This window comes from Rhinopithecus roxellana, chromosome 11 (assembly GCF_007565055.1).
Source record: "Rhinopithecus roxellana isolate Shanxi Qingling chromosome 11, ASM756505v1, whole genome shotgun sequence".
NCBI lineage: Eukaryota > Metazoa > Chordata > Mammalia > Primates > Cercopithecidae > Rhinopithecus > Rhinopithecus roxellana.
Window position 1 is genome coordinate 2,062,403 of NC_044559.1, and position 288,358 is coordinate 2,350,760.

At 40.4% G+C, this 288,358-nt stretch overlaps 4 protein-coding genes, 1 non-coding gene and 2 pseudogenes across 14 annotated transcripts; 4 read left to right on the plus strand and 3 right to left on the minus strand.

The window, feature by feature from the left end:
• Nucleotides 1-17,181: 17,181 nt before the first annotated feature.
• MSMB (microseminoprotein beta) lies at nucleotides 17,182-29,994 on the plus strand. Its single transcript, XM_010370358.2, has 4 exons — nucleotides 17,182-17,228; nucleotides 23,129-23,234; nucleotides 24,465-24,570; nucleotides 29,762-29,994. The coding sequence occupies exons 1-4, from the start codon at nucleotides 17,226-17,228 to the stop codon at nucleotides 29,889-29,891; spliced, it is 345 nt and encodes a 114-aa protein (XP_010368660.1). The 5' UTR covers nucleotides 17,182-17,225; the 3' UTR covers nucleotides 29,892-29,994.
• Nucleotides 29,995-32,585: 2,591 nt separating this feature from the next.
• Nucleotides 32,586-56,979, plus strand: NCOA4 (nuclear receptor coactivator 4). 5 transcript variants are annotated; one of them, XM_010370348.2, is made up of 10 exons: nucleotides 32,586-32,773; nucleotides 46,216-46,370; nucleotides 47,594-47,734; nucleotides 47,918-48,006; nucleotides 48,306-48,414; nucleotides 49,221-49,310; nucleotides 49,827-49,970; nucleotides 50,457-51,440; nucleotides 52,113-52,253; nucleotides 55,476-56,979. In XM_010370348.2, the coding sequence occupies exons 2-10, from the start codon at nucleotides 46,230-46,232 to the stop codon at nucleotides 55,479-55,481; spliced, it is 1,845 nt and encodes a 614-aa protein (XP_010368650.1). In that variant the 5' UTR covers nucleotides 32,586-32,773; nucleotides 46,216-46,229; the 3' UTR covers nucleotides 55,482-56,979. The 5 variants fall into 5 exon arrangements, with proteins under 5 accessions (XP_010368650.1, XP_010368653.1, XP_010368659.1 ...); XM_010370357.2 differs by lacking the exon at nucleotides 55,476-56,979 and adding an exon at nucleotides 52,452-52,578 and having other exon boundaries at nucleotides 32,710-32,773; XM_010370349.2 differs by lacking the exon at nucleotides 32,586-32,773 and adding an exon at nucleotides 39,735-39,886.
• Nucleotides 56,980-58,321: 1,342 nt separating this feature from the next.
• LOC104667786 (mitochondrial import inner membrane translocase subunit Tim23) lies at nucleotides 58,322-89,287 on the minus strand. The gene is made up of 7 exons (XM_010370343.1): nucleotides 89,002-89,287; nucleotides 86,213-86,271; nucleotides 79,131-79,224; nucleotides 78,813-78,897; nucleotides 76,397-76,455; nucleotides 73,025-73,135; nucleotides 58,322-58,850 (listed from the first exon to the last, which is right to left on the minus strand). The coding sequence occupies exons 1-7, from the start codon at nucleotides 89,105-89,107 to the stop codon at nucleotides 58,735-58,737; spliced, it is 630 nt and encodes a 209-aa protein (XP_010368645.1). The 5' UTR covers nucleotides 89,108-89,287; the 3' UTR covers nucleotides 58,322-58,734.
• Nucleotides 76,966-77,166, minus strand: LOC115900574. Its single transcript, XR_004060247.1, has one exon. It is a non-coding gene; the product is annotated as a small nucleolar RNA SNORA74 (small nucleolar RNA).
• Nucleotides 88,925-224,175, plus strand: PARG (poly(ADP-ribose) glycohydrolase). Of its 5 annotated transcripts, none has more exons than XM_010370345.2 (18): nucleotides 88,925-88,984; nucleotides 96,169-96,235; nucleotides 97,157-98,140; nucleotides 99,029-99,212; nucleotides 108,424-108,546; nucleotides 108,674-108,757; nucleotides 122,478-122,552; nucleotides 153,504-153,596; nucleotides 159,289-159,446; nucleotides 170,273-170,352; nucleotides 174,623-174,683; nucleotides 178,303-178,378; nucleotides 182,521-182,668; nucleotides 195,858-195,936; nucleotides 197,421-197,529; nucleotides 207,266-207,371; nucleotides 222,163-222,291; nucleotides 222,959-224,175. In XM_010370345.2, exons 2-18 carry the CDS (start codon nucleotides 96,198-96,200, stop codon nucleotides 223,111-223,113), a joined length of 2,682 nt encoding a protein of 893 aa, XP_010368647.2. In that variant the 5' UTR covers nucleotides 88,925-88,984; nucleotides 96,169-96,197; the 3' UTR covers nucleotides 223,114-224,175. The 5 variants fall into 5 exon arrangements, with proteins under 5 accessions (XP_010368647.2, XP_010368646.2, XP_010368648.2 ...); XM_010370344.2 differs by lacking the exon at nucleotides 88,925-88,984 and adding an exon at nucleotides 89,276-89,796; XM_010370346.2 differs by lacking the exon at nucleotides 88,925-88,984 and adding an exon at nucleotides 89,276-89,370.
• Nucleotides 128,590-128,922, minus strand: LOC115900297 (annotated as a pseudogene).
• On the plus strand, nucleotides 210,321-212,473 carry LOC104667788 (annotated as a pseudogene). Its single transcript, XR_004059959.1, has one exon. The product of XR_004059959.1 is annotated as a neurofilament light polypeptide pseudogene (transcript).
• Nucleotides 224,176-288,358: the final 64,183 nt, after the last annotated feature.

The window sequence follows — 288,358 nt, forward strand, 5'->3', positions numbered from 1 at the left end:
GCACTATGATTTCTGAGTATTTGCAAATAGCTGATTGTGTGCTGTCTTCCTTGTACAGGTGTTTATAATGAACTAAAACAATGACAGTGCTTTTAGTCCTCTTGAATGCATATCACAGCAGGGAAGCTTTGCGCATCTCTCAACCTGAGTGTTATTCCCCTCCCCCCAACCCCCCGCAACACTTACCTAGGTCTTGTCATCCTTCTCCAAAAAGTTCTGCATATCAGAACTTTATGGGAAAGGGAGGAGACACATTTAAATTGCAGGCCTTCTCTGACCCTGTTTTTAAAAATACTCTTTATTAATATTGTCAAAAGTATAGGAGTATGCAAATAAATACATTTAGTCCCAAATCTCACTTCCCAATAACCCATATCAATTTTTTTGGGGGGACGGAGTCTTGCTCTGTCACCCCGGCTAGAGTGCAGTGGCGCGATCTTGGCTCACTGCAAGCTCCACCTCCCGGGTTCACGCCATTCTCCTGCCTCAGTCTCCTGAGTAGCTGGAACTACAGGCGCCCGCCACCATACCCGGCTGTTTTTTTGTATTTTTAGTAGAGACAGGGTTTCACTGTGTTAGCCAGGATGATCTGGATCTCCTAACCTTGTGATCTGCCTGCCTCAGCCTCCCAAAGTGCTGGGATTACAGGCGTGAGCCACCGCACCCAGCCTTTTTTTTTTTTTTTTTTTTTTTTAAGCGATGGAGTCTTGCTCTGTCGCCCTGGCTAGAGTGCAGTGGTGCAACCTCACTGCAACCTCTGCCTTCTGGGTTACGGCGATTCTTCTGCCTCAGCCTCCCAAGTAGCTGGGATTACAGGTGCTCGCCACCACACCCGGCTAATTTTGTATTTTTAGTAGAGACAGGGTCTTGCCATGTTGGCCAGGCTGGTCTCGAACTCCTGACCTCAGGTGATCCACCTGCCTCAGCCTCCCAAAGTGCTGGGATTACAGGCATGAGCCACCATGCCCAGCCATATTGGTATTCTTTAGAATGATATATTCAGGAGATTAGGAAAATGTAAATGATACAGAAAGTGTAAAATGAAAATAAAGCCGGCTGAGCACGGTGGCTGATGCCTGTAATCCCAGCACTTTGGAAGGCCAAGGTGAGCAGATCACCTGAGGTCAGGAGTTCAAGAGCAGCCTGGCCAACATGGTGAAACCCTGTCTCGACAAAAATACAAAAATTAGCTCAGCATGGTAGCACATGCCTGTAGTCCCAGCTACTCAGGAGGCTGAGACAGGAGAATCACCTGAACCTGAGAAATGGAGATTGTAGTGAGGCAAGATTGTGCCATTGCACTCCAGCCTGGGCAACAGAGTGACACTCAGTGTCAAGGAAGGAAGGAAGGAAGGGAGGGAGGGAGGAAAATAAGGTCTCCAGCTCTCCCTATTCCAGCCCTTCAACTGCAAAGCAACTACTATTATTCATTTGTTCATTTATATAAAAGTACTGAGCAACAGTGCTGGGCATTGTTTGGGTTGCTGGGAATACAGTGGTGAGCAAGATATGTCAAGTCTCTGCCTCATGGTACTGGCACTTTAGTGGACAAGGCAGACAATAAACACACAAATCCATAAAGTAAAATGAGGCAGTGGTGAACTGTGAATGAAATGCAGTATGAAAGAAGAAAGTGGTGGGAGGGAGTGCTGTTGTGGGCTCTGACCTGAAGTGAGGGAGTGAGACTATGACTATCTGGGGGAGAGAGGGCAGCCAGGGCAAAAGCCAGGGGCCAGAATTTCTGCAGACATCTATGATCTTGATTTCATGTGTTTTTCAAAGAGTTATTGTTTAGAAAATGAAAAAAACGAAGCATATCTGCTGAAGAGCTGTCTGTTTTCATCACTGACTCTGTAAAATACACTGTTCTTTGTGTACTGTGTGTTACTTTGCCAGCTGCTGCATTAGCCTTCGAAAGTATTTGAAAACTTAAGATGAGCTACAATTTTTTGCAAACTTACATTCCTTTCTGTGGTATTTTGTCCCGCAATGGAAGCATAGTAATTATTTTATGCAAATGTTAGCAATTCTGTACAAACTTTGAATAACATGAAAAATTTATTAAAATTTAAAAAATTAAAAATTTATTTAAAAAAAGAAGAAGAATTTGCTCGATTTGTTCAAGGAACATCAAGAAGGCCAAAGTAGCCAGATCAGAGTCATGAAGGGGAAAAGTTTAGACCCTAAGATTAGGCAGGACCTAGGATTTAAGCTGGGGGCAGGTGATTCTTAAGAATTCTGAAGTTTGAGAATAATGATTTGGTCAAACTCTCTTACTTTATAAGTGGAAAAACTGAAGGCAGATCGATGACTGCTTGATGCTTTGTCATGTTTCTCTTAACACAAAATATTCTCTCACAAAACAGATTTATCTCAGACAGAAACCATATATTAACTATCTCAATAATTCCAGTGCTTAGTACCATGCTTGGTTGGCAATAAGGGCTCAGTAAATATTTGCTGAATGTCAAAATCAACTGACCACAAATGTAGAATTTCTTTCTGACAGAGCAGGAGCACCGTCATCTCAGACAAACACCACCACTTAAAAAATTCCAGCTCCCTTTCTAGCCTCATGCATTTCAAGGAAATCACTTCTCTTCTACAAGCAGCCAGAAAAAACAGATAGTAAAATACAAATAAAACACCTCAGGCACCAAAAAAGGTGGGGAAAAAGTCTCTTGGATAACTGCCAAACTTTACCCTCATTCAGTGGGCCCCAGTAAAACAGCAGGCCTTAATAAGCACATTCCTTTCCCTTCAAGTGCACTAAAATAAAAAAGGTAAAAGCAAATTTGAGGGGTATGCCTGCAACTGCAAAAAAATATATAAAAACAAACACACAACTCTCCCTCCCAAATAAGCACAACAACAACAACAACAACAACAACAACAAAAACACAAAAGGAGTCCAAGTCTCTAATAAGCTCTCCCACCCTAAATTCTTAAAAACTCTTAGTCTGTAAAAAAAGTGTGCCTCTAACCTAACTTGGCCAAAAGCTCCTCTCAGGTTTGTTTTCTCTAAAATAAACCTATCTTAACTAGCAAGCCATCTTTTGTGTTTATTTCCTCTTTCTTTAATTCTTACACTTTCTGGACTCTCAATTTCTCTATTTCCTTGATCTGCATATCTGCCCATATGCTAGTATCACACCATCTTGCTTGCTGTGGCTTTGTAGTGATAAAGGTTCTCCCTGACCAAACTTTAATCAGGCTCCTCTAAGCCCCGTTTTCAACTAAGCCTCAATCTTGGCCTATAAGAACTGCAGACTCTGGGCCATGCACAGTGGCTCACACCTGTAATCCCAGCATTTTGGGAGGTTGAGGTGGGCAGATCATCTGAGGTCAGGAGTTCGTGTCCAACCTGGCCAACATGGTGAAACCCTGTCTCTACTAAAAAAAATACAGAAATTACCCAGGCATGGCAGAGCACACCTATAATCCCAGCTACTCAGGAGGCTGAGGCAGGAGAATCACTTGAACCCAGGAGGCGGAGGTTGCAGTGAACCAAGATCGTACCACTTCACTCCAGCCTGGGTCCAGCCTGGGCAACAAGAGTAAAAGCCCATCTCAAAAAAAAAAAAAAAAAAAAAAAAGATAAATAAAAAAGCAAACTGCAGACTCTCAGTGCAAATGATTTCATCCACCTCCGACACTAAGAGACTTCAACAAACACTATCGTTTCCGACAGTTCATGGCCATGTCCTTAGGATGACGACCTCAGCCCCCTTACGTTTCTGCCCAATTAAATTCAATGCTGCCCAGAGAATTTATGATTTATGATTTGTTCCAGGCAAAGCCTGAATATAGGCCCCTGAACCCCCTTTTCCTAAAGGATTTACTTTAGAAAACTGGCAGTTAGAAATCCTTTCTCTGTCTCTTGGAAATGTATCTTCTATAACACAGGAATGTCTTTCCCAAGGACCTGGGAGCCATCGCTTTGAAATGTAATCATTAGGTACGACAGAGCCTCTGTCTCCCAATTTTGGTGGTAGGGTAGGACCCTGATATTGATAAGCACCAGTCCACAATTTGATAAGCACGAGTTCACAATCTAGTCAATGTACTCATTGATCAAACCTCCCTCCCCTCAACTAGCATCCTTCAGTACTTTTCCCTTAACACATCCTAGCATTTAAAAAGCCTCCTGCCTTCTGGTTTGGTAGAGTTGAGCTCAATTAATGCTGAAGTGTCTCTTCCCTGCTACAGTAGTCTGAATAAAATCTGTCTTGACATTTTTGACAAGTGTCTGGTGCAAAATTTTTCTTTAACAATAGTGTTGAAATTGGAAAGTGTAAGTTTTTTTTAACTTTGTTCTTTTTCAAAATATTTAGCTATCCTAGGTCGTTCGCTTTTCTATATAAATTTTAGCAAAACTTATCAATTTCTACAAAAACCTGCTGGACTATTTTTTTTCTTTTCTTTTGAGACCAAGTCTCACTTTGTTGCCCATGCTGGAGTGTAGTGGCACAATCTTGGCTCACTGCAACCTCCGTCTCCCAAGTTCAAGTGATTCTCCTGCTTCAACCTCCCTAGTAGCTGGGATTACAGGCAGATGCCACCATGCCCAGCTAATTTTTGTATTTTTAGTAGAGTCAGTGTTTCACCATGTTGACCAGGCTGGTCTCGAACACCTGACCTCAGGTGATCCACTTGCCTTGGCCTCCCAAAGTGCTGGGATTACAGGCGTGAGCCACTGCACCCAGCCAGGACTGACTTTTTAATTTTTTCCCTTGATTTCACAGTATTTGGAATGGACTCACTTTCTTAGGAATCGCATTAATTGTTTTTTAATTGGCAGGAATTTATCAATAAATTGGGGGAGGACTGCCATCTTAACAATATAGTCTTTTAATCTATGAACATGGGATTATTTAAATCAGGGATTAGCAAATTTTCTGCAAAGAACCATATAGTAAAAATATTTGTGGTGTTGTGGGCTATATTCAACTTTGCTTTGTAGTGTAAAAGCAGTTGTTGGCCAGGCGTGGTGGCTCATGCCTGTAATCCCAGCACTTTGGGAGGCTGAGGCGGGCAGATTACCTAAAGTCAGGAGTTCAAGACCAGCTGGGTAACATGGAGAAACCCCATTTCTACTAAAAATACAAAAAGATAGCCGGGCATGGTGGCGCATGCCTGTGATACCAGCTATTTGGGAGGCTGAGGCAGGAGAATCACTTGAACCTGGAAGGTGGATGTTGCAGTGAGCCGAGATGATGCCATTGCTCTCCAGCTTGGGCAACAAGAGCAAAACTCCGTCTCAAAAAAAAAAAAAAATAGTGTTTCAATAAAATTTTATTTACAAAACAAACAGAGGGCCAGATCAGGACCATGGACTGTAGTTTGCTGCCTCTAATTTAGAACTTCTTCAATTTCTCTGAGCAAAGTTTTATAATTTTTATTGTAAGTCTTGCATTTATATCATTAAACTCATTTCTAAGTACTTTATTCTTTTAGGTGTTATTGTGAATGAAATTTTGTTTCCTTAATTTCATTTTCACATTGTTTATTACTAGTATGTAGAAATACAATTGAGTTTTACACATCGGCCTTGTATACCTGAACCTTGTTTGCTAAACTTATTTATTAATTCCAGTAAAATTTTTTGGTAGATTATTTGGGATTTTCTGCATACAGATCATGTGGTCTACAAACAAATACAGTTTTACGTTTTCCTTTTCATTATAGGTGTCTTTAATTTACCTTTCTCTCTGTTTCTCCCTCTACCCCCTTTTTAAGTTGCCCTGGCTATGACTACTAGTACAGTGTTGAATAGAAGTGGTAAGAGTAGACATTCTTGCCTGTGTCCTATACATGAGTGGGAAACATTCTGTCTTTCGTCATTGAGTACATTAACTGTAGGTTGTTTGTAGTTGCCCTCTATCATATTGAAGAAGTTTATTTTTATTCCTAGTTTGTTGAGAATTTTTACCATGAATGTATGTTGGCTATTGTCAAATGCCTCTGTATCTACTTGAAATGACAATCTGATGTCTTTTAATCTATTAATCTAGTGCATTATATTCACTGATTTGGGGGTTTTGTTGTTTTTAATTAATTAGTTTTTAAAATCTCACCGTATACTAGAGAAAGCATTACTTGGTTTTTGGATGTCACACTAACCTTGCATTTCTGGGATAAATCATACTTGGTCATGGTGTATAATCTTTTGTATATGTTGATGGATTTTGTTTGTTAGTATCTTATTGAGTATGTTTGCATCTATATTCATGAGAGATATTATTCTATAATTTTTGTTTCTTTTGGTGTGTTTGTCTAGCTTTGGTATTGGGGTAACACTGGCCTCATTGAAGGAGCTGGAGCAAGATCCATCCTTTTTTATTTTCTGAAAGATTATTGTGAAAGACATATTATTTCTTCTCATCTTGTCATGTAGTGTTGTGTCCTGTCCTGTCCTATCCTGTCTGTTTGAGATGGAGTTTTGCTCTTGTTGCCCAGGCTGGAGTGCAATGGCATGATCTCGGCCCACTGCAAACTTTGCCTCCCAGGTTCAGGTGATGCTCCTGCCTCCCAAGTAGCTGGGATTACAGGTATGCGCCCCCAGATCTGGCTAATTTTTTTTTTTTTTTTTTGAGACAAGGTCTTGCTCTGTCACCCAGGCTGGAGTGCAGTGGCATGATCTCAGTCCACTGCAAGCTCCACCTCCTGGGTTCACACCATTCTCCTACTTCAGCCTCCTGAGTAGCTGGGACTACAGGTGCCCGCCACCATACCTGGCTAACTTTTTTTGTATTTTTAGTAGAGACAGGGTTTTGCCGTGTTAACCAGGATGATCTCGGTCTCCTGACCTCGTGATCCACTCACCTTGGCCTCCCAACGTGCTGGGATTACATGCGTGAGCCACCGCACCCTGCCTAATTTTGTATTTTTAGTAGTGATGGGGTTTCACCATGTTATAGAGGCTGGTTTTGAACTCTTGACCTCAGGTGATCCACCTGCCTCAGCCTCCAATTTGGCTAATCTTTTTATTTTGTAGAGATGGAGTTCTCACTATGTTGTCCAGGCTGCTCTTGAATTTCTGACCTCAAGCAATCCTCCTACCTGGGCCTCCCAAAGTTCTGGATTAAAGGTATAAGCCACCACGCCTGGCCTAAAAATGTATCTTTTATATATACGTCTTTCTCAAAATTGGGTAAAGAGAAACAGACTGGCACTGGTATGCATTTCAAGAAAAATAGGAGAAAGCGTATTTACTTAGGAAAGTGAGGCTCTTAAGTACCTCATATACAAACATCACACTGGCTTCACTGGGTTGTGTTACCTGACTTGCCCCCTGAGCATTTGAACTTGCTGCCCATTGATAGAGAATTGACTCCCTCATTTGCCAAAGAGGAATCTGAGACCAGGTGAAGGTGAGCACTTGATTGGCCAGATACTCACCCCCAGCCAATCAGCAGCAAGTTCCTTTTCATCCCACCCACAGGCGGAGATTAGTAACCATGTCTGACAGGCATTTACTTTCCTCCTGGTGAGTAGCTGGAAAAGAGAGTAGTTTGGAAATATTTGGAAATAGCACCGTTTTTCTCTCACGTATCTGTGATCTGGAAGCCCCCTGACTGCTTCAAGTTGTCCTGCCTTTCCAGACCCAACCAATGTTCATTTTACATGTGTTGATTGATGGCTCCTGTCTCCCCAAAAGGTATAAAACCAAGCTGTGCTCTGACCACCTTGGGCACAAGAACCTTGTGCTCAGAACCTCCTGAGGGTGTGTCAGAACCTCCTGAGGGTGTGTCAGACCCTCCTGAGGGTGTGTCATGGGTGCATGTCCTCAACCTTGGCGACTTGGTGCTAACGCTGTACTAAATTACTAGGCTGGTTAACATCTATTGGAATTTCTTGATGCCAAAGGCCATGGGAGGCCTGAACACATTGTCAAAGGAGGAGGAAGGGGAAGGAGAAGGGCTGCAGGATCCCCTGCATAAAAGGCCCCATGCTGGTGGCAGCTCCGCCTGCTGCTCCGGGGCTCAAAGGTGCTTAGATCTCTTCACTTGAGTACAGATGCTGCCGGCCCTTTGGGCAGGTGTGTGAGGAAGGCAGCATTGGCTGTAAAGACAGCACTGGCTTGGCTGAGTGTGGTGGCTCACTCCTGTAATCCCAGCACTTTGGGAGGCCAAGGTGGGCAGATGATTTGAGGTCAGGAGTTTGTGACCAGCCTGGCCAACATGGTGAAATCCCATCTCTACTAAAAAAAAAAAAATACAGAAATTAGCCGGGCATGGTGGCATGTACCTGTAATCCCAGCTACACAGGAGGCTGAGGCAGGAGAATCACTTGAACCCAGGAGGCGGAAGTTGCAGTGAGCTGAGATTGTGTCACTGCACTCCAGCCCGGGCAACAGACTCCATCTCAAAAAAAAAAAAAAAAAAAAAGAGAGAGAGAGCACTGGCTTTTGGGCCCTTAGGCCTATTATATAACTGAATTGTGTCAGGCCTCTGAGCTGAAGCTCAGCCAGTATAACCCCTGTGTCCTACACATATACATCCAGATGGCCTGCAGGAACCAAGAAGTCTGGAGCAGCCAAAAAACCACAAAGAGGTAAAACAGCCAGTTCCTGCTTTAACTGATTAACCAAAATTACAACATCTTACCATTGTGACTAGTCCCTGCCCTACCTTAGCTGATTAATCAACTTTGTGACATTCTTCTTCTGGACAGTGAGTCTTATGATCTCCCAACCATGTACCTTGTGACCCCCTCCTCTGCTAACAATAGATAACCACCTTTTACTGTAACTTTCCATTACTTACCCAACTCCTGTAAAGCAACCCTTCCCCATCTCCCTTCGCTGACTCTCTTTTTGGACTCAGCCCACCGGCACCCAAGTGAATTAAAAGCTTTATTGCTCACACAAAGCCTGTTTGGTGGTTTATTCACTCGGATGTGCTTGACAAATTTGGGTCTGCTTGCCCAGTACAGTTAAGTCCAGATATCCACACTGAGGTTGCAGCACTAGAAAGGAAGGTATTTATTCACAGAGCCCTGAACAAAGGGGACCAGGCAGCTCATGCTCAAATCCTGACCTCTCTGAAGGCTGGCAGTAAAGGGAGGAGACCACCCCTCATATTGTCTTATGCCCAGTTTCTGCCTCCAAAGAAAGAAGTAAAAACTAAAAGGCAGAAATGAAATCCACAGGCAGACAGCCCAGCACCGCACCCTGGGCCTGATAGTTAAAGATTGACCCCTGACCTAATCGGTTCTGTTATGTATAGATTACAGACATTGTATAGAAATGCACTGTGAAAGTCCCTATCTTGTTTTGTTCCGATCTAATTACCAGTGCATGCAGCCCCCAGTCATGTACCCCCTGCTTGCTCAATCAATCATGGCCCTCTCACATGCACCCCCTTAGAGTTGTGAGCCCTTAAAAGGGACAGGAATTGCCCACTCATGGAGCTTGGCTCTGGAGACAGGAGTCTTGTCAATGCCCCCTGCCGAATAAACCCCTTCCTTCTTTAACTCAGTGTCTGAGGAGTTTTGTCTGCCACTCGTCCTGCTGCAGCAGATGTGAACCATGAAAATTTGAGACAGGTGTCAATTAATTTAGAAAGTTTGTTTTGCCAAGGTTGAGGACATGCACCCATGACACACCCTCAGGAGGTTCTGACGATATGTGCCCACGGTGGTCAGAGCACAGCTTGGTTTTATACCTTTTAGGGAGACATGAGCCATCAATCAACATATGTAAAATGAACATTGGTTTGGTCTGGACTGGCAGGACAACTTGAAGCAGGCAGGGGGCTTCCAGGTCACAGATACGTGAGAGACAAACGGTTGCATTCTTTTGAGTTTGTGATTAGCCTTTCCAGAGGAGGCAATCAGATACGCATTTATCTCAGTGAGCAGAGGGATGACTTTTGAGTAGAATGCAAGGCAGATTTGTCCTAAGCAGTTCCCAGCTTGAATTTTCTCTTTAACTTAGCTATTTGGTGGGGGCCAACATAGTTTCCTTTCACACAGGTAAGGGTTTTTAAAGGCAGGGGTAAATTTTCAGGAAAGCACACAAGTTAGACGAAATTGTAAATCTACAAGGAGGGTACACATTGATTTGACCCAAAAAAGGTGAGATATCTTGAAGCAGGGGCTTATAGGTCATAGGTGGATTCAGAGATTCTTTGATTTGTAGTTGGTTCAGGAGGCGACACCTCGTCTGAAAATTTGGGGTTAACAGAAAAGAGTATTAGCTTTAGCTCATGGGCGTGGCGTTCAGGTCCCTCCGGAAGAAATTTAGAATGAAGGAAGGTGGTCGAGTGCAGCCCTCAGCTCCCACTATCTGAGGTCTGCAGGCCACAGATCCATTTGGTGGGGGTCCAGGTGGAGGTCCAGGTTTCCGAATGACAAACTCAAGGACATGTGTTAAGATGTTTGTTATCTTTAGTTTCTAAAGGGAAAGTAAACATCTCTGTACTCTAGCTCCCTTGGCTATTGTTTTGGGCTACTGTTACCTTCCTGCCTAACAAGTTACTTACTTACTTCTCAGGGCTAGCTGGATGCCTGAAATTTCCCTTGAAGGCACTCAAGATTTTCCTTTATTTTCATGCTTGGTGGTGGAGCTGGGGGTAGTGGCACAGGCTCCTAAAAAGGGGTCCCTGCTACATCTCAGGCCTGGGTTTAAATTCTCGCTCTTTCTCACTATCTGAAAACCCTGAATAGTTGTTTCCATCCTAAAACTTCAATGCCCCACTGGTAAAGTGGGGGTGAGAAGGCCTGTTTTGTTGTGTTGCCGTGAAATCCCTGAGGTAATGCATGTGTGGACATGAGAGGTTCTGGCTCCCCTCCCACTTCTCAGCCCTGCACCCTGGGGTGGTTCTGGAAGGCACTGCTCATGGTAAGGACAGAAGATTGCTGGCTGGCGTTCTTCTCTCTGATTCAGTGACTGCATTTATTTTGCATGTGCTCTATGAGGAGAATGAGGGCCTGTGATGCTGGTATAGATCAGTTCAGATATACTGGTGGGTACGTGGCTGCTGCCCAAGACTTCTGAGTGCCCCCACTCAGCATGTTGGATCTCCTGGCCCCTCCAGACCTCAACATCATTCAGAAATAGAAGGCGTAGAACCTGGCACAGTAGGGTGCCCCAGACTGACTGCTGGCAGCTGAACTGAAGGGTCAGTGGTTGAGCCATACTTGTTGTTCAACACTTTGAATACCACATCCAGAAAGAAAATACAAGCTCCCTGTCACCAGAGCCTTCTTGTGACCGTGTTACATTCAACACAAGGCAAACATCAGCTTCACAAAAGGGAGTGGTCTCTGGGACAACCCATTGAAAGTGTGGGAGGCAGATAGTTCCTGGGTTCTGTGCATAGTTGCTCTAAGCTGTAAACACACGCTCCTTGACCAAATACCCTTTAATTCACTTGACAAACAAGAAGCTTCCAGACCTCCAAGGGGATGCCCAAGTCTTCCTTTTCTCTGGGACAAAATTTGGTTTTGTTTCTTAGGTTTCTCAGTGGCTAATCCCGAACATGTTTGCTTTCGTCCCGTTTCTTTGTCTCAGTGTTTTCTCTGCTGTTTTCACACCTCTCTGGATAAGCTTTCCAAGTTCCTTACAGAAAACAAGAAAGATTATTCACAGGCAGTCTTCCTGGTCCCTGGCTTGTCAGCCTCAATGCATTCCAGTGCACTCTTGTGACACCTTATCCAGAGTAGCCATGGCTTACAGCATTTACAGTGTTCTTTCTCGCTATTCTATTAGTGGCTTCCTTTTCCAGCTCAGTTCTTTGCCTGGATCTCCAGGATCTCTATCCTATCGTCACCCTCACCCCATGTAGGGGGTTCATTTCACTACAGCATTTCTGTTGCTGTAAGGACCCTCTACTGCATCCTTTGGCGTAGAGAATTTGTCTTATTATATTTCTGAAGCAAGAGATTATGAAGAAATGAATCCACGGGTGGGGGCAGAGTCCGTCTTTCTGGTTTCTGCAGAGTGAAAACTCTCATAATGCCTGTCCTAGACTGAGCCCCTCAGTCCAGAAGCTGGTCCACCTCTGGACTTAACACTTGAGCTGAAAACATCTTTTCTTGCCCATGCTCATTTTAGTTCAGTTTCCAACAGAACAGAATCCTGACGAATACAGAAACGGGTCCTGCCACAGGGTATTACAAAGATTGGGCTCTACAAAGTAAAACTGCCAGGGTGTAAGTGGACCCTCAGGGAAGTTGGCTTTTGCCAGGCTGGGAATTGGGCAGTCCTCGCACACTGAACACTTTTCCATCTGTCCCTTCATGCCTGCTTGTCACGGGGAGGCTGGCTTTTATGGAGGGGGTCCCTGAGAAGGAATGGGGCCAACGGGGAGGGGAATGGGATCCACATTGCGTGTTTGGGGTAAGGAAGACACCCAGAGGGAAAGTGGAAAGAACAGGAGCCGGTGGAGGGCAATGTGCAGGGTGGGGGTGGGGGTGCAGTTTTCACCTGTGGTCTCTGTGAGGTACGAAGTAAGATTATGTTCTGGGTATGAAGTAGGCAGTTGGGTGAGAGGTTTAAGAGAAGAGATCATGGTTTGGAAAGGCTCTAGAGCAGGATGGGAGAGGGAGCGGATGGGAGACAAGTCATCAGCTTGAAGACTGGTGAGGGGAACCCCCACCAATCCTGGTGTTAAATCAAGTTTAGCCTAAAGCCTTCTCCTCACATATTTTAAATTCACCCTAAAGTTTTATCTGTACATGGTGAACTGTAAGCTAACTGGACATAAATAGGCTGTCACCTACTTTCGTACCAAGTAGCTGAGTCTCGGTCAATCACAGCAGCCAGACTTCAACCACTCACAGGCGGCCAGCTGTTCAAAGTGGGCTCAAATAAGACAAACACCACGCCGTCACCAAGCCATCTGTTTCTGTACCTCACTTCCACTTTCTGTACATCATTTTCCTTTTTCTGTCCATAAATCTTCAACTATGAGATAGCGCGGGAGTATCTCTGAACCTATTTTTTCCTGGGGGCTGCCTGATTCACACAAAGCGTTCTTTGCACAATCAAACTCTGTTAAATTTAATTTGTCTAAAGTTCTTTTAACACTGGGAATGATGGCGAGGCACGGTGGCCCATGCCTGTAATCTCAGCACTTTGGGAGGCCAAGGCAGGCAGATCACTTGAGGTCAGGAGTTTGAAACCAACCTGGGCAATGGTGAAACCCCATCTCTACTAAAAATGCAAAAATAGCCGGGCATGGTGGTGCATGCCTGTAGCCCCAGCTACTGGGGAGGCTGAAGCACAAGAATCGCTTGTGCACCGGAGGCGGAGGTTGCAGTGAGCTGAGATCGCACCACTGTGCTCCATCTGGGCTACAGAGCAAGACCCTGTCTCAGAAAAACAAAACAAAACAAAAAAGCGCGGGAATGAATGGCAGCCACTGCGACAGCATCAGCCCAAGGGCTGCGTGACTCCATAGATCTTGAGGTGTTCTCTGGGGCTTGTAGGGCTGACCCACAGGTGGGGATAGTGTGGCTGTAGTCAGAGTTAAAGTTTAAAATCTCTACATGTCAAAACATATCATTTGAGAGATAAAAATGTAAGTGAAAATTTCTCATTCCTTAGTTTTAACTCCAGAATGGATGTGCTGACCATGAAAAAAATCAGGGAAATATTTAACACATGTGACACTTGAAGATTAATATTTTTAATATATTAGGAGCCTTAACTAATCCAGAAGAAAAATATAAACACCCAAACAGAAAAATAGCTAAAGGACATGAGTGAACAGGGTATTCACAAAAGAAGAAAAACAACTGGTCAATACATATACAGAAAAAGGTCTAGGCTGGGCGCAATGGCTCACGCCTGTAATCCCAGCACTTTGGGAGGCTGAGGCGGGCGGATCATGAGGTCAGAAGATCGAGACCATCTTGGCTAACACAGTGAAACCTCATCTCTACTAAAAATACAAAAAATTAGCCGGGCGTGGTGGTGGACGCCTGTAGTCCCAGCTACTGGGGAGTCTGAGGCAGGAGAATGGCATGAACCTGGGAGGCGGATCTTGCACTGAGCCGAAATTGAGCCACTGCACTCCAGCCTGGGAGACAGAGTAAGACTGCGTCTCAAAAAAGAAAAATAAAAAGTATAATCTTGCCAATTAGCAAAGAAAAATAATTTAAGACAAAATATTTCAAACCTATCAGAGTAATAGGTGATAATCTAAGAGAATTATAATTTTCTTTTACCCAGAAATTCTACCTCTATTAATTTCTTTTTTTTTTTTTTTTTTGAGATGGAGTTTCACTCTTGTTGCCCAGGCTGGAGTGCAATGGCGTGATCTCGGCCTATAGCAACCTTCGTCTCCCAGGTTCAGGTGATTCTCCTGCCTCAGCCTCCCAAGTAGCTGGGATTACAGGCGTGAGCCACCTTGCCTGGCTTCTATGAATTTATCTTAAAGAAATTAGTGTAAGTGTGAGAAATTTTTATCTGAAGAACCTGGATTTCAACAGTATTTCTAATTATAGAAAAAAAAAGTCAGAAACAACCGGAGTGTTCAACAAGAGGAACCAAATAAATGATGGCCCAAATCATTCTATGGAATAAAATGTGGCCATTAAAATAATAATCAGCCTGGGCATGGTGGTTTATGCCTGTAATCCCAACACTTTGGGAGACAGGAGGATCACTTGAGCCCAGGAGTTCAAGGCCAGGCTGGGCAGCATAGCAAGACCCTGTCTCTACAAAAAATCTAAAAATTAGCTGGGTGTGGTGGCACACACCCATAGTCCCACCTACTTGGGAGGCTTAGGTGGGAGGATCACTTGAGTCTAGGAATTAGAGGTAACAATGAGCTATCATGGTGCCACTGCACTCCAGCCTGGGCAGCAGAGCAAGACTTTCTTTTAAAAAAATTAAAATAAATAAAAAGAAAAATAAATAATTAAAAGAAAAATAAGCCGGTTCCATCTATAAGGATGACAGTTGAGGTAGGATCAACACTGAAAACTGATCAAGCAGGTTTGGACAGAGCTGGCTGTCACACACCCAGAGAGCACTGCTCATTTCATTTGCCTTCTTCCACACCTGCTCTGAGCATCCCTTTCTCAACCCCTGGGGTTGGAGTAGATGAGCTCATTTCAGCAGCGGTGTGGGTTGGTCTTGCCAGGATACTTTTTACTTGGGAATACCTGAGATAACCCAGGTGAAATCCTGTTCTGGGCAGCTGCTCTGTGCCAGGCACCCTGCTGGTCACTGGAAGGGACACTGACGGCAATAGGTCACAGTCACCGTCTTGGTCACAAAGTTCTTAATTGCAAACAGTAGAACTTGCTCTATGTCATTTGAGGTGGAAAGAGATTTATTAGATAATTCAAGCCTCTACTAAAGGCCAGAGACACAGGCTTTCTTGGCATAAGGTCAGGTAGAGCACTGAAACCACACTGCTCCAGCAAGACCACCTTGCTACCAGTCACAGTCATGGCCCCCGTGCACTGACACTGCACACTGGACTCCAGAAACCCTTGCCCTAAGAGCCAGAACCCTCCACACCACCATTCCTAGGGAGATTCTGCGTGATGCCAGTGTCCTTGAACCCTCTCTGAAGAGGACTTGTTGAGATGAGAGTGTTTTGGAGCCAAGGTTAGCGCCTGTGCCCTGGAGGCAAGGCGGTGAGGGCAGCAAGTCCTAGTTGCTCTCAATGTGAGGCAGAACTTTCCACTTCACACTACAGGAAGTTCTTCAAACTTCGAGTTTTAAAAGTAACCAAGGGGCTACAGTGCATGATGAATGTGCCCCACTTTCCTGGAATTTAGTCGATGAACACTTAATTTATGCAGGTGAAGGCAGAAGTGTGTGGCACCCTTGGTGAGTGAGGAGGCAGCCAGACAGCACTACAGCTCTTCTAGGGAGCAGGAGAGTGACCCCAAGCTGTGTTAGGGGTGGTGAGGCTGATTTTAGGGAGGATAGAGAATGGTGCTGGAAAGGGCCACTGTGGCCAGCTCAGAAGAGCCTCAAGGACCCTCTGGTTAGGAGCGTGAACTCTCATCTGTGGGCAGAGGGATCTCAGTGTTAAATTTTAGGAACTGTAGCAAGCTGTGGCAAGGTGTGAGGGGACTTCTTGTGATAAAGTTGTCTTATGAACTCAATTGTATCCCCCCAAAATTCATTGGTTTAAGCCCTAACCCCCAATATCCCAGAATGTGACTGCAATGGAGACACGGCCTTTAAAGAGGTGGCTCAAGTAAAATGTAAGTTATAGTGGACCCTAATCCAATATGGCTAGTGTCCTTATAAGGAGAGGAAATTTGGACACAGAGAGAGACACCAGGGATGCATGCCATGTAAGAGGCAGCAAGAGCGTGGCCATCTGCAAATCAAGGAGAGAGGGCTCAGAGGAAAACAAGCTTTCCCCAGTGGCTTCACCTCACAGTTCTAGTTTCCAGAGCTGTGAGCAAATAAATTTCTTTCGTCAAAGCCACCCAGTTGCAGTGTTTTGTTGTGGTAGCCAGAGCAAACAGATAAAGTAGTAAGTCCCTGCAGCACCCTAGGAGGTTCTGCTTGTTGCCATTCCCCAAAGACCATCCTGGCTATGACGAGGGCAGGCGTGGTTGTTTGGGAGGAGACCACTGTGGAACAAAGAGAAGGAAGGCTTGCTTGATGCAGCAGGGAGTAGACTACAGATTCAAGAAGGGCTCTAGAAAGGTCCCGCGATTGAGCTTGTCAGGGAAACTCAAGCTGTATGTAGTTCTTGCTCTCCTGTGCCCTGCAGGATGGCTTGACCCATTTCTGTTCTCATGCCAGACCCTAAGGGCAGTGTCATCTGGGCCACAGACCCAGGCCTAATGGGTCTGGTGAACTGACTTGTGGGCTATTCTTATGCCTTCACAAAACCCACCTTCACCACCTGGCTATTGTGACTGGCATCCCTGAGGCTCTGTTTCTTTGTGTGTAGAATCAAATAAGGACACGTCATGTGCTAGCAATCCACCAGTATAGGGCGAAGGCTCAGCAAAGAGGAGTTCTCTCCTCCTCTGCTTTTTCAGGTCAGGAGCAAATGCAGATCGGGGTGGGGACAAGGTAAACACATAACTTGGGTGGAGATCTGATTGATTAATAACTCATAAATCATCTGAAACCATACTTTCCTTTTGCTAGTCAACCCTCTGTAAACACTCAATGTGTTCTTACCTTGTTATTCCCAATGATGTCGAAAGCGTAGTTGCCCTCTCCAGTATAAAAGTTGGATGCAACTTTTCCTGTATGTACCTGTCTATAAGGAGTCCTGCTTGTCACAATGGTAGGTAACTGGTTTTATATATAAAGGCTAGAAAAGCAAAAGAGAATATGTATTCCTTATTTTAATATGCTGTGATGTGTGCTTCTACCGCATAGCATTGAATGGTAAATGTGACCTAGTTAGGAATCTTCTGTTATTACCTGCAATTCAATGTGCAGCCCCCCAAAGTGGTGGGATTGTACTCTGCACATTGCGAAAATTGTAATGAGTTTAGCACTAGTTCTATTATCTCAGACATAAGTTGTTTCTCCTTCCAGTATTCTGGGGATCAATTAGATTTCATAGCTGTCTCTGATTCTTGGGTCCCATGTGAGTAATTTGAAATTAAAAATAGTTTCAGAGCTACATGACTGCATTGTTTTTGAGATGAGGGAACTGAACCTGGGGCGGGGAAGGAGCTGCCACTGGGGTCTCACCGCAAGCCTGTGAATGAGCTGAGATAGGAACCCAGGCATCCCTCTCTCGCTGCCAGGGGCTCCCAAACTTGGCTGGGCAGTGGAACTCCCGGGGGAATTTTTGAAGAACACTGACACCCATCTTCCACCCTGACACTCTGATTTAATTGGGCTGCAGTGAGAACAGGGCATCAATTTTAAAAGCTGCCCGGGTGATTTTAATGCTTACTCAAGTTTGGGAATCATTTTCCTAGGCCCTTTTCACTATCGTGTGTTAAGGAAGAATCTTGGGTTTTGGGGGTTTTATTTGTTTGTTTGTTTGTTTTGAGACGGGATCTCACTCTGTCGTCCAGGCTGGAGTGCAGTGGTGTGGTCACGATTCACTGGAGCCTTGACCTTCCTGGGCTCAGGTGATCCTCCCATCTCAGCTTCCCAAGTAGCTGGGACCACAGGCGAGCGCCACCATGCCCAACTAATTTTTGTATTTTTTTAGAGACAAGATTTTGCTATGCTGCCCAGGCTGGTCTTGAAGTCCTGGGCTCATGCAATCTGCCCACCTCAGCCCCCCAAAGTGGTGGGATTACAGGTGTGAACCACTGTGCCTGGCCAAGAAAGAATTTTGCTTCAAAATTTATAAAAACCCTTGCAAGCTTTTCTTGTGTCTTAAACTTGATCTTTCTTAAAACATTCTTTGCTAACTCCAGGGAATGAACTGGGCTGCCCTTGGGGCTGCAAGCGAGATGAGGCAAGAAGCAACCAGTCAAGTGGGAGGAGCCAAGGGAAGCTGGAGAGGGTCCTCAGGAGGAGACCCTGGGCCTCCTCTGGGCCACTCGGCAAGACAAACGAACTCTCAGAAACTGTCCTGAGACAGAACTGGGGATGGTAAAACAACAGTGGGGTGGGAGGTCCTCCCCATCTCCACTCGACTGGCTCCTCCAGCCCGTCCTCCATGCAGCCTCACAGTGAATTTAGCAAGCTGCGGAGCTGGCAATACTGCGGCCTGCCTAAGATCCTGAGGACCCCCAACTCTTTATTAACTTAAATTTATTAATTTATTTATTGTTATTTTTAGTGGAGATGAGTTTTTGCTATGTTGCCCAGGCTGGTCTCTAACTCCTGGGCCCAAGTGATCCTCCCACCTTGGCCTCCCAAAGTGCTGGGATTGCGGGTGTGAGACATTATGCCTGGCCAGACCTGCAACTCTTGATCATGGGATAAGACCCTTCCAGGAACAGTAATTTACCTAAAGAGACACAACTTCTAAGAGCACTGCCAGTCTGCTTCATCTCAAGGCTAGCAGCACCATCTAGAAAACCCAAGCCCATTCTGGCATCGTGGTGTATCTCCTGTGCCTGCACATATCAGGAGCTCAGGATTACTAAATGCAGGAAAGGAAGACATGAAGGGAGGGAAGGCTGGTGGCAGAATAGAAGACAGGAATGAAAAGAAGCTTTAGAGCCTCTCTATTCAGGGGTGGGCCTCACACCAGCAGTGTGGGCATCACCTGGGAGTTTCTGTGTAAGTCTGAAGACCTACTGAAGCAGAATCTGCAGGTTATTTAATAAGCTCTCTGGTCAGGCACAGTGGCTCATGCCCATAATCCCAGCACTTTGGGAGGCTGAGGCGGGCGGATCATTTGAGGTCAGGAATTTGAGACCAGCCTGGCCAACATGATGAAACTCTGTCTCTACCACAAATACAAAAACTAGCCGGGCATGGTGGTACACTCCTGTAATCTCAGCTACTCAGGAGGCTAAGGCAGGAGAATCACTTGAACTCGGAAGGCAGAGGTTGCAGTGAGCCAAGATTGCGCCACTGCACTCTACTCTGGGCGACAGAACAAGATTCCATCTCAAAAACAAACAAAATAAAACAAAACAAAATAAACTCCCAGGAATGCACATTAAAGCAGCACTGGGTTGGTCATTGTACCTGGGTTCTCACCTGGGAGACTAGGTAAAGATACTGAGGCACTGACCCTGAGACTGTGTGTTTCCTATGAGCTCCCTGGGTAACTCTAATGCTTACCCAAGTGGGAGAACCCCTCTTTTTACAGGGGAGGAAAACTGAATTTCAGAGAGAGAGAGAGAGAGAGAGAGAGAGTCAGTGTTAGGCTATTTCTGAGATACTGTCAAGTGGGTAATCTCAAAATTACATAATTTGCTCTCTGCTGTCACCATGTTTGGACTCTCCCCTGGTGGTTCAATCTCGTGCCTCTGCTCTAGAGCTGCAGGAGACTTGGGGATTTTGCACATGTCACTTGTCCTGGGATGCAGCCCTGCTTGTCCCTGTTGACTCTCCTGCTTTGTGACTCAGTGAAACAAGATCCACAAGATTCCAGTGATCCCCAGTCCCCCAAGAGCCCTCTTTCTGCATGAAAGGAGTAAAAATGCCGTCAACAAGGCTGGCTTTTTGGGGGAAAAAAGTTTAGGTTTCCACCCTGATTTCGAGCTGAAGGTTCCTCAAAAGAAGAATGAAACAGAACAAGTGCCACTCCACGTCCTGGCTTGAGCTCAATGTATCAAGCGTTGTGTTGTTTTTAAAGAACTTCTTTCTTTCTTTCTGGCTCTAAAACTCATACATTTTATTGTAGAAAATTTAGAAAATAAGAGGAAAAGTCCAAAGAAGAAAATTGTCTTAATCCTCCCATCCAACAATGACTTGTTATTTGATACAAAACCTTCAGTGTGTTCTGAGCATCTCTCTCCGCATCACGGGAATCACGTTTTCATAGCCTGCTTCATTTCATGTGGTGACGTGTGGTCATCATTTGCTCATGTGACTTCACCTTCTACCCTGCTGGCTCGCCAGGTGTTCTTCTGAGTCACTGTTCTCCACCAGCTCTGTTCTTGGGCATTTTGTTTCTTTCCATTTTTCCACTGTAGTGAGCATCCTTGTGGAGGAGTCTGTCTCTGTGTCTGTGCCATTTTTAGGATCACATCTTGGAGATGAAAAGGTGAAACCAAATGTTGTAAATGGTTTTAAGAATGTAGATATATAGTAGCAAATTGTTCTCCATAATAATTGTTCAAAGTAAGTCATTCTTGTGCATATCACCTCCCATAGATGTCTCTATTTCCCTCTGGGCATTATAAATTAAAAGATTATTCTCACCATCCCATTATGTTTGTATTTCATCTACATTTTACATTGCTTTTGTTATCAGTAAGTTGAACTTTTTCATGTGTTTATTCATCATTTCTGTGTGTGTTTGTGTGTGTGTGTGTGCGTGAAATGCCACTTTATTTCTCTTGCCATTTTTCTGTTTAAGATGTTTTTTCTTCCCCCATTGGTATGTAATGATATTGTTCTGAAAATTTGATATCTTTCTAATTTCAGTTATGTTCTTATGACATTTATATTCTCAAATCTATTTTTTTATGCTTAGAATAAGTACTTATGTATATATGCTGTGATTATTTTATGATCTTATTGTAAAAACTTAATCCTTGAATCCTTTTAGAATTCATTTCATTAATGGGGACTCAAGTAGGAAATTAACTTTGTTTCTTCCCCAAATAGTTTGCCACTTGTTCTAATACCATTTATTGAATAATCGCTCTCCACAGAACTCAAATAACATGTTTATTTTATAATAAACTTCTACATATATTTATACGTTCTGGGTTTTCTTTTTTTCTTTTTTATCTTATCCAACTACCTTTGGAACTTTCTAGGTTCTCTATTTTTATCCCTGTGTTTGCCTTTTTTTTTTTTTTTAAAGACAGGGTTTCGCTCTGTTGCCCAGGCTAGAGTGCAGTAGTGCTATCATGGCTCACTGCAGCCTCAACCTTCCTGGGTTCAAGCGATTCTCCACCTCAGCCTCCCAAGTAGCAGAGACTATAGGGGCACACCACCGCGCCCACCTAATTTTTGTATTTTTTGTAGAGATGGGGTTTCACCATGTTGCCCAAGCTGGTCTTGAACTCCTGAGCTCAGGCAATCTGCTTGCCTTAGCTTCCCAAATTGCTGAGATTACAGGAGTGAGCCACTGTGCCCTGCCTATCTTTCTATTCTTATATGAGTAACATACTACTTCAAGTAACATCATTTCATAATAAATTTCAGGAATCTTGCAGAATAAATGCCTTCATTCCCATTGTCAAAAGACAAAATTACAACACATTTAGTTTAAAGATCTTAATTGACCTTTTTCTTTTTTTTGAGAAGGAGTCTCACTGTCTCTCCCAAGCTGGAGTGCAATGGCACAATCTTGGCTCACTGCAACCTCCGCCTCCCAGGCTTAAGTGATTCTTCCGCCTCAGCCTTCAGAGTACCTGGGATTACAGGCGCGTGCCACCATGCCCAGCTAATTTTTCAGTATTTTAGTAGAGAATGGGTTTCCTCATGTTGCCCAGGGTGGTTTCAAACTCCTGAGCTCAGGCAGTCCACCCGCCTCAGCCTCCCAAAGTGGTAGGATTACCGGCATGAGCCACCATGCCTGGCCCTTAATTAACTTTTACTTGTAAGTCTATAATCAGGCAATACCTCATTCCATGAAATAGATTGAGTGTTCTGCAGAGCTGACCAGAGTAGTTTGGCTTTATAGACAGAAAGAGCCAGAAAAAGCAGAAACAGAGAACAAAAAGTAAATTGGTCTTTTCAGAGTGACTTTGCTTATAAGTTAAAGCAGAGGGGACTTTCTCATCATGTCAGCTAAAACTGGCCTGTTGGGCATTTGGCTATTACCTCTCACTCTCTCCTAATTTCTTAGAAGGTTGGATAAGCAACTTAGTTTTGGCTTAGTGACAGAGAACTTCAGCAAGGGCGACTGCATTTTGATTTGGTCTGTTGGGCCTAGTGCAGGAGCTCAGTCCAAACACCAATGGCCTCCTATACATTTTATTTAACACCATCTTCCCTTTCAAAAGTTCCCAGAAATTACCGTGTTAAGGTTTGTTTGTTTATTTAGCTCATCTCAAAAAGATGGCAAAGTCAACTAGATACTTTTCCTTGTTCTAAATTTCAGTATAGATTAACTGGTTTGTTCGTGGAGTCATAAAAGATGCCATTATGACCTAGGAAATGAAGTTCTTAGCCTCACAGTCTGTGTTTATAGCCTGGCCCCAATTTTTTCATCATATCTCCAACTAATCCAGTTAACTATAATAAGTCTTCAACTATATATTTGTGTTGCTTCTCTTCTATATCTTTGTTAATGTTTCATTCTTCTCATGAAACTCCTCATTCTGTCCTTTAAGTCTTACATATGCTGCAAAGAAGCTAAAAATTGCCTTATTTGTAAGGGTTTCCTGAACTTCCTCTGCAATGAAACAGCACACTTATCGTTGTTGCCCCATGCCTGTTGACTCCTGTTTGCCTCTTTCTGTAGTTCATGCTAGTGACTTGTGCAGGTCTTGTTCCCTCGCTAGGTCATCCGAGGTTAGGAACTCCACCTCATAACCTCTCACCAGAAACCAGCCGAGGTCCTGGTACACAGCACTCAGTCAAGGATTATCCTCTGAATTAATTCATTCTCCACCCTGACCTTTCTTCACATTACAGAATGTTCTCCTGGGCGGCTTCGTGATCTTTGCCACCTTCGTGACTTTATGCAATGCATCATGCTATGTCATACCTAATGAGGGAGTTCCAGGAGATTCTACCAGGGGTAAATCTTGGCTTTTCAATGTTTATTATGTTATTGCAGCCTGGCAGATGGACCTGTCTGCAGATGAAAGCCTTTGTGTTTCCGTTTGTTTGTTTTTTGAGATAGTCATGCTCTGTCTCCCAGGCTGGAGTGCAGTGGCACCATTTCGGCTCACTGCAACCTCCTCCTCCTGGGTTCCAGTGATTCTACCTCCTCAGCCTCCCAAGTAGCTGGGACTACAGGTGTGTGCCACCATGCCTGGCTAATTTTTGTATTTTTGGTAAAGACAGGGCTTTGCCACATTGGCCAGGCTGGTCTCGAACTCCTGACCCCAGGTCATCCACCTGCCTCGGCCTCCCAAAGTGTTGGGATTACAGGCGTGAGCCACTGTGCCTGGCCTCACTTGGGGAGCCTTCTAAGAACACAGTAGCCTGGGTCCTGCACCCAGAAATACTGATTTCATTGTTCTAGGGTAGAGCTGAGACATGGGTGGTTTTCAAGTACCCAAGATGTTTCACATGTGGGTTGAAACATCCCAGGGTTGAAAACCACCAATGCAAAGCAAAGGGAAGTGTAGAAGTAAGAGACTTATCCAGAGATAATCCAGCAGGAAAAAACATGGTCCCAAGTACCCATAGGCTCACATGGCTACCTGATTCAAAAAAAGGGCCTTATTTTTTTCTTTTCTTTTTTTTTTTTTTTTGAGACGGAGTCTTGCTCTGTCCCGGGCTGGAGTTCAGTGGCCGGATCTCAGCTCACTGCAAGCTCCGCCTCCCAGGTTCACGCCATTCTCCTGCCTCAGCCTCCCGAGTAGCTGGGACTACAGGCGCCAGCCACCTCGCCCGGCTAGCTTTTTGTATTTTTTTAGTAGAGACGGGGTTTCACCGTGTTAGCCAGGATGGTCTCAAACTCCTGACCTCGTGATCCGCCCGTCTCGGCCTCCCAAAGTGCTGGGATTACAGGCTTGAGCCACTGCGCCCGGCCCTTATTTTTTTCTTGAAATATCTGTTCTGAAATAAAACTTAGAAGGATGTAAGCTTTCTGTAAGAAAACATTATCAGCAGCATGAACTGAACAGTACTGGAATTAGCCATGGGTGAATACAGGAGCACCATTCTTAGATACCTTTAAAATTATTGAGCTCCTCTCTCTCTGGGAGGGGTATAGATAGTAGGGGCAGGACTCAATGTCCTGATAGGCCTTGTTCTCATTGCATGACTTGCACTGATGATGTTGTGTGTATTGTTTTAGAATGCACGGATCTCGAAGGAAACAAACACCCAATAAACTCGAAGTGGCAGACTGACAACTGTGAGACATGCTCTTGCTACGAAACAGAAATTTTCTGTTGCACCCTGTAAGTCTCAAGCCAGTGCTGGCCAAGAGGGGGATATAGCTGTTCTCTGAGGAACAGCTACTCTCTCTTGCAAAATTCCAACCTTCAGGGGTTTAGTTTTTGTTTTAGTTTTTTCTAGACTTTACATAGAGTAGTTTTAGATTCACAGCAAAACCGAGCAGAGGTACAGAAATTTCCCATATGCCTCCCACCCTCACACATGCACGACCTCCCCATTATCAACATAGTCCACCACAGTGGTATATTTGTTATGATTGATGAACCTACATTACACATCATTATCACCTGAGTCCATAGTTTATGTTAGGGCTTACTCTTGGTGTTGTGGTATTGGGGGGTTAGCTTTCAGTCCTGTTTCTTTTTAAAAAATTGTGGGCCAGGCACCGTGGCTCACGCCTGTAAACCCAACACTTTGGGAGACCGAGGCAGGCGGATCACGAGGTCAGCAGATCAAGACCATCCTGGCTAACACGTGAAACCCCGTCTCTACTAAAAATACAAAAAAAAAAAAAAAAAAAAAAATTAGCCAGCCGTGGTGGCGGGTGCCTGTAGTCCCAGCTACTTGGGAGGCTGAGGCAGGAGAATGGCGTGAACCCGGGAGGTGGAGCTTGCGGTAAGCAGAGATTGCGCCACTGCACTCCAACCTGGGCAACAGAGTGAGACTCGGTATCAAAAAAAAAAAAAATTGTGGTAAAATATACGTAACATAAAATGTACCATGTTAACAATTTTAAATGTATACTTGAGCAGCATTAAGTACATTCACACTGTTATGGCATCACTGCCATCCACCTCCAGAACTTGTTCATCTTCTGAAACTGAAGCTCTGTACCCATTAAGCAGTCACTCTCCATCCCCTGCTCCCCAGCCCCTGGCAACTACCATTTTACTTTCTGTCTCTATGATTTTGACTACTCTAGGTCCCTAATATAAGTGGAATCATACAGTAATTGCTTTTTTGAGACTGGCTCATTTCACTTAGCATAATATCCTCGTGGTTCATCTCTGTTGTAGCATGCGTCAACATTTCCTTCTTGGTGGTTCATCTGTGTTGTAGCATGCGTCAACATTTCCTTCTTGTTCAAGGCTGAATCATATTCTGTAATACGGAGAGACCACATTTTGCATCTCCATTCATCTGTTGATGAACACTTGGGTTGTTTTCCACCTCAGTCTGATTTCTTTTCTGTTGTTTTTGAAACTTGATAAGTAGCTTTATTCCAGATGGGCTCCTGAAGACAGGAAAGAGTATCTAAATGGTCTGACACTATTCTAGAGATTGGCCCTGGTCATCACTGCAGTCTGGGCCTTGTAGATTTGCAAAAATAGCAGTAGCTCTGAGCATAGGCAGAGGGATTAGATGTGAGGGGTAAAGGGAGGATCTGTAGTGTGCCTTGCACCATAAAACTTATGCTGCTTCACTGCTCAAGTTTAACTCACGTCAACCCAAAGGCTATGCAGATGTTTTCTGCTGGGTTGCTATGGACACCAGAAGTCTAGAACTTGAGCAGACAGAACACAGAGTACCCTCAGTGCGGTCCTAATTTACCTGTTTCCTCAGCAGCTATGTCCATACCAGCTACCTAACTCCCAACCCCCCAAATCCATCTAACTTCTTCCTGTAGCCTTGGCTTGTAGTGTTTTGCAGGAACAGGAATGGATCTGATGGCAGAAGCATTGGTGTCAAGGGGCATTTCCCAAACTTGTCTAATCACAGACTCACCTGGGAAGCTTGATGAAATACAGATTCCTGGGCTCCATCCTAGAACTGATGATCAGAATCTGTAGGTGAGGGGCCAAGGAGTCTGAATTTTAACAGGTGCCTCGAGAATCTTATGAGGACACCATGAGTAGAGAAGCAAGCACTTAACTTAGATCAGAACACCTGAGTCCTACTGAACGTGAAGTGCCTGGAGAGTTCCAGCCACATTTATTGAGGAGGCCCCATGCTAGGTGCCAATGCAACAGAGGAATATTGGACTGAGAGATGGCTGGCTGCTCAGAGCAGGCTCCTGGGCATCGCATTGGCCGGATCACTGGGTATTACAGCTGAGCCTTGATTTTGTGGCTCCAGGGATTTGTGATTGTCTTTATATCAAATGTTAATGTCACTCTGGTAGAGTGTGATTGTATCCCAGCCAGGTGAAGGACTGGTGACTGATCCCTCCCTCACAAAGGAGCGCAGGTCCCTGGCGGCTAAAGTGTCCATGTCACTCAGATTTGGCATCCCTGCCCTATTCTAAGATTCTCCACTGTAGGCTGGGATTCTCATGGGCCTGGTGTGGAAAAGAGCCAGGCTGCTCCTTGCAGTGAAGAGGGAAGAACCTCACTATTGGAGTCAGAGTAACTTGAGTCTGAATCTCCATTCCCTTGTATACTAGCTGTGTGACCCTGAGTAAGTTTCTGAATGTCTCTGAGCCTCTGTCTCCTCACAGTATAATCAGGTATAATCAAGTGGCTATAAGAATTAAATGAGATTCTGCTATATATTCTTTAACCCAACAAACACTTAAGGTCTTCTCTGTGCCAATTCTGTGTCATGTGAGCCTGGGACAGTAACTGACACCTGGTCAGTTTTCAAAGTGCCCTTTCCTTTTCTCCTGCCATGCTGCCTATTCCATTTGGCACACTGCTCCACAAAGGGGAAATGAATCAACGCCTTCTTCCCTGGAAATGCCTCACTTCCTACCAAGTTTGTTTTTCTCATGAACTTTTTTCTCCTCCATGGAAAAATACAAACTTTGATTAAGCTTTTTCTGGAAGAAGTTTTTGGACCCACTGCACCCTCTGTGGGATGCTGCCCAGATCTCAAGGTGCTCAGTGGCAGTGGAGCCTGAGGCTGGGGGCCCAGGCAGAGGCTCCAGGGCAGGGCATGGGAGATGTCCTGGGCTCCACGCTGCTTGGACCCAGGGCTAGCTCCCTGGCTTGGGTGAGGAAAAGGCAGTGGGAGACGAAAGGCCAAGGTCATCCAACCACTGATTCTGGATAGCTGAATATCCAATGTTGACAGTTTCTCTTCCCTCTCTCTCTCTGCAGTTTCATCTATAGAGCTAAGTCTGGTTTGCATTGAAATAAGCATCCAGTAATACGCCCTTTGCCTTACCAACTTGTACTTGCACACAGGCAGAGGAGATTCACCATTTCACTTCCTACCATGAACTAAAAGAATTGTATCTCTTCAACAAGCACCACTTTATTTTTAACCTTTTTTTAAATTGTGGTAAAATATATACTACATAAAATGTGTCAGTGTAACCATTTTAAAACGTACAATTCAGTGGCATTAAGTACATTCAGAGTACTATGAATGTACTTAATTTCCAAATCTTTTTAATGACTCCAACCTGAAACTCTATATCCATTAAACAATAACTCAGATTCCCCATCCCCCAAACCCATGGTAACCTCAAATCTACTTTCTATCTCTATGAATTTGCCTACTCTAGATATTTCATATAATTCACACGATGTTTGTCTTTCCGTGTCTGGCTTATTTCATTTAGCATGTTGTCAAGGTTCATTCATGTTGTAGCATGTATCAGTACTTCATTCTTGTTTCTGCCGGAATAATATTCCATGGCATGGCCATACCACATTTTGCTTATCCATTTATTTGTTGAACACTTGAGTTGCTTCTGCCTGTTGGCTAAAGTAAGAAATGTTGTTCTGAATATTAGCATATAATGTTTGTCAATATACGAACATTGGCATATAATGTTTGAGTCCCTGCTTTCAATTCTTTTGGGACATATGCCCAGGAGTAGCTTTCTGGGTCATATGGTAATTTTTTGTTTAACTTATTGAGGAGCTGCCAAGCTGTTTTCCACAGCAGCTGCATCATTTTACATTCCTACCAGCCAGCAATCACCTTTAAATATGAAAGGTTTTAAATGACATTTCCCCCAATTTTCTAAGTAAAACATATGAATTATAGAACCATGGGGAAGTATAGGAGAAAAAAGAAGAAAAACGTACTCATAATCCTGACTACGTAAAGATAATAACTATTAATATTCTATATTATTATTTATGTATTTATTTGTATTAAAAAATTGACACAGGGTCTCACTATGTTGCCCAGGCTGGTCTCAAACTCCTGGGATCAAGCTGTCGTCTCACTTTAGCCCCCTGAGTAGCTGGGATTACAGGCATGTGACACCATGCCTCAGCTTCTATCATCATTTCTTTATGTCTCTTTTCTACATTTTTTTTCTTTTACATAGTGGATATCAAATTTTATATCACAATTTTGTGGACTGATTTTTCCACTTAATATTCTAGCATTGGGCTGGGCATGGTGGCTCATGCCTCTAATCCCAGCACTTTGGGAGGCCAAGGCGGGTGGATCATTTGAGGTCAGGAGTTCGAGACCAGCCTGGCCAACATGGTGAGACCCCCCCCCCCCATCTCCACTAAAAATATAAAAATTAGCTGGGGGTAGTGATGCGCTCCTGTAATCCCAGCTACTCAAGAGGCTGAGGCAGAAGAATCGCTTAAACCTGGGAGACGGAGGTTGAAATGAGCTGAGATTGTGCCACTGCACTCCATCCTGGGTGACAGAGTGAAATTCGTCTCAAAAAATTAAAGTAATAATAATAATAATAAATATTCTAGCATTAGTATCATCTCATCTCATCTCATCTCATCTCATCTCATCTCATCTCATCTCATCTCATCAGAACTCTTCAGAATATCTGTATGAACTGCAGCTCAATTAGAGGTGGTCTCTGATTTTCATCAGCTTCTCCCTGGGCTCCATGACACTGGCCCGGAGTGACTCATTGCTCCGGTTGCTTGAGAAAGCTCCTTTGCCAACAGGCCTCCAAGTCAGGGCTGGGATTTGTTTCCTTTCCACATTCTATCAACAATATGCTAGCTGCTTCCTGAACAGGGAGGGTGGGAGGAGCCAGCATGGAACAAGCTGCCACTTTCCAGAGTAGCTAGACTTGCCCCTGGGCCTGTCAGCACCTACTGCTGACCTTCTGTGCCTGCAGGATGGAATGTAGGGGTAGGCTGTGTGACTCTATGGTACAAAGTGGTCCAGGTTCCTGGAGGCCACACTCTGGGGCTGCCAGCCAAAGGGTGCCCTTAAGTTGGAGCATGGGTGACTTCCTGAACAGAGCTGGCACTGGGGAGGGGGTGCTGGGGGTCCTTTCTCTTCTAACAGGCCCCCGTTTTGTCTCAATGACAGTGTTTCTACACCTGTGGGTTATGACAAAAACAACTGCCAGAGAATCTTCAAGAAGGAGGACTGCAAGTATTTTGTGGTGGAGAAGAAGGACCCAAAAAAGACCTGTTCTGTCAGTCAATGGATAATCTAATGTGCTTCTAGTAGGCACAGGGCTCCCAGGCCAGGCGTCATTCTCCTCTGGTCTATGATCGTGTAGCCATGCCTATCAGTAAAAAGATTTTTGAGCAAACACTTGAATATGTGTGTACTTTTAATTTATAACTTGTGTATGCATTGATTTAATGCACATTATAAAGAATATAAAACATTTTAAAAGAGAGACAAAAATACACATGAATGGCCAGGCACAGTGGCTCATGCGTATAATCCCAGCACTTTGGGAGGCCGAGGCAGATGGATCATTTGAGGTCAGGAGATCAAGACCAGCCTGGCCAACATAGTGAAACCCCATCTCCACTAAAAATACAAAATTAGCCGGGCATGCTGGCAGGCACCTATAGTCCCAGCTACTCGGGAGGCTGAGGCGGGAGAATCACTTGAACTTGGGAGGCGGCGGTTGCAGTGAGCCAAGATCACATCAGTGCACGCCAGCCTGGGCGACAGAGTGAGACTCCGTCTCAAAACACAAGCAACCAACAAAAAAACCCAAACCCAAACAAAACAAAACAAAATAAATATGAATAAAAGTTCTATTTTTCCTAAGCTCTATAATAGGTCATTGTGCATCCCTTACTTGGGGGAACACTGCCACTCTTACTGTTTCTGATGTCTGCATTCTGCTGCCCGTGTCCTGCTGTCTGGCGAATGATGAAAAAAATGTATGTCTTCAAGCTGGAATTAGATCCCTTTACAGTGTTCCTGTTTATCCCTCCTTCCTCTTCACCAGGAAGTATCTTCTGTGATGTATCCCCCACATTCCTCTGTGTTTGCTTGAGGTCAAAGCAGCTTAGAACAAGACAGCCTGAAGAAAGTGCCCCCGAGACCACATGCAGCCCGAGGGGAATTAAAGGCCAGAGGCTCTGCCTTGCAGATAGAGCATGGCCTGGGTGCAAGGCCCCAGTATCAGTTATCTCTTGCTACACACAGACCACCCAAAACTTAGTGGCTTAAAACAATGACAACATCGATTCTCTTTTGATTGTTTCTGTGTCAGAAAACATCTGTTCACTCAACAGGTCTATACTGAGCACCTGGGTCAGGCAGTGCTCTGGACCTGGGGATACAGCAGTGAAGCAGAGAGATCTCAGGAGAGAACCCTGCTCTCCTGGGGCTTGGAGTCAGCTGTGTGTACGCGACAGATCAGAAATGAGCAGAGTCATCTGTTGAACAATCGGTGGGCAACTGATAAATAGCTTTATTTTCCCCTGTCCCCTATCTGTTCAAACATGCTATGTGGGCCAGTTGAGCAATTCAGAGAGGTCCCTAAGCTTTCTTGGTCACCTTCGGATAGTTTAAAAAAGTGGTCTGAGTTACATTTTGAGTTATACAAAGTCTCATTCCAGGGGCTGCATCTGAATTGAGAGGCAATGGGGGACAGGGGAGTTAAGGGCTCCTTCTGCCTGAGGTCATGTTCTAGGCTGACTTTTCATGGGACTTTTGTGGGCCTCTCTCTCCACAGCTCTCCTTCCACTCACAGCCTATGGCTGTTATCTTAGCTTCTGCATCAGAATCTGTGTCTCCTGTTGTTTTCTAATGAGGTTGCCTTGCCCCTTGTAGGAGTCACTCTTGGGTGAGATCCATAAAACCCTGCTATGAACATCTCCTTTGCTGAGGAATGTGGGGAAGCTGCTGGCAAATCCACATGTATGGAGGACCTCTGTCAAAACTGATGCAGAAAGAAGTGCTATTTTAACATCTGGTCGCAAGTAAATAATGTGGGTTATAATCTGGGCTGTAAACTGGACGTGGTGGCTTATGCTTGTAATCCTGGGTGAGGTGGGAGGATCGCTTGTGCCTAGGAGTTCGAGGCCAGTCTGGGTAACACAGCAAGACTCTGTCTCTACAGAAAAAAAATTTTAAACCAGGCATCATGTTGCAGGTCGGTAATCCCAGCTACTCAGCAGGTTGAGGCAGGAGAATCGCTTGAACCCAGGAGGCAGAAGCTGCAGCGAGCCGAGATTGCGCCACTGCACTCCAGCCTGGGCGACAGAGTCAGACCCTGTCTCAAAGAAAAAAGAAAAGAAATAAAGAATCTGGGTTCTGACATTTATTTATTTACTCAATGTATTTTTTTCTTTTCCTTTCTTTTCTTTTCTTTTCTTTTCTTTTCTTTTCTTTTTTTTTGAGACCCAGTGTTGCTCTGTCTCCCAGGCAGTGTAGTGGCGCGATCTCGGCTCACTGCAATCTCCGCCTCCCGGGTTCAAGCAATTCTGCCTCAGCCTCCTGAGTAGCAGGGACTAAACGCGCGCGCCACCGCGCCCGGCTAATTTTTTTGTGTTTTTAGTAGAGAAGGAGTTTCACCGTGTTAGTCAGGATGGTCTCCATCTTCCGACCTCGTGATTCGCCCGCCTCCGGTTCCCAACGTGCTGGGATTACAGGCATGAGCCACCGCGCCCGGCCTATTTACTTTAGAAAAACAAATGTGGCAAAGGTGGAATCATACAACATATGGCCTTTTGTGTCTTATGATATTCATTTTTGCATCTGAACGTTCAAGTTAAATAATATCTACCTTGTGAGGGCATTTGAATCACTTAGAATGGTCCTCGGCACAAAACTTGCCTTAAAAAAAATTTGCTTCATTTAATTTCGATTTATTCACGAGGGCCTAAGGGACGTTGTTCAAGGGCTGGGAGAAAGTGTGCGCCTGCGCTCTGCGCCTTCTAGAGGGCAGTCAAGGGCTTCTGCTGACCCGAGGGGAGATCTCGCGAGACTTTCAGACGTCTGGCAAGAGGCGTGCGAGGAAGATTGTGTTGTCGCGAGAACTCTGCCTTTGGGCCCTAGGTTAGTGTGGGGCCGTGTCTCAGTCCACCCAAGGTCTCCTCGGATCGCCCAGAGAGGCACTCGGACCTGGTAAGAACGCCGTGGGCCGGGTGGAGGCTGGATGACCGCTGGCCCCCTGGGCCTGGGCTTGTCCGTCCCCTTCCCGACCTGATCGACACCGGGCCCGGCCTGCCTTCTCCTTCTCTTCCTTCCACACGCCAGGCCCAGGCACCTCTTCCTGCCTGCCCGCCGGTCCCGGCCTGCCTTCTCCCCTTCCTTCCACATGCCGGGCCCGGGCCTGCCTTCTCCCCTTCCCGCTACACGCCGGGCCCCGGGCCTGTCTTTTCCTCCCCGACCCTCCTCATGTCCGGCCCGGAAACCTCCTGCTCCCCGCCGGCCTTCCCCTGGCTTTAGGTGTGACAGCTCCAAGTTTCCTATTTCTCTTGCCTCTTGCCTGGATCTGGGGCGTGGCAAGGTCTGTTTTGCCGAACGAGCCCAGAACACAATCCGTTTCTAGCTTGTCAGGTGGAAATACAAGTAAGATACTGGGGTTTTTTTTTGGCCCTCTGTGTGCTAAACACATACCGTTACATTTAGTTCTCCCAATAATCCCGAAAAGTAGCTTGATTATCTCTGTTTTACAGATGAGAAGAGTGAGGCTTGCTCATTCAGTGGTTCATCCACCAACAATCATTTATTTGGTGCCTGTTATGTTCAGGATGTTGAGGATAGCAATGAAAAAAATGGACACACTCCTAACTAAATTCTTGTGTTGGGAACAACAATAATCATAAGCTTACATGGCACGGGATTTAATATGGAATGATGCCATCAAGAGTGGCAGAAGTAGAATGACAGAAGTCAGTGTACTAGAATTTATCTGACCCCACGGGCAGAGCTTTTTTCCTTTTAACTGTGCCTTTTTGTGTCTATCTAATCAGGGTCGGGATCGCCATAGTAACTGCCTTTTGGATGGACTTAGCTTTCCACCACGCACTTGGTAATTTGGAACTAAGTTTACAGAGACTGTTGAGTTAGTTATTGGAATGAGGATGGCACAGGAAGTCATAGTTGGCTCATTTCTGTACCGAGGTCCTAGTGTGACATTTCCAAACTTTAAAGTACATGAGACCGTTTGAGAAAGACTTACCCTAATGATGCAATGGAGGGAGATTCATTTGCTGCCCTGTGGCTTAGGCAATTTACTTGGTTTTCTCATTTGAAGATTTGCTAGCTTGCAGTTTTGTTCAGATAAGTAAATGAGATAATATATGTAAAGTCCAGCACAATAACATTCCTTTCACTTTCTCCTTCCCTCCCTTCCAGGGAGCCTTTGTCCTTGGGTCTCTGAGGAAAATCCTACTCTTTGAAAGTTTTGTGATACTTTTTTCTAAATAAATCTCTACAATCACATTATTACCTTTGTGCAAACAGGCATTTCGGAAATAGAAAAAACACGTTGAGCTATTGAAGGAAAGGAAGACGTCCTTCTCAAAGGGGGAGAAGATATTTTAGAACTACATGATACCCCTGACCCCTGTTTTTATTAAATCAGCATAGCTGTGCCAGAATCTCAGGAGCCCGTGTAGGGGGTTCATAAAACTCCATAGGATATCCTGACACATATCCCTCCCCCGGTTTGAGAGTCCCTAAGTTAGTGTTTTATAATACTTTCCCTCATATAGTGTTAGCATTCAGAGTCAGTCATTGCTGCTGCTGATGGACTTTGAACTCTGTCTCTTATTTCAAAGAATTAGTATTTTCTGCTTTGTTGGCGAATCTGTGACATGAGTTCTCCTCTAGGTGGCAGGTTCACCATTGAGAACTCAGGGACTATCACAGTAGTGGCAGTTTAGGTACTCCATAAATAGTTGTTGGATGAATACATAATACCTTAATACTTAATGATTCCTTCAACATACCCGGTATGGTTAGGGACTTTGGACTCAGATCTGGGATTAAATCTTGGCTCTTCTACTTGGAAGTTTATGACTGTAGGTAATATATTTAACCTTGTCAAGTCTGTTTTTTTTTTTTTTTTTTTTTAATTAATGGTGATGATAATAGCCACTTTAACGGTTTGTGAGTGCTAACAGATAATGAGTTTAAAAAAAAGGCATGGCACATAGTAGACTAGATGTAAATACTTACTGAATTCATTTACTCAGTAATTAATTATTGAGCACCTACTATACAACAGTGAACAAAAAGACAAAGTCCCCACCATGTGGAACTTACCTTCTAGTATGTTTTCTGAAGGGAGATCAGAAAATAAATGGTTGCTACGTGCCAGATTGTGGTTAGTACTATGGAGAGTGATAAAGCATATTAAGGGGGAGTGGAGGCAAGACTTTTAAAAATAAAAGATGGTGAGGAATGGCCTCACTGAGAAGATGACCTCTGAGCAGACACCTGAAGGAAGTTAAGGCCTGGGCTTGATACTTGGAGGAAAGTGCAAGGGCCCTGAGGCAGAAGCATCCTTGTTATGCTAAAGGAGCAGCAGGAGGAGAAGAGTAGCGGTAGAGGGGAAGAGTAGGTAGCAGTCATGAGGTTTCTGCAGGAGTCCTGGAGAGAGATGATGGTAATGAAATTGATGAACTTTATGTCTTTCTTTGTTATATCCTGTTCTTTGACAAAAAGTAATAAAAATAGCTAATACTTACATAGCTCTTATGTGCATCAGGCACTATTTTAAGTGCTTTACATATACTAGTCATCAGATCTTTCCACAAAGTATACCTAGCCTCAGAAAATGAAGATTTGTCACTCTTCAGGATATACAGTGGAATGTGCTGCTGGTTCAGAGAGCACTTTCTCAAGCATTACTGAAATCAGCAGTGAATTCACTGCCTCTGTTCACATACTGGTTAGGTTGCAAAGGCAAGCCTAAGGTGTCTATAACAGACCACCCAACCAATATGTATGCATTGGGGTAAGTTCAGTTTCATGGAAGAACTGTAGAAGGCCATGACATTAGGCCGGGCGCGGTGGCTCAAGCCTGTAATCCCAGCACTTTGGGAGGCCGAGAAGGGCGGATCACAAGGTCAGGAAATCGATACCATCCTGGCTAATACGGTGAAACCCCATCTCTACTAAAAAAATACAAAAAAAAAACCAGCCGGGTGAGGTGGCGGGTGCCTGTAGTCCCAGCTACTTGGGAGGCTGAGGCAGGAGAATGGCCTAAACCCGGGAGGCGGAGCTTGCAGTGAGCTGAGATCCGGCCACTGCACTTCAGCCTGGGCGACAGAGCGAGACTCTGTCTCAAAAAAAAAAAAAAAAAAAGAAGGCCGTGACATTTTTTATTACTCTTCTTGCTACTTGCTATTTTTTAGTCCTTTTAAAATTTTCATCCAAGGTTTTCATTTTGACTTTGTTTTCATGTAATTATGTCTGGACACATTGCTTCAACATAGAATGCACATGAACGATATGGCGGTCTAGGCTGGAATGGGGGTCCAGTTGACCACTGTTGCTCTAGCTAGTAGGCATTATACTATCTCCATGTATGTCAGTTAGAGGAGCTGCCATATTGTCCTTCTTAGCTTATCTTCTTTGATTGTTAAATCATAACATTGCAGTGCTTAACTTCTGATATGAATGACTGTACACTCTTAGTCATTCTTATCCCAAGTTGTCATCCCTAATTTTGCTTGACTTAATTAATCAAGATGTTCTTCTTTGGGGTTAGCAGTGTGTTTGGGGACACCTTTGGGGCTTAATATGCCTCTTATGCAGCATTACCTAAGCGCTCTACAAATATGGCAGTTTGGTTCAGTGAAGTAGTGAGTAGCTCACAAAATAAGTTAAAAGGTTTTGTTGTCAGTTTGGTCATGGGTGAGAAGGCTTAATACTGAGACAATTACAGCTTTCAAAAGAAGATAATCTCAGGTGTGTTTTGAGCTTTATTTTGGCATTATTGCTAGTCCTCCAGGCTTTAGAGGAGGGAAAATACTAATATTTTATCACTTGTTGGCTTCTATAGGGAGAACCACAAAATGTTTGCCATATAAAATCAGGATAAAATGGCATTATTACTGTGATAATAGGTAAGTAACATGTTTTCCTATCCTTCACTATATTATGGCAAGAAGTTTCAAGTTGAATATCGTCCCTCCAATATTCAACTTGAAATTCAGTTAGAATTTCTGTGGTACTGCCAACTCTGAAGAAAAAATCCAGAGTTGGCTGTAAAATACAGTAAATGTGTCCCCTTTAAACCACAGTCTTGCTGCTGTTTGTGTGAATCCATGAAGCTGAGCTTAGCAGGAAAGATACTATCTCAGCACTTATTCTGGGATCATACTTTCAGTGGCAACACCCTTGCCAGCCTTGTCTTGTTTGAAAAAATCCCAAAAGTAATAGTTGTGCTAGAAACATTTTCTTTCTCTGAAAAAACCTTCCTGCGTTAATACAGGCCTTAGTGGGACATCAAGTTGATTATCTATGTTTAAAGCAGAACTATACCATACTTACTGTGGCAAGTCTGAACCTAAACATTAATTTATCATATATTCATCCGTTTGTCCAAAATGTCTTAGGCCTCTGTTGAATTTAGGGCAAAGCATTGTACAATGCCAGGTACATTCTTCTCTTTATGTCGATTCAGTGGCACACATAGAATGTGAACGGTTGGTAATGCCAAGGTACCGCTACCAGGCTGTCTGCTCAGTATTAGGATGTACAAAGCTATTAAATAAATAAGACATGGTTTCTTCTCTCATGGAGCCCTCAGGCTAAGGAGGCAGGCATGTAACAATAGGGTAACGTGTTACAGGCGTCCTGCCGGAAACCCATACAGATTACAGTGGTCATGCAGGAGGGAGCAGCCAAGTCTACTGGCCAAAACTATTGAGGAATGAGGTGCTGTGTCAGGAAAGACTTTGTAGTTAGTGATGGTGACTTGAAAAGCAGACAGGTAGGGAGAAGAGGAGAGACTGGCATTGCTGGCAGAGAGAGCTGGCATAGCCAAGCTGCCAAGATAAACCAAACTATCCTATGCATAGAACAGCTGTCCAGTAGATTAGGGTGTGGGAGCTGTTCTGGGAGACAGCAGGAGAGCCACAGTGAGGCTAGGAAATAGAGAGCTGTGATGGTTAATTTTAGGTGTCAACTTGACTGGATTAAGGAAACTAGAAACCTGGTGAAATGTTATTTTGAGGTGTATCTGTTTCCAGAGGATATTAGGGTATGAATCAGAGTGGATTAGGTGGGGGGAAATCCACCTCAGTGTGTGTGGGCACCATCCAATCTGCTGGGGCCAGAGAAAACAAAAACAATGAAAAGGCAGATCTGTCTGCTGGAGCTGGGATACATTCCTCCTGTCCTGTCTTTGGACAATAGAACTCCAGGCTCCCCAGGCTTTGGGCTTCAGGACTTGTGTCAGTGGTCCCTTGGGTTCTCAGGCCTTTGGCTTCAGACTGAGATTTACACCATCTGCTTTCCTGGTTCTGCGGCCTTTGCACTTGGACTGAGCCATGGTACTGGCATCCCAGGGTCTCCAGCTTGCAGACAGCCTGTCATGGGACGTCTCAGCCTCCTAATCACATGAGCCAGATCCTCTAATAAATCCCCTCTCATATCTATGTCTGTATGTATCTTTATGTCTATATCTATGTCTGTCTATATAATGGTCCATCTCTCTGGAGAACCCTAACTCAGAGCCTTATTGCTTTTAAAAGAAATTTGGGCTTTATCCTGTAGGCAAATGGGGAGCCATAGGAGAGCTATGCTGCTTTAGATGAGATGATCTACTTGGGATGGATGGTGGTTGTTTTGAGACAGCATAGAAATTCTTGAAGCAGAAGAGAGGTAAAATACATTATGCATTTTTCCCCTTTAGAACCTAAACATTTTATAAAGACACAAGGTCAAATACTGAAGCATAAGGGAGTAAAATCTATGTGTAAAGTGGTCTGAGTGCAGAATTTTAGATTTTTATGATTTTCTTTCTCCTTAGTCTTTTTATGTTTATGTAACATTCAATAAATCACATCATCATAGTAACGGCTACAGCTGGCTTGAGGAGAAACACAAATGAATATAGCTGTGAAACTCAGTGAAAATATACAGTAGCTGAAGACTTTACTGTGCTGGGGCATTGGTCAGGATCCTTTAGAGAGGGAACAGAGACCATCGGTTAAGTAGGTGATGGCCAACAAAGTTTCTTTGTATTTACATTGTGACCAGCCGTTTTTCAGAGGTAGATGAAAGTTCCTGACATCAGTTATATTTTAATAGACTTAAGAATTCCTTCTTTGTTGCCATTGATGTAAATTAGTACAAAGGACCATAAAATTTTAACTTTAGTCATTCAGAAGTATGTCTAGTTTTTTTGTGTCTTTATGAAATGTATTATCCAATGAAGGCATTTGGAATTAGGGAGAAATTTTCTTATTTTTGATAATGAATGCCTGGATTGGGGTCCCAGAAATTGTATGCATCACAGACAAAGCAGGCATTTCCACTCTGTTCATCTGAAATCTAAGGGATACTTAATTTAGGGTAATGGTTCTTTAGTGTTCCCCTTTGGTGTTTCTCATGCGATTTTGCTTTACTCTATTAACAAAAATAGCTTTATATTCATAGAAAAGAGCAAATATTTTACATTCAAAAAATCGACTAAAAAGTAATAGAGTTACAACGTTGTCTAGATTTCATCTTTTGGCCTGATTGCCTATGCAGGCTATGAGGATTATCTCGGAGAAAAGGGAAAGCTAGAAGTACCATAAGCATGATAGTCACAGGTAGGTAGTGCTATATGCCAGGCACTGTCCTAAACATTTTAGTTCATATAATTCGTTATGGTTCATGTAATTCTCATTGAGTTGGGCCCATTATGGGGTGGAGCAAGTCGGGGAAAGGAGAGGCTGGAGAGGAGCCCCAGGTGCCATCCTAGGTCCCTCTAGCTGGCCTTACCCTGACAAGCCGGGCGGGGGCAGCAGGCGTCTAGCGGAGAGGCCCAGCGGCGAGGGAGCTGCGCGGGGACCGCGTGCGCCAGCGGGGACTGGTGGGGAGCAGGGCAACAGTGGGCGGAGTTTTCTGCTCCTCCCCGGCCCCGGCTTGAGCGCTCCAGTTCGCTGGTGGCCGCTGTGTGACGCGCTGGCGGGGCGCGGCCCGGGCTCGGGGACCTTCCGCACTCGGGTCAGCGGTAAAGCAGCGTGTCGTTTGCCGGGCAGCTGGCGCGTCGGTGACCTGGCCTGTGAGGTATGTCTGGCAGCCCAGGGGCTGTAAGCGGGAGCCCTTGAGGCCGCCGGTAGCCTTGCAGGGCTGGCGCCGGGCGGGAGCCAGGACCCGGCGGCTGACTGCGCGCATGCGTGCAAAACGGCGACCGGGGCTAGGGCGAGGGCGAGGGTGAGGGTGAGTGGCCCCTGAGGCCGTTTGGAAAGGGCTTTTGGGAAATCTACAAAGCCGCATGAGTCAATGTTGCTTTCGAATTAGAAACGCCTTGCGGTCGGTTTTCAGTTACTACTTTAGAAAATTGATGTGCTGTTATTTATTGCTCTGGTTTACTTGTGTAAAGGTGGACAATCTGAGCCTAGTAAACTCTGAAGTGTTAAATCTTAAAATGTTCAATAGTGAATTTATTATTACCTTATTTTAAATCTGTTGCGATATTAACGTTTGTTTGTGTGGTTTTAAAAAGATTACAGAGAACCAGGTTCTGGATTTCAGAAACTGCTTGTCTTGATAAGGAATTTAAAGTGGGCTGGGGCTAGGGTAACATGTATATAATCCTTGAGTTAATGAGTTGTATAAAAAACAACCTTTTTAAAAAAGAGGGAAGAAAGAACGTGTGAAGTGAAAAAAGTCCCAAGGTAAAATTGCAAATTATTTTTTAATTTATAATTTTTTTAAACTAAAAGCTTTACAGATGGTCTAATGCAGGTTGTCTCATCAAAGAACCAAATTGTTCAGTTAGTATTTCGAGTGTGGTATTCATAGAACACATAGGTATCCTGTGGATAGATGCTGCGCTTGGCCTTTTAGCAATGACTAGGATGCCAGGCAAATAAGTAAAAAGTAGAGGTCTTTGGAGGGAGAGGGGCAGGTGGCAAGGGGGTAGAGAATGTGAGAGCCGGAAGGTGAGGTTAGAGATGATCTAGTCTGAGCTTTCATTCTTACAGACAAATGAAGCCTGGAGTGGCTGTGATACAGACGTTGAATCAAAACCATTTGCATTGGTATTTGGCAGTATTTTGGTTTTTCTGAGCTTATCATGACATACAAGAGTACTGTTGATTTATTTGTTTTTTTTTTTTTTTGAGACAGAGTTTCGCTCCTGTTGCCCAGGCTGGAGTGCAATGGCTGCGACTTCGGCCCACCGCAACCTCTGCCTCCCTGGTTCAAGTGATTCTCCTGTCTCAGCCTCCTGATTAGCTGGAATTACAGGCATGCACCACCATGTCCGGCTAATTTTGTATTTTTAGTAGAGACTGGGCTTTCTCCTTGTTTATTCAGGCTGGTCTCGAACTCCCGACCTCAGGTGATTCGCCCACCTCAGCCTCCCAAAGTGTTGGGATGACAGGTGTGAACACCCGACCAGTACTGTTTATTTTTGTTTGTGTTATCCAAGGCAGAAGATTCTGAACAATTGTGGTTATAATTTACTGAGGACTATGAAAATTGACCGAAAATCTTAATGGAAGTTATGTTAATTTTAATCTCTAGTGTTGGCAAATAAAAATACTTTATGGGTGATAATACACTAAAGGAAGAACAAGTTCATCTGGGAGAGAGAACCCAGAACTAGACCTTGGGAACTGTGTTCTGAACCCAAATCTTACCCTGTCTGGCTGTGGCCCTTCAGATGGGTCATTTAAACTATCTGGGCTTTTTGTGGCTTCATCTATAGAATAAGAGTGTTATATTAAAGAGATGGCCAAGATTTTTTCAGCTTTATTTTTTATTTTTTTAAAGAGGCTTGTGAGGAGCTATTTTTCAGCTTTAAATTGTAGTTTGTGTGGGTCACAAGAGTTATAGCTCTTTGGAAATTTTATGGTTAAGCCATACAGTAATGACTTAGCTTCATTTGTGGTTAGTTGAGTTGCTCAATTCTGGTCCCATGATCTTCAGACTTTACAAATAGATTTGTGCAAAGCATTGTGTAAGCATGGCATATATAGTTTAAGGAATTCCTCATTGAGGAAACTCCAGGTTTTGTTATTCGTTAGAAGGGTATGTATGTTTCTCTCCTCCTCCTTTACTTCCTCCACCCCCAAATTTAGGACAGGGATCCTAGAGGCAGGGAAGTTTTAGAAAGCACTTAAACTTTTAATGTTGTCTGAAACATGAACATTTAAGGCAGTCCTGTTTTGAAGATGGTAAGGCAATATTTTGGATTATAATGGTGAAGATAAAAAGACATTTTTAGTAATCTTTTTTTGATTTGAATATTAGGATCAGAGCTGATTTGGTCCAATCTTCTTACAGGTAAGAAAACAGTCAAAAGTATCCATACTTGGTATGTATTAGAGGATTTAGACTATTGAGTTTTTGGAGTAAATAAAATATTGCCTTTTGCTATGCTGTATAGTGAAGGACTCGATGGAAATCTAATATTTATTAAGTAATCACCATCTCCTTCCCCCTAAGTCTGTGAGTCCGTATTCCTCACGTATGAATTAGGAAGTTAGGTTCCACAAGGGCAAATGGTGCAAGGTCATAGCCCTGATAAATGGCTAAAGGATTCTGTCAGATCCTATTCACAGCCTGTCAGCTAAACCTGATAACAATAACCACTGTAATGTGGAGGGCTTATGGTATGCAGGCGCTAGGCTAAGTGCTGGTATACAAATAATGTCTCACTTTAACCTTACTGCAGCCCCTCTGTAGCTGCCATCCTTGTCTCCCATTTTCCTGAGGAAATTGAGGCCCAGAGAGGTTATGTTTAAAAATTTCCTGAATTGTTCAGTTTCTTGTAGAAACTCTAGTTCCTGAATACAGAGTGTTTTGCTGAGATAGTGGACAGAAAGTTTGTTTGTCAGACTCCAGAGTGATCTCTTGATGGTCATGCTTGCCACTCTGGCTCTTGAACCTGAAACAAATGGTGAATAACTGTTGAAAATGGCCATGCGAGCTAGTTACCTCATACCAGTCTCTTTGGATATAACATTTCGTACAGCTGGCTTAGGCTTCAACTCATTGTGATTTGAATTCATCCATGGTTGGGGCTCTTCATTTCAGCTCTGAAGGTTTCCTCTTCATCACAGTGCAAAAGGGCAAGCGTTTGCACAGCTCCTTTCTTGGTATCTGGGCTCTGAAAGCTGACAGTGCTCTAACTGCGCCACAGGGAGGAGGAGGGACAGAGAGAGCCAAAGGCAACAAAGGGGCAAGCATCCTGGGACTTACCATAAAGAAATGAAACAAGTTTACTTCGTGGCTGACAAATGAGTTCTCAAGATGACTTTTGAAGGATAACACTCCTTTTAATTTGAAAAAATGTGATAACTGTGTGTGGAAAAATCAGTTTTGTAACTTTTAAATCTCATCCTACATTCTGTCTATAGCTGATAAGGGGAAAGTCCAGTGTGTGAACTCTTGCTATATTCTACTCTTATTGTGTAATATTAATACTTGTGATTGAATTGAGAGTACTTGCTTTAGGAATCTAGTAGTACAGTCAGCACTGTATGTGTTTGAGTTTGTCTCCTGTATGTTCCGGAATTCTGGAATTTTGACATTGTGAAGCAACAATTTTACTGATCAAATTTTACACTGTGCTAGGCATTGTGGCATTCCACACAAATGGTGAGGATCTAAGAGTGGGAAATTTGGCACAGGTGAAGAAGGCTGGGTAACACATTTGAAAGACTGCTAAACATGTCTTGCATGACTGACCTAAGTGCAAAGTGAAGCAGCCCGTCACACTCCAGCTCTCCAAATCGGAGTCAGCATTTCACCCGTGTGATGCAGGTATTTTTCATAGTCCCTGCATTGAGTTCCAAGTGCACACTAACGCTTCTGCCTAACACAGGCAGCTTATGGCATGCAAAAGGAGGATGCAAGGTAACCACTGTTGGTGTGTCCAGGGTTGGAAAAATTTCCACAGGGATTTCTGTGAAATCCAATTAAGGCAACCCTTTCTTTTTAAGAGATGATTGTAGAAAAAGAGACTGATGAAACAAAATCAGCAAGGGGAAGTTTAAAAATTTCCTGCATTGTTCAGTTTCTTGTAGAAACTCTAGTTCCTGAATACAGAGTGTTTTGCTGAGATAGTGGACAGAAATTTTGTTTTGCTACTCTTCCTACTTCTCTCAGAATACATTATTTCTGAGGGAGGAACTCACCACTTTTGTCTCTATCCAGCTTTCAGCTAGGCCTCTGGCCCTAAACTTAGTCTTAAAGATGCAGTCAAGGCCTGGCAAAGTTCCTTTGTCTCAAATGGGCAGTCTGCCACTTGGAAGACTGCCCTGGGTAGGCCACTTTTCACCCCAAAGCTGGCTTCTCCGAGAAAGTCATTGCTTTCAGGACAGTTAGGAAGTTATTTGATATATTGCCTAACATGCCTCCTATTAACCCTTTTTACCCCCTTGTGTCTGTTCCAAACAAATTTAATTCTTCTAGTTGACAGGTCTCCACGTACTTGAGAATGGTAATCATGTCCTCCTGGAGACGTCTCTTATCTAAGCTAAACAGCCTTCCTTCCTGGAGAAGTTTTTCATGGTTTTGAGGCCTCTTTCCCTTTTCTGAGTGTCCTCTTCTAAAGCGTGTTACTCAGAAATAAGTTTTGAATTTAGTCTAATAAACATGGAACATGTTAATCCTGTGACAAACACTATACTTTTGGTAAATGTAGTCAAATAGTATGTAAGTTATTTTTTCCCACAGACCCAGCACACTGCGAATTCATAGAGAATTTACTTTCAGTTAAAGATTTCCACCCTTTAAAAAGGGTGGAAACTATTCTTTTCCTTGCCCTCCTTGATTAAAGTGAAAAACTTACATTTTGTTTTGTAAGATTGAACAGCTGTGTAGAGATTGTTTTGGGATCTGCTTCTGTCACAGCCCCATGTTACCTCCAGCTTTAATGTTTGTCTTCTATGTTTTCATACAAGTAATTAGAAAAAACAGGGATGTGCCTCTAAAAACTTTACACACTGGCCTTAGTCTGTCATCCTTTGAGTATTTTGTAAAAAATAATCTTCTTATTCAGTTTAATTGTGCTTCTCTTTAGCTGATATTCACTTTGTCCACAGTGATATATAGTCTTGCCACAAGTCTTCTGTCATCCCTTGGTGTCTACAGCATTACCTTTACTTGCTGGTTTAGTAAAACAATCCAAAAGGAAATAACTGGTATCACAGGGCTTAGTGAACCTATTCTGAGCTCTAGTAATCACTGCTGTCATTTTCTCAGTGTTTAAAAATCATGTCATTGTTCTTCCAGTAGCTTTTGTCAAGTTTTACTTCATGGCTTTACTGACATTCTTGTGTTGCAGTCTCATTGTATCATTAATGCTGTTCTTCCCGTTTCTGTTTCCTATCGCTCCTAAACCTGAGCTTTTTAGAAAACTCTGTATTTACGAATTTCTGTTTCTCCTTTATATGAGAATCATATGAAATCATTTTGTCACATATAATCTGTTATATATAATGCACATTGTTTTATATATTATATATTACATATATTCTCTATATAAAAAACATGTATCTCTATATCTGTTATATTCTTTTTTGTTGTTTTGAGACAGAGTTTCACCCTCTTACCCAGGCTGGAGTGCAGTGGTGTGATCATGGCTCACTGTAGCTGCGACCTCCTGGGCTCAGGTGATCTTCCCACCTCAGCCTGCCAAGTAGCTGGGACTATAGGTGCACACCACCCCATGTGGCTAATTTTTGTATTTTGTAGAGATGAGGTCTTGCTATTTTGCCCTGGCTGGTCCAGAACTTGTGGGATCAAGTGATCCACCCACCTTGGCCTCCCAAAGTACTAGAATTACAGGTGTGAGCCACCGTGCCCGGCCCTGTGTTATATTTTTGAGAGCTTCCTAGCTGTGAAGTCATTCTTAAGTTCTTCCTAAATAAAAAAAAAAGTTCTACCTTAAAAGGGGAAAATAAAAATTCTATCTTCTAAACAGTATTCTAAACTTGATTGTTTGCAGCTTATTTTCAAAGTAATCAAAGATCCTTCTGTACCTTTTAGTCTTCATCTCTAAATCTACAAAGTGGAACACATACCTCATATGACTATATGTGTGTTATAAATAGAAAATTATATTCTAATATTGGCTTTTAACTTTTCAGGACACTGTATGCTCTGTTGATTCAGGACAATTAGTGTATTTTTCCAGAAATAGCTATTCACATGTAAAGTGTTACTAAAGTAGATTATAGAGTTTTATGGCAGGAACAGTGGTAGAGGGAAGGGAGGAGACAATATTTATTAAGAGTATCTTATGTGCTAACTCCAGTGTTAGAAAGTAATCTAAGTAGTTAGTAATGGGAGTTGGCTGGAATGATCATTTGAGGGATGATTGAAAGGTGGTTTTTGGTTGTAATTATGGTGCTATTTATATATATTTTTTTCTTTTAAAGGAGCAGTGAGGAGAATGAATACCTTCCAAGACCAGAGTGGCAGCTCCAGTAATAGAGAACCCCTTTTGAGGTGTAGTGATGCACGGAGGGACTTGGAGCTTGCTATTGGTGGAGTTCTCCGGGCTGAACAGCAAATTAAAGATAACTTGCGAGAGGTGTGACATGTGCTTTTCTCTTCTCTTGTCTGGACTCTTGGCATAGGGCTGGTTAGAGCATGGCCAAGGACTTGGTTTCTCTGTGCCAGCAAAAAATTTCACCCCATGCCTTGCGTGGTCTACTTGGTCCCAAGTCAGTTGCCTGATACACTGGTGCCTTTCATCCCAAGGGGAAATAAGGCAGGTGCTAGAAGAGTCAGGAAGACCCTGTGCCATTCTAGAAAATTTTATTCAGCATGCATTTTTGATTACTCCTCTGTGTGATTCCTCAGGCACTGTAACCAGTAAAATACGAAATGAGTGAGCAGTATCCTCTCAGCTGCGTCCTCTTGATTGCATGAAGGATGCACTTGAGCATCCTCCCGTCATCTTTTAACTGGTTAATGGCATTGTTCTGTAAATGACTATCTGTTAGGGCAAGCCAGAGTGAAATCTGTTGTTCCAGTAGTATTTTGTTGTTGTGTGTGTTGTGACTTTGAAACACAACTTTATTAAACAGAAAAAAAAAAATGTGTTTTAAAATATAGTTTCTTATGTGTATTGTCATGGATAATTTATGGACTGTTTTGACTTTTTCCCTTGGGATTTTTATATTTAGCCCTGTTTGAATCACTGTTTATGCTTCCAGAAACATTAGTTTATAATTTTATTTAAATTGTCTACCCTAATGGTCTTCTAGCTATTGACATATGGTGGCACATCTCTTTACTAAATTGTTCTGCTGTAAATGGACTGCTCATTCTGTGGGCTAGCTATTAAGTAATACTCTGTCTTTATTCTGCTGATAAACTTGTAAAACCATAGGTTTTTAAATTATGTGGAAAACTGAGGGGGATCAGCATTTCCTGGTACATTCTTGTATTTTCTCTTGATTAGGACACCCAAATTAAACCTAATCCTCTTAGAAGGATGGGTATTGCAGGAGGATTTTAGAGTTTAGGTATGCCTTTATGGCTGGGATTCTTAAATTGGGGTCCATAGGGCTTTAGTGGGTCCTTGGGTGGGCTTTGGAACACTAAACCGTGAAATTATAGGCAAAATCTTGAAAATACGCATTTTTTCTGGGGAGATACTTCATAGATGTCGTTGGATATTAAAAAGGATTTGTGATCCCCCCCAAGCCCTCCCCCGCCCCAAAAAAGTTTAAGAACCTCACTATTCTGCGGGAAACATCGTTCTTTGGGATTATAACACTAGGAAGCTAACATGTATGTATTTCTTAGGTCAAAGCTCAGATTCACAGTTGCATAAGCCGTCACCTGGAATGTCTTAGAAGCCGTGAGGTGTGGCTGTATGAACAGGTGGACCTTATTTATCAGCTTAAAGAGGAGACACTTCAACAGCAGGCTCAGCAGCTCTACTGGGTAAGGTGACTGCATGGCTAAAATTGGTTTGAGCATGGCTTCTGGTTGCCAGAGAGTATCTTCCTTGTAATGCAGTGTTAATATAGATCAGATAAAAGTTTAATCTCAAGTTCTGTTTGGTAATTTGAGTATATCTGGTGCTTTTGGTATCACTGTGGCTAGATGGTTTCATTTTTCTTTTAGTTATTGGGCCAATTCAATTGTCTTACTCATCAACTGGAGTGTACCCAAAACAAAGATCTAGCCAATCAAGTCTCTGTGTGCCTGGAGAGGTAATAACCCTTTTTGCTTATTTTAACTTTTGACTCTTTAACTTTGGTATACTAAAAGAAAGTCAATTTTGTAACTCATTGCATGTGTTGTATTTAACTTACATGTTGCTAGGATAAGATCATTCTGCTTTATGTATTTAATATTATACTTGCTGATACATGAATAAGCCGTCTACCTTTGGTTGAGTTTCTTAGAGAAGTGTAATCATTTAAAATTACTCACAATTTGACTTTTGTTTTGGGTGAAGTTGATGAAACAGATATTCCTTAAAAATAGCCAATTTGTTTTTTTTCCCCAGACTGGACAGTTTGACCCTTAAGCCTGAAGATTCAACTGTCCTGCTCTTTGAAGCTGACACAGCTGCTCTGCGCCAGACCATCACCACATTTGGGTCTCTCAAAACCATTGTGAGTAATCGCATATGCTTCATTGGGCACTTCTCATATCTGTGGCATCACAGCTGGTCTTAAAAAAAATTACTATGAGTAGTGACTTTCCTGAGAATTTGATTAGTTTCAAAAATTTCATGTTCTCAGCTGGGCGTGGTGGCTCATGCCTGTAATCCTAGCACTTTGGGAGGCCGAGGAGGGCGGATCACTTGAGGTCAGAAGTTCAAGACCAGCCTGGCCAACATGGTGAAAACCTGTCTCTATTAAAAATACAAAAAAATTAACTGGGTGCCTGTAATCCCAGCTATTTGGAAGGCTGAGGCAGGAGAATCGCTTGAACCCGGGAGGTGGAGGTTGCAGTGAGCTGAGATCATGCCACTGCATTCTAACCTGGGCGACAGAGTGAGATTCTGCCTAAAAAAAAAAAAATTCATGTTCTGCTTAAGTTGCCTAGGTTGGTAGTTCTTGGAATGTAGTACAGACTCAGTGATACTCTTTTGCAATACCTCATGTATCTCTCCAAATACTTCTGATACATTTTTTTTTTGTAAAATTTATGGCTTGAATAGTTTTTAATAAAGAACCAAACATTTGGGTCTTGTTAAAAGTGGTAATACAACCAATTCTGGTGAAGATTTTTTATATAATAGTTATGTGGTAGAGTATTCTCAAATTTGATAACTACTTTGTAAGTCATGGAATTTAGTGTTAACAATATTTCTAATGAAATGGTAATGCTTTAACATTTTTGAAATTTGGAATTATAATTTCACTTTTTTGGCAGCATAGCATAAATAACATGATTAAATTATCTCATTTCATAGCAAATTCCTGAGCACTTGATGGCTCATGCTAGTTCATCAAATATTGGGCCCTTCCTGGAGAAGAGAGGCTATATCCCAATGCCAGAGCAGGTAAAATACCATTTTGTTTTTGGTAATTGAGTCATTACTTGGCTTATATTTCCTTTGCGTTTTATATAGCATTAAAAAATACTACTGTTTGTAAAAAGGCACCAGTGGCAATGAGTTAGTTTATGAAATTGAATGCTTCCCTTGAGATCTAATGCCAAATAGAAATTTAGATATCTTGTTGGGGCTAACAGACAAAGTAATTATCAATCAGTTCACAGGAAATTATCATTAGCTGTCTTACTGATACTGGTTCTCTGTGAGGGATCCTGTTTATAATTTGTAGAGATGATTTATTTCTAAAGGAATGGCAGTGTGAATAAAGGATTCTAGATGTTTTAGTTGAGAAGAGCCCTAGAGATCAACTATGTCTCTTGTTTTATAATTGTGAAAATTGAGGCTCTGGGAAGGCACATGACTTGCCCAGGGTCAGTGGCAAGCCAAGATTAGAGAGTGGCTCTTCTCCTTTTCTGGTGAACTTTCTACTGCATTTGACATTCCTTGTTAAATGATTAACAGAAGTCAGCATCCAGTATTGTAGCTGTCCCTCTCAGCGAATGGCTCCTTGGAAGCAAACCTGCCAGTGGTCATCAGGCTCCTTACATACCTAGCACCGACCCCCAGGTCTGGCTCACCCAAAAGCAGACCTTGGAGAACAGTCAGGTCTGTTGCTGCTTTTATTGTTTCTACAGTAGACGCAGCAGTAGGTGGGGTTAGTTACTAATCAGCAGTAGCATCTGTCATTGTTAAGTTTTTGGTTGCAGAATTGCTTGAACCTGGGAGGTGCAGGCTGCAGTGAGCCAAAATTGCCCCACTGCACTCCAGCCTGGGTGATGGAGTGAAATTCTGTCTCAAAAAAATAAAAAAACAGAACAAAAACCACTTTAGCATCTGGTATGCAGTAGGGGCTCAAGAATTTGATGAACTAGCCCGGGCGTGGTGTTGGGCACCTGTAGTCCCAGCTACTTCAGGAGAATGGCGTGAACCTGGGAGGCAGAACTTGCAGTGAGCTGAGATTGCGCCACTGCACTCCAGCCTGGGTGACAGAGCAAGAGTTCGTTTCAAAAAAAAAAAAAAGAAAGTGCAGACAGAATCTCCCAAGCAGTCATAATTATTCTGTCAAACTAATACTGTGTACTTTTTGTGTAGACTTCTCCCAGAGCCTGCAATTTCTTCAGTAATGTCTGGGGAAACCTAAAGGGCTTAGAAAACTGGCTCCTCAAGAGTGAAAAACCAAGTTATCAAAAGTGTAACAGCCATTCCACTACTAGTTCTTTCTCCACTGAAATGGAAAAGGTTGGAGATCAAGAGCTTCCTGATCAAGATGAGATGGACCTATCAGATTGGCTAGTGACTCCCCAGGAATCCCATAAGCTGCGGAAGCCTGAGAATGAAAGTCGTGAAACCAGTGAGAAGTTTAAGCTCTTGTTCCAGTCCTATAATGTGAATGATTGGCTTGTCAAGACTGACTCCTGTACCAACTGTCAGGGAAACCAGCCCAAAGGTGTGGAGATTGAAAACCTGGGCAATCTGAAGTGCCTGAATGACCACTTGGAGACCAAGAAACAGTTGTCCACCCCCAGCATGGTTACAGAGGATTGGCTTGTCCAGAACCATCAGGACCCGTGTAAGGTAGAAGAAGTGTGCAGAGCCAATGAGCCCTGCACAAGCTTTGCAGAGTGTGTGTGTGATGAGAATTGTGAGAAGGAGGCTCTGTATAAATGGCTTCTGAAGAAAGAAGGAAAGGATAAAAATGGGATGCCTGTGGAACCCAAACCTGAGTCTGAGAAGCATAAAGATTCCCTGAATATGTGGCTCTGTCCTTCTAGAAAAGAAGTAATAGAACAAACTAAAGCACCAAAGGCAATTCCTTCTAGAATTGCTGATTCCTTCCAAGTCATAAAGAACAGCCCCTTGTCGGAGTGGCTTATCAGGACCCCATACAAAGAAGGAAGTCCCAAGGAAGTGCCTAGTACTGAAGACAGAGATGGCAAACAAAAGTTTAAAAGCCCCATGAACACTTCCTGGTGTTCCTTTAACACAGCTGACTGGGTCCTGCCAGGAAAGAAGATGGGCAACCTCAGCCAGTTACCCTCTGGAGAAGACAAGTGGCTGCTTCGAAAGAAGGCCCAGGTGAGCATAAACATCAAAATAGCACTGTTTGAGTTTTATTTATTTATTCATTTATTTTGAGATGGTGGGGGTCTCTGTCACCCAGGCTGGAGTGCAGTGGTGCAGTCTCAGCTCATTGCAACCTCCCCTTCCCAGGCTCCAGCATCCCCCTGCCCGCACTACAGCCTCCTGTGTAGCTGGGACCATAGGCATGCACCACCATGCCTGGCTAATTTTTTGTATTTTTGGTAGAGATGGGGTTTTGGCCCGGGGTTGGTCTCCTGAACTCCTGAGCTCAAGCGATCTGCCCGTCTCGGCCTCTTAAACTGTTGGGATTACAGGCGTCATCCACCACACCCGGCCTAGAGTTTTATATTTCATAATCCCAAACCTTCCAAACTGGCCAGATCCTTAAATATGTTAAATACTAAATTTGGAATGGAGGATTTATGAATTTTTTGTGCATTTTCCAGGCCTAAGCCCCATCCTTCAGGAAAGAAAAGAATCTAGCCTGTTTTATTGCTATTTATGGAAAATATTTGGGGTAGAAATAACAATTGTCACCTTTGTTTTTGGTTGTTAGAGAGAATGGCCAACATTTAAATTATTCTCTGTAGACCCTATTTGAAAGATAAGTTGGTCTCATGCCTCCTAGTTTTCATGAAGCAACCTACTCTTTTTCTTTTATTGCAGGAAGTATTACTTAATTCACCTTTAGAGGAAGAACATAACTTCCCCCCAGACTATTACAGCTTCCCTGCAGTTTGTGATCTCTTTGCCTGTATGCAACTTAAAGTTGATAAAGAGAAGTGGTTATATCGAACTCCTCTACAGGTGGGTACATGCTACCAACGTGAAAATTAGCTTATAGCTATTTATAAAATAAATGTTTTGTCTTACATATGAAGTCATACTTGGCTCATTGAACCATATATCTTTTAATAGTATGTATATTAGGCAAGTGAGGGTGGGACGGGGGAGCTCATAAAAAGTTCATGTGTTTTTATTGAATTTGCTTTATGAACTAACTAGGCATACTTCAGTGGGAACTTTCAAGATGTAACCGTTGGAAATTTTCAAATCCCGTGTGGATTCTAATAGCTTATAGACCTACCTCGAAGGTGGGTTTGGTTCCAGGCCACTGCAATAAAGCAAATATCCCAATAAAGTGAGCTACACAAATACTTTGGTTTCCCATTGCATATAAAAGTTGTATATAATACACTGTAGTTTGTTACGTCTGTAATAACATTATGTCTTAAGAAGAAAACAATGTATATACCTCAATTAAAAAGTATTTTATTACTACAAAGTGCTGAAGGTCATCTGAGCCATTCACACAATCTTTTTGCTGTTGGAGTCTTGCTTTGATGTTGATTGCTGCTGACTGATTAGGATGGTAGCTGCTTGAAGGTTGGGATGGCTGTGTCAATTTCTTTAAATAAGATAATGAAGTTTCCTGCATCATTTGACTTTTCCTTTCATGAAATACTTCTCTGTAACATGTGATGCTGTGTGATAGCATTTTGTCCACAGTAGAACTTTCAAAATTGGAGTCAAATCATGTTGCTCTTTATCAACTAAGTTTATGTAATATTCTAAATCCTTTGTTGTCACTTCAGCAATACACAGCATCTTCTCCAGGAGTAGATTCTATCTCAAGACATTACTTTCTTTGCTCATCCATAAGCAGCAGCTGCTCATCTGTTTAAGTTTGATCATGAGATGGCAGCAATTCGGTCACACATTCAGGCTCCACTTCTAATTCTACTTCTCTTGTTGTTTCCACCACACCTGCAGTTACTTCCTCCACTGAAGTCTTGAATTCCTCCAAGCCATCCATGAGGGTGGGAATCTGTTTCTTCCAAACTCCTGTTAATATTGATGTTTTGACTTCCTCTCATGAATCATGAATGGTCTTAGTGGCATCCAGAATGGTGAATCCTTTCCAGGTTTTCAGTTTACTACTTTGCCCAGATCTGTCAGAGGAACCTATGCAGCTAGGGCCTTAAAAAATGTATTTCTTAAATAATTCTTGAAAGTTGAAATTACTCTTTGATCCATAGGCTGCAGAATGGATGTTTTATTAGCAAACATGAAAACATTAATCTCCTTCTGCATCTCCATCAGAGCTTTTGGGTGTCCAGGTGCACTGTCAATGGGCTTAGTATTTTGAAAGGAATGTTTTTTCTGAGCAGTAGTTCTCAACAGAGGGCTTAAAAGATTCAGTAAACCATGCTGTGAACAGGTGCACTGTCATCCAAGCTTTGTTCCATTTCTGGAGCACAGGCAGAGTAGATTTAGCATTATTATTATTATTATTATTATTATTATTATTATTATTTTTGAGACAGAGTCTCTGTCGCCCAGGCTGGAGTGCAGTGGCTCCATCTTGGCTCACTGCAAGCTCCGCCTCCCAGGTTCACACCATTCTCTTGCCTCAGCCTCCAAACTCCTGTTAATGTTGATGTTTTGACTTCCTTTCATGAATCATGAATGGTCTTAGTGGCATCCAGAATGGTGAATCCTTTCCAGGTTCAAATCCAGTCCAGCTGGGACTACTAATTTTTTTGTATTTTTTTTAGTAGAGATGGGGTTTCAACGTGTTAGCCAGGATGGTCTCGATCTCCTGACCTCGTGATCTACCTGCCTCGGCCTCCCAAAGTGCTGGGATTACAGGCGTGAGCCACCGCACCTGGCCAGATTTAGCGTAATTCTTAAGGGCCCTAGGATTTTTGGAATAGTAATTGAGCACTGGCTTCAACTTAGCCACCAGTGGCCAGTGCAGTGGCTCAGGCCTGCAATTCCAGCACTTTGGGAGGCGGAGGTAGGAAGACTGCTTGAGCCCAGGAGTTCAAGACCAGCCTGGGCAACATACAGTGACCCTGTCTGTACAAAAATTAACAAATTAGCTGGGTATGGTGGAGCATGCCTATAGTCCCAGCTACTCAGGAGGCTGAGGTGAGAGAATCTTGCATCTGGGAGGTCAAGACTGCAATGTGCTATGATAGCTCTGCTGCAGTCTTGCCTGGTTGAGAGAGTGAGACCCTGTCTTCAAAAGAAAAAAAAAAACAAAGTCACTGACTGTCTTAGTCCCTAACAAGAGAGTCAGTCTGTCCTTTGAAGCCAGGCATTGACTTACCTCTCTAGCTATGAGTTCTAGATGACTACTTCTTGCAATAGGAAGTTGTTTTTGTCTACACTGAAAATATTGAGTGTAGCTACCTTCATCTATGATCTTGGCTATTCTGGTTAACATGCCATTTCACGCTGCATTTTTGCTATGGAGATGGCTTCTTTCCTTAAACCTCATGAACCAACCACTGCTAGCTTCAAACATGACTTCTGGTTCCTCACCTCTCTCAGCCTTCATAAAATTGAAGAGAATTAGGGCCTTACTCTGGGGTTAGGCTTTGGCCTAAGGGAATGTTGTGGCTAGTTTGATCTATCAAGACCACTGAAACTTTCTCCATATCAGAAATAAGGCTGTTTGCTTTTTAAATCATTCATCTGTTCACTGGAGTAGCACTTCGTTTTTTTCAAGAACTTTTTAGCCAGAGAATGAGAAGCTAAAACACAACAAAAAAACACTTTGATTTTGTGCGTGATCACAGCTTGGCTGGTCCAAAAGGCCTGCCCAGCTTTCAACCTCTCTTGGCCTTCAACATGACTTTCTCGCTAAGTTTAATCATTTCTGGCTTTTGATTTAAATAGAGTGAGAGATGGGGACTCTTCCTTTTAGTTGAACACTTAGATGCAATTGTAGGGTTAATAATTGGCCTAATTTCAATCTTGTCTGTCTCAGGGAACCAGGGAGGCCTGAGGAGAGGGCAGAGAAATGCGGAAAGGCTGTTTGGTGGGCATTCAGGACATACATTTATCGATGAAAAGTTTACCATCTTTAATGGGCACAGTTGATGACACAAACCCTCAATTTGTAAAAAATACAATATAACAAGGTATACCTATATTGGGAAATGAGTCAGAGCTTTAAGGCAGGGAAAATTTGCTTTTATTCTTCAGTGAAGTAACTTATCCGTGGGCATTTCTTTACAGATGTGAAGGAATGGACAAGAGTTGAGCAGCCTTTCTGCCGATTATCACACATCATGAGCTGAATGACTGCGGCTTGCCAAATCTTTGTGTTTTTGGGTCTGACCAGTTAGCTTAGTTCTTCTCCTGCCTAATTTTGAACTAGTAAAGCAAAGTGAGTCATCAGATTATGAGTTACTGTTTAAAAGAAAAATGCTGTTTATTCATGCTGAGGCGATTCAGTTCCTTCCTTCTTACAGAAGTATTAATTTACCCCACTAGAAAAGCAGCATCTTTGTGGATACGTCTTTTTCACAAACCTCCAAGGCTCCTTAGATTGGGTCATTACTAAAAGTACATTAAAACACTCTTGTTTAAAAATGAATTATTTCCGTAATCGAAGTGTATTGATGTATTCTGAAGCTAGTAAACTTCCCTAACGTTTAATTGCCCTACAGATGCTTCTTTTGCTGTGGGTTTTCTCCTGTTAGTGGTCTGAAATAATGATTTTCTGTTCTATTAATATATAGTGTATTTTGCACAAAAAATTAACCTGGTCAGTAGTGATTACCAAAATATGTATTAATAATCTTGGCAATTTTTGACATTTTAGCCCATGTTCTACATTATTCTTAAAAGAAACTCAGCTACTGCAAATTTTGTCTTTCTGTGAATGTTATTAAAATATCCAGTGAGCTCTTTTAGAAGGACTCAGTAATATTTCAAGACTATTTTTGAGGTAGTTCTAGCCTTTTAAAATATTCTACAGACCTACGGGGCTTAAAAGAACCCCAGTACCGACTTAAGCAAATAGGCAAAAGATATGTTGGAAATGTAGTATAGTACTTGAAACATTCACTATCATAGGGATTATTGGTGCATCCTGTGTAAATGGAAGCTGAGCTTGACACCTGGTGCTTTTAACTAGGGATAAAGTCGTCCTCTCACTGCAAGCACAGCATACCTGTACCTCCAAAAGTGACGTTTTAGTGAACAGGCCATTTTCAACACTTGTGCCTTGGGGTTGAAGCTTTGTGAAAACTACTGATGTTTTCTCAGTCTCCTTAAAGTTACGTCCATGCTTTAAAATGTCTCTGTAGGAGAGAAGTGGGTTTATGTTTTCTCTAAGATATCTTTGCTGCTTTCCATACTTTGAAACTATTAAGCTTCTTAACTGCCTCTTATTGGAAATACTTCTGGGGAAACTTCATGGTCCCACAATGTCATTGCCATACAGCTTCACTAGAGTTCTTTGAACCACAGCTGAAAAGACTTTGTATTCTTTTTTAATTCCCTCTCCAGATCTCATTTAGGAGTATTATAATAAAGGTGGTGGGCAAAAACAATGTAAGGAGCCTTTCCAGTTATCTTGAGTTGCAGCTCTGTAGTTTCTTTTTTGAGGCCAAACACACTGTATTTTACAAGTCAAAATGTAATTTACATTAATCACTATGTTAATGAGTATGTGAAACATTCTTTTGCATTGATGAATTTTGTATCTGCCTCCATTAAAAGCGTAACAGCCATAGTTGTTGCGTGTTATTTGTAAAACTATTTGTCACAAAGTGTGGTGTTATATAATGTGATAACTTTTGGTTAGGAATCCAGCTGAGAAACAGCTTGAGCATAAAAATAACCAGTGTATTTTATGAAAAATTAGAAAACAATAGGTATATTAACCTCCATTTTCAGTCTTTTATGAAAACTATTCACATCTATTAAAAAAAAACCTACGGGACTTCAGCTAAGACTCAGTGCCTTTCTACTGGTTTCCTCTTACTAGATGCATCCAAAAAGGCCCTAGTTTACTTTCTCCAATCATATAGCCACCAGGTATTTAATACAGTAATATTTATGTGTATAACCTGTAGTGCAGTTATACATGATTAACTTCATACTGTGGATGAGAAAACAAACTCAGAAATTAAACAGCTTGGCCTCATGTCCTTTAGTTTTCCCAAGGCTTCCTAGAAAAACATCTACCTCTTGGTCAGGCACGGTGGCTCATGCCTGTAATCCTAGCACTCTGGGAGGCCAAGGCGGGTGGATCACCTGAGGTCAGGAGTTTGAGACCACCCTGACAAACATGGTGAAACCCCGCCTCTAATGAAAATACAAAAATTAGCCGGGCATGGTACAAGTGCCTGTAATCCCAGCTACTTGGGAGGCTGAGGCAGGAGAATTACTTGAACCCAGGAGGCGGAGGTTGCAGTGAGCTGAGATCGCACCACTGCACTCCAGCCTGGGCAACAGAGTGAGACCCCGTCTCGAAAAAAAAAAAAAAACAAACCTAGCTCTGATTTATTCCTAGTGAGGAGTTAATATGTATGGAATGAAGCAGGATCGTTGGAAAGACTGTTCTAGTATGCTAGTCTAATGGTTAACCTGAAATACCTTGAGGTAGTTTAGCATCAGCTCTATTTTGGTGAATGCCACCAGTAGCTCATTTCTTTTTTTGAAATGGAGTTTCACTCTGTTGCCTGCGCTGGAGTGCAGTGGCATCATCTGGGCTCACTGCAACCTCCGCCTCCTGGGTTCAGGCGATTCTCCAGCCTCAACCTCCCGAGTAGCTGGGGTTACAGGCGCACGCCCACCACACCCGGCTGATTATTGTATTTTATTAGTAGAGACAAGGTTTCGCCATGCTGGCCAGGCTGATCTTCAAACTCCTGACCTCAGGTGATCCTCCTGCCTTGGCTTCCCAAAGTACTGGGATTACAGGCGTGAGCCACTGCACCCAGCCACCAGTAGCTCATTTCAACACAAACATGAAGATGTTGTTTTGCCTTAATTGGGACAGAAAATGCCGAGAGTACCTTTCACTTTATACCCAGGTAGATACTTTTAAATTGAGACAACCACTATGTTTCTGTGTTGGAGTTACAACTTTAGTTGTTTTTACCCTTTATTTGGAACACAGTGCGATATTACAGTTTTGGATCATTAAATGAACAGACTTGGTGATATAGTACTGACAAGCACGACCTGAATTCTGGGAGTAAGTGGTTTTCTAGTTCATGGGGGAGAAGAGATATGTGCAAGATCTTCTCCAGAGGAGAAGAGAACCATGGTTCTCAGTGAGTCACCAAAGGGCTTTGGCTTCAACTCACTAATGGCTGCAACAAGTGCCAGTCTTGGTCAACCATCCAGGATTTTCATCACAGCAAATCAGAATCTCCAATTTTTCAAACTAATTGTAGGTAGGAGACAGAGGATAACTCCAGACTGTCTTATAAAATGATCTAGATACTAAGTGTCCTCCATTCATGAGTTGGCAAAATCTTCAGAGTGACTGTTGGAGCAAAGAGCCTTTCATGTGCTCCCAGTTATTATACAGTGCATAGAGGCTGGTAAGTGTTAGTCCTGTCAGACCACCTCGTGCTATCCCTCGAAGACCACCTGGGAAAAAGAGACAAAAGGAAAATGAAACAGCCATATATTGCATAGTGCCCTAGCATGATAGGGTTAAATAAAAAGTGCTGTGAAATGAGCTGGGCATGGTGGCTCAGGTAATCCCAGCACTTCAGGAGGCCAAGGCAGGTGGATCACTTGAGGTCAGGAGTTCAAGCAGCCTGGCCAACCTACTGAAACCCTATTAAAAATTCAAAAAAATTGGCTGGGTGTGGTGATGTGTGCTTATAGTCCCAGTTACTTGGAGGCTGAGGTTGCAGTGAGCCGAGATCATACCACTGCACTCCAGCCTGGGCAACAGGGTGAGAGAAGTGAGACTCCGTCAAAAAAAATAAAAAGTACTGTGAAATGGGGAGAGACCATTTTTTAAATAAATCAATACTCCATCTCAAAAAGGAGATAGTTTTTAAAGTAATACCACTTGTGTAATACATATGACTTGACATTTTCATCTTCACATTTTTCCCCCCTACTTTCCAACTTGTTCCTATGGCAGTTTATTACTGGAGCTGCAACTACAACAGTCATTTCCTGCTAGTAATATGATTTAGAACTCCACTAGCACTGTCAATGGATTTAAGACTGTAATGTAAACAACGTGGCACCCTATTTGGAAAGAGTATTAACAACTTTTGGACTCTGGATGGATCCTCCAAATATTAACCTTGAAGATTAGTGATGGCCAGGCGTTGTGGCTCACACCTGTAATCCCAGCACTTTGGGAGGCTGAGGCAGGCTTGAGCTCAGGAATTGACAATAACCTAGGCAACACGGCAAAACCCTGTCTCTGCAAAAAATAGAAAAATTAGCTCAGTGGGGTGGCATGTGCTATTTGGGAGGCTGAGGTAGGAGGATCGCTTGAGCCCAGGAGGTTCAGGCTGCAGTAAGCTGAGATTATGCCACTGCACTCCAGCCTGGGTGACAGAGTGAGACCCTGTCTTAAAAAAAAAAAAAAAAAAAAAAAGTGGTAAGATAGCTATAATCACACTTTGAGTTAGGTGCTAGTGACCACCCCCCACTTTGCACACTGACGCATCAATCTCCCACAATTATTAAGCAGTGAGGGACACCTAGCATTGTGCTAGCTGAAAAGAATTCAAGAATTACAGATATTGAACTACAAGTGAAAACAAGTGAACAATTCTATATATGGCAAAAGATTAGCAAGCAACAAGGATTTCACTTGCAATGGAGAAACAAAAATATTTCAATCAGTTACTTAAAAATAGTCCCCAAGTGTAAATAAGAGGAAGCTACAAATAAATTTCTCAAAATAGAAAATGCCCCAACTGTGTATGGTTATTCAATGTTAGTCTTACAAACGTTATGTAGCAAAGGGAAACCAAGCTATGACACTTCTCAGGAATGGGGGTGCCCAAAGCAGCTTTTTAAAAAATGTGATGTCCTCATGCAGCTCCATGAGTAGGGATCATAAACTTCAGGTAGCCATATCTGTACCTAGAGTGTATTTGTTCCAAGTCATGTGTTAGGGAGACAAGGGTACAGAGGAGTTGTGGGGGTGGCTAGAGGCCCTTTAGTTCTGTGTCTGTCAATTCTGTGACATTCAGTGATGTTGCTGAGTTAGAACATTTCAGAACCATTTCTGCAATGAGTGTCCTACCAGATGGCTTCAGCTGATGGATTAAAGGGCCACTCCCCCTCCAGGAATCTCTCCAGTCTGAAGACTTCTGATAGCTGACCTGCTTACGTTCTTCCTAGTTTTCCAATGCTAAGTGTCATAATTATCTCTCTCAAACAGAAACTGCAGACATTATCTATAAAACAGCTGTCAAACATGTGTAGGGGGACCAAAAATATTTTTAGGAAGTCCCAAAAAACCCCACTAAAAGTATAATGTGAGGTATCTTCTTGACGTTCACATCATCTCTTTGTGAACTTACCATATTCAGACTATAGGCAGAGCAGTTAAACTTCTAACTGTATTCAGTGTGGTTGAAAAATTGTAATAATTGGAAAATAGTGTACACTCAAAATAATCTGTTCAGTTTAATAAGGATCAACCTCATGTCTCTGCCTAATAAATCAGTAAAAAGCTGCAGAACTGAAAGTGAACTATAATTAGACCAAATTCCTAATGTGGAAATTATTAACTATGAGGCACAGGAGAATAAATGCTAAAGGTATCTGCAACAGCATTGCTATGGCTCAGTTATTAGATCTAATTTTGAGTGTAATAAGGATTCTTCCAAGCAGGTAGCCAAAATGTAGTAACTCAAAACCCCATTCTGAACATAAAACCAAGCAATAGCCAAGGTGCCCTCACCGCTGTTTGTCAGTGGAAAAATGATGACGGGCCGGTAGTTGAAAACACAATACTTTTGCAGAAATTATTTCCTATAACCACACATTCAACTTCAGATTAACTCCCCTGAACCTATAGTCAATAATCCACAAGACTGTGAAGTCAGTCCATGGGCTTTGGAAAGAGCTGCAAAACCACTGCTTCTAGCCGGTTCTTTGCTTTGTGCATTCTAAGAACATGGTATCTACTTGGCCATTATGGAAGGATTCTCACATTAGTTCTCAGCTATCAAATAACAAGCTTCCCTGGGAATCCTCTTTGGCATATGCACTAGGGGTAACATAGTGACAATGGAATCTATAAGGCTTTAAGACACTTGGGGGCCAGATGCAGTGGCTCACACTTGTAATCCCACCACTTTGGAAGGCCAAGGTGGGCGGACTGCTTGAGCCCAGGAGTTCAAGACCAGCGTGGACAACATAGTGAAACCCCAGCTCTACAAAAAATGTAAAGAATTAGCTAGGTGTGGTGGCATGCATCTGCAGTCCCAGATATTTGGGAGGCTGAGGTGAGAGGATTGTTTGAGCCTAGGAGGTGGAGGTTGCAGTGAGCCAAGATCGTGCCACTGTACTTCAGCCTGGGCAACAAAGCCAGACCTGGTCTCAAACAATAAAAACAAAAAAAATTTTAAAAAGGCCTGGCATGGTGGCTCATGCCTGTAATCCCAGCACTTTGGAAGGCCAAGGTGGGCGTATCACTTGAGATTAGGAGTTCAAGACCAGCCTGGCCAACATGGTGAAACCCCGTCTCTATTAAGTATACAAAAATTAGTCGGCCATGGTGGCGGGCACCTGTAATCCCAGCTATGTGGGAGGCTGAAGCAAAAGAACCGCTTGAACCTGGTGGGTGGAGGTTGCGGTGAGCAAAGATCGCATCACTGGACTCTAGCCTCTAGCCTGGGCAATACAGGAAGACTCTGTCTCCAAAAAAAAAAAAAAAAAAAAAAAAGGTATTTGGGACACCAGTAACATATTAAATAATTTACTCCCCCAAAAGCTTTCTATTTTCTTGCCAAATTAATCAAAAACTTAGTTCAAATCAATGAAGTTACTTCTTAAAAGCCAAAGAGAAAAAAAATCATCTCCAACAAGAAGACACTTAACATTGGTGTTTGTACTTAACACATAGCGAATCTTTACTCAAGGGTGGCCTTTTACCACATACCAGCCATGTTCTAATTTTAACTGTTTCCATTAATTCCAGGGTTTCCCAATTGGTTGATCTGTTTGCAAGTTTAAGGGTCTCTTAGGGTTTCTTTACTCAAACAACTCTACACAACTAAGCACAGGAGGTTGATAAGCAAAGGTACTTGCTTTGAACAGAGTAACCAAATAAGGCAAATGGTCAATCTCTATAAAGCAAAGCAAATATGACTTGTGTTTCAGTTTTACCTCCCGTATTTTGGGAACCTTATGTAGTTCTTCCAAAGTGATAGGCAAGCACCACTTCTTTTATACATGAGAAAATGAGGCCCAGAATATTTAAGTGCCTTGCTTGTGGGATACAGGGCTGGTGAGTGGCAGAACTAATGCATTCAAATGACAATGACTTTAAAGCACAGATTAGCATATATCTTTCTTAGAAGGGCCACATAGTAAACATTTTAGGCTTTGAGGGTCAAAGGCTATTGTTATGTAGGTACTTATATAACTATTTAAAATTTAACTGAAAAATGTAAAACTGTAAAACACATTCTTAGCCTTCACACAGCAAATAAACAGGCAGCTGGCCAGCATGAGTTGATGGCTCCTGCTCTAGAGGAACAGTATTACCTACATACTAACATGACTACTAAATACCACTGTTGGGAACTGTTTAGCAGTCTTAAAATTTTAAAAAAACTTTTTTAAGAATTATGGTACAATACATGTAACATAAAATTTACCACCTTAACCATTTTTAAGTGTACATTTCAGAGGCATTAAGTACATTCACACCGCTGTGCTACCAACATCTACTTTTCCTTTATTTTTTCTTTTGAGACAAGGTCTCACTGTCGCCCAGGCTGGAGTGCAGTGGTGTGGTAAAGGCTCACTGCAGCCTAGACCTTCTGAGCTCAAGTGATCCTCCCAAAACAGCCTCCTAAGTAGGTAGGACTACAAGTATGCACCCCCATGCCAGGATAAATTTTTTATTTTCTGTAGAGATGAGGTCTCCCTATGTTACCTAGGCTGGTCTTGAACTCTTGGGCTCAAGTAATCCTCCCGCCTCAGCCTCCCAAAGTGTTGAGACTACAGGCATGAGCCACGGTGCTCCGTGTACCAATATCTATCTTCAGAGGACTCTTTTCATCTTACAAAACTGAAACTCTTTGCCCATTTAACAATAACTACACCCCATCCCGGCCGTCTTCCATTCTACTTTTTATCTGTATGAATCTGACTATTCTAAGTACCTCACATTAGTAGAATCACACAGTATTTTTTTGTAGATGGCTTATGTAGCATAATGTGCCCAGTGTTCATCTATGTCTTACCATCTGTCAGAATTTCCTTCTTTTTAAAGGCAGAATAATATTCTATTTTATGTATATACCACATTTTTCTTTTTTTGAGACAGGGTCTTGCTCCTGTCACCCAGGCTGTAGTGCAATGGTGTGATCATGGCTCAATGCAGCCTTGATCTCCCCAAGCTCAAGTGATCTTCCCACCTCAGCCTTGGGAGTAGCATGTACCACCATGCTTAGCTCATTTTTTGTGTTTTCAGTAGCTATGTTGTCCAGGATAGTCTCCAACTCCTGGGCTCAAGCAATCTGCCCATCTGCTTGCCTTGGCCACTTAGAGGCTATCTTTTTTTTTTTTTTTTTTGACACAGGGTCTCACTCTGTCACCCAGGCTAGAGTGCAGTGGCACAATCAATGCTCACTACAGCCTTGACCTCCTGGGCTCAGGTGATTCTCCCATCTCAGCCTTCCCAGTAACTGAGACTACAGGTGCCCACCACCAAGTCCGGCTAATATTTTGTATAGACAGGGTTTCCCCATATTGCCCTTGCACTCCTGGACTCAAACAATCTGCCCACATTGACCTCCCAAAGTGCTGGGATTACAGACATGAGCCACCACACCTAGCCTATATGGCTCTTGTGAATAATATGCCATTATGAACATGGGCACACTAAACACCATTCAACTTAAAAAAAATAAAACCTTAAGAACTGAACCAAAATGGCTTAGGTGAAAATAAAATACCAAATTCTGCTCTAATAAAAGGAACGAACATTCACTGAATTATACCTTCAGCAATAAGCACTTCATGGAACTTGTTTCATTTAAAATGCATCACAATCCTGTAAATTGATAATCATCATACCCTAATTGTATAGATGAGCACAGTATTAAGTGGACCTTTTTCAAAAGGTCGTACAGCTAGTGACAAATATTTCCAAATTTTTCATAACATTTCTTTTTTTTTGAGATGGAGTCTTGCTCTGTTGCCCAGGCTAGAGTGCAGTGGTGCAATCTCAGCTCACTGCAAGCCTCGCCTGCTGGGTTCGTGCCATTCTCCTGTCTCAGCCTCCATAGTAGCTGGGACTACAGGTGCCCACCACCACGCGCGGATAATTTTTTGTATTTTCAGTAGAGATGGGGTTTCACTGTGTTAGCCAGGATGGTCTCGATCTCCCGACCTCGTGATCTGCCCACCTTGGCCTCCCAAAGTGCTGGGATTACAGGCGTGAGCCACCGTGCCAGGCCTAACATTTCTGTTTTAAATAGCTTAATTAACTACACGTTCTATATTCTTCCCTCTGAAAGGCAGCTTTTTTTGGTTAGGTTGGTTTATTATTCATCAGACACCTGATTCACTGAGGAATTCTGTTTTTCAGTAATTCATCCACCACAAATATCAGGTAGCATTTTTACTTCACAGACCTGAAAGTCTTAAGTCTTAAAAGGATTGTAAAATCTAAGTTTTCCTGAAATATCTGAGAGGCTTTTTTTTTTTTTTTATTGAAAATAGGTTGCATTTCAAACTTTATCCATAAGAGCTCACAACACTTTCTCCAACAAGCATGCCCATGTGCTCACTTAAACAGAACTCTGAGTGAGACAGTAAATACCTCATATGCCCTTGGAAATTTTACCTTGGCATAGAAAAACCTTGTTAAGAACCTAAAAATAATTTCACTTTGAAAGTCTTTAGGGTTAGGCAAATGTTAAACTTCAATTGGCAGCACAAGGGCAGCACCAAGCCAGCAACAGTTTTGTTGGGCCAAATTATGTTGAAAAAGATCAAATATTTTAAAAACAGAAGATTTCACATAAAAATCTGGGATCCCAGCTTCTTCTGAATAAATGAAGTACACTCACTATACAGAGTGGCAAATGGCTGGAGTTGAGTGGGAGGTGTTTCTAGCCCAACAGAAGCTCCAGCTCACCCCCTCCACTCCATTTTCTTACATAAGGGAAGCCACTACGGTATCTCCTTAAGGGCAGCCCTGAATGTAAGAATGTACTGAGTTAGCATCTAATTTAAGGCATATTATATGCATTCTTAAGACAGAGGAAAAGGCTGAATATTTGATATTATCAAAAGAAATGACAGTCTAACTTTCTATGGCAAGGACCTTCTTGCAGTAGTAACATAACATAGTCTGGAACACCTCCAACATAAATTATGAAAAGAAAGCTCTTGGCTCAGAAGAGAAAAAGCAAAAAAGAATACTCATTAATTCTGTGTCATGTGACAAATAGATTTCAATTTCCATTGCAATTGTGGAAGAGGTAAATAATCTGCTGATCCAGAATTCCAACATGGGCTCACACTTCCTGTTTTAATAACTCGAAACACTGAAATCACTCTAACAAGGCAAATCAATGTCTTATTAATTTCTGGTTAAAAACAGACCCAAGAAGACAGGGCACAGACATAAATTTTGTGTGGTGGGAATACAAATACAACTTCAACTTCCAGATTCATGGATTTGGAAATGACCTTAGGCACTCTAAGTATAGCACAAGTGAAGAAGTTTACATTCAGGGAATGGCTAATCCCTGCTGACCTAAACTATTTCCAACTCCCAATGTACTCTTTAAATACAGACATTTTTAAAAAGAGGGGGCTGGGCACAGTGGTTCACACCTCTAATCCCAATACTTGGGAGGCCAAGTGGCGGTGGATTGCTTGAGCTCAGGAGTTTGAGACTAGCCTGGGCACCATGGTGAAACTCCGTCTCTACAAAAAAACACACAAAAAATTGCCAGGCATGGTGGTGTGTGCCTGTAGTCCTAGCATCTTGGGAAGCTGAGATGGGAGCATCACTTGAACCCAGGAGGCAGAGGTAGCAGTGGGCCATGATCACACCACTGTACTCTAGTCTGAGACCTTGTCAAAAAAAAAAAAAAAAAAAAAAAAAAAAAAAAAAAGGCTCAACACAGTAGGTACAGGGCTATTTTAGGAGAAAGATCATGAGGAAAAAACTAGCAGCTATCAGATCAAACAGGCTTATTTATTTATTTATTTATTTATTTTATTCCTTTATTTTTATTTTTTTTTTTAGAGACGGAGTCTTGCTCAGCTGCCCAGGTTGGAGTGCATTGGCGCAATCTCGGCTCACGGCAACCACCGTCTCCTGGGTTCAAGTGACTCTCCTCTCTCAGCCTCCCAAGTAGCTGGGAGTACAGGCACCCACCATCATGCCCGGCCAATTTTTGTATTTTAGTAGAGATGGGGTTTCATCATGTTGTCCAGGTTGGTCTTGAACTCCTGACCTCAGGTGATCCACCCGCCTCGGCCTCCCAAAGTGCTAGGATTACAGATATGAGCCACCACACCCAGCATTTCATATTTCATTTCATTATTTCATTTCATTTCATTTCATTTCAAGATGGAGACTCACTCTATCACCCAGGCTTGGAGTGTGCCACCACACCTGGCATTTCATTATTCATTTCATTATTTCATTTCTTCACTTCATTTCATTTCATTTCGAGATGGAAACTCGCTCAATCGCCCAGGCTGGAGTGCACCACCATACCCGGCATTTCATTATTCATTTATTTCATTTCAATTCATTTCGAGACACAGACTTGCTCTACTGCTCAAGCTGAAGTGTACCACCGCACCTGGCATTACATTATTCATTTCATCATTTCATTTCACTTAGAGATGAAGACTCACTATTGCCCAAGTTGGGAGTGCACCACCACACCTGGCATTTATTTCATTTCATCATGCCATGTCATATCACGTCATTTCATTTCGAGACAGAGACTCGCTCTATTACCCAGGGAGGAGTGTGCCACTGCATCTGGCATTTCATTATTCATTTCATTTCACACAGCATTTCATTACTCATTTTATCATTTCATTTAGTTTCATTTTGAGATGAAGACTCGCTCTTCATCTCTGGAATGCGCCACCACACCTGGCATTTCATTATTCATTTCATTTCATTTCACCTGGCATTTTGTATTTCATTTCATCATTTCATTTCTCACTTCATTTCATCTCATTTCAAGACAGAGACTTGCTCTATCGCCCAGTCTGGAGTGCACCACCACACCTGGCACTTCATTATTCATTTTATTATTTCATTTTTTCATTTCATCTATTTCATTTTTCAATTTCATGATGTAGACTTGCTCTATCGCCCAGGCTGGAGTGCACCCAGCATTTCATTATTCATTTCGTATTTCATTTCTCATTTCATTTCATGACAGAGACTTGCTCTATCACCCAGGCTGGAGTGTGCCACCCACATTTCATTATTAATTTCATTATTTCATTTCATCATGTCATTTCGAGATGGAGACTTGTTCTATCGCCCAGGCTGGAGTGCAGTGGTGTGATCTCTGCTCACTGCACCCTCTACCTCCTGGGTACAAGCAATTCTCCTCTCTCAGCCTCCCAACTAGCTGGGATTACAGGCACCTGCCATCATGCCAGGCTCATTTTTGTATTTTAGTAGAGACGGGGTTTCACCATGTTGGCCAGGCTGATCTTGAACTCCTGACATCAGGTGATCCGCCCGCCTCGGCCTCCCAAAGTGCTAGGATTATAAGCATAAGCCACCACACCCGGCATTTCATATTTCATTTCATATTTACTTCATCATGTCATTTCTTTCATTTCATTTCAAAATGGAGTCTATCACCCAGGCTGGAGCGCAGTACCACACCCAGCATTTCATTATTCATTTCATTTCATTATTTCTTCATTTCATTTCACCTGGCATTTCATTATTCATTATTTCATTTCTTCATTTCATTTCATCCCATTGCATTTCATTTCGAGACAGAGACTCACTCTTATCGCCCAGGCTGGAGTGCACCACTGCACCCAGCATTTCATTATTTCATTTCATCTATTTCAGTTTTTCATTTCATTTCATTATTCATATCGCCATTTCGTTTTTCATTTCATTTCGAGATGGAGACTTGTTCTATTGCCCAGGCTAGAGTGTGCCACTGTACCCAGCATTTCATTATTCATTTCATTATTTCATTTCATCATTTCATTTGATCATTTTTTCATTTCATTTCATTTCGGGATGAAGACTCACTCTATCACCCAAGCTGGAGTGCACCACCACACCCGGCATTTCATTATTCATTTCATTTCATTATTTCATCTCATCATGTCATGTCATGTTATTTCATTTCAAGACACAGACTCACTCTATCACCCAGGATGGAGTGTACCACCACACCAGGCATTTCATTATTCATTTCATTTCATTTCACCCGGCATTTCGTATTTCATTTCAAGATGGAGACTCGCTCTATTGCCCAGGATGGAGTGTGCCACCACACCCAGCACTTCATTTTGTTATTTCATTTTTTCATTTCAGTATTCATTTCATTTATTTCTTCATTTCATTTCAGGATGGAGACTCGCTCTGTCACCCAGGCTGGAGTGTGCCACCAAACCTGGCATATCATTATTTGTTTCATCATTTCATCACTTCATTTCATGACAGAGACTTGCTGTATCGGCCAGGCTGGAGTGCACCACCCGCATTCAATTATTATTTCATTTCATGACATCATGTCATTTCATTTTGAGACGGAGACTCATTCTATCACTGAGGCTGGAGTGCAGTGGCACGATGTCTGCTCACCGCAACCTCTGCCTCCTGGGTTCAAGCAATTCCTTCTCGCGGCCTCCCAACTAGCTAGGATTACAGGCACCTGCTATCATGCCCAGCTAATTTTTGTATTTTAGCAGAGACAGGGTTTCACCATGTTTGCCAGGATGGTCTTGAACTCCTGACCTCAGATGATCCACCTACCTTGGCCTCCCAAGTGTTGAGATTACAGGTGTGAGCCACTGTGCCCGGCCCCAAAAGGCTAATTTAAAGGTAGACCTCTGATACTCATGTGATTTTAATTCAGATCTAATGCTTCTTTAATGAATTACATAAATTTTCTCCAAAAATGTAAAATGTTATTAGATTCCCTGTGACATATGAGAATCTATTCAGTAATAACCAGTGCTCTACTGGAAAAGAAACAGCTGTAGTTTTGCTATCATCAATAAGCTTAGGAATTTTAGAGCAGCCTTGTCACATATTCTCAGAAATAAGTCCTCAGAAACCAAAGGATACGGGCGATGCCTTCCTCTCCAAAACACCCTGATACTGTTAATCCTATGTCTTCCTTCCATAAAAAAGTCAGCTGAAAAACAAAGTCATTTAAGGTAAAAGGATATACAAATTAGGCAACTCTCATTAAGGTTATTGTTAAGAGGTTCTATTTATCAATGTCTAAATTGAATACCAGCCCTTGACAATTACACGTCACATACCAAAAAGAACCTCTGGATGCTTTCTACATTTCTGTTACCGCCATCAACATTTTTCCAGGAAGTAAAAATTCATGTAAAACATATAATCGGCAAAGTGCTAACTGCCATAATACATAAACTGTTCCAACAAATCAATCAAACCAACAATATGATAAAAAAATACAGAAAGGGTATGCCACCAACCACTAAACAAAAAAAAGGTGCTCAATCTCATAAGCAACCAGGAAAAAGCAAAGTAAAACATTAAAACGGTTCACCACCTAGCTTTAAAAAAAGTGATGGTATCATTCTTAGCAAACTATCACAAGAAGAGAAAACCAAACACCGCATGTTCTCACTCATAGGTGGGAACTGAACAATGAGATCACTTGGACTCGGGAAGGGGAACATCACACACCCGGGCCTATCATGGGGAGGGGGGAGGTGGGAGGGATTGCATTGGGGAGTTATACATGATATAAATGATGAATTGATGGGTGCTGACGAGTTGATGGGTGCAGCACACCAACATGGCATAAGTATACATATGTAACAAACCTGCACGTTATGCACATGTACCCTAGAACTTAAAGTATAATAAAAAATAAATAAATAAATAAAATAAAATAAAATAGCGAAAAAAAAAAAAAAAAGTGATGGTAGGCCAGGCGCGATGGCTCACGCCTGTGAGCCAGCACTTTGGGAGGCAGAGGCGGGCAGATCACCCGAGGTCGGGAGTTCGAGATCAGCCTGACCAACATGGAGAAATCCTGTCTCTACTAAAAATACAAAAAATTAGCTGGGCATGGTGGTGCACGCCTGTAATTCCAGCTACTCGGGAGGCTGAGGTAGGAGAATCACTTGAACTCGGGAGGCGGAGGTCGTGGTGAGCCTAGATTGTGCCATTGCATTCCAGCCTGGCAACAAGAGTGAAACTCTGTCTCAAAAAACAAAAAAAAAAAAGTGATGGTAGATGACAACACTGGCAAAGGTTAGCAAGTACTGGAAGGGTCATTTGGTAGTAGTCATTCACGTTTTAAGCATGCAGATAATTTGCTCAAGTAACTTATTTTTAGCAATTTATCCTACAATTAAAATGTATGTACAAAACTGTATGTACTACAGTGTTTAAGAGATGGCCTCAAAGAAAAGGTGGTATTTTGTACAATTCTTGTACAAAAAAAGCATATTTTGTACAATTCTTAAAGGAGTTAACACAGCTTTCCTCTTGGAAGTCAACAGACTATATGTAAGATTGAAAAGTCAAGAAAAATCAAGACAATAATATTATTTAGAAACATGAAAATAAAAAATAATGAATTAAAGCAGCCTGGGCATGGTGGCTCACACGTGCAATCCCAGCACCTTGGGAGGCTGAGGCAGGATGATTGCTTGAGCCCAGGAGTTCAAGACCAGCCGAGACAACACAGTGAGACTCCATCTCTGTAAAAAAAAAAAATTAGCTAGGTGTGGAGGCGTGTGCCTGTAGTCCCAGCTACTCAGGAGGCTGAGATGGGAGGATCACCTGAACCCAGGAGGTCAAGGCTACAGTGAGCCTTGATTGTGCCACTGCACTCCAGCCTGGATGATAGAGTGACTCTGTTTTAAAAAAATATTAAAATAAGCTGGGCATGGTGGCTCACGCCTATAATCCTAGCACTTGGGAGGGAGAAGGGTGGGTCACCTGAGGTCAGGAGCTTGAGACCAGCCTGACCAACATGGTGAAACCCTGTCTCTACTAAAAATACAGAAATCAGCCAGATGTGGTGGCGTATGCCTGCAGTCCCAGCTACTCAGGAGGCTGAGATGGGAGAATTGCTTGATCCCGGGAGGTGGAGGTTGTAGTGAGCTGAGATCACGCTGCTGCACTCCAGCCTGGGTGACAGTGAGACTCCATATCCAAAGAAAAAAAAAAATTAAAAGTTGCCTTTGGGAAAAGGGAATTAAGGTGAGACGTATAGAACACTGTTGCACATCATTAAAATCTTTCAGATGTTAAAAAGATAAAAACCTTGACTTAAAAAATCATGTATGTTGATTATTTTGGTAAAAATAAAAATTAAGTAGCCAAAGATATATCAACATAATAAAAAAGCTAAATTAGGCATTACTTGAATGTATGCTTCTAAACTAGTAAAAATTTATCACAGAGGAGAATTATCTGACCCTTGACAGGAACATGTTGATCTCCCAGTAGAGTAAGATGATCATAGGAATAAGATGCTCTAAACTGACTTACAGGGAAGTCATTCCTGGGCTTTGACCTTGGGTGTCTTGTGATAGTTTAATATGCTGATGTCACAGGTCAAACTACTGTTTAAAACAAAACCAATTCTGAATATTCTATTGCTTAGTCTGTCCAAGATTAAAAAACCTAAACTAAAATGAATGAAAAATACAGAAAAGAATCTTATCTTCTTAATGTCAAAAAACCACCACAAACCATATGATCCAAGAATCCCACTTCTCGTATATATCCAAAGAAAAGAAAAAGATCTTGAAGAGGTATCTGTACATCCACATTCGTAGCAGCATTATTCACAAGAGCCAAAAGGTAGAAGCAACCCAAATATCCCTTGATAAAAGAATGCACATGCAAAACGTAGCATACATACACACAATGAATATTATTTAGCTTTAAAAAGGAAGGGAATTCTGGCACATGCAACAACATGGATGAACCTTGAGGATATTATGCTACATAAAATAAGCCAATCACAAAAGGACAAATATTGTATGATTCTACTTATATGAGGTGCCTAAAACAGCCAATTCAGAGACAGAAAGTGTAACATTATCAGGAGCTAAGGAGAGTGGTAAATTGGGAGGAGGCTTAATAGATATAGAGCATCAGTTTTGCAAGATGATAAAGTTCCCGTGATTGGCTATACAATCATGTGACTATAATACTAACATACTGTACGCTTAAAAAATGGTTAAGGTAAATCTTATGTTTATTTTACCACAATTAAAAACCAAACCATACCAAAATAACCATAAAGTTAGAACACTAGATTTTACTGCAACAGAGTGTAGTTTCCTTGAAAACCATGAATTTTAAAAAGCGCACTTCAAGTGTATTAAGAGATAGTTCTCCATTCAACAGTACTCACCTGTACATTTATACAACATGCCTGTCATGGTTCCAGCTGCTACTGTGTTAAGGTCATCTTCTGCACCTCGTGTTTTCTCAATGATGACACCAAATGCACTATAGAGCAAAGCTAAAGAGGAAATGGAAGTGCTCAGTGACAAAATAGTGATAAAGTGTGATATTATGATATACATATATTGGTTTTCATTCATGGTTCCTAGCTCATAACTCCCATAGCCCTTCCTAAGTGACTAAAACAATCACTTATTAAAGTATTTGTCCTTGGTTCTGGAAGCAGCTTTGGAACAGCTTCAGAGGGACAAAGGTGAGGGTCTTTTTTGTATTAGTGGGGCACTTCAGGCCTCAGAAGCAGCCTCAGAAAACAGAGGATCTCTCTGACCTTCTCCTGTCTTCCTTTCACCTGCTCCCTTTTCTCCTCACAGAAGGACTCTAATCTTTCCCCACCTTTCTGTCTTGGAACTGGTCATAAAGAAATTCTATGACCTACCTTGCCTGATTGCAGGCCATAGGATCCCCATTTCAGAAGAGATCGTACCCCATACCCAGGAAGAAGAAATGCTGCACAGAAAGGCCAAGGAGAATCTGGGCAGACAGGCCTTGCTGGGTTTCTGCGTCCAGTCTGTTAGTAGTAGAGCATGCCCTTTTTGTCCAGTCACAGTTCTACAAGGTTGTCCATGCTTCAGTCATGCCTATTCAATCAATTTTCCATATGAGGCCCAAGTGGATGGGGTCAGAGGACTTTCTAGACAGCTGAACTTGTGGGCCTTGCAGGAAAGCGAGAAAGAACTCACCCACGTGTCAGGAGGCTAGTGCACCCCAACTTCAGTGAAATGAAAGCTCCTGCACTCAGGGCCCATCCAGGCCTCACCTTATGCATTCCTTGACTGGGCTGTTTATCTGTATCCTTTAAAAATATCCAGCCAGGTGTGGTGGCTCACAAAGTTTCTGTAATCCCAGCACTTTGGGAGGCCGAGGTGGGAAGATCACACGAGCCCAGGAGTCTGAGACCAGCCTGGGCAACAACATAGGGATACCCCCTTCTCTAAAAAATTTTTTTAAAAAATTACCTAGCATGGTGGTGCATGTTGCCTACAGTCCCAGCTCCTTGAAAGGCTGAGATGGGAGACTTGCTTAAGCCCAGAAAGTCTAGGTTGCAGTGAGCTCCACTGCACTCTAGCCCGGGTGACAGAGCAAGACCCTCTCTCTCAAAAAAAAAAAAAAAAATCTTTATAATAAATAGGCAAATGTTAAGTATGTGTGTTCCTTTGAGTTCTGTGAGCCAATCTGATAAATTAATCGAACCCAAAGAGGGGGTTGTGGGAACCCTGACAAAGCTGGTTGGTCAGAAGCACAGGTAAAATAACCTGGGGCTTGCGATCAGTATCAGAAGTATCCAAAGTGGGGCTCATTTTTGTGGGACAGAGTGCTCAACCTGCTGATCTAATGCTATCTCCAGGCAGAACTGAAATGGGAGGACACTCAGCCGGTGTCCACTGCAAAAGAGATTACTCGGTATGTGGGGAAATATTCCCACATAACTGGTCACAGAAATATCCTATATTGACTGTTATAGTGTGAGAGCAGAGGAAAAACTTTTTTTTTCAACCCAAAAGTCAGTATGGCAATTATATTTAGATAAATTTATCCAAAGATATACATGGAATGATCACTAGAACAGTTTCTAATAGCAAATACCTGGCAACAAATAAAATGCCCATCAAGAGCATTTGTACCATCTGAACTAATTCAGAGCGACTTTTCATATAATGGTATACAGTAACTTAAAAACCAGAAGAATCATTTTCACTAACAAGTAAAGCAAGGACATGTGCACATGGTACACGACTAACTGGCTATGCAGAGAAACGCTGGAAGAACTCAGAAGAAACATCAATAGTAGCTATTTCTAGAAAGTACCACTAGGAAGTCTCAGGAAGTATATTTAAAATTTTCATTTATATGCTACCCATAATTTCTGTACTTTGGATTAAAGACACACACACACATATTTGTAGTATAAGAAAAAACAGATTTTAAAAAAATGTGAGGTTTGATTCTCACATACTATAACACTAGCACCATTTCATTTTAAAGTATCTTCCCCCAAGCCATCCTTCTATGCTCTTACAGATTCCTATCTGGAATGAATATGTTAAACTTTTAAGTTCTTTCTCAAAATTATAGCTACACTTGACCCTTGCAACAATACACCGTGCTCAGCCTTACAACTCCTCTACCGCAGTTATTTTTACACGTCTATGAAAGCTCATCTTCCTCTTCAGCTTATTTAACTGAAACCGATCATGAGCAGAACATTGTTATTGATCATACCACAGTGGGTATGCAGAAGGTGACCAGTCATCCTAGTTTGTCCAGGACTGCGGGGCAGGCGGGGGGGCGTGGGGACGGGGGTTATTGGAGCATGGTTTCTTGGACTTTTCTCTGAAAGTCCTAGGCAGACAAGGATGGCTGGGCTGACTAGGTATACAAGTAATTAAAAGAAACAGAGGGGCGTGACTCAGTAGTAGGGTGGGAGGAATGCAGACATCAGAAACATATGAATGCAGCCATCTCTTAGGATCCAAAATGTAAAAACTGGCTTTACAGTGTGAAGATATACTGCTTCCAAATTCTGTGACAAGGCAGGACCTTACTCTGCCATAATAAACATTTTTTCTATGGTTTCAATGAATTTTCTATGTCTTCCCCTCCTTAATCTGCCACAATTTAAATTGAGATTTCCAACTAAGTTCATAAAGTATGAAAATTGTGGATGTCAGGACCTAAGCCTAAGAGATTGATTCCAAGTGATCAATCATTCATAAACAATATGGTATGAAAGCATTAGGCTCTAATTAAGCACCAGTAAACTACCTTTTGCCTAGAACTGCAAACGTTTTCATTATCTACAAAGAACCTATTCCAATTCTGGCAATTAGGTGCCTGGAATCTACTCAGGTAAACAGACTAATGAACAGGCTATTAAGAAAACATAGCAAGAGGGCCGGATTAAGGTATCTTGTATCACTATAGGACCTTGAACCTTGCCTAATATACCAAGCTCTTTACTTTGGACCTAAATTATCTGGATTTCATTTAAACATGTTTGGGTGTTGTGCTTGGAAAGGAGAGTGTGCAGTGTTCAAAAGAGTTTAAAAATTCAGAAATGGTATTCAGAATGGTATCAGCACCTGAGATTATTTCATAAGTTAGTTCATGGTCTTTCCCTAAGTAGTATCTACATTATGCAATGGAATGGATTTAAACATAATTGTCTCATATCCTAGGACCACAATATCAGTTGATCAAATCATTCATGATATTTGTACATTCTTTCTTTAACAATTTATCAAACGAGATCTCTACTTACCCAGAGAACCTAGAGTATTAGCCCAAAGTGCCCCTTGCCTAGTCACCATATTCAAAATCCTACCAGGGCAGAAAGAGAAAGAATCTGTATTTAGAATCATTATTTCTCTAGTAACCTTTAAAAACAGTAATAATAGCTATTTAACATGTCTAGATCCAAGGCTCAAAATTTTTTAAATTCTAAAATATATCTTAATATCTCAGATTTCAATAAGGATAGTTTTTACTCTACATAAGTGAAAATTAGGTTAAAACTTTCAAGACTTTGGGCAATAACTGAGGAAAACTCTTATTATTAAATGTATAATACAATGAATACACATTAAATATATATAAGGCTTTGAATGACAGCCTGGAACGTATTTTACAGAGGTTTACAGAAACTAATCTATGTAAAAGATGCCACTGTTAACTATGACAAGCTAGCTTCTAAAAGGTTCTTTTTGGAAGGAGAACATATGCTTACAATGTTAAAGAGAATCAAAGTAAAGAATATCAAAGTACAGAATATAAAGTAGAATTAAAGAGAAGGAATCAGCCGTCTAACTGGGATACACGGGGAAAGCATTCTGTGTCTGCTCCCAGACTAGAACCAAGCAGCCAAGGTGAATGCTCAGCACACACTCAAGGAAGCACAGTCCTGCCTTGCACCAGTGCCAGACACCACCAGAACAGTGATGGAGGCAACCGGATGAAGAGAAGACATTCCTCTCCCAGCAGTGTAACACCATTCCAGGAATGGTTCTGTCCAAATGGCTGACTACTGCTGGAAATTATGGAAATACAGTAACAAAGAGTGAAGGAACTCATTCAGTTTAATTATAAAACAACTCATTTAATTAATATTCTACAGAAACAAAAATTTGTATTGCTTCTGAAAGGTTGTTTTAAAAAATCAGTAAAGTTTACAAACAGAAGTACATTGTTTCTAATTATGTTACATATTTACTAACGTATTTTAAGTTCAGCCATTATTTTTTCATTTTTAACAAGCATTTTAATAACTCGTTTTAAGAAAGGAAGCAAGTTGTCTTTTCTAGATCTACTTCCAAATTTGTATTTAATATGATATTGGGGTTTTTGTCTCAAAATAAGATGGGAGACGAGAAGGAGATGGGATAGAACTGGCCATGGTTGAGGATGGGTTATGGTCCATGTGTTCACTATGCTATGTCTTTTGTCTACTTTTATATATTCAAAATTCCCCATAATACAAAAAGTTAAAAATATTATTGAAGCAAGGGACAAGTAATAAAAATACTGAAGGATCTAGGCTGGCAAAGCATGGACAGAGATCCACACAGTTAACAGGAATATAAAAAACAAGGCTAGGCGCAGTGGCTCACGTCTATAATCCCAGTACTTTGGAAGGCTGAGGCAGGAGGATCACCTGTGTTCAGGAGTTTGAGAACAGCCTGAGCAACACAGTGAGACAACGTCACTACAAAAATTAAAAAATTAACTGGGTACAGTGGCACGTGCCTGTAGTCCCAGTTACTTGGGAGGCTGAGGTGGGAGGATCACTTGAGCCCAGGAAGTCAAGGCTACAGTGAGCTGTGACGGTGGCACTGCACCAGCCAGCCTGGGCAACACAGCAAGGCCATGTCTCTCAAAAACCCCCGCAACGTAACAGGCGTTCCAGTTTCCCATGGTCTAGTTTTAGCACATCTGGTGCCATCTGCTGGCTGAACAATATGAAAGGAAGATGGAGTTTAAAGCGTCCTAAAACAAAAACAGTAGCCATCGAAGAATACATACTCATGAAGCATATATGAAGCATAAAAATGGGCAAAACTAAACATATTGTTTAAGGAATATCAGGAGGGACTGGCCATGTTTACTTCTTAAGTAGGGTGAAAACATACTTTCCAATCCTTTGAGCTGTACTTTCCCTTTTCTGCAACTTCAAGTTCTAACAGAAAACTGTGTCTTATCCTTTTGGAATTAACTCTTTAAAATTTATCTGGCTCATCATTTCGGAAACGTAAAGTCAAGACAGTAAGAAGTTCAAGTCAAATGATGGCAGCTTGAGCCATCACTCTCATGAGCTGCTTATGTCTTCATTACCATTTCCTACGGATCTGCATGCCCCCAAACAATCCAAAATTCCCATCAGCAATTCAACATTTTGAAAAGCATGTCACACAGGGTTGGAGAATGTAACAGGTGTAGCTGAGAAGTCAGGCTGGCGTAGCACTAGCTGACTGAGGGACACTGATTCAAAAAATCACTCCTTTTTAAAAGCTTAGAGTCAGTAATCTGATTCCTTAGTTGCTTTTGAGTAAGATTAAAAAACAAAGACAAAAAAGCACATAACTATGCTAACCATCTGTAATCTCAAGGGTGTACTCATCAAACCAACAAAACTGAGCTTAATATTCAAGTATCACTACATAAGATGGTTACATGAGACTTACTGTACATTTCTTGGTTTGGACCAGGCCATGTTCTGGGTTTCCTTCAATCCTAGCCGAAGACCATTCATTGCCCCAAACGCAGCCCCTGGTAAATCATAACAATTCACCCAGATAAGAGAGCTTTACATTAAAAAACAAACAAATAAAGAAACTCAAAACTGCATAACTACACTTCTGATTCTTTTTCATTTAATAGAAAAAGACAAATGTAAATATTAAAAAAAAACCCTGAAACCAACATTCTAACTGCTTTTGATTTTAAGCACCCTCAACTACTTGAACTGAGCACACTTGAGAAAAAAGTATGTCAACACTCACCTGTCATGCAACATCCTCCGATCGTAAAGAAGGCCAGCTCAAATCTGCCCCGGGTTTTATTAGCTCCAGTAGGTAAAATAAACTCATCTGTATCCTAAAAGGATAATAATGAAAACCAAGCTGAGGGTTCCTCAAGATACAAATCTTGTAAAGTCATCTTTTTTAACATTTCAAAGTAGTTTTTCACAGAAAGTAAACCTTAAATTAACTCAAACCTATACTTAAATAAAAATAAAACTTTCTGCAACAGTAATACCTAAATCAAAGTGAAATGATATAGGAAACCCAGTTCTCAGAAGGGAGTCTCATTAAAGACTATTTCCTTCATAACTTCAATCTGACAGATTTGTGCAAAAGTTAAGTTTAGAAAGGACAGCTCTAGAGAAAGGAACACTGAAAGCTATTAGAATAGAATAGACAAGCAGTCTGGAAGAAGCAAACAACTTTCATTCTGTAGCAGCTATTTATTGTGCATCTTTCCATGTATAAAGCCAAATGTTCAAAAAAATGAGGAAAAACTAATAAAGTACAACAGTTTGGATCAATTATGCAAGGGCAAATGACCCCCTTTAAGAATTCTTATCTGTTTAAGGAGTATATATTCCTTTGATACTCTTAGAAAGTTACAGATCCTCTTTCTAGTAATTGTATATACAAACTGTGGCATGAACCCCTGGAAGGTCACCCAAAATACTAAGATTGAGAAATGACACTCTTAAGAGCAAAATATGATTACCAATTTTGAAGAGTCAATACACCTTTATGAAAAACACACTCGAAAACACAAACAAAATTCTATCACCTTGCTGGATTAAAAAAAACACACACACACACACTCATTTTTGGCAAGCTTTCCATGTAAAGATGGTTAAAATAAGCCTCCAATGGCTAGGTCACACTCTTGGCAAAAAGACACAGTGTGTTACATTTAACATAGTAAAGACCACTGACAATTAACATTCTCCTACATCCTTGTGGCAAACACTGAACGCTGATTCCAAAAAGTGTATTCCTGATCAGAAAACTGTGGTTCTGCCTTGGTTTTTTCTTTCTGACATGTGCACACATCCTCACCAAAAATTGCAAAAGTAAACAAGCACATCCACTCTCATCACATAAGAACGGTCTGCTGGGCAATAATAAAAACTGAATAGATCCCATGTCATAGTATAATTGTATAGAGTTTTATAAATTTTGGATACTTCAACTTTTAAATTAATGACTTAGTATTAAACTGTGCTTTTTGTTTGAATTTTTTGAAATGCTAGATTCAATGTGGTAACTAATTATCCTTCATTCTCAGGCCATGGTTCCTGAGAAGAAGAAGAAAAAAAAATATCCTTCAATCCAGAAACAGATCACTAATTAAGAACAGAAAACTTGGCCAGGAGTGGTGCCTCCCACCTGTAATCTCAGCACTTTGGGAGGCCGAGGTGGGTGGACTGCCGGAGCTTAGGAGTATGAGGTCAGCCTGGGCAACACGGTGAAATCCCGTCTACTAAAACACAAAAAATTAGCTGGGTGTGGCAGTGTGCACCTGTAGTCCCAGCTACTTGGGAGGCTGAGGGAGGAGAACTGCTTGAAGTCGGGGCGGAGGCCGAGATCACGCAACTGCACTCCAGCCTGGGTGACAGAGCGAGACTCTATCTCCAAACAATAAATAAATAAATAAATAAATAAACAAACAAACAAACAAACAAACAAAAAACTTTTAAAAAAAGGCCGTGATGAACATTATCAAGCAAGCACAAGTGCATGTCACCAACTCATTCTCCTGCTAGTAGCAACTAAAAAATAAAAATATAACAAGGGTTGCAAGCAAACGTCCAACACACAAACAAGGTTGTTATCAAAGTATGTTAGTATGTTGAATGTAAGGAAGACTTACTAAAAAGCTCCTGTTAAACCTGTCCTGCTGACACTCCAGGACACTAGTATTACTAAAATCCCCTAAGTACCAGAGTTTGCTAACACAGAAGATAAATCCAAGAATGGGTATCAATGTACTTGCTAGAGAAAAAGAAAAAAAAGAAAAAACATTTTTAATTTATAATTTTGTGTGTTTAACAATATAGAAGTCAAAAATATTTAAATTTTCCTTATTTTTGTACCAGATGTTCACCTGGGCTAACAAAAAAATTACTTGATACAATTAAAAAAAAAAATTCAATGAGGATGTTAAGAGTAGTGATGATACAAAAGCATTAGTAAGAGAAACTACAGTACTGCATCAGATAAAAGTTAGTTAGGCACAGTGGCTCATGCTTGTAATCCCAGCACTTTGGGAGGCCGAGGTGGGAGGACTGCTTGAGCCCAGGAGTTCAAGACCAGCCTGGACAACATAGACCATGTGTCTATTATTAAACAAGAAAAAAAAAAAAAGCTGTTGCCAAAGTCACAACATGGTGAGTTGAAGGTACTATTTTATTTAAGATGTCTCTAACCTTCAAAAGTATAAACAAAAGTTTTACAAAATGTAATTTCTATTAAGGTATCTTTAAATGTAAGGTTTCCTTAATTATTTCCAATAACAGATGAGGTTTACAAAACACTTTTTTAAGTCTGAAGTCCCTCTAGAATTCCAATGGAAGATAAATGTTCATGATGAAGAATGAATTCACAAGTTTTTTGGGGGGATACTAACTATTTTATGTCTAACCTTAATAAGCCCCACCTAGCAATGCAGGGCCACAATGATACTGAATTTGTAACTAGATCTAGAGTACAACCTCTAAGTGTAGATTCAACATTAAAGCAAAATACATGCAACTAGTTTTGAAATTTTGAGTAAATTGACAAAGGGGCACTTTTAAAGCAAAAAAATCAATGAATACCCAATGTTAAAATATAACATTTGAAAAACATTTAAAAAATAACGAAGCTTTAAACTGGCAAGGTCCAAATCACAAACAAGAAATGCAGCCGCTGTCAGGTGCTGTTAGTGATTCAACTCTGAAATAAAAGGTTCTAACCATAACTCTTAAATAAAAAAAAAAAAAAAAAGCCAGGCATGGTGGCTCACGCCTGTAATTCCAGCACTTTGGGACGCCAAGACAGGAGGATCACTTGAGGCCAGGAGTTAGAGACCAGTCTGAGCAAACAAGCCCAATCACATCATCTCTACAAAGAATGTGACAAAAAGAATTAGCCAGGCGTGGTGGTGTTCACCTGCAGCCCTAGCTACCTGGGAGGATGAGGTGGAAGGACTGCTTGAGCCTAGGAGTTTGAGGTTATAGTAAGCTATGCTTGAGGTTACAGTGAGCTATGATGCTGCTGCTGCAACTCCAGCCTGGGAGACAGAGTGAGACTTTGTCTCTTAGGAAAAAAAGAGAGAGAAAACAGAGTTACTGATATGTATCTCATGCACCATATAATTAACTTACTTAGCGTGTACAATTCAGTGGTTTTTAGTATATTCAGAGTCATGCAACCAAGACTACAATCAATTTTAAAGCATCTTCATCACCCCCTGAAAAAATCACATACCCATTAGCAGTCACTGTCCATTTACTCTCAACCCTTGGCAGCTACTAATCTTACTTTCTTGTCCATATATTTGCCTATTCTGGACATTCCATATAAATGGAACCACACAATATGTGGTCTCTTGTGACTGGCTTCTTTCATTTAGGAAGTTTTAAAGGTTCATTTATAATGCAGCATAATTTAATAATTTTTTTATTGCCAAATAATATTACATTGTATGGATATGCCACCATTTTTTATCCATTCATCAGTGGATAAACATTTGGTTTGTTTCCATTTTTTGATTATGAATAATGCTACTAGGAACACTCATTCACAACTTAAGTGCACAGAGGTTTTCAATTCTCTTGAGTATGGAGTATACGTAAGTGAAACTGCCAGTCATAAGGTAACTCTATTTTTAACACTTTAAGAAACTGCCAGACTGTTTCCAAAAGCAGCTCTACCATTTTACGTTTCCACCAGCAATGTACAGAAATCCAATTTCTCTACATCCTCAACAACATGTATTATTTTCTTTTTGATTATACTGACCCCCATGGGTGTAAAGAGGTATCTCATTGTGGTTTTATTTCTCTAATTAATGTTACTGATCAGCTTTCATGTCACTATTAGACATCTCTGTATCTTCATAAACGTCTACTCAAATCCTTTGCCCATTTTGCAATTATTTTTTACTAATGTTTTAAGAGTTAAAAAAATTAAATATTCTAGATATAAATTCCTTATCAGATACATAATATGCAAATATTTTCTCTCAATCTGTGGATTGTCTTTTCCCAATTTTTTTTTTTCCTTTTGAGACAAGGTCTCCATCTGTCACCAAGGCTGGAGTTAAGTGGCTTGATTACTCTCACTGAGACTTGACCTGCTGGACTCAAGTGATCCTCCCACCTTAGCCTCCCTAGTAGCTGGGACTACAGGTGCACACCCCCACACCCCGCTAATTTTTGTGATTTTTTTGCAGAGGATGGGATCTTCATATGTTGCCCAGGCAGGTCTCAAACTCCTGGGCTCAAGTGATCCTCCCGCCGCAGCCTCTCAAAAGTGTTGGGATTATAGGCATGAGCCACTGCACCAGGCCTTTTTCCATTCTTTTTTTTTTTTGAGGCAGAGTCTTATTCTTTTGCCCAGGCTAAAGTGTGGTGGCGTGATCTTGGCTCATCGCAACCTCTGCCTCCCAGGTTCAAGTAATTCTCCTGCCTCAGCCTCCCAAGTAGCTGGGATTACAGGTGCCCAGCACTGCGCCTGGTTAATTTTTGTATTTTTTAGTAGAGACAGGGTTTCACCATGTTGGCCAGGCTGGTCTCGAACTCCTGACCTCAGGTGACCCACCCGCCTCGGCCTCCCAAAGTGCTGGCATTATAGGTGTGAGCCACTGCACCTGGCCTCCATTCTTGTTGGTATTGTCTGAATCACAAAATTTTAAAATTTTGATTAAATACAATCTATCAACATTCTTTTTATCACTTGTGCTTTTGGTGTCACATCCAAAAAATCACTGTCTAATCCAAAGTCACAACTACTTGTGCCTATGATTTCTTCTAAGAGTTTGACAGCTTTAGTTTACATTTAAGTCTTTAATTCATTTGGTGGTAACATTTTGTATATGGTGCAGGGTTAGGGTTCAACTTCATTCTTATGCATATGGATTCCAGTTGTCCTAACATCTCCCCTGACTTCTCTTGGCATCCTTGTTGAAAAGCAAGGTCTTTCTTCCGGACTCTGTATTTCATTAATCTATGGATTTATTCTTATGTTACTATCATGATGTGGTTCTGTAGAAAGTTTTGAAATTGACAAGTTCAAGTCCTCCAATTTATTTTCTCAAGGTCATTGGTCATTCAATGTACCCTGAATTTCTGTATGAATTTTAGGATAAAAGCTTGTCAATTTCTGTAAAAAAAGCCAGCTGGGATTTTGACAGGCACTGCACTAAATCTGTTGGTTAATTTGGTGAGTACTGTCATGTTAATATTAAAATTTTCAGGATCATAGCATGTGTCTTTCCACTTAATTTCAATAATGTTTTATAGTTTTCAGAATATGTTTTGCACCTGGTCCATTTATTTCTAAGTATTCGCTTTTTAATGTTATTGGTAATGAACTGTTTTTTGTAATTTCACTTTTGTAGTGTTCACTGCGACTGTCTAGAAATATATTTATGTATACTGAACTTGTATTCTGCAACTTGCTGAACTCGATCATTAGTTTTAATAGATTTTTGTGATTTCCCTTTTGATTTTCTATAGATAAGATCATGTCATTGGTAAACAGATAGTTTAACATCTTTTTCAACTTGAATGCCATTTCATGCTCTTGACTAATTGCCCTGGTCGGACAATGCTGAATATAAATGAGAGTAAACATACTTACTTTGTTCTTGATCTTAGGGAGAAGGTATTCAGTCTTTCACTATTAAATTATGTTAGCTTTGGATATTCTCTAGATGCCATTTATCAGGCTGAAGCCCCTTCTGTGTCTAGTTTTATTAATTAATTTAGAGATAGGGTCTCACTCTGTTGCCCAGGCTGGAGTGTAGTGGCGCGATCTCAGCTCAGATAAACTGCAAGTTTTATCTCCAGGGTTCAAGCGATTCTCGTGCCTCAGTCTCTCAAGCAGCTGGGATTATAGGTAGGCACCACCACGCCTGGCTAATTTTTGTATTTTTAGTAGAAACAGGGTTTCACTATGTTGGCCAGGCTGGTCTCAAACTCCTGGCCTCAGTGTTCCACCCGCCTCACTTCCCAAAGTGCTGGGATTACAGGTGTGAATCACTGTGCCCAGCCTAGTTTGTTTTTATAATCATAAATGGGGGTGTTGGATGTTGTCAAATGATTTTTGTGAATCTACTGAGATAAGCACATGGTCTATATTCTTTCCTTGATTGCTTTATTATAAATTGATATGGCACAATACATTAATTTTCAGGTGTTAAATCAACCTTGCTTTCCTAATATATCCAAGATATATTTCCTAATATATCTTGGATTCAAAAAGATACTCTTTGAAACTTTTGATGCTTAGTCAAAAGAACCCTGATATTGTAAACTGAGCTTTAAAACACACTTTGTCTGTAATCCCAGTACTTTGGGAGCCCGGCCAACATGGTGAAACCCCGTCCCTATTGAAAATACAAAAATTATCCAGGTGTTGTGGTAGTCCCAGCTACTCCGGAGGCTGAGGCAGGACGATGGCCTGAATTCGGGAGGCTGAGGTTGCAGTGAGCAGAGATCGCGCTACTGCACTCTAGCCTGGAGGACAAAAGCAAAACTCCATCTCAAAACAAACGAACAAACAACAACAACAACAAAACCCCACACACTTTGTAATTAGGCACCCCAATACTTTTATTGGGGTGCTTTCAAAAATTAATTCCGTTCTAGTTTTAAAAAAAATAAGCCTTTGAAGGTAGTTAACTGATTTCAGAGAGGTGCAGGCCAAGCTCCTAGTGTTTGTGAGGAAAAAAGGGTGAATGGAGACCAGAAACTTACTGCCTCCAGAAGTGTATGTCACAGTTCAAGTCAGCATAGCACTTGGCGTTTTTTTTTTTAATGGTAAAATAATGCACCAAACTAGTAAAATCTTAATCTTACCTGCACGAGGTATCGCGGATCCACATTTAAATAAGGAGACAGAGGGTTCATACCAGTTACTAGAGAGAAAACAAAATGTCACATTGCAACAACATTCTTTAAGTTAATTCAGTTAATCCAGCTCCTGATTGTTACATGTGTTTGCAATTTTTATAGGCTCACTGAAGGCGAAAATTTTTTCCCATTTTATCCTCCCTGTCAGTTTGGGGGCTGACTCAGGATATCCTCAGACCCTCAATCCCAAACCAGATTTTCCACTGGTGGCTCAGGCTTTTACACCAGTAAGATATTCGCAGTGTCATAGATCAGATTACTGAACTTACAGGAAGTGTAGCCTAAGCCATTTATAAAGTAAATTTCTTTCAATTTAGTACAAGAATGCTTGGTGACTATGTAAATTGCAGAATAAGACTGAGAAAAGACTAATCAATTCCACGGGAAAAACAGTGGTTGGGTTGGGTTTTCTGACTGTGTACATGTTGTATGTAAGTATTTCAAGGCAGTTCCTTCACGTGTTACTATTAACGATTGATTTACTGTGGCAAGGTTGAGAATCCTGGGGTCATTACCACAGGTATGTGGGTCTGTGCAAAAGAAAACACAAACTTTCAGAGGGCCAGACCTGAATTCACTAACATTGAAAACAGTAAAACCTATCAATCTTTGGATTCTTCTGTATCTCAGCAGTTAATTCACAAATATATGCATCACCTATGCCTCTGATCTTTTCATCAATTTTAAGTCCTGTTTATTCTATTTTCAACACCTATTTTGAATTGTGTTACTTATCTCTATTGCTACCATCCTAGTCCAACCATCGTATCTCACAGCAACAACTTCCTACCTAACTCCTTGCTTTCTCTTGCCCCTTCAACTCACTGTCTACATAGCAACTACAGTGATTTTTCTTAAGAAAATCCAAACTCCTTACCATAACCTACAAAACCCTACATTAGCTGTCATTCCCTACCTCTCTGATTTCACAATCTTCAACTGATCCAACTCCCTTGTAACTACGAAGACAGAGTGGTCTAAGAGTTGTTCCTTAAACATACCAAATTTGTTTTGTTTCAGGACATTTGCACTAGCTAATTTCCTGGATACTTGCCTCCCAAGCATTTGTACTGTATTTGGGTCACAGCTCAAATGTCAACTCCCCTAAGATGTTTTCCCTAACCCGTTCTAAAATGGCATCCTGCTTCCATCACAATCTCATGACTCTGCTTTATTCCCTTTTACAGCACTTACCGCTAACTGTAATGTTTTAATTTATGTTTGTTGGTTTACCTCAGTATTATGTAAGCTCTGTGAGTGCAAGAGTCTTCTCAAAACAAAACAAAACAACACAAAAAAACCACTATAGTCCTGCCCCCAGAAAACTAGCTAGCACACTGTAAAAGTTCAGTAAATGGTGTTCATTCCCTGGTCCCTCAATTTACCTTCAAATCTTAATCAAATTAAGGTAACAATATTGTCACATTAAGGAAGCATATGCCATTTGTGCTCTGAAACTCAGAGATATTAAGATTAATATGAAACTGTGTTCTAAACAGGTAGAGTGGTAGCTCAGGCCTAGGAACCCAGCACTTTGGGAGGCTGAGACAGGAGAATGGCTTGAGCTCAAGAGTTTGAGACCAGCCTGGGTAACACAGGGAGATCCCATCTCCATAAGTCAAAAAAAAAAAAAAAAAAAAAATTAGCCAGGCGTGGTGGCACGTGCCTAGAGTCCCAGCTACTTAGGAGGCTTAAAGGGGAGGATTGTTTGAGCTCAGGAGTGCGAGGCTTCAGTGAACTATAATCATGCCACAGCACCCCAACATGGGTGACAGAACGAGGTTCTGACTCTAAAAACAAAAAAAAACCAACAGAACAAAACACCTTGTATTGTAGATTCCGTTTTATGACAAAGGTGACACCAGGGATATGAAAGGTCTTTTCTTTTATATTTTTTTGCGCTAGTCAGTCTGAACATATTTTGCTGTTGTTGTCTTTTAGTATAAAACACCTAGAAAAATATTACAAGGATTCTCTAAAAAGAAAGTACTTTCGTAAAGGCTTTATCCACGACCAACTGCCTATCTTTAGGTCCAAGTTCTATTTATCCAGTTGAATAACCACCGTTACAAAGTACCAAAGTTCTGGAATACATATTCGCAAGACTGAGGAGAGGCAAAGGCAAGGTATTTATGCCTCTGTATCCTTTATGTTGCTGCTTATTTCCTTTCCTATAATTCTTACCTGGCCTCTTTCTTCATGTCTATATATCACCTTTAAAGTTCAGCTTACTTCCTAGCTCCTAAAGATAGTTTCCCAGCCTGTCCCAAGTCATATTTATTTCTCACTTATATGCAATACTACTGAATGTTCTGCCCTGACGGCTACTTGGGGGTTCAGAATACGTCGCTGTGTACTAAAACGTTAACTACGGCTTACTATTTGGAATACATTTACTCCCAAAGCTGGGCTCTACTCTTAATCAAGGGCCAATCACACCGCCCACCACACACAAAAGACACGAGGCTTGGATATAAACCTAAGAAAACATGCATGATCTCGCGAGTCCAGGTCAGTCACGGACAGCTTCCCTGGGAGATCCGTGGCCCTTTTTAAGGCCTTTCGATCTTGAAAGAGCAGCCATGCAGACACACTAACCCCACCACTGGTGCTGAAGCTTGTAAATGCCAGAAAGGAAAAAAAAACAACAAAAAAACATAAAACATGGGACGCGCAACTTTAGTGAAGACGCAAGAACCAAACAGAAATAATCGCAAGGTAGGCCCCATACTTACGCGGGACGCCAGCCAAATCCGCGTGCGAGTAACCTGCTCCGCCGGCTCCGAAAAAGCCGGCCAATCCCCCTGTGGTTTTGTTGCCGCTTCCCCCGCCTCCTTCCATGGTATCTCAGCAAACCGAGTGGTTCCCGCCGCTGTCTCGAGTCTGGGTGGTCCGCTGGGCCGTTGCTCCTCAATAACAGCGGGTAACCCCCGCGTTGCTAGCGCCTCCTTCACACGCTGACCTTCCGGGCGCCGGTCCCTGCTAAGCGCCGCACTTCCGCTTTGCGGCAGTGTGCGCCCCGGAAGCCGGAAGCGACTGACGGCAGCTTTCCGGTGGTGGGAAAGGGAACGAATCCCGAATTAAAGAGGCTCATTCTGAGGCAGGTGGGGTGCGAGTGGAAGAGGGACGGCAAGAGACTGTTTACGGCCTGACTTGGGAGGCCGGCGGGTCAGCAATTGCAGAAGCAGGAAGCAGCGGAGAGGGAATGGTGCGGGGAGGCGCGGAGAAGGAGGTGCAGTCCATCCCTCTCACGGTTAGTGAATGAGGCTCTCCGCCCGGGCCGGCCCGGGGACAGTGCGCTGCGGGTCCCAGCATGAATGCGGGCCCCGACTGTGAACCCTGCACCAAGCGACCCCGCTGGGGCGCCGCTCCAACTTCGCCGGCTGCTTCAGACGCCCGGAGCTTTCCCAACAGGCAGAGGCGCGTCCTCGACCCCAGGGACGCTCACGTGCAGTTCAGGGTCCCACCGTCCTCGCCAGCCTGCGTCCCAGGGCGGGCGGGACAGCACAGAGGCAGCGCCACCTCGCTTGGTACGTGGGAAAATAAAAATCTTTGTCCTTCGCCTCGGCCGGAACCTTCTGGTCTCAGTCTGAGAACCCAGGGGCTCCAGTCACTCCTTTCTGGTCTTGTGTGCATTATCATGCTGAGGTCCACTTGCTGAGCTACCAAAGCCACTAGTGGGTGAATGGGGCCGCATTTTTCCCAGTGCTATTGATGTGAGAAACTGATGAGCAAGCCACTCATAGGGCGGAAAATGGCAGGAGACTCCACCACCTGTTTGCTTCTTCAGGTTTAATTGAGAAATTGCCTTAGTCGTCAAGGAGATGTAATTGTGTATGTGAAACAGTAGGACGCTTTAGCCTCTAGATAGGAAGAAAACAACTTCACTTGTTCAGATTCTGGGTCCCAGGGTGCAGAGCTATTAGTCTAAGCTGGCATTGTACCCGTCCCTGGCATGCAGTGTTGAACAAGAGAAGCTTGGCCTCTGCCTTCATACCTTGAAATCTATCTGGAGAGATAGACAATAGCAAAAGTTAATATAATAAAAGGTAATGGATGTTCTGATAGATGAAGGACAGATTGTTCTACCTAATCTAATTTATGGGATCGAAAATAGTCCTCCAGAAGATGAGATGCTTATTCTGAGAACTTTAGAATGAGTAGAAGTTAGATGAGGAGGAAGTAAGGGAGTGTTTCAGGAGTGCAATTGAGGCCTGGCGCAGTGGTTTACACCTGTAATCCCTGCACTTTGGGAGACCGGGGTTGGTGGATCACCTGAGGTCAGGAGCTCAAGACCAGCCTTACCAGTGTGGTGAAACCCCGTCTATACTAAAAATCAAAAACAAATTAGCCGAGCGTGGTGGCGGGCAGCTGTAATCCCAGCTACTCGGGAGGCTGAGGCAGGTGAGGCAGGAGAATCGCTGGAACCCGGGAGGCGGAGGTTGCGGTGAGCCGAGAGGGCACCATTGCACTCCAGCCTGGGCAACAAGAGCGAAACTCCGCCTCAGAAAAACAAAAACAAAACAAAACAAAAACAGAAGTGTAATTGATACATAGAGTGAACGCAAGAGAGTGAGAGATGAGGCTGCAGGGTGGTACAAAAAAGTCAAGTCAAATTGGATATGTAGACATTGCTAAGGATTTTGAGCTTTAAGGGCATTGAGAAGCTACTCAGGGGTTTTTAGGAGGGGAGTGATTTGATTAGACTTATTTGTTGAAAAGTCTGTGTGGCTGGTGTGTGGACAATAAAGAATGGATTGGAAAGGAACTCAAGTGGAGTCTCAAGACTCAGTTAAGGAGCTAATCTAGGTTGGAAATAATTGTAACTTAGACCTGGATGCTGGCAATAGGGAAGGGGATGGATTCATGAAAGAATGGGATGCTTGAGAAGAAATATTTCTGTGCTGGAGAAGTAGATTGGGGAGTTCTTGGCATAAACATTGTAATGGATGCTATGGGCATAGATAACATATAAACATGTAGAGAAAGTAAAGGTTGACCTAGGGCAGAAGCCTTAGGAACACCAAAGTTCAAGGGTAGACTGAAGAGAAGCGGCTGCAGAGGTGGAAGGAAAGCCTGGCTTGTGTTGTGTCAGGCAAAGGAGAGCATTTCAAAAAGGATGCATTCTTTAACAGTGTAAGAGGCTGGGCAGAGCTCGGGCAGTTCTCTGATGAGGACTGTACACTTAGATGTCTTCATACTTAGGGGCAGTACCAAGCCGACTTTCACTGAGCCTTGAAGGATGAGGAAGATTTGCTGTATAAATCAGGAGGAGAAAGAATTATACACGCAGAGGGAATAAGACATGCAAAAGTTGGTAAGACTGGAGCATAAGATGACAGAGGAGTGTCAGATGAGGCTGAGTGGCAGGCAGGAGCTTATGAAGAAACTCAAGTTCCATTTTAAGGAATTTCAACCTTATTCTGTGGTTGATGGAGAAACCACTAAAAAGCTTTTAAGTGTGGGAATACCATTTGGTTAATATTTTAGAAAATATGGCTTAAACAGTGGCTTTTGGACTTTTCTAACTGCAACCCACAGCATAAATTTTATCCGGTACACAGAGTTAGAAATATATGTAACCTGGCAAATAAGCCATATTTATAACTGAAATAAATGCTCCATGAAATAATACTTAACTTTACTATGTGTGATGCATTCTTGTATTGTCTGTGTTATTTCATTGAAAATTGACTGGTTATTTGTAGTTTGTAGAATACTGGATAGTCAAGACTATAGACAGGGAGACTAGTTGCAAGAAACATGGCAGTTGTCTAATAAGTGATGTGTTTAAAGGGTATACGAAAGGGATGGATTTAAAATTTAGGATGTAGATTTCAGAGAACTTGGTATAGGGGAGAGGGAACTGAAGGTGAACTTCAGGTGTGTGTTCAGGTGTACTTCAGCTCCTGTGACTGGATAATTTGTGGTTTCATTAACCTTATTTGCATGTAAAGAAGGAGGAGTTAGTTGCAAATAGGGGTGAGGACACTCAGTCCTCACTGGTTGGATCTTAAGATTTCTGCAGAAGAGGTACCAAATGAATACTTGGGGCTGTATTTCACGTGTTTAAATGTTTTCTATATACCTGGGACAGGACACCAATTAACAATGTTCAAAGACTATATTTGTATCAAAAGCCCATTGTTTGAATTTTTGGGATTCCTTTAGGAACTTGGTATTTAAAATTTTATACATAATTATCTTAGGACAAGTAGGTGGGGTAGAGAAATGGGTATTTACTCAGTATCTTTAAATTTTACATTATTTATCCTCCTGGGCACGTTTCTTATATTGACTGAAATCGCAAATTTTGCTGGGCATGGTGACATGCACCTGTAGTCCCAGCTACTTGGGAGGCTAAGGCAAGAGGATCACTTGAGCCTGGGAGTTCCAGTCCAGCTTAAGCAGCATAGCGAGACCCCACTTCTGAAAAAAGAAAAAAAAAAATCTGCAAACTTGCAGATTGGCAGAACTCAGCATGTTATTCACATTGTGATGATAAAGGGTTTATCCAGATGCGTTGCTATGGACTTTTTGTGAAAGTGGAGCGTGCCTTTGAAATGCAGGTGAATGTTATTGCATTTTGTGCCTTTTGGCTGTATCTATAGCTGTTAATTGAATGACCTGCTGATTAAAATACACTGGTTACTGAGTAATGTTACTGATGAGAGTAAATGTAAATGGTGTGAAGTCAAAGTTGAAGAATTACTGATCTCAGTGGGGAAAAAAAAGACTGGGTGGAAATGTCGGGAGATAACATATTTGTTGAGTGTTTTGTGAGACTGAACACAATATTTTCTCTAATTTTTGCATTTTAATTGATCAACATAACCCTTAGAAGTAGGTGTTGTTAGCTTCATTTTCTGGGTGAGTAAATAAAGGCTTAACAAAGTGAAGCAACTTGACCAAGATGGTACTAGTAAGTGACTGAACAAAGATCTCAATCCAAGATGATCGGACTCTAGATCTTGTATCTTTGTCACTTCTTATTACCACTCTTTTTGCCTTGTTGTGACTATTTCTAGTGAAAAATCACAGGAAACCTGGAAAGCATCATTTTATGCTTCAGGAGCAAGAGGGATAAAGCTCTGACACAGTCCTGTGGTGTGTTGGGAAGGAAACCTTAGGAAGCCAAAAGTAGTGATATTGCAAAGAGCAGTAAGCAGTCCTTTCTCTGAGGCCCTAAGAAGGACTGATCAGTGTTTTATTAGAAGATACTGGTTCCTCACCTCTTGCTTTTCCTCCTTCATCCCTTCCTCAGGCTTCAGGAAACCTGAAACTGGAGAGAAAACACATTCTCAGGGTCAGGGCTACATGAGAGAGCTCTCTTCCTCACCATTGCTGGAACACTCCTGGTTTTTCATGAAATGATGTGTGCAGTCTTTAGGTTCTGTAGACTTATCACTGGAGTATGTGCTTCGTGTGTGTTGTAGGAACCTAGTCATTGCATCTTAACATTAATCCTTATATTTATGGAAAAAAGATGTTTTAACTTCTAAACCAACTCAAAAAATGAATGTTTTGGCATATTACTAGTTTGTAATTTGAGGAATTTTTTTTTTTTTTTTTTTTTTAAGATGGAGTCTCACACTGTTGCCCAGGCTGGAGTGCAGTGGCATGATCTCAGCTCACTGCAAGCTCCGCCTCCTGGGTTCACACCATTCTCCTGCCTCAGCCTCCCGAGTAGCTGGGACTACAGGCGCCCGCCACAACGCCCGGCTAATTTTTTGTATTTTTAGTAGAGACGGGGTTTCACCATGTTAGCCAGGATGGTCTCGATCTCCTGACCTCGTGATCAGCCCATCTTGGCTTCCCAAAGTGTTGAGATTACAGGCGTGAGCCACCACGCCTGGCCCAATTTGAGGATTTTCTAAACTATACTTGCTGTATTTGATATAAAGAAAATAAATAGAGAATACAGAACTATAGAAAAAGTTTCAGAATCAGATGGTTTATCCTCTTACTCCCTCTGACTGAGGCTCATTTTTTCTCTGAAGCCTGATCTGCAGAAATGCTAAATAAAATCATTGAAGTAATGGTGTTTAACAATGAGAAATCACTATGCATGATTACTTTTTTGTGATAGAAACTATTTTTGAAACACTAATCAAAGATTTTTACTAGTTGGATTGTAAGTATTTTGTGGAAGGTAAAGATTATATAGCAACTGAATATTTTTCTGGTATAAAATTCTCCCCATCTGAAATGTATTTTGATTATGCCATTGTCTCAATGAAAAATAAACCATTGATTTTCGTCTGTTTGAGCCTGCATCTGTTTTGCTCAATATGGTATTTGAGGAGAGGTAGGTAAATAAGAAAGATCCTGTGACTTAGTGTGCTAAGATTCTTACATTCAATTTAGTGAGTATCTCAGATCTTAAACATTTGCGAATGTTTAAGATTTTATTTCTGATACTAAAATATGATGTACATTTAATCCCTATTCAATATATTAAATTTTGACAGCATACTTACTTCTAATGATTATATAAAATGTGGCTTGTATTTATTTATATTGCATCTCCCTTTCCTGAGCTATCAATTCTACTGTTGCTACTATCTGCTGGTGTGTTGGGAAGGAAACCTTAGGAAGCCAAAAGTAGTGATACTGTTTTCTATCTAGTTACTTCTTTGGCATCTCAAATTGAGTATAGGCAGAATCGACCTAATCATACTTTTTCCCTAAACACAATTCTCTTATATTCCATATTTCTACTTAAGGCTGTCATTATTTTTCAAGTCTCTCAAGCCCAAAGCTTAAAGTCACTTTTAACTTCCCCTCTTATTGTGAAGTCTGTAATGACTCTCCTCACTTTTACTACTCTCACAAGGACTAGTTTATGTTCTTGGCCAGTCACTGTTCTATCTAGTGGATTATCAAAATCACTTTTGGAAAAAGAAAAAAAAAGATTCCAGCTCCCCTCATGCCTTCATCCTACTCACATATAGATTCTGATTCAGTAGGACTGGGTGTGGCTGGCTTCCTGATGATCCAGATAGTTTAGGAACCACTGACCTGGACTAGTAGCTTTCTCCCTGGTTTCTGGCAATAAGCTCTTCACTCTTGCCCCTCAGATTTATCCTCCAGCTGTCATGCATGACTGTGAGCCTCCTAGATGAGAGGAATCATATCTTTCAACACATTTTTTGTACTTCTCTTTGTGGGTCATTCAAGATCCTGTTGTATGATACGATCCTGGCTTTTTCAACCATATTTTCTTTTGCTTTCTTTTTAAGTTCTTTATATTTCCCCGATATTGGTGCTTTTGCTTATAATTTTCTTTTTATGTGACTTGCATGTTTACTTTTCAAGGCATAATTCAAGCCTTACCTTTTCCAAAGAAATCATACCGATTATGCCCCAGTTTCTCCTGTTCACCGAAGTAGTGTCTTCCTCAGAAATAACCTTAATTCCTTTATCAGGACCTCTTTTAATAATAATGATAATTAAGAATCAACATTTACTAAGCATAAACCAGATAACGCCCTAAACACTTCACATAAGCTATTTTTACTTAAATTAAGCATTATCTCATGAGAGATAGTTATTTTGCACGTTTACAAATGAGGGATCTAAGATACGGAGAAATGACCCCTCACAGAGTAACTTAGGAAGCTAATGGGAGAATCAGGATTTGAATGCAAATGTTCTGATTCCATAGCCTATGCTGTTATCCATTAGGCCATACCAACTCTCTTAGGCACCAGTCATTTTCTACCCTGTGTCATATGTATTAACATTTATGTTCCTATCTTACTGGTATTACTTGAGGGCAAATACTTGAGTTATTAATCTTTTGTTTAACCTGTAGAACCTAGCATAGTTCCTTGCATGTATAATATGCTGTATATGTTTTCTGTTTGAAGGAATGTGTGAATATACTTTTTTTTTTATAGTTTTCAAACAAAAGACTATTACCAGTTGGATGGACACTAAAGGAATCAAGACAGCGGAATCAGAAAGGTATAGAGACATTCCTATATAGAGAAATGAATAATAATACATGGATGTTTTATCTTGTTGCTTTAGTATTTTCTTTCTTTGTTCATGCTTTTCTATTCTCCTTTATCTATGTTAATTCAAAATCACCTTAAAAGTAATTTTTTAGAGAGTCTTGTGTGCCATGGACGGTCCTGTATACTTGAAACACCGAGATGAGACAGGAATAGTCTGTGTCTTTTTTTTTTTTTTTTTTTTTTTTTTGAGATGGAGTCTCGCTATGTCGCCCAGGCTGGAGTACAGTGGCGAGATCTCGGCTCACTGCAAGCTCTGCCTCCTGGGTTCACACCATTCTCCTGCCTCAGCCTCCCGAGTAGCTGGGACTACAGGCGCCCGCCACCATGCCTGGCTAATTTTTTGTATTTTCAGTAGAGACGGGGTTTCACCAGGTTTAGCCAGGATGGTCTCGATCTCCTGACCTCGTGATCCGCCCGCCTCGGCCTCCCAAAGTGCTGGGATTACAGGCATGAGCCACTGCGCCCGGCCAGTTTGTGTCTTTAAGATACTCACAGTGTAGCAGTGGCCACACACACAAAAACACATACTTACTGCCTAGTGTGATGGATGCAATAGTAAAAGGTATGAGCAAGGCACAGTGGTGGTTAGTGTGTAGAAGAAACAAATGTTCAACTTTACTTTTGGTCCCTAAAGTAAGACTGCATAGAGAAGTGAGTGACATTTATGACTTGAAGGAAAGGCAGGTGTTTGCCAGACACACAGCTGCAGGGAGGGCATTAGGGGCACATGCAAAGGCATGGAGTCATGGAAGACGTGTGCTCAGGTAACTAAAGGGAGTTTAATTACTGCTGTGACACTGGGGGTATGATTGGATAAGTGACTTTTTTGTATTGTAAGTTGTTTTTAGTTCTTTCTGTTCTCTTGTAGTTTGGATAGTAAAGAAAACAACAATACAAGAATAGAATCCATGATGAGTTCTGTACAAAAAGATAACTTTTACCAACATAATGTAGAAAAATTAGAAAATGTTTCTCAGCTAAGTCTTGATAAGTCACCCACTGAAAAAAGTACACAGTATTTGAACCAGCATCAGACTGCAGCAATGTGTAAGTGGCAAAATGAAGGGAAACACGTGGAGCAGCTTTTGGAAAGTGAACCTCAGACAGTAACCCTGGTACCAGAGCAGTTTAGTAATGCTAACATTGATCGGTCGCCTCAAAATGAAGATCACAGTGACACAGATAGTGAAGAAAATAGAGACAATCAACAGTTTCTCACAACGGTAAAGCTTGTAAATGCAAAGCAGACTACAGAAGATGAACAGGCCAGAGAAGCTGGAAGCCACCAGAAGTGCAGCAAGTCTTGCCATCCTGGGGAAGACTGTGCAAGTTGTCAGCAAGAGGAGATAGACGTCGTGCCAGAGAGTCCATTGTCAGATGCTGGCTCTGAGGATGTTGGTACTGGACCAAAAAATGACAACAAATTGAGTAGACAAGAAAGTTGCCTAGGAAATTCTCCTCCATTTGAGAAGGAAAGTGAACCCGAGTCACCGATGGATGTGGATAATTCTAAAAATAGTTGTCAAGACTCAGAAGCAGATGAGGAGACAAGTCCAGGTTTTGATGAACAAGAAGATGGTAGTTCCTCCCAAACAAATAAACCTTCAAGGTTCCAAGCAAGAGACGCTGACATTGAATTTAGGAAACGGTATTCTACTAAGGGAGGTGAAGTTAGATTACATTTCCAATTTGAAGGAGGAGAGAGTCACACTGGAATGAATGATTTAAATGCTAAACTACCTGGAAATATTTCTAGCCTGAATGTAGAATGCAGAAATTCCAGGCAACATGGAAGAAAGGATTCTAAAATCACAGATCATTTCATGAGACTGCCCAAAGCAGAGGACAGAAGGTAATTTTCTGTGAGGAATATCTCTCCAATAGCATAATATGCTTTATAGTTTTGTAAGGGAGTTTAACGAAGCTATGATTTCTAGTAAAGCAAAGAAATGGTTTTGTTTCTTGTTAACTACTTATGCGAAATTTAAACCTAGACTCTAAAGTTTAAACTCTAAAAAGGCTAGAAACAGAAAACAAGAAATAAAATGAGTATTAGAAATCAGATTTTTAGTTTCATGAGCTTCCTTTTGGTATTTACGGGAATAACTAGAACATGAAAATACTAGGTTGATAGCAGCTGCTGTTTCTTCAGCCAGACATTCTTGTAGGCCATTGTGTATTACACTTTTTTTTTTTTTTTTAAACACTGTTTAATGCCGTGACAGGCAGACAGATGGTATTATACTCACTAAATGCGAAAACTGAGATTTGGGTTAGAGAATTCGCTGGAATCATGCACCTTCTGAGTGGTAATGCGGGGATTTAAATCCAGGTGTGTCATATTACAAAGCTTATATTTTGCCATTACCCCGTATGGAATCTTAAATCCCATCCATGATTTCTGTGATCTGAGTTTCCTGAGATAGTGCAGTCAGCATGCAATAGTGAGTTCACTTCATTGAAAATTACTGTGTAGATGATACTGTGAACCATGACTCATTTCTGTTTTGAGAAGGTGATTTACATGTGTTTGGAACTTTCTTCCACAGACTGTTAAAAATAAGCTCTTGAGTTTTATAAGCTTTATAAGTTTTTCTGTTGATTGTAAATATAAAACATAATGAGTGACCAAGTATGGCATACTTTAAACAATAACATCTGGGTAAGTTTTGTGCTTGTGTATCTAAAGGAATTAAAACAGCAAATAATTTGTGACTAAACACATTTGTCTTGACCTTAGAAAAGAACAATGCGAAACCAAACATCAAAGAACAGAAAGGAAGATCCCTAAATACGTTCCGCCTCACCTTTCTCCGGATAAGAAGTGGCTTGGAACTCCTATTGAGGAAATGAGAAGAATGCCTCGATGTGGGATCCGGCTGCCTCTCTTGAGACCATCTGCCAATCACACAGTAACTATTCGGGTAGATAGCACCTCTTATCTATCATAAGAGAAGACTGGAAGTCCTCATTTATTGTGGTATTTATTAAGTGAGAAACAGACTAAGGCTTAGAAAGTTCTTCTGTTTTCTGCATATATAAAATACTGAGAATCCTACAGTATGGAACGATGTACTGATAACCTAGTTAATAGAGAACCTAACAAATTAGCAATCGTTATCAGCTGATGGTGAAGATGAATTTTTTTTTTTTTTTCTTCAGTATTTTTAGGAAACCTCATTGGATTCTTTTTCTGTCTTTTTACTCAGTTGATAGTATTGTGTACCCATTGCACAATCCTGCATTCGTCCATAAATTTCAAAGTTACATATAGTTTAGTGTCCTTAAATCATTATCCAGTTGTGCCTTTTTTTTCTGCAGGAGACCAGAGTTTTCTTATTAGTCAAATCAGTCTCCTCGAGCATTCGGAGGTCAGAGTTTTTAAGGATAATTTGGTGGGTTGGGGAAGGCCAGTGAGTCGAGAGTGCTGATTGGTTGGGTCAGAAGAAGAACTAAGGGGAAGTCGAAGCTGTCCTCTTGTGCTGAATCAGTTCCTGGGTGGGTACCACAAGATCAAATGAGCCAGTTTATCCATCTGGGTGGTGCCAGCTGATCCATCAAGTGCAGGGTCTGCAAAATACCCCAAGCACTGATCTTAGCAATTTAGGGATGGTCGGAATCTTGTAGCCCCCAGCTGCACGACCCCTAAACCATAATTTCTAATCTTGTGCCTACTTTGTTAGTCCTACAATGGCAGTCTAGTCCCCAGGCAAGAAGGGGGTTTCTTTTGGGAAAGGGCTGTTACTGTCTTTGTTTTAACATTATATTAAAACATTTTAACAACATTGTAACAAAACATAACAAAATACTAACATTTTATGGGAGTTACGAGCCAAGAACCTGGACAAAAACTAATGTGAATATCATAACACTACACTAACAGAAACTCTGTACATATTAAATAATTAAACCTCCTTCCCTGCTTCTCCTAGTTCTTAGTAACCTCTTTTATACTTTCTGTGTGTTCTTGCTTTTAAAAGCCAACTTCATTGAGGTATATAAAAATTCACCCATTTTAAGTGCTCAATTTGGTGATAGCGTCCATTTATTGAGCTATGTGACCATCACCATAATCCAGTTTTAGATTGCCATTACTTGCTGGGTAGTTTTAAACATTCATCTCATTTATTAGTCAGATTTTATATAGATTTCACACGCAATACTAAAAAAAATTGATGCGCTCCCTCTTAACATACAATTTAGTGTAGATGTGATTAACTATTTTGAAATTCAGAATTCTTTAGCATATTTAGAGGTGAGAGTAACATTGAGCAGAGTTATGGGGTTTGAGCTGAGCTCTAAAAGATGAGCATAACTTTCTGAGGTGGAGTTAGTAAGATAGGAGACTTCCAGACAGATATATAAGAGTGATAAGAACAGGCTGTATGGTTGAAAACTATCTGTTTCAGAAATGGAAAACAGTGCCTTTGCTGTAGTGTGGAATTTGGGTGGGGAATGAGGAAGAGACTTGAAAATTGGATTGGGTTCATATCACAGAGGGCTTCAAGTGCCAGGAACCAGACTTAAGTCATGTCTGTGCAGACAGTATTTGTGCTGTAGCAAGATTAATCAGACAGCTGCATGTAAGGAAAACAAGTGAGGATACACTGGGAGCCGGGAGAGGTAATGTTAGGGCCCAGATAAGAGATAAGTAAGGCAACAGTATGTACCGAATTGTGCTACATAGAGCGGCTTCAGGGGTTCTTTTGAAGTTTGATGCAAATTTCATTTCTAAATTATATTTTTAACAGTGAAAAACTTGTTAAAAAAGAACTACACAATCAAATTTGAAGATGCTTAATTCCACATTTGAGCCAGCTGTTTTTGCCAAGATAACCCATTTTTGTGTAGACCATAGAGCCAAGGTTCCCTTGCTACGTTTATCTGAAGAGTTAGCTTAATATCAAAATAAACAGTATGTAAAATGTTACCATTTGCAACTGTATAGGTACGTGAATCAGATAAAGGGTGAGAGAGATAAATGTAAACTGAATGGTAGATTGATGTAAGCTTTAACTCTCATCCCTAACTCCTAATTTCTAACTTTGTATTTAAAACTATCTTATCATCACGTATTGATATTAGAGTAAGTAAAAGTTACTATAAAAACTGTATTTCTTTTTTTTTGACGGAGTTTTTTGCTCTTGGCTCACGGCAACCTCCACCTCCCGGGTTCAAACAATTCTCCTGCCTCACCCTCCCAAGTAGCTGGGATTACAGGCATGCACCACCAGGCCCGGCTAATTTTGTATTTTTAGTAGAGACGGGGTTTCTCCATGTTGGTCAGGCTGATTTCGAACTCCCGACTTCAGGTGATCCGCCCACCTCGGCCTCCCAAACTGCTGGGATTACAGGTGTGAGTCACCGCGCTCGACCAAAAACTGTATTTCTAAAAATAGCTTTGGTGTGACTTTAACTGACTTTATGTCAAATTTCTTAGGGGAAAAAAAGGATTCCGCTGTTTTAAAAATCTTGAAAATCACTGAGATAATAATCCTGGGGATAAAAAAGAAAATAGAAGGCTGCATTGTTTTGAGGTAAAATTGATAGAATATGGTAAATTCTTAAATATGGGTGATAAAAAGGAGTTGTTGATAATGCATGTAAAATTAAGGTTCTTAGTCTGGATTACTGAGATAATGTTAAAGGTGAGGAACTGGAGAAAAGATTGACAGAGGGTGTTAAGTGATATTTTTAGCTTTTTCTCCTCCTCCTCTCTCCCACCCCCCAACAAAGAAAACCCCAGCCATCCTATGCCATCATTATTTAATCTCTGTAGTTAACGTTTCTTTCTTAGGTACCCAGTGACCCTCGGGTTTTTAAAATCTTCTATTTTATTACAACAGTAATGCAAGATTATTGTAAAAAATATGCAACTATTATGTGAAAGCATGTAACTCAGAAAACCCATCTCTCAGTCCTATTCTGAGAGTTTAACAATTTGTTATATTTTCTTCTAGATTCTTATTCCTGAATATGATAATAAGATATAAATGTAATTAACAGTTACTTAATAGCAGTGTTTAGTTATTAAGATTTCAGATGTTAATAGTTACAGAATTTGAAATAGTAAAATGACAGTTGGGCACGATAGCTCACACCTGTAATCCCAGTGCTTTAGGACGCCAAGGCAGGAGGATTGCTTGAGGCCAGGAGTTCAAGACTAGCCTGGGCAACATAGGGAGAGCCCATCTGTACAAAAAGTTAAAAAATTAGCCAGGCATGGTGGCACAGGCCTGTAATCCTAGCTACTCATGAGGCTAAGACGAGATGATTACTTGAGCCCTGCAGTTTAGCCTGGATGACAGAGTAAGACCCTGTTTCTTGAAAATAAAATAAAATAAAGCCAACATTTAGCTTTAGAAAGGTAAGGCAATCTGAAATTTCACTTAGTGGTCAATTTCCAACAAACACATGCATGTGTGCATGCACGCAAACACACACAGAGCCACACACAAAGCATATTACCTGTATGTTCCCCTTTGTGTGAAGCTCAACTGGTACCTATGCTGTTTTATCAGATGATATGGAACATCCTTACAAATCACCTTTAGGACGTTCTTATGAGGGTGAAAATACTTTCAGCATAACTGCTGATTCTGTCACAGCTGACTTTTTTTTTTTTTTTGAGATGGAGTCTTGCTCTGTCACCCAGGCTGCTGGAGTGCAGTGGTGTGATCTCGGCTCACTGAAACCTCTGCCTCCCGGGTTTAAGCGATCCTCCTACCTCAGCCTCCCAAGTAGCTGGGACTACAGGTGCATACCACCAAGCTCGGCTGATGTTTGTATTTTTAATAGAGACGGGATTTCGCCACGTTGGCTAGGCTGGTCTTAAACTCCTGAGATCAGGTGATCACCTGCCTGGGCCTCCCAATGTGCTGGGATTACAAGTGTAAACCACTGTTCCTGGTCTTCTTTTTTTTTTAAAGAGACAGAATCTCACTCTGTCACCCAGGCTGGATTGCAGTAGCAGTTGTGTGATCTTGGCTCACTGCAGCCTCCAACTCTTAGGTTCAAGCAGTCTTCCCACCTCAGCCTCCTGAGTAGCTGGGGTTACAGGCATGTGCCACCACACCTGCTAATTTTCTAAATTTGTAGCTATGTTGGCCCAGGCTGATTTTGAACTCCAGGCCTCAAGTGATCCTCTAGCCTCAACCTCCCAAAGTGTTGAGATTGCAGACGTGAACAACTGTGCCTGGCCACATTTGACTCTATAGACATTTCTTTTCTCTTTGGAATATACTCATCCTTTGGCTCCATTACACAATATAATCCTAAATTTCTTTCTTCCTCCTTAGCCAATTCTTATTTTCCTTTTAGGCTGTTCTTCTGTGTGTGACCAGTAAGTGTTGCTGGAGTTCCTCAAGCCTTTTTCATAGGTCCTTTTTTCTTCTCTCTCTCTCTGGTTCGTCTCACCCACCCTTGTGGTTTTAATGATCACCTATATAGATAGCTCACAGGTTTCTTTTTCTTTTCTTTTTTTTTTTTTTTTTTTTGAGAAGGATTCTCGCTCTGTCGCCAGGCTGGAGTGCAGTGCAGTGGCTTGATCTCTGCTCACTGCAACCTCCGCCTCCCGGGTTCAAGTGATTCACCTGCCTCAGCCTCCCAAGTAGATGGGACTACTGACGCGCGCCACCATTCCCAGCTAATTTTTGTATTTTTAGTAGAGACGGGGTTTCTCCATGTTGGCCAGGATGGTCTCACTCTCTTGACCTCGTGATCTGCCCGCGGCCTCCCAAAGTGCTGGGATTACAGGCATGAGCCACCGGCCCAGTTTATTTTTCTTAGGTTGCAGTGTTACTAAACTGAACCTGGGTACACTCCAGTGCAGTAAAGCCAAACACCGACACTGACATCTGTAGCAAGAGAAATAAGGGTGTTTGTTTGCAGGGCACCGAGCAAGTAGAATAGGATAGCTATTGCTTAAAACTTGACCTCCCCAATGGCTTACAAGCAAGATTTTTTTAAGGTAGAGATATATTCTAGGAAAGCAGAAGTTACTGGCAAAATCATACATCAATATGTGGGGGTTATACATTGGTTTAGTCCCAAAAGGCAGGATATCTTGAGGTGGGGTGGCAGAATTCAGAGATTCTTTGATTTGCGATCAAAGGCTTTGTCTAGAAACTTGGGATCAGCAGAAAAGAATGTTAAGGTTTGGCATGTGGGTGTCACTGTCTCCAGGCCCCTCAGGAAGAAATTTAGAACAAAGAACGTCAGTCAGAGTTCAGTCTTCAGTTCCCCCTTATGTAATGGTGGTTAGCATTTTCCATTTGGCAGAGTCTGAGTTTCTGAAAAATAACTCAGAGACCTTTGTCAAGATGTTATCTTTATTTTCTATAGGGAGCAACACATCTTGTGGCTCTGACTTCCATGAGAGGCTATTGGTTTAAGCTGTTATTACCTCCTTGCTTATCTGGTGGTTCATTTACTTCTCAAGTCTAGCTAGGTGCGTGGAATTTCCCTTGAAGGTTTGGGATATGATGAGGTTTCTCTTCAAATAACCCGATCAGTTGTTTATTCTTTAATTCATAGTACCGCCCTCCCTTTTTTTTCTTTTTCTCCTTTTTTCCTTTTTGCCTTTGTTAGATGCCCGGGCACGCCACAGTACCAGGCATTATCAATACCAGCTCACATTCCTTTCCTTATTTGGAAAGAGAACTAACTTTCTAGCTCATTACAGACATGCCTTCCCCTTTCCTCTCCGCTTTCTTTCACATGCCCACCTATCTAAAAAAAATCAAATGTTTAGCCAACCGGGATTAGTTTAGATTGTACGACCCAACCCCAGCCAACAGGGAAAGGGTACAGAGGCAGGACTTGCGTTAGGAGTAAAGGCTCTTGCGCCCCTTTGTTCAGGTGTGCTCTCATGGCGACTGGCCAAGGAGGCACTCCTGCGCAGAAGTAAAATTGCTTTGCTAAGGATCCTTTATTTGAGTGTTCAATTTCCTTAGGATTTTGAGCATTATTCCTAACAAAAGGACTTGAGATTTTCTTTTATTTCCTTGCTTGAGGGCACCCCAGCAGGCCCGTAAGAGAGCTCCCTGCTCGGTCTCAGCAGATGTTTTTATGAAGCTGCCTGTTTGACAGTCTTTTTTCCATAGTTGTTCCCTTTTTAAGGAATGTTGATGAATAGAGTCAAACTCTGTAAAATATTTAAAGAAATTTATTCTAAGCCAAATATGAGTGACCTATGGCCTGTGACATAGCCCCAGGAGATCCTGAGTATGTGTGCCCAAGGTAGTCAGGCTACAGGTTGGTTTTATATGTATGAGAGAGGTATAAGACATCACTCAGTACATGTAAGATGCATATTGATTTGGTCCAGCAGGCAGGGCAACTCGAAAGGGGCTTCCAGGTCATAGATTCTCTGCTTGGCAGTTGGTTAAGAGAGTTATTATCTAAAGACCTGGAATCAATAGAAAGGAATGTCTGGGTTAAGAAGGGTTTCTAAAGACCAAGGTTTTATCGTGCAGATGATGCTTGTAGATAACAGGCTTCAGAGCTCTTATCAGACACTTCATTACTTCTCTCCTGGACTGGATCAGGGAAAACCTGGAAAGGGAAGGGGATTCTCTACAGCAGCAGTCCCCAAATTTTTGGCACCAGGACCAGTTTTATGGAAGACCATTTTTCCATGGGTTGGGGGATGGTTTCAGAATTAAACTATTCCACCTCAGATCATCAGGCATTAGTTAGATTCTCATAAGGAGTGTGCAGCTTAGATCCCTCACATGTGCAGTTCATAATAGGCTTCTTGCCCTTATGAGAATCTGATGTTGCCACTGACCTGACAGGAGGCAGAGGTCATCCTCATTCGCCTCCTGCTATGTGGCCTGGTTCCTAACAGGCCATAAACTGCTAGTCCATGCCTGTCTGCATTCCGGGGGGTTTGGGACCCTTGCGCTACAAAATGTAGATTTTCCCCGTAAGAGACAGTTTAGCAGGGCTATTTCAAAATATTTCAAAGGAATATATATTTTGGAGTAAAGTATTTCTGTTTCTTTCAGGGCCTGGTATCTGTCATGTTGGTATCTTAATTGCTATAAAGAGTCTGCCTTGTCAGTCTTAAGGTAGCTGTTTTAATGTTAATGCCGGTCAGTCATGTCTAAATTTCAAAGGGAGGAAGGTATAATGAAGCACGTCCAACCACCTGTTCCCATCATGGCCTGAACTAGTGTTTTGGGTTTGCTTTAGAATGCCCTTGACTGAGGGAGGGGTCCATTCAGTTGGTTGGGGGGCTTAGAATTTTATTTTTGTTTCACCTTTTTCCTTGTTAATTTTTTAGCCTTTAGAGTTAAGCTCAGTTACCATTCCTCAAGGAAGCCTTACCTAAGTTTACCAGATAAACTAAATCTGAGCTGGTCTCATAACACAATGTTCCTCATATTCATAACGTATTACAAGTGAAATTATATATTTATTTATGTGATTATACTCTGCAGTGAAGTACTCATACATACTACCACATGGATTACTCTTGAAAACATTATGCTAAGCGAAAAAGGCCAGACACAAAAGGCCACATATTATATGATTTCTTTTATATATAATATCCAGAATAGGCATAATGTTAAACTTTAAACCATAATCTCTTTCTCTTACCAGTGGCTAATCTGTATGGGTCTGCAGCAATGCTAATACTAGCTCCTTAGAAGAAAGGATTTGACTGAGGGGCATAAGGCAGAATGAGAAACCAAGGCAAGTTTTAGAGCATGAGTGAAAGTTCATTAAAAAGCTTTAGAGCAGGAATGAAAGAAAGTAAATGCACTTGGAAAAGGGCCAAGCAGGCGACTTGAGAGATCAAGTACATAGTTTGACCTTTGACTTGAGGTTTTATATGTTGGCATGCTTCCAGGGGGTTATGTCCCCTTCTCTCCTGATTCTTCCCTTGAGATGGGCTGTCTGCATGCGCAGTGTGATTACTGGAGTTGTACACATGCTCGCTTGAGGTATTCTTCCCTTGCCAGTCGAATGTTCTTATAAGGTCATATACCAGTTAAACTTTGCCATTTTGCTTCCTAGTACACGTGCTGGGGCTGACTTGCCCAACTCCTAAGATCTTAACAGGAAGCTGCTGATCACCAATTTCAGATTTTTCTATCTATTGGGTGACTCCTTTCCCTGGCACCAGCTGCGTCCAGTTATTTTAGAGAAGCAGTTTCAAGGCTGCCTGTGCATCACTTGAAGGTTGTCTGACATTCCCGGTGGTGGTAAGGGTCCTGTCCTGCCCTGCTCATGTCTGACTGGCTACCTACTGTAACACTTCCTCAAACTTTTACTTAATAGTTACTATAGTAGCATATGTGTGTACATATATATTTGCATGTATGTGCATACACATGTATACATGCCAGATTCTAGCTTACATATTCAGAATACAAAGTTAATATGGTTATTTTCAGGAAGTTTGGGATCTAATGAGGGAAAGAAAACAAGTGTGCTCTAGCATGATAATAGTCTAACAAAACAAGATAAATAGCTGCCTACTTTGAAATTTCTAAAGACTTTGTAAAGGTAATGAAAATTTGGCAGAGTTGTGAAGGTGACAATAGAGATTTAACCAGATATAGTGGGGGAGGTGGCAATTGGTAGTAGTGGTATTAAAAAGAGAGGCCACAGTTGTATGTATACAGGGATGTAGATATGAAAATGAATTTGCTATGTTTAAGGAATTTTAAGTGTTGTTTAAGACTTATTTGGAATGAATAGTGTTTTGATAAGAAAGTATATGAAAATCGGGATGACATAATCAGAGTATAGGCATTATAGCATTAGAAGCCTGGGAGTTCCTTAGAAAGATAATGTTATTCCAAAGTGAGGGTAAGGGTTTTATGGGGGCTGGATGTGTCTAGCAACAGCTGGAGTTAGGCAGAAGGATAGGAAGCACTTAGTAAAAGCTGAGGCAAGGAAGGATTCCTAGGGGGTATGGAGCTAGAATATGTACTGTGTCTGGTGACTTGGAACCTGATTAAATAGAGGTGAGGAATGGGAAGAGCTGAAGGATTCTTTGGTGATTTCTTGCCTGGGAGCTGGTCTTTATTTTACAGCATTTGCTTTGGTTACTTTGGATTATTTTATAGAAGATAAATTTAGTTTTTATGCGCTGACAATTTTGTTTACCCTCAATTTCAGGTAGATCTTTTGCGAGCAGCAGAAGTTCCTAAACCTTTTCCAACACATTATAAAGATTCGTGGGATAACAAGCATGTTAAAATGCCTTGTTCAGAACAAAATTTGTACCCAGTAGAAGATGAGGTAAGAACAAAACCGAGATTCTTTTAGTCTCTGAAAAATGGTTTGGTACTTGCTTGTTTGACCTTTGATTCTGTGATGCAAAAGAACTTAGAATAACTTCCTCATATGTTTTTCTTTTTTCCAAAAGAATGGTGAGCGAACTGCGGGGAGCCGGTGGGAGCTCATTCAGACTGCACTTCTCAACAAATTTACACGACCCCAAAACTTGAAGGTATATTGTTTTTACCATTCTTGCCTCTTTATGGGCCCTGCCTCTCCTCTTTCAAAGACTTTTTGGTCTTAATAGACTCAGGTAGCAACATTCTTTAGATGCAAAGTGCTTACTTCCTGGCACTAAGGAAGGCTCCTTAGAGACATTCTACTAGGAAATGAGAAGAACTGAGAGTTGCAAATGACTTGCCTGGAGCCACACGGAATAATTTGGAGAACCAAGAATAATACCTCTGTTTCTTGATTCCCTATCCAATTTCCTTCAGTCCAAGCTTCTCTTTTATTTTTTGTTTTAAAATTATCGTGTTTCTGAAATACCTTTAAAAGTAAATCAGGAAAGAATTATGACTTCAGCAATATTTGCCCAAAGGGAAGCTGAGTTTCCTAATGATTAAAGTATACGTTAAGCATTCTGGGTTTTATTGCTCTTAATGTAGCTCCTAGCAGTTTAATAATTTATTAATCTTATATTTTGGCAATAATTTATTTTTGATATATTTATATTTCATTTAAGACTGCAAGGGTAGCCATTAGATTGTTTTTCTAATATCTAAAATATGAGTGTGTGTGTATATATGTGTATATATATTTATATTGGGGGGCACTATAGCCATGAAAATTTTAATGTTTTTATAAATATAGACAGTGATAGAATTTTTTATACGTCCATGAAAATGGGTTTTATTTTCTTTCAGAGACTTAATTTGTTGTGTATAGTTTCTCAGATTTCTTAATATTTTCTACTGAGAGTTGTGTAGCAGGGTGAGCCACAGACAGAACCTCTCAGACACCGAGTTGTAGAAGGAAGGGCTTTATTCAGCTGGGAGCATAGGCAAGCTACTGCCTTAAAATCCGAGCTCTCCGAGTGCACAATTTATGTCACTTTTAAGGGCTCACAACACTAAAGATTTCACATGAAAGGGTTGTGATTGATTTGAGCAAGCAGAGGGTATGTGATGGGGCTGCATGCACCGGTGGTCAGAGAAACAGAACAGGGCAGGGAGTTTCACAGTATTCTTCTGTACAATGTCAGGAACATCAGTTTCTAAGTCATGAGTTGATTTTTAACTACTGGGTTTAGGCCAGGCAGACCCAGGCCTGGTTCGGGCCTGGTGCCGGGCTGCCTGTCTTTGGTTTTACTTCATTGTTTTTTCTTAAAACAGGTACTGAATATAAAACAACATAAAACAATACAAGAGGGTCTGTCTATTTCTTCATTTACCCCCTTTTGAGACTCACACTTTTTGTTAGTGGGAGTTCTCACTCTTATTTTTGCTACTCATGTCTTTTTGTGCAATAGATTGATAGTGATTCATATAGTACACTTGTGCTGAAGCATTTTGTTGAACTAAGGTAGCAATTGATTTGTTTTCTAAGACCACCAGAGCGAGCACAAAAGAACCAGCGAGTAGGCAAGGGTAAGAGCAAAACTTCAAATTTATTTTTGGTCACCTAGCTTCAGGGAAGAAGGTGGGTAGGGAGAGGTCTGTCGGCCTCCGGCAAAGGAGGCCGACAGTCGCCCGGTGAGCTCTCGGGCGGAGTTCCTAATGCAGTCCCGACAGGAGTGGGGGGGCTGGGAAGTCCGCGCGGGGCGTCTGCCGGGAGCGGCTTTTCTAGGAGTGGGAGGGCAATAGGCGGGACACGGGCGTGTCGGGGGGCGTTCCGTAGGTGCGACCAGGTAAATCTTGGTGTCTTCGGATTGACATCACCTGGTGCATGCCCGGTTGGTCTGCACCTTCCCGGGCGCCAGCTGCATTTTCGCGCGCGGGAAAAGTTGGTGATGAAGAACCTGGAAGTGCGCCATCTTGCCTCCGTTCGTCCAAACAGCAGTGAAGCTTTTATATCATTTGAAGAAGTACAGGTAGCAAACAAAGGAGCAGTAGGCAGGTTTTTATTACTATTATAACTTTTATTATGAGTTTTAAATTCTCTTAGTGCTGGGAACTAATTTTTAAGCATGGCTCTCAGATTAAGTCCGTGCCACACTTGCACAGGTACATGTGCCAGTTTTGTCATATGTTAAACTATGTCTTTAACTACTTGCCTTTGGTTATCTATGTGTAGACAGTAATTAGTAAGGTTACATTTCTTGTAGACCCTTTTTTAGTTGCTAGCAAGTAGTCGAGAGCCAATCTATTTTGATAGATAGCATTTTTTATCTGAGTTGGTTTTTTGTTTTTTTGCTGGGCCATAATAGTCAAACCTTGACCAGTTTTATTAGTAGTAATTTCTGAAACAGCTTATAACCGTATAATTCAGTTGAGCATGTAGATTAGGGGTCTGATATCCCCATGAGCCATCTTGTGCCCGAGTGGTGGGCCCATAGTATTGTATGATTTTTTCAGGGGCTATTCATCATGTTTTTAATTATTTATGGCTATGCTTCGTTTTTCACGGGAAACATAGACTGGGAAGCCCAGAAGTTCACCTGTTTTTATGGGCAGTAAGAAGAAAGATGGTTTAATGGTGCCAATAACGCAACCACCTGTCCACTGGTCAGGCAGCTTAGCGTAAGCTCTATGTCTACCTATCCAGTATAACCTGGTGGGGGCAGTCTAGTCCTGGTGGAATTCTGGGTGGGCCCAGACAGTCTGCAACCTTGGAAATTTACTGAATGGATTTCTTTTTGCATAATTGGAACTCCACCATGTAACTGTTTTTGCGGTACTATTATACAGCTTTTGCCCAAGACAACTAAGCTGCCCTACAGGATGAGTGAATTCTTTTTCTTCTCTAGCTATACAATACTGTCTAATAATTGAGACTTTTAGAACCCAAAAATTGTCAGGGTGGTTCTTTTGGGCCGGGAATTCATCAGGAGCTGGGTCCGTAGGAACTAATTCTCGGGCGTCCCGTGGCCATTGATGTCCTGTTAGACTTCCTCCACAAACATAACATGAAGTGACTTTTAGAGACTGGGCTACATGTTCGGCTAATTGCAAAAACGAATTCTTAGTTTTTCCTGGAATCTCAGATACTGGCACATTTTATTCATCATAGAAAGTCTGAAATACTGGTTCTGGAGAGTCTCTTTGAACCTCTCCTTTTATTAGGGTGCTTACGCTAGGATCTAGTACTTTTTCATTAATGTCTAATGTTACGTTTTTTTTTTTTTTCATTTTGGGTCTGAGGGGTTTGTGATTACCAATTCCAAAGGGTTGTAGCTCCCACTCATGCAGGAGGGGCTGACTTTTCCTTTTTGGAGCCAAACAGGATCTTTTTAATTTTTTTTCAAGTAGCCCAAATGACACAAGACCAGTATTGACACATTTTACATAAATACAATTCTTGACAGATATACTTATTTTCTGCTGTATAACTTTTCTTTCCCAATCTAGAGAACCGCATTCCATCCCATGCTGCTTATTATTCATAGCGGCACAGGTGTCAATTTTTTTTTTTTTTTTTTTCTGAGACGGAGTCTCGCTCTGTCCCCTAGGCTAGAGTGCAGTGGTATGATCTCGGCTCACTGCAAGCTCCGCCTCGCGGGTTCACGCCATTCTCCTGCCTCAGCCTCCCGAGTAGCTGGGACTACAGGCGCCCGCCACCTCGCCTGGCTAGTTTTTTGTATTTTTAGTAGAGATGGGGTTTCACCGTGGTCTCGATCTCCTGACCTTGTGATCCGCCCGCCTCAGCCTCCCAAAGTGCTAGGATTACAGGCATGAGCCCCTACACCTGGCCAGGCGTCAAATTTTAAGCTTACATTTTTGGGGACCCCCCTCTTTCTTTTTTTTAAGCTATTACTTTACCTGTGTCACTTAGAAAAGGACCACTCCTTAATTTTATTTTAAAAACTCTGATTATGAGAGGTTCAGAGGGGTCATAGCACACATCGGGCTGGTCACTTCGTGGATTATATTCTTTGTACTGGGTGTCATTATATAAACAAGTTTCTTTTAGAGTCCTGGTACACTTATAATAACCATAAAATAATAGGACTGTAGCAGTCTTGTGTCCTACTTCAGTAACTTGATGTCTGTATACTGGGAACAGCCCTGAGTCTGAGGAAGGTCAGTTGAAGTCCTTACTGTACAAGTCCAAATTTTAAGGAAAATGAGTCCCGCGATGAGTTTCCTTGTGTTTCGGCCATGTGTGGACCATTCAGCTTCCAGGTGTGACTAGAGCAGGGCTTATCATCTTTTTCAGAGTCACTTTGCAGGGCTTGGCGAAGCTGCTCCCATCCATGTACAGCTCCCAGTCTACTGGATATTTAAAGATGGTCTCGGAGGTTGAGCCCACTAGAATAAACTGAGTCCAATACTTTTACACAGTTATGTTTAACTGGGCTCTCTGATACCAGGAGCAAGGGTGGCGGGGTTTAGGGTGTTGCAAACTTAGATGATTATGCGGGGATTTTTACAGAGCAAGTTTTGGTATCTAGTCTGGCATTTATTAGCTAATAGTGTCCTTTGGTATTTATTAAAATTACCACAGCATGGGGGGACTTTAGGTTTTGCCTAAGAGTTAGCTTATCTGCTTCTTGTGCTGACAGGGCTGTTGCTGCCAGGGCCCTTGGACATGGGGGCCAGCCTTTGGAAACCCCATCTAGTTGTTTTGAGAGATAGGCCACTGGCCTTGGCCAGGGCCCTACAGTCTGGGTTAAAACTCCAACTGCCATTTCCCCCCCACCACACACACACAGAGTGTAAAGAGTTTTGTCAGGTCAGGTAGCCTCAGGGCTGCGGCCGACATGAGTTTTTCTTTTTAACTCATGAAAAACTCATTGTTGGTTGTAATAGATGTAGTTTATCTAATCTACATTTTTATTGACTGTCATTTACCAAAATATTGACTTAAATCCTGTAACTATTTAATTTCAAGCTTTAAATTGATCTGGTATTTCTTGCGGGGCTGCAGTTGCATTTAAATAGATGTGAGAGTTGAAAGATCTATAAGGGGCTTCTCTCAACTTTACAATGTATTATTATTATTATTATTTTTCTCTTGTTGATGAAATGCCAGGGTGAAAGGGATAGCCAAATGAACTAAAGCACAAATGCCACTCTAATTATTTGGCAGAGTGCCCAGTAAAGGTCCACCACAATATCACCACACATCCGCTCAGGGATGAACAAGGGCTGACTGATAAGCTCTTGAAAATTCTTAAGCTCACTGCATCCCTTCAGGTCTCCAAGTAATGCTAAGTTTGCTCCCTGCCATGAGAGACACGAAGTGGACTTAGTGTTGGGGGAAGCTGGATGGCCCTCGGGGGCTGACCTGCAGGGACTCTGGGATATAGCAGAGAGAGCTTGGCATGACTTATTACTCCAGGCTGTAGAATCCTGGAAAAGAGCTACCATGCAGCCCACGCCTGGTCGACTGGAGGACCACCTTAGTGGAAGGGGGACAGTCAGGGCCTCTGGCCTGCCATGTGCACAAGCATAACAATTGCTTTTGTTTAATGTGCAGATGGAATATTTGATCCATTTCAACCAGGCATTTGCATCTTGGTATGCTGTCTTAATTGCCAAAGTTTAAGTCTTTAACTTTTATGATCTTCTAGTAAAATGAATGTTTCCTTTAGCACCTATTTTTACTAGTTTTAGACCAAAAAAAGCTAAATACCATTTTATATTTAATAATGCTTTTTGTATGATTTTTATACCAGGTAAGCTAAATTTTACCTTTATATTAGTGTGTTATTAATTTTAATAAAACCTTGTAGATGTATTTATCCAATTTTTCATGTTTGACCATAAGGTAAGATTTTATAGACTCTTTTTAAACTTTTATAATTTTTGTTAAAGAGCGGGTTGATGTTTTAAGAAAAACCTGTTGCATTTTTACTTTAATGTCTAGTTCACAGAAAAAACTGGATGATACCTTTTTAACTTTAGCTAATGTGTTTACACACAGAATTTTCTTTACAATTAACGTTTTAAAACTTGCTTAAACTTTTAAAACAGTTTTTTAACCTTTTAATGTAGATAAAAATCCACATTCTTATGCCTCCTTATAATCTTTTTATTAAAGGTGTATTTTACTTTTTTAATATACCTTGTACATAACTGTACTCAGGAGGCCTTATTACTTTTAAATTATATGACTTTTTTGCATAAACTTTTTTATAACCTTTTTTTCATGACTTTCACAATCTTTTGACATGTCTCAACTTTTTGACTTACTACAAACTTTTTTTTTTTTTAATAACCAGTTAATTTATTTCAGGACAAGAATTTACCATATAACATTCTTTTTATATAAATTCTGCCTCCTCCCTTTTTTTTTCTTTCTTAAAAGTTTTCAACATAGTTCCTAGTGGGGTGGGCTTATTTTGCGCCTGACCCATGTTGTCTCAAGACAAAATACCACACTCACAACACACACTCACCACAAAACAAAGAACAGATAAAGAGGGCACACACACACACTTTTATTGTTTATACCAAACCAAAATCAGAATACCACAAAATCCAAAATCCAAGTACCAAGAAATCTAAGCCAAGTCAAAACCAAAATCAAAGTATCCAGCAATTCAAGTCAAGTCAAAACCAGAACAAAAGTTCCAATACAGGCACACCGTGGGTGATCAGACCAGGCCACGCTTACACTCAGATGGAGTGGGCAAGTTCCAAAGACTAGCCTTACCAAGTCAAGTCAAAACCAAAACAAAAGTGCCAGTACAGGCACACTGTGGGTGACCAGGCCACGCTTCCACTCAGATGGAGTGGGCAAGTTCCAAAGACTAGTCTTACCAAGTTTCAGATGTCCAGACTCGAAGTGCCAGTTCCTTCCCAGTGTTCAGACACTGTGTTAATCCTCCACAGAAGCCTGCTACACGCTGCTCTGGCGAAGCATTCCACCGGGGCAATTGCCTACCCGGGAGTGCTCTTTGGATCGCCTCATTCAGACTAGCGGGAGTCTGCCACGGGGATGCTCCACAGGGCAGGCCTAAGCCGCCTAAGGGGCTGCCTCCGCCATCCATCCATCAGTTACCTCACTTCCTGGTCAGGGAACCAAGAAATATAGCAGGACGAGCCGCAGACAAAACCTCTCAGACACGGAGTTGTAGAAGGAAGGGCTTTGTTCAGCTGGGAGCATAGGCAAGCTACTGCCTTAAAATCCGAGCTCTCTGAGTGCACAATTTATGTCCCTTTTAAGGGCTCACAACACTAAAGATTTCGCATGAAAGGGTCGTGATTGATTTGAGCAAGGAGAGGGTATGTGATGGGGCTGCATGCACCGGTGGTCAGAGAGAAACAGGACAGGGCTGGGAGTTTCACAGTGTTCTTCTGTACAATGTCAGGAACATCGATTTGTAAGTCATGAGTTGATTTTTAACTACTGGGTTTAGGCCAGGCAGACCCAGGCCTGGTTCTGGGCCTGGTGCCGGGCTGCCTGTCTGTGGTTTTACTTCATTGTTTTTTTCTTAAAACAGGTACTGAATATAAAACAATATGAGAGGGTCTCTCTCTTTCCTCACTTGCAAGTTATTGTTAAACTTTCTATACATTTCTGTAGCTCCTGTTTTTTTCCTTTACATGGAAAGCATTGATATGTTATACCATAATGTATTTTGAAGACTTTGTTCCTTGGGGACAGTGTTTCTCAATCTTCTAATGGGCTCTTTAAAAAAAAAAAAAAAGCAGACTCTTTATTTTTATTTATTTTTTTACAGTGCAATTGATTTATTTAAAACAGTTACAAAAAGCACAACAAAATAGAGATTATTCTTAGAATTATTAATGGTTTGTTAAAGATCAGGTAGGATTACAGGGTAAGAAATGGTATTAGGTGGGGGGAGCACCTGACTGGTTCTAAGGCTTTAGATACAATGTAGTTGATTACATATTAATTCAGCCATTACATACTGGGAATAGTAGATGGGGGATCAGTAATTTATCTACAAGGAACTCCTACACAGATCCGTGAAGACATCCCCAGTGCCGTCTTTCTCCACTCCTTAGGACCCTAAAGCCACCTGGATGACAGCATTTCCATCTTTCTTTCTCCACCCCATTCCCTATCCATATATTCTTCCCAATCCTAAGGCGCTGTGCAAGCTGAGAGCAGTCTGCTCTCTGCAGCTGGAACATACACTGTTTTGGTTACAGTGATCCTGTGTGACTAAGAAGGTTTTAGGGCAGCCTTATTTTAATACTTCAAGTTAGCCTTGAGTACAGTCAGTCCCTTCCGCAACACAATTTAGATTCTCTTGAATGCAAGTATCAAGCAAGTGAGGGATCAACCCTGCCTTCAGCAATACCAACAATACACTAACCACTCACGGCTCACAACTACAAAAAGCAAACTCTTCAAATGGAGAAAATCTCAAGTTCTGCTAGAGTTTACTTAGTTTTAGTATAATGTTAATTATGTGTATACAAACATAAAACTAAATATAAACTCCTTATACTTTTTTTTTTTTTTTTTAATTTGAGACTGAGTCTCAGTCCATCACCTAGGGTGGAGTGCAGTGGTGCGATCACAGCTCACTGCAACCTCTGCTTCCAAGGCTCAAGTGATCCTCTCATCTCAGCCTCCTGAGTAGCGGGGACTACAGGTGCATGCCACCATGTCCAGACTAATTTTGTTTATTTTATTTATTTGTAGAGACAGGGTTTCTCTGTGTTCCCTAGGCTGGTCTCCAACTCCTGGATTCAAGTGATCTACCTGGCCTTGGCCTCCCAAAGTGCTGGCTGGAATTATAGGCATGAGTCACTGCTCCTAGCTAACTCCTTATATCTGTAGTGCTTGTACAGATACATCAGTTTGAATTTTTTTTTTTTTTTTTTTGAGACAGAGTCTCGCTCTGTTGCCCGGTCTGGAGTGCAGTGGCGCAATCTCGACTCACTGCAAGCTCTGCCTCCTGGGTTCATGCCACTCTCCTGCTTCAGCCTCCTGAATAGCTGGGACTACAGGCACCCGCCACCAAGCCTGGCTAATTTTTTGTATTTTTAGTAGAGACAGGGTTTCACCGTGTTAGCCAGGATGGTCTCCATCTCCTGATCTCGTGATCTACCCGCCTCGGCCTCCCAAAGTGCTGGGATTACAGGTGTGAGCCACCGTGCCTGGCCTGATTTTTTTTTTTTTTTTTTTAATTTCAGGTATAATGAACCATCGTTTGATTTGTATTTATTATCACAGTGAAAACAATTTGTAGTTGTTATTCCTTTCTTTGCACAGAAATTTTCAAACCACTGATCCAAACCCCAAAATAGTTTGCTGAGAAATTCTTTAAAATCCTACATAAAGAAGAAATTATTTTGCAATTATTACTTTTCCTACTAATCATGAACAGTTGATGGATGTTGGTGGAAACAAAGATGGGATCCTTATATAGAACATCAGATTGCAGTGGCGCGATCTCAGCTCACTGCAACCTACACCTCACTGGCTCAAGCAATTCTTGTGCCTCAGCCTCCTGAGTCGCTGGAAAAAAATCTCAAGTTCTGCTAGAGTTTACTTAGTTTTAGTATAATGTTACAGGCACGTGCCACAGGCGCATGGCACCACACTGGACTAATTTTTTATATTTTTTGACTGAGATACTGGGTCTTGCCATGTTACCCATGCTAGTCTCAAATTCCTGAGCTCAAGTGCTCCACCTGCCTTGTCCTCCCAAAATACTGGGATTACAGGCATGTCATTACCACATCTGGACCAAGGTTCTTTAGAATTTAACATACCTGTACTGTGGTGTATAGAAGGACAGCTCAGTCTTTTCACTATTTTTGTCTATTAATTGTACCAGCCTTCATTTCTACAACATGTTGTCATTTGGCTGTTATTTTCTAAAAACAAAATTATAAACTCACATAGGAGCAGGCAACCCAGGAATATTACCCAGAGTCCATTTGAAGAATACTATCTTAGGTTCTTTATTTTTATTCTTCTAAACAGAAGCTGTTTTTAAGAATTTTTATATTTCTTCAAATGCAAATAGAATAATTATAGTGAGGCCAGGAGCAGTGGCTTAGGCCTGTAATCCCAGCACTTTGGGAGGCCGAGGCAGGTGGATCACCAGAGGTCAGGATTTCGAGACCATCCTGGCCAACATGGTGAAACCTCAACTCTACTAAAAATACAGAAATTAGCCGGGCGTGGTGGTGGATGCCTCCCAGCTACTCGGGAGGCTGAGACAGGAGAATCGCTTGAACCCAGGAGGTGGAGGTTGCAGTGAGCCAAGATCACGCCACTGCACTCCAACCTGGGCAACAAAGAGCGAAACTCCATCTTAAAAAAAAAAAAAAAGAAAAGAAAAGGCACCTGGGCGTGGTGGCTCACGCCTGTAATCCCAGCACTTTGGGAGGCCAAGGCAGGTGAATCACAAGGTCAGGAGATCGAGACCATCCTTGCTAACACGGTGAAACCCTCCGTCTACTAAAAAATACAAAAAAATTAGCCAGGCGTGGTGGTGGGCACCTGTAGTCCCAGCTTCTTGGGAGGCTGAGGCAGGAGAATGGCGTGAACCCGGGAGGTGGAGCTTGCAGTGAGCTGAGATCCGGCCACTACATTCCAGCCTGGGCAACAGAGCGAAGACTCCGTCTCAAAAAAAAAAATAAATGAAAGATTAACTATAGTGTTCTAAATTACACAATCTTCTTACCTCTCTAGCAATTCCTTGGTGCACCATGATTATTTCAGGAAGGGGGGGTAATTGCTTTAATCTGAATTTCCTTTTTGCGTTTCTCTCATGGTAGATTCAATAGAACAGAGTAATCCATCAAGATATTTTTCTATCTGCTTATGGTAATTGTTTCCTTCGCTGAAAGAATACTTTGAGAGAGGAAGAGGGAAACATTAAATCCCTCTGATTGAATATAATGATCCTTTTGCTGTTTATATATCATTTGATGTTGGATTTAGAGGGGTTAGAGACATTCAGAATTTTAAAAAGTAATAATGTCCTCAAAAGTTGATTTTACATGTAAGTACAGTAGTACTTATATAAATAATGTGTGTGATAATTTGCACATAAAGAATTTTTTGTGCTTATTGTGAATTAGGAACTAAAAAGAACTTATTCAGTAGTTGATAACTCAAGAGTACAGAGTAGTATCCAGTTTTTCTAATGACAGGCGACCTCATAATAGACTACTTTTGAGACTTGAAGACTGAAGTGAAAATAAATACAAGCCAGAGCTTAATGCTAATTATGAAACACTAAAAGAATTAGAGAATTACAGTGAAGAATTAGAATGCAATTGCTATTTAAAATCTTTTCCTTACCAACTTTGAAGAATAATAACGTATGGATAAGAAAGTTTATCCTTTTAAAGTGTGTCATGTGATAAGTTTTGACGTTTACACATACCCATGAAGCTCCGTTATAATCAAGATACAGAATGTTTGTATCATCCCCAAAGGTTCCTCTCCCCACTTTGCAGTCCATTCCGCTTTCTGCTCTGGCCCCAGGCAACTACTAATCTGTTCTTTTTCACTATAGTTACATTCTGCATGAATGGAATCATAGTAGGTATGTCTGACTTCATTCCCTCAAAATGAAGATTTTTGAGATTCATCCGTGTTGTTCAGTATATTGGTAGTTTGCTCCAGTATATGCATTTTTTATTCATTCACCTATTGATACACGTTTCTATTTAATACTTTGTGAGGTTCTGAAATTAGATACCAGTGATTAGAAAAAAAAATCCTTAAAATCTAATTTTTTTTTTTCTTTCTTTCTTTCTTTTTTTTTTTTTTTTGACACAGGATCTTGCTGTGTCACCCAGGCTGGAGTGCAGTAGTGCAATCTCAGCTCACTGCAACCTCAACATCCTGGGCTCAGGCAATCCTCCCACCTCAGCCCCCCAAATAGCTGGGACTACAGGCATGCACCAACATGCCTGGTTAATTTTTGTATTTTTTTCTAGGGGTCTTGTCATGTTGCCCACGCTAGTCTCGAACTCCTGGACTCAAGCGATCCACCTACCTCGCCCTCCCAAAGTGTGCTATGAGCCACCGTGCAGGCCAAAATCTCTTAAGTCTTCTTTTTTATTTTTTTTTGGAGACTGAGTCTCACTCTGTTGCCCAGACTGGAGTGCAGTGGTGCAACCTCGGCTCACTGCAACATCTGACTCCCTGGTTCAAGTGATGCTCCTGCCTCAGCCTCCCTAGTAGCTGGAATTACAAGCATACACCACCATGCCCAGCTAATTTTTGTATTTTTGGTAGAGACGGGATTTCACCATGTTGGCCAGGATGGTCTCCATTTCCTGACCTCGTGATCCACCTGCCTCGGCCTCCCAAAGTGCTGGGATTACAGGTGTGAGCCAACGCACTTAGCCTAAAATCTCTTAATTCTTAATAGAAAATGTTATGTTATGGCTTGTAAGTGAAAAATAAAGACTCTTTCTTGCTATCTTATTTTATGGATGATTTTTCTTTTTCTTTTCTTAAGGAATTTGGATGTCCCTTGATTCCAAGTAAATAAGACACGTTTTGTTGGCTCATCTTTTAACCTAGATACTTAGTATGGCATAAAGTACTATTCAGGAAGCTTTGACAGAGTATTAATTTTTTAAAAACTTATTCAATGATAATGAAATTTGAAAGATTTATAGTAATAATCTAACAGAGTGGTTTTCAGACTTGTGTACCTCAGTAAAAAAAATTTTCAGCCGGGCGCGGTGGCTCAAGCCTGTAATCCCAGCACTTTGGGAGGCCGAGACGGGCGGATCACAAGGTCAGGAAATCGAGACCACCCTGGCTAATACGGTGAAACCCCGTCTCTACTAAAGAATACAAAAAACTAGCCGGGCGAGGTGGCGGGCGCCTGTAGTCCCAGCTACTCGGAGGCTGAGGCAGGAGAATGGCGTGAACCCGGGAGGCGGAGCTTGCAGTGAGCTGAGATCCGGCCACCGCACTCCAGCCTGGGCGACAGAGCCAGACTCCGTCTCAAAAAAAAAAAAAAAAAAAAAAATTTTCAGTGTGTATTACCAAGATAAATAGTTGTTTATAAATTCTGCATATCTTTTACTTTATTAATGTAATATGTACAGTATAAGACCAAAGTAGATATTTAAAAGGATGAGATAAAAGATAATTATAAATAAATAGTTCTTTCTGCACATCTAATGGATTGTCTTCTGCATACCTGACTCGGAAACCAGATATATAGTATTGCCTATGCAAACAGTTAAAAAACTACACCAGTAGATGGCGTATTTTGACTTTTCATTCTACATAAATGTGTAATTTATGTGAACTGCTAGAGGAAGATAATTATGTATATATATTGTATAAAAATACCTTATAGTAAAGGAAAAAAGACAATTTTTAAATATTTTTTCCTAATCTCCTCGTCCCCATGAAATTTTCAATTTTTGTTTTTTACAAAAAAAATTTATACCTCAACCCTATTAACTGACCCATGAAATTTTCATACTACAAATACACTATGTATCTCTGTGTATATATAAGGTGACGCTTTCAAGGACCACCAACAATTGTGATATCTAAGTTCATTTTTTATCCCTCAAGATCCAATTTTTGTCTATTTGGAGTATATCACCCTATTTAGAATGCATGCTTTAGGGTGTAATTGTGTTTTTTCACCTATTACTTGACTTTTCTAATCTCATTTTTTTAAGTGAATAATAAATTAGTATTCATTCTGTTTGTCTGTAGCTACTGATGTCCATATCAGTAGCAGGGGGAGGTTGTAGGAAGCTTGTCTAACATTATGAAATGTACTGGAGGTAGTTCATAAGAGACAGGCTCTTCATGGGTCATTCACTTGTGCATAACATGACATTTTGTTTCTCCATTTTCCACAGGATGCTATTCTGAAATACAATGTGGCATATTCTAAGAAATGGGACTTTACAGCTTTGATCGATTTCTGGGATAAGGTAAAAGTATCCTTATTTCTTTATGAAAATATTATTGACTACTCTATAAGAAGGTTTGAGAAGAATACCCATAATTCAGCCACACTAAGATAATTATCATCTTTTAGTTTTATAAATTTGCTGTTATATATATGTCTTAGATAAATATAATTAGGAGTTAATATTGAATTTTGTTTTAGTCTCTTAGAATACACATTTTCTGTTATATTTTCATACCATTATCAGCATTATCAAGGAATGTATAATAGTCCATGCTTAGATTTTGAGAATATAATGGTTCCCATATTCTCAGACATATAGGTTGCATCCAGTTTTACCCCCAATTACATTGTGGCAACATTATATATGTATATATATTTTCCCATATTTTTTATCGTTTCTTTAGGTGATTTCCAGAAATTACATGACGTAAGTCAAAGGGCACAAAACATTTGTTTTAAAATCTTTTAAAAACTTTTGCCATAAAATCCTTTTTCCACAGATTAATTGTAGCAATTTACTTTGCTGCCAGTAGTGGATAGGAATATCACTTTCACAGTACCATTACCAGAGAGAGTCTTTTAATTTGTCTATTGGCCATTTGTATATTTTCTTTGGAGAAATATCTATTCAAATTTTTTGTCTTTATTATTGAATTTTAGGCATTCTTTATATATTTTAGATGCAGATTCCGTACCAGATACATGACTTTCAAATATTTTCTCCCATTTTGTGTTTTTTTTTCCTTTCTTTTTCATTTTCTTGATGGTACACTTTGAAGCTCAAAAATTTTTAATTTTGATGAAGTCTAGTTTATCTTTTTTTTTCTTCTGTTTTCAAGATCATATTTAAGAAGCTAATCTAAGATCATGAAGATTTATGTTTCTTCTAAGAATTTTATAGCTTTAGCTCTTACACTATGACTATTGCCCATTTAATTTTTGTGTATGATGTAAATTAGGGGTCCAATTTTATTATTTTCCATGTGGATATCCATTTTGAGTTAATTTTCATATGTGGTGTAAGGTAGGAGTTCAACTTCATTATTTTGCATGTGGATAACAAGTTGTGCCAGCACCATTTGTTGGAAAGACTCTTCTATCTCCTGTTGAATTGTGTTGGCACCTTTTCAAAATCAGTTGACGTAAGGATTGTTTCTGGCCTCTCAGTTCTACTCCACTGATCTATGTGTCTATCCTTGTGCCAGTACCACACAGTCTTGGTTCCATAGCTTTGTGGTAAGTTTTAAAATCAGGAAGTGTGTGTCCTATAACTTCGTTTTTTTTTCAAATTTGTTTTGGCTATTTTTGGATTCTTTGCATTTCACTCTGAGTTTTAGGATTAATTTGTTACTTTCTGCAACAAACCTAGGTGCTAAGGGCAATTCTTATATCATGTTAATAGAATCCAAACTAATTCTGCATTTCAAGGTAGTACCAGTAATTTCAGGATTATCTTACTGAGCTTTTGACCCGTATGGCTTTTGCAAGGCAGACATAAAGTAAATAATGAAAGCCTTATCCTTGTGTCTGGAAATTGGATATCTCAGATATCCTTGAATCTAAATGTTTTTCACTTTTACAGCAATGTAATATCTGATGCAATGAAAAGTAGATCAAATTGATATAATCATTATCCTTGTCACTTAAGTTATCAGGACATAACATTTGTATTGTAACTTTCTGGGCTTAAATTGGATATGGTGGTTAATTGGGGTAAGAAGTAATGTATAATTTGATACCTTGAGATGGCAGTAAAAGATGCCATTGGTTACAATACCTCTGTCACCTTGCTATGGAGTAGTCATTTTTTCCTCTCTTCTTAATCAGAATACTCAGACAGGACCTTGTTTCCCCTTTATCTGGTGACCTTGCCCAGAAACATGCCTGAAACGGGTAATATATAGCAAGTTTTGGTGTGTTTAGTGTAGATCATAAATATGAGATGATTACTCAGGTGCTGATGATAGTTTTACAGTTCTTTAGAGAGAAGAGTCCTTGCATTTTCGACCTTCTGATACTTATTTATTTTTTTTTTAATGAGATGGAGTCTCATCTGTCACCCATGCTGGAGTGCAGCGGCACAATCTCAGCTCACTGCAATTTCCACCTTGTGGGTTCAAGCAATTCTCTTGCCTCAACCTCCCAAGTAGCTGGGATTACAGGTGCCCGCCACGTTGCCCGGCTAATTTTTGTATTTTTAATAGAGATGGGTTTTCGCCATGTTGGCGAGGCTGGTCCCAAATTCCTGACCTTAAGTGATCCACCCACCTCGGCCTCCCAAAGTGCTGGGATTATAGGTGTGAGCCTCCGCTCCCAACCAGACCTTCTGATTTGCATTTACTTTGTAAACATATGGAGGGTTGGAGAAGTCCCTACAACTACACTAAGTATTCATTTCTTATTGTATTCTTTAAGTCTTTGCCCATATATATATATGATGTCTTATAGCTAGATATAAATGTATGTTTAAAATTTATGCTATATTATAAAATCTTCTGTGATATATAACTTTATAATGTTTAGCCTTAATGGTTGCAGCAGTATTCCATCAAATTAATAAATTGTCTGCTCATCCACTCCTGTGTTTGTTAGAGATTTGAGGAAATTTGTATAAAGCCTATCTAGAGATTTGAAGGTGGTTTTCCCTGTGATTGTTTGCTATTCTGTCATTATTGTGTACTTAACAAAATACCTTGGATGTTTAATACACTTGTGTATTTTTCTATCCATCAAATCTCCAGATATTATTCTAGTACTTTACCAAGTCATGACCCACAGGGACAACATTGCCGATGCTTGCAGTGGTTAGTGAGAAGTAAGTGTCAGACATATATGTAGGTGGGATTGGTGGAAGCAAAGGTTTTTAGTGCAAGGGAAACAAATTAATTATATTTGATTTGCATTTTCAGTGTCTTGTTCTGCAGTAGGAAGGCTTGTTTATAAAGGGTTCTTTTTTTTTTTTTAATTTAAAGCCAGGCTATAGTGCAGTGGTGCTGTCACAGCTTACTGCAGCCTCAACCTCCCGGGCTATATACATCCTCCCACTTTAGCCTCTCGTGTAGCTGGGACTACAGGCATGTGCTACCACACCTGGCTAGTTTTTTGTATTTTTTTGTAGAGACAGATTTTTCACCATTGTTACCCAGATTGTTACCCAAAATTGTCTTTATACAGATTTTTGTAGAGACAATTTTTCACCATTGTTACCCAGGCTGGTCTTGAACTCTTGGACTCAAGCAATCTTCATTCCTCAGCCTCCCAAAGTGCTGGGATTATAGGCATGAGCCACTCTGCCTGGCCTATAAAGGGTTCTTTTTTTTTTTTTTTTTTTTTTTTTGAGATGGATTCTAGCTCTGTCACCAGACTGGAATGCAGTGGCATAATCTCGGCTCACTAGAACTTCCCCCTCCTGGGTTCAAGCCATTCGCCTACCTCAGCCTCCCAAGTAGCTGGGACTACAGACATGTGCCACCATGCCCAGCTAGTTATTTGTATTTTTATTAGAGATGGGGTTTCATCATGTTGGCCATGATGGTCTCAATCTCTTGACCTCGTGATCCCCCCTCCTCAGCCTCCCAAAGTGCTGGGATTACAGGCAGGAGCTACCATACTCGGCCTTAAACTAAGGGTTCTTAAACATTTTTTATTAGCAGGGTTTGGCAATTTTTTTTCAGTTTTAATTTTTTAATTTTTTGTTGTTTTGAGACAATGTCTCACTCTGTCGCCCAGGCTGGAGTACAGTGGCATGATCTCGGCTCACTGTAACCTCCGCCTCCCAGATTCAAGCAATTCTCATGCCTCAGCCTCCTGAGTAGCTGGGACTACAGGCACGCACCACCATGCCCGGCTAATTTTTGGATTTTTGGTAGAGACAGGGTTTCACTATATTGGCCAGGCTGGTCTTGAACTCCTGACTTCAAGCGATCTGCACACCTCGGCCTCCCAAAGTGTTGGGATTACAGGTGTGAGTGGCTGCTCTCAGTCAGAATTTGGAAATTCTTTACTTAAATGTGACATTGAACTCCGAGTGGCTTGTTTTATTAAGGAAAATAATTAAATTTCACATCGTATTAAGATTAATATTTTGCAGTTAGGTTTATTTTGAGGCTGTTGATATTTATCTCCTTAAAACCTTTCTTTGATTAATTCAGTAAGTAAAGGATTTTGTAACCCAAACTACCTTACAACAAGAGGAGTTCATATCAACAGTCATTGTGAAGCCATGGTACTGTAATTACCTACATTCTGGTCTCTAGCACTAGAGGTAAGGGGCCCAGAAGCCCACCCTGGTGTGTGAGCACCTCTACTGGAATGGAAGTAAGGAGTATTACCTCAGCTTTTGTTATTTTTTTAGAAACCAGCAAAGATCACAGAGAGCAATCTGTTAATTTGTTATTTATATTTATATATTTAGGTGCTACTGAGTCAAAATGGCTGGTATTTAGTATTTTCTGCATCTTCAGGGGTGATATTGGTCTTCCTCACTGCCAGCTGCTGGAAGTGCTACAAACACACAATCTGTGTTTTATGGCCCTCCTGTGTGGTGTTCCACAAAATTAAATTCAAACACTTCTGTCATTTATATTCTAAATGAATCAATATACTTACTCCTGGCATTTTTCACTGGAAAGTTGAGCAAAATGTTCTATATGTTAGAAAAGGCCTCTATCAATGCATCTTGGAGGAATTTTTAAATACTTCTCTTTTTTTGTTTTTGAGACAGAGTCTCCGTCTGTCACTCAGGCTGGAGTGGAGTGGCACAATCTCGGCCCACTGCAACCTCTGCATCTCAGATTTAAGTTACTCTACCCCCTCAGCCTCCTGAGTAGCTGGGATTACAGGCACCTGCCACCACGCCAGGCTAATTTTTGTATTTTTGGTAGAGATGGGGTTTCACCATATTGGTAAAGCTGGGCTCGAACTCCTGACCTCAGGTGATCCACCCACCTTGGCCTCCCAAAGTGCTGGGATTACAGGCATGAGCCACAGTGCCCAGCCAAATACTCCTCTTTTACAACACCTGTGGCACTGTTTCATTTCATTCGTAGTATATTAACTTGTGAAATTTACATTAAAGCTGTAGTAACTGAAGAAGAGCATGGGGGATATATTTTTAAGGGGGTTTCTTCTATTTCTGTGATGTTGGCTTCTATCTGGACTTGGATGTTTGCTTTATATTTATTCATTAGACTATACATATATATTTTTATATACTTTTTGAATATTTCACAATAAGTATAAAATGTTAAACTAATATAAAGAGCTTTAAATCTGCAATTGATTTATGTAACAAACTTCTTAAGAAAATGGATTAATTGTTGAAAGGAAGCCTAAGGATTTTAGTGACTATTTCATCTTCCTTTCTGTGTTGAGTTTTATGTCTGGAATTGAAAAGATAGAAATGTATATGCCTTTTGTTTCATCCTTCCATTGGTTTTTCCATGAAGGCTGTCATAAATAACAAAATGAGTGGTTTTGGTTTTGCTTTTGTTTTTTGCATCTGTGGCTGGTAAAGGTGGAGAGTGAGAGATAGGAGTACAGGAATGAGAGGACGTTTAAAAGTAAAAAATGGAAAACCTAGACTTTAGAATGATTTTGTTGCTGTGATGAGGCTAGTAATATATTTCTGTTTGTAAACCACAATTTAAATATACATATACAGCATAAAGTCTTTACTTCAAATCATACATACAAAATAGATTATTGCAACTTAGAAATTCTGCATCTTTTGTGTTTGCTATAGTTATTAAAATATTGACTATGCATTCTCCTATCAGCTCTTGTCCTATGACTTGTAGAGAAAGACTGTTTAAAGCCTCTATCACTGTAAATAAGAGTGTGTAATTCTATTAGTATTGAACTTGCATTTTTGTTTATGTGCTACCTAATTTAAAAGGTAAATGGGACATAATATTGAGTTTTGAATGATGCAAAATAAATTCATCATTTTATGTCTAAGCTATCTTTTTCTTCAGAACTCTCTCATTTAAATTTTTTTTAGTTTTTTTTTTTTTCAAGAGCACAAATCCACTTTTACTTATTTACTTTTCATTAGTTTAAATCCTTGAGGGGTACAGCATCACACAGATTCTGTGTCCAATGGCCTTAGCAGGAAGATTGCTTCAGAATTTGGTGTGAACCATGCCACTGTTTCCCTGGCACCAAGTTACCTTTCCATAGATTATTCTGGTTTTGTTTGGTTTGCCACCAGGAGTCACTTTGTTGTTCTTTGCTTTGTATACATAAGCACATCTTATGCCCAAATAGAATTCTGTTTCATTTTGGGCATAAACACCTTCAATTTTAAAAAGAGCTGTGTGCTCTCTTTGGTTCTGGAGACCCCACTTATACTCAGCAAAAATGGCCTTGGACCACAGCCTTCCAGACATACTTGCTTTTTAGAAGTCCTGTTCCCAGCAGGCCTCCACAGGCTCCAAGTTGGCAGAAAGAGAAAGGAAAATTTTAAAAACAGGTACAACATAATTCATTGTCTCCAAAATTGAGGGATGTATTATTATACCTGTGTTTAACTAAAGTAACAGTTTTTGAACTTGTGATTATGGAAAACTTTAAAAATTATAATGTATTGGCAGAGCATCAGTAGAAACTCAGAAGAAGGAACATAAACTTGTATTAAAACAGATTACAAAAAAAGTTATTTCACATACACAGAGTAATGGCTGGAAGAAATTAAGTTTTGATTTATGTCTATTATGTAATAAAAAGTTAAAATATATGTTGAAGTTATTAGGCAAAAATTATAGCACAAATCAGCTATGATTCAATAACGTAAAACACAATAGTTGTATGTTTATGCATCACTTGAGCATCAATGCATTCATGCATATGTGGTATACTGTGGACATCCTGGCTTTCTGAGGTGTGGCATGCTATTATGAGTAGCTTATCTCAAGGTAATTATAACTGTATCAAATATACTCAGTATTTTTGTGTATTAAAAATTTTAGAACAAAAATATTGTTACAGGATTTTTCTTTCTACTCTCTTCATTCCTCCTCTCTCCACCCCTTTATCCCCAGACTATCTATAAACATTTCATGGAGGGTTAGTGCTCTTTAGAATAGTTTGGGAAAAGCTTACCTAAGGCAGTAAATTGTTATAACTACCATTTTAAATCACAACAGATTTCGTTTTTCAGTAACTGAAGGAATGTGGCCTCCTTCCGTGATAGCTTTTTGGTGGTCATTTTTTGTTTTGTTTTGGTTTGGTTTTTTTGATAACACTGAAGTAAGTTTCTGAATGTATATAAACACATTATTACTTAGATTGATTTAACATTCTTCATAGATAATCTGTTTTCTGGGATTTTCTTCAAAGCTTAAAAAATATGAAATGTCTTTGTTATATTTGTCACAAAGAGCCTGTACCAAACTCCTAATCAAATGAAAGCAGCCTTGAATGTTTCATAAGACTACAGCTAATGTCTTTATCTCTCTAGCTTTCGAACCTCTGATTTGGAGTTCAGTGGAAATTTAACCTTTTTGGACCTCTTCCCTTGGTGACTCACAGTCTCTGGAATCATAAGGTCTGCATTACTTTACAGCTCAATTTAATTCATAAGAACTATAGTAGCCAAAAGAGAGCTAATCAGAGTCACTAAAATATTGAAACAGATGAATTGTGACTTTTAGATTTGTATGGAATATGTGGAATTTCTCTCCCTGATTTGGTTAATGTGTGCTTTTGAATTGGGACATATGTTGAGAGTCTGATATTTATGATATCTAAATAGTGCGTATCCCAAAGGACAGATTACTTCAATTGGAAATAGGCACTTTGCTTTTATAAACTTAGTTACCATGGAATATCAGTCTTAGTTGAGCACTCTATGCACTAGATCACTGATGAAGTTAGAGTTGTTATTTTGTTTTTGCAAAACACTATCTGAATTGTATTTATGTGGTAGGACAAAGCGGTTAGAAGTTACAGATACTCAAAAGTGAAAATTCATTCAGTAGACTTTCTCTTACATTCTAATAATTAAATTAAGCTAGTACTTAGTTTGTCCTATAACTCTAACCCTTCATTTGGATCAAATAGCAGTAGAAGTTATTCCTTTTAAATGTTGCTGTGGTGTTGATTTCATTATCCAAAAATCTACTGTTAGAGGAGTGAAAATAATTTTATGTTTTAATCTTGCCGGTGATTTGTGTCTCTCTTTATCAGCTAGCTCTGAAGTGTTTTGGGTTTTGTTGTGTTTTGTTTGTATTTTATTAACACAGTTCAACATGATGCCTTGATTTATAATTCCTGTTAAATTAATTTACATTTATTCTTCTTATGTTCCTACTCATCAAAATAAATTCTGTAGTCTTTTTGAGTATGCTTCAAACATTTTTATCTACAAGTAACATTTCATATTTAACCCTGGAAGGACTATTATAGTATTTTTATCTGAAGGTAGAAATAATGAGTAAATGAAAACAGGATGTTAGATTTGTTTTTCAAATTTATGTACTGTTTCAATGTGTAGCCTATTTAAACAAGCGGTAAACTTGGTCATCAAAGACTAAATAGATCCATTGGTCCTTTTATATGAGGGGGTGCTGTTGGTGCTATGGTTTACCAAAGACTGAGCCAGTGGTCTTTCTCCTTATTTACTATTAGTACTAGTAGAGAAAAATACTCATCCTCGATTTATTGTGATGATAACGACAGGTAACGATTAAGTACAAGGGTCTGTCAGATTCTAAGCTAGCTAAATAATTTTTCTTTATAGTGTGTTAAAGAAGTTTTTGGTAAGCTGAGTGACATAGTACCATGTTGCCACAAATGCTCTTTGATTACATGAAAAGCATTATAAAAAGACATTTTCTGCAACAAGGGCCATTTCCAGCATAGTGAAATATGGAATATTTTCAAATGAACTCCAAAGTGGTATATGTTGAAGTCTTGCTCTTGGTCTAATCTGCCTCAGTCCTGAGAAGCCTAGCTCTAAGATAAACAAAGGGCATCCACTGGGAGTGTAATGCTGGAACTGTTCACTGCCTTAAGTAACCATATGCATAGCCTCTTTCCTGATAGTTGGCTCCTGTCTCCCTTTGTAATCCTTTCCTTCTTCCATGCCTGCTGCTTAAGTTGCAGACTTTTCCAGCATCACTTCTCTTGGACACTTTTATCTGTTGCAGGCATAGGTCTGTCTCATTTCAGACTCACCCCTTCTACAAGATCCTCCCTGTAGATATCTCTTTTGTGTTTTCATCTTATTTGGTTATCTGTGGCAATGGAGGTGGTAGTGCTTATTACTGAGAGTTTTCTATGTACCAGCTATAGTGTCAGCAGTATGCTTTATCTGATTTAATTCTAACAACCACCTCATGAGTTAGATGCTATTAATATTTCTGTTTTACAAATGAAGAATGGAAAACCAAGGTTTAGGGAGTTTAAGTAACTAAGTGACATCTCACTTTATCTATGGACCGTGGCACATGCCATCAGAGTCGGTCTTTGACATGGCACCTAGGAAAGAAGCTGAATCAGATTAAACATACTACCCAAACATTAGGTCAGTTGAAAATGGCTAGGGAAAGGGGAAGATTCATTGTAAAAACTAATTGAGTAAAGCTAGGGAGGCCTGAGAAGTTCAAAGACTTGAATTAAAGGTAGAAAGAAGAGGAAAACCTTCTAGCAAAAGGTGGCCTTAATGGCCCATAGCCTTAGATCTGGCATCATTTAGAACCACATGGCTGGGCATGTGGCTCACGCCTGTAATCCCAATACTTTGGGAGGCTGAGGCAGACAGATCACTTGAGGTCAGGAGTTTGAGACCAGCCTGACCAACATGGTGAACCCCTGTTTCTACTGGGAAAAAAAAAAAAAAAAGGCGGCAACAGCACAGTCTCAGGGAGAGAGCACCTACCAGCTTCCAGCAGTCTTCGTTCCTTTGAATCCTTTGCCATCTGGTTGTACTCCCTCTTCCCATTCTTGTTATCTGCCCATCTTTGACACCTCTTTTCCACTCTCCTGTTACTTGGCATCACCTTGGGCAACTTCGTTTCAGTTGATATTCATGTTGATGAACCATTTACTAGTCAGACCCAAGTCTGAGTGTGAGACCTTCTACTTTATTAACTCATGTGACCACAAATGACCAGTGCTTGGACCTGGTTATCCCCTGAGCCAGCTCCTTCTCTGAAGTCATGAACTCATAATTCTTCTCCCACCACAGCCTCCTAATTTTCTATTCCCTTATTCCTACTGTGCTTTCTGTTTTTTGAGTGTCCACTGCTTTCATCCCTTTTCTTCTGGTCCACTGTGTCCTAGATTGTATTATGCAAATATTAACACTTCATGAGTAAAGGGTTAATGGTTAAGGTGGGGGAATGTACTGCGTATTATATCCTCCTTCTGGGAATAGCTCTGAGGAGTCTTACAGTAAAGAAGCATGCTTGGCTTTATTTAATTAAACCCTTTTTTTTTTCAAACTTATTTATAAACAGCTTCCGTGTAACAGCTTTTGACTTCCTTTGTAGCAAGTATTCCATGGAACACACTTTGCACAGCACAGTTGTAATGGGGAAGGGAGAGAAGGAGGAAGAAATAAAGGGAGAGAGGAGAGAGGGAAGGAGAGAGAGAGGGAATAATGAATCTTACTGATAGGCCTTGCTAAGAGTTCATGTTATTCAATCTCAAGTAGGCCTTTGTTTCCTGTTGCCATCTTTTACATATTTCCTCATTACTCTAGGATTCCAAACCTTTTCATTGTTTTCTAATGTTTACTGACATTCCACTATCCGTCTACTCCTACTTCATACCTCTTGTAGAGATTTGAGGACATCTAAAAGGTAAATTCTTTCAGTTTCTTCATTTTAAGGGTTTCAACATACTTCATGTTTCTCTTTCTTGTTATCTCAAAGGAAAAGCTAGTCTTACTCCATTCCTCAAGGGCAGCATGTCTAAAACAATTATACTTTAGGATACATATGTCACTGTATCTTTTCTGGCCTTGACCCTCTTTCCTTGCTGCCTGGTTAGTGCTTGCTTGACTTTTAGTATTCAGCATGACTATCACTTCTGCAATTGACTTTTTTTTTTTTTTCTGAGACGTCTCGGTCTCCAGGTTGGAGTACAGTGGCACAATCTCGGCTCACTGTAACCTCCACCTCCTGGGTTCAAGCGATTCTCCTGCCTCAGCCTCCTGAGTATTACAGGCGTGCACCACCTTGCCTGGCTAATTTTTATATTTTTAGTAGAGATGATGTTTCGCCATGTTGGCCAGGCTGGTCTCAAACCCCTGACCTCGTGTGATCCCCCTGCATTGGGCCTCCCAAAGTGCTGGGATTACAGGCGTGAGCTATCACACCCGACCTAGACTTTCTTTTTTTAGAGCAGTTTTAGATTCACAGCAAAATACACAGGTTTCTCATATATCCCCCTCTCCCAGGCGTGCACACCCTCCCCCATTGTCAACATCCCCCACTAGAATAGTGCATTTGCTACAATTGATGAACCTACATTGATGCATCATTACCACTCAAAGTTCTGTAATTGACATTTTACAGTCATCTTCTATAAGCTTCCCTGTACAAGGCTGTGATTTGTTCTTTGTTACGTTCCTAGCACTTAACATAGTGAGAACTTTCAATACCACTTAATGCAGGTTATGCGCAAATCTTTTTTCTTCTGCTCTTTCTCTCTGCCAGCTTCTAATTGACTATTGGATTTATTCACCTGGATATTCCACAAGTACCTAAAACTAGCCTTGTGGCCACTCTCCAAATTCTGTCAGTGAATGGTTCCACCATTTATCTATTCATTCACTCAAGCCAGAACTTGTTCATCATCCTAGCTGCCCTGTTCTGCCTCAGCCACCTTTTTCTGCTGATCTACCATTTCCTCATTTTATAGTGTGATATCATAATTTTACTTCCTAAATACTTCTTGAGTCTCGCCTCTATTTCTGTTATACTTGTCTCCTCCATACCATTGTCATGACTCAGCTAGTATATTGTAACAGTCACCTAGCCGACCCCTGTGTGCAGTTGGTCCCTTCAAATCCATCCTTCATGCTGCTCACACACAATGAGCTCTCTGAAGCATAGATCTTAAAACCTTCCATGGCATTTCATCTCTTTTCAGCTCTATTGGTGATATTTATGGCATTCCATGACCTTGCTTCTGTCCACCTCTGCAGCATCATTTCATGCCACGTTTCCTGTTCCAAACCTGATGGTCTAATGACTCTAAATTACTTGTGGTTCTCTGTCATGGTGTTTGCTTGCTTCTTAATCCAGCCTTCAAGACTCAGCTCAGTTTTTATCTCCTCTGAGTATCCTTTTTTGTCCTCTCAGCTTCTACTAAAAACTCCTCTGTGTGCTCACAGTAGTACCTGTGCACACCTCCATGTGCTTGTTACGTTAGGCATCATATAGCCATGAAATGTCTGAATATTTGTGAGGCCCAATTTCTCCAGGGTGTCTTAGTATTTTCTAGCTCATGGCTGATGCACAGTTAATGTTTCTTGAACTGAGTTCAGGATATTCAGGGAGAGTAGTCCAGCACACAGAAATGTGGGCCTTGAACCACAATCACTTACTGAGAGATTTAGGAATTATTTGTGTAAGGTGATAGTTGACCATTTGTGACTGGTGATTGGAAGAGAGAAAAGGTAAGGCTGGTGTGCATAACCTTTATTACAGCTTTTTTAATTTATTTTTTTTCCAGAGACAGGGTTTCACTGTGTCCTCCAGGCTGGAGTGCAGTGACATGATCATGACTCATTGTAACTTCAAATTCCTAGGCTTAAGCAAGAACCTCCCACCTCAGCTTCCAGAGTAGCTGGGACTATAGGTCCACACCACCACATCTACCTAAGTAAAAATTTTTTTTGGCCGGTCGCGGTGGCTCACGCCTGTAATCCCAGCCCTTTGGGAGGCTGAGGCAGGCAGATCATGAGATCAAGAGATCAAGACCATCCTGACCAACATGGCGAAACCCCATCTCTACTAAAAATACAAAAATTAGCTGGGTGTAGTGGCGTGTAAGTTCCAGCTACTCTGGAGGCTGAGGTGGGACAATCGCTTGAACCCAGGAGGCGGAGGTTGCAGTGAGCTGAGATCATACCACTGCACTCCAGTCTGGTGGCAGAGTGAGACTATGTTGCCCAAGCTGGTCTTAAACTCTTGGCTTTAAGTGATCCTCCTGCTTTGGCCTCCCAGAGTGCTGAGATTACAGGCATGAACCACTGTGCCCAGGCTTTATAGTTGTTGTGTAGCATTTTTACCCTAAAAAGTAGTAAGTGTCTAGAGGACAGACACCTTGTATTGTTTGTCTTGGTATTTATTTTTCACAGTGCTCGATCTAATGCCCTGGACAAAGTGGGTGTTCAATATGTGTTTGGACTAAGTAGCAACGTATGACTAGAATTCAGTAGAAAGGAGAGGCTGTTCTTTTTGTTGGATTTCTGAGCTCTGTAATTCAGGGGCCCATTTACCTCTTTAATTCCCTACATGCAAAGGGAGGATGAATGCACCAGATGATAGATTGAACCTGACCTCTTAATGTTTTATGTGATGTAACTACGTGCCGCATCGGTCCTCATAAGCCTTCATTTTTATATAGGCTATAAAACCAAAATTATTTCAAGAGGAATATTTGACCATTTTTATCCTTCTTTTAAAATGAATTGGGGTTACCAAAAGTAGCCTGATGCAGTTGAATAAAATTAGGTGTATTTTAAAACCTCTAAACAAAAAGCTACAGATTTAGTAATCTGTAGTTGTATCTACATATGTCTGAAAACCCTTGAATCTTCTTTTGGTTGCCCTGGTGACTGTTTCATTGGAGTGGTATAGCAAGAAAGACTACATCTATGGAGTCCAAACAGTAGCTACTATCCATATATAGCTATTTAAATAGAAATTAATTAAAATGAAATAAAATTTAAAATGCAGACTCAAATAAAATTTGAGTCACAGTAGCCACATTTCAAATGCCACATGTGGCTGGTGGCTGCCATCCTGGACAGCACAGATAGAACATTTTCATCACTGCAGAAAGTTAGATTGGATAGCAATGTACTAGGTCATCCCTAAGGATCCTTCTGCGTCTGACATTATCTTTCTACATGGAGGCCTGCTTACAGGGAACTTCTGAGATTTCTCAACATTCTTTGACTGTGTTTTGATTTTTTTTTTTTTTTTTTTTTTTTTTTCTTTTGAGACGGAGTCTCGCTGTCTCGCCCAGACTGGAGTGCAGTGGCGCACGGTCTCTGCTCACTGCAAGCTCTGCCTCCCGGGTCGACACCATTCTCCTGCCTCAGTCTCCCGAGTAGCTGGGACTACAGGCGCCCGCCGCCACACCCAGCTAATTTTTTGTATTTTTTTTTTTTTTTTAATTAGAGACGGGGTTTCACCGTGTTAGCCAGGATGGTCTTGATCTCCTGATCTTGTGATCCGCCTGCCGTGGCCTCCCAAAGTGCTGGGATTACAGGCGTAAGCCACTGTGCCCGGCCTGAATTTTTTTAAATTGGATATTACTTCAAATAATTGAGTTGTTGAGTAGAACTTGTCCATTTTTTAAAAAGATCTTTTCATTGTAATAGCATTTGTTTTAACTACTAATGTGTTAGCATTTTTGTTCTTTCTCCACAGAGTGTCCTCAAGCCTTTTAGGAAAATTAGTTTTGTTTCATCCTTAATAAGAGTGAAGTTCAGACTATAATATTATTATTTCATACTGGATAATTTAATAATTAAATTAAGAATTAAGCACTATAATATGTATGTATGCACGTTACTTGATTTGCGTGGCACATTTTATAATACTGTGAGTGTGCTAAGCTGTCGTTGAACTACCTTAAAAATTCCTTAAGTCTGGGCTTGGTGGTTCATGCTTGTAATTCTAGCACTTGGGAAGGTTGATGTGGGATGATCGCTTGAACCCAGGAGTGCAAGACCAGCCTGGGCAAGATGGTGAGACCCCATCGCTACAAAAATTTTTTTAAAAATTAGCTGGGTGTAGTAGCGTACATCTGTAGTCCCAGCTACTTGGGAGGCCGGGGCAGGAGGATCCCTTGAGCCCAGGAGTTCGGGGCAGCAGTGAGCTATGATCGCACCAGTGCACTCCAGCCTGGGTGACAAAGTGAGACCCCCATCTCTTAAAAAAAATATTACTTAAAAATAAGTATTTTTCAAAGTACTTCTTAGAGTTCAAAAAACCTGCTAATTATTTAAAAGTATAAACTATAAAAAAAATTGAAGTTATTGCTCTTCTGTATTTCTTGGACAAATTACATCCATTTTACTTCTAGGGCTAGAAAACTTATGTCACCATTAGCTGTTTCTCTGAAATTTTGTCATGTTGAGTTTGATTGCCTGTCTATAAAGATGGATAATAGTGTGACTATATGGTATTGAAAGTATCCATTGGCTTGGACATAATAGCAATGTGGTTTGGTGGTGTTTACAAAAGTGATTGATGGATATGGCCTTGTAGTCATACAGTAATAGAAGTGAGAGATAGGAAAGACCTGTCAGAGTGTCTTGTGCCAGTGTGGGTTTATTTCCTAAGGAATAATCATTTACCATAGTAGTACTGAGAAGTAAATTCTTTGGAGGCATAGGATAATGAGGGTGTATTTTTATGTTTGGTCTTTCCTAAGGTAAGAATTCTGCTGTTTATTATTAGCATGAAAATAGATAATGATTGTGAGATAAATACTGTTTAAAGAAGAGCTTCCTTCATGTTTTATAAACCTACACAATTCTGTTCTTCGTGTTTAATGAAGTTTGTGTAGGAAAATAGTGTGACTGTTTTTGATTAGAGGCATATTTTGTTTCAAGAATTGGATGAAGATATTCTTCCTAAACTGATTGTGTTCCCAGACTAGTTGTTAATTATTTGGAATTAGGAGTCATGATGGTGAAATTTCCACCACATCCAGAAAGCCTGTGAATTTTAAGCCTCTGATGGCTTGTTTTCTGAAGTGAAAAACTAATGCAGAGTTCTGTCATTAGAAAAACACCAGTGCTTAGGAGAGATTGGAAGTAGGTTTGTGGTGAGGATTGGCAGGAGGACTCTTTCTCCCTTCATTCCTCCTCCTTTGTCCCACACTAGCTGATAAGAGCTGGGCCTAGGAGTAGAGACTAAGAATGAAAGGAGATTTCATCGCTTAGCACTTCTTTTCCTCTTTTCCCCCTTCTGCTGGCAATTCTTGATGGGGAGGAAACAAAGTGTATAGCAGCCCGATTATTTGATATTAAACAACTGTTAAATTAATATAAGGACAACCTCTGGTTATTTCCAGTGTGAATTACAGGATACTTTAAAAACTCGGTATATCTCATTTATCTATCATTAGGGCAAATAATTTCAAATGCTTATAATGAGCTGTGATTGTTATCAGCATTTCCCAGATTTGAGTCATAAACACTTTGAAAATTCATAGGGAGACTCTTAATAGCTGTTTGAAGAGGAAAACCAAACCAAAAGAAAGTGGAGGGGCAGGGTGATCCTCAGCACAGCCCTTCGTATGTGTCACCACAGCTGACTCCTGGACTCAGCCTTTTACATCACCTTCCCCTCTGCTACCACATTGATTGTGTACCTCTCCATGTACAGTCTTATTTAGGTCTGTCAACTAGTTAGCTGCTAATTGGTGAAATATGCCTTCTTAAATATGAACATGTTAGCCTGGCTATTTCCTGAAAACCAATTGGAGTTTATTAAAAATGGAGTTTTTATTGAAGCCATAATTGTCATGGGCGATACACATGAGAGATCACCCTGTGGCTGGCCTGTCAGACTTTCATGAGCCTTCAGAAATTAAGGGGAATGAGTAAGTCTGTTTTCTTGTAAGCTGTCACATTATTCTCTTCAAAGTGTCAGCCTGAGTCGTGCACAGATAAATGTTAGAAACTTTCACCTTCTCCAGTTGATTTTTTAACCCTTACGTAATTTAGTAGTATGATTGTTTTTCCGCTAACATTTAATTTTTTTGGACTTTTAATTTTTGAAATGTAAGCCTGTGTTTTAGACTTGGGAAAACTTAGAGGTAGTTCCAGTATAGAAAAGTTAACCTATAGACAGTTTAATCAGCTTACACAAAACAAAACTATAATATTTTTGCTAAGTAATAGAGATTCTGAAAGGTGATGGAGAGGAGGAGGATGAGCTTTGTAAAATCACTTAACCCAGATCGAAAGTGTCAGTTAATTTAACATATTTTTATTGACAGTGTTACATATGAACACCTCTGTTGTAGGAATGGTGAATCAATCATAAATCTTGTCTTAAAGGAGCTTCTAGTAAGAGCTAGAAGGCACATTCATAAATAACAACAGAAAGCATAAAGTCTTAAGTGTCTTGTGAAAAAAAGTACAAATAAATTACAAGAGGGAGAATTACTTTTTAGCTGGAGAGTAAGTTTGGATAGACTTGAAGCAGGCTATTGTTTGAGCAAGATCAAAAGGTTGGATACGTTTTGAAGTTAAGGAGGAAAGATATTCCAGGATTGTATCTGTAGCAGCACAAACAGATGCTATAGAAGAATGAATTTATGAGTTTCCTAGTATATAGGCTACACAGAAGGTAGAGTTTGTGTGTGTGTGTGTGTGTGTGTGTGTGTGTGTGTGTGTGTGTGTGTGTGTTACGCGCTGAATGAGACTAGATAAGAATCTAGGGTAAGGGAACTTGACTGTTAGTTCAGGGGATTTGTTCTGTATTGAAAAGGCAGCAGAAAGCCATTGAAAGCTTTGAAATGGAGCAGAAGCACATCAGAGTCTACTTGGGCAGAAACTGAAGGTGGTCTATCAGCAGGGCAACAGTTAGATTATTGTAGTAATCTTGATGAGACTGGATGAGGGGCTGAGGGTAGTTTAGTAGTGATTAAGATGAGGTAATAAATATGTGAGATCCTGCTGGATCAATCAATATAGGACTTGGCAGTTAATTGATATGGGGGTGATAAAAGAAGAAAGAGGCTCCAGAAAGTTTGTGAATTACTGGCCCATTAGATATTAATACTTTGTATATGGAGCTTTAGAATTCATAACACTGTTATATCTGAGAGCTTTCATAACTCTGTAAGTTAAAGTTATAGTAGAATTATCCTTACTATAGATGAGGAAATAAAGAATTTAGGGATTTTTCCATGGTCAATATGAGAGTAAATGCAGATCTAGGCCTATAACTAGTCTTCCACTTTCTTGGCCGGTACTTCTTTTATAGCCTTCCTCGTGAACCTGGGAAGAAAAGCTCTGGCATCTTGTCCCAGTGTTTTTTTGTTTTTTGTTTTTGAGACAGAATCTTGCTCTGTCACCCAGGCTGGAGGCGCAGTGGCGTGATGCAACCTCTGCCTCCCCAGCTGAAGCGATTCTCATGCCTCAGCCACTCGAATAGCTGGGACTACAGGTGTGGGCCCCCATGCTCAGCTAATTTTTGTATTTTTAGTAGAGATGGCCAGGCTGGTCTCGAACTCTTGACCTCAAGTCATCCACCTGCTTTGGCCTCCCAAAGTGTTGGGATTATAGGTGTGAGCCACCGCCCCCAGCCACCACTAAGTTTTTGAATGTGGGCAAATTGCTTATTTCTTGGAGCTTTAGTCTCTCTAGATGCCCTTGTCGTTTCTATCTTGGAAGGATACTTTGAAGATAGTATGCAATGTTTTTGATTTTATCAACTCTTTATTCAGCAAATAATGAGCACTAAATACTATGCTTAGTACTGGGGTTCACAAGATGTTTAAATTTTTTTGTGTTTCACAGATTAGAGGACAGAAAATGCAGATAAATAATTGTAATAACCACAGTAAGTGTTCTAATACAAGTATGTACTTTTGGCTCTAGAGTCACAGAGTAAGGGGCAGTCAGGCAATCAGTGAAGGCTTCCCAGGGAGATGTGAACTAAGTCCTGAAGCATAATCTGTGGTTTAATGGTAATAAAATGTTAAACAAGGCAGAGGGTAAAATAATGCATCATCATTATAATACTAGCTGTTATTTGTTGAAAAGCTTATAATTCTGACCACATCTCTGCAAGATATTTTCATTTCATAAGTAAGAAAGTGGGTTCAAAAGGTTGTGATTTGATCATAGTATATAGTTAAGTATCACTGGAGAGTAGCAAACAAGCAACAGAAAGGATAAAGATAAAACTGAAAAAGGGGCTCAAGTGTACTATATTGTAGGTATTAAAAAATAAAAATAGTAAAACTAGTGGTTTCATGACAAGACAGGGGAGACTGTTTTAACATGTATGAGAGACAAAGAATTAATACCTGGTAAAATATGCCTAATTAAACATTGGTTACTGTGTGGACCAAGATGTTTTCACTGATCAATTCTCTCAAACATTTAAGGAAGATGTAATACCAAGTTCACAGAAACTCAAAGAAGAGAGGAGGCAGGAGCACTTTCCAACTCATTTACAAAGCCATATATATACCTCTGATAATAGTATGTGACAAAGATTTTATAAAATATTAGCAAATGAAATCCAGAAATATGTAAAAAGGATAATACATCATTACTAAGCAGAGTTTATCTCAGAAATGCAGGATTGGATTTATATTTTGAAAGCTGTGTGATTATTGTGATAGATGCAGAATAAACACTTGACAAAATTTAGTAACCATTCAGAGTATAAAACTATTAGCAGCCTGGGAGTGATGGCTCATGCCTGTAATCTTAACACTCCGGGAGGTCGAGGCGGGCAGATCACCTGAGGTTAGGAGTTCGAGACCAGCCTAGCCAACGTAGTAAAACTTCATCTCTACTAAAACTGCAAAAATTAGCTGGGTGTGGTAGCATGCACCTGTAGTCCCAGCTACTCGGGCGGCTGAGGCAGGAGAATTGCTTAAACCTGGGAGGCAGAGGTTGCAGTGAGCCAAGATCCCATCGCTGCACTCCAGCCTAGGCAAAAAAGCAACTGTCTCTAGAAAACAACAACAACAACAAAAAACTGTTAACAACTGTGTCCTCAATCTGATAAAGAGTACATTGTACTGGAAGTCCTAGCCAATGCAGTAAGGCAAGAAAAAGAAGTAAAATGTTTGAAAATCAGAAAGGAAGAAGTAAAACTGTTTCTGTTTGTAGTTGACAGTGTTTGTTTATGCAGAAAAACCCAAGGAACCTAGAAAATAACTATTAGAACTAATTTATTTAGCAAGACATAAGGTTAGTATACAAAAATCATTATTTTTTATATACCTGCAGTAAATGAAATTTTAAAAATTTCATTAAAAATAGCACTAAAACCCATAAAATACTTAGAAATAAATTTAACAAAAAATGTGTAAGACCAGTATCTTGAAGATCATAAAACATTGCTGAGAGAAATTGAAGAAAACTTGAATAAAAGAATATCTGACATGCTCATGGACCGGATGACTCAGTGTGGTTAAGATGTCAGTTCTCCACCGGGTGCAGTGGCTCACGCTTGTAATCCAGCACTTTGGGAGGCTGCGGTGGGTGGATCACTTGAGGACAGGAGTTCAAGACCAGCCTGGCCAACATGGTGAAACCCCATCTTTACTAAAACTACAAAAAAAAATTAGCCAGACATGGTTGTGGGCACCTGTAATCCCAGCTAGTCAGGAGGCTGAGGCAGGAGAATCACTCGAACCCAGGAGGCGGAGGTTGCGGTGAGCCGAGTTCACACCATTGCAGTCCAGCCTGGGCAACAAGAGTGAAACTCCATCTCAAAAAAAAAAAAAAAAAGATATCAGTTTTCCCTATATGCAGTTCCAATCATAATACCAAGCTGGCATTTTGTAGAAAATGCAAAGCTGCTCCCTAAAATTTATGTGGAAACACAAAGGACTCTTATTTACAAAAAAAATTGTAAATAAGAAGGGCAGAGTTTACAGACTTACATGAATTGCTTTGAATACTTATGATAAGACTACAGTAACCAACACAGTATGTGTAGTGAGTTGAATAGTGTCCCCCAAAATTAATGTCAACCTGGACTCTCAGGATGTGGCTTTATTTGGAAATAGTCTTTGCAGATGTAACTGGTTAAGATGAGGCCACACTGGATTATGGTGTACCCTAAATCAATGACTGGTGTCCTTATGAGAGAAGGAAAGGACACAGAGACAAAGACAGTGAGGGAAAACGCTTATATGATGATGGAGTTAGAGATTGGAGTGATGTATCTGAATGCCAAGGAACCCCAAGAATTGCTAGAAGCCACCAGAAGCTAGGAAGAGGCCAGGAAGAGCCTTAGAGCCTTCAGAGGGAGTGTGATATTACAAACAAGTTGGTTTCAGATTTCTAGTCTCCAGACTGTGAGATAATACATTTTTGTTGTTTTAAGCCACCTGGTTTGTAGTTCTTTGTCACAGCAGCTCAAGGAAATGAAATGAATACAGTGCGATACTGGCATAACAGTCAAATTGATCAGTGGAACCAAGTAGTAAACCCAGAAACAGACCCATGTTTATACAGGCATTTGATTTTCAACAAAAGTGCCAAAGCAATACAAGGGAAAAGAAGTGTCTTTTCAGCAAATGGTGTTGGCAAAACTGGATTTCCATGTGGGCTTAAAAAAAAATCGCCCCTTCCCACATACTATACATAGAAAATAATTCTAAATTCTAACTGAAAAAGCAAAAACTATAAGCTTCTAGAGGAAAACATCTTTGTAGCTTAGGAGTTGACAAAGATTTCCTAGGACATCTTTATAAATACTTGTGACGGAAGTACAAGTATTTATGAGTTTTTAAAACTCATAAGGACGGAAGGACAAGTATTTGGAAAATAGGCAAGCTAAAGACAGGAATGCCAGGCGCAGTGGCTCATGCCTGTTATCCCAGCACTTTGGGAGGCCAAAGCAGATTGATCACTGGAGTCTAGGAGTTCAAGACCACCCGGGGCAACATAGGGAGACCTTGTCTCTGCAAAAAAAAAAAAAAAATTTAATTAGCTGGGCATGGTGGCACATGCCTGTGGTCCCAGCTACGTGAGAGGCTGAGGTGGAAGGATCACTTGAAGGCCAGGTGTGGTGGCTCACACCTGTAATCTCAGCACTTTGGGAGGCTGAGGCAGATGCATTGCTTGAGCCCATGAGTTCAATACCAGCCTGGGGAGCAATGGTCTCTATTAAAATGGTCTCTATTAAAAATCCAAAAATTAGGCATGGTGGCACACACCTGCAGTCCCAGCTACTCGGGAGGCTGAGGGTGGGAGGATTGGTGCCCAGGAGGTCAAGACTGCAGGGAGATGTGATTGCATCACTACACTCCAGCTTTGGCAACATAGTGAGACCCTGTCTCAGATAAATACATAGAAATAAATAAATTTTAAAAGACAGGGAGAAGTATTTGCAAAATGTTTATCTGACAAGGGACATATATCCCGAATATATAAAGAACTACAATTGAAAAATTAAAAAGACAACCAACCTCATTAGAGAATGAGCAAGAGTTTAAAAGGCGTTTCCCAAAGGAAGGTGTACAAATTGCCAATAAGCACATTAAAAAATGCTTGAAGGCCGAGACGGGCGGATCACAAGGTCAGGAGATCGAGACCATCCTGGCTAACCCGGTGAAACCCCGTCTCTACTAAAAAAATATAAAAAACTAGCCGGGCGAGGTGGCGGGCGCTTGTAATCCCAGCTACTCGGGAGGCTGAGGCAGGAGAATGGCGTAAACCTGGGAGGCGGAGCTTGCAGTGAGCTGAGATCCAGCCACAGCACTCCAGCCTAGGTGACAGAGCGAGACTCCGTCTCAAAAAAAAAAAAAAAAAAAAAAATGCTTGATATTGTTTGTCACTGGAGAAATGCCAGTTATAACTAGAATAAGATAGTAGCCTGCAGGCGCTAGAAAGGCTGAAATTTAAAAGACCAAATGTAGGTAGCGATATGGAGTAGTTGGAACTCTCATGCTTTGTTGTTGGGAGTTTAAAATGTACTACAGTGTTGGAAAAAAATCTGGCTGTTTTTTAGAAAACTGAACATATACCTATCCTATTACCCATTAATTTCATTCCTTTCTGTGAGATATGAAAGGATATACCTACCTATGAGATATGAAAATATATACACACAAAAAGATTTATAGAATAATATATACACACAAAAAGATTTGTAGAAGAATGTTTATAGCGGCTTTACTTACAATAGCCAAAACCTGGAAACAGCCCAGGTATCTATCAACAAGAGAATGAATAAACAAATTGTGGTGTATTCATACCATAAAATAATTTTTGTATTTTTAGTAAAGATGGAGTTTCACCGTCTTGCCCAGGCTGGTCTTGAACTCCTGGCCTCAAGTGATCCACTTGCCTTGGCCTCCTAAAGTCCTGGGATCACAGGCGTGAGCCATTGCGCCTAGCCTGAACTCTAGTTGCTGATATGCAAACCGAAGTAATGGGGTGGAATTTACTGATGCCTGCAACTTACCTCAAAATGCATTAAAAAATGCATTGATAGATGGTCAGGAGAATGGACAGATGACAACATAGACAAAAGCAAATATAAAATCTTAATCATAGAAACCAAATAGTATTTGGGTGTTCAGTGTATAGCTATTTTAATTTTGCTGTATTTTTGAAAATTTTTATAATTTGGGGAAAATGATTCTCAATGGGGAATAATTACAAAAATTTTTCTCTACTTTGGAATACTGTGTAGCATTTATCATTGTATAATATAGAAATACTTTTTAGGCTTTCTCTTAAGGCAAAAACAAGTTGTAGAAAAATATAATATTTTAAAAATTGATATAACACAAAACTATGTGTTTACATGTACACATACCTAAGTTCTCAGAAGAAGTTTGGGGAGGAAATATGCATCTGTTTATATCTGAGAAGAGGATATCTTGGCAGTGGGTTTATAGGTAATATTTCTTTTCATTTACATTAATTTTCTTCATTGAAAATACATGACATTTTAAAAAACATTTTGCCTTTAGTGATGTAAAAAAATGCCCTTTTTTGTCATATTTGGTGAGAAAAAATACAAAATTGTTTGAGCAACATAATTTCAACTGATAAATTCACCTATGTGAGAGCTCTGAAAAAGAAACATAGGTATAAATATTGATTATGTTAATATTAGAAACACAGGTGATCCACCCACCTCAGCCTCCCAAAGTGCTGGGATTACAGGTGTGAGCCACCATGCCTGGCCAGGAAATTTTTTTTAAAGGAGCATTTCAGACATATACAAAAATAAAACAGGGTAATGAACCTCCCTATATCCATCACCCACCTTCAGTATTACAGGCTCATGCCTGTCATCCCAACACTTTGGGAGGCTGAGGCAGGTGGATCACCTGAGGATAGGAGTTTGAGACCAGCCTGGCCAACATGACGAAACCCATCTCTAAAAATACAAAAATTAGCCAGGTGTGGTGGTGTGTGCTTGTAGTCTCAGCTACTCAGGAGGCTGAGGCAGGAGAATTGCTTGAATCTGGGAGGTGGAGGTTGCAGTGAACTGAGATCATGCCACTACACTCCAGCCTGGATGACAGAGTGAGACTGTATCACAAAAAAAAAAAGAATAAAAACAGATATATATATATATATAAATATATATATATGTTATATGTTATATAAATATATATATGTTATATGTTATATAAATATATATGTATATATGTTATATAAATATATATATGTTATATATATGTGTTATATAAATATATATATGTTATATATATGTGTTATATAAATATATATATGTTATATATATGTTATATAAATATATATATGTTATATATATATGTTATATAAATATATATATGTTATATATATATGTTATATAAATATATATATGTTATATATATATAAATATATGAAGACCACGGGATTATGAGGATATTTCCTCTTTGCTATTTAGGTTTTGGAGTGGTGTACTTCTTATTGAAAAATTGTCTATTAATTAAAATTTCACGTTCTATACTTTAAATATAGATTTTGATTTTTTTATTAAAGAGGATTGTTAGTAACTTTTCACAGTTTTATTGGGATCTAACTAGGTTTAGACCAATAGAGAAAACTGAGCAGCTTGTAGTATTTCTTATATTCATTGATTTGTGATTGATAACTTTTTTTTTTTTTTGAGACAAAGTCTTACTCTGTTACCCAGACTAGAGTGCAGTGGCGTGATCTTGGCTCATTGCAACCTCTGCTCCCCGGGTTCAGGCAATTCTCCTGCCTCAGCCTCCCAAGTAACTGGGACCACAGGCATGTACCACCACGCACGGCTAGAAAAATTTTTTGTATTTTTAGTAAAGATAGGGTTTCACTGTGTTAGCCAGGATGGTCTCGATCTCCTGATATCGTGATCTGCCTGCCTCGGCCTCCCAAAATGCTGGGATTATAGGCATGAGCCACCACGCCTGGCCTGATTACTTTTTTAAAGCTGTTTGCTCTGAACTGTTGGAAAAAGATCTATGGAAATATTTTCTTTTATTGAAATGACACTGGTCTTCTCATTTTGCGAGCTACAGATTTCACTTATTAATTCAAAGTTCAGTAGTCAATATTTAATATTTTCCATAGGTCAGGTATGGTACTTAGTCATGTGTAAATATGTCTTTCATAAATATTAGAGCATATTTAACAGATGTATGTAGTTAATCAGATATTCAAAAGAAAGAATAAATAAGTAAATATCTCTTTTCTATTTGTATGTTTGTAGATATTTAAATAATTTATAATGTTTTGGTGTTTGGCAGATTTAGTTCCTTTATTTTAGTAGCTTGTTTCTATTTGTGGAGAGAAGAAAAAAATAGCCTCTCCACAGTCACTATGATGTGGTTGCAGTTATTACTGCCCTCCTAGGTTAGGGCTGACGTTTTGGGGGTCACGGGGAGAGGATAGGGCTTTGCGCCATGAGATTCACAAGGTCAGTGACCACATCTGTTACTGTTTACTCTTCTGTCATATTCTGGCACAATTCCTGACACATAGTAGTTCCTCAGGTATTTGTTTATCAGCCAGTCAAATGAATGAACAGATCTATAACGAGAGGAGATAGGCAAAATAGCAGTATAATTTTGAAATTTATTGTATCAATTCTGACTGAAGTATATATATTATGTATATACAGCCAATTTCTGAGACTAGAATAAAAAGTTGCTACACACACGGGCACACGCACAGATCAAAACACTCGCTGTATATTATTATCTATGCAGACTATTCAGTAGAGGGCAGGGTTTTACTTGTGGGAGAATTTAATACAGCTTTCTTTTTTACTATCATGTAAATGCTTACCTCCCTTATAATCATCATTATCATAATAAGTAACATATGTTTATTTTTCTTTAATTGTTATAGAATATTCGATCAATGGCTCTTGCTTTTCTTGAAGTTAAGAAGTGATAACTTTTCCCTACTTGCATCCCAGTTTGCATTATACAGGTTATAAGGTCATGGTGATATTTTAGATTATGCATTCCATCTCAAACAGTAGTTGAGCCACTTATGTTCTTAAATGACATTTTTTAGGTTCCCTTTTTGTGTTTCCAAAGCAGCATTAGACATAGGTCTGGAGTGTTGACAGTTGTGAAGAAGTACGGTGCAATAATGCTTCATCAGATAAATAAGAGATATTGTAAAGCTTGTCAGCAGAGGACCGCAGCAGCCACTCGTGTCAGTTTTAAAAGACAAAGATGGGTACCCAAAGGAGACATGTCAGCCTGTTAAGACACTTAAAGTTTAATATCTTTAGGTTTAACATGGTTGACTAGTCACTTCTCTCTGTCCTTCCCACTAATTACAGTGAAAAACAAGGGACCTTGTGTGTAAAACAAACATAAGACTCTAAAAGGTAGAAGGCCACTGACCAGCAGGGACTATGGTACTGTCATGGCACCAAAGTGGTATCAGTAAAGACCTAGTGGGGAGTTTGAACTCTCACCCCAACCCAGCACTATCAAGGTACCTCTCTCACTTTCCACTTTGGGTACTAAAGGCTGACTGGGGAACATGAATTTTTACCCTCAATTGCTAGTAATGAAGTAGCTATCCCATTCCCCTGCTGGCACAGTATCACAGAAGGCCTGCTCTGGCTGAAGATTTAAAAAGATCCAAAGATTTATAATACTCCAAATATCCAAATTTCAATAAAAAGTCACTCATAACCAGAAAAGAATCAGGAAAATCTCAACTGAAATGAAAAATGAACCTCAATAGACACCAACCCCAAGAGAATACAGATGTGAATTGTCTGACAATGATTTTAAAGTAGCCCTCACAAGAAGGCTGAGCAATTAAAAACATACTTGAAACAAATGAAAAAATAGAAAGTCCCAGCAAAGAAAAAAAAAAAACTATCAAGAGAAACCAAATGTAAATTTTAGAACTGAAAAATGTAATAACTGATTTTTTAAAATGGAATAGACAGGTTTAATGGAGAATGGGGATGGTAGAGGAAAGAATCAGTGAACTTGGAAGAAATTAAGAGAAATTACTCAGTCTGAACAGCAGTGAGAAAATGGATGAAAAACAAAACCCAGAGTTTAGATATAACATTTGTGTCATCATGTGGACAGAAAGAGAGGGGAAAGAGGGTGGGACTGAAACAATATTCAAAGAAATAATGGCTGGAAACTTCCAAAATTTGACAAAAGTCATAAATCTACAGATTCAAGAAGCTGACCGAACCTTAAGTAGGATAAACCCAGTGAAATTCATACCAAGACATACTATAATCACATTTCTTAAAACCAAAGGCAAAGAAAAAATCTTGAAAGCAGCAAGAGAAATGACACAATGCCTATACAGAAAAAGTTTGAATGACAGTGGATCTCTTATCAGCAAACATGGAGACCAGAAAAAAATGGCACAAAATTTTGAGGACTAAGGAAATAATTGTCATCCCAGAATTCTATATCCAATTAAGATATTCTTCAGAAAGGAAGAGGAAACCACGATGCTCTCAGGTGAAGGAAAAGAGAACTTATCATCAGCGGACCTACCGTGAAATAATGTCTAAAGAAATTTCCTGAAACAGAAAAGAAATTATACAAGAAAGGAATCATGGAACATCAGGAAAGAAGAAAGAACAACAAAGAGTAAAAATATAGTAAATATAATAGACTTTTAAAAAACTTTTTTGAATGTTGTAAATTATGTTTGACTTTTTTCACTGTTTTCAAATATTGTAAAACAGTCTAGTTATCAATGTATGTAGAGGAAATATTGAAGATATTTACATTATAAATGGAGAAGGGTAAAGGAAGGTAAAGTCTCCACTTTACTGCAACTGGTGAAATGTTGACACCAGTAAATGTTGATAAGCTGTATGTAATGCAGTTCTTCAGCAGCTACTTTAGAAAAACATCTATTCAAAGAGATGCAGTCAGAAACATTTTAGATAAACAAAAATGGAATTTTAAACTATGTTCAAGTAACCCATAAGGAGGAAGGGAAAAGAAAACAGATAAAATAAATAAAATGAAATAACAGATTTAAGTTTCAACATATCAAAGACTACATTAAACGTAAATGACCTAAATTCGTCTGTTGAAAGACAGATTTGCAGAGTGAATTTTAAAAATGACACACTGTGCTGTGTACAGGAAGTAATTTCAGACAACAGTATAGGTAGGTCGAGAGTAAAGGTAACTTTATTTATAATAGTACAAAACTGAAAACAACCAAAGTGCCTCTCAGTAGGTGAAACTGCTAAACAAACTGCTATATTCATACCATGGAATTCCACTTAATAATGAGGAGGAGTGAACTATTGATACTTGCAATAACTTGAATGGCTCTTAAGGGCATTAAGCCGTGTAAAAAAAGTCAACTTCAAAGGACTCGTATGTTTCCATTTAGGTAACATGGCAAAATTTTTGAGCTGGAAAACAAACTAATGGGTGTTAGGTGTTAGGAATAGAGAGAGGAAGGAAGCGGAGTGTGACTATAAATGGGTAGCATGAGATCTTTATTGTAGTGGAATGGTTCTGCATCTTGATTTTGGTGGTGATTACACACATGTACGTGTGATAAAATGGCATAGAATGATACACATTGTACTGGTATTCCTGGTTTTTAGTATGTTATAGTAATGTAAAATGTAACCATTGAGAGAAACTGGGTGAGAGGTAATATTTTTGTAACATCCTGTGAAACCATAATTATTTCAGAATACATAGTTTTAAAAAGCAAAAAGGCGTGTATTCCTAGCTGCTCAGGATGCTGAGACAGGAAGAGATTTTTTGAGTCCAGGAGTTCAAGGTTACAGTGAGCTATGGTCATTCCACAGCACTCCAGCCTGGGCAGACCCTGTTTCTATTTTTTAAAAAAGATAAATTATAAACAGGAAGAGTTTGAATATTTTAAATAAATCCATTAATGTATTTGTATTTTATACATTTTCAGGTATAGAGAAGCCAGTATCTTTAGTGTGTACCTCTAAAATAGTAGAATGTCATCTATGAATGTATGATTTTTTTAAAATTTAGTTTTCTTATTTTTAACAGAGTTAAGGAGGCAGATTATAAAGAGGCAGTCATTTGACTACTCTAAACTCTTTTTAAAACAAGTCCCCCTTTAGAAGATTAGGATTTAGCTCTTATTGTCACTTTCTCCACCACCATAAATGCAAACCTCATTTCTACCTCCCCATTTTCCCACTATAGTTTTCATATTCATTTCAATCACATCAGTAGTCTGTTTTTTCAGTTGGATAGTATAAACACTAGTCATACATGGACTGTGATTGCTTTTCCTCTCTTGGAAAACTTTTTGTTTTCTCCAGAATTAATCATTGTCTTTTGTTTACTTAATTTTCTATATGCTTATGATTAATTGAATTTCAAATTCTCTGAATTACAAATATCCTTCTGTTCATTCTGAATATGTTTACTCATCTTAATTTTAAAAGAGAAGTAAACATAGTTTGGGTTTTAGAGTTTTGGTATAACGAAAATTCTTAGTGTTAGAATTTACCGGCAAAATCAGGGCAAATAGTCTTTGTTACTTTTTCTGTTTATACACATACCCTGTCCAGCTGCAGATAAACAAATGGTTTTACCTTTATTTCTGTTTAGTTCCTGATTTTTGTCAAAAGTCTGTTTCTTCATCGATTCCAAACATTGGTCACATAGGGAAGTAGGAAGAGCTGTGGCATAAAGACCAGAACACTTAGGTTCTTGTTCTGATTTAGTTTTAATTGACCTCAATGTAGGATGATCAGGTAACCTCCTTGGCCTGTTTTCTCTCCAGTAGTGACAAGATCAGACTAGATTATAACTGAGGCCTCTTCTAGTTAAAATGTGATTTCAAGTAGATAAAGTATTTACTTCAGTCCAGACTATATATGTAGTATCTCTAAATTAAGAATGTTGTCATTTCCAGTACTTTTAAAGAAATACCCTGATGTTTAGAAAGAAATTAGATTAAAAGGTGTTAAAGTGATGGGAAATTTTATAAAAGACAAAAATGGACCATGCATGGCATCTTTGTTGTGCTTCAAATTATGATATGAGAATGGTGGTTTTCACTTTCCGAGGGTGTCTAGAAAAGAGAAATTCTAGGACCATCAGAAACCTTATTGTTTATTACCCAGTAGATTAGATTTGACCCATAGAGTATACTTGGAAGTAATTAATATGGCTTTTATGGAGATTTCTTCAATTATAGACCGTTGAAGCTAGATGGGTCGTTGGAGGCTTCTAAGAGCGTCCTTGGTGGTCTAGCAGTTTCTAGTTGATATAACCGAAGGCAGAATGTACTGTTTTCCATTTGCAAGTGTTTTTACTTTATTGTGAATGCTGTGTGAGGGATATTTGATATTTGGGATACTTAAAGTTTTTTCAGAGGGCATTAAGGTGAATTGCCTTAATGCCAGATATACATTTGGAAATGAATTTGTAAATTTATTTATATACACCTGTTGATGTATTTTTACATGTGTTTGGTGATGCTGATAGTGTGCCACTTTATGGGGTTCCGTGAAAAGCAGATATGTGATTTAATTTCATAACAAACATATTCATTGGTTATTATATTTACTGGTTATTATTATTCACATATTTTATTGGTTTTCAGGTACTTGAAGAAGCAGAAGCTCAACATTTATATCAGTCCATTTTGCCTGATATGGTGAAAATTGCACTCTGTCTGCCAAATATTTGCACCCAGGTTAGTGGATGTAGCTTCCTCAGTAGCTTCCCTGAGACTGACAATTGAATTTCCCTCAAACTCAAATGGCCAAGGTCACAGATAGAGAGAGAGAGAGAGAAGAGAAGAGAAGGGAAACAGTTTTTGCCAAAGAGTATGGTAATTTTGCTGTATTAAGGAAAAGATTAGAGGGTAGAGAGTACTTACAAAAGGACATTAAAAATGCAGCATTTCATTCCTCAGCTTCTGTTTACACTGTTGAAGCTTGTTTACTATGACTTTTTTCTCTCTTTGTTCAAATAACTTCTAACTTAAAAAAGTACTCATTATTTCAAAACATACTAATGGGTTTGGAATAACGTATTTTCAAAATGGTGTAATACTACCCACTCCTTCCTCACCCTCCCCCAAAGTAATGTATTCTCTAACAAATGAGTTAATGATACTTTCTTAACTTTTTTTTTTTGAGACAGAGCCTTGCTCTGTCACCCAGGCTGGAGTGCAGTGGCAAAATCTTGGCTCACTGCATCCTCCATCTCCCGGATTCAACCAATTCTCCCACCTCAGCCACCCAAGTAGCTGGGATTACAGGCATGTGCCACCACTCCTGGCTAAGGTTCTTTTTTTTTGGAGTGCAGTGGCACAAATCCCAGGTTACTGTAACCGCTGCCTCCTGGGTTCAAGCAATTCTCGTGCCTCAACTTCCCAAGTAGCTGGGATTACAGGTGTGCACTGCCACACCCGGCTACTTTTTGTATTTTTAGTAGAGACAGGGTTTCACCATGTTTGCCAGGCTGGTCTCGAACTCCTGATCTCAGGTGATTCGCCTGCCTTGCCCTCCAAAATGCTGGGATTACAGGTGTGAGCCACTGTGCCGGCCTTAACTTTTAAAAATAAGGAATCCTGTATTTTATTTTGTTTGGAGTACATTAATTTTATATTCCTGCATAACAAATTATGTTAAAATTAATGACTTAAAGCAATAAACATGTATTATCTTGCAGCTTCTGTTGACTTTGGGAGCAGATTAGCTGACTGAGTGGTTGTGGATCAGGGTTTCTCTTGTAGTTGCAGTGAGGATGTCAGCCAGGGCTTCAGTCATCTGAAGGCTTGCCTGGGGCTGAAGCACATGCCTCTAAGTTGGCTTACTTCCATAGCTGTTGGCAGAAGGCCCTGCTATTGGCCTCTCTATAGGCTGATTGATTGTCCTTATGACGTAATAGCTAACTTCCCCAGAGCAAGCAATCCAAGGGAGAGAGCAAGGAAGCTGCAGTGTTTTCTGTGACCCATCTTTCTCAAGGTACCTAGCATCACTTCTGCTGTGTTAGTGTTCATTAGAAGCTAAGCGATACCCAAGGGGAGGGGTATTAGACTTCACCTCTTTTTTTTTTTTTTTTTTTTTTTTTTTTTTAGACCAAGTTTCACCCTTGTCCCCCAGGCTGGAATGCAGTGGCATGATCTCAGCTCACTGCAACCTCTGCCTCCCAGGTTCAGGTGATTTTCCTGCCTCAGCCTCCTGAGTAGGTGGGACTACAGGCATGTGCCACGACATTCGGCTAATTTTTTGTATTTTTAGCAGAGACGGAATTTCACCATTTTGGCCAGGCTGGTGTTGAACTCCTGACCTCATGTGATCCTCCCACCTCTGCCTCCCATATGCTGAAATTATAGGCATGAGCCACCGTGCCCAAGACTCCACCTCTTAAAGAGAGGAGCATCAAATAATTTGTGAATGTATTTTCAAACCTCCACAGGGTTTGTTTTGTTCTTCATAATTTTATTCCTGTGTTTCTCACTATGGTGCTTGAATTTGCCTTTGTCTTCTATTTCTAGGGCCAACGCCTCTTGCTGCATGACTGCTAGCCAGGGTTCTGCTAGCATTTTACTCCACAGGGGCCCTGTGGACATTTGGGTGGAATAATTTGTGAATGTGTATCATGGTCCCATCCATTGCAGTATGTCGTTAGGACACCCCAAACACCACAAATAGGGTCATTGGGGCAACCAGAAAACAACCCACACATGTCCAAATGCCTTCTTGGACTATACCATCTTCAATTGAGACCCATGAAATGTTTTCCAGTGTGATGTTTTCAATTTTATGTAACTTTAATTTCACCTTGGTAATGCATTGTGTCTGAAATAAGTTTTACTATTGGGAAGGGGAAATGTATTTTAAAACATATCTTCTGCTTGTTTCTGTTGGAAGTTATTTGCTTGATCATATTCCATGTTAGTTCTTTTTCCTTTCTGTCCTTACTTAGTAAAATCTCTCACTACCTCCTAGGTACGCCTGTCTGTTACTTCCCCGTGAAGCCTTCCCTGCCTCCCAGACAAGGTTCTTCCCTCCTGAAGCACTCAAATCATTGTTTTATAATTGTTGTCATTATATACCTCTTACCACTGGATTATAGTCTCCTTAAAGGGAGATCCTCTTTGTGTCACTGGTTTGCATGGTGCTTATTATATGCCTTTTGAATTCAATATGTAGTTCATAATCAATAGTAGATAGTAGGTAGCCTTTGGGAGTTGGCCATTTAATCCTCCTCTCTTCCCATCGTGCATATGAGAGCTTCCATATTTCATTTAATGAGAAATTTTTGTTCAAAAGCATCTAACTTTGTAAGCTGTAACAAGCCCCTTGGAACCAAAATCAGACCCCTGGGTCCTCAGCTTTTTGTCCTGGCTTCTCCCAGTGACTTTCTTCTCCATTAGCATATCAATGGGGAGAGCATCTTAATTCTGTGCTTTGCTCTGTATTGAAAAGTCCATCTCTGCTGTGAAAGTTAAGATTTTTATTTGAGATCAAAATGCGTCTTGTCGCAAGTTAAATTGTATATGTTGATATTTAATAATTTATCACATTGAAGTACTCTAGGCCAAATCTAAAAGGTAAATTTTAGATTTATCAAAAGAAAATTAAAGGAAACAAATTTGGTCAGGAACTTTTTGAAATATCTTGGTTCACAGTAACCAGCCTTTTATTTTGTTGAGCCAAGTGTTTGACAATAAGATTTACATCTCCTCATTTCTCGAAATAATGAGTTTTTAGGCATTTCCCCTCACCAGGAGAGCAGAAATCATTAACTCTATTTAAAATTATACTATTTGTTTATTTGGGAGACAAGAAATGTTTGTGTTCGAAGTCCATTAAGCCTGAAATATTTACCATTAATTTTTAAAATCATTTTTCTGAATAATTTGGTAAATGGTAGTTAAAAACTCATTTCTTACTAAAACCAAGCAACACTTTGCTTGAAGCCATTGATGCGCTGTCACCTTTTCTACACTCTTTGCTTGGTTGTGAATAAATGCACAGGATGGAAAATGGAGATCAATATGAGCTCTCTATTTTTCTCAGAAATGGCGATTGCTAAGACCTGAAGGGGAGAGAATTTTGTATAACATAGTGAAAATAGATTCTTTACCTTTTGCTTGTTTGTTTACCTTTGAATTTTTCCAAGAGAAATAGTTGAATTGCAAGTTTAATCTGTTCTTTTTTCTGGCAAACTCTTATTCAAAGCAATGATGTGTACTTCTGTACTTAGAAAAGCATTCATTATTCAGCACTGCAGTTTTGGTTTGTCTTGCCTGCCCTTTCCTCAGGTTCATTCTGGGTGTCGACTCCTGAGGTATGATCAGGACAGTTTGCTCTAGGCATGCCAGTTTGAGATGAGTGCAAATACCCGAAACTCTTAGTTCTGTGTCTTACTGAAGGGGAGAAGGTAAATGCATCTCTAAATATTCTGTAGGAGCATTTTGAAACTTAACAGCTGAAGGATAAACTGGGAGTTGGTCTTTGATTTTATCATGTCTTTAGAAGCATTTTAACATTTAAAATATGTTGACAAAAAGAGTCAAACTCTGTAAAATATTTGAAGAGATTTATTTTGAGCCAAATATGAGTAACCAGTGGCCTGTAACAGCCCCAGGAGATCCTGAGAACATGTGCCCAAGATGGTCAGGCTATAGCTTGGCTTTATGTATTTTAGGGAGACATAAGACGTCAATCAATACATATAAGGGGAGCTTACAGGTCTTAGGTGGATTCAAAGATTTTCTGATTTGCCATTGGTTGGAAGAGTTATTATCTGAAGACCTGAAATCAATAGAAAGGAATATCTGGGTTAAGATAAGGATTTGTTGAGACCAAGATTTCATCATGTGGATGAAACCTCCAGGTAGTCGGCTTCAGAGCTTTTATCAGACCTAAAAAGGTACCAAACCCTTTCTTAATTCTCACCTGGAAAGGAATAGGGATTCTCTACAGAATGTAGATTTTCCCAACAGACAGCTTTGCAGGGCTATTTCAAAATATGTCAAAGAAATATATTTTGGGGTAAAATACTTCAATTATTTCAAGATCTGCTAACTGTCGTGTGATGCTATACTCGAGTCAGGCTGGAATTGTGTCTTATTACTATAAAAAATCTGTTTCATCAGTTTTAAGACCTCTGTTTTAATGTTAATGCTGGTCACTTGTGCTGAATTCTAAAGTGAGGAGCATATAATGAGGCATGTCAGACCCACACTTCCTATCATGGTGTGGACTAGTGTTTCAGGTTAACTTTGGAATCCCCATGGTTGAGAGGAGGGGTTCATTCAGTCGGTTGGGGGACTTGGAATTTTATTTTTGGTTTACAAACAGAATGAAACCCACTGAACACAATACTCAGGTTGTGTGGATTATACTGACAATAAAAGGTAAGTGAATTTGGTGGTATAACTGGAAGACATTTTAGATATAAAAGATTTGAAGGAAAAGTGTCTTACTCTTCTTTGACTTGGAATGTTTGATTATGTAAGAAATGTCTATCTTTTTACAACTTATACATGTTTGTATGGTGGTTTTTACATGTTCTATTAATCACTTTAATGAAGTTAGATTTGATTCTTATAAAGAAATTGTCAGTATGAAGTATAATTTGGAATAAGAGGGTAAAGACTTCTTTGTTGAATTATCTTAGATCATTTTATTTAGAACTAAGAAAGATTATTCTGGCCAATTTTTTTTTTTTTTTTTTTTTTTTTTTTTGAGACAGAGTCTCGCTCTGTCGCCCAGGCTGGAGTGCAGTGGCACAATCTCGACTCACTGCAAACTCCGCCTCCCAGGGTCACGCCATTCTCCTACCTCAACCTCCTGAGTAGCTGGGACTACAGGCGCCCACCACCACGCCTGGCTAATTTTTTGTGTTTTTAGTAGAGATGGGGTTTCACCGTGTTAGCCAGGATGGTCTCGATCTCCTGACCTCATGATCTGTCCACCTCGGCCTCCCAAAGTGCTGGGATTATGGGCGTGAGCCACCATGCCTGGCCTGGGCAATAATTTTTAATATAAATAAGACCAAAATTTAGCTTAAGCAATGTTACATATTTTTGTTTCATCTTTTGTTTTAATTTTTCATTAAATGGGCAATGTGTTTTTATTTACTTGCTGAAGCAATCTTGTTTTTCACTAATAAGTAATGTTTTATATTTTCTTCACTACCATTATTATTGATTAGAAATCTGCAGTTTGTCAAGTAAGTACATTTTCTTAATCATCCCTGATAAACAGCCCTTGACTTTAACAATATTGCTGATTTAAGGATTCAAGAATGGCCTGAAATTATTTCTGCCTTAATTTAGCAAATGCAATTTGGTGCCTCTGCTTTCGAAATTGCTAAACTAATTATTGCTCTTCTCGTCTGTACTTTTTTCTTTCTTTTATCAGCCAATACCGCTCCTGAAACAGAAGATGAATCATTCCATCACAATGTCGCAGGAACAGATTGCCAGTCTTTTAGCTAATGCTTTCTTCTGCACATTTCCACGACGAAATGCTAAGATGAAATCAGAGTATTCTAGTTACCCAGACATTAACTTCAATCGGTATGTTTTCAGAAAACACCTCTTTAACAATGAAAAGACAAAGGTGGAAGGAACTAATAATATTTTTTGAGTGAATTCCATAGGCCAAGCATTTTATATGCCGTTGTCTTATTTAATTTTTACAGTACTTAAGTGACATTTTCACCATTTTGCAGGCAAGGTGATTAAAGTTCATTGAGGTTAAAAGAACTTGATTGGGATCCAGGAGCTAGTAAGTCACAGAACTGAGATTTTATTTCAGGCCTGTCTTGCTCCAGGGCCCATGTTCTTTCTGTCCTCTCAGATTCCCCAGTTCTCTGGACTCCACATGCCTCTTCAGTTTGATTATTCATGAGAACTTTTGTTGTGCTTATATTCCTTAATGCTGAAATACTGTGAAAGGTAGAGGAAAAATCCTCCTTTCTACAAAAGTCTTATAAAATGAGAGTATAAAGTCATGAGCTGTCTTATGAGACTTAAAAAATTCAATTGTTTTGATGAAAAATGAAAGGTGATTTTGACCCCTTATAGACATGGTTAATTTATCAGTGTGAAAAAGAAAAACAAAAGAATGTTCAAACTACTTGACTAAATTAATACAGTGTGAAGGTATTGATAAAGTTTTAGATTCCAGCCATTTTCCCAAGTAACTACTTTCTCTGTCTTCTCCACAAACAAAAATACTGTAAAGAATCTTCTTGGCAAATCAGTGTTTTTTCTTCCTTCCTACTCACTGCTCCCATATCCCCACCTCTATTTCTTTCTTCACTTGAGAATTATCTTTATGGGACCCATGAATAGAATATATGAGTTTTCTTCCCTGATTTCAGTGTGAGACTTGAGAAAATTGCTGTAATCTGTGCCCCTTTCCCAGCAGGCTGTGTGTAATGCCTTTCACTGCCCCTGGTCACCTAGAGCGTGCCTCTGAGGGTGGGCAGTATGCAGAGTAGGAGATAAAGTCATAGAGTGGACACACAAACAAAACCCACTTTTATTTGCCATACTGCTTTTGTCTCCAAAGTAGAATGATGCAGTAACACCACTTTTTTTTTTCTTTCTTTTTTTTTTTTTTTAAAGACGGAGTCTCGCTCTGTCACGCAGGCTGGAGTAGCAGTGGCGCAGTCTTGGCCAACTGCAACCTCCACCTCCTGGGTTCAAGCGATTCTCCTTTCTCAGCCTCCCAAGTAGCTGGGATTACAGGTGCGTGCCACCACGCCTGGCTAATTTTTGTATTTTTAGTAGAGATGGGGTTTTACCTTGTTGGCCAGGCTTGTCCCGAACTCCTGACCCCAGGTGCCTTGATCTCCCAAAGTGCTGGGATTACAGACATGAACCACCTTGCTGGGTGTACCACTTATTTTAATTTGCCCTTTTAATACAGTTTCTTTAAAAACATTTTACTTTGAACTAATTTTAGACTTGCAGAAAAGTTATAAAAATAGTACGAAGGATTCTTGTATAAAACTTAGCTGGCTTCACCTTGCGTTAACATCTTATGTAACCATAGTAAAATTAAATTAACGTTGGTTTAATGTTATTAACTGTAGACCTTACTTTATTTTTGAAAATTTTTTAGAGATGGTGTCTCACTGTATTGCCCAGGCTGGAGTACTGTGGCCTATCATAGCTTACTGCAGCCTTGAAGTCCTGGGCTTAAGCAGTCTTTCTCAGCCTCCCACGTAGCTGAGATTACAGACATGCAGCATCATGCCTAGCTAATCTGTAAAAATGTTTTGTAGAGATTGGGTCTGGCTGTTTTGCCCAGGCTGATCTCGAATTACTGGACTCAAACAATCCTCCTGCCTCAGCCTCCCAAAGTGCTGGGCTATAGGTATGAGCCACCATGCCTGGCCAACTGTAAACCTAATTTTGATTCTACCAGTTTTTCTTTCTTTCTTTCTTTCTTTCTTTTTTTTTTTTTTTTGTTTTGTTTGTTTGAGACAGAGTCTTGCTCGGTCACCTAAGCTAGAGTACAGTGGCGAGATCTCGGCTCACTGCAACCTCTGCCTCCCAGGCTCAAGCGATTCTCACACCTCAGCCTCCCTAGTAGCTGGGATTACAGGAATGTGCCACCATACCTGGCTAATTTTTTGTAATTTTAGTAGACATGGGGTTTCACCATGTTGGCCAGGCTGGTCTCAAACTCCTGACCTCTGGTGATCCGCCCACCTCGGGCTCACATTACAGGTGTAAGCCACTGCACCGAGTCTGATTCTACCAGTTTTTCTAGTATCCTTTTTCTGTTCCAGGATCCTACCCAGAATCCCAGTTACATTTAATTACCTTGTCTCCTCCAACATGCTCCTTGTTTTTTCTCTTCTTTCATGATCTTGACAGTTTTGAAGAGTACTCATCGCAGTTATTTTGGAGAATATTCTCAATCTGGGTTTGGCTGATGTTTTTTCAGGATTGGAATGAGGTCATGCATTTTTGGCAGAATACCACAGAAATGATCCTGTGTCCTCAGTGCACCGTATCAGTGGGATCATACTTCTTATTACTGGTGATCAGTTGGCTAAGGTAGTGTCTGCTGGCTTTTTCCACTGTAAAGTTACCATATATTTCCTTTTGTGATTAATAAATATTTTCCAAGAGATAAAACACTATGCAAATGTTGTTTTGCCTCACATTTATCCCTACTAATTTTAGCATCCATTGGTGCATCTTGTCTGCAATGATTATTACTGTAGTGTTTGCCCATTATGAATTTTCTGCTTTCTTCTTCTACATTTGCTAATTGAAGTTCCATTGTAAGGAAAAGCTATCTCTTTTCCCCTGTTTTTAAAATATCAGAATGGACTCATGGATATTTATTTCGTTGTGTGAGTTTAAATTAAATAGTATTATTTATTTTACCGCTTTAATTATTCTAGCTTTGGCCATTATGGCTCCTTCAGGTTGACTCCTATGTTCTTTTGATAAGCCCCATCCTTTTTTTGAGCATTAACTTTCTTTCTGGAATCATACATTGTTCCGGGTTCATCTTATATTTTCCATGCCTCAATCCTGGAATCAACCATTTTCTCAAGGATTCCTGGTTTCTTTTATTGTACAGTGGTATTTAGAGACCAGCATCTGGGTGATAGGTGTGCTCATTGCTGCTAGAGTGTCATTGTTTCTAATGCAACTTACTTCATATGGGCAGCATTTCTTATAACTCCACATGGCAGCAGAGAAATGAATTCACAATTCTCTCCAATATCAGAGTGTCAGCCCCAAAGGCCATATTTTTAGCCTTTTAAAATTGGAGAATGTTGTTACTCTCTTAAGATGAATTCTAGAATTTAGCTGGTTAGTTCCTAATATAAATTTTTAATTTAAAAATTTAAAAACTAGACATTTCAGTGCATTTATTATGTGTTTGGCAGATGAAAGTATAGCAGAGGACTTGAATATAAGCTGCTCTTAGACTGTCGTAATTCTTGGGTTATATTTTTATGACCTTCAAACATTAAAATATTGATGATAATTTGTTATTATATACGATTATTCTTCACTATCAACACTAAGGAAGGGGCAGCAAAGAATGAAAAATAATGTTATCTAAGAAAATTTCTTCAAAATCCTAGTGTTAGCGAACAGGATAGTATTTTTTTTAATATATGTATAATATGCCCCCTTGATTACATAAATATTAGTTGCAAGGGGCATGTTTTTAATCTATTTTTCAAGTTTGTACAGTAGCTAAGTTTGTTTTTAGATACTGGTATTTAGTCAGTGTTTAGTTCAAATATACATGAGCAACTGCAATATTCCCCACAGTATAATGAGTGCCTTGAGGTTACAGAGAAAGGAGAAACCAGTTTCTGAGTTCTTACTGTTACGTAGTATTATCTCATTTTCAAACCTCATGTCACAGATGCCCTTCTCTTTTCCACATGGCCTTTATTCCTCCTTCAATACTCAGTTCACGTATCAGTTTTTCTGGTGTCTCAGATTCTGCTAGGATAGGTTTGCTACTCTAGGTTCCTATGCTAGCTTCTGTGTACCTCTGGAGAGGTGCACAGCACCATGACATTTTATTAAAGAAAGATATAATTTAATAAAGGAAACTTTCCTTAAGGAAGTAACTTTTCTTGCTGTTGTTGTTTTGAGACTGGATCTCATTATGTTGCCCAGGCTGATCTCAAATTCCTGGGCTCAGGAGATCCTCCCACCTCAGTCTTCAAAGTAACTAGAACTACAGGTACATGTCACCATGCCCAGCGCAACTTTTGAATTAAGTACAAAAGGGTGAATAGGAGTTTTGCCAAGGAGAAGGAGAGATGGTTGCATTCTAGGCAGGGGGAAGAGTATGTGCAAAGCCACTGTCGCAAGAAGGACCTGACATGCCCAGAGACTGAGAGAAGACAGTGTGGATGCAGCACAGAGAGTGAGAAGGAGCATGGAGATGGGAGAGGCTGCAGAAGTAGGTGGAGGCTAGAGCATGCTGTGCCTCACTAGGCCATCTGAAAACAATTGGAAGTCATTGGAGGATTAGATATGGGGGTAGAGGGAGACTAGCACACGTGTTCAAATTTACATTTTCAAAAGTTTATTTTGGCTGTAATGTGAGAATCAAGCAGAGGGGGGGCCAGAGTAACTGAGTTTACCCAATTGGAGAGGCTATTGCAATGCACCAGGATAGAGGGTGGTAACTGGGATAGTGTAGGGGAGGGGACAGAGGTGTGGAGACATTTGAAGGGGTAGCCAGAGTGATGGTGATGGACAGAGTTGGTTTATGGGTGGAGAGAGGCATCCAGGGTACTTCTTAGGTTTGTACAACCAGATGTGCGCCTTTACTGTCCCCTACTTTTCCTACTGTACCACCTAGACTACTTCATAATTGCTTATTTAATCATTTCAGTGGGGCAGAGATCTTAACTGTCCTCTTCTTTGTTATTTTCACAAAATCTCATGCATTGTAGGCCTTCAATAAATGCTTGTTGAATGAATGAAAATAAATTTTACAGGTGAAATATTTGAGAATTAAGTGACTTGTTTTGAGTGATGGAGCTGGTTAGTGGCAGAGTGCTAAGACTATAATTTAGACGCTTTGTTCTCAGTCTGTTGTCTTTTACTTTTCATATTATATCTTAGTCTTAGGAATTACGAGATGTTTCATTTTTAAGCCACATGTAATCAAACATAGCTTCTACCTCTGATTTTGTTAGTAATTGAGGTAGAATTGAGAGAAAACACAGATCATTGAAATCTGCAATTGCAGGTATATAAAGAACCTGTTTCAGAAGCGTGAGCCACCATGCCCAGCCCAGGTATTACTTTTATGTGCAGAAGAATGAAGAGTTAGGGGAAGAACAAGTCAGTTGTCAGAAATCAAGCTGAACACAAAGTTAAAAAGAGTGGACAATCTTTGTAATGTGATTTTGAGGGTGGAATTTCATGGATTTTTTGAGGCTTTTCCAAAAAAGCTAGTGTGGATAGCTTCTTTCCAATTACACCTCCATAGTCACATTGTCATTGTGTCTACTTCACCCTATTTTACTTTACTCAGCATATAGCATTTTATTTCTTTTTTTTTTTTTTTTTTTTTTTTTGAGACAGAGTCTTGCTCTGCCGCCCAGGCTGGAGTGCAGTGGCGCGATCTCGGCTCACTGCAAGCTCCGCCTCCCGGGTTTACACCATTCTCCTGCCTTAGCCCCCTGAGTAGCTGGGACTACAGGTGCCTGCCACCACACCCGGCTAATTTTTTGTATTTTTAGTAGAGATGGGATTTCACCGTGTTAGCCAGAATGGCCTCAATCTCCTGACCTTGTGATCAGCCCGCCTTGGCCTCCCAGAGTGCTGGGATTACAGGCATGAACCACTGCACTGGGCCAATTTTAATATATATTTTAATTTTAAAAGACCTTTGTTTTTCAGCCAAACTTCTGAGTGGGGAAGTCTGGGGCTTCTTGGCGATGGCAGATTTATCTTTTTCATTGTACATGGTCATTTATCCTGAAGACTGAGCTAGTTAGCACTGAAAGCATGTTGGGAGGGATGGGAATCAAGGTTGGGCCATTTTTTTAAATGAAGGGACTATTAATTAGAACAATGCAACTACTTTATGTAAATGAATGTTGATTTTTTTTTTTTTTTTTTTTTGCCTGGGCAAAAACTATGTAATGCCTTATTTTAGCTCAAGGACCTTAGCTTACTCAGCATTATCTGAAATTCATTTACTTGCCACATTAACCATATGAATTAGATATTGATTAGGAATTGTTGTTACTCTCTTTTTTAAAATGAGATGGAAGTTTAGAGAGGGAAATCACTTCACCAGGTTAACACAGTAACTGGTAGACTTGGGATTCAAACGCAGGATATAGTCTCCTTTGAGAATCTGTGTCCTTAACCATTCTGCTACACAGTCTCCCTTTGAATGAACTGAATTAATAATTCTTACTTCATGGCTAGTCAAAAATTAGAACTATTTTTAGAAATAATTATTGATCTATTAAATGAATTAAAGCCATTTGTAAGTCCAAAGTGACCGTGACGAATTTAAGCTTGCAGCAGATAGCGTTCTCACCAAATAAGAGTTTAAGTAGTTCCATTGAAGATTTGAAATCAGGCATATTCTTGTCTTCCTAGGTGATGGATGTTCTTTTGGATACCAGAACACGGAAAATGAATTAAGACAGGTAGCCCGGTGTTAGTCTCCACAATGTTATAGAGAATCCTAAGCAGCCAGAATGTCTGCACTTGCCTTTCACTGTGAGATGATGTGTGTTTTAATGAGCCTAAGCTAGCAAATAATAGGAACAACGATTGTACATCACCATTGATGCTGTCTTTTGATGACTTGCTTTGATTCTGTCTATGGAATTTTCTAGGTAGGGAAACCTCTCTACGATAAGGTTCAGGGAGAGTAAATGAGTTGTTAGCATAACTGGAACTTGATCACTGTCTTCTACTCAAACTCAGTGTTCTTTTATTATATCTCAATGCTTGTCATGAGCAAAATGCTCTGAGTGCTCCAGAAATGCCAAACAACCAAAAGTCCCCCGCTTTCATGTAGTTTCTGAAAGATCCAGTACTTAATCTGATGAGCCATTTGTTAAGCTGATTATGTAGCATTTTATTGTGTTATTTCCTTTTATGCATAGTTTCTATTTACGATTACAGTTTCTAACAGTGGGGAGTTGTGTGTGAGAGAGTGTATTTAATCTCAAAAGAGGTATGGCTAGCTAGTTGAATAAGAAAAATGGTAAGAGTATGTGTTGGGAGGCTGACATCAATAAATTGAATAAGTCTTCCCTTTTTTATTTATTGCTGTGTTCTTTCAGCCTGCTTAGTTATATTAAATACCCCTGACCTTTTTCCCTGCTTGCCTTTCAGGTCCTAAACATTCATATAAAGGCTTCCAATGTGATTAGCATTGATGCTTCTGAGTTTGCATGGAAACTAGATGGTCAGAGATAAATTGTGGGTCTCAGCAGTGGTCAACCCAGGAGGTTTTTACATCTGCCTCTTCCCTGGATTGAAAATGCTGCTGGGGCCATATGGCAGAGTGCCTCACAGAAGAGCCAGGAATGACTTTCTGGCTGGGTTCCGGATTATCACTTGCTCGTATTTTAAAATGGAGGTTGTAGTGCTTTGGGCTTGATTTACTGTATACTAATGGGATTATTACTTAACTTGAAATGGCATAGTGGGTTGTGGCAGGGGTGGGGATGGATATACCTAGAATAAAATTCCAGTAATGTTATCAGTATTCCATTCAGGGAAAGATTTTATTCAACTGTGTTTCTCCTTAAGAAGTATGCAAAGAAAAACACCAGCTAATAAGTATCTGACCTTTGACTGACTTCTGTCTTTGAAAATACAAACAGTTTTGTTTAGAACAAAGTAAGATTTCCTGACTGGCTTTTTCTGTTTGATTTCTTTAATAATCTATCATTATCTTTCAATTAAATGCCCAAATATCTTCCCTACATGTGGAGGAGTTATTGTGGCCTGGTTTGTGGTGCACACTGCTGACCTAAAATATGCCTTCAAATATACATACCCAGGACTTGAAAAATCTAAACTAGAAAAGAAAGGTGTTGGGAAGTTTAAATTAAAAAGGGGGAGTGGGGGCGGGGAATGATGCTTTATGATTATGAGAAGGTCTCACTTTCTCTGAGCCTGTTTGTGTGTGTCTTTCTCTCTGTGTGTGTGTGTCTCTCGTGCCCTCTGTCTCTAACCCCATTTCTATCAGCCTTTCTCTTCTCTCTGTCTTCCCTGTCCCATCTTTCTTCTCCCCCTTCACCCCTTTCTTGGGCTCCAGCCTCAGTCCTTTTGTTTTCCTCCTCACCCCCAAAAGCTGTCTCTCAGATTGTATATCACTCCTGGGATGACTTTCATTCATGCTGTTTGCCTGTCTATTTATGTTATTTTTACTTGCTTACCTATCAGGATAATTCATTTTATTTGAGTGGCGGTGCATACAACTTTAAGATTTCACAACAGCCAAGTCTGAGAATTGTCACAAGAATTTTAAACCTACTTCATCTCCTCTGACTTTATCTCCACTTCTTACCTCCCGCAGCCATCACCACACTTCCCGCACTTCCCCCTGCTCTATCAGGAAGATGGGAAAGCATATTTGGTTACACAGTGATTTGAAGTTAGGACTGGAGCAATGAATAAACAGAGTACATTGAGATTCTGCTTGATTTGTACCTTTAAGATTTGGACCTGCAAAATAAACCATGGTGTTCATCTGTAGTGGTTGATAATAACAGCCATAAAATCTTCCAGGAAAGTCTGTCTTGCCAGGATAATAAATCTGCAGTCTCACGAGGCTCCTAAAGTTAATAATTTGTCATCATGGTTGTGAAGTATGTGACCTTTTATGTGATTTTATACACAGATGACCACATATGGAAGCTAGGGACACTTTTTCTATGTTTTGGAGAATTATTGCTTAAGAGCAACAGCCATTTTCTCCTCACTATGCAATAGTTCTATTGAAGTACTTTTATCCTTTAATTGAATTGTATAGTACATCAGTTCATCTCTAGGAAAAGGTGGTGGCTACTTTTATATTCATACTGCTTTCCTCTACTACATAGTGAGCCTAGAAAGAGATTTTGCAATGGAGCCTAAGGTATTCATTTAGTAAATCGTATTTATTGATATAGGATGTTTAATTAAACTGCCATGTGGCTTCTTCATTTTGACTTAAATAAACTCTATTCTAGAAGAAGCCACTGAAACCTGCACCGTCAAAGAGCCTTTCTTTCAGCTGGCAACTGGATTATGAGAGTATGTGTATTAAATATTTTAGAAAGATATTTTTTTTTAAATAAGTAAAAATTATCACACAGGCTGTCTTAAACTATTTTTAAAAAGAGATCTGATTTTAGATTTGGTTAAAATACTAGCCTACATTAGTATTCTTTTTAGGAAATAAATATTCATATAAATTGTTTTTCCAGAAATTGGCCCTGAATACAGATTTCAGATCATTGAAAACGGAACCATTTGAAATCTGCATTTCCTTTCCTTTTCCTAATTTATTTCAGTTGCTCAATAGGATTGTCTCATGGAATTAACTTTTCCCTCTCAGCGTAGTTACGTAAGCTTGCTCTTGTGATCATGAAAAACAATTACCCGTTTCAGCACTTATTAACATGGACTTTACTTGAAGGGTTTCTGGTTTTAAAGTCAGAGCACATGACTAGAGGCAGATGAAGAGTACCTCATCATTTATAGCCACTGAATCTCTATAAGTTGTAAATGCCTTTGGAAAGCTAGAGCTGATGCTCAAAAGCATGCTTTTGTGTTAGAAATCTTTTAGTGAATACTTACTCAGGTCATAATGCTTTTAAAGCCCTGCTTTTCTTTCCTCAGAATAAATTGAATTATATGTTACCAATAACAATGCCATGTCATTTCAAAGGAAACTGAATTAAGTAATCCAAGTCTGGGTTGCTGAAAACTGGATGACACAGGGTAGGCACTGTTTTAGTTATCATGCAAAGGATCTCTATTAGTCAGCTTGGGCTGCCATAATAAAATACCATAGAACTGAGTGGCTTAAACAACAGAAATGTATTTTCTCATGGTTCTGGAGGCTAGAAGCTGCAGATCAAGGTGCTGCTGCTTCAGTTCCTGATGAGGGCTTTCTTCCTGGCTTATAGATTGGCTGGCATCTTGTCCTCACATGGCAGAGGGAGAGTACTCTCCTTCTCTTCTTAAAATGGCACCAGTTCTATCAGATTAGAGTCCTACCCCATGACCTCATTTAACCATTACTACCCCCTCACAGGCCCTATCTCCAAATTTAGCTACATTAGGGATTAAGGATTCGACATATAAATTTTGAGAGGGCACAGACATTCAGTGCATAAAAGAATCTAGTTGTTCAATTAACAGGGATTGTTGAGCCCTGTTATCTTGTTATACCTGCCTGTGTCCCTTCCCTCATTTCCCTCCACTCTCCTTTCCTCACAAACACTCAGATAAGGATTTTTTTCAGCTACTGTTTTTGTTACTTATCGAACTACCTAGTAACATTATGAATTGTAAATGTTATTAGCCATTGAGAAAGTAGCTGTGCACTGACTGACTGACCCTAATTGACTGGGATGGCTAGATGGTGCCTTCTCCATGGTGGAAGATAGGTTGGAGAAATGTGGTTGGTAGCAAATGCCGTCTGATTTGAACAGCTTTGAGGAAGCCTGGTTCTAGTTGGTTTCAGTTCTCTCCAGATGCTATTTGAATCTAAACCAGTTTTCCAGTTCTTATCATTACAGAATTGTCTTCTGGAAGAATTATTTCTTTTTATTACTTGGTAGCAATATGGATGTAGTTCTGTGAATCATTAAGGCATTTTAACTCATCTTCTACTCTCTTTTGTTTTTTATCTCTTTTAGGTTGTTTGAGGGACGTTCATCAAGGAAACCAGAGAAACTTAAAACGCTCTTCTGCTACTTTAGAAGAGTCACAGAGAAAAGTAAATTCCTTTCATTCTTACTGTAATTTTTCTTGCTGATGGGAACAGTTCAAGTCAAGTGACATGTGAGGAACATTTTGTGTTTAACATAAACCTTCCTGTCCCCACCACATTGAAACAGTAGTAATGATTCGACATTATAACCTAGATTTTATGCTTATATTGTGTATGAGCATAAATGTATGCTGTAAATGTTAGGGGGGGCGGGGTTTACATACTCTGAAATCAGACCCATATTCTCTGAAATCTGTAATATACGTCAAAAGATTTTCATGAATAAAAACCAGAGAAAGTATATTGACCAGGAAATAAATTTTGGATGCTCTTTATTTAAAGAAGTATTCACTAGTTTATTTGCATAAGTCAACTAACGCATTGCTTTTCTAACCATTCCTCTTTTGTGCCCCCCTAAGCCTTTTGTGGAGTTCTTATAAAACTGTTTTGTACTGAGTTTTGTATCTCCGTCTTCCTCTATTGAACCTTAACATTCTTGCTTCCCCAGAACCTGATAGCAGCTGAGACAGTATTAGTAAATGTCCAACAAATGCTAGTAATGACCAGTGATAATAGATTGGTATTGCCACTCTTATCTCAGAAGCTGAATGACCGTAGTCAAGTTTCTTGACACCTCTAAGCTTCAGTTTTATCATCTATGAAATAATATAATAATGGCCAATACCTTATAGGGTAGTTATAGATATTAAACAAGAAGATACATGCTTAATAAATGTAAGCTATTATCAATGGGTAGCCTTTCCTACAAGTGGATGTAAACCAGAACACCTCAAAAGTTTCTTTGTGCTAAGTAGGTGAGGTCAACCTGGTCAAGTGAAATGACTTTTTTTCAGTTCTGGGTTGTAGGATTGTCTTAAAACATGTCTTTGAATCATTTTAAGGTCATTTTTCTCATATCCTTCTTTTACTCTTGTATTCCGTGTACTTGGCATTTTCGCCCTTGAATGTGTTGCTATTGGACATTGTTAAATTTTTAGAATGAAATCAATTATCAGGATTTTGATATTTAAGCGAAAATTATATGCTTCTTTGATATGGGATTATTTATCTCATAGCTTATTGAATTTCAGATTTGTGCCCTGTACTGAATGAAATATTAAAATGCAGAATTATTTGGACCTATGAGACACAAAATCAAATTAGAATTTGTAATGATTTGTTAAAAAGATGACTATTTAAGGCCAGGCGTGATGGCTCATGCCTGTAATCCCAGCACTTTGGGAGGCTGAGGTGGGTGGATCATGAGGTCAGGAGTTCCAGACCAGCCTGGCTAACATGGTGAAACCCCATCTCTACTAAAAATACAAAAAATCAGCCGGGCGTGGTGGCCGGCGCCTGTAGTCCCAGCTACTCGGGAGGCTGAGGCAGGAGAATGGCGTGAACCCGGGAGGCGGAGCTTGCAGTGAGCCGAGATCCTGCCACTGCACTCCAGCCTGGGCTACAGAGCAAGACTCCGTCTCAAAAAAAAAAAAAAAAAATACAAAAATTAGCCGGGCACGGTGGCGGGAGCCTATAATCCCAGCTACTCGGGAGGTTGAGGCACAAGAATCACTTGAACCCTGGAGGTGGAGGTTGCAGTGAGCCGAGATTGTGCCACTGCACTTTAGCCTGGGTGACAGAGGAAGGCTCTGTCTCAAAAAAAAAAAAAAAAAAAAAAAAAAAAAAAAAAAAAAAAAAAAGATAACTACTTTTTTTTGGCTATTCTAGGCCTAATTCGAATTATTACTCTTGGTTTTGTTTTGTTTTGTTTTCACAGTACTTTGAGTTGCTGTTCTAAGTAGAATTATTATAACTAAGTAGTACAGAGTTTACTTTTTTTGTCCTAGGAGTCAAATCATATGTCTTCTCTGAAAACCAACTTGGCTTTCTAAATTTTAGGATTTCAGATACTTTGAGGAAAAAGCTAAAAGTTTGTTTTTTCAACTAGAAATGTATATGCCATTATAAGTATTGGGAATTTGAAGAAATAAATTATAACTAGACATTTTATTTCCTGACTTTTTCACTACACATGGTAATTAAGTTCTTTGTAGAAATGCAGTACAACATTGCTCTTGGTCTTCAGTATGTAAAGTTAACGGTTTAAGGAGGAAATACTAAAGAGAATAAAAGAGGTTGCAGTATAATGAGTCGTGTAGAAGTTCTGGAGCCTACTCAATAGACTTCAGAAACTTATTTAAGATACCATATTTCATCGAATCTAAGATGTCATAGATTATTTTTAAAAAGTGCTATTACATTATATACCTCTAAGAAGGAAAAACCACTCCGGACAGGGAGTTTAGTAGGAGACCTGACCCACGAGGCTGGTACACCTAAGAATAAATGAGAAATTAATTTATCATCCAGAAAAGGGACCATAAAGAAACATGCAAGTCTCAGCCTTGACTCTAAATAGAGAAAGGAAAAAAAAACATTTCTCTGAGAATTTGAACCACAAGCCCTAAGCTTTGGGTGTGCAGCCTCACCACCAGTGTGGTCCACAAAGGCCTACCACAAAGGATTAATTCGGATGATATCAGGCTGATAGTGCTCCCAGATGACAGCAGAAGCAGATGCACATCTTTTCTGGGAAAATTCACCTCTAGAACTATGGTAGGATACCTCCTAAAAGATGATTCCAGTTTCAGAAACATAATATGTGAAAAAACATGCCTTTTAGAATTGATAAAAATAGAATTCCATCAGGACTAACTTTTCAGTGTTGTTAAACATGTATATTTTATATTTGATGAAGATCTTGAGACTGAAATATTTTAAAGAGCATTCCAAATTAAATTATTTTCTATATATTTTTAGGTAAAGTATCTTATAGATCAGGTTTTTGAAAATTTATGACCTGTAGGTAGTATATATTGTGACTTTATTATGGGAAGTATTTGATTAACCAACGTATCCTATTCCGAGATGAAAGTTGCCTTGTTATGAAAGAAAGCTCGCAGGGCATTTTTGTTAATCTAAGAAACCATGTTCTTCTGCCTTTTCTTGCTTTGTCAGCAGTGTTTATGAATTTCTCTTAGCATCTCCTAATATATATGAAGAACATTTGATGTTCTTACTTCTCTGCTAAGTTACCGAATGACAAGAGAGATGTTTTCTATCATATTCATGGAATTGCTTCTCTAGTGTTTGAGTTGTTTGACCACTTACTTGTGAGTTTTAAATATGTTACCCATTTATCTTAAGATTAGATATCTAAAGAATGTAAGACCCATGTTAAGAAAAAATTTTGTTTTCTACTGCAACTGCTCCATATGGTTTTTGAGTGGTTCGTGCTTTTGACTGAGAACGAGGAAATGTGGAATTGTGCGTAGGAATGGAATGATGGCCAGGCTTTCACTGGGCTAGACACCGCCATCACTAATAGTTCCTGACATCTCTCTCTTTCCTTAAGAGCTTTTTTTCTATTCAAGAAAACAGAAATGGCATGGCCTTTTTAGTTTGTTCTTTGATTTGAATCAGACAAATTACTTCTGGCCAGCTGATTTATTTGTTTCTTTTGCTACTAGCTTTTTTTAAAAAAAGTAAATCTGACTAGAAAAGGATCTCATCCTCTAAAATTATTGACTGCATTAATAGTACTTCATCTTAATCCTCCCAAATTTATTGCTTCTTGAAAAATATGTCATCTTTGTTCTGTAAACTCTTAGAACCAGTAATTTCTCCTCTGGCTAAGACTGCAACTGACAAGTAGAGTGATTGCCCACTATCGAAGCCCGGGACTTAGCTGTACTAACTCCAGAGGATGTGCAAATGATTTCGTTTTTAAATCTGTGGCATTTCACTTTACCATAAAGTATATAAATGTGTATTTATTCACCAGTCTTTGAATGTAGGGTTAAGTCCTTTCTTTGTAAAGGAGTCTACAAATTTGAGTTCAATTTTGTCTTTATTGCGCAAGCTGTACCAGTTATACATCCTTTTTTTCAGTGCTTTTAAAAAAAAAAAAAAGTGTATTCAGCTTCAAACACTTTACCAGAAAGTACCAGCACTCAAATCCTACTGTTGTGCTGTTGTTTGTATAGTTTTGTTTAGTGAAGTCTTATTATTTTATAGGAGTTTCTACTGTAAAATTAATATTATTTTCAATTGATATTCTGTTATTTTCCAGTACTAGACTTTGTATTTCCTGATTAGTTTTATAGCCAATGTTAGACCTGTTCTTTTACTGAGTGTGTGTGTTTGTGTGTGTGTGTATAATCTTTTCAAAATTGAAACTTATTTTGGGTATGTTTTTCTTTTATTGCTTCTGTAGAACCTACTGGGTTGGTGACATTTACAAGACAGAGTCTTGAAGATTTTCCAGAATGGGAAAGGTAACAATAATAATAAAAATAATCCTAGATCCCTAGAATTAGAAGGACTCTTTCACCATGAGAGGATTCTATTTTATAGCACCTGGAAAGATGGTTTTCCAACCTCTAATTATCCTAGTGCCAGGGAATTTCTTCTCATAAATGATCCATTAATAGCTCTCGTTTTTGAAAAGGTCATGCCTTTTAAATCAAAGTCTATAACCCTTTGATTTCAACCATTTTGTCTTGGTTTTGTTTTCTGAAAGAAAGTCCTGTTTAGAATTGAGGAGTGTTGTATTTGAAGACACTAATAAAAGGAACACCAATATTTAAATGTTTCTCCTTACCCTTTTTTTTGGTTAGTGTCTGAACTTTATGGCTTTTCTTTCTGGAGGACAAGATTGAGAAAAGTCTTTTTATTATTTACATTTTAGTTAACAGTAACTGTTTAGAGTTTGTCTGAGTGGCAAGAATTTTGAAGTTTGGCTGCCCTTGTGTACTACTGGTAGATTTTGTGGAAGTTGGTATTTTCTGTTTGTTTCTTATTTATCAGAAAATATTGAGGAAATAGCAGCCAATCTGAGCTAATTCAGATTTGTAGGGTCCTTAGTCTCCTGAAATAGTTAAAATACAGTTAAAGAAGGGTCCTGAAATAGTTAACTATTTCTTAATCTAAAGCAAGTCCCCCAATACACTTAAAGAAGTGTGGATTAACTTTTTAAATATGTTTGAGGACATGATGAAGCATATTAAACATATTTAACCAATGCCTCTCGTTTTCACTTTCTAATAATTTTCTAATAATTTTATGATAGTGTGTAATTGTTTTGTTTGGAATTAGTGATGAATGGAAATCACTTTTAAAAAGTTAACTTGAGAAGTCATATCTGCTTAGGTGGCTTTCCTGCATTGTTTTCATCCATCAAGTGAAAGTGAAGATAAAGTGAAGTGAAAGATAAAGAAATTGACTTCAGAAGACTTGAGTGCATGGTTTAGATGATTATTAATAGAGGGAAGTAGATAAAAGGTTAAGCAATCTGAAGAGAGAAAAAAAAATAAGCCTGAAAAAGATGAGAACATGTATAGCATTTTGGCATCATGGCATGTTAGATCTGAAAGAAACCCCAGCCGCCTACTAAACTCTTGGATCAGCTCTGTAATACCTGCGATGGACGGAGACTGGATAGCTTCAGTGATGGGAAATCTGCTGTTTCACATCAGTTTGTTCCAGTGGTGGCTGCTTGTGTTATCATCTCATGTTTTCATTCACTAAAAATGTTTTCTGCATTCATTCTCCACCATTCCTGGTTCTTCCTTCTGGAGCTACATAAATACATCTGAATTTGTAGTTTTAGCATCTGACCCTTCTTCATGTATCTTAATGGCTTCTTGACCTACTTCCCCCTCTAACAGTGCACACAATTTCATACTAAATTGATTCATTTCTTCTATTTCACATGTAATATGTATTCTAAACCCTTTATCTCTGCTCTTAACATACTCCCATTCATTGGGCCCTCTTAAAATATGGTGCCTGGAATTAAAAGTACCATTCTGCTGTGTCATCTCTATGGTGCAGAGGATTGTTTTTCTTCATTCTTCTATTAATCTGTAATAGGAATGCAGATGTTTTATTTCTGTTACTTTGGTGTAGATTTTACAGATCAATCTGAGGGCTTATTTTTAAGTCATCCAGGATCTCTACTTTGCATCTGATATTCATTTGATGCTAGTATGAAAGAACACCCATTTGTATACCACCATGTGGGAGAGAAGGGACAGGTCAAAATGCAGAGACTGGCAAGGCTGCTGTGTCAATGAGACACAGTAACTTTGCCTCTAAGTGAGACCGAGATTGTCCCCTTAGTTTTGACAGGCAGAATTTAACTTATTTTTGTTTCATTGATCTCTTTTTTGTTTTAGCTGCTTCATAAGTGAGTTGGAGAATGTAATTAAAATCAGTCTCCGAGACTCCACAGAACCAGAAACATGCATTCACTTAAAGAGGGAGAATGAAGAAAAGTTGAGGATTGTTGGTGTTCCCAAGAGTAAGGGGCTCAATGGGTGCCAGGAGTTGGAACTGAATTCCAAGTTTCTGGCATGTTATAGTCAACCCTTTGATTATCAGCAAATACTTTAGCCAGGCTTAATCACAGGGAGCCAGAATCATCTATGTCTTTGACTCCTGGGGCAGGAGTTTAGAGGATGACCTATTGGGAAGTTAGAAAATGCTTCAAAACAAAACCAAGAAAAAGTTTCTAGCAGTTTCATAATTTTATTAAGAGCTATACTATAAAATTTCTAGTTTCAGTCATGGAGAATAGTTGACAACAGATGGAATTCCTGTTCTGAAGTCCTGACTGACAGCCCAGAGATTTTAGTAGTATGCTCACAGGGAGGGTCTTCCTCTGAATAAAATGGCTGGGAAAGTAGGACCAAAAAAAGGAAGTTAAAAAATATATATTAAACTTATGATACTGTTTTCTATGAGAGACTGGGAAAGTAATTTTTCTAAAAGTATGGCATACTGATTCAGAGCCTGGACCATTGAGTGAGTCTACCTAGTTTCACATCTCTGCTGCTTTGTTTACTAGTCTTGGTTAGCTTACTTAGATGTTCTGTGCTTTGTTCCCCCTTCTATAAAAGGAGATAGTAATAGGGTTGTTGAGAGGATTAAATGAGTTAATACAAATAAGGCTCTTAGACAGAACCTGTGCAGAATTACCTTCTGAGTTAAAGCTATCAGCCTGTTGGTCTGGAATTTTGCCAGAAATGTATTTAAACTCATTGAGACCAGGAAGGAATCAAGCAATTCTCAGTACTTTTCCAGCTAACCTCCTAGACTATTTTCTAAAAATACAATCATCTCCGCCCTCCCAAAAAAGATTATTGGCACTCTTACGTGAGTTAGAACTTTGAATCTCCTCTATTTCATTCATAATCATTTATATTTTTTATTCAGTAAGTGATCAGGGGAAAAATATTTAATAAGGAAAATAATGTTAACAAATGCCATTAATGCAATGAGATTTGTTGTTAATCTAACGTTAAGTCAAGTAAATATCTCAGTGACCATGGTTGAAAGGGAAAGAAAATAATTATGCCTTCTGAATTATAGATGCTAGGTTTATCTGTTAACCTTATTAATAGAAAAATACCATTGTTCAGAATTTCTGTGGCATGTATTTTCATCAAGACACACACACACACACACACACACGGTTATCAAACAGTGAAAACAGAAAATAGAAAGCCGTATGAGAATCATATATGATTTATTGCCAAATTTTTTCTACATTTTTTCTCAGATTGCCAACCCTAGCCATAACAAAATTTCATAGATTTTTAAAAATATTTTGCAATGTTTTTCAACTGTTTTAAAAAATAAACACTCTCATACTATTTAAAGGAAAAGCAGGTTTCAAACAATATGTTATCTCATTTTAATTTAAATACGTATATTTACATGTTTGAATAAGGAGGATCAGTACCAAGAATGTTAACAGTAGGCATCTGTTTCTGACTTCTGAGATTTGGGGTGGTTTCAGTTTTTGAATAGTTACCTATATTTTCACATTTGTCCGCAGTGAACCACTTGTCATTAAAATAATAAGTAAAGGAGTGTCTTTTTACATTGTAGATGTGAAAAACGCTTGACACGATTGCATGTCACTTACGAAGGTACCATAGAAGAAAATGGCCGAGGCATGCTACAGGTAGGTGAATCTCAGTAGTGTCTGTGTATGATTGGGACTTTTTCTTCTCAGACTTCTGACAGCAAAAGAAATTTGAAAAGCTGTTTATTTGTCTCCTAAACTGATTTAATGCAAAGAAGCATGATAGCTGAATGAAGAAAAACACCAAACAGATCACTTTGACAGGCTTGGTAATGTTGTTATTTGCCGGTGTATACTCTCTGTTTCTTACATGTGCTTCTCTCAAAAGCCTTTGACAGAAAGTCCCAAGATCTGGACAGCATCAGCCTCTTGGTTCAGACATTGATTGTAGGTTGACAGTGGAGGAAGTTCCCAGGGTATAGTCTTGACAGACTGTCGCCAAGCATTTTTATTCTTTTTCCTTAAAGGCTCTTCTTGCTCTGCCCTACTTGATGACCAGATTGAGATGTCTTTCAGCCACCAACAGCTTTGTTTAGGTTGAGGGGCCAGACGTCTAAAACTGATAAGAAAGGCCTCTCTCTCATATGTAACAGTTTCATACACATGAGCTAGCTATGCTTGCTATGTCTTTTCCCTGTTAAAAGCAGGTAATTCTGTCCACCCCTCAATCTTTGTTAATAATCTGTTACTACTTTTACCTTTAAAAAGTATTTTTGGAGAAGGGGGTTAACAAAAACCCCATGTTTAAAATATAGTAATATCTAACCTAACCTTTTGATTTATAGTGCTGCTTTAAAATTCACTAATCAGAGACAAAATGTTAGTGTTTTGTGTTCTTATCCCATTTATAAGAGCATTGTAAACTGAGTTTTCTTTGAAAGAAGCTTGTATACCATCTCATTTATACTGATAATAGTTTATTTTTCTTCCTAGATTCTTATTTGGTGCTTATATTGGTTCAGAATCTAAAGAAAGCAGTTGCCTGAAAATGGACTGATTTGTTTGAATAACTTAATGCTTACTATAAAATTTGTGTCTAGTTATTATTTAAATGAAACAGATTCTTTTTTAAATGACCTTTTATTTGGACATATTTGTAATTAAAATCTTCAATGAGACAAACTATACTTTATTCTAAATCACCTTCTCCCAGTGGTTATTTGAGCTTATAAATAAAAATACTTAGGATAGCTGAATTAATATTTTTCCTGTGCTTACTTTGGAAAAACAAAAACAAAACATTTAAATTTGTATTTACTCCTATACCCTTTTTTCTGTCTTAAAACTAATCTTAAAATATGCTTAAATATTCGTTCGAATTAATATCACTTTTCCCCCCACATTCCCCTCTTGATAAAGTTCTTCCCATCTTTAAAGTCTTGGATAAACTGAGAGATTCTTAATACACATGAACTAAACAAAGTTATGGCTGCTTAGGACCACAGGAATGCTGACCTTTCATTACAGTACAATTCAGCAAGGAATTATTTGACAACAGTTAAGGTTGAGATCCTCACCACTTCCTTGGAATATGCTGTAGATGAAATGTGAGACCTCAGCAGATTAAAAGAATACCGTAAGGGCTTCTTGCTATTAATTGTTTTCCCTACCCATGCCATGTCTCCCCAGGAGATCGGGGAATATTGTATTGCAATGCGACAGAGCTCATTGTGTAGCATATAAATTACATTATGCTGAATGGCAACAACAACAAAACCACTCTGAGGAGCGTTGTCATTCCTGTCTTTTCATCAAGTTGTAATTCAGAATCTGAGTAATCTGAACGAACGAGTAGCTTTAAAGTGACTTGGAAAATAACTGGCTAAAAATAAAGATGCACTCACATTCTTGTTTTCATGTACTGGAACAGGTTTCTCAACTGTTGTAGAGGGTCTTTATTGTTAAGAACTTAAGTGTAAAACTTTGGTTTTCTAAAAGACTCCGGCTTTTAGAGACATACTGAGTTGAGTATTTTTATTTCTGTGCACACCTTTCAGGTTACAAATGTTGACCTTTTATTTAAAGCATAAACAATAGCATACACACTGAATGTATTTCATGATCATTATCAAGTAGTACATAAGTTGGATAGAGCTTATCTTTTTATTTTTGTTATGTACCTTATTCCAGTAAAAATTAAGTTAGACCAATCTTAAACCTCGTCTGTTTCAAATTCGTAGTCACAATATCATTATACTTCTAGGCACTCAGCCAGTCTCTTAGTTCTCAAGTACAGCCCATTTTATTTCTTTACTGAGTTTCTTCTCTTTCCTTTACCATTTTCCTGTTTGAGGCCCTAGTAGTGATTGTATAAACTATTCAGTACTCACCTAACCAGCCTTTTTACTTTTAGTTTTACACTTTTCCATTTATTCTTTAAACTCTAGCCTGAAATATCTTCCTAAAACATAGGTCCAGGTGTTTCTTGAATCTTTCCCAGAACCTTCAGAGGGAAATTGAGTAAAAATTCCCTAGACCTCAGACCAGCTTATCACCAACTATAAGCCTCCACCTACTCTACAGTGCAGGCAAGCATGAGGAATCTGTTTACCATTCTCCTCAGCGGTGATTTACATTTGGTTTTTTTTGCCCTGTGTCCTTGTGCAGCTATGCCCTCAGCCTGCATGTCAGCTGCCACATCCTCTTGTAAAACTTTCCTATCTTCCTCCCATGCCCCAATTTTGGTTAATTGTATTTTTAGGAAGTATCAAATACATAGTAACAAGCTCTTTAATAATCATCTTCTCATTCTGCTTATGCTCATTCTAACTGCTATCTAAATTGCAAATGCCGTGAGGCGGGGAACCATACATATCTTATTCATCTTTGTATCCAGTGATTCCCAGCACAATACTCAGTAAATATTTGTTGAATTGGACAGTTTAAGCCATGAATCACCCAGTGCCCATAGACCTCATATATAGTAGGTAACTAATTCTAATCAGCAGACTGGTTTCACCAAAATTATTTTCCTATATAAGCTAAAAAGTTACTCTGGTTTTTTAGCATTGGTTTTAGTACTCCAGAATACAAATCCAAATATGCAGTTCTCTCTGGTGACTCATTTGAAGTTATTCAGTGGTATGTTTTAGTATTTTCTAAGTTATTCTGTGGTAAAAGAAGACTTCTATTAATTTCTGTCTTTTCACATATATTTTTACATATCAAACAATTCATACTCTTGTTTTACTGTTTCATAAAATAGGCTTTAGATTGTCATTTAGTATCAGTTGCTTTAAAGAACACTGAAGTTTTAAGACATCATATATTTTAAAATAGTTTGAAAGCATATAAGCCTCATGGTATTTAGTCAATTCTATTTTACTTGTGTGTATGACTGTGTATATACACAAGTTGCGTGTGTGTGTAATCTAACTCCTAAGATAGTCTCACTAAGGGAAAGATGGTTGCTATTTCTTACATATTGCCTCATGAGGCTGGCATAGTGCTGGACGCACTGGACAAATGGAAATAATGCCAGCAAGTTGAGTTCGCTTCTCTGGAGGATTGTGTATCTCTTCTTTATTAGTAGGAGTTTGGGGATCCCATCATACTACTCCACGTGAAGCATAAAAGTTTCCAACCTAATTGGAAATATTAATTTAATTGAATCTTTGTTGCTATACTGGGGGGTTTTTTCTTCCTTTTTTCCTTAGTTATATTTAAAAAAAATAATTTGTAATGTTCATGTAGTTTGGGGTTTGGGGTTGAATTTAGAAGGAAAAAAATTCGATCTCTTTATTCTTACAGTAAGGTTGGAAAAGGTTACCCAAAAAGTTGATTACTAAATTTTTCAATTCTTTAGAGCAAATGTTTGGTTACCATATTACATAAGAAAAGTTTAATTACATTAAAGTCACGTGAAATACATAAAAGGAAATTGACGAGCGAATGGGGGAGAATGACTTTGAAACCTTTCCAGACAAAGACCTCCCTTGATTTGTGGCTCCTGAGACACAAATAGGTTTATAAACAAGAATCTGTATAATACGTAATGTTTTGCCTAAAGGCTCCATTTTCCAGATTCCTTCTGTGGTTCTGGGATCCAGAGAAATGTGCAGAGGTGTTAACTGCAGTGAGATGGAAAGAGTTTAAGCAACCATAATCTGCCCTTCCTGGGAAGGTTACTTATTTGGGAATTGATTTTCGTGGGAGATGAAAAGATGAGAGCTTAGAGACTGTGTGCTTCTTGATCATAGGTATTTTTGACCACTATTTAACATGCCACATTTTCCCAACAGGTGGATTTTGCAAATCGTTTTGTTGGAGGTGGTGTAACCAGTGCAGGACTTGTGCAAGAAGAAATCCGCTTTTTAATCAATCCTGAGTTGATTGTTTCACGGCTCTTCACTGAGGTGCTGGATCACAATGAATGTCTAATTATCACAGGTTAGTTTTGGGAAGCCTGGATAATGGGGTAGTCTTCCCCATCTGTGAATATCTGTCATGAAGACTAAACACTCACCTGGGTTGTAGAATTTAGTTTATGGTTATTCCCAAAGATTATAATAGGAGAAAAACCATCCCCATGAGTTATATAAAATGTATACCCAACCACATGACCTCCAAAGACATACATGACAAAACTGACTCCAAAGTCTAATCTTGAAGCCACACTGTGCCTCAGATAGATTTGTAGACTACCTTCAGAAGAGTATATTTTCTTCCTTATGTTTTGCTTTTAAGATTCTCTTTCACTTTCAACGATTTGAATATGGTGTGTCTACATGTGGATCTCTTTGACTTCAGCCTACTTGAAGTTTTTTGAACCTCTTGAATGTTTAGATTAATGTTTGTTATATTTGGTAAATGTTGGGCCATTATTTCTTCAAATATTTGTTCTTCCCCTTTCCTCATCTTTTGAAACTCCCAGATTATATGTCTGTTGATTTACTTGATGTTCCACGGGTCTTAGAAGCTCTGTTTATTTTTCTTCATTCTTTTTTTTTTTTTTTTTTTGAGGCAGAGTCTCGCTCTGTCGCCCGGACTAGAGTGCAGTGGCCGGATCTCAGCTCACTGCAAGCTCCGCCTCCCGGGTTTGCTCCATTCTCCCGCCTCAGCCTCCGGAGTAGCTGGGACTACAGGCGCCCGCCACCTCGCCCGGCTAGTTTTTGTATTTTTAGTAGAGACGGGGTTTCACTGTGTTAGCCAGGATGGTCTCGATCTCCTGACCTCGTGATCCGCCCGTCTCGGCCTCCCAAAGTGCTGGGATTACAGGCTTGAGCCACCGCGCCCGGCCTCATTCTTTATTATTCTTGTTCCTCAGACTCAATCTCAATCGACCTGTCTTCAAGTTCACTGATTGTTTTTTCTGCTTGCTCTAAACTGCTTTCAATGTCACTGATGAATTTTTTATTTCAGTTATTGTGCTTTTCAATTACAAATTTCTGTTTATTTTTTATAATTTATATCCCTTTATTAATATTCTCTATTTGAGAAATATCGTTCTTATACCTTAGTTCTTTAGACATAGTTTTCTTTAGTTGTTTGAGTATATTTTAAATAGCTGATGTAAATTCTTTGTCTACTAAGTCCAACATCAGGGCTGCCCGGGGCAGTTACTAATGACTGCTTTTTTTTCTGAGTATGGGTCATACTTTCTCATTTCTTTCCATGTCTCCTAATTTTCATTTAAGACTGGACATTTAAAATAATGTAATGTGACCCTGGAAATCAGATTTTCTCTTTTCATCACAGTTCATCTTTCTTGCTGTTTTTTTCAATGACTTTTCTAAACTAATTTTGTGATGGCTGTGTGCTTTCTGTGTGTGGCCAGTGAAGTCCCTGCTCATTAGATTAGTAGTCAGCTAACACTTGAACAGAGTTCCTTAAATGCCTGAAACTAATAAGTCTCTCGGTCTTTGTTAAAGGGATGTATGTGCAGGTGCAGCCTACCTTCAACACTACACCAAGCAGTTGATGCCTCTGCCTTAGCCTTCACTTCCTGTCAAGGTTAGGCAGAGGAGAGAGCTGAGGGCTTTCTCTCGTTTTTCCTGAGCATTCATATGGCCATGAGCACACATGAGCCCTCTAGATTCCTTCTTGTTTTAATATATTAGAACTTTTCAAAGCCCTTTGTGGACATCTCATTCTTCAGCTTTTCCTTTGAAGCTTTTGGTTAGCCTATTGTTTGCCCCAGCTGTTAGTCACCACCTCAGGAAGTCTTAGTGTTAAACAATGCCTGTAATTGTTTTCATCAAACCCTCACAAGAATTAGGCTTTTCCTACTGGGCAAGCTCCAAGTCCTGTAAAGTAAAGACAGCCTTCTGAGCGGGGGGCCCTCCAGGGGACCACCAGACAGTCAAATAATGATACTTCTCTGAGAATTGGGCTTTGAAGGAGCTTCTGCTTCCTTTTGCCCCCTCTGATGGCTGCTAATTTTCACTGTGATTCAGGAATGTTAGTTTTTAAGGCCGAGATGGAGCTTGGGAGAGTGGGATGGGAATAAGGCAAATAAAACACTGCAAAGTTTACTGTTTTTACCAAGATTCAGCTGGTTTTTCTTGAATAAACACTCCCTGGATTGCTGCAAGCCTTTGGCTACTTTTCAGTTGATTCTCCCAGTGCTCATCACAGTGTTCCCATTGCTTTCATGGAGGAGAGAGTTTTCAGAGGTTTTTACTGCACCATTTTTGACTGATGTCTTTTTATCTTTTGTAAGCACCCGTTGATAAAGGAGCTTTCAATGAGTTAATCTACACCATTTAGACATCCTGTGTAAATTTTTATCCCCGTGATTCTGCTGTTTTGGTGAAATAAAGCAAAAAAAAAAAAAAAAAATTGTAAATTGTCTGACTTTATGTAGGAAATTAAGATTGGAACCTCCGCAAAGGAATTTTTTTCCTGGATAGAGCCTCAGTCAGCCATTTGAAGTTAGTGACTTGGAGTACTGCATCCAGAATTCTGAGATTATGATCAAAATTATACTGAAATGGAAAGATAAACTCCTTTTATACTCAACACTTCCTCACCTCACATTTTGGCCATCTATCTGCATTTGTTAGTTATCATGGATACACGTGGGAAGTTACAATTGGGCAAGGTACTAAGGGAGATGAGATTGCAAGGAATTACAGAACAAAAAAACTGGCATGAATCTATTGTTGAGCAACCAACACTTTGGCTATTGGTCTCACACTATTGTAGGGAAGCTCTGCAGGTTTGGAATGTGACTGTCTTCATCATTTACGTACATCAAATAATACTTTAAAAGATTGCTATTCCGGCTGGCTGCAGTGGCTCACGCCTGTAATCCCAGACTTTGGGAGGCCGAGGCGGGCGGATCATGAGGTCAGGAGATCGAGACCATCCTGGCTAACACAGTGAAACCCTGTCTCTACTAAAAATACAAAAAATTAGCCAGGCCTTGTGGCGGGCGCCTGTAGTCCCAGCTACTCCGGAGGCTGAGGCAGGAGAATGGTGTGAACCCGGAAGGTGGAGCTTGCAGTGGATCGCACCACGGTGCTCCAGCCTGGGCAACAGAGCAAGACTCCGTCTCAAAAAAAAAAAAAAAATTTTTTTTTTTTTTAGCTGTTAAGGTAGATTTGGACTGAAGACTAGAACAAAATATCCCATCAGTTTTTAAGATGAATTTACATTCTTGAAATAAAAAACTTGATAAAATGCATTTAAACTTAAAGCCAACTTGTTTCATTTGCTTAATTTCTCTAGAAAGTAGTAAGAACTGGGCCGGGCAAGGTGGCCGACACCTGTAATCCCAGCACTTTGGGAGGCCGAGGCTGGGGGGGATCACGAGGTCAGGAGATTGAGACCATCCTGGCTAACACGGTGAAACCCCATCTCTACTAAAAATACAAAAAATTAGCCAGGCATGGTGGCATGAGCCTGTAATCCCAGCTACTTGGGAGGCTGAGGCAGGAGAATGGTTTGAACGTGGGAGGCAGAGGTTGCAGTGAGCCGAAATTGTGCCACTGCACTCCAGCCTGGGTGACAGAGTAAGACTCCATCTCAAAAAAAAAGAAAAAAAAAAAGAAAGTAATCAGTACTTTGTCATCCTCCATTAATGTTGTTAATGTAAATAAAGGATGTCATTTTCATTGGGAATAAAACAGAAATGTTAAGAGGAAAACATTAGAATATTTTCTTTTTTTAAAGTTAATTTGTCCCCAGTCTAAAAACGGATTCTAATCTCCTTTTACGTAATTTCTAAACGTTCCTGCAGCTATTGTAAAATGAATGGAAAATTGCAGATCCATGACTCACCTTCAGATCTGTAATTACCTCAGACTAAGGACATACGGGGTGACTTTTAACTCAACATTTCTCCCACATTCACTTAACTTTATTATAGTGCCTCCTAATTAATATCTGTGATGTGATGTTACCCTAATGGAAATGTCCATTTCATCATCTATTTGATGTCTGGACTTCTGCCATCTCCCTCCTTAGGAGACTCTTAGCCATGCACTGCAATCTATCTGCCTGATCAATTCCATTTCTTCAATGATGCATCCAGCTCAGAGAGCTAATGGCTGTGACTGTGCTGCCTGTATCTGTAGAAGAGTTTGAGAAATTGGAAATAAATTAAATTTATCATCATTATGGGATATCTGGTTGGTATCAGTCTTTTAAATGACTATGAAACAGGTCATGCAAACAGGCAAATACTTTTATACAGACAGTGTTATCCCTCTGTTTGTTGTGATCCTCCCTGCGGCAGCCATGAGTTAACCTTTCAGTAAGTATAGATAGAGGGAAAGAGTTAAAATTCCAGTCTTCCCATTTCTTCTTCTTTTTTTTCCCCTCTTATTTGTTTCTATACAACATCCAGAAAATAGTTTCAATACTAAAGGGTGTTAAGTTTTCTGAGAGTTGTTTTTCTGCTTCTGTTTGGTGAGCACATAAACCAGATGCCTAGGCATGAAACCTACTGGGCAGAGTATTCGTATATTTAACATAAAACCTGCCGCTAGTGAATCAGATTATCCCAGACATCACAAATCTTTACATCTTTTCTGAGTGTCAGCAGAGCTGATAGAAATGATAACAAGTAGACACCATCGCTTATAGTAGTGGTGACATCTTCTAGAGTTACAGTACTTGAGGTGCCTGTCAAGACACCAGCTCATTGGGAAAGGTCCAAATTCAGTTGGAGTTTTCCAAAAATGTTTGGAAATTAAACATTTTTATGCTTGTCTTTTCTAAGTTTTTAATAATCATTAGAATTAAAAGCAAGAGTTTTCTATCTACTGCATAATCACTACTGTTTGAGTGATGCTAATAAAATTTGGGTAAAATGGTGTTTATACAAACCTGCTTTCAACAACCCATTGGTAAGTAGAATTTTTTTAAATCTTCAAATATTTTTGTCCCATGTTCATTACAAACTCTTATTCCTAATCAGGGAAAATAACCATGTTTCTTACTACTAAATCTAAAAAATCATAAAGAGGTCATGCACTCTTCTTAAGATTTTAATGGATTCCTTCTGGGTTTTTCCTTAAGTGAAGGTCTTTGACTATGAAGTCTTAAAGGCCCATCTCTAGTGAGAGCTATCACAAAGGTCATTCAGTCTTCTGTCTCAGTAGCTGTTACCAGTTTACCTTTATATTTTCATCATAGTTCATTAATATACATTTTAAACAAGTTAAAGGCATTCACTTTTTTCAAAGGAGACAGTTGACATGTTAAAAGGTGTCTACTTAGAAAACCCAGGATTTAACTTGTTTGGCACAAAAGTGTTTGTATGTGTATTTTTTTATTTCCCATAAAGGAGGGAAGGAAGTAAATCTAACCTTGTTCCTCTTAGAAAAGAACACCGAAACTATATTAACCTGAAGTAGAAATATGATAATTGATACTTCATATTTTTTCAACCACTTTCTTTTAAAAAGACAGAACAAGTATTTGTTTTCCGAGTTAACAGATCAGAATAGGCAGTTTGTCTTTTTATGAACAGGAAAAACAAAGCTTGTCTACTGCTAGGCAGAAAACAGAAAAGAAGGAGTAGTCCTTGCTGTCTTGGTTCCTGTCAGGCAAGTAGACCAGGTTGCTTTTCACCCCTGTGTAAATAGAATCACATATCTGTGGTTTCTCTACCCCCTTAAAAAATTTAAGTCTGATGACACCAATATTGATGGCTTTGTGGGTTTGAATGAATTTTTTACTTGTCTCATTTAGTTTCCCAAGGAATTCTATGATGTAAACAAAATAAGAATTATTAAGAACCCTGAATTTCAGATGATGAAATGATGTCCAGTGAAGTTTGATTATCTAAGGTCACCTAGCTAGTAAAGATTCACTTCGAGTTTCTCATGTTTCCTAATCTCAGTGCAGTGCTCTTTTTACCATACCATGCATTTATTGTAGATGTGAATTTTTGGTATGCATCAATTATGTAGTGCCTTCAGATTATTTCTGGACTCATTATTTTAATATCAGCTAAATTTCTTTGACTCATTAATTATTATGTTTATTCAGCAAGTTCTTACTCAACTGCTTTTATATTCTTGCAGTACAAGATGCTAATGTAGATTAAAATGTTATTTGTTTTTTCCTTTTTTAAGACACAGGATCTTGCTTTGTCACCCAGGCTGGGTTATAGTGGCACAATCATAGCTCACTGTTACCTCAAACTCCTGAGCTCAAGGGATCCTCCCACCTCAGACTCCTGAGTAGCACGAACTGCAGGCTCACACCACTGCACCCAGCTAATTTTTTTTTTAATTTTCAGTGGAGATGAGGTCTCACTCTGTTGCCCAGGCTGGTCTGAAAACTCCTGGGCTCAGGCAATCCTTCTGCCTCAGTCTCTCAAAATGCTAGGCTTACAGCCGTGAGCCAACACACCCTGCCTATAATTATAATCCCTGCCCTTGAGGAGCTGAGAGTCTAGTGAGGAAGTCGGATTCCATTTCTTAAGACAGATTTATTGAGGTATAATTGACATAAAATAAACCATTTGTTTAAAGTATACAATTGCATAAGTTTGGACATATGACTACACCCATGAAGCTATCTTTTGTCTAAGTTTTCATTGTTTTTTATTTTGAGTTTTGAAAGCTTTATATATTTTGGATATAAATCCTTTATCAGATATTTGTGGCATGTCTTTTCATTCTCTTCACAGTGACTTTTGAAACACAGAAGTTTTAAGTTTTGAAGTAAGCTTATTAATGTGTTGTTTTTGTTCTTCCTGTTTTGGTTGCTATAGCTTTATAATAAGTCTTAAAATCAGGTAGTATGGGTCCTTCAACTTTTTTCTCCTTCAGAGTTGTTTTGCCGAGTTTTAGAATCAGTATTTCAATGTTTACCAAAACAGCTGCTGGAATTTTGAGAATGCTTTGAATCTATAGATCTATTCGGGGAGAACTGACATCTTAACAATGTTTTGTCTTTGACACATGTCTAGGATATATGTCTCTGTTTTTTCATGTCAGTTTTTCTCACGAGTATTTTATAGTCTTCATTGTATAATTCTTCCCCATTTTGTCAGATTTATCCATAAGCTTTTCATAATTTTGTTGCTGTTGTAAATTTTTTTTAATTTCTGTTTTTATTCATTACTACTATTTGGAAATACAATTGATTTTCAGATTACAATTCAATATGTTAAGTGCTCTACTAATGTTATGTGCAAAGTACCTGGGGAGCATGGAGGAGGAACAATCAACCCTACTTATGGTGTCAAGGAACGCTTCATAAAAGAAATAACATAAATTTTCTAGTTATTTTCTTGATTTTTAGCATGAATATCTTGCCCAGAATTCTAGATAAATGTGTAATAATTAAAATACAAATTATTTTTAGAAGCAGTGTACTAAATAATAGACTGGAAATTCTAGTATTGAGTTTAAATCTTTGAGCTTTTGATTCTGGAAATTTTTAATCATATATGAAAATAGAGTGTTTTCATAGCTTTATTTATATTATGTGGTTTTTTATTGTGTGGTTTTTTTTTTGTCTGTTTGTTTTGAGACAGAGTCTCACTCTGTCACCAGGCTGGAGTGCAGTGGCACCATCTCGGCTTACTGCAACCTCCACCTTCCGGCTTCAAGTAATTCTCTTGCCTCAGCCTCCTGAGTAGCTGGGACTACAGGTGCGTGCCACCACGCTCAGCAAATTTTTGTATTTTTAGTAAAGATGAGGTTTCACCGTGTTGGCCACAGTGGTCTCAATCTCTTGACCTTGTGATCCTCCCGCCTCGGTCTCCCAAAGCACTGGGATTACAGGTGTGAGCTACCCTGCCCAGCTTTATATTATGTGTTTTTATGTGTATACATATGAAATTTCAGACTTACAGAAAAGTTGCAAGAATAATACGTGGAATTTTCATATACTCTTTACTCAGATTCACAGAAAAGTTGAAAGAATAATACATGGAATTTCCATATACTCTTTACTGAGATTCAACAGTTTACATTTTTGTCCCATCTACTTCATCAATTTGTCTATTTTCTTTTCTTGAATTGTTTAAGAATATATTGGAGATACTGTGCCTTTTTACCCCTAAATCCTTTGTTGTATATTTCCTATGAACTAGGACATTGTCTTACATCAGCACAGCACAGTTAGTTATCAAAATCAGGAAATTTAATTTGATACAGTACTGTTAATCTACATTATAATATAATTTTGTTATTCCAATTATGACCTTTGTAGCTTTCTTTCCAGTCTTCAATTAGTCCAGGCTCATACCTTGGTATTCTTTAAACTAGAACTATTTCTCAGCCTTTCCTTATGTTCATTCACCTTGTGTTTCTAAAGTGGATAGGCTAGTTATTTTGTAGATTGTCCTTCTTGTGTTTGCCCACTGCAAAATTAGGTTCAGGTTATTCATTTCGGTAGGAATCCCACTGAAGTGATACTGTGTTCTATTTAGTATACTTATTTATTAATATTTATTAATATATATGGAAGTATAGACACTTGCATTCTTATTGTATTCAGTGGATTATGATCCATTGCTTATTATCTGATGCTAAATTGTCCCATATTCAATCAGTGGGAATGCCTTCAAACTATTGTGTGCCTTTGACATGTGCCCATCATTCTTTAATGCACTTTCTTCTTTGAGCATCTCCATCTTTTTAGCACAAAAAGATGTTGTAGGCTTATCTTGTATATTCCCTGCACCAGCTCTGGAATCAACCATTTCTGCAGGTGGTCCTGGATTTTTGTTAGTTTTTGGAAGCCAAGATTTGAACTAGAACATATGTTACAACACACACACACATATACAACTGTGAATTTATATCGATACCTCCCATTCTTAACCAGCATCACAGCCTGTATTGTAGTCTTTCCCCCTTTCCATAATTGGAACTCTCTTCCCCAACTATGAAGAATGTGGCTCCCAATATCTTCAATTTTTTTCTTTTGTTTAAGCCTAATATATACAAAAGGTGGTTTCAGAACTTCTAAACCATGCCACTGCAGAAAGTAAACCTGTTAAATGGAATTCAATATTTGTTTACAGTTCTTTTATTTTTGAAGTAAAATTTACACACATTGAAGTATACAGTGTTAAATGGATAATATGATGAGTTTTGGCAAATAGATATGCTTTTATATCCCACACCCCTATCAAGACATTAAAAAAAAAAAAAGTATCACCTCAAAAACTTCCCTTGAGCCCTTTTCTGGTCAGTCCCCAACCCCAGAAACAACCATAATTTTTATTCTTTTCATTATAAATTACTTTTTTCTTTTTTTTTTGAATGTCATGTAAATATATATCATACACACTTCTGTATCTTGCTTCTTTTGCCTAGCATAATGTGAGATTTATCTATGTTTTTTAATATATCAGTGGTTCTATCCCTTTTATTACTAAGGAGTATTCCTTTGTGTGATCATGGCAAATGTTTTATTAATTTTTTATCAATAGTTGGATTGTTTCCACTTTAGTTTTGTGATAGTCTTTTTTTTTTGTAATGTCAACTTAGCTAGGCTACAGCCCCCAGTTATTCTGTCAAACACTAATTTGGGTATTGCTATGAAAGTATTTTATAGATGTGATCAAAGTCTACAAGTAAAGGAGTTAATCTAATTACATTCAATAAGCATTTTTTTTTCCTTTGAGACAAAGTCTCAACTCTGTCGCCCAGGCTGGAGTACAGTGGTGTGACCTTGGCTCACTGCAACCTCTGTGATGCCCCTGCCTCTGCCTCCCAAGTAGCTGGGATTACAGGTGCCTGCCACCATGTTCAGCTAATTTTTGTAATTTTAATAGGGACTGGGTTTCACCACGTTGGCTAGGCTGGTCTCGAACTACTGACCTCAAGTGATCTGCCCACCTCTGCCTCCCAAAGTGCTGGGATTACAGGCGTGAGCCACTGTGTTTGGCTACATTCAATATGATTTGCATTAAATAAGTATAATCTGCCTGGGCCTGATTCAGTCCAGTGGAAAGCCTTAAGAGCAGAGCTGAGGCTTCTCTGAAGAGGAGATTCATTCTGTGCACTGCCGCTTCACCCATGCCTGAGAGTTCCAGTGCACCCTTTGGACCTGACTAGTCAGCTCCTCAATTGTGTAGGCCAATTTTTGGCAATAAATCTCTTCATATATACGTCCTACTGGTTCCATTTCTGTGGTTGAACAATGACTGATACAAATCTATTACAAATAAACCTGCTATGAACATTATTCTTTGCAATTTTTGTGAGCACACATTTTCAATATTTGTTTAATAGTAGTATTATTTGCAGTTTTTGTGAGCACATATTTTCAATATTTGTTTAGTAGATATCTAGGGATGGAAGTTCTAGGTCAAAGAATATGTGTATATTTAATTTTATAAGGGATTGCCAAACTCTTTTCCAAAATTGTTACACCAATTTATGTTCTACGAGCAATATATAATGAGATTTCCACTTGTTCTACATCCTCGTCAACATTTAGTGTTGTCATTCTTTTTTTATTCTTTTTTATTTTAGCCTCTCTTTTGAGTGTATGGTGGGTTCTCACTGTGATTTTTTTTTATTTGCATTTCTCTGATGACTAATAATGTTGAGCAGTATTTCATGTGGTTGTTAGCCAGTTGTATATCTTCCTGTGTGAAGTTTATATTCAAGTCTTCTGTCCATTTTTCTAAATTGGGTTGTGTTTTTATATAGACATGTAGGAGTTCATCATGTATTCTGAACACAAGTCCTTTGTCAGATATTTGATTTGGAAATATTTTTTCTCCAGTCTTGTCTAAGCATTTTCCTGAGGTGTTTTTTCATTGTTTGTTTGTTTTTTGTTTTTGTTTTGTTTTTTTGAGATGGAGTCTTGCTCTGTCACCCAGGCCGGAGGGCAATGGCATGATCTCAGCTTAGTGCAACCTCCACTTCCCAGGTTCAAGCAATTCTCCTGCCTTAGCCTCCCGAGTAGCTGGGATTACAGGTGCACGCCACCATGCCTGGCTAGTTTTTGTATTTTTAGTAGAGACAAGGTTTTACCCTGTTGTCTAGGCTGGTCTGAAACTCCTGACTTCAAGTGATCCACCCGCCTCAGCTTCCTAAAGTGCTGGAATTACAGGCATGAGCCACTGCACTCAGCCCTGAAGGTTTTGACCACCAGAAGTATTTAATTTTGCTTATTCTAGTTTTTGTTTTGTAAATTTTTTTAAAACTTTTAACTAAAAAGTAAACTTTAATGTTGAAAATGCAAACTTGGGAAAGACAGAAAAGATCACACGCAAGGCTGTCACTTCGCACTTGGAAGGTTGCACAGTGGCCGGGCAGAGGCGCTCCTCACTTCCCAGGCAGTTGGCAGCTGAGCAGAGGTGCTCCTCACTTTGCGGACTATGGGCAGCTGGGCAGAGGCGCTCCTCACTTCTCAGACAGTTGGCAGCTGAGCAGAGGCGCTCCTCACTTTGTGGACTGTGGGCAGCTGGTCAGAGGCGCTCCTCACTTCCTGGACAGGGCAGCGGCCTGGCAGAGGCGCTCTTCACTTCCCAGATGGGACAGCGGCCGGACAGAGGCGCTCCTCACTTCCCAGGCAGTTGGCTGGCTTGTTTTGTAAATGTTATGGTCACTGCTTTCTTTATCCTGTCTTAGAAATTGTACCTACCCAATGTCGTAAAGCTATTCTCCTATATTTTCTTCTGAAAGTCTTACAGTTTTGTGTTTTATGTTTATGTCTGTGGTCCATGTAAAAATAATTCTTATTTGTAGTGTGTGGTCACAGTTAAGGTTTATGGGTTTTTCTATGAATATCTACTTATTCCAGCAATATTTGTTAGAAAAGCCATTTTTTTTCTGATGGATTATTTTAGTACCTTTGTTGAAAATCAGTTGATGATACAAGTGTGATTTTATGGATTCTGCTTAATTCCATTCAACTCTTGGTCTTTCTGAAGGCCAAGACTAAGTAAGTGTTTAACTTAGGGCATTGAGTGTTCCAATTTTCTTGTTTTTTGTTGCTGCTGTTGTTGTTGTTGTTCATTCTAGGTTCTTTGCATTTCTTTGTAAATTTTTAAGTCACCTTCTTAATTATTATTTTTTAATGTCTACTTGTGTTAAGATTGATATGAATCTTTATATCAAAAATTAACATTGTAACAATATTGAGTCTTCTACCTCAAGAGAGTATATGTCCCATTTAAGTTTTCTTTTTTTCATAGTGTCTTTTTTTTTTTTTTGAGATGGAGTCTTGCTCTGTGGCCCAGGCTGGAGTGAAGTGACACAGCCTCCACTCACTGCAACATCTGCCTCCCGGGTTCAAGCAATTCTCCTTCCTCAGCCTCCTAAGTAGCTGAGATTACAGGCGCACATCACAACGCCCAGCTAATTTTTTGTATTTTTAGTAGAGACAGAGCTTCACCATGTTGGCCAGGCTGGTCTTGAACTTCTGACCTCAGGTGATCCACCAGCCTCGGCCTCCCAAAGTGCTAGGATTACAGGCGTGAGCCACTGCGCCCGGCCAGTAGTGTCTTCTTTGTTGTTACATTTATTCCTAGGTATTTTATGGTTTTTGACATTATGGGTAATGGATTTTTAAAAAATGTTTATTTTCCCATTGTTTGTTGCTAGTATACAAACATACCCTTGATCTTACTAAGTTTACTTACATGCTTTTTCTTTATTTTAATTTCCCCTCTCTTTCTTTTCTTTTTTCTTCTTTTGAGACTGAGTCTCGCTCTGTCTCCCATGCTGGAGTGCAGTGGCACGATCTCAGCTCACTGCAACCTCCGCCTCCCAGGTTCAAGCAGTTCTCCTGCCTCAGCCCCCCAGTAGCTGGGATTAAAGGCACACACCTCCACGCCTGGCTAATTTTTACATTTTTAGTAGAGGTGGAGTTTCACCATGTTGGCCAGGCTGGTCTCAAACTTCTGACCTTAGGTAATCCACCCGCTTCTGGGATTACAGGCGTGAGCCACTGCGCCTGGCCTCTCTCTTTAGTTAGTGATTCATTAGAATTAGCTATGTAAACAATCATGATATCTACAAATAGGGATAGTTTTACTTATTTTTTTACGTTCTTTATGCCACTTTGTTTCTTTTCTTGCTTTATTGTACTGGCTGGAGGGACCTTCAGTACAGTGCTAAACAGAAGTGATTCTTGCCATGTTGTGGTAGGTGGAATGTTTTTGCCATTAAGTGTGAAGTTAATAGTGACAGATTGTTTGTTTCAGGTACTGAGCAGTACAGTGAATACACAGGCTATGCCGAGACATATCGTTGGTCCCGGAGCCACGAAGATGGGAGTGAAAGGTAAATCTGTTTCTGTCTTCAGTATTCCATGACTAAAAACAAAGGAATTTGGGCTTGACCCTCACACACTCTCATTCCCTCTGCTTGTATTTCAGCAAGTGAACTTAAAAAGAAAAAAGAAAAGAAATCAGCATTAAGGTTCATTGTCATTTAAAACACTATTACCACCTTCCTGTACCAAAGGGAAGAACAGTGAAGATAAAACCAAAAGTCTAAAGCAAAGACAAAGAGGGGCAGAATTCTCTACAGTTCTTTACCTCTGAGCTACAGTCAGAAGCTGTGGAGGTTAAATTCCGTGTTTAAATCTGAGTAGAATAGGTTCTAATTAGAGCTTAAAGCCTTTGGCCAACTTACTAGGTTATATTTAATTTTTCTATGAAATTAGGTAGAGGAAAGCTGTGTTGTGACAGTTGACCTAATGCCACAAACCAGTTGATGGCAGAACCTGCAGTGTGCTTTGCTGCTCGTGTCTCCTATTTCTTCTTGAAATATAGTGTTCTACTTTGACAGTCTTGTTTCTAGTTGACCAGAGATAAAATTTTGCAGAAATGCTACCTGAAAGCTTGTGGGGTTTTTTGTTTTGTTTTATTTTGTTTGTTATTTGATGAGAAAGCCATTGTGGCAGAAAGAATCAGCTCTTGCCCACGTGCCACAAATGTATTCCTCGTAATGTCTCAAGTCCATCTTCTGCTTTCTTTCTCTTTATTTTGTTTAAAATAACATCTACGTAGATGTTTATTCCTGATAATTATTTACAAACCTGCATGAAGATTTCTGTTTTGGTTTTCAGTTTGAAAAGTTGCTTGGCACAGCAATATATGCAAGTTTATAAAGAGATTAAATATTTGGGATTTTATATGTTTCCAAATTATCATCTCAACCATTCCTTTCTGTTTCCATGGGCAACATGGTATTGTCTGCTTTGATGTCTTTGTTATTTTAAAAATAGTTTCTCACAGTCAGCAATTGAGCACAGTAGGTAGAATGCTGTACTGAATTATTTCACATTTTTGTAACACTTCTTAGGATTATTTCCTGGACAGTACATAGTGATGTTACAACCCCAGTGATTTAAAGCAGATCTCTCAAAGCAAAGGAGGAATGAGCTTTTGTCAAGATGCAAATGCCATGTCCTTAGTATTAGAGGAAAACAAAGAACTAGATTCCTTTTGTTTGCCCCCAAATCCTTTAACCTCTGAGACTTACTGTAAATGATTTACCTGTTTACACTATGTCATTGTGTTGTCTCTGGGTAATTTTTCATTTTACTCTTTAATGCCTGACAGTGCACACTGTATATGCCTCAATCTAAAAATAAAGGGTGTTCCCTTTCCTTTCCTTTTGCTCAGACTTGCAGACACTGGTTTGTTTGTTTTGAATATTTTAACACAGCTAAAGTCTTGGCAACCTGACCCCTGAGAGGATTTTATTTGAGCGACTGATACCTGTTCCTTATCTTTTCTCCCCTTTCCATCCTGTCCCAGGGACGACTGGCAGCGGCGCTGCACTGAAATCGTTGCCATCGATGCTCTTCACTTCAGACGCTACCTCGATCAGTTTGTGCCTGAGAAAATCAGACGCGAGCTGAACAAGGCCAGTAACCTTATTTCTTAGTTCATCTGGCAGCTGTCATCTATTTACTGCCATTTTATTAATGCTGAAATTAATGCTTTCTGGTAATTCTTGCAGTGTCAGTATGTCTGCCCACAGCTCTCCTGATTTAATGGCTCTGTCAGCTTGTACAAGATGTACTTTCCATTTTGTAATTGTTTGATTAGCAGCTAAGGTTGCCAGATAGGCTGTTGCTTAGTTTTAAACCCCACACATGCATTTATCTCATCAAGTACCTTAGCTGCTATGGAACACTATCATTGTAAAACCATATAGAAACTAATGAGCTCTGAAAATTTTTTCTCAGACCTGCTTAATGACATTTTCTCTACAAAGTATGCTATCAGGGTTAAAACAGAAAAACTGAAAAAGCCAGGTCAAATGTTCTATTTTAGGTAAGATTTATGATGGAATCTATTATTTTCTGTAATACTTAGTGCTGCCTACTATATTCATTTTTTTTTTATTGTATTACAGAAATATAAAAATGAGCCATACCTGTTGTTCAAATTTTCAATATTGGCGACCATAATAAATAAACTCTTTTACACAATAGAGAGCTGATTCTGGTCTCTGGATTTTGGGCTTTCCCAAAACAGCAGAGATTTTCTTTAGTTCCTCAAATTATTCACTCAGCAGAGATTTTCTTTTTTTTTCTTTTTGAGATGGAGTTTCACTTTTGTGGCTGAGGCTGGAGTGCAATGGCGTGATCTTGGCTCACTGCAACCTCTGCCTCCCGGGTTCAAGTGATTCTCCTGCCTCAGCCTCCCAAGAACTAAGATTACAGGTGCCCACCACCACGCCCAGCTAATTTTTGTATTTTTAGTAGAGATGGGGTTTCACCGTGTTAGCCAGGCTGGTCTCGAACTCCTGACTTCAGGCAATCCTGCCCGCCACGGCCTCCCAGAGTGTTGGGATTACAGGTGTGAGCCACTGCGCCCAGCCTAGAGATTTTCTTTAGTTCCACAAATTATTCACACAGCCAAGAAGACTGACCCAATTCTGAAAATCAGTGTTTCACTCCCATGAGTAGGATTTGGTTATGAGATTATTAGGATAATGAGGCTTGTGGTTTTACATGGTTATACATGGTGTGCCAGTTCCTTCACAAACTTCTGAGAATAATAACCGTAATCTAGACAGACTTTTACTACACTTAAAACTTAGTAGATATTTTGAACATAATTAAGTATCTTATATCCTGATCTGTTTGGGAGAATCTAATTTATTGTTGAACATGTTCTCATATGTATAATTTTTTAAATTTTTGTAATGTTTAGAGTTCTCAAATTTTATAAAATGTTTGAAGAATAATGCACCATTTTTTAAAGTTGAACTTACATAACAGACATCATTTATTTAAAAATAAAAATAAAAAGTAATCCCTCAGAAATGCTATCCAGAATGTCTGGCCTTTGTTGTATCAACAGTTCTAAAGTTCTCTTCTACCTGATTCTGAAAGTCAGAGATTTGCCTGTACTGAAGATTATCTTTTTTTTTTTTTTTTTTTGAAGCGGGGTCTTTTTCCCTAGGCTGGAGTGCAGTGGCATGCGCGATCACAGCTCACTGCAGACTTTCAACCTCTCTGGGCTCAGGTGATCCTCCCATGTCAGCCTCCTGAGTAGCCAGGAGTACTGGTGTGCACCACCACACCTGGCTAATTTTTCTTTTTTAGATACACCAGGTTTCACCATATTGCACAGGCCAATTTCAAACTCCGGGCCTAAGCGATCTCCTCCCCCCTCAGCCTCCCAAAGTGCTGGGATTATAGGCATGAGCCACAACGCCCTGCCTGAAAAGTATCTTTTACTAGTAATTAGATACATTTTAAATGTAAGCCTATTTTCACTGTTCCAAACTCTTGCCTTAAAGCAGTTGTCCCCAATGCCATGAAGTTTTTATGATAGAGCATATCGAGTAGAATCAGTTTTATCTTTAAATTTTCATGAGGTTTTACTTACCTAAACATGTATATGTGAATTTGTCACATGGTCAAGAGGACATTTATATAAGCAGTAGGTTGTTGGAGAGAAATATATGAAAAGGAAAGTAGAACCAAAATGTGTGTAGCCATGATTAATACATTAATACAAAGTGAAAGATTCCCTATTTTATGAATGAAGTCTATACTCCCACATATACTTTTCTGTGAGAACTAGGTCATTCACTTTTAGAAGTTATCCTCAATTATGATCTTTTAAGAAGGTAACTTTAGGCATAAGTCTTTTTTAAAATTGCCAGGTCCAGTTGATTCTCTCTGCGCTTACTTGTGTATCACCAACCTTCAGTTTGACCATCCTCAGAGACACCAGAAATTTAAAAGATATATGTGAATAGGTTAAGTTAGTTGTAAATATTGGCAACATGGAAGAACATTTATTTATAGAATATAGAGTCCTCATGAGGGGCATTTTATACTAAGAGTGAGTCTTTAAGTAATCTGGCAACAAGAGTTTTATTTCATTGGGAGTTGGCAGCAGTCAGTCACACTGCCTTATGGAAGTGTCTCAGAAATATTTTGTTAAATGACTTGATTGATAATTAAATAATTTTTTTTTTTTTTTTTTTTTTTTGAGACGGAGTTTCACTCTCATTGCCCTGGCTGGAGTGCAATGGCGCAATCTCAGCTCACTGCAACCTCTGCCTCCCGGGTACAAGTGATTCTCCTGCCTCAGCCTCCCAAGTAGCTGGGACCAGAGGCACACACCACCACGCCAGGCTAATTTTTGTATTTTTAATGGAGGTGGAATTTCATCACGTTGGCCAGTTTTTTCTCCAACTCCTGACCTCAGGTGATCCGGCCATCTCGGCCTCCCAAAGTGCTGGGATTACAGGCATTAGCCACCACGCCTGGCCTAAATAACATCTTAGACAATGTTAATTTAGGTTTTCGAGGTAAACATTTTAGAAGTTACATGTACAGTATCTTAAATCACTCAATATGTCACAAAATGTTATATATTTCCTAAATACCCTTCGAGTGCTCAGTAAAGCCTAATAAGTTGAGTGTCAAATCAAGTTTGGGACAGATGAAGCCATATGAAGCAGAGGGGTTCATTTTTAACATATAGTGATGCAGGTGTACATTCATTTTCAACCTGCAATTATTCATGTCGCTTATTCATGTCAATAAAGTCTAGTTTATAATTCATAAAAGATTCCTTTCAGTCAAATGCAGGTGGAATTTTTTTTTCAAATTATACAGATAACAATAGTAAATGATTGCTTACTCTGTGTTTTTTTTTTTGCTTTTGTTTTTGTTTTTGTTTTTGTTTGTTTGTTTGTTTTCTGAGGCGGAGTCTCGCTCTGTCGCCCAGGCTCGAGTGCAGTGGCCGGATCTCAGCTCACTGCAAGCTCCACCTCCTGGGTTCACGCCATTCTCCTGCCTCAGCCTCCCGAGTAGCTGGGACTACAGGCGCCCGCCACCTCGCCCGGCTAGTTTTTTGTATTTTTTAGTAGAGACGGGGTTTCACTGTGTTAGCCAGGATGGTCTCGATCTCCTGACCTCGTGATCCGCCCATCTCGGCCTCCCAAAGTGCTGGGATTACAGGCTTGAGCCACCGCGCCCGGCCTGATTGCTTACTCTGTATGAGGCATTCTACTTAGCACTTTAAATGCAGTGTCTGATTTAGTCCTAACCACTCAGGGAGGCATAACTATTTTTCTTGTCTCTAATTTAGAGACAGTGAGCTCACTTCTTAGGAAGTTCAGTAATTTGTCGCAGGCCAGTTCACATAGCTGGTCAGTGACCAAACCAGAGCTCAAATCCAGGCTCCCCTGACTTCAGGTCTTTTTTTTTTTTGAGATGGAATTTCGCTATTGTTGCCCAGGCTGGAGTGCAATGGCGCGATCTCGGCTCACTGCAACCTCCACCTCCCGAGTTCAATCAATTCTCCTGCCTCAGCCTCCCGAGTAGCTGAGATTACAAGCATGCACTACCACACCCGACTATTTTTGTATTTTTAATAGAGACAGGGTTTCTCCACGTTGGTCAGGCTCATCTCAAACTCCCAACCTCAGATAATCTGTGCACTTTGGCCTCCCAAAGTGTTGGGATTATAGGCATGAGGCATTGCGCCCAGCCAAATCATTTCTTAAAAATGTAAGTCCTCCACATGGAGACTACTACTATAACTAGGTCTGACCTTCTAGACTTTTTATGGTTCAGACTTAAATCATTGAGAATATTTCTGCTTTTGGAATAGTCTCCTACCTGCTTATGCCTGAATCACTCTTCTTTTGTGATCATAAACTTCTGCTGTGAGCAAGCTACCTGTTAAATGCTTTTCTCAATATGCTTTTCTGTTTGATACACTTTTTCAAGGAAATTTGAGGGTTCCCTGCTATTTTTCAAATTCCTGTGAGACAAGGAAATACCTCGAGTGTAATAGAGCCTATCAACACGTGGACTAACTTTGAGAAAGCACCTAGTTCAGAGCCTGGCACATGGGAAGGCATCTGATAAATGTGTGTTCTTTTATTCACTGATATATTCCAAAAAATGTGTTCTTTTAGCAAATAATTATTTTTTAATTCTTTCACTGAAAAAGGAAAAAGCGGTAAATGATTTTGTTAAATGTCATTGGCAACTTAATTAGAAACTAATCCAAACAACTTCTAAATTAAAGCATTTGTCCCTTATTAACTACATTTACCTATTAAAATTGACTTAAGAATTTTGGTTATGAGCAGCAGGAATCTCACATAAACTGACAGCACAACTTGGAGACAATGTTTAATATTTTGTATCTCATGTTTTGCAAACTTTGTTTTAGAGCAGAAGTCTGTGTGAAATCACTTTAGAGATGACTTGCACAATTCTACTTTCGTGTATGTGTGTGTGTGTTTGTGTGTGTGTATGCATGCCAGAGAGAAAGTAGGAAAAGAAAAAAAACCCACATTTTTCTAAGTGAAAAAGCAGTAAGACCAGTTTTCACTGTCAGAATTCAGTATGGATCTCTGCCCTCTGGGGACCTGTTTGCTACTTTTAAGCATTACTCACCAGTTAATAATTGAAAAGCCAATCCTACAAAGTGCTTTCCAGGCCTCTGGAAAAGGTCTGCTCCATCCAGGCTCCGCCGGTCTTATTGGACCCACATCATGACCTGCAAGTAGAGTTGTTTTTTAAAGGAGGGAACCAGTTTCCTTTTATCTGACTGATATTGTGAAGCAATGTTTAATCCTGTGAGAGATCAGCTGGGTGTCATTCTAAAGGAGAATTATCTTAGGATTAGGAAGATTTCTGACTTCATCTTGTGAAAGTGGCAAATAGCGCTGCAAGAGAAGAAAGAAACCACCTGTGAAAAGTTGTATTTGCCATGTTAGGTAGGATTTTAGGTAGGATTAAGTAATGAGTATGTTTTATGGAGCTTTCTGAATCTGAAGTTGAACAAGGTGGAGAGATAGAAATCATCCCAATTTACCTTTTTAAAAAATGGATCTGTTTATTAATGTTTTTGTTATTATTCACCACCATATTTGGAATAGGACTGTTATTAAACCAAAGCTTGATAACAAAACCAGTCAATATTTTCTGCTGATATTTCTAAGAAGTTCAGCATCTGAGCACCTATAATCTTTTCATAAAATATGTGTCACTTTACTTTTCAAGAATGTTCCAAATGTATCATTTGTAGTGGGGTTTCCCTTAAGTTTCCCAACATATAGAATCAGAATAACAATTAAATACATATCCCAATCTTGGATTTTATACATCAGGAAACTAAGATCTGCATACTTCTTTCATTTTATTTTGCATTTTAGAATAGCAAAAACAATGTATTAATGTTATAATTATTTTAGAGATAAAGTCTAATCCCAGCTACTCGGGAGGCTGAGGCAGGAGAATCACATGAACCTGGGAGGTGGAGGTTGCAGTGAGCTGGGATCACAGCACTGTACCCAACCTGGGCATTAGAGCAAGACTCCGTCTAAAAAAAAAAAAAAAAAAAAAAAGTCATAAGAAATCACAGAATACTAAAAACCTCAGAAAATCAGTATCAATATCCACTGTATATTAAGTTAAAGAACTATAGTAGATTGATTTCATATAAATGAGCAACTCTTTAGGAACAATAATTATTAAATTATTCTAGCAAATAGAATAATGTATTTACATGTTAATGAAAGAAATCTTTTAAGTACACTCATGCATCACTTAAAGATGGAGATACGTTCTGAGAAGTAGTCACTGTGCACATGTCACAGAGTACTTACACAACCTAAGTGGTATAGCCTGCTACTCACCTAGGCTAGATGGTATGGCCTATTGCTCCTAGACTGCAAACCAGTTGAGTATGTTACTGTACTGAATACTATAGGCAGTTGGGATGCAGTGGTAGGTATTTGTGTCTTAAACATAGGATAGGTACTATGAAAATATGGTATTATAATCTTACGGGACCATCATCGTGTTTGTGCTTCATTGTTGACTGCAACATCACTATGCAGCACGTAACTGTCTATCTGCTTGGGCCTACTAAAACTGATATTGAAGCCAAAGATCTTACTTAAGTGTGCGTGTGCACATTTGTGCCAGACTATTCCCCTGGATACCATTTATTTCCTGGGCCTCATTTTGAGCCTGTAGACTCTTATACCAGTTTTGTTTGGTCTCTTTTCCATTTTGTTTCCTTCTTTCCTACGTCTTTATCATTACCATTTCCTGATTGGTCTCTGGTTTTTAATTCTGGGTACCAATATTTTCATCTTGCTTCTCAACACACCCCTTTGCGACCTTCAGGACTCCCAAATTACCTTTATGTTCCCTGTCTTCTTCCCTTCCCATCAAAACTCATTCCGAAACAGGGTTGTTCATTGGTATCTTCTGCTTACTATCCTGAGGTCTCAGTACTTCCTTTTTCTTTTCCCCCTTCTGAGTTGTTTATTAGTAAAAATAAATTGCTCTGTCATTGCAGAATATCAGGCCAGGGTATGGCCAGAGTTCAAGCTGGCTTTCTTTTACCCTTGCAGCTCTCTGATCAGTCTTCTCAAGTACTCTTGCTCTGGGTGAGGGAAAACAAACGTATCTGCCAGTATAGAGCTCTTGAGAACTCCTAGTGACTTTCTCTATGGAGTGAGAACTTGGCAACTCTTTTGAGGCCTCTATCCTTATCTGATCTTTGTTTCTTTACCAAAGGAGTTCAATTCCTACTCATAAAAGGAAAGGTCCCCTGATTCAAGGCTCTGCCCTGGTCTCCAGCGCTTAAGGTATCCTTCTTCCTAGAAAAGGGAGAAGCCTGGGCTGACCTTCCAGAGAGGGCTCAGGGCAGCATACTACCGCTGTCTTATTTTTGACCTTACAAATGCTTGCTTCTTAACAGAATAAAATAATTTTGTATTTAATCATTATAAAGTTATTCTAATTTCTATGTAATTTTGTCATTTAATTTTTATCTGATTAATATTTTTTGGTGGCAGGGGTGGGGGATAGAGTCTCACTGTCACCCAGGCTGGAGTGTGGTGGCGCCATCATGACTCGCTGCAGCCTAGCCCTCCCGGGCTCAAGCAGTCCTCCCACTTCAGCCTCCCAAGTAGGTGAGACCACAGGCATGCGCCACTACACCTGGCTAATTTTTTTGTTTTGTAGAGGCAAGGTCTTGCCATATTGCCCAGGCTGGTCTCAAAACTCCAGCACTCAAGCGATCCTCCCACTTCAGCCTCCCAAAGTGCTGGGGTTACAGCCATGAGCTTTTAAAAATTTGATCTAAACACTGAATGAGGTTTATTTTCAGTTTCATGGTTTGTTTTTATGGCCATTTTTCAAGATAGATAATTTTCCAGGAAAATTTGATAATATTTTGTACTAGATTTTGCTTCTAATAATTTAAATGTTTCAAATTCTCAATCATTAGGCTTTAGTTTCACTAAGCTGTTTTTGCACATTGAAGTAAAGTTAACCCAGTTATTTAGAGACAGCAGTAAGAAAGAAACTAAAACCATCCTGACAGTATAAAACACAGAAATGAACTAGGAATCTGAGGAAGCCTCCTTCTCTCTAGGCATGTTAGAAAATTCTGACATGAGGCCGGGCGCGGTGGCTCAAGCCTGTAATCCCAGCACTTTGGGAGGCCGAGACGGGCGGATCACGAGGTCAGGAGATCGAGACCATCCTGGCTAACACGGTGAAACCCCGTCTCTACTAAAAACTACAAAAAACTAGCCGGGCGACGTGGCGGCGCCTGTAGTCCCAGCTACCCGGGAGGCTGAGACAGGAGAATGGCGTGAACCCGGGAGGCGGAGCTTGCAGTGAGCTGAGAGCCGGCCACAGCACTCCAGCCTGGGTGACAGAGCGAGACTCCGTCTCAAAAAAAAAAAAAAAAGAAAATTCTGACATGAAACAAAGCGGCAAAGTTATGTTTATTCTTCCAGAGGGTTTGTTCTCTCCCTTGTTCGTGTAATGATACAGACTATCTTTCAAGAGCCTATTCAAAACAAATGTAGCTCTTAGATTTTTTTGACCTGAAAGAGATTTTCAGAAGTTCCATGCGTCTGACTATGCAGGTAATTTGTGAGTGCTTGTGTAAGCTCTGTACTACAGTGTTGAATAATGATCTGGTACCAACTTATAATTAATATCTGTCAGGATTTACAGTCTAGGAGGTTATAGAAGGAATAGCCTTGTTAATCCATCGAGACAGTCTGTAAAATAAATTTTTATACCTTTGTGAAAACTTCAAAGAACAATTTACTATATTTCTATGTGTGGGTTTCCTAGAAGTATCTTTCTTTATCTTTGGTTTTTCTCTGGGAACATTTGTCAAGATCATTCTTTTAATTGTATTTGCTATTATATGTAAGCTATATTTTAGGCTTTGTTTGGAACTTGAGAACCCAGGGGAGTTTTGCTTTGCTGTTATATTAAACCTGTTATAGTCTGATCACTTCAGACAATAAGAATGTAGAAAGAAGGCAGAAAGACCAAGTAGTTGACAGCAAAGAGGTGGAAATCAGGAACTCTGGGATCTTACACAATGGTCTTCTCATATAGAAAATGAGCTGTTCATTTAATTAATACTTAGCCAGCATCCTCAGAATATATTTTAACTTTTCTCAGATTACTGGCAAATTTTTAAATATTCTAGCTTAAAACAGAGTTGTGAAACTAGAGAATCTTAGAGCTGAAAGGCATCTTAAAGGTTATTTCATAACCAGGTATAGGAATCCCTTCTATAGATGCTTGTTCTTTGTTACGTATTTCAGTAGCAGGAAGCACATTTATCAATCTAGTCTCCATAACTCAGAGAGAGAATGCTGAGGAGGCAAAATAGTGACCCTTTGCCTGATGAAAAGAATAGTGATTAAAGCCTTCAAACAAAAAGAAAACTGTTCTAACAAGTGCCTTTCTTTTTTGGTGGTTTTTCCTAGTAGTTTATAATTGGGATCCTATGAGTTCTTGAAATATCTCTGCTATTTTCATTTCTGTTTGTTTGAAGTGGAAAAAGAAATTGGGACCTGTATTAGTTTAAGGAATTTTATTTGCTTAGCATTCAAACAAATAAATATTAGAATTTATCATTTCTTAATCTCTTCCTTGCATAATCCCAGGTTTTTCTCTCCCTTCTTCCCTCTTTGTTTTTCCCTCTGTTTTGGCCCCTATGGAAAAAAAAATGAGAAGTTGAACATAAGCTTGATAATGGACACCAATCCTAGTACATCAGTCAGAAACACTGTTCGTGTCTAGCCACCCACAGGCTTTGATATTTCTTTTATCCTGCAGGCTTACTGTGGATTTCTCCGTCCTGGAATTTCTTCAGAGAATCTTTCTGCAGTGGCCACAGGAAACTGGGGCTGTGGTGCCTTTGGGGGTGATGCCAGGTTAAAAGGTAAGTTGTTGTAGAGAAGGATAAAAGCATTCTGACCACGAAAAAACGTTAAAGCCAGATTTCTAATGTCCTGTCATGAGACCACAAAAATCTAAGAGAAAAGGAAAAGGAATATTTAACACTATTTTCTTTTTTCCTATTATGTTTAAAGTAATTCTTATTTTAATTTATCATTTTCCTGCAGAGGTTGCTTATCACTTTGATCTCCCAGGACACAGTATTTCATTGAATATTGAAAGGTTGGCAGGGGGATAAGAGCATATAATGACTGTGAAGTTTCAAACCTGAGCTTGCACTCAAGCACTTCCCTTTACTGGAGTGATTTTTATGGACAGTTATTTCATTGACTCATTCATCCACCAAACTTAATAGCACCTCTGCCACTTTCTAGGCACAGTGGTAGGCTCTGAGAATACAAAGATGGAGAAGATGTGATGCCTGCTTTGGAATTCACAGTCCAGCATATGAGAGACAGGCAGTATGAGACCAATGCAGTACACGGGAATGAGTGCTGTAGTGGAGGCCTACGGGGCTGTGGGAGCACAGCCTGGGAGAGCTACATGAATGGCACAGATAGGAGGCATCTGGATGTCCAAGAAGCAGAAACATTTCTTATGTGTTACTGTTTGTGGTAGGAAATTCACAAAACCCGATCAACAAAGCTATTGGCCATTTATTACGTTGACATTTTTTCGAAGTATCAGTTACAGAAAATAATACTATATCATTACTTAGGATGATTACTTTTCCATTTCATCCCAACTGATCTGACACCACCTGGGTGTATTGCATTGCAAATCTGACACCAACTACCTGGAGTAATTGCAGATCTTGCCTATTGAGGACAGAGTCCACAAGATTGCCCCCACTTCAGACTCCATCCACAAGTTTCAGGGGGATTCCCAGGCCACTCACATTTCTGTCCAGCTGGTTACCATTCCAGGAGGTTCCCATGTCCCCACCTCAGGTTTGATAATTCACTAGAAGGACTCACAGAACTCAGAAAAAAGTCCTGTCCTTACCATGACAGTTTTATTGTAAAGGAAACACATAAAGCGAAGCCTAGAAGGGAAAGCAGAGCTTCTACAACCATTCCCCTTAGTGTCAGGGCACCCCACTCTCCCGACACATCAGTCTGTACACCAGTCAGGAGGCTGCACTGACCTTTGGTGACCAAAGATTTCATTGAAGTCTCATTCTGTAGGCATGATTGATTAAATCGTTGGCCACATGATTGAGCTCGGTCTCTGCCCTCCCCTGACTCCCGGGAGTGCAATCTGAATCACCTCATTAGCAGAACAAAGGCACCAGCACTCAGGAAATTCCAAGGGTTTTTGAAGCTTCTACCAGGAACCCAAGACGGCAGGCCAGAAAAATTCTTTGTTATACCTCAGTTAACAAAGTAAAGCAGACATAAAACAGCCAGCTGGCCTTAATAGCCAAACTATATTTAGATAAAATTCATCTCTTTGGGAAAACTTGAGTCTGTCATAATGTAACTGCCTTTCCCCCATCAGTAAAATGCTTCTTAATATTTTTATAAAAATGACACATTTATTATTTCTTTTAAATCCAGAAAAATACCATGAAGTATATAAAAATCACCAGAATTCACTGTCAGCATTTGGTGGCCATCCTTCAGGTCATCTCTGGCAATCTGTGTAACTGTTGATGAGGTGACAGCCTCTATTCTATTCTCCAGCCTCCTCCTTTTAGAAAGTCTGCAGTCTCATGGATAGTTTTCAACTATCCATCTACCAAACGTGGATCTACTGAGTACTCAGCATTTGTTAGTGGCTACACAGTATTCTGTTGTATGCATATATGTATCATAATTTATTTCACAGATTCTCCATTCACAGTTTGTTTTCATTATATTATAAGCAGTACTACAGTGTGTAGTACAATTATATATATATATATAATGTGTAATTATCTTAAGGTAAATTCCTAGAGGTGAGATTAATGACTCAAAGAATACGTATACTTCATTTTGATCCTTGTAGATTGCACTCTGAAAGGTGATATCAGTTCCCGTTGTCTTCCTCACATGAACAGCATCACCATGACAGGACTTTGTCATTCTTTTTCATTTCTTTGAGGTTCAACAGTTTTCATGTTTATCGGCCATTTGTTTGTTTTGTGAATTGCTTTTTCATGCCTTCTGCCCATTCATCTCTTTGGGAGTAGTTTGATTTTATCACTGGCTAATAATAACTTCATATATTAAAACATATTAATTGTTTAACTGTTATATGTTACAAACATTTTTCTGCTTCAATTATTTCAACTGATTAGGCTAAAGTTACTGAGTTAGCTTTTATGTGTTCACATTTTTGTGGTGTGCTTGTAAAGATCTTTCCTGTCCCTTTATGCTAAAGACTTTCACCTACATTTTCTTCAAATTCAAAGACAAAAACTGCATGGTGCTATTTTCAGTGTTTGAGGAAACCTGTTTTTCACTCTGGGCTTATTGATCTTAAGACAGACACTTTTTTCCTGTCTTTCTCTTAAGTAAAATGAATGACTAGATTCAAGTCATCAATCCAGAAGCTAGGTCTGCAGTAAGCCATGGTCATTTGTGATAGACAGTTTGGAAAGCTTTATAAATGTGTTCACTTCTTTCCCTTTTTTTCTTTTTTTCTGGCTTAAAAGCCTTTCAGACTGCAGCTGTGCTTGCTCTGGTGCCTATCAAGCATAGTAGTCAAAGATTTCCATTATGTAATTCGTTTCCTCAACCATTGAGATTTAAATTTTGGAGTAACTGTGACATTTCCCTCCCCTTCATTAGCCTAAATACTCATTAAAAATTTAGAATGAGTCATAATGTCCTTCAATGGGGAATTGGTTACTAAAACTATGATGCTAAAAAAAAAGAAATTATGGTACATTTATGCAATAAAATATTATGCTTCCTTTAAAAACCATTATAGGCACACAGCCATCCATCCTCCCACTTCCCTCTCTCCCCTGTCCTCTCTCTCCGGGCTCCCACCGCCGCCGCGGGCCGGGGAGCCACCGGCCGCCACCATGAGTTCCTTCAGCTGCGAGCCGTACTACTCGACCTCCTACAAGCGGCGCTATGTGGAGACGCCCCGGGTGCACATCTCCAGCGTGCACAGCGGCTACAGCACCGCACGCTCCGCTTACTCCAGCTACTCGGCGCCGGTGTCTTCCTCGCTGTCCGTGCGCCGCAGCTACTCGTCCAGCTCTGGATCGTTGATGCCCAGCCTGGAGAACCTCGACCTGAGCCAGGTAGCCGCCATCAGCAACGACCTCAAGTCGATCCGCACGCAGGAGAAGGCGCAGCTCCAGGACCTCAATGACCGCTTCGCCAGCTTCATCGAGCGCGTACACGAGCTGGAGCAGCAGAACAAGGTCCTGGAAGCAGAGCTGCTGGTGCTGCGCCAGAAGCACTCCGAGCCATCCCGCTTCCGGGCGCTGTACGAGCAGGAGATCCGCGACCTGCGCCTGGCGGCGGAAGATGCTACCAACGAGAAGCAGGCGCTCCAGGGCGAGCGCGAAGGGCTGGAGGAGACCCTGCGCAACCTGCAGGCACGCTATGAAGAGGAGGTGCTGAGCCGCGAGGACGCCGAGGGCCGGCTGATGGAAGCGAGCAAAGGCGCCGACGAGGCGGCGCTCGCTGGCGCCGAGCTCGAAAAGCGCATCGACAGCTTGATGGATGAAATCGCGTTTCTGAAGAAAGTGCACGAAGAGGAGATCGCCGAGCTGCAGGCGCAGATCCAGTACGCGCAGATCTCCGTGGAGATGGATGTGTCCAAGCCCGACCTCTCCGCTGCGCTCAAGGACATGCGCGCGCAGTACGAGAAGCTGGCCGCCAAGAACATGCAGAATGCTGAGGAGTGGTTCAAGAGCCGCTTCACCGTGCTGACCGAGAGCGCCGCCAAGAACACCGACGCCGTGCGCGCCGCCAAGGACGAGGTGTCCGAGAGCCGTCGTCTGCTCAAGGCCAAGACCCTGGAGATCGAAGCATGCCGGGGCATGAACGAAGCGCTGGAGAAGCAGCTGCAGGAGCTGGAGGACAAGCAGAACATTGACATCAGCGCTATGCAGGACACGATCAACAAATTAGAAAATGAATTGAGGACCACAAAGAGTGAAATGGCACGATACCTAAAAGAATATCAAGACCTCCTCAACGTGAAGATGGTTTTGGATATTGAGATTGCAGCTTACAGGAAACTCTTGGAAGGTGAGGAGACCCAACTCAGTTTCACCAGCGTGGGAAGCATAACCAGTGGCTACTCCCAGAGCTCCCAGGTCTTTGGCCGATCTGCCTACGGTGGTTTACAGACCAGCTCCTATCTGATGTCCACTCGCTCCTTCCCGTCCTACTACACCAGCCATGTCCAAGAGGAGCAGATTGAAGTGGAGGAAACCATTGAGGCTGCCAAGGCTGAGGAAGCCAAGGATGAGCCCCCCTCTGAAGGAGAAGCCGAGGAGGAGGAGAAGGACAAGGAAGAGGCCGAGGAAGAGGAGGTAGCTGAAGAGGAAGAAGCTGCCAAGGAAGAGTCTGAAGAAGCAAAAGAAGAAGAAGGAGGTGAAGGTGAAGAAGGAGAGGAAACCAAAGAAGCTGAAGAGGAGAAGAAAGTTGAAGGTGCTGGAGAGGAACAAGCAGCTAAGAAGAAAGATTGAACCCCCATTTCCTTAATTATTTCAGGAATAATTCTCCCGAAATCAGGTCAAGCCCATCACCAACCAACCAACCAGCTGAGTTCCAGATCCTATGTGAATTAAAAAGTCAATATATGTATAATTCTGAGATGACTTAGGTTGGACATTCAATGTTGTGCTATGAATTTCCTCTTTATGCAGAGTATCTGTTTGCTTGCAGAGTGGCTTTCTGGCTTGCTGCCAGCCTGTGCATGGTCCACGCTTATGAGTTCAGGATCTACGGCAATGTGAATCATTCAGATGTTTACAATAAAAAAACACCACATGAGTAAATGAATTCGCTAATGTTAATGTTAAACTTCATGGAAAAATAGTCCTTTGAACCTTTGGTGGTTAGCAATTAAAGACCCTGAGTTATGTGCAATAAATAGTAAATAAAGTTATACCGAATGATGTAAAAAAAAAAATTAAAAAATAAAAATAAAAAAATTAAAAAAATAAAAACCATTATAGAAATGTATCTGCTGACAGGGAAAGATGGTTTTGGAATATTGACAGATGGGAGAAATACACAATGTATGCCATATAAACCATTTTAAAATTAAATTATGAATATAAAATATCACACACAAATTTGAGGTTCTCTATGTTTATCTGTTTATGTGCCAAGATTAACTATGGTTCGTCTCTAGTGGGTGATACTTTCTGTTTTGTTTTGCTGGCGTTTTTTCATTTTTTATTTTTAGTAGAGATAGGTTTTCACTATGTTGCCCAGGCTGGTCTTAAACTCCTGAACTCAAGGGATCCTCCCTCCTTGACCTCCCAAAGTGTTGTGATTATACTTGTGAGCCACCACACCTGGTCAGTGATGTTTTATACTTTATTTTTAATCTGCATCTTTTTTATTGTGAGCATATATTGTTTTTGTAACAAAAAATCTTATAAAAAACGTTCATGGTGGGTAACATGGGCAGGTATAAATCCTTAAACTTGTATTGCTTTAATTATTAATAGAAATAAGGCTAAGCTGAGCACGATGGTATGTGCCTATAGTCCCAGCTACTGAGGAGGCTGAGGTGGGAGGAATGCTTGAGCCCTGAAGTTCACCGTCAGCCTGGGCAACATAGTAAGACCACATCTCTTACAAAAAAATAAAATTATAAAAGAAAGAAGGCAAAAATTTTTTTTTTTTATTTTGAGACGGAGTCTTGCACTGTCACCCGGGCTGGAGTGCAGTGGCGCTATCTCGGCTCACTGCAGCCTCCACCTCCTGGGTTCAAGCAGTCCTGCCTCAGCCTCTTGAGTAGCTGGGATTACAGGCACCTGCCACCACGCCCAGCTAATTTTTTGTATTTTTAGTAGAGATGGGGTTTCACCATGTTGGCCAGGCTGGTCTCAGACTCCTGACCTCATGATTCACCTGCCTCAGCTTCCAAAGTGCTGGGATTATAGGCATGAGCCACTGCACCTGGCCAGCTAAATATATTTAATATGCTTGTTACTTAATTGTACATGAGTTTTGTGTTTTACCACACTTTAGTTGTTTGTTTGTGTAAGATACAGGGTCTCATTGTGTCACCCAGGCTAGAGTGCAATGACGTGATCATAGCTCACTGCAGCCTCGACCTCCTGGGCTCAAGTGATCCTCCTGCTTCAGCCTCCCAAGTAGGTGGGACTGCAGGCATGCGCTGCCATGCCCAGCCTCACAATTAGTTTTGAACTGCTTTAATTATACATTACTTTGACAACCGTTAAGAGAACATTTTAAATATATTAGTTCATTCAACAGACAGTTTACTAACAACCTTCTTCCTCAGGCAGCCAGTGGCCGTAGGAGCCAGAGGCTAGGAGAGAAAGGACTAGGGGGAAATGGAGGGGCTTTGGACCTGGCTCCAGCAGCAGCCAGTGGCCTCCTGCGTGTCTGTGCCACCGAAGGGGCTCCCTGTGGCCTCCTGCCTGACCTGTATCTTTCTGAGCACCTTGTGGAAGTGCATGTGAAAGCTTTTGACCCAGTGCAAGCTCTCCTTATTTCTGGTGCTCCTAACTGTTCCAGAGTGACCTCCTAGTTCATACTTGGCTTTTAACATTTCATTGAAGTTTTAGCTGATTTATTCCTACCCATTTGTGTGGTGACCACCTCTTTCTCCTGTTACTTTCAAAGATAAAACAGTTCATGTATTTTATCTTCTCAGAGGGGTTTGTCACCCTTTGGTTGCCTCAAAAACTCAGCTCTCCTATAAACTCAGAAAAGTTACAATTTTGTAGATTACAACATTTGGCCTTTTCTCATGGTTGGAGTAGAAGCAGCTTTTTTTTTTTTTTTTTTTTTTTTTAACTTTCTACATCTCGTCTCAGCAGAGATGTTTGCCTGGGAGGGCTTCTGCCTCAAATGTACCACCAGACCCGAGGCACCCATGAGAATTTTAGGAGATAACTTAAAATTGTCTTAATGGTTAGTTTTTTTAAAATTTTGCTTTTATCTCTTGTCTAATTTTGTTGCATTGTAATCAAAGAATGTAGATAATACTATTTCTACTTTTTGGAGTTTCTCGAACTTCTCTTTATGACCTAACATCAGTTATTGCAGACATGTTGGCACTTGAAAAGGTGTCTCTGAAAGGTATAAGACTTACTGTTTTGCTGTAAGATTCTATACCTTTTAGGTCAGACTCTATCCTTCTGATTTTACTTGCTTATTTTGTGAAGGAATTGAGTTCTTCTTTAACGTTCCTTATTCTGTTGTGTTTTTGTAAATTTCTCCTAGCATTTCCTTTGGTGTTTACTTATAAGTTTGTCCAGCTTGCCTTATTTCTTTGTTGTTTTTGTTCTGTTTTGTTTTGTTTTGTTTTAGGTGCTTAGCAGCCTGAAGCTGTAGTTTCTAGTTTCTCTCTCTAGCGATAAACGGAAAAGAGGGATGAGGAAAGGGCTTTACTGGCCCGATCAGGAACAGAAACTGAGAACCCATGACTGTATTCTCTCCCTTGGACTCCCCCGTATATGTTACCTGACCTGTAAACAAGTATGCCATTGCCAGTTTACTATCATTAAAAGGTGTCTTGTTGTATTTTTTGCATTTTCTTTTCTATCCCTATTCCCTACCTTCAGTACCTAAAAGTGACTTGCAAATAAAATATGCTCAATGAATTTCTATTTAATAAATTTATTCAGTAGCTTCTGTGTGCCTTTAATTAATCTTAGGCTTTGCACATTTTTCTGTAACTGTCTGTCTGTACCTGGCTAATTACTTCTGTCCCTTGTAAGGTTCTACTCCAATGGTAACTACTCCAGAAAGACCTTCATTCCCTTCCACCAAAAAAGTTCTGTGTTAGGATTCTTTTGGTTGAAAGAGACACTAATGTAGCTTATGCCTTCCACCTAAAAGGGTACTGTTGCTTGACGTGGCTGAGCAAAGCAGGGTAGAGTTGACCTCAGGTATGAGTCGATCCTAGAATCAGGCTCTCCCTCTGTTTGTGTTCGTTCCTCTCCTGCCTGCTTCTTTCAATATAATGGCCTCATTTTCATCTGTCTCCTTCAGATTATCTCTGACTGGCAGTAACCAGGACCAAATAATTCCAGTCTTGCAACCCTGCAGTTGAGTGACCCAAGAAGAAAGGAGGACCCCTTAGTTTTAAAATGCCACAAAAATACTCTAATTTGACCAACTGGGATTACTTCTCATCCCTTGGACCAAATTGTTAGAGCCAAGGAATCAAGAAACACAAGATACATCCCCTAATGAGATTTAAAGGATTTCTAATTTATTTCCATGACTTATGTATATTAAGTGAAATGTTTCTGAGATATAAAAACTTTTTATAAATTTCTTTCAGAGCTTATGTCCATTTATTTATATCAAACTTAAATACTGTCTTTACTAGTTATTTTGTAATTTTGGAATCAAGATAAACTCCAGAAAGACGATTTCTCTAGAAAAAGGATCTAGATGATACTGATATGTCATTTTCTGCCATGCTGTGGTTGGCCTACACTAGCCCTTTGACTGAGTTTTATAGGAAGTGTGGTTATGGAGTTGGGGAAGGGGTGACTTCCAACCAAAAATGGAAGGTAGGAGTATAGAGCATTGGATCAGGTCACCTCAGTTTGTCTACCACAGGCTCCTCCTCACTTTGCTTTCTTCTGCCAGAACAGATCACTCTCTCTTGGTCTCTCCCAGCCTTGCTCAGGAAGATTACTTTCTTAACATTTCTGTGTTATCCTTTTTTGTGGCCCCAGTGCTGAGAATGGGGTCTTGCATGATAATGTATATTCAAAGGTGTCTGGAGCAAGTATGTATTTCTTACAGGTTGAGTATCCCAAATCTGAAAATCCAAAATTCAAAATGCTCCAAAATTCACCAAAAGTTTTTGAGTGCATGATGCTCAAAGATAATGCTCTTTGGAGCATTTCAATTTCAGATTTTCAGATTTCGATGCTCAACTGATACTGCAAATATTACCAAAAAAACAAATCCAAAACCAGTCTGGTCCCAAGCATTTCAGATGAGGGATACTCAACTTGTGTCAGCACCTCAGATACTGCTGAGTTAGTGGACTTGGAAAATGGCTTTAGGAATTTTTTTTAACTATCCTCAGCTGGGATCAGCCAGGTTTAAACAATCACTGCATTTTCCCCTATGGTTTGCACAGTTACCCTTCCATTGTTGCCCCACTTTTAAGAATGAGAACCCAAGGTTTATAGATAGCTAATAAACCTGTCCCAAGAGAGCAGCTAGCACGTGTCAGAACCAACATTCAAACTTGGCCCCGTCTTCCTCAAAAACCAATATGTGTTCATTACTATTGTTGTTGTTATCAGTTGAGAACATACTGAGTGCACGCTATGTTCTAGGAATTGTACTAAATATATTCTTTAACTGTATTAGCACACAACAACCTATTTAGGTAAGTTTTCTTTTTTGTCTGTATAGGGGTAACAACAGGCATCGAGAGGTAAATTAGCCTTGAGTCATACAGATAGCAAGTGGTAGTGCCAGGATTCAAACCAGGATTGAAGCCCTTGTGTGCTTTTGTTATTTAATCTGTATTGGCTGCAAGCTCTGGATCTGGATCTAGATTTGGGAGTTGCCATTCTAGAAATGGTGGCTGCATTCTTGAAGAGAAAGTGTGTTTAAAGTAGGTGAGAGGACCAAAGATTGAGCCACTAGTAACATCCATAGTGGAAAGGGAGGGAGTGTCAAGATTTAAAACAGTAGCCAGAGGGCAAGACCAATTGGAGAATAAGAGTTGGCCTCGAAGAGTGCTGTGTGGTAGAAACAAGAAGTGAAATGCTTTTGGGACTGGTGAGCAAAGCCGAGCTCTCAGGGTACCCAAAGTGTGAGAGCTCACCAAGTAAGCTCAGTAGAAGGACGTGCGTAGTACTTTCAAATCTACTATTTTGGCCTCCTTGACAGCATGCATTTAAATCGTTTGAATAAATAATGTAAAGACATTGCTCTGGCTGGCATGTGGTAAGGTCTGCTTGGAGTTGACCAGCATGGATTGCCACAGCAGCCCAGAAGCAGTGGGTGAGGGCATGTGTTCTTGAGTTGGTGTCCCAGTCAGCTCCACCACTTTCTGGCTGTGTGACCTGAGACAAATTATGTAATCTTTTGGTGCCTAAATTTCTTTATTTTCAATATGGAAGTAATAATTACCTTGTTGAGTTTTCGTAAGGAATCATGAGGTAGTGTTTGTAAAGCTCCTAGAATAGTGTTCAACGTGCTGTAAGAGCCCAGTGTTAGCAGTCATTACCAATATTACATGCTGGTGGCCTCACACCACACCTGTGGTGTGAGTATCAGTCATCTTCCCCATTTTGTGCTTGGTCCATTTGTTGCAACAGGATACTATGAATTGCTTTTTATGTTACTCATATTTATTTGTATTTTTTCATAGCTTAACATTGATGCCAAAAAGAAAATTAAAACCAAACTCCCTGCAGGTTAATTTAAGTGATTATTTTGGCACGTAGTTGTGCTTTAAGTTAGAATTTGATGTTTTTATATCATACTTGGAATCAGTCCACATACTCTAATAGACTTGTAATTTATTCTCATCTAACTTTTGATGCAAGAGAGTTCACTTAAATCATGAAGCATAATTGTATAAATGTGCAAAGATCTTGGGGGTGTTGCAGACAAGAAGGCCTGAAGACAGTGATGTTTTAAAATAAACTTTTGTCAGTGTTTGCTGATGTATCTAGGATCGAGATTATCTTGCTGGCAGTTTCATTTATGTATTTATAGTCTAGCATCCAATGGAGGGAAAACAATTATAACGGTCGTTATGAATTTCTGAACTCTGAAAGAATCTTCAGGGAGCATCTGATTTAACTCCATTGTGTAATTGAGAAAAATGAGGCCCAGAGAGTAACTGGCTAAAGTCACAGAGCTAGATAGCTGGCAGAAGGCTGAGGATAGAACTCGGATCTCCTGCCTCCCTGTCCTGACTAGTCTAACACATGCTTATGGTACAATATGTACTCAAATAGAAATGGGTGTGAAACCAAGAATGTAATGTGAATTGGTTTTACTTTTTGATTTTCTCTTAATATAAAATAAATTCTCTAAAGAGATAAATTTTAAATGTTTTTATTAATGCTTCATTTTCACAAATGGCAAATGACTAGAGATCTAGTAGGAGATAGGATGAAAAAGACTCTTCTTTGGGTGTCTGTCTTTTTTAATAGTAAATACTTAAAGCTAAATTTTCATTTTCACTAAAAGGTAAGCAGTGGTACTTCTTGGTCAAGAAAGATGATGATTCATTAGTTCCCATTTTTATGTGTAGTTTAGGTTAATTAGGAACCTTTTGAAATAGGGTGTATTGAAGCTTTAATGTATGCATAAGTTGGTTGAGCAGTTTTAATTAAAACTTATCTCTCTTTTGAAGTTAATTACTTTCAATACTCTGAGATTAATGAGGCATAGTTATGGCACCTCCCATGTTGTGGATACTCAATAAATATTAGTTTGGAAATTAGGACATACTTTGATGGTATTTTAGATCTTACTTATATTATAATGTCATAGATTCTTTCCCAAATCTGGGAAATACTCAACTATATCAAATTTTACTGGTTCAACTTAAAATTTTTTCTTCACCTGTAATTTTTAAAACTGTCTGTTTAAAAATAATTTCAAATTTATAAAAATAAAAATACGTACCTTTATGTATGCATATATATGTATACACCTGCATACAATTTTTTTCTGAATCACTTGAGCCTAACTTACATATACTATGCCCTCTTTTCTAAATACTTCCATGTGTATTTCCTAAGAATAAAATATTCTTTTAAACACATTATAGTTATTAAATTCATAAATGTACACTGATACCTTATTTACTCTTTCATCTGTATTCCCATTTTGTCAGATGACCTAATAAAGCCCTTTCTAGCCTTTTTCCCTCTAGCACAGGGTCCAAGGTCAGCTACTGCATTTAGTTGTCATGTTTGTTAGCCTCCTTTTGAATCGAGAATATTTCCACAGCCTTTCTTTGTCTCTTATGACATTGATGTGTTTAAAGAATACAGTGTTCTTTGAGTTTGTCTGCTGTTTCCTTGTGATGAGGTTAAGGTTATGCATTCTCCGTCAGAATGCTGCATCAGTGACGCTGTCAAGAGGCACTTGATGGCCATCTGACACTGCTGGGGATCTTAATTTTGATCACCGTGTCAGGGTGTTGCCCAGTTTCCCCACTGCAGAGTTGAGGGTTTTTTTCCTCCCTTGTAACTAATAAGCAATCTTTAGGAAGACAAAAGCAAAATTTTCCCTAGATTTAGCATCTGTTAATGATTCTTGCCTGACCTTTACCACAGTGGTTGCAAAGAAAGGATGTTCCTCTTCTAACACCCCCTCCACACTTACCAGTTAGTCTTTGGCTTTCTCCTGTGGGCAAGAGCTAGCCCTTCTGTTTTTTGTTTTGTTTTGTTTTATCCATTTGAGCATTTCTTTACTTTCTGGTATAACAAAATATTTTGAGATCATCTTGTACCTTTCTTGTCCAAACTATAGCATTAAGCATTTCTTGAGGAATCTAGTTCCATTTAGGGGGAATGATGGCAGAGACCCAAGATCTGGGTGCTGAGTGTGGTCATTGCTACTATGGTGTCTCCCTTTTGGCCCTTTTAGCAGACAGAGCTAGGAAATGTATATGTACACATACAGACACACACAGATACACATATTTTCGACATCATGAGTATACACCAATGCCTTCCATTTCAGTCCATCTCCACACGGTTCTTTTTTGTCTTCCTCCATTCCATGTTTGTGTGTCCCTTCTTCCATAGTGAGACCCCAGTTCCCAGCAGCATCAACACATTTATTCATTTGCTCATTCCTCTAATATAGTTCAAAATAGTTTCAGAGTTGCTTCACCTCTATTAGTATGGTAAGCAAACCTTGTAAAAAGAGTTGGGAATTCGTTTGCAGTTCTCTCTTTCTGGCCTAAGACCATATATTATGGTCTTATGGACTTTTGTAAGTCATATATTGTCTTCATAAGTTGCTTGGGTTTTTTCTTTCTTGCTTTTCTTCTTCGTTTCCCTTCAGTTTAGTTATGTTATTTATTTGAACTAAAATCACGCTCATTTGTTTTAATTTACCTTCAGTTATAGGTTTCTCCCCATTCCTATTCTTAGTATTTTAACTTTAATTTGTAAATATGTAGAATATTAACATGCTCTAAAAAATCAAAACTATAAAAAGATACCCTCTTTGGCCAGACACAGTGGCTCACGCCTGTAATCCACACACTTTGGGAGGCTGAGGTGAGCAGATCGCTTAAGGTCAGGAGTTCAAGACCAGCCTGGCCCAATATGGTGAAACCGTTTTCTAAAGATAGAAAAATTTATATTTTTACTAAAAATACAGAAATTAGCTGGGTATGGTGGCAGGCTCCTGTAATCCCAGCTACTTGGGAGGCTGAGGCAGGAGAATCTCTTGAATCCGGGAGGCAGAGGTTGCAGTGAGCCGAGATCACACCACTACATTCCAGCGTGGGTGACAGAGCAAGACTCCATCTCAAAAAATATATATACCCTCTTTAATGTTTTAATTTGATTCCCATCTTCCCTTTTATGAAGTAAGAGATCTATAACTAGCAAAAGGGCATTTATCGTAACTATATTCAATTTTATGGTTATTTAAAATAAACCCTATCTACTGAGATTGTAAGGTAACTAAATTTTCGGAAACATACTTCAGGCTCAGTGATTTGTAACTTTGATTCCTGGAGATAGTAGATCTCGATTGTTTTTTCATTCTTATAGTACACCAGAGAGTGACTTTCCAGTGTTTTCAGGAACTCTGCCTCCCGTGCTGCAGTGACCAGTGGAGGTCAGAGTACAGGAGGGACACAGGTGTGCTCCCCAGCCCATTTTGAGAACTCCTACTGTGGGATTAAGGAGAACATGAGAACCTCCCAAATGTGCCTATACAAAAGACCAGTGGCTGTGTGATAAGACACAGCAATTATATCAAGTAAGCAAACACAAAAATTTTAGTTCCAGATATAATAGAAGCGAATATAAATACCACCTTAGTCCCATGGTTTGCAGCTTCCATTATTTGTGGTTCAGCAAAGATGCCTGTGTTGGAATTCTATAGTTTGATGATACTCTTGGCAGCATATCTGAAAAGCCACACTAGATGATTTATGTCCATCTTGTGTTCCCCATTTCTTTTCTTTTTTTTTTTTTTTTTTTGAGTTGGAGTCTTGCTCTGTCACCCAGGCTGGAGTGCAATGGCGCGATCTCGGCTCACTGCAACCTCCGCCTCCCAGGTTCAAGCGATTCTTCTGCCTCAGCCTCCCAAGTAGCTGGGATTACAGGCAACCGTCACTGTGCCCGACTAAAAATTTTTTTTTTTTTTTTTTTTTTTTTTGTATTTTTAGTAGAGACGGGGTCTCACCATGTTGGCCAGGCTGGTCTCAAACTCCTGACTTCAGGTGATTTGCCCGCCTCAGCCTCCCAAAGTGCTGGGATTACAGGTGTGAGCCACCATGCCCAGCCTTGTGTTCCCCATTTCTAATATCATGTATACTAGGTTTATAAATCTTTAATCTAGCTGTGGCACACCAGCTGGTAAAGAGCTAAAGGTATCTAGATGGGAAGTGTCATTATATAACTGTGTGTTTTCTCTTTGCCTCAGCCTTAATACAGATACTGGCAGCTGCTGCAGCTGAGCGAGATGTGGTTTATTTCACCTTTGGGGACTCAGAATTGATGAGAGACATTTACAGCATGCACATTTTCCTTACTGAAAGGAAACTCACTGTTGGTAAGTAGGAGATACTCTTGACACTTGGTATCTAGATGGATTATACACCATTCAGTGGGAACACTTGCTAAATCTGGATGAATCACAGTGGGTACGAAGAAACAAAAGCATGACTCTGAGCGGGAAGGACAAAGCTCTCGGAGGGGCAGCATTTGCAGAGTCTTTTTGTTCTGGCAAAGTTTCATCCACAGTCTTGATAGAGTACATCAGCTTACTAAAGTAAGGTCAAGAAGCTGGAGTTAGTGTTCATTTTTGCTTTTGTGTCTATAAAAATCTAAAATGGGAGAGATGAATGAAGGTAAGTTCAGATCTGAGAAGCACCACTGTCCTATTTCTCAGACCTGCCAGTGCTCATCCAGTGTGCTTCCTACCTCAGGAGCTAAGTGTATAACGAGGGGTGCCGTGAACTCCCAGGAGGGTGCTTGGACAGTGTACCTGTATAACCTGTTGTTATCATTAGCTGAGAAGTTGTTTCTTTAAAGAGTTTTTAAAATTTGTTTAATTTATGTTGGGAAAGCCTTTCAGGCATATGAAATTCATGCTGTATTTTCAAAAGCCAAATCTGAGCATATGCTATTTAGATTAAGATAAAACTGGAGTGTTCTTTCTAAGGTTTTTTTCAATTACATACTTTAATGTGCCTCTGGTCTGACCTTTGGCTCTCCAGGAGGCGTGTATAAGCTGTTGCTACGATATTACAATGAAGAATGCAGAAACTGTTCCACCCCTGGACCAGACATCAAGCTTTATCCATTCATATACCATGCCGCCGAGTCCTGTGCAGAGACCGCTGACCATTCAGGGCAAAGGACAGGGACCTGAGGAGCCGAACGAATAGCATATCCTCCCATCTCCCACCAGAGACGTCCTTTTGAGCTGTCAGGTGTAATATATAAATTGATTTAAGTTAATATAAATGTGTATATAATTCACATTTGTAGTCAAGGACGCAATCTCTTCCACACATATGCAATGGTCAGTTGATACATCTGAACCCCCTCCATCCTGACTCACGTGGACTTAGATAAGTTTCTATTTTCTTCTATTTCAGTTTTCATTCTTTGATGTTTATTTCTTTTGTCCATCAGTTCTCTTGTGAAATCCCATGGAAGGTTGTGCTCAGCCTGTCGGGTCTCTTTCTTCCTGCCCATATATTATACCAATTGCTTCTGCAGCCCACAGATGCCAGCAATGCCAGGAAGCAAGTTGAAATCCAGGAATCTCTTTAACTGATTTTGCTAAAAATCTCCCTGTAAGCCTTCCACTCAACTCTTAATAGGCTTGCATTGTTTAAGTTTTTAAATTCTGAAAATTAATAATTAGGGGTTTTCTTCATATATGTTGCATAATGCAAACCTCCTAGATTAAAATAGTTTCTTTATTTAAGATAGAATAATTTCCAGAAATTGTCCTTTTGAGATAATCACTTTTATCTATAATGGTTTGTCTGTCTTTTTTCTTCTGATCAGTTTTTTTTATACCAGTTTTGGAAACTGACTGAGATGAAAGGAAATGTGGAATAAAAGGGGATTTTCCTGATGTGGTGTAAAGAAAACAGATTCGAGAGGATTGAAGATTTTTTTTTTGTTTCTTGGTACTTTTTTCTTTTTAAATTAGGACTAATGTTTCTTTTGTGGTGCTTGAGGCATATTCATATAACCAAAGTTTGGGAACTGGGAACTTCATGCTGATTTGTACATAATGAAGTTTCTCAGGTATTCAAAGGTTATATAGTGAATAAATTTTCATTAATAAATCACTTTGTCAGAAACTCCCATATCATCTATATTTTATATATGTATATATAAACATATGCTCTTTAAGTGTGTCTGTATGTGAGCACATAAAATCTAAATAAAACTGGACTGGTGGGAAACAATTAGGTTTAGGCATTATCTGGGTTCTGTTTAACATCCTTTATCACAATTGTCCATTTTTAAATCTGGCGACAAACATAAACAATAATGTCTTTCAGAGGTTAAAGTGAAAGCCAAAGCCAATCCTATGTTAACCGAAAGTAGAGTTTCATCACAGAAGCACTTACTACTCAGATTTCCAAAACAATCCTAAACCACCCTGTTGATGTTCTGGTTTACCATCAGCTGTCAGGAAATGCTAATGGCGGTCAAATCCTATTCATAAGCCACTTCAGTGAATGGCCTGACCTCCTGCTACTGGCGGGAAAATGACAGGGCCTTGGCTGGTGGCCATAGCTCTTTTTGTTTATGTAGAGATTGAGAGGATAGTGAGATTTGGCACCTGAAGGCAGCCACTTGTCACTGAAGTTTTTTACCACAATAACTAAGATTTTTAGTCATCTCTCAAATTTGGAAGAATCTGTCTTTAGTTCTGTTGATACTAAAATCTTTCCCATTCTGTGCTTTGGTTGCAGATTCATGGTTGTTTCATGTCCTCACTTTTTCTTTTCCTTTTTTTTTTTTTTTTTTTTTGAGACGGAGTCTCGCTCTGTCACCCAGGCTGGAGTGCTGTGGCCGGATCTCAGCTCACTGCAAGCTCCGCCTCCCGGGTTCACGCCATTCTCCTGCCTCAGCCTCCCGGGTAGCTGGGACTACAGGCGCCGCCACCTCGCCCGGCTAGTTTTTTGTAGTTTTTAGTAGAGACGGGGTTTCACCGTGTTAGCCAGGATGGTCTCTATCTCCTGACCTCGTGATCCACCCGTCTCGGCCTCCCAAAGTGCTGGGATTACAGGCTTGAGCCACTGCGCCCGGCCTGTCCTCACTTTTTCTAGCCCCACACTCGTCCCCTCCCGTGCAGCCCAAGACTAAGTGACCAGTTCTTTAAAATATTTCATGAATATGAATATTTTATATTCATGAAATATAAATATAGGTAGGTTGGTTCTTGTGGTAGAGAAATCATTAATCCAAGTAAGAAGTCACCCAGCTGGGTATTCCGGAACACAGAAGGTAAGACTCTTTTGTAGAGAGCTGTGTAAACAAATGGCCTAACTCCTAACATAAATGTAAGATGGGCCAGCTAAATGCCCTTTGTTGACTTAATACAGGAGCTAAGAGCCAGTCAGTGACTGCCATCCCGATTCCACTGGGACCTAAACTCTAGGAAAGTAGCATAGAGGTTGCAAAATTATATTCTAATGGAAATGTTACATTTCCCTGTAGTGAATCCATACAAGTAGGGCAAAAGGTGAAGTGTCTTTTATTGTAGCTGGAATTATATTACCTCAATCCAAACAGTATAATTTATTCCATAAAAGACAAAATTAGCTTAACAAATGAACTTTACTTGGTTATCAAAGTATTTTAAAATATGGAGGCCTTGGGGATAAATTAATACAGGAGGTTCTTGGTGGTAAAAGGTGGAGACCATCATTGTGGAATCTCGCATTTTCTATTAAGGTTTGTAATAGTCCTACAAACTTGGACATAAATTTTTAATATTTGATAAGGAACATTCACTGAAGAATTGATAATGGACTCAAAAATATAGCTGTTATCAATTAATATATGATCTGTCCTTGAACACATATTTGCCATTATCTAAATCTCAAATTATTTCAGCTTATTTATTCCGCAGATACCAATAGACATGTTTTCACATTGTAGCATCTCCTAAATCAAAATACTTCTAAAAATTGGTAGTATGTCGGCTGGGCGCAGTGGCTGACGCCTGTAATCCCCGCACTTTGGGAGGCCAAGGTAGGTGGATCACCTGACACCAGGAGTTCGAGACCAGCCTGGCTAACATGGTGAAACCCTGTCTCTACTAAAAATACAAAAATTAGCTGGGCATGGTGGTGGACATCTGTAATCCCAGCTACTTGGGAAGCTGAGGCAGGAGAATTGCTTGAACCCAGGAGGCGAAGTTTGCAGTGAGCCGAGATCATGCCATTGCATTCCAGCCTGGGTGACAAGAGCGAAACTCCATCTCAAAAATAAAAAAGAAAAGAAAACTGGTAGTATGTGTCACAGTTTGCAGAAATTTTTCCTACTGGTACATAAAATTAAGATATTTTACAATCTATGGCATCTTGTATTTGACAAAACATGGTGATTTGAGTAACAACTATATACCAGTCACTTTGAAGCTTTGGAGCTTATAATTGTGACCAAGATAGACTGAGTCCCTGTTAACAAGTTTATACTCTAGCAGGGAACATAGACAGTAGCTATAGATAAATATTGATTATTGTAAGATTCTGTAATATTGGAGTGGGGTAGTCAGGAAATTTTTTTTTAAGGAGCATTTCAGACATACACAAAAATAAAATAGGGTAATAAACCTCCATATACCCCATCACTCATCTTCAATATTTATCCGTTCATGGCTAATCTCACTTCCACCTATATTCCTACCCATTTACCCATGCCAAATTATTACGAAGTTCATTCCAGACATTATATTTTATCTGTAAATCAGTATATCTTAAAAAGATGACCACAGCATCATCACACGCACACATCAAAATAATCGGGAAAGGACTTCTGATTCCAAAAGATGGAATAAACATAGTTTTCTATATTCTTTCTTCTAAGCTCATTTAAAAAGCCCTGAACGTTATATGTAAAACAGGCAAGAAAACTTTGAAAGGTGGAAAAAAGAAGGCAGAATCGCTACAGACCTTGGGAATCAAGGAATAAAATAGTGAGTTCCCTGGATTTTCTTACTGCCTTGTGTATCCCATACTTACTACCGGTTACTGGAGAACCCAACAACCCGGAAAGGCTGCATTACAGACAAAGGTTCGAGAAGAGCCCGTTCTCTGTAGCTAAAGGACCAGGAAAGTGCAACCAAAAGCAATGACACATTGTCTACAAGACAGACACAAAAAAGGAAAACTAAGATAATTAGTTGCCAGCAAATCTGTCCTAATGAAATGGCTAAAGGAAGTTTTTTGTTTGTTTGTTTGTTTAACAGTCCAAAGGTCTTTTTGTTGTTGTTGAACACCTATTATGGTATGAATTAGTAGAGAATAGGTTCTGGCAGCTCAGGCTCCTTCCCATTGGTTCTCAGAAAGTGTGCTTCTCTGGGCAGAACAGGCTGGCACCTCAGTTAAGCCCAGGTACCTTTATCTTGGGCTTCCTTCTTTTTCTGGTCATTTTCCTTCACACTTCTCAGTATGCTATCTCACCCCTTAGAGTCCTTACTACACTCAATATGCATATTAATCTCTTGACAAGAGTGTTTCCCTTAATTTGTTTACAACAATGCCAACAGCATGGTGGGTAACATTGTGGACTCCCAGTTTTGCCATGGTAACATTTGTGGGACATTCCTTTTCAAACAGTTCCCATACTGATGTCTACGGCATGACTTTTCTTGTTAGATTCATGTGTATGTGGCCAAAGGAACAAGTGCATGTTATAAAAGGCCCAGATAACATATATCAGGTGCCTCTCCTCTTTCCTTTTGTGTTTGTCATTTTGGTGAATTATTGGAAAATGGTGGTTCTGGCTGAAATGCTAAAGCAGTTCTTGAAACAGAAAGGAAACCATCAAAGAAGGAATCTTGGAAGATCAGGGAGGAAGAGTAGAAAGAGTAAAAATATGGGTAAATACAGTACACCTTTGTAGGTTTCTAAATTACATTTATTGAAGCAAAATTAGAATTCTGTCTATTGGGGTTTTCACTGAATGTACAGGAAATAATTGTTATAAATGTGGGAAAGAAAAGGGGCATACAGGTAAGGTTTCAGTTCACACAAACAGGTAAAACGTTGATGCCAGTAGACTGTGAAAAGCTATACATAATACAATGTAGTAGCTAGAGCAACCACTAGAAAGGCAATGAAAAGACATATACTCAAAAACACTATAGATAAACCAAAATGGAATTCTAAAAAAAAAAAAAAAAAAGATCCATTAACCCACAGGAAGAAAAAAAGAAAAACCAGTAAAAAAAAAAAAAAAAAAAGCAGAAAAACCAAAAGCTGGTTCTTTGGGAAGATCAATAAAATAAATAAGACTCTAACCAGACTAAGAAAAAAGTAAAGATACAAAATTACTAATATAAAAAATGGCCAGGCTCAGTGGCTCATGCCTATAATCCCAGCACTTTGGGAGGCTAAGGCGAACAGATCATGAGATCAGGAGATCGAGACTATCGTGTCCAACATGGTGAAACCAAGTCTCTACTAAAAATACAAAAATTAGCTGGGTGTAGTGGCACGTGCCTGTAGTCCCAGCTACTCAGGAGGCTGAGGCAGGAGAATCGCTTGAACCCGGGGGGTGGAGGTTGCAGTGAGCTGAGATTGCACCACTGCACTCCAGCCTGGTGACAGAGTAAGACTTCATCTCAAAAATAATAATAATAAATGAAAGAGATGGCATCAGATGGCATGGGATAATGTCATGTATCCCATGACATTAAAAGGATGATAAAGGAATATTGTGAACAACTATGTTCACAAATTTAATAAGGTAGAAGAAATGGACCAATTCCTTGAAAAACACATCTGCTTTAAATCACATGAGAAGAAATAGAGAATCTATTTTATGACTAGACTATGACTAGACCTATAATTCTTAAAGATAATGAATCAATAATTAATGACCTTCCAAACAAAGCATTTGACCCAGATTTCTGGTGAATCCTACCGAACATTTAAGAAAGAATTTGTACCAATTCTCCAAGTCGTTCAGAAAATAGAAGCAGAGAGAATCCTTCTTAACTTAATCTCTGAGGTCAGCATTACCCTAATACTAAAACAAAGACATTACAAGAAAAGGAAATTACAGGCTAATACTTCGTATGAGCATAGATGTAAAAATCCCATACAGAACATTAACAAATTTGAATCCAGAAATGTATTAAGATAATTATACACACAACCAAATGGGATTTATCCTAGGTATGTAAGGCTGGTTCAGCATTCAAAATCAGTTAATGTAATCCATTACATCAACAGGCTAAAGAAGAAAAATAACATGATCATATTAATAGATGCAGAAAAAGCATTTGACAAAATCCAGCACACATTCATGGTTAAAAAAAAAAAAAAATGCTTGGCAAACTGGAATAGAAAGAAAACTTTGAATGTTACGAAGATTTATTTGGGGGAAAAAAGGAAAAAGAAAACTTCCTAAACTTGATAAAGAACATTTAGAAAAAGTCTACAGCTAATACCATACTTAATGGTGAGAAACGTGAAGCTTTCCTGCTAAGATCAAGAATGAGGCAAGGATATGTCATATCACCACCATTTTTTAACATCATACTGGAAATCCTAGGTAATGCAATACAACAGTAAAAGGAAATACTCTGTTCGTAGATGACATGTAGAATTGACAAGAAACTGGTAAACAATTGCAGCAGGGTTGCAGGATAGAATGGTTTTGGTTTTTGTTTTGTTTTGTTTGAGATGGAGTCTCACTCTGTCACCCAGGCTGAAGTGCAGTGGCACAATCTCAGCTGATTGCAACCTCCACCTTAGGGGCTCAAGGGATCTTCCCACCTCAGCCTCCCAGGTAGCTGGGACTACAGGCATGCACCACCACACCTGGTTAACTTTTTGCATTTTTAGTAGAGACAGGGTTTTGCCATGTTGGCCAGGATAGTGTCGACTTCCTGGACTCAAGTGATCCACCTGCCTTGGCCTCCCAAAGTGCTGGAATTACAGGTGTGAGCCACCATGCCTGCCCAGGATAGAATATAAAGTACAAAAGTCTGTTGCTTTTCTATACACCAGCAATTAAGTGGAATTTGAAATTCAAAACACATTACCATTTACATTACCCTCTGCCAAAATGAAATACTTAGGTGTAAATCTAACAAAATATGTATAAGATGTATATGAAGAAAACTACAAAACTCTGATGAAAGATATGAAAAAAGGCCAGGTGCAGTGGCTCAAGCCTGTAATAGCACTTTGGGAGGCTGAGACGGGTGGATCACGAGGTCAGGAGATCGAGACCATCCTGGCTAACACGGTGAAACCCCGTCTCTACTAAAAAAGTACAAAAAACTAGCCGGGCGAGGTGGCAGGAGCCTGTAGTCCCAGCTACTCAGGAGGCTGAGGCAGGAGAATGGCGTGAACCTAGGAGGTGGAGCTTGCAGTGAGCTAAGATCCCGCCACTGCACTCCAGCCTGGGTGACAGAGCAAGACTCCGTCTCAAAAAAAAAAAAAAAAGATGCCAAAAAGAAGAGCTAAATAAGTGGAGGGATATTCCATGTTCATGGATAAGACTCAATATTGTCAATATGTCAGTTTTTCCTACTTAATCTATAGATTCAGCACATTCCCAATTAAAATCTGAGCAAGTTATTTCATGGATATTGATGAACTAAGTCTAAACTTTGTGTGGAGAGGCAAAAAAACCAGAATAGCCAACTCAATATTGAAGGAGAACAAAGTTGGAAGACTGACACTGCATGACATCAAAACCTACTAAGCAACCAGTTCTAAAATGATGGTAAATAAAGCTACAGTAATTCATACTGGCAAAAATAAATAGACCAATGGAGCAGAATAGAGGCCCAGAAATAGACCCATATGAATACAGTCAACTCATTTTTTGACAAAGGAGGAAAGGCCATACAATGAAGCAAAGACAGTCTTTTCAACAAATGATGCTGAGACAACTGAAGATCCCATGTTAAAAAATAATAATAAATCTAGATATAGACCTTACACTCATCACAAAAATTCACTGAAAATGGATCATAGACCTAGATGTACAATGCAAAACTATAAAACTAGAAGACAACATAGGAGAAAACCTGGTTGACTTTTTAGATGCAACACCAAAGGCACACTACATAAAGGAAATAATTGATAAACTGGACTTCATTAAAATTCAGAACTTCTGCTCTCCAAAAGACACAGTTAAGGGAATGAAAAGACAAGATCTATATTTGCAAAAGATCTGATAATGAACTGTTCTCCAAAATATACAAAGGACTCAAAGCTTAACAATAAGAGAAAGAACACCTAATTAAAAATGAAGAAAAGGGCCAGGGGCGGTGGCTCACACCTGTATCCCCAGCACTTTGGGAGACTTGAGACAGGCGGGTCACAAGGTCAGGAGATGGAGACCAGCCTGGCTAACATGGTGAAACCCCGTCTCTACTAAAAATACAAAAAAGCCGGGCGTGGTGGCGGGCGCCTGTAGTCCCAGCTACTCGGGAGTCTGAGGCAGGAGAATGGCGTGAACCCGGGAGGCGGAGCTTGCAGTGAGCCGAGATAACACCACTGCACTCCAGCTTGGGCGACAGAGGGAAACTGTCTCCAAAAAAAAGAACAAAAGACTGAACAGACATCTCACCAAAAATGATACACAAATCACAAGTAAACATATGAAAAGATACTCAATAGGCCGGGTGCGGTGGCTCAAGCCTGTAATCCCAGCACTTTGGGAGGCCGAGACGGGCGGATCATGAGGTCAGGAGATCGAGTCCATCCTGGCTATCACGGTGAAACCCCGTCTCTACTAAAAAATACAAAAAAAAAAACTAGCCGGGCGAGGTGGCGGGCGCCTGTGGTCCCAGCTGCTCGGGAGGCTGAGGCAGGAGAATGGTGTAAACCCGGGAGGCGGAGCTTGCAGTGAGCTGAGATCCGGCCACTGCACTCCAGCCCGGGCGACAGAGCGAGACTCCGTCTCAAAAAAAAGAAAGAAAAAGAAAAGATACTCAATAATAACGTGTTATTAGGAAACTGCAAATTAAAACAATGAGATGCCACTACATACCTATTAGAATGGCCAAAACCAAAAGCACTGACAACATTAAATGCTGGCAAGGGTGTGGAGTAACAAGAACTCTCACTTATTGCTGGTAAGAATGCAAAATTTTATAGCCACTTTGGAAAACAGTTTGACATTTTCTTACAAAACTAAACACACTCTTAACATATGATGCAGCACTCACACTCTTTAGTATTTATCCAAATGAATTGAAAACTTAACACAAAAACATAGATGTTTATAGCCACTTTATTAATCATTTCCAAAATTTGGAAGCAACCAACATGTTCTTCAGTAGATGAATGGATAAAGAAACTATGGTACATCCTGGCCAGGTGCAGTGGCTCACACCTGTAATCCCAGCACTTTGGGAGGCCGAGGTGGGTGGATCACCTGAGGCCGGGAGTTCAAGACCAGCCTGACCAACATGGAGAAACCCCATCTCTACTAAAAATACAAAATTAGCTGGGTGTGGTGGAGCATGTCTATAATGCCAGCTACTTGGGAGGCTGAGGCAGGAGAATCACTTGAGCCCAGGAGGCAGAGGTTGCAGTGAGCTGAGATCACGTCACTGCACTCCAGCCTGGGCAACGAGCGAAACTCTGCCAAAAAACAACAACAACAACAACAACTATGGTACATCCAAACAATGGAATATTATTCAATACTAAAAAGCAAGCTATCAAGCCATGAAAAGACATGAAGGAAATTTAAATGAATATAACTAAGTGGTAGAAGTCAATCTGAAAAGGTTACATACTGTATAGTTCAACTATATGACAGAGTGGAAGAGACAAAATTTTAAAGAGAGTAAAATATCAGTGGTTTCCAGTGCTTATGGGGAGGGAGAGATGAATAGGTAGAGCACAAAAGATTTTTAGGGCAATGAAACTGTTTTGTATGATACTACAATGGTGGGGTTACATGTCATATTTATAAAAACCCATAGAATGTACAACACCAAAAGTGAACTCTAATGTAAACTATGAACTTTCGGTGATGACGTGTAAATGTAGGTTCATTGATTGTAAAAAAAAAAAAAAAAAAAAAAAAAAAAAAAAAAAAGTACCAATGCAGTACGGGGCATAGATAGGTTGCGTATGTGTGGGAACGAGCTATATGGAAACTAATTTCTGCTCATGTTTGCTGTAAACCTAAAACTATAAAATGTGAAGTTTATTAATTTAAAAAGTAGCAGACTCTAAGTCCTAATACGTTAGTAGTTACATGAACTCTAAGGACATTAAATATAAAAGACAGATTGGCCAAGCTTATAAAAATGAATGCAATTATATGAACTATATGGTATCTGTAATAAACTTACTTCCAGTCTAGTAATATGGGTAGATTCAAAGTGAATGAGTGGAATAAAATGCATACCTTGCAAACATTAATCAAAAGAAACAGCATTGGCTGTATAATATGAAGTAAAGCAGACCTTAGAGCAAAAAAAGTTGTCAGGGAATGAGATATGTTACATGATTAAAGGGTCAAGCCACTGAGAAGACAACAATTCTAAATGTTTATGCACAAAATAACAGGGTTGTAAAATATGTGAAGTAAAAGCCAATAGAAATAAAAGATGAAATAGACTCATCTACAATTATAGTTGGTGATTTTCACACCCCTCTGTTAACAATTGACAAAACAACTTGACAGAAAATCAGCAAAAATACAGAGGAACGCAACACCACCATAAATCAACAGGGTCTAAATGGCAGTTATGGAACACTCTATCCCAAAACAGAAGAATGCAAATCCTTTTCAAGTACCCATGGAACACATGCCAAGATAGACTGTATTCTGGGCCATGAAACAGATTTTTAAAAATTGGAATCATATAAATGTGTTCTCTGGCACAGTGGATCAACTAGAAATCAATAACAGAAAGATAAAAATCTCTAAAGACTTGAAAACTAAACAGCACACTTTAATAAATGCATCAAAGAGGAAGTCTCAAGGGAAATTTCTGAGATATATGTTGAACTGAGTGAAAATGAAAACATCAAAATGTGTGGGATGCAGTTAAAGCAGTGCTGAATGGGGAAGTTATAGTAGTAAGTGCATACATAAAGAGGAAAACTCACAAATCAATAACCTAAGCTCCCACCTCAAGACACTGGTAAAAAGAGTAAAAGAGACCCAAAGTGAGCATAATTCAACAAAATAAAGAGCAGAAATCAATGAAAATGAAAAACAAAAATCAAGAGAGACTCAATGAAACAAAAAACTAGTTCTTTGAAATAATCAACAAAATATTAAAAAAAAACTCTCATAAGACTGAAAGAAAAAATAAGACTCAAATTACTAGTATCAGGAATGAAACAAGGGATATTATTACAGACCTTCCAAATCTCAAAAAGGATAATAAAGGAATGCTCAAACAACTCTATACATATTTTTTACAACTTAGAAGAAATGGACCAAAAACTCCAAAAGTGCAAATTGCTACAACTGATTGAATACATTTGCCCTAAAAATCCTCTGTGCTCCATCTGTTCATTCCTCCCTCCCCCCAAGCACTGGCAACGACTGATGTTTTGTCTCTTCCACAATGTCATATAGTTGGAATTACATAGTGTGTTAGTGTGTAGACTTTTCAGACTGGCTTCTTTTTTTTTTTTTTTTTGGAGACTGAATCTTGCTCTGCTGCCCAGGCTGGAGTACAATGGCGCCATCTTGGCTCACTGCAATCTCCGCCTCCCAGATTCAAATGATTCTCCTGCCTCAGCCTCCTGAGTAGCTGGAATTACAGGCACACGCCACCATGCCCAGCTAATTTTTGTATTGTTGGTAGAGACGGGGTTTCACCATGTTGGCCAGGCTGGTCTTGAACTCCTGATCTCAAGTGATCTGCTCACCTCAGGCTCCCAAATTGCAGGGATTACAGGTGTGACTCATCGCCCCCGGCCCAGACTGGCTTCTTTCACATAGTTAAATTCATTTAAATTTCCTCCATGTCTTTTCATGGCTTCATAGCTCACTTCTTTTTAGTACTGAATAATATTCCATTGTTTGATGTAACACAGTTTCTTCATCCATTCATCTACTGAAGAACATCTTGGTTGCTTCCAAATTTTGGCAATGACTAATAAAGCTGCTATAAACATCTACATGCAGATTTTTGTGTGAACATAAGTTTTCAATTCATTTGCATAAATACTAAGGAGTATGAGTTGCTAGATCATATGGTAAGAGTATGTTTAATTTTGTAAATTTATCATTTGAATAGCCATATAGCTAGTAAGGAAATTGAATTTCTAATTTTATAGCTCACAATAGGCAATCTTCAGGCCCAGTCTGTTTCACTGGAGAATTCTAGCAAATGTTTAAGGAATAATTACTGCCATGTCTATACAATCTCTCAGAAAATGGAAGAGGAGAAAAAACTTCCCAATTCCTTTTAAAACCAAAACTAGACAAAGTAAATAAAAAAAAACTACAGACCAATATCCTATAGGAATATGGATGCAAAACTGCCTAAAAATATCTTAGCAAATAGCAAATAGAATTGAGCGATAAAGTGGGATTTATCCCAGGTATTCAAGGTTAATTCAATATTCGTTTTTGTTTTTTGGGGGTTTTTTTAAGACAGGGTCTCACCCTGTCGTTCAGGCTGGAGTGCAGTGGTGACAACACAAGTCACTGATCCTTTCACCTCAGCCTCCCAAATAGCTGGGACCACAGGCATGTGCTGCCATGCCTGTGGGGAAAAGAAAGAGAGATCAGACTGTTACTGTGTCTATATAGAAAGAAGTAGACATAAGAGACTCCATTTTGTTCTGTGTTTGAGATGCTGTTAATCTGTGACCCTATCCCCGACCTTGTCCTTGCAAAAGACATGTACTGTGGTGACTCAAGGTTTAACGGATTTTTGGCTGTGCAGGGTGTGCTTTGTTAAACGAGTGCCTGAAGGCAGTATGCTTGTTAAAAGTCATCACCATTCTCTTAATCTTAAGTACCCAGGGACACGTACACTGCCAGAGGTCGCAGGGACCTCTGCCTAGGAAAGCTAGGTATTGTCCAAGGTTTCTCCTCCCCATGTGATAGTCTGAAATATGGCCTCGTGGGAAGGGAAAGACCTGATTGTCCCCCAGCCTGACACCCGTGAAGGGTCTGTGCTGAGGAGGACCAGTACAAGAGGAAAGAAGGCCTCTTGGCAGTTGAGATAGAGAAAAGCATCTGTCTCCTGCTGCCCGTCCCTGGGCAATGGAACATCTCAGTGTAAAACCTGATTGTATGTTCTGTTTACCCAGAAAGGAGAAAACCATCTTAGGGTGAAAGGTGGAACTTGGTAGCTCAATGCTGCTCTTTATGCACTAAAAAGGTTTATGGAGATGTTTGTATATGCATATCAAGGCACAGCACTTTTCCTTAAACTTATTCATGTCACAGAGATCTTTATTCATATGTCTTACTGCTGACCTTCTCTCTACGATGATCCCTTTTTCCAAGATGGTAAAGATAATAATCAATAAATACTGAGGGAACTCAGAGACCGGTGCCGGCGTGGGTCCTCTGTATGCTGAGTGCTGGTCCCCTGGGCCCACTTTTTCTTTCTCTATACTTTGTCTCTGTGTCTCATTTCTTTTCTCAAGTCTCTCGTTCCACCTAACGAGCCTCCCAAAGTACTGGATTACAGGTGTGAGCCACCATGCCCAGCTGGTTCAATATTTGAAAATGTAATCTATCACATCAAGAAGCCAAAGAAGAAAAGTCATATGATCAATCAAAAGATATAGAAAAAAGCATCTGACAAAATTCAAAATTCATTCATGTTAATAGACTCTCAACAACCTAGGAATGAGGAGGAACTTCCTCAACTTGATTTTTTTAGAAGGAGCTATAAAAATACATAGCTAACATCATACTCAATGTTGAAAAGTTAGATTTCTCACATTTAAGATCAAGAACAGGGCAAGGCTGTCTCTTCTCACCATTACTTTCCCACATTCTACTAGAAATCCTAGTCAATGCAATAGGACAATAAAAGAAAATTTTAAAAAGTCATACAGACTGGGAAGGAAGAAATAAAACAGCTTTTATTCCCAATGGAATGATTATCTAGAAAATTCTAAAGAAATGACAAAGAAAACAAACTAATGAACTATTGTAGTAAGGTTTCAGGTTACAAGTTTAGTATACAAAAGTTAGTTGCCTTGCTGTATGCTAGCAATGAACAATTAGAATTTCAAATTAAAAACAATACCATTTACATTAGTGCTAAAAAATGAAATACTTATGCATAAGGCTCACAAAATATGTACAAGATCTATATGAAGAAAACTACCAAACTCAGATGAAAGAAATAAAAAATACCTAAATAAATGGAGAGATACCAGCCTAGGCCCAGTGGCTCACGTGTGTAATCCCAGCACTTTGGGAGGCCAAGGCATGTGGATCACAAGGTCGGGAGATTGAGACAAGCCCGACAAACATGGTGAAACCCCATCTCTAATAAAAATACAAAAATTAGCCAGGCGTGGTGGTGCGCACCTGTAATCCCAGCTACTCAGGAGGCTAAGGCAGGAGAATCATTTGAACCCAGGTTGGGAGGTTGCAGTGAGCCGAGATCACACCACTGCACTCCATCCTGGGTGACAGAGCGAGACTCCATCATAAATAAATAAATAAATAATAAATAAATAAATAAATAAATAAATAAATAAATAAATGGAGAGATATTTCATGTTCATGGATCAGAAGACTCAACATTGTTACCGAGGCTCAACCTGATCAATGTATTCAACATAATCTCAATCAAAATCCAGCAAGTTATTTTTGTATATTGACAAAGTGGTTCTAAAGTTTATATGAACAGTAAGACTCAAAACAGCCAACACAATACTGAAAAAGAACATCGGTAGACTGACATGACCAGATTTCAAGTCATCCTATATAGCTACAATAATCGAGACAGTTTGGGATTGGTAAAAGAATACAAATAGGTCAATGGAACAGAATAGAGAGTGCAGAGATAGACCCAGTGTACCCACTAATCTTTGACAAAGAAGCAAATGCAATTTGATGTAGAAATGATAGTGCGTGTGTTTTTGTTTTTTCGGTTTCTTTGTTTGTTTTGAGGGAGACTCTCACTCTGTTGCCTGGGCTGGAGTGCAGTGGCATGATCTCGGCTCACTGCAGCTCCACCTCTGGGTTCAAGTGATTCTCCTGCCTCAGCTTCTCGAGTAACTGGGTTTACAGGTGCCCACCATCAGCTAATTTTTGTATTTTCGGTAGAGACAGTGTTTCACCATGTTGGCCAGGCTGGTCTCGAACTACTGACCTCAGGTGTGCTGGGATTACAGGTGTGAGCCACTGCGCCTGGTTGAAATGATATTGTTTTTAACCAACATCCAAACTGGACATTCATGTGCAAAAGGAATGTAGACACTGACCTTATACCTTTACAACAATTAAACTAAAAAACGGATCATGGACCTAAATACAAAACACAAAACACTATAAAATTTCTTGAAGATACTAAAGGCCAAAATCTAGGTGACCTAGGTTCAGTGATGAGTTTGTAGATATAACATCAAAAACACAAACCATGCAAAAAAAAAAAAAAAAGACAATGCCAGGCGCAGTGGCTCTCACTTGTAATTCCAGCACTTTGGGAGGCTGAGGCAGGCAGATCACTTGCACTCAGGAGTCCAAGACCAGCCTGAGCAACATGGTGATACCCCATCTGTACAAAAAATAGAAAGATGGACGTGGTGGCAGATGCCTGTAGTCCCAGCTACTCTGATAATATGTATCTAGCTGGGCACAGTGGCTCACCCCTATAATCCTAGCACTTTGGGAGGTCGAGGTGGTGGATTGCCTGAGCTCAGGAGTTCAAGATCAGCCTGGACAACATGGCGAAACCCTGTCTCTATTAAATTACAAAAACTTGGCCAGGTGTGGTGGCGCACACCTGTAGTCCCAGCTACTTTGCGGGCTGAGGCAGGAGAATTGGCTGAACCCAGGAGACGGAGGTTGCAGTGAGCGGAGATTGAGCCACTGTACCCCAGCCTGGGCGACAGAGAAGACTGTCTCAAGAAAAAAGAAAAAAGAAAGAATATGTATCTAAAGTGTACAAAAAACTCTTAAAACTCAACAGTAAGAAAACAGCCCTACTAAAAAGTAGGCAGAGGCCAGGCACAGTGGCTTATGCCAATAGTCCCAGCACTTTGGGAGGCCAAGGCAGGTGGATCATGAGGGCAAAAGTTCAAGACCAGCCTGACCAACATGGTGAAACCCCATCTCTACTAAAAATATGAAAATTAGCTGGGTGTGGTGGCAGGCACCTGTAATCTTAGCTACTCAGGAGGCTGAGGCAGGAGAATCGCTTGACCTGGGAGGCAGAGGTTGCAGTGAGCCGAGATCGCACCATTGCACTCCAGCCTGGGCGAAAAAGTGAGACTGCGTCTCAAAAAAAAAAAAAAGCTAGGCAGAAGATCTGAACAGATACCTCACCAAAGAAGATATATCGATGGCAAGTAAGCATATGAAAAGATGCCCAACATCCTAGGTCACTAGTGTATCGCAAAATAAAACAACAAAGAGATACCACTACAGAACTATTAGAATAGCTAAAACCTCAAACGCTGGCAATACTGAACGCTGGTCAGAAGTGGAGGTACAGGAACTCTCATTTATTGCTGGTGGGAATGCAAAAGGTACAGCCACTTTTGAAGACAGCTTCTTACAAATGTAAACATGGTCTTACCATACGAACCAGCAGCCGACCTCCCAGGTATTTACCCAAGTAAATTGAAAATATATCCAGAGAATATCCTCACATGAATGCTTATCACAGCTTTATTTCTCATTGCTGAAATATAGAAACAACAAAGATGTTCTTCAGTAGGTGAATGCACTATGAACCATTTCATGCAGACTATGGAATACTATTCAGTGCTAAACAGAAATGAGCTGTCAAAACACTAGAAAACATGGAATAACCTTAAATGCATATCGCCAAATGAAGGAAGCTGGTCTGAAAAAGCTATATACTGTATCATTCAAATTATATGACTTCTGGAAAAGGTGAAAATATAGAGATAGTAAAAATATCAGTGGTTTCCAGGGGTTCAAGGTGAGTGGAGAGGTGAGGGGAGGGGTGAAAAAAGGGGCACAGGATTTTTAGGACTATGAGACTATTCTCTATGATACTGTAATGGTGGATACATGACATATGCATTTGTCAAAACCCATAGAATTATACAACACAAAGTGTGAACCCCCATGTAAATAATGGACTTGAGTTAATAGTAATGTATCGGTACAACCCCAGCAGTTACAACTGTATCACAGCAATGCAAGATGTTAAAACAGAGGAAACTGGACTGACTTGTGGTAACTCAAGCCTGTAATCCCAGCACTTTGGGAGGCGGAGGTGGGAGGATTCCTTAAGGCCTGGATTTTGAGACCAGCCTGGGCAACACAGTAAAATCTTGTCTCTGCAAAAAATATTTTTTAAATAAGTAAAAACTTAGCACGGCATGGTGGCCCACACCCGGTAGTGCCAACTACTCAGGAGGCTTAGGTGGGAGGATTGTTTGAGTCCAGGAGTTGGAGGTTACAGTGAGCTATGATGGCGCCGCTGCACTCCAGCCTAGATGAAAGAGCAAGACCTTATCTCTTCCTCTGTCTCTCTAAAACACACTGAGCCTAAATTCAACACACGTTTGCACCATATATCGAGGTTTTAGAGTTTACCAGGCCCTAAGGCTGTGAAAGGGCTCAAAAATTCTGCTTTTAAGCAGCAAAACTGAGTAAATGCTAAACCAAAAACAAAAACCCAACTATATCCTGTATATAATACACTTTCATGGCTTTCTTGGTAGGGGTTGCGAGGCGACAGAGTCTCACTCTGTTTCCCAGGCTGGAGTGCAGTGGTGCAATCTTGGCTCACATCAACCTCTGCCTCCCAGGTTCGAGTGATTCTCCTGCCTCAGCCTCCCGAGTAGCAGGGATTACAGGTGTGTGCCATCACACCCGGCTAATTTTTGTATTTTTAGTAGAGACAGGGTTTCACCATGTTGGCCAGGCTGGTCTCGAACTTCTGACCTCAAGTGATCCGCCCACCTCGGCTTCCCACAAGTGCTGAGATTACAGGCATGAGCCACCATGCCTGGCCCTCCATGGCTTTTTTGTTCTTGAAAAGTCTCACCTACCTGATTTTCAGATCTGCTTTTAGTTCCTGCTATTCTGCAATTAACTCTGATTTCCTTTGTATTGATTTTGCTTGATATATATTGTGGTTTCCTGCACCTACCTTTTGATTCATGTATTTATCAGGCCTAAAAATTATCTTCAAAGATTGTTTCTCCTTCATTTTCTCTCCTATTTCCTGGGACTCTGATTGGATCTATTTTAGATCTCATTCTGCTCTCCACTTCAATTATCTTAATTATTTTCCATTTAAAATGTGTTTCCACTTGATTTGTAGCTTGGGAAAATGTCTGGGGAGTGTATCAGCCAGCTGCCCTGGGGATGAGGACAGAAGTTCATGGACTCCCTGAGGTGAAGGGGCTGCAGCAGTGTTCCTCGTGGTCACTGAACTTGGGGGGGTCCCTAATCATGCTTAAGAGTGACTCTTCCAAGGAAGTACTGCGTGAGCCCAACCTGTAGAGGTTGGTCGGGTGGAAGCTCATCTTCTCCATGACTTTCATCACCTACTTTAGGAAGTGGTTCTTCAGGAAGCCACAGAGATGTGGGCTGGTGCTGGCAGAGTCCGTGCAGATCCAATGGGGGCAGCTTCAGTGTCTTCTCTAGGACAAGGGAGATCCAAGGGCATCTAAGGTGTGACCTGACTCATCTTGAGATAGCTTCTGCATCCTCCAAGAAGGCACTAACACCACACTGGTTTTTTCATGGAGACACTTGGTGCCCTTGGGTTTCTGTCTTGACAAGTCACAGAAGAGGCACACGCCCACTGGGGACACATTGTTGTAGTCAAAATAGTAACACAGAGAAATTTAGGTGCTGGAGGGCCACAAAGGCAGGTTGGCCAGGTAGGAGGTAGGGGCCTTGGCCTCAACAGAATAATTCTGAAGGATCTGGGAGCTTTTGTTGGAGACAAGATGCTGGCCACAAAATATAGTGTTAGCTGGTCTTGGAGGCAGGCGGCTAGCTAAGAAGTGATCTGGAGGCTGAGGTTTGACTGGAGATTAAAGGATAGTCAGTGTAATCCCTATCCGAATCCCAGCTGACTTTTTTTTTTTTTTTTTTTTTTTTTTTGAGACAGAGTCTTGCTCTGTTACCCAGGCAGGAATACAGTGGCTCGGTCTCGGCTCACTGCAACCTCCACCTCCCAGGTTCAACCGATTCTCCCTGCCTCAGCCTCCTGAGTAGCTGGGGTTACAGGTGTGCGCCAGCATGCCTGGCTAATTTTTGTATATTTAGTAGAGACAGAGTTTCGCCACGTTGACCAGGATGGTCTCGAACTCCTGACCTCAGGTGATCCACCTGCCTCAGCCTTCCAAAGTGTTGGGATTACAGGCATGAGCCAACTCTCCAGGCCCCAGCTGACTTCTTTATACAAATTGATGAACTGATTCTAAAATTCACATGGAATTTCAAGAGAGCCAGAAGAGTCAAAACAATCCTGAAAATAAAGAATAAAGTGGCCAGGCACACTGGCTAACGCTTGTAATCCCAACACTTTGGGAGGCCGAGGCAGTTGGATCACCTGAGGTCAGGAGTTCAAGATCAGCCTGACCCATATGGTGAAACCCCATCTCTACTAAAAATACAAAAATTAGCTGGGCATGGTGGCATGCTCCTGTAATCCCAGCTACTTGGGAGATTGAGACAGGAGAATTGCTTGTACCCATGAGGTAGAGGTTGCAGTCAGTCGAGATCACGCCACTGCACTCCAGCCTGGGCAAGAGAGTGAGACTCTGCCTCAAAAAAAAAAAAAAAAGGAATAAACTAGAAAGACTCACATTTACTTATTGCAAAACTTGCTGGCACCAGGAGAGACATATGGATTATTGGGATAGGTTAAGTATCTGGAAATAAATGCACGATTATGCAAGGGTGTTAACATCGTCCAATGAGGAAAGAATAGTCTTTTCAACCATGATGATGAGTCAGCTGGATAGCCTCCATACAAAAGAGTTGAGTTGGAACCTTACCTCATACCACATGTAAACAAACTCAAAATAGGTCAAAGACCTAAATGTAAGAGCAGAAGCTATAAAACTCACAGAAGAAAACATAGGTGTAAATCTTGATGGCCTTTCAGTTCCTCAAAAATTTAAACATTGAATTAATTTTTTTTTTTTTTTTTTTTTTGAGATGGAATTTCACTCTGTTGTCCAGGCTGGAGTGCAATGGCTCAGTTTTGGCCCACTGCATCCTCTGCCTCCTGAGTTGAAGTGATTCTCCAGCCTTAGCCTCCCAAGTAGCTGGGATCATAGGCGTGGGCCACCATGCCTGGCTAATTTTGTATTTTTAGTAGAGGTGGGGTTTTGCCCTGTTGGCCAGGCTGGTCTTGAACTCCTGACCTCAGGTGATCCATCCACCTTGGCCTTCCAAAATGCTGGGATTACAGGCATGAGTCACTGCACCCGGCCTGAATTAATTTTTTAATTAATTGGATTCCACAATTCCACTTTTGAGTATATCCACAAAATAGTTGAAAGCAGGGACTCAAACAGATATTTGTACACAATGTTCACTGCAGCATTATTCACAATAGGCAAAAATTGGAAGTTGGTGGAAAATGTCCACCAATAGATGAATAGATAAACAAAATGTGATCTATGCATACAATGGATTATTACATAGCTTTAAAAAGGAAGGAAATTCTGACACATGCTACAACGTGGATAAAGTTTGAAGACATTATGCCAAGTGGAATATAAGCCAGATAAAAAATGGACAAATATTATATGATTCCACTTATACGAAGTACCTACAGTAGTCAAACGCATAGAGACAGAGAGTAGAACACTGGTTACCAGGGACCAGGTGGAGGGTGAGGGGGATATAGGGAGTTATTGTTTAATGGGTACAGAGCTTCATTTTGGGAAGATGAAAAAGTTCTGGAAATGGATGGTGGTGATGGTTGCACAGAACGATGTGAATGCATTTAATACCACTGAACGTAACTTGAAAATGTTAAAAATGGTAAACAATATATATATTAAATATATATATTATATATATGTGGTTGATATATTTTACCACAATAAAAAATACAATTAAAAAAAAACTGTGACCTTAAATGTGGCAAAATATTTTTAGATATGACACCAAAGGTACAAACAGCAGAAGAAAAAATAGATAAGCTGACTTAATCAAGATTTAAAACTTTCACGTTTCAAAGGACTCCATCAAGAAAATGAAAAGATGATTCACATAATGGGAGAAAGCTTTTGCAAATCATATGTCTAATATGGGCCTTGTATCTAGAACATATAAAGAACTCTTACAGTGCAATAAGAAGAAGAAAAATAAACCAATAAAAAAATGGGCAAAGAATCTGAATAGTAATTTCTCCAAAGAAGATACACAAATGGCAAATAGCACTTGAAACAATGCTCAAAATCATTAGCCATCAGGAAAATGCACATTAAGACCACAATTAGATGCCACTTCACACCCGCTAGGATGGCTAGAATCAAAAAGATAATGACAGTTGCTGGTAAGGATGTGAAGAAATGGGAACCCCCAACACTGCTGGTGGGAACATGAAAATAGGCCAGTCACTCTGGAAAACAGTCTGGCAGTTACTGCAGGGAAATTTACCACGTGACCCAGCAATTCTACTCTAGCTACACAGACAATAGAAAGAAAAGCCCATGCCCACACATTAGCTTGCACATGAATGTTTATACGAGCATTATTCACAATAATTGAAAGACAGAAACAACTCAAATGTATTAGCAGGTGAATAAGCCAATAAAATGTGGGATATTTATACAGTAAAATGGTATTCTGCCATAAAGAGGAATGAAGTTCTGATACTTGCTATTATACGGATGAACCTTGTAAACATGATAAGCGAAAGAAGCTAAAATTAGCAGGGCATCGTGGCACACATCTGTAGTCCCAGCTGCTCGGGAGGCTGAGGTGGGAGGATTGTCTGAACCAGGGAGGTTGAGCTGCAGTGAGCTGGGATCACTTCACTGCACTCCAGACTGGGAGACAGAGCAAGCCCCTGTCTAAGAAAAAAAAAAAAAAAAAAAAAAAAAAACAAAGAAACAAACCAACAAAAAAAGTCAAACACCGAAGACGACATCTTGTATGATTCCATTCATGGGAAAGTTCAGAATTGGCATATCCATAGAGAAAGAAAGTAGAATTGTTGCTTAGGGTTGGGGGCAGGGATGAAGGGAAAACAGGGTGATAGCCAAAGGATATGTATGGTGTTTCTTCTTGCAGTGACAAAAATGTCCTAAAATGGACCGTGGTGATGGTTGCACTTACCAGACTGACAACCAATGAATTGTACACTTTGCGTACGTGAACTAAATTTTGCAAAACAGTAAATCAGAACACTAAAGGGATGGGCCTTGAAAGTTTATGGGTTGAGAAACTGATACTCTTTTGGGGGAAAAAAAAAAAAGTTTATGGGACTCATGGTGGCAGCCTTGAAAAGCATGGCTTCTTGGAAAGGAGGATTTTTTTTTTTTTAGGAAAGAAATTAAATATTCTTTCCTGATAAAAACTCTGAGCAAGCTAGGAAAGGAAGTCCTTAGACTGATAAAGGGCATCTCTGAATAATGGGCAGCTTTTTCCTGATAGCGTCAAACTGGAAACAACCCAAATGTCCAACAGGAGAATAAATAAGCAATTTGTGGTATATTCAAACTACTCAGAACTAAAAAAGAATGAATTACTGATAAAATTACTAATAAAAACAATATGGATGAATCTCAAAAACATGCTAAGTGAAATAAGCTTATGCAAAAGAGTACACACCACATAGTTGCAGTTCAAATGAAATTCTAGAACAGGCAGAAAAAAAAACCCATGATGACATCAGAACGATGTTGTCTGTGAGTATGAGGTGGAAGATTTACTGAGAAACATAAGAAAACTATCTGGAGTTGATGATGATATCCTGTATCTTGATAGGAGTTTGGATTAAACAGAACTATGCAATTGTCAAAATTTAGCAATACATACGGGATATCTGTGAATTTCATTTTATGTACATTTTACATTTAAAAACTGCAAAGAAATATTGAGCTCTATTTAATGATACATATGATAAAGTATCTAAGGGGAAATGGACAGATGTGTACAATTTGCTTTGAAATGTATCAACATAGTATGGATTAGTGCAGGGAGAGAGAGATAGTTTCAGCAACATGTGGGAAAGCAGTAATTATAAAATGCCAATTGTAGAATCTAAGTGATGAGTATGTGAGTGTTTGCTGGAAAATTATTTTCTGTATATTTGAGCATCCTCACAAAAGTGCTAGAAAAGGGCGGACACAGTAACTCATGCTGTAATCCCAGCACTTTGGGAGGCCAAGGCAGGCAGATCATGAGGTCAGGAGTTCGAGACCAGCCTGACCAACATGGTGAAACCCTGTCTCTACTAAAATTACAAAAATTAGCCAGGCATAGTGGCCTGTAATTCTAGCTACTCAGGAGGCTGAGGCAGGAGAATCGCTTGAACCCGGGAGGTGGAGGTTGCTGTCAGCCAAGATTGCGCCACTGCACTCCAGCCTGGGCGACAGAGAGAAACTCTGTCTCAAAAAAAAAAAAAAAAAAAAAAAAGGCTAGAAAAAGGAGAAAGAATGGCTCTTGAAACCTGGGTAGTGAAAGGGAAAGAACAAGAGAGGGAAATAGAATATTGGAAGACAGAAGAGAGCCAAAAAGTTGAAGGACACATGAAATACTCGTCATACACACACTCTTCCCCCAAGCCATCTATTAGGGAAAATGCAAGGACAGTCCGGCAGTGACAGAAGAGGGAGGAGGGATTTTGTAAACCACCCAGACTCCCAATCCCATTCATGGAATGCATGCACATGGGCAGTTTTCATCCACACAAAGCCACAAGAAGAAAACAAAAAGAATCTGAATATTTCAGCCCATGAAACTCTCCCTAGAACTATGGAGCAGAAGAAAACTGTAACACAGCATTTCAATTTGTACCATAACCATAACAGGTTCACTGCCCAAAGTTCTGCCTTGCCCCTTGAAGTCAATCCCCTCCTATGGTCTAGCCCCTCTATCAAATATTGATCTGAGTTCTGTTCCTATCATTTTGCTTTTTCCAGAATGTGATGGAATCATTCATTCATCTTGAATGAATCATTTATCTTTTTATCTAACTTATTTCACTTAGCACACATTTTTGAGATTGATCTATGTTGTGGCATATCAGTTATCAGTAACTCATTCCTGTTATTGAGCAGTATTCCATTGTATAGAGGTACCATAATTTGTTTATTCATTCGCCAGTAGATGGACACTGGGTTGTTTCCAGGTTTTCGTGATTATGAGTAAAGCCCCTAGAAACATTTGGGCTTTGTGTGGGTTTGTATTTTCACTTCTCTTAGGTAAAACCCCAAAAGTCAGATGGCTGAGTTGTATAGTCAACTTTAAAAGAAGCTGCCAAAGTGCTTTCCAATGTGGCTGCACTATTTTGCCTTTTCACCAGCAATATATGAGAATGACATTTGCCCTGCATACTCACCCACACTTGGTATCCTTGGGCTTCTTAATTTAATTTTATTTATTTATTTATTTTTGAGATAAAGTCTAGCTCCATTGCCCAGGCTGGAGTACAGTGGAGTGATCTCAGTTCACTGTGATCTCTGCCTCCCAGGCTCAAGTGATCCTCCTGCCTCAGCCTCCTAAGTTGCTGGGACTACAGGAGTGTGCCTCCATGCACGGCTAACTTGAGTATGTTTTATAGAGATGGGATTTCACCATGTTGCCCAAGCTGGTCTCGAACTCCTGAGCCCAAGCATTCTGCCTATCTTGGCCTCCCAAAGTGCTGGGATTACAAGCATGAGCCACCACGCCTAGCCAGGTTTCTTAATTTTAGCCAAACTCACTGGAATTATTATTAAATTTTAAATATTCTTTATGTTTTCTGGATATAAGTCCTTTATCAGATATGTGTTTGGCAAATATTTTATTCCGGTCTGTGTCTTGTTTTTTCATTTTCTTGATGGTGTCTTTCAACGGGCTTTTTAAAAATAAGATAAAGTAAAATTTGTTTTAAAAATGTAATGGCCTGTGCTACCTGTGTCCTATCTAATACATTTTTGCCTGACCAAAGTTCACAGAGATTTTCCTCCTATATTTTCTTCTAAAAGTTTTGGAGTTAGGTTTTTTTTGTTTTGGTTTTTTTTTTTGTTTTGTTTTGTTTTTTTGAGACGGAGTCTCGCTCTGTCGCCCAGGCTGGAGTACAGTGGCCGGATCTCAGCTCACTGCAAGCTCCGCCTCCCGGGTTTTACGCCATTCTCCTGCCTCAGCCTCCCGAGTAGCTGGGACTACAGGCACCCGCCACCTCGCCCGGCTAGTTTTTTGTATTTTTTAGTAGAGACGGGGTTTCACCTTGTTAGCCAGGATGGTCTCAATCTCCTGACCTCATGATCCGCCCGTCTCGGCCTCCCAAAGTGCTGGGATTACAGGCTTGAGTCACCGCGCCCGGCCTGGAGTTAGGTTTTAAACTTAAGTCTAAGATACATTTCAAGTTAATTTTCATATATGTGATAAAGTAGGGGTCAAAGTTCTTTTTTTCGCATAAATGTTCATTTATTTCAGCATCACTTGTTGAAAAGACTTTTCTTTCCTCATTGAATTGCCTTGGGAACTTCATCAAAAATTAATGAAGGTGTGTGACTCTGTCTCAAGACTCCATAAACCAAAAATGAAATTCTTAACTCCCCAACCATCTTAATGGACCCCTCTTCCAGGTCAAGGGTGTTCCAAAGTTAACCTGAAAAACTGCTTCAGGCTGGGGGTGGTTCTTCACACGTGTAATCCAGCATTTTTGGAGGCCAAGGCAGGTGGATCACTTGAGCTCAGTTCAAGACCAGCCTGGGCAACATGGTAAAACCCCATCTCCACCAAAAATACAAAAAATTAGCTGGGCATGATGGCTCATGCCTATGGTCCCAACTACTCGGGAGCCTGAGGTGGGAGAATTGCTTGAGCCTGGGACGTGGAGGTTGCAGTGAGCCAAGATTGTGCCACTGTACTCCAGCCTGGGCAACAGATGAGACCTTGTCTCAAAAAGACAAAACAAAACCAAAAAATCCCAGTTCAGGCCATGATGGGAGGGGTAGTCAGACATGCCTCGTTTATACCCCCTCCCTTTTGGAATTACTGATAAAACTCTTTAAGTCTAATAAGAAACATTTACAATCTGTTCTCTCTGAAATCTGTTACCTGGAGACTTCATCTGCATGATAAAACCTTGGTCTCTACAACCCCTTATCATAACCCAAACTTTTCCTTCCATTGATAATAACTCAACAGATTGCCAATCAGAAACATTTTTATTTTATTTTATTTTATTTTATTTATTTTTGAGATGGAGTCTTGTTTTGTTGCTGAGACTGGAGTGCAGTGGCGTGATCTCCACACAGTAGCACAGCGGTTGCTCACTGCAATCTCTGCCTCCCGGGTTCAAGTGATTCTCCTGCCTCAGCCTCCTGAGTAGTGGGGATTACAGGTGTGCACCACCCTGCCCAGCTAATTTTTGTATTTTTAGTAGAGACGAGGTTTCACCATGTTGGCCAGGCTGGTCTTGAACTCCTGACCTCAAGTGATCTTCCTGCCTCAGCCTCCCAAAGTGCTGGTATTACAGGCATGAGCTATGGCACCTGGGTGCCAATCAGAAAAGTTTTAAATCTACCTATGACCTGGAAGTCTCACCACCACAGTGTAGATTGAACCAGTGTAAATCTTACTCGTATTTGATTGATGTCTCATGTCTCCCTAAAATGTATAAAACTAGGCTGCACCATGACCACCTTGGGCACGTGTTCTCAGGATCTCCTGGGGCTGTCACAGGCCATGTTCACTCATATTTGGCTCAGAACAAATATCTTCAAATATTTTACAGAGTTTGACTCTTTTTGTCAATAATAATTTGGTGCCCCAAAATGTGGGGCCTCAGAGAAGATTTATGACCCAGAAGGAGTTGCCTGTTCTTGGAGCTAAGGTACCACCAGGGGCCCATTGAAACCTTCCCAACTTCGAGCTTCTCCTCCGGTGGAACTGGGAAGTCTTCATTAGCCCTGGACCTCCGTTTGGTTGAAGATCCTTGATTTATTTTGAGCTGTTTTTTTTTTTTTTTTCTCCTGAGAAGTTGTTTAGGATCCTAATTCTAGTTCCGAGGTGCATTCTAAAGGGTCTTCTCCATTGCTTTTTCTCCCAAAATTAAGCTCAATTTGCTTGTCTGTGCATTTGCACAAGCAACTGAACTGTCCTTTTTGTAGATAAATGAGAAACTGAGCTCCTTAGCTCTGTAGAGAGAAGGGATTTTGCTCCTCTCAGCCTAAAGGTACCCCCAGATGACAAGGGGCCAGAGTGGGAGCATCTAAGGGATTGACCCCTTGAGATATGCAGTGGCCCTACAGGGAATCCTTCAACAAAATTAGTTTTAAAAGCACACCCAGGAAATGCATATAAGAGCTGATAACTGTGTTTCATGCCCTCTTGAAGATGACAGACCTCCAGAGAGGGAAACTGACACACATCAGAGGGCAGAAAGGACTCAGTAGTGACACACTGGAGTCCCGCCCACAAGCAGCACACTTTGACCCACCATAGTAAACCCTAGGCCACAGCTCAGTTCCTCCTTTAAAAAAAAAAAAAAGTGGGACACAAATAATCTAAGAATGAGAATGAGGAGGGAAAAAAAAAAAAAAGAGAGCAACTGCCTTTTGGGCAGCCCATTGGTTTTATGGCAGCTCTACTTGCAAGTGTTTGTACAAAATAAAAAAGTCTGGCTGGGTGCAGTGGCTCACGCCTGTAATCCCAACACTTTGGGAGGCTGGGGTGGGAGGATTGATTGATTCCAGCAGTTTGAGCTCAAGGCAACATGCCGAGACCTGGTCTCTACCAAAAAATACAAAAATTAGCCAGGCATGATGGCAGGTGCTGCAATCCCAGCTACTCAGGAGGCTGAGGCAGGAGAATCGCTTGAACCTGGGAGGTGGAGATTGTCTTAATTTAATTTAATGTAACTTAATTTAGGAGAACAAAGTAATTAAACATGAGGACAAAGTACATAAGAAAGTGGCAGCCCTTTATTGCAAATATGCACACACTCTCGGGCGAGGTTCTCCAGTCCTCAGGTAAGGGGCCAGGGAATTCGCGCCGGCGCTCTCGGGTGAGGTTCTCTGGTCCACGAATGCAGGGGCCGAAGAAGTCACGCTGGCTCCTGCCGGCAGTGGACTTTTATGCATTGGTACTGGAAGGGGGAGGGCAGTGGGTGGGATAAGGGTGTGATGGGGACCTCTCCATAGGCATGGACGGGTAAGTTTCATCAGTCTCTTCGGATTGACATCCTGCAGCGCCTGCTCAGTTGATCTGCATTTTCCCGTGCGCAGGTAAGTTGGTGATGAAGAACCCAGAAGCAACAGGGGTGGTGCCTTCTTGTTTACCTTCCTCCATCTTGTCCCTTCTGCCTCACTCAAACAGTCCAACCTCTTTTTTTTTTTTTTTTTTTTTTTTTTTGAGATGGAGTCTCGCTCTGTCGCCCAGGCTGGAGTGCAGTGGCGCAATCTCAGCTCACTGCAAGCTCTGCTGCCTCCCAGGTTCAGGTTCATGCCATTCCCCTGCCTCAGCCTCCCTAGAAGCTGGGACTACAGGCGCCCGCCACCACGCCCGGCTAATTTTTTTGTATTTTTAGTAGAGACGGGGTTTCACCATGTTCGCCAGGATGGTCTTGATCTCCTGACCTCGTGATCCACCCGCCTCGGCCTCCCAAAGTGCTGGGATTACAGGCGTGAGCCACCGCGCCTGGCCCAACCTCTTATTGATTATAAGAATTTGGGGCGCCGTTGTCTGTCTGGCTGCTTCCTGCTGTTAGGGGGTGTAGTTAGGGTCTGAGGTTGGCAGTTGGGTGTAGGGATGCAGGAGCATTTGATTGAAGGTGACTCAGGTGATTTCTTGGACCCTGGCTCGGAGAAATTTTATTAGAATGGGAGCAAGACATAACATAAGACAGAGGATTAATATGGGAATTAGGAATGGCAGCATCTGCTGTACTACAGGCAGCAGCTATACCGGTGGTCTGGGGGTTAAGGGGGCGTTAAATTGTTGAAGCTCCTTTTTGATTTTTTTAATGTTTGGAGGCTGGTGTCAACCAGGCCTGATTCGTTTATATAATAGCAACACTCTTCTCCTAGGAAGAGGCATTTTCCTCCTTTTCTGGCAGTAAGAAGGTCTAATGCTCACCTATTTTGTGCTGCTACCTGGGCCACTGAGGTAATCTGACGCTGTAAAGAGGCCAGGCTTTCAGCTGAAGCCTCTATGGCTTCCTGAACCTGAGTGGAGAGAGCCCATGTGGACTGAATTGACTGGGCGAGTGCCCCGTCCTAAGTCCTGAGGCTATTAGGGACAATGCTAGGGAAACCCCGATGACTAAGGAAAGAAAAACGGCCCATTTTTGAATTTTATTGCTGGAAGTGGTAAGCTGTGAAGCTAGCTCAGACAATTCTGCTTCGCCATGTAGGGTTAAACTAGGCACTAAAGACACCGGAACGCAAAGGGATTGGGTGATGGAGGTGGGGTTAAGAGTTTTAGATAAAGTTTGGTTACACCAGAAGTATCCACCAATGGGGGCCGTCTGGATTCCCTTGGGAGCTTGGGTGTGATTACACCATGAAGAGTTGGGAGTAGAGTAGCAAAAAGGAAGGGTTTGACTCTGTGGATTACGGTATAGTGGGACTTGAGGCAAGGTTGTTGCTTGAGAGGAGTTGGTAGAGTCGGTAGTGATATTGAAAGTGGCTGGTAGAGGGACTGCCACTAAGGGAGCTTTTCCGAGTGCAGAGCAAAGGAAGCATTGGGAGAGGTTTCTTACTCTGGCAGCCTGGGTTAAGTCAAGTCCCTGGCGAATAAGTGTTAGCCATGAGAATGGGTCCTCATTGTTAGGGGGGCTTGGGGGGCTTAACAGCTTCTGTATTTTTTTGTTCATGAGATTTTATGGCTGAGGTTAAATTTTGTAGGGTCTGTACACCCTTAGGGAGTTGTACTTGCTGAACGTATATTCTCTTTACCTGGATGGTTGCAGTGGGATATGAGGAAGAAGTTGATGCATATAGTCCACCTTTTACTCCCTGGGCCCACCAAGGGTCCCAGGGATCATTAATAATAAGACTATATGTTCCTGGCGAAGGGCTTTGAAACGTATTCTCATGTTGGGATTGTGCATTGAAGTCATACAAAGGATGGATTTTGCAGTAATTGTATGGACACCCTAGGTTGGTTTTTGCCAGTAGTTCTTACAATTATATTCTGTTTGGTCATATCAGAAACATATGGCCAGGAGGCCTCCAGTGATGGAACTTAGGGAAAAGTTTAGGGAGAGGGCAGATTATTATAGAAAAGTTATAGAAAATTTCGATACGAAGTTAGGATTAGTAGGAGTAACTAGGGGGATTAGAGTGAACCATAATAATGGTGGCAAAAGTGTAGAGAGTAAGTTCAACATTGCTGAAATCACAAAGGGCACCCTGCCAAGCTAGGTCTTCTATGAGAGTAAAAAGTCGGGAGACCCACTGGTTGGGGGATGGGTCGGGGAGGAGGGTATCTATGGGGTTTGTGAGGGAAAAGTCAGTTAAGATGAAGAATAGTGAGGAAACAGGAAAATTTGAGGAGAGTGTGGCTCATCTAGCTTGTTTCTATCTTGGTTATTTTTAGACGGGTGGGCAACAGTTGGGTGGACTGCCACTTAGCCTGAGGGGGCTAGGCTCTCTTCAGCTGGGTAAAATGGACCCAGGAACTGTGACCTAAAAGCTTGGCTGCTGTAGAAGTGGTAAGAATTACAGTATATGGGCTTTTCCACTTAGGAATAAGGCCCTTTGCATGTAGATCCTTGAGTAGAACCTGGGCACCTGGAGAAAGGGCCGAGGGGGTGTCTGGATTTCCTTATGTAGGTGGGGGAAGTGACCTTTTGGCGTATTCTCTAAGTAATTGTCTTAAGAGAGAGAGATAGGGCAAGTAGGGTGCCAACGGTGTGGGAAGAATAGGAAGTTCTCGTAATGCAAGAGGGCGCCCGTAAACTAGTTCAAATGGGCTAAGGCCTGTAGGGCTTCTAGGTGTCGCCCGTAGTCTGGTAAGGGCAAGGGGAAGTAGGGTTACCCACGATTGACTTGTCTCTATGGAGAGTTTGGTTAAGATGTCTCATCCTAAGAGGGGGGTGGGACATGAGGGCATGATGAGGAAAGAGTGGGCAAAACATGCATAGTCCAGGCAACAGTTTAACATTGAGTTCTGGTGAGGGTTAGACAGTTTACCATCTACCTCAACTACTGAGATAGTGGATGGCTGGCTAGGACCTCCATAGGTTGGCAAAACAGAATAGGTAGCCTCTGTATTGATGAGAAAAGAAATTGGCTTACCCGCTACCTGTAGAGTTACCCTAGGCTCGGCGAGGGTGGCCGGGGTCTCCGAGTGTGGGCACCGTCAGTCGTCATCCAGGTGTAGGAGCTGGAAGGAGCCTTCCGACCCTCGAGGAGAGCCACCACGTTGAGGCGCAATGCCTGCCCTGCTGGTGGGGCAATCAGACTTCCAGTGTCCTTCATGTTGGCAGGTTGGGCACGGCGTGGTAGGCAGACGAGGATTTGGACACTGTTTTGCCTAATGCCCAGTTGTGCCACACTTAAAGCATGGATGAGATGGAGTGGCCAGCTTGGCCTGGGGACACTGGTTTGCCTAGTGTCCTGGGTCTCCGCATTTGTAGCAGGAGCCCTTAGGAGACTTGTAGGAGCCCTTAGGAGACTTGCCCTGTGTCTTCCCTGCCGGCAGAGTGGGCAATGCTGGTTGGAGGGCAGCCACTAAAGCTTGTGCCTGAAGCGCAGCCCTTCTTTTCTCCTTGTCTAGCTCTGCGGCCTCAGCTGCTTCTTCTCTGGAGTTAAAAACTTTGAAGGCTAATTTTTACTAGGTCCTGTATGGGAGTCTGAGGCCCATCTTCAACCTTTTTTAGTTTTTTCAAATATCTGAGGCTGACTGGGAAATAAAATAGGAGGCTAGGACAGCTGCCCTGGCTGGGGAAGTGGGGTCTAGCCAGGTAAATTGGGCCAGTGCCTCTGTAAGGCAATTTAGGAAGGAAGCCGGGTTCTCATCTGGGTGTTGGATAATTTCCCTTAATTTATCAAAATTTACCACTTTGTTAGAGGCTGCCTGCATACCGGCCAAGAGACATTGAACCATAATGTCTCTCCTATGGTGGCCGGGCTGCTGTGGTTGGTAGTCCCAATCTGGTTCTATGGACGGGACAGCCATCTCTCCTAATGGGACGGTGGCGTCGGTTAAATGCCATTGATCTGCATGTTGCCTGGCGGCTGCGAGAATGCACTCTCTTTCCTCTTGGTTAAGGGAGGAGGACAAAATGACCTGTAAGTCAAGCCAGGTTAGATCATATGCCTGTCAAAGGTACCTAAATTTTTTGGAATGTTGCATGGGGTTGGCTGAGAAATCACCAAGTCGTTGTTCAATTTTGGAGAGATCAGCCAAAGAAAAAGGGACATGGACTCTAACTAGCCCTTTGGCTCCAGCGACCTCTCGGAGGGGGGCCAGTAGATTGGTAGTGGAGGGAGGTTAGATTGGTTAGTGGAAGGCTGATTTGTAAGGTTTGGTATAGTAGTCTTTGAATGGGTATGGGCTGCAATGGGAGAGATGAGAGGAGTGGCTGCTGAGGGAGGAGTGTCGAGAGGGGTGGTGGGAGGTGCATAGGGAGGGGTAAGGGGAGTGGCTGAGGGAGGGGCGTCAGGAGGGGTGGTGGGATGTCCATGGGGGGTTGGAAAGTTGGGAGGGAGGTCGCCCGCCATCGGCCCCATCTGAAATGGAGGTGGAGTCCTCCTCAGTTGCTGAGGTGGGGGCCGAGGGCCGGGTTTTTGCTAACAAGACCTGGGCCATTGAACATTGGGCGTACAGGTCCAGGTGAGAGCGCAAGTCCTAAAAGGCTTGGACATAATTGATTTCTGACCACTTTCCTAGCCTTTGGCAGAAATTAGACAAATCAAGTAAAATATTATAGTCAAGGGTTCCTTCTGGTGGCCATTGAGACTGATTATCTAACTTGTATTGCAGCCATGCCACTGTGGAGAGGAAAATTAGTTGCTTTCATTTAAGATCTTGTTCTAATTGTAAAGTTTTGAGATTGGCCAGGAGACACCCTAAAGGGGTGTCTCTTGGTATTTTGGATTGGGGATTTCCCATTGCCTTCCTCTCGCGGTAGGCAGCAGCCGAACTCTATCTGGCTCCAAATGTCCTTTGGAGCCACCAGAGACCGGGAGGCTCATGGAGCCGGAATGGAGAATACCTCTAGGCAGACGTCTCCATCCTGGATGGGTCTCCCGTGGATTGGAATGGAGGGTCCTTTGGGCAGACGTCTCCACCTTTGGGAACCTCCTTGTGGGTCACCTGGTGACCAAAGAGAAAGCCTTGGGCCTGCGCAGGACTTCTGGCCAAGGAGTATGAGAGGGAGGCAAGGGGTGCTCACCCCTAGGAGACTTGGAGGTGTGGAAAGCAATGTCTAGGTCCTGGTCAGTCTGTGGCGTGGAAGGAGGAGGCTCCTCCGACCTTGGGGGGGCCCTGAGGAGGGGTCTCCTCCCGGGTTTCGGCACCACCTGTCTTTTTTTTTTTTTTTGAGGCAGAGTCTCGCTCTGTCGCCCGGGCTGGAGTGCAGTGGCCGGATCTCAGCTCACTGCAAGCTCCGCCTCCCGGGTTTACGCCATTGTCCTGCCTCAGCCTCCCCAGTAGCTGGGACTACAGGCGCCCGCCACCTCGCCCGGCTAGTTTTTTGTATTTTTTTTAGTAGAGACGGGGTTTCACCGTGTTAGCCAGGATGGTCTCGATCTCCTGACCTCGTGATCCGCCTGTCTCGGCCTCCCAAAGTGCTGGGATTACAGGCTTGAGCCACCGCGCCCGGCCGGCACCACCTGTCTTAATTTAATTTAATGTAACTTAATTTAGGAGAGCTAAGTAATTAAACAAGAGGCCAAAGTACATAAGAAAGCAGCAGCCGTTTATTGCAAATATGCACACACTCTCGGGTGAGGTTCTCCGGTCCACGAATGCGGGGACCGAAGAAGTCACACTGGCTCCTGCCGGCAGCAGACTTTTATGCGTTGGTACTGGAAGGGGGAGGGCAGTGGGCAGGATAAGGGCGTGATAGGGGCATCTCCATAGGCATGGCCGGGTAAGTTTCAATCTCTTTGGATTGATGTCCTGCAGCACCTGCTCAGTTGATCTGCATTTTCCCGGGCACGGGCTGCATTTTCCTGTGTGCGGGCAAGTTGGTGATGAAGAACCCAGAAGCAACAGGGGTGGTGCCTTCTTGTTTACCTTCCTCCATCTTGTCCCTTCTTCCTCACCCAAACAGAGATTGCAGTGAGCTGAGATCATGCCACTGCACTCCAGCCTGGAGAACAGAGAGAGTCCCTGCCTTTAAAAAAAAAAAAAAAAAAGAAGAAGGAAGGAAGGAAGGAAGGAAGGAAGGAAGGAAGGAAGGAAGGAAGGAAGGAAGGAAGGGAAAGGAAGGGAAAGGAAAGGAAGGGAAGGAAGGGAAGAAAGGGAAGGAAGGAAAAAATAAAAGAGAAGGAAAAGTCCAAAGGTATGCCAGGTTTTGTAGTAGTCGAGCTGATTACATATTATGGTCTGTTGTGCACACTTTGAACTGATGGGCAAATTACATCAAGGAAAAATTCAGAGCCCAATGGTCCACCTGCCGAGACCAGCTCGGTCAGGGAGACCCTAATCCATCAGCGCTGCAGGAATTAAAGACACACACACAGAAATATAGAGGTGTGAAGTGGGAAATCAGGGGTCTCACAGCCTTCAGAGCTGAGCGCCCTGAACAGAGATTTACTCACATATTTATTTACTCACATATTTATTTACAGCAAACCAGTCATTAGCATTGTTTCTATAGATATTAAATTAACTAAATTAATTCCCTTATGGGAAACGAAGGGATAGGCCGAATTAAAGGAATAGGTTGGGCTAGTTGACTGTGGCGGGAACACGCCCTTAAGGCACAGATTGCTTATGCTATTGTTTGTGGCTTAAGAATGCCTTTAAGCAGTTTTCCATCCTGGGTGGGCCAGGTGTTCCTTGTCCTCATTCCTGTAAACCCACAACCTTCCAGCATGGGTGTTAGGGCCATTATGAACATGTTACAGTGTGTAGAGATTTTGTTTATGGCCAGTCTTGGGGCCAGTTTATGGCCAGATTTTGGGGGGCTTGCTCCCAACATGTCCCCCTTCTCTGGTCTGCAAAGAGATAAAAGCAAGGGCAACTTTGTCATGGTAAGCTACTTCTCACAGGAGTCGGGATCCGCATCTGCAGACTATACAAAGACAAACAACTTAGATTAAAAGCACAGTCATCATTGAAATCACAGAGCTTCCAAGTGTTTTTATCCGTTTTAATGGGTTACTAGCTGCTAATTTGTCTGCAGCTCCTTTAAGAGCTCCAGTTCCTGGCATTAAGGTCAGGTATGCCTGGGGTGCTTTAAATATTTGTTCTTTTAATTTTGCTATATCCAAAAACAAGTTTGTAGAGTGTCCTTCTAGATGCTTTTTTATTCTTTCCCAAATTTTGATCTTATTAAGAGCATTTAATAGTTCCCACAAATCCTTATGTTAAGCTCCTAGAGCGGGCCATACCATTTGAGGTTGAGGTGCCACTATACTGACATGGTTCCAGATAATAGGAACTTTTGCCTTACTTATTATATCTACCATCTGTCCGTTTTGTCCAGATCAGCTGAACATAGTGTGACCGTGGCACGCAGATTGAGAGGAGGAATTCAAGCTAAACATCCCGTTAGGGGACCAATTAATAAAGATTCCATAGGAATTGTTGTGCAGCACCTCTATCTGTTCTGCAAAGCAATCTTCCCAAACAAGTATGTTCATTTTTTCTAACCAGGTCCAATCCTGTTTACAAATAGGTTTTTGAGGGTGGTATGCCTCAATTATAGGAGCAGATTTATTATGGTAAATACTGAGATCAGAAAGCATTTGTAACTGTGTCATAGAGTGATTGCATCCAGGCATTATTACCAGCCCTTATGAAGGAATACTTATGGCAGTGGTAATAACCGCTATCATAGATACCATTAAGTTATTCATTGTGACTGGTTGTCCTGCTTTCCTCAGGTTTTCTTCCACCATCTGTGACAGCTTCTTGATCTCTCCCCAGGTGGGTGGCTGTGTTCGATGGGTGTTGCTTGTGACAGTTGGGGTCCTCCTCAGCATCAGTCTTGACATGGCTGCAACCGGGGGGTCCTCGGGATCCTCCCGGAGTCTCTTCCTCGGCATCTGGCTCATGATAAGGTTTCAGGTGTCTTGATGGTATCCAAATAGGCTGTTGATTTTGGCCTGGAGAAATACAAGCATAACCTCTACCCCAAGTTATTATTTTACCTATTTCCCAACTTTTTGTTACTGGATCTCTCCACCAAATCAGTTGTTCTGTTTCTGTCTTTGCAGCTGGTTTCTATAGATGCTGTTCAGCTGCTGATAACATCTGGCCTTTGGACAGGCTCAAAAATTTTAAAGTTCATAATGCTAGGTTCAGTTCCATCTGTGGGGTTCCATATTCTCTATCTCCCTTCGCTTTTGCAACTGCTGTTTTAGGGAGAGATTCATTCTTTCCACTATGACTTGTCCTTGAGAATTGTATGGGATTCCAGTAATGTGTTTAATATTCCACATAGAGAAAAATGTAGCTAGAGCTTGGCTAGTATAGCCTAGGGCGTTACCTGTTTTAATAGAACTGGAATGCCCATCACCACAAAACACTGCAAAAGGTGATGTTTAACACAGGCAGAAGACTGTCCTGATTGGCATGTAGCCCAGACAAAGTGAGAAAAGGTGTCCACACATACATGTACCTAAGCTAGTCTCCCAAACAAGGGAACATGTGTGACATCCATTTGCTAAATAGAGTTAGGTTCTAGTCTTCGAGGATTAACTCCTATAAAAGATGAGGAACGTCCATTTGGCAAGTTGGGCATCCCTGGATAATAACTTTAGCTTCTTTCCAGGTAATGCTGTATCTGCATTTGAGACCAGAGGCATTAACATGGCTTAAATTGTGAAAGTGTCTAGCATTAGATATTGCAGTAGCAACTAGGCGATCAGCCATTTGATTCCCTTCAGTCAAAGGTCCTGGAAGAGGTGTGTGAGCTCTAATGTGAGTGATGTAAAACGGATGCATTCTACTCCTAACTGCTGTTTGCAGTTGGGTAAATAAAGTCATCAGTTGTTCATCTGTATGAAATCATAACGGAGCATTTTCAATTAACTGTGTGCAATGAAACACGTATGAAGAATCAGAAATCACATTAATAGAGTATCAAAAGCAGTCAATACCTCAATTACAGCTACAGCTTTTTGAGCTGAAGTATAGGACGTCTGGAAAACTTTACTTTTTGAGCCAAAATAAGCTTTGTCATTACTAGACCCATCTGTAAAAACATTCTCAGCACCTTCAGTTGGTTTAAATTTAGTTATTTTAGGGAGAATCCAATTAGTTAATTTAAAAAACTGAAACAGTTTGGTTTTAGGAAAATGATTATCAAGAATACCCACAAAGTCAGCTAAATGGGTTTGCCAAGTAAGCCTGTTTATAAAAGCTTGCTGTATTTGTGTCTTCGTGAGAGGTACAATAATTTTTCCAGGATCATATCCATGTAATTTAACAATCCGAGTACTCCCATTTCCTATCATAGTAGCGATTTGATCTAAATAAGGAGTTAGGGTCTGTGAATTAGTATGTGGAAGAAAAAGCCACTTTCCTAAGTAAGTCCTGTTCTTGGACAGTAACACCAGTAGGTGAATGCTGAGTTGAAAAAATTAGCAAATCTAGAGTCTTCTCTGAATCGATTCTATTTATCTGAGCTTAATGGACTTGTTTTTCAGTCAACTGTAACTCAACCTCAGCCTCCTTTGTTAATCGCCAAGGGCTAGTGAGACTAGGATTTCCTCTATGGATAGAAAACAGATTACTCATGGCATAGGTAGGAATGCCTAGAGCAGGTTGTATCCAATTAATATCCCCTAGTAATTTTTGAAAGTCATTTAATGTTTTTAGTTGATCCCTATGTATGGTTACTTTCTGTGGCACAATGGTAGTGTCATTTACTAAGGTCCCCAAGTAGCAGTAAGGAGTAGTAGTCTGAATTTTGTCAGGAGCTATAATTAAACCAGCACAATAAATCAAATTTTGCAAGTGATCATAATATTGGAGTAATATTTCTCGAGTGGGAGCAGCACAAAGTATATCATTCATATAGTGAATAATGTAACACTGTGAAAATTTTTCATAGGTTCAATTGCTTGCCCCACATACCTCTGGCAAATTGTTGGGCTGTTTGACATGCCCTGTGGCAACACTTTCCAGTGATAACGCTTAGCAGGCTGCAGGTTGTTTACTGCAGGAATTGTAAATGCAAACCATTCACAGTCTTGCTCAGCTAAAGGGATAGTAAAGAAATAGTCTTTTAAATCTATGATTGTTAAAGGCCAATTTTTTGGAATTATAGCAGGAGAAGGCAATCCTGGCTGTAATGTGCCCATAGGTTGGATAACTGAATTGATGGCTCCTAAGTCAGTTAACATTCTCCATTTACCTGATTTTTTCTTAATTACAAAAACTGGAGAATTCCAAGGGGAAAATGTTGGAGCTATGTGCCCATTTTCTAATTGTTCAGTAACTAATTTCTCTAAAGCCTCCAGTTTTTTCTTTACTTAGTGGCCATTGTTCTATCCAAATTGGCTTATCTGTTAACCATTTTAAAGGTATAGGTTCTGGAGGCTTAACAATGGCTGCCATCAAAAACTATTTCCGAATCTTTGGAGGGAACTTTGTTTTTCTGCTTGAAGTGGTTCTTTCTTTTTTTTTTTTTTTTTTTTTTGAGACGGAGTCTTGCTCTGTCACCTGGGCTGGAGTGCAGTGGCCGGATCTCAGCTCACTGCAAGCTCCACCTCCCGGGTTTATGCCATTCTCCTGCCTCAGCCTCCGGAGTAGCTGGGACTACAGGCGCCCGCCACCTCGCCCGGCTATTTTTTTGTATTTTTAGTAGAGATGAGGTTTCACCGTGTTAGCCAGGATGGTCTCGATCTCCTGACCTCGTGATCCGCCCATCTCGGCCTCCCAAAGTGCTGGGATTACAGGCTTGAGCCACCGCGCCCGGCCCTGAAGTGGTTCTTTCAAACTCTGCAAATTTTTTTCTAGTCCCATACCGGGGACATACCCTATTTCATGCATTGCATGTTGACTTTAAGGGCTATATAATTGTTCTGGAATTAGAATTTGTGCTCCCCATTGTTGCAATAAATCTCTTCCCCATAAATTTATAGGTACAGAAGTTATAATTGGTTGAATAGTCCCAGGTTGTCCATCGGGCCCCTCACAATGCAAAATATAACTACTTTGATATACTTCAGCAGTTTTACCAACTCCAACTATGTTAAATTGAGCAGGTTGAATTGGCCACATGGACGGCCAGTGCTGTAGAGAAATAATTTAAATGTCTGCTCCTGTACCTACCAAACCTTTACATTTCTTTCCTTGAATAGTTATTTCACAGGTAGGACATTTATCAGTAATTTGATTTACCCAATAAACTACTTTGCCTTGTTTATTTGTGCTTCCAAATCCTCCTGTTCCTTTAATTTCACTTTGTCTCATTCCCACATACAGTACAATCAGGAGCTATGCTATGCGATCTCCTGACTCTGCTTTCCAGGGAACAGAAGTAGATATAACAATTTGAATTTCCCCATTGTAATCTGAATCAAAGACTCCTGTATGTATTTGTATGCCTTTTAAACCTAAACTAGGCCTTTCTAAAAGTAATCCTGCTATCCCTGCTGGCAAGGGTCCACAGACTCCTGTTGGGACCTTTTGCGGGGGTTCCCCAGGCAGAAGGCTCACAGCTTTTGTGCAGCATAAATGTACTGCGGCACTCCCGGCTGTGGCGGGGGACAGACATTATACAGGGGTGAGGGAATGGCCTGAGCTGGAAATGTCTCAGTTAAGAATGGGGCCCAGGATGGGCCCTTCATGGTGTTTCCGAAAATCGGGTTCCCATCTTTATCAAACTTAGAGTGACACTGATTAGCCCAATGCTTTCCTTTTTCACATTTTGGACATATTTCAGGATCAGCAGTTTTCTTTTTTCCCCTATCTGGTGGCCTGACTCGCTGATTTTTTTCTACATTCTTTTTTAGCGTGACCATGCTTCCCACAGTTAAAACAAGCTCCAGGAAACAGAGTATTTCCTTTATCCACTCTCAGTCCTGCCATTACCTGTGCCAGCAAGGTAGCTTTATGCAGATTACCTCCAACACCATCACAGGCCTTGATATAATCAACTAAATGTGCTTTCCCTCTAATAGGTTGCAGAGCAGCCTGGCAATCGGGATTAGCATTGTTGAAAGCCAATAACTGCAGCACTACATCCTGAGCAGCCGAATCTGCAATAATCTTTTTAAGAGACTCCTGTAACCGAGGCATAAAATCAACATATGGTTCTCTTGGTCCCTGTTTTATAGCACTAAAGGAAGGGTATTGTTCTCCACCTGAAGTGATTTTTTCCCAAGTTCTAACACACACTCCTCTAAGCTGTTCTATGGCATCATCCTGCATGACCAGTTGTGCATCTAAACCAGCCCAGTCGTCAATCCCCAAAAGTTGGTCTGCAGTTATATTAATTTGAGGTTGGGCCTGGGCATTGCAAGCAGCCTGAATGGGAGCTTCATCTGCTCATCAAGTTTTAAATTGTAAGAACCCTGAGCAGGGGTTAGACAAGCTCGAGTAAGAGCGTCCCAGTCAGTAGGAATCATCTGACTGGAAACAGCAACATTCTTTAACAGTCCCATTACAAAAGGAGAACCTGGTCCATACTCATTTATAGCTTGTTTTAACTCTTTGAGTAATTTAAAAGGAAAAGGCTCAAATGTAGCTGTAATATTTCCCTGTTGATCTGGGGGGTGTATTCTAACAGGGAACTGCCAAGCCTCTGAATCACCCTCTCGTCTAGCTTGCTGAATTCCTGCCTGAATAGAACTAAGAGCCGTCACTCAAGGCGCTGCTCGAACAGTCACTGTGGCAACTACTTTTCACCCAGTGTCCTCCCAGCCCGGGCGACAGAGCGAGACTCCGTCTCAAAAAAAAAAAAAAAAAAGATCTGGGGGGTCAGTTTCTTCAAAATAGTAAGGACAGAGTGCAGAAGGGTAGGGATGAACCTCTCCTTCCTTTGCCGCTTTAGCTTTAGCTGGTAAATAAACGTGCTCTGTAACCTCGTCTGTTACTTCGCTATACTCTTGTTCCTCCTCATTATCAGTGTGAAAAAGTTCCAGGGTGAAACGAACCAGACCCCATACCTGTCCCATTGTTACCCTGACGCTTCCGAACTCCCCTTCTTACTCACCACGGAGATTGCTTTAAGAGTACTGGGGTGTCAGGCTGGGCATGGTGGCTCAAGCCTGTAATCCCAGCACTTTGGGAGGCCGAGACGGGTGGATCACGAGGTCAGGAGATCGAGACCATCCTGGCTAACACGGTGAAACCCTGTCTCTACTAAAAAAATACAAAAAACTAGCCAGGCGAGGTGGCGGGCACCTGTAGTCCCAGCTACTCCAGAGGCTGAGGCAGGAGAATGGCGTAAACCCGGGAGGCGGAGCTTGCAGTGAGCTGAGATCTGGCCACTGCACTCCAGCCTGGGCGACAGAGCAAGACTGTCTCAAAAAAAAAAAAAAAAAAAAGAGTACTGGGGTGTCCTCCAGCTAGTTTTCCATTCCAACCGTTGCTCCGGCGACCCTTCGACCTGGATTGGAGCCCCCACGATGGATGCCACTTGCTGAGACCAGCTCAGTTGGGGAGACCCTAACCCAGTGACGCTAGAGAAATTAAAGACACAGAAATATAGAGGTGTGAAGTGGGAAATCAGGGATCTTTCAGCCTTCAGAGCTGGGAGCCCCGAACAGAGACTTACCCACATATTTATTAACAGCAAACCAGTCATTAGCATTGTTTCTACAGATATTAAATTAACTAAAAGTATCCCTTAAGGGAAATGAAAGGATGGGCCGAATTAAAGGAATAGGTTGGGCTAGTTAACTGCGGCAGGAACATGCCCTTAAGGCGCAGATCACTCATGCTATTGTTTGTGGCTTAAGAATGCCTTTATTTATTTATTTATTTATTTATTTTTGAGATGGAGTCTCGCTCTGTCGCGCGGGCTGGAGTGCAGTGGCCGGATCTCAGCTCACTGCAAGCTCCGCCTCCAGGGTTTAAGCCATTCTCCTGCCTCAGCCTCTAGGGTAGCTGGGACTACAGATGCCCGCCACCTCACACGGCTAGTTTTTTGTATTTTTTAGTAGAGACGGGGTTTCACCGTGTTAGCCAGGATGGTCTCGATCTCCTGACCTCGTGATCCGCCCGTCTCGGCCTCCCTAAGTGCTGGGATTACAGGCTTGAGCCACCGCGCCCGGCCAAGAATGCCTTTAAGCAGTTTTCTGCACTGGGAGAGCCTGCTTGCCCTCATTCCAGTAAACCCACAACCTTCCAGCTTGGGCGTTAGGGCCATTATGAACATGTTACAGCGCTGCAGAGATTTTGTTTATGGCCAGTTTTGGGGCCAGTTTATGGCCAGATTTTGGGGGGCTTGCTCCCAACATCCACCTGCAACTATGGAGTTCTTACGTTCTCTATTTCTCTGTTTTATTTTCTGCTGCTTAAAATCTGTTGTTACTATTCTGCTGAGATTAAAAAAAAAATCACTGTTTGGATTCAACCATTTTATTTGGCCTTTTTTTTTTTTTTTTTTTCGAGACAGTGTCTGGCTCTATTGCCCAGGCTGGAGTGCAGTGGCATGATTTCAGCTCACTGCAACCTCTGCCTCCCTGGTTCAAGTGGTTCTCCCAACTCAGCCTCCTGAATAGCTGGGACCACAGGCACCCACCACCATGCCTGGCTAATTTTTTTTTTTTTTTTTTTTTTTTTTTTTTTGTAGAGACAAGGTTTCACTGTGTTGTCCAGGCTGGTCTGGAACTCCTGGCCTCAAGCGATCTGCCCACCTTGGCCTACCAAAGTGTTAGGATCATAGGCATAAGCCACTGTGCCACTCCATTTGTTTGTTTTTGTAAACTGGTGAGTTTGTATTAATATTTCATGTCTAGAATTCTAAGTAAAAGCAACAGGATCTTGGTCTGAAGACTGTGTGTGTTTATATATACGTACATGTACTTTATGTGTTGTGGCCACAATATACCAAATTGGCTTGAAGAGTACTCAAATAATAAACCCAAATGTTTTTCAAGTTCATGTGACATAAATAAAATCTTTAATAAATAAGCCAGCTTTAAAATTATTGGTAAATATTAGACATGTCTTAAGAATTGTCAACATTTTTGTTTCCATTGATTGATGGAAGCAGTTTCAAACTTATGCCTGCCAAATACTGTAAGATGTCAAAATTTGACATAAGAGTTGTAAAACTGTAAACCCAGCCCAAAACGAAATGATCTTTACTTGTGTAATTTTTGTTGTTACCGTTTTTTGGGGGACAGACTCTTGTCGCCCAAACTGGAGTGCAATGGCACGGTTTCGGCTCACTGCAACCTCCACTTGCTGGGTTCAAGAGATCTTCCCACCTCAGCCTCCTGAATAGCTGGGATTACAAGTGTGTACCACACACCTGGCTAATTTTTGAATTTTTAGTAGAGACGAGGGTTTCACCATCATAGCCAGTCTGGTCTTGAATTCCTGGCCTCAAGTGATCTGCTTACCTTGGCCTCCCAAAGTGCTGGGATTATAGGCGTAAGCTACCACACCCAGCCTTCTTGTGTAATTTTTGATAAATAAGACATTTACTATTGTTGGTTTAATGAAAACAGCTAAATTCTGAGTTATTGGTAAAATACTGATGTTTAACCTTAAGTTTCTTACCTAAGTAAGAAACTATAAGAAAGGTTAACAGGAAATAGCTTTAAATGATGACTATCACAGTTTTCATAAATAACCTAAGTAAACTATCAAAATTAAATTAATCAGGTAAATGTAACGGAATAAATGCTTATAAACAAACTTGATATATAATTTAGAATCTAAAATTACATTAAATAATATAATTCATTAAATGTCTGGGTAGTTTCTAATTTTAAAAATTATAGAAAAACATTTTTATAAAAAATGTGTTATTAAAAGGTAAATAGCTGGGTGTGGTGGCTCATGTCTATAATCCCAGCACTTTGGGAGGCCATGGCGGGCAGATCACCTGAGGTCATGAGTTCGAGACCAGCCTGGCCAACATGATGAAAACCTATCTCTACTAAAAATACAAAAAATTAGCCAGGTGTGGTGGCACATGCTTATAATCCCAGCTACTTGGGAGGCTGAGGCAGGAGAATCACTTGAACCCGGGAGGCGGAGGTTGCAGTGAGCCAAGATGGTGCCACTGCACTCCAGACTGGGTGACAGAGTGAGACTCCATCTCAAAAAAAACCAAATGAAAACAAAATAAAAATTAGCTGGGTGGAAGACAGAGGTTGCAGTGAGCCAACACCATGCCATTGCACTCCAGCCTGGGCAACAAGAACAAAACTCCATCTCAAAAAAAAAAAAGAAAGAAAGAAAAATCTTATAGGATCTGCTTTTGTCTGTATATCTGTTATATCTACATGTGTTATGTGGAAGTGATATTTAACTATCAAACTATATGAAGGAGCTCTCATCAATGGGCTAAAAGTAAGTTCTTATCAGACTAACGAAAGCTAGCTCTGATGCTTTTTAGTTCACATGACTATAGTAATATTTGGTAAGATTAATTTGGTAAATTTAATCTCAAAATTCTCTCCAGTAGTTTAGAATCTTAAGGTCATGTTATGTTAAATTAACTAACTTTGGGTTTTTCACTTGGAATTTGGGTTACTAAGAGTTAAAATAGCAAAAGAGTAAAAAATGTTTTGGTGAAATTTATAAAAACACAAGGATGTTTGCTAAAGAAAATGTATTTTTTTTTCTAGTTTAAAGGCTGAGTTGCTTTAAAATAAAGGAAAAATTATATAGCTAAATCTAAATGGATAAAGAGAAAGGTAAAAAGGTGGGAAATGAAAAACCTTAGACTTCTGGGTGGCCACGTGGTTGCCCATCTTAAGGAACTGCAGTGATTGCATTTAGTCACTAAAGATAACAGTTTCCAGTGGAATTTAGAGCTGGGCCATACTCATACTCCCAGGGAGTTGGTTCATTGAATGCATAAGAAAATGCAAACTAATGAGAAAAAGATAAAATATTAAATTCCTTGCTCATTATTATCTGTAATAGCTAAAAGGAAAGTAAAAGAGTGCTGGGTTGGGCCTTAAGACTGGACCAAGCTCAGATATGGGTCTATCTCAGCTCAGGCCACCAGCCTTAAAGCTACTTACAAAAGGAAAAATTAAGCCAGGGCAACAAAAGTTACCTCTGAGACCTGTGGTTGCCAAGAAGATGGTCAAGGGAAAGGCAAAACCAAGTAACTATTAAAACCAGAGGGAACCTTTACATCCCTTGTAAGTTGGATTCCTAGGTATTTTATTCTCTTTGAAGCAATTGTCAATGGAAGTTCATTCATGATTTGGCTCTCTGTTTGTCTGTTACTGGTGTATAAGAATGCTTGTGATTTTTGCACATTAATTTTGTATCCTGAGACTTTGCTGAAGTTGCTTATCAGCTTAAGGAGATTTTGGGCTGAGATAATGGGGTTTTCTAAATATACAATCATCTCATCTGCAAACATGGACAATTTGACTTCTTCTTTTCCTAACTGAATACGCTTGATTTCTTTCTCTTGCCTAATTGCCCTAGCCAGAACTTCCAACACTATGTTGAACAGGAGTGGTGAGAGAGGGCATCCCTGTCTTGTGCCAGTTTTCAAAGGGAATTTTTCCAGTTTTTGCCCATTCAGTATGATATTGGCTGTGGGTTTGTCATAAATAGCTCTTATTATTTTGAGGTACATTCCATCAATACCGAATTTATTGAGTGTTTTTAGCATGAAGGGCTGTTGAATTTTGTCAAAGGCCTTTTCTGCATCTATTGAGATAATCATGTGGTTCTTGTCTTTGGTTCTGTTCATATGCTGGATTACATTTATTGATTTGCAAATGTTGAACCAGCCTTGCATCCCAGGGATGAAGCCCACTTGATCATGGTGGATAAGCTTTATGATGTGCTGCTGAATCCGGTTTGCCAGTATTTTATTGAGGATTTTTGCATCGATGTTCATCAGGGATACTGGTCTACAATTCTCTTTTTTTGTTGTGTCTCTGCCAGACTTTGGTATCAGGATGATGTTGGCCTCATAAAATGAGTTAGGGAGGATTCCCTCTTTTTCTATTGATTGGAATAGTTTCAGAAGGAATGGTCCCAGCTCCTCCTTGTACCTCTGGTAGAATTCAGCTGTGAATCCATCTAGTCCTGGACTTTTTTTGGTTGGTAAGGTATTAATTATTGCCTCAATTTCAGAGCCTGCTATTGGTCTATTCAGGGATTCAACTTCTTCCTGGTTTAGTCTTGGAAGAGTGTAAGTGTCCAGGATGTAAAGGACCTCTTCAAGGAGAACTACAAACCACTGCTCAGTGAAATAAAAGAGGACACAAACAAATGGAAGAACATACTATGCTCATGGATAGGAAGAATCAATATCGTGAAAATGGCCATACTGCCCAAGGTTATTTATAGATTCAATGCCATCCCCATCAAGCTGCCAATGAGTTTCTTCACAGAATTGGAAAAAACTGCTTTACAGTTCATATGGAACCAAAAAAGAGCCCGCATTGCCAAGACAATCCTAAGTCAAAAGAACAAAGCTGGAGGCATCACGCTACCTGACTTCAAACTATACTACAAGGCTACAGTAACCAGAACTGCATGGTAATGGTACCAAAACAGAGATATAGACCAATGGAACAGAACAGAGTCCTCGGAAATAATACCACACATCTACAGCCATCTGATCTTTGACAAAACTGAGAGAAACAAGAAATAGGGAAAAGATTCCCTATTTAATAAATGGTGCTGGGAAAATTGGCTAGCCATAAGTAGAAAGCTGAAACTGGATCCTTCCCTTACTCCTTATACGAAAATTAATTCAAGATGGATTAGAGACTTAAATGTTAGACCTAATACCATAAAAACCCTAGAAGAAAACCTAGGTAGTACCATTCAGGACATAGGCATGGGCAAGGACTTCATGTCTAAAACACCAAAAGCAACGGCAACAAAAGCCAAAATTGACAACTGGGATCTAATTAAAATAACGAGCTTCTGCACAGCAAAAGAAACTACCATCAGAGTGAACAGGCAACCTACAGAATGGGAGAAAATTTTTGCAATCTACTCATCTGACAAAGGGCTAATATCCAGAACCTACAAAGAACTCAAACATACAAGAAAAAAACAAACAACCTCATCAAAAAGTGGGCAAAGGATATGAACAGACATTTCTCAAAAGAAGACATTCATACAGCCAACAGACACATGAAAAAATGCTCATCATCACTCGCCATCAGAGAAATGCAAATCAAAACCACAATGAGATACCATCTCACACCAGTTAGAATGGCAATCATTCAAAAGTCAGGAAACAACAGGTGCTGGAGAGGATGTGGAGAAATAGGAACACTTTTACACTGTTGGTGGGATTGTAAACTAGTTCAACCATTATGGAAAACAGTATGGCGATTCCTCAAGGATCTAGAACTAGATGTACCATATGACCCAGCCATCCCATTACTGGGTATATACCCAAAGGATCATAAATCATGCTGCTATAAAGACACATGCACACGTATGTTTATTGTGGCACTATTCACAATAGTGAATCAACCCAAATGTCCATCAGTGACAGACTGGATTAAGAAAATGTGGCACATATACACCATGGAATACTATGCAGCCATAAAAAAGGATGAGTTTGTGTCCTTTGTAGGGACATGGATGCAGCTGGAAACCATCATTCTTAGCAAACTATCACAAGAACAGAAAGCCAGACACCTCATGTTCTCACTCATAGGTGGGAACTGAACAATGAGATCACTTGGACTCAGGAAGAGGAACATCACACACCGGGGCCTATCATGGGGAGGGGGGAGGGGGGAGGGATTGCATTGGGAGTTATACCTGATATAAATGACGAGTTGATGGGTGCTGATGAGTGGATGGGTGCAGCACACCAACATGGCACAAGTATACATATGTAAAAAACCTGCACGTTATGCACATGTACCCTAGAACTTAAAGTATAATAATAAAATAAAAAAGAATGTATTATGAAGAAGAACACACTAGACATTATAAAAAAATAAAAAATAAAAAATAAAAAATAAAAATAAAACCAGAGGGGATAATGTAAAGGAATGGATCTGTTTTGTAAATTGGTATCATCAGCTTCCTGAGAAACCTTTACTGTAATGGATTATAAAACAACTACTTTAAGGGCAGTATCTGTATTAGTCTGTTGTCACACTGTTATAAAGAACTACCTGAGACTGGGTAACTTATGAAGAAAAGAGGATTAATTGACTCAGTTCTGCAGGCTTAACAGGAAACATGACTGGGAGGCCTCAGGAAACTTACAATCATGGTGAAAGGCGAAGGGGAAGCAAGGACCTTCTTCACAAGGTGGCAGGAGAGAGAGCAAGTGAAGAAAACAATGCATTTTTAAATCATCAGATCTCATGAGAAGTCACTCACTATCACGAGAACAGCAAGGGGAAATCCACACCCATGACCCAATCACCTATCACCAGGACCCTCCCCTGACACATGGGAATTACAATTTGACATGAGATGTGGATGGGGACACAAACCATATCAGTATATTTAATTAATTAAATTCAATTTAATTATTTTTATTTATTTATTTATTTATTTTGAGATGTAGTCCTGCTCTGTTGCCTAGCCTGGAATGCAGTGGCACGATCTTGGCTCACTGCAACCCCTGTCTCCCGAGTTCAGGCAATTCTCCTGTCTCAGCCTCCCGAGTAGCTGGGATTACAGGTGCCCACCACCACACCTGGCTGATTTTTGTATTTTTAGTAGAGATAGGGTTGCACCATGTTGGCCAGGCTAGTCTTGAACTCCTGACCTCAGGTGATCCACCTATCTCGGCCTCCCAAAGTGCTGAGATTATAGGCATGAGTGACCGCACCAGACCAGTATCTTTAATTTTCAATGCCAGAGAATGAAAGGGCATATTTGGGTTCATGCAGGACCCACAGCTCACTATTACACAATCGCTGATGAATATATCTGATCAGGACACACAGGAAGTTATTCCTGAGGGAGCAGTCAGCCTGGGAACCTAGATAAATGCCACTGCCAGGTGTGTTTACCCTGAGAAGGGGACAGGGCTGTGTTGTGGGCCATGGGTCACTCATAGCTGGCTCAGAATAAATCTCTTCAAATATTTTAGAGTTTGTCTCTTTTCTTTTCTTTTTTTTTTTTTTTGAGGCGGAGTCTCGCTCTGTCGCCCCGACTGGAGTGCAGTGGCCGGATCTCAGCTCACTGCAAGCTCCGCCTCCCGGGTTTACGCCATTCTCCTGCCTCAGCCTCCTGAGTAGCTGGGACTACAGGCGCCCGCCACCTCGCCCGGCTAGTTTTTGTATTTTTAGTAGAGAGGGGGTTTCACTGTGTTAGCCAGGATGGTCTCGATCTCCTGACCTCGTGATCCGCCCGTCTCGGCCTCCCAAAGTGCTGGGATTACAGGCTTGAGCCACCGCGCCCAGCGAGTTTGTCTCTTTTCATCAACAGTTCTATCCTTACAAACATTATGTTGAATGAAAGAAGCCAGACAGAAAACTATGCACAATGTATGAATATCTGTACCTGTATATCTATTTCAAAAACAAGTAAAATTAATATTAAGTGTCCAGAGATGCAGTACTTAGTAGTATAACTGGTAAAACTGTATAGAAAAGTGAGAAAGTGGCTACCTTAAAAGCTAGGATAATTGGTATTTAGAGGAGGGGGAAGTTGCAATTGAGAAGTGACGCTGTATATGCAGGAGAGGCCTCTGGCAAGCTAGAAACATTCCATTTATTGACCTGAGTAGTGGCAACCTGAGTGCTCAACATTTATGTTTTAAATGCTTACTTGTGGTTAAAAGTTGGGCAAAAGAGTAAGAGAGAAAAAAAAAAAAGGACAGGAGAACAAAAGACAAGAAAGACAGGAAAGGAGAAAAGGAGGAAGCAAGAAAGGAATGAAGGAAGAGTTTTTAAAAATCAGCTTTATTGAGATACAATTTATATACCACAAAACTCACACTTCGATGATCTTTAGTATATTTACAGAGTTGTGCCACCCTCTAATCTTAGAATATTTCCCTCATCCCAAAAAGAAACTTCATGCTCACTTACACCCCATTCTCACCTACAGCCCTCTGTCTGAATATGTGCCTTCTTTGCACTTTTCCTAGAAATGGAATCTTATAGTATGTGGTTGTGAACCCTCAATACCTGAGACCAGTCTCAGTCAATTTAGGAAGTTTATTTTGTCAAAGTTAAGGACCTGTGCCCGTGACACCGCATCAGGAGGTCCTGATGACATGTGCGCAAGGTGGTTGGGGCACAGTTTGGTTTTATAGATTTTAGGGATACATGAAATGTCAATTACTAAGATGTACACTGGTTCCGTCTGGAAAGTCTGGACAACTCGAATTGGGGAGGAGGCTTCCAGGTCATAGGTAAGAGACAAAGGATTGCATTCTTTTGAGTTGCTGATTAGCTTTTTCAAAGGAAGCAATCAGATATGCATCTATCTCAGTGAACTGAGGGATGACTTTGAGCTCTGTCTGTCCTTTATCCACAAGGAAATTCCTCGTGAGGGAGGTATGTAGCTCTTTCTTCTTAGTAACTATCTTTTTTAGGAATAGAATGGGAGGCAGGTGTGCCCTTAGCAGTGCCCAGCTTGACTTTTCCCTTTGCTTTCGTGATTTTCCTTCCACATGGTCTTTGTGTCTGGCTTCTTTCACTGTGCATAATACTTTTGAGGTTCATCCACGTTGTAGCATGTGTAAGTACTCAGCTCTCTTTCATGGCTAAATAGTATTCCATCATATGGATAGACCACATTTTGTTTTTCCATTCATCAGTTGATGGACACTTGGGTTGTTTCCACAGCCAAATGGCTGTCGTGAATAATGCTTCTATGACTATACATGTTCAAATCTTAGTACGAATGTCATTTTATTTCTTTCTCTATTTATTTATTTACTGAGATGGAGTCTTGCTTTGTCGTCCAGGCTGGAGTGCAGTGGTGCAGTCTCAGCTCACTGCAAGCTTGGCCTCCTGGGTTCATGCCATTCTCCTGCCTCAGCCTCCAGAGTAACTGGGACTACAGGCGCCCGCCACCACACCCGGCTAATTTTTTGTATTTTTAGTAGAGATGGGGTTTCACCATGTTAGCCAGGATGGTCTCAATCTCCTGACCTCATGATCCGCCCGCCTCGACCTCCCAAAGTGCTGGGGTTATAGTCATGAGCCACCACACCCGGCCTATTTATTTATTTTTGAGACGATGTCCTACTCTGTTGCCTAGGCTGGAGTGCAATGGCATGATCTCGGCTCACTGCAACTTCTGCCTCCTGGGTTCAAGTGATTCTCCTGTCTCAGCCTCCCGAGTAGCTGGGATTACAGGCATACACCACCATGCCCAGCTAATTTTTTGTATTTTTAGTAGAGACAGGGTTTCACCATGTTGGCCAGGCTGGTCTTGAACTCCTGACCTCAAGTGATCCACCCCCCTCAGCCTCCCAGAGTGTTGGGATTACAGGCGTGAGGCACCATGCTGGGGTTTTATTTCTCTTAAAGAATTTCCCTGAGAGGACTTGGTCAGTCACATGGTAACTCTATGTTTAAGATTTTTGAGGAACTGCCAAATTGTTTTCCACAGCAGCTGTACCGTTTTTCATCCTACCAGCAGTGTGTGAGGATTCTACTTTCTCCACATCCTCAACAGCATTTGTTATTGTCTGCTTTTTATTATAGCCACCCTAGTGGATAAGAAGTGGTATCTCATTGTGTTTTTGATTTGCAGTTCTCTAATGACTAATGGTGTTGAGCATCTTTTCATGTGTTTATTGCACACTCTACGTTTTCTTTTCTTTTTTTTTTTTTTTGAGATGGAGTTTTCATCTTGTTGCCCAGACTGGAGTGCAATGGCGTGATCTCTGCTCACAGCAACCTCTGCCTCCCAGGTTCAAACTATTCTCTCGCCTCAGCCTCCCCAGTAGCTGGGATTACAGGCATGCACCACCACGCCCGGCTTTAGGATGCCAAGGTAAGAGGAGAAAAATTGGTAATTTTTTTGGCATTTTTAGTAGAGATGGGGTTTCTCCATGTTGGTCAGGCTGGTCTTGAACTCCTGACCTCAGGTGATCCACCCGCCTTGGCCTCCCAAAGTGCTGGGATTGCAGGCATGGGCCCCTCTGCCCCCGCCTCTGGCTCTACATTTTCTTTAGAGAAATGTCTGTTCAAATCTTATGCCCATTGAAATTTTTTTTTTTTATTACTGAGTTGTAAGAGTTATTTTCTTAATTCTATATGTCTCTTATTGGATATACGATATGCAAATATATTCTCCCAGTCTATAACGTGTCTTTTCCATTTTCTTTTCTTCTTTCTTTTTTCTTTTTTAGAGACAAGGTCTTGCTCTGTCGCCCAGGCTACCGTGTAGTACTGTGATCATAGCTCACTGCAGCCTTTACCTCCTGGGCTCAAGTGATCCTGCCACCTCAGCTTCTCTAGTAGCTGGAACTACAGGTGTGCACCGCCAGGCCCAGCTAATTTTTAAAATATTTTTGTAGAGATGGAGTTTTACAATATTACCCAGGCTGGCCTGAAACTCCTGGTCTCAAGTAATCCTTTTTTTTTTTTTTTTTTTGAGACGAGGTTTTTTGCCCTTGTCGCCCAGGCTGCAGTGCAATGGCGCGTTGTCGGCTCAGTGCAACCTCTGTCTTCCAGATTCAAGCGATTCTCCTGCTTCAGCCTCCCAAGTAGCTGGGATTACAGGCATGTGCCACCACACCCAGCTAATTTTGTATTTTTAGTAGAGATAGGGTTTCTCCATGCTGTTCAGGCTGGTCTCGAACTCCCCATCTCAGGTGGTCCGCCCACCTCGGCCTCTCAAAGTGCTGGGATTATAGGTGTGAGCCACCACATCTGGCCAAGCAATCCTCTTACCTTGGCATCCTAAAGTGTTGGGATTACAGGCGTGAGCCGCTGTACCTGGCCTCCTTTCTATTTCTTGATGGTGTTATTCCAAATGCAGTTTTAAAATGTTTATTAAATTCAACATCAATTTTTCTTCAATAATTTGTGCTTTCAGTGTTGTACCTAAGAAATAATTGCTTAATTCAAGATCACAAAGCTTTACTTCTGTGTTTTCTTCTAAGAGTTGTATATTTTAGCTCTTACATATACATCTGTGATCTATTTTGAGTTGATTTTTTTTTTTTTTTTTGGAGATAGCATCTCACTTTGTTGCCTAGGCTGGAGTGCAGTGGTGCGATCTTGGCTCACGGCAACCTCTGCTTCCCAGGTTCAAGCAGTCCTACCACTTCAGCCTCCCACGTAGCTGGGACTGCAGGAACAGGCCACCACACCTAGCTTCTTTGTGTGTGTGTGTATGTGTATATGTGTGTGTGTGTGTGTGTGTGCGTTTGGTAGACACAGGGTTTCACCATGTTGCCCAGGCTGGTCTTGCACTCCTGAACTCAGGGTGATCCACCCACTGCAGCTTCCCAGAGCATTGGGATTACAGGCACAAGCCACCATGCCCAGCCTTATTTTGAGTTGATTTTTGGATGTGGTGTGAGATAGGGGATCTAACTTCATTTTTTTTTTTTTTTTTTGCATGTGCGTGTCCAGTTCTCCCAGCTCCGTTTATTGAAAAGGAAGAAAGTAAGCAAATCAAAAACCTTCCATGGTTGCCACACCAAAGAGAGCTGTCCCAACTGCTGCATGAGTCTTTCAAGACTTTCTTGATGGTATGGCTCCAACCTGCCTTTTCGGGCTTAACACTCTTTAGTCCATTTGCAAATGTTTCTTCAAATTCAAATTAGTCTGGATGCTCTTCCCTAAGTACATCTTCCTGTGTACTTTTGTTGGGCTCTGATAAATATATTTTCTTTCTGCCTTTCAGCATCTTATCTCTTTCTAAATCCAACAACAAGTCTTGGCTTTGCACAGCTTTCCTTCCTGAACCTGATCTCATTTCTCCTTTCTGATGCCTATAGTAAGTGTCATCTGAATATTACTTAGGCCAGTAAAACCTTTATCTCTCTAATTTTTTGTCACTAACATTAAAAACAATAGCGACAACAGCATCACACCTCTTTTACTTAATTTTCTACTTGTTTGATTCATCTTCCCTGCTGGAGAGAGACCTCTTTAGAGATGAACCTGTATCTCCTTCGCCATCATTTCTCCTCCAGGATTTAACACAGCATCCTAAAGGAGTAATGATAGATAAATGCTCATTGATTTGCTCATACCAGTGTCTTAAGGAATCAAATGGATCCATAGATTTGGGCTTATGTGAAATCCTCTTCATCTGCGAAATATGGAAATGAAAACTATTCTGGAAAAACTACAAACTAAATACCTGTGAACAGATCACTTTAAGTAATTTGGAAGCTGGATACCTAAAACGTATGTTGAAGTCTTTTGTAAAATGAAGTTTTTTCAATAAAAAGTTATTATTTATGATTATATATAATTTACAAATTTTGTTATTTAATAATTAATATTTAATTCATGTTTTACCTATGTGGATTTTGTCTGTTTTCTGCCTTTTCTGTGTTTTTATCTTTTGTGTGAATTTTCTGAAGCCTAGACAAACTCTCAGCAAACTCGCAGCATCTTAGAGACTTCTGAACAGCAGGATAGTGCACTCCAGGAAGTCAGAGTGGTAAGCTGTGGTCCACAACAGGCTGACCTAGACCTGAACACCAGCTCAGCACAGCTTAGCTGTGGGGCCCTGACAACCACCCTCACCGGACCCCAGGTTACTCATTTGAAAATGGGGCTAATGACAGCTCTCTTAGGTTGTGGAATGAATTAGAGATGAGTGCTAGAAAGCATTCATTATAGGGTCAGCATTTAATGAGTGCTAATACCAGAAGCTCCCACGCTTTGTTTTTGTTTTCCTTCTACACATTGCAGCGTGGTTTAGTCCTGGTTGCTAATGCTCTCCTTTTACTTCTCACAATCCACAGTCCCAATAGCCCAAGGACTTTTGTTACAATAAAACACCTTCACATGCCAAGACATCTCTAAACGTGGGAGCTGTATGAATTATCTGTGCCAGATTGGATGTGCTATATTATTCCACACACACAAGACCACTTAAGCAATCAATAATCATGATAATAACAGAGCATGACAAATGTCCTCTGGCATTTTTAAAAGCCTATGGCTTCCTCTGAGACTGGTCATTGAGAGGATCTGGCCAGTTGGGAGCTGGAGGGCCCAGGCCTGCATGGGGAAAGCAACGCTCCCAGAACTGGGGTCCTGGGCAGTGTGGACTCCATCTGCCATGGGACTGGTGTGTCTGTGGACCATTCTTGGACAACATCAGGCTTCTGAGTCCTGAGTTACAACCAGGTTTCTGCTAAGATGAAGCAAGCTCACTCTCTCTGCTTTGGCCTTCCATGAGGCTGTCTGAAAGATTAAACAGTTGCTACTTTGCCTCCAAGAAAAATTACTTTGCAGTCCTTTGGCACCATGTTTTGGCTTCCTACCATTTAGAGTAATTGATAATTTCCTTGCTTTTATCACCTTCAGGAAAGAAAAAAAAAAGTCCTTAGATGGAAACATTTTTTTCTGTTTCCCTTTAAATGCAGGACCCTCCCACCCTCTGTGGGCAGACCTGAAGGGCACTAGTCTGTACTCACTATTTTCCCTGAGAGCAAATCTCCGCTGTGAACAAAGTCATCAGCCTCTCTAATGTGCACTGAACACCCTGCACTGATTAAACCTCAGCATGGTGCCTGGAGAATGTTCTCCCTCCTTACTTGATTCTCATCCTCAGGAGACAAACAGAACATAAATTCCTTAATATGGTAGATGAGTACAGGTGTCTTCAAAACCAGATTCTAACCCGTTTCCAGCTCAGCATCATCTCTCTGAAGTCTGTCACCATCTCATCCTACCCTTTCCTCTGCTTGGAATTTCCTCCCTCTCTTCTCAAAAATTAAGTTCCTACTCATCTTTGAAGATCCAGCCCAAATGTGACTTCCTGGGGGAGATCTCCCTTCTCCTCCCACTGCAAGCTCCCCAGGGCCCCTTACCCTATGCAGCCACGCTTCTAAAACCCTGGAGTTCCTGCTACAATGCAAATTCTGGTTCTGGAGCCTAAGATTCATTTCTAACAAACCCCTGGGTGGTGCTGCCGCTGCAGGTCCATGCAATGCTTCCAGTGGAATAACGCAGCCTTCTCAGCACAGGGTTTTGTTCTCATTTGTGTGTGTGTGTCTTACCATTCTGCTTTAGCAGGACACCGACTGGCTGTCTCATCCCTGAGTTCCCAGCCCTGAGCACACAGCAAACCGCAAAAGTCAATGTGTTGAATGAGGACACCTCCCTTGTCAATGCTTGCATCAGCTTTCCCTCAGGTTTCTTTCTTCTCCCCTCCCCTCTCCTCTCCTTTTCTCCCCTCCCCTCCCCTTTCCTTCCCCTCCCCTCCACTTCAGTTCCTCCTTCTCTCCCTCCTTCCTTTCTTTCTTTGTTTTCTTTTCTTTTCTTCTCTTTCTTTTTTCTTTTTTCTTTTTTTAAGACAGGATCTTGCTCTGTCATCCAGGCTGGAATGCAGCGGTGCAATCATAGCTCACTGTAGCCTCGACCTTCCAGGCTCAAGAGATCCTCTTGCCTCAAGCTTCCAAGTAGCTGGGACTACGAGTGCACACCACTGTCCCCGGCTACATTTTTAAATTTTTGTGAAGACAGGGTCTTGCTGTGTTGCCCAGGCTGGTGTCAAACTCCTGGCCTGAAGCAATCCTCCCACCTCAGCCTCCTGAAGCACTGGGATTACGGGCATGAGCCACTGAACTGGGCTAGGCCTCTCCTTTTTGGTGTTCACTTTATTTTAAGGCAGACCCAGACTGTTTGTATTTTAATTCAGTAAACAGATATTTACAGACAAGATACAAAGCACAGTCAGGCTTTCTCAAGACGAAAGAGCTGGTAGCTTCTGTTGCTCAGTGCCTTCCAGACTTCAACCCCCTGTTCACACGCCCATTTCTCACACTGTGTGCGTTCTGCCTGTTCTCACGCTCAGTGAGTGTGGCTGAAATCCATGGAGGTGGGACTTGGATTTCATTTCCATCCAATTCCAGTTAACTGATGAGTATCCTAGTTTTAGACGTAGTACTCTGAGGATGGTGGAGGGAAGGTGAAGTTTGCGGAGGAGGAGTGGCTCTCATCCATTCGTCTATCCCTGGATGGTCTCAGGTTCACTTTGCATCATGAGTACTCAAGAGTTAAAAGGGTCTCATTTCTTCGCCCCAGATCACGTCCTCAAGCCACTGTCTTTTTTTCTATTCTCTCTGGCTTGCCTTTTTTTTTTTTTTTTTTTTTTGTATGTAGTTTGATATGTACAATGAGTTCACCAGCAAAATTAAATTATATCATGAAGTGATAAAATGCATACAGTGGAGATGACTTGCAGTGAGCATTTGAGATGATGCCATTCTGTCCTGTTTAAAAATATTAAGCAGCCATAGCATGTCCTATCTGGAAAGAAGCTTGCAGAGATCCTCTGGTCTATACCTATTCCCAGGTAGGGAAACTGAGCCCAGAGAAGCCGCCTGGCCTCCCAGGACCCCACAAACAGAGTACATCCAAGCTAAGATCAGGAACCAGGACCCCTGGCAACTCCTTCCTTACATGTGCAACCCCTTGCTCTTGAACCTGATGGTTAGAACTAGTCTCCCTGTAATATACTTCCTGTGTCTCAGAGACTCCAAGGCCTCTTTTGGCCTCTGAAAGCTAACTTTTAAAAAATTTCACAAGGCCTCTTTTGGCCTCTGAGAGCTAACTTTTTAAAAATTTCAGGTGCGTTGCTGCTTGGTCAAATGTTCTATTGCTCTTGTTTTTCACTCACATTGTGACAGCTTTAATTCTTCAAGACTTTAAAATCCACCCTTCTTAGGCCCTGGGCCATGCAGTTTCTATAAGACATGACCTGTCATGCCGGGTCATAATTTTCCGTTTACTTATCTGTTTCCACTGTGTGGACTGTGAGACTCCTGAGGGCAGGGATCATATCCCTAGCACATAGTAGAAGTCAGTAAGGTAAGAATCTACTTGCTAGGAAAAGGGGAGTCTCATGCATCTGCTAATCCTGATTCAGGTGACACATTTTGCATCCAGATCTCCTTAATAGTCACTGACAGTCGCTGGCTGCAGGCTTAGCTCATCCCTTTGGAGAAGGATGCTGTTAGGTTGTGACCCAGAGGCTAGTTTATTAGGCCCTGCTTTTTTCCCTTGGGTCTCTTCCATGATGACTCATGCGTCTTGTAATTTGATGTCAGTGTTCAGACACAGCTAAGCTATAATGTTCTCAGAAATGGCAAAGAAAACATAATTCATCAAAGGAAAAGCCACCATGTATCTGCCACCCATGCATAGCAGAAGTGATCAGACCTTAATGACTAAAAATAGTTTGTTTTCTTGTTTTTGAGAGTCTTGCTCTGTCGCCCAGGCTGGAGTGCAGTGGCGTGATCTCGGCTCACTGCAACCTCCGTCTCCTGGGTTCAAGCAATTCTCCTGCCTCAGCCTCCCCAGTAGCTGGGATTACAGGCGCCTGCCACCATACCTGGTTAATTTTTGTATTTTTAGTGGAGATGGGGTTTCACCATGTTGGCCAGGCTAATCTTAAACTCATGTCCTCAGGTGATCCACCTGCCTCGGCCTCCCAAAGTGCTGGGATTACAGGCATGAGCCACCGTGCCTGGCCTAAAAATAATTCTTTAGAAGACTTTTGGACACCCTTATATCGTGCCCCAGGCATACCAAATACTTCACATAAGATTGATTCACCCCACAATTTACAAGCTTGAGATCCAGGGTGACTCAGCAATGGATCTGGGGTTTAGTGTTAAGTCCTCAATCACTTCTTGTGTCATGGCTTGTCTCCTCTGATACTGCCATACCAAATGGAAAAACCATTTGGCAGTATCTACCATACCCCGAGACTCAGCAATTCTACTTTAGGAAATGTATCTAATAGAAATGAGGGCTTAGGTCCACTAAAAGACACATACTAGAATATTCATAGGACCATTATTTACAGTAGAAAAAATTCTAAAGTCCAACAGAGAGAATGGGTGAATGAATTGCTGTATATTCATACAACGGAATACTACACAGCAATGAAAAGGACTACTGAGACATCCAATAAGGATGAATCTTACAGGCATAATGTTGATTAAAAGAAATCAGATACAAGAGATTTATACTGCACTATTTCGTTTACATAAAGTTAAAAACCAGCCTAAGTTAATCTATGGTGATAGAGATCAGAATGGTGGCTGCCTCTAGGAAGCATTGATTGGGAGGCAGTCTCTGGGAGCCTTCTGGGATGCTGGAAACTATCTTTGTGCTTATCTGGATCACAGTTACATGGGTGTATACCATGTAAAAATTAAGCCGTGCACCTAAGACTTAGGTACTTAACTGTATGTAATGACAAAAACAGCAATTACTTTTGCACCAACCTAATATATGTTACAGCTCAAGAAAAAAAGTTTTTAAAAAGGAGGACTTTAAAATTTTATCTTTCTATATATATATGTAGGTGAGTTTCTATTGTACAAACAAGTTTGAATTTTTTCTACCCCTTATGGCATTAGACCTTGGGCTGTTCTAATCTCTCCATGTTTTAATTTCCTCAAAAAGGGAATAATAGTAACAATATTTTCCTCATAGACTTGTTGCGAGAATTAAATAAGTTAAATTCAAAGTTTTAAAGCACTTAATATAATAGCTAGCACACAGTAAGTGCTTTATAAGTGCTTGTTGACTATAATAGCATTCTATCAAAGCATTTTTCTTTTTTTTATTTATTTTTTATTTTTTTTTATTTGAGACTGAGTCTTGCTTTGTCACCCGGGCTGGAGTGCAGTGGCCGGATCTCAGCTCACTGCAAGCTCTGCCTCCCGGGTTTACGCCATTCTCCTGCCTCAGCCTCTGGAGTAGCTGGGACTTGCCCGGCTAGTTTTTTGTATTTTTAGTAGAGACGGGGTTTCGCCGTGTTAGCCAGGATGGTCTCCATCTCCTGACCTCGTGATCCGCCCATCTCGGCCTCCCAAAGTGCTGGGATTACAGGCTTGAGCCACCGCGCCTGGCCTCTTTTTTTTATTACTACACTTTAAGTTCTAGGGTACATGTACACAAGGTACAGGTTTGTTACATACGTATACAAGTGCCATGTTGGTGTGCTGCACCCATTAAGTCGTCATTTACATTAGGTATATCTCCTAATGCTGTCCCTCCCCCTTCCCCCCACCCCATGACAGGCCGCTGTGTGTGATGTTCCCCTTCCTGTGTCCAAGTGTTCTTATTGTTCAATTCCCACCTATGAGTGAGAACATGCGGTATTTGGTTTTTTGGCCTTGCGATAATTTGCTGAGAATGATGGTTTCCAGCTTCATCCATGTCCCTACAAAGGACATGAACCCATCCTTTTTTATGGCTGCATAGTATTCCATGGTGTATATGTGCCACATTTTCTTAATACAGTCTATCATTGCCATCAATGGACATTTGGGTTGGTTCCATGTCTTTGCTATTGTGAATAGTGCCTCAATAAGCATACGTGTGGATGTCTTTATAGCAGCATGATTTATAATCCTTTGGGTATATACCCAGTAATGGGATGACTGGGTCAAATGGTATTTCTAGTTCTAGACCTTTGAGGAATTGCCACACTGTCTTCCACAATGGTTGAACTCGTTTACAGTCCCACCAACAGTGTAAAATTGTTCCTATTTCTCCACATCCTCTCCAGCACCTGCTGTTTCCTGACTTTTTAATGATCATCATTCTAACTGGCGTGAGATGGTATCTCATTGTGGTTTTCATTTGCATTTCTCTGATGGCCAGTGATGATGAGCATTTTTTCATATGTCTGTTGGCTGCATAAATGTAGTCTTTTGAGAAGTGTCTGTTCATATCCTTCACCCACTTTTTGAAGGGGTTGTTTTTTACTTGTAAATTTATGTGAGTTCTTTGTAGATTCTGAATATTAGCCCTTTGTCAGATAAGTAGATTGCAAAAATTTTCTCCCATTTTGTAGGTTGCTTATTCACTCTGATGGTAGTTTCTTTTGCTGTGCAGAAACTCTTTAGTTTAACTAGATTCTATTTGTCAATTTTGGCTTTTGTTGCTGTTGCTTTTGGTGTTTTAGACATGAAGTCCTTGCCCATGCCTATGTCCTGAATGGTATTGCCTAGGTTTTCTTCTAGGGTTTTTATGGTTTTAGGTCTAACATTTAAGTCTTTAATCCATCTTGAATTAATTTTTGTATAAGGTGTAAGGAAGGGATCTAGTTTCAGCTTTCTATGTACAGTTAGCCAGTTTTCCAAGCACCATTTATTAAATAGGGAATCCTTTCCCCATTTCTTGTTTTTGTCGGGTTTGTCAAAGATCAGATGGTTGTAGAGGTGTGGTGGTATTTTTGAGGGCTCTCTTCTGTTCCATTGGTCTATATCTCTGTTTTGGTACTAGCACCATGCTGTTTCGGTTACTGTAGCCTTGTAGTATAGTTTGAAGTCAGGTAGTGTGATGCCTCCAGCTTTGTTCTTTTGACTTAGGATTGTCTTGGCAATGCGGGCTCTTTTTTGGTTCCATATGAACTTTGAAGTAGTTTTTTCCAATTCTGTGAAGAAACTCATTGGTAGCTTGATAGGGATGGCATTGAATCTATAAATTAGCTTGGAAAGTATGGCAATTTTCACGATATTGATTCTTCCTATCCATGAGCATGGAATGTTCTTCCATTTGTTTGTGTCCTCTTTTATTTCACTGAACAGTGGTTTGTAGTTCTCCTTGAAGAGGTCCTTCACATCCCTTGTAAGTTGGATTCCTAGGTATTTTATTCTTTGAAGCAATTGTGAATGGAAGTTCATTCCTGATTTGGCTCTCTGTTTGTCTGTTATTGGTGTATAGGAATGCGTTTGATTTTTACACATTGATTTTGTATGCTGAGACTTTGCTGAAGCTGCTTATCAGCTTAAGGAGATTTTGGGCTGAGACGATGGGGTTTTCTAAATTTACAGTCATGTCATCTGAAAACAGGGACAATTTGACTTCCTCTTTTCCTAATTGAATACCCTTTATTTCTTTCTCCTGCCTGATTGCCCTGGCCAGAACTTCCAACACTATGTTGAATAGGAGTGGTGAGAGAGGGCATCCCTGTCTTGTGCCAGTTTTCAAGGGGAATGCTTCCAATTTTTGCCCATTCAATATGATATTGGCTTGGGTTTGTCATAAACAGCTCTTATTATTTTGAGATATGTTCCATCAATACCTAATTTATTGAGAGTTTTTAGCATGAAGGCTGTTGAATTTTGTCAAAGGCCTTTTCTGCATCTATTGAGATAATCATTTGGTTTTTGTCTTGGGTTCTGTTTATATGCTGGATTACGTTTATTGATTTGTGTGTGTTGAACCAACCTTGCATCCCAGGGATGAAGCCTGCTTGATCATGGTGGATAAGCTTTTTGATGTGCTACTGGATTCGGTTTGCCAGTATTTTATTGAGGATTTTTGGCCGGGCGCGGTGGCTCAAGCCTGTAATCCCAGCACTTTGGGAGGCCGAGACGGGCGGATCATGAGGTCAGGAGATCGAGACCATCCTGGCTAATACGGTGAAACCCCGTCTCTACTAAAAAATACAAAAAACTAGCCGGGCGATGAGGCGGGCGCCTGTAGTCCCAGCTACTCGGGAGGCTGAGACAGGAGAATGGTGTGAACCCGGGAGGCGGAGCTTGCAGTGAGCTGAGAGCCGGCCACTGCACTCCAGCCTGGAGCAAGACTCCGTCTCAAAAAAAAAAAAAAAAAAAAAATTCTCTTATTTTGTTGTGTCTCTGCCAGGCTTTGGTATCAGGATGATGTTGGCTTCATAAAAGCAGTTAGGGAGGATTCCCTCTTTTTCTATCGATTGGAATAGTTTCTGAAGGAATGGTACCAGCTCCTCCTTGTACCTCTGAAAGAATTCAGCTGTGAATTCATCTGGTCCTGGACTTTTTTTGGTTGGTAGGCTATTAATTATTGCCTCAATTTCAGTGCCTATTATTGGTCTATTCAGGGATTCAACTTCTTCCTGGTTTAGTCTTGAGAGGGTGAATGTGTCCAGGAATTTATCCATTTCTTCTAGGTTTTCTAGTTTATTTGCATAGTGATGTTTATAGTGTTCTCTGATGGTAGTTTGTATTTCTGTGGGATTGATGGTGGTATCCCCTTTATCATTTTTATTGCATCTATTTGCTTCTTCTCTATTTTCTTCTTTATTCATCTTGCTAGTGGTCTATCAATTTTGTTGATCTTTTCAAAAAACCCGTTTCTGGATTCATTGAGTTTTTGAAGGGTTTTCTGTGTCTCTATCTCCTTCAGTTCTGCTCTGATCTTAGTTATTTCCTGCCTTCTGCTAGCTTTTGAATGTGTTTGCTCTTGATTCTCTAGTTCTTTTAATTGTGATGTTAGGGTGTCAATTTTAGATCTTTCCTGCTTTCTCCTGTGGGCATTTAGTGCTATAAATTTCCCTCTATACACTGCTTTAAATGTGTCCCAGAGATTCTGGTATGTTGTGTCTTTGTTCTCATTGGTTTCAAAGAACATCTTTATTTCTGCCTTCATTTCGTTATGTACCCAGTAGTCATTCAGGAGCAGATTGTTCAGTTTCCATGTAGTTGAGCAGTTTTGAGTGAGTTTCTTAGTTCTGAGTTCTAGTTTGATTGCACTGTGGTCCAAGAGACAGTTCATTCTAATTTCTGTTCTTTTACATTTGCTGAGGAGTGCTTTACTTCCAACTATGTGGTCAAGTTTGGAATAAGTGCAATGTGGTGCTGAGAAGAATGTATATTCTGTTAATTTGGGGTGGAGAGTTCTGTAGATGTCTATTAGGTCTGCTTGGTGCAGAGCTGAGTTCAATTCCTGGATATCCTTGTTAACTTTCTGTCTTGTTGATCTGTCTAATGTTGACAGTGGGGTGTTAAAGTCTCCCATTATTATTGAGTGGGAGTCTAAGTCTCTTTGTAGGTCTCTAAGGACTTGTTTTATGAATCTGGATGCTCCTGTATTGGGTGCATATATATTTAGGATAGTTAGCTCTTCTTGTTGAATTGATCCCTTTACCATTATGTAATGGCCTTCTTTAAAGTCTGTTTTATCAGAGACTAGGATTGCAACCCCTGCCTTTTTTTGTTTTCCATTTGCTTGATAGATCTTCCTCCATCCCTTTATTTTGAGTGTATGTGTGTCTCTGCATGTGAGATGGGTCTCCTGAATACAGCACACTGATGGGTCTTAACTCTTTATCCAATTTGCCAGTCTATGTCTTTTAATTGGAGCATTTAGCCCATTTACATGTAAGGTTAATATTGTTATGTGTGAATTTGATCCTGTCATTATGATGTTCGCTGGTTATTTTGCTGGTTAGTTGATGGAGTTTCTTCCTAGCATCAATGGTCTTTACAATTTGGCATGTTTTTGCAGTGGCTTATACCAGTTGTTCCTTTCCATGTTTAGTGCTTCCTTCAGGGTCTCTTGTAAGGCAGACCTGGTGGTGACAAAATCTCTCAGCATTTGCTTGTCTGTAAAGGATTTTATTTCTCCTTCACTGATGAAACTTAGTTTGGCTGGACATGAATTTCTGGGTTGAAAATTCTTTTCTTTAAGAATGTTGAATATTGGCCCCCACTCTCTTCTGACTTACAGAGTTTCTGCTGAGAGATCCACTGTTAGTCTGATGGGCTTCCCTTTGTGGGTAACCGAACCTTTCTCTCTGACTGCCCTTAACATTTTTTTCCCTCATTTCAACTTTGGTGAATCTGATAATTATGTGTCTTGGAGTTGTTCTTCTCAAGGAGTATCTTTGTGGCATTCTCTGTATTTCCTGAATTTGAATGTTGGCCTGCCTTGTTAGATTGGGGAAGTTCTCCTGGATAATATCCTGCAGAGTGTTTTCCAACTTGGTTCCATTTT

Bases quoted from the DNA above. Each gene is read 5' to 3' on its own strand.
- MSMB (XM_010370358.2), top strand. The intron at 23,235-24,464 runs GTAAATCTTGGC...GTATTGTTTTAG, and splicing joins TCCAGGAGATTCTACCAGGG to AATGCACGGATCTCGAAGGA. The intron at 24,571-29,761 runs GTAAGTCTCAAG...TCTCAATGACAG, and splicing joins GAAATTTTCTGTTGCACCCT to TGTTTCTACACCTGTGGGTT.
- NCOA4 (XM_010370357.2), top strand. From the start codon at position 46,230: ATGAATACCTTCCAAGACCAGAGTGGCAGCTCCAGTAATAGAGAACCC. The intron at 47,735-47,917 runs GTAAGGTGACTG...TTTTTCTTTTAG, and splicing joins AGGCTCAGCAGCTCTACTGG to TTATTGGGCCAATTCAATTG. The intron at 48,415-49,220 runs GTGAGTAATCGC...CTCATTTCATAG, and splicing joins TTGGGTCTCTCAAAACCATT to CAAATTCCTGAGCACTTGAT.
- LOC104667786 (XM_010370343.1), bottom strand. From the start codon at position 89,107: ATGGAAGGAGGCGGGGGAAGCGGCAACAAAACCACAGGGGGATTGGCC. The intron at 79,225-86,212 runs GTAAGATTAAGA...TTATCCTTTTAG, and splicing joins ATCCGCGATACCTCGTGCAG to GATACAGATGAGTTTATTTT. The intron at 78,898-79,130 runs GTGAGTGTTGAC...ATGATTTACCAG, and splicing joins CGGAGGATGTTGCATGACAG to GGGCTGCGTTTGGGGCAATG.
- PARG (XM_010370344.2), top strand. From the start codon at position 89,580: ATGAATGCGGGCCCCGACTGTGAACCCTGCACCAAGCGACCCCGCTGG. The intron at 153,597-159,288 runs GTTAGTGGATGT...TTCTTTTATCAG, and splicing joins TGCCAAATATTTGCACCCAG to CCAATACCGCTCCTGAAACA. The intron at 178,379-182,520 runs GTAGGTGAATCT...TTTTCCCAACAG, and splicing joins ATGGCCGAGGCATGCTACAG to GTGGATTTTGCAAATCGTTT.